General features: G+C 39.8%; 3 protein-coding genes and 1 long non-coding RNA gene across 9 annotated transcripts; 2 read left to right on the plus strand and 2 right to left on the minus strand.

Annotated features, from left to right (window-relative positions):
* The first annotated feature begins 1,170 nt into the window (after positions 1-1,170).
* TMEM164 (transmembrane protein 164) lies at positions 1,171-61,416 on the plus strand. Of its 2 annotated transcripts, none has more exons than XM_063346594.1 (7): positions 1,171-1,886; positions 2,090-2,688; positions 16,651-16,700; positions 18,393-18,459; positions 28,349-28,427; positions 37,582-37,682; positions 61,117-61,416. In XM_063346594.1, the coding sequence occupies exons 2-7, from the start codon at positions 2,224-2,226 to the stop codon at positions 61,333-61,335; spliced, it is 981 nt and encodes a 326-aa protein (XP_063202664.1). In that variant the 5' UTR covers positions 1,171-1,886; positions 2,090-2,223; the 3' UTR covers positions 61,336-61,416. The 2 variants fall into 2 exon arrangements, with proteins under 2 accessions (XP_063202664.1, XP_063202665.1); XM_063346595.1 differs by lacking the exon at positions 61,117-61,416 and adding an exon at positions 38,071-44,434.
* Positions 46,181-155,785, minus strand: AMMECR1 (AMMECR nuclear protein 1). 2 transcript variants are annotated; one of them, XM_063346592.1, is made up of 8 exons: positions 155,614-155,785; positions 129,006-129,537; positions 93,846-93,956; positions 65,913-66,027; positions 57,868-57,958; positions 56,012-56,108; positions 50,855-50,928; positions 46,181-50,305 (listed from the first exon to the last, which is right to left on the minus strand). In XM_063346592.1, the coding sequence occupies exons 1-8, from the start codon at positions 155,783-155,785 to the stop codon at positions 50,238-50,240; spliced, it is 1,260 nt and encodes a 419-aa protein (XP_063202662.1). In that variant the 3' UTR covers positions 46,181-50,237. The 2 variants fall into 2 exon arrangements, with proteins under 2 accessions (XP_063202662.1, XP_063202663.1); XM_063346593.1 differs by having other exon boundaries at positions 46,183-50,928.
* Positions 130,313-172,299, plus strand: LOC134520785 (uncharacterized). Its single transcript, XR_010072549.1, has 3 exons — positions 130,313-130,333; positions 137,898-137,947; positions 172,221-172,299. It is a non-coding gene; the product is annotated as an uncharacterized LOC134520785 (long non-coding RNA).
* Positions 172,300-198,049: 25,750 nt separating this feature from the next.
* On the minus strand, positions 198,050-242,664 carry CHRDL1 (chordin like 1). 4 transcript variants are annotated; one of them, XM_063347070.1, is made up of 12 exons: positions 242,199-242,664; positions 238,885-239,031; positions 236,843-236,955; positions 232,789-232,882; positions 214,558-214,700; positions 213,447-213,540; positions 209,618-209,685; positions 208,148-208,322; positions 205,001-205,195; positions 203,083-203,250; positions 202,466-202,555; positions 198,050-201,201 (listed from the first exon to the last, which is right to left on the minus strand). In XM_063347070.1, exons 2-12 carry the CDS (start codon positions 238,979-238,981, stop codon positions 201,071-201,073), a joined length of 1,368 nt encoding a protein of 455 aa, XP_063203140.1. In that variant the 5' UTR covers positions 238,982-239,031; positions 242,199-242,664; the 3' UTR covers positions 198,050-201,070. The 4 variants fall into 4 exon arrangements, with proteins under 4 accessions (XP_063203140.1, XP_063203143.1, XP_063203141.1 ...); XM_063347073.1 differs by having other exon boundaries at positions 203,083-203,166; positions 214,558-214,703; XM_063347071.1 differs by having other exon boundaries at positions 203,083-203,247; positions 214,558-214,703.
* Positions 242,665-261,881: the final 19,217 nt, after the last annotated feature.

The following is a 261,881-nucleotide window of genomic DNA, read 5'->3' on the forward strand; positions in this document are numbered from 1 at the left end:
TTAGTAATCTGACCTGTTTTCCTTTATATTTTCTTCATGTGCTTAAGGTCAATAGAGATGTCATGAGGTGGTCAAGCTAACCTTACTATTATTTCTGTTCTACTCATAATTGGGATAAATGCACCCTTGTGCATCTGGTTTCTGCAAACTCACTTTCTGCAGCAGGTTTGTGCGTTATTAGATCAACAATAGGTGTTTCAGTGAATCAGCAAAGACTGAGAAAACAGCATGTTGTAGAAGAATCCTTACCAAGCTCTAATTGTGGAAAGGAGAACTTGAAGATCTTGGAAAAGCCTGGTGGGTCCCCCTTCTTTCCAAAAAAAGTAATAATTTCTTCCACAGCAGAATGGCATGCACACACTGTCTCCAGCTTTACCGACCAGGTGTTGCTGCCCCTCTGTCTATATGGAAGTCACTTTGGCTCAGCCAGTAGAGAGATCTGCCTGGTCTTTTCATACTTATTTGTGGAATTTTGCTTTTATTTTCAATTAAGCAGGCTCAACAGTTTGGGCTGTGCCGGTGCGGTTGTGGTGCCGTCCTGTGGAGAAGGGCAGCTCCGTAACAGCCAGGAAGGGGAGAGCGTCGTGCTACAGGCAGCGTATGTGAAATTACATCTGTAGTACAAGACAGTGCTCAGGGTATGTTCACTCATTTTTCTAAATACATTAACAACATCCCCTTAACCAACTAGTCTACTGAGATCTCCATAGGATCATCTAGGTTGGAAGGGACCTTTAAGATCATCAAGTCCAACCACCAACCTAACTGCCAAAACCACCACCAAACCATGTCCGTAAGTGCCACATCTACCCATCCTTTAAATAGCTCCAGGGATGTGATTCCACCACTTCCCTGGGCAGCCTGTTCCAATGCTTCACAACCCTTTTGGTGAAGAAATTTTTCCTAATATCCAATCTAAACCTCCCCTGGCACGACTTGAGGCCATTTCCTCTCATCCTATCACCTGTTACTTGGGAGAAGAGACTGACCCCTACCTCCTTTGGGGCAGTTGTTAGCCTTTCTGACAGAAACAGTTACGTATTTGCAGCACAACTGCTTCACAAAGCAGTTGCCCCCCGGAACCAGACGTGGCCTGCACTGCTCAGGGCTCTGTGTTGCGCCTGAACAGGGTCCGCGCTCGACGTCTCGCACTTACCCCACCGTCAGAGAAGCCCCTGTCACGTTTGGCCTTTCATGCCACGCCATCAAGATGTGGCCAGCTGTAATTTCGTGGCCGACTAATACCTGCTGCGACGGCACTTGGAAAACTAGTCTACCAAGTTAATGCCGCTGGTTGAATCAGGTGGGCAAACAGTCATGGCCCCGCCAGCAGCGCTGAGGGGAGAACCATGGCCGGCCCTCGCCTCCCTCGAGGGGAGCCGAGCGGGCGGGGACGGCAGGGACGACGGCGGGCGGCTGCCCGGAGGAGGAGGAAGGGGAGCAGCCGGGCGAAAGCTGAGGCAACAGGCGGGAGGAAGAGCAATGGAGAGGCGAGCGCGGGCCGCCGCGGAAGCCGCGGCGGAGGGGAACGAAGGCAGGGGCGGGAAGCGGCCGCGGCCGGGGCGGAGGGAGGGAGGAGCGGGCGGCCGGGCGCCGCCAATCCGGCGGGCTCGTCCATTTTTCGGTGTGAGTCAGGCACGTCGGTGGGGTGATGCTGCGGCGCTGGGAAGGCGGCGGCAGCAGCAGCCGGGAGCGCCCCGCCCGCTCGGGCCCGTTCCCTCCGCCGTGCCGGCGCCGCCGCTGAGGGGAGCGCTGCTTCCTCCTTCCCCTACCCGGCCAAGGCCGGCCCCGTGGCTGGGGGCGCCGGGCCTGCCTCCTCCCGGCCACGCCGCGCTCCCCTCACGGAGCCGACGGAAGGAGCGGGCCCGCGGCCGCCCGGCGGGAAGGTAGGGCGGGTGGTGAAAGGCGGCCCGGCGGAGGGGGGGGCGGTCGTTGCGCCGTCCTGTGGCGAAGGGCAGCCCCGGAGCGGCCAGGAAGGGGAGAGCGCCAGGGGCGGGCGGAGAGCCGGGGAAGGGGAGGGGTCCTGAGGCGAGGGGCTTTGGCCGCAGCTCACGGGATCCATTCATCTGTGGCTCCTCCCTTCTCGCAGGCTGCGGCGTCTTACGGCTCCTGTCCGGGCATCGAAAGGAAAAGCCGAAAATCAGCCTTGCCCCAAGCCGAGCTGCTTGCTTCTCCTGAAGCTTGGGAAGAAAGGGGACTACAGAGGGGCCGCCCTTGCGTTTCATGTTTCGTCAGCCCGACAGCATTTTGGCTTGGATTCCATCTTGCTCCTACCTGTTCCTGGACAGTGACGGGGGGGAGAAGAGGCAGCATCCCAGCATGTCTCGTTACAGCCTCCATAACCTCCTGGACTGGATGTACGGGGGTGTGGACCCCAGCTTTGCTGGCAATGGAGGGCCGGAATGCGCGGCCTTTCTCTCTGGGCAGCAGCGCCTTCTGGAGAGTTTGGTCTTCCTCAGCGTGGGCGTCGTGGAGATCCTTCTGTCCCTGTGGAAGCTCAGGCAGCTGCATTTGAGGGAGCTGGAGGGTCACCTGCTGCAGCAGCCCCAGACTAAGCAGGAGAGCTTGGGCAAGAACGTGCTGCTGGTGGTGCTCTGCCTCATCTTTGGGCTGGAGGTGGGCTTCAAGTTTGCCACCAGGACTGTCATTTACCTCCTGAACCCCTGCCATGTGGTCACTATGATGCAGGTAAGGCTTGTGTACAGTCACCGTCAAGTTTGCTTTAGTTTTATATTTGCAAAGCAGTGTTTTTTCCCCCGTAGTCAGTTTGTGGACCAAAACTGCCTTGTAAAAGTGGTGTAAAAGTTTTAAAACTGCTCGGTTTTTAATCAACTGAATTGAAATCTATGAAGAAAACAAATCAAATGAAAAGATGAAATCGTAGCTATGACTAATGTCCAAATCTGTGGTTGAAAGTGCCGAAAAATAAGGCTGTCCAACCACTTGCTTTCACCCGAGCCTTGTTTCAAGAATAGAAAATGCTGTTTCCACTGACAGCAGTGGTAAAATTTGCACCAAATTTAATGAAAACAAGATTATTACTAAAGCAGCTATGTAATTTACATACAACTTTTTTAAGCAAGTGACTTTTAGGTATGTGAATGTATTTTGCAAAGGTGTTGAAGAAACAAATTAGTCTTTACTTTGTGCAGACAATGTTAGTTTACCTTTCTAATTTTCAAAGATGAATAGTAAGGAAAAAAAGCGTTACCCGTGTCTCATACATGGGATGAACAAACCGATCAGGCTTAATACCTGTGTATCAACTATGTGCTTTAATGACTTGTGGCTTGGTTATTGATGCATGGTAATGTCCAATTTGTGTAGCTTCCAAGAGAATGGAAACATTCATAAACAGTTACTGAACTGCGATATCTAAAGCTTACAAGTTTACTGTTTATCAGTAGTCCTGTGCATGTACTTAACTGCCAGTTTCACTGAGCTTGGTAAGGAGTATGGGAGATGTCAAAAACTATTATTTTGTTTGATTTTGCTTATATTGTACCTCGGCCCTGGACAACTTAGAAAATTTAAGCTCAAGAATTAAGAGAAGAATGTCAAAAAGGCTTTCATAAAAGCTGCCATGGTAACAACATCTAAGATCTGTAACAGATGAAAGGCAGACCAATACGATTCTTAGCGTCCCTTTGTAGGATGCTGAGTGATCTGGGCTGTATCAGATCAAGCCAGTTGTTGGTTTCACTCTTGGAGAGCATTTCCTAACAGGAATGGAAACATCTTTTCTGGCTGTACCAGAGGTTTGAGGGAGATGGGTACTATTTCAAGAGGGGAAACGCATGCTTTTACAGCAATTAACTTAGAGTTCCAGAGCTTAATTAGTAGGTTATGTAAATTCCTAAGCAGTGATCTGGTCTAATGGGAGGTGTCCCTGCCCATGGCAGGGGGTTGGAACACGATGATCTTTAAGGTCCCTTCCAACCCAAACCGTTCTATGATTGTATGATGCAACATTATCTCAGTATTTTACATTTTAGGACACTTGCTTCCCATGAAGTGGTAACAATTGCTGTGCGATCAGTCAGTCAGTATTGGTAATGAAGGGGAAAGGAGAAGGTATGCAAGAGCTCTAGAAGTAATTAAAATAAAATAATAAAGCCACATTCCATTTCTTGGCAATAGTCAATGTTTACTGGAAAATTTTCCTATTAATTCTCTGGGAAGAAAGTGAGGATGTGTTGCCATTATGATTTGAAGGTTTAATTGTCTCGATACGGTATTATAATATGATGTTGTTGTAAGTATTCAGTAAAAGCTAATGCTTATACATAAATGGAGGAGCTAGTATTGTTTACCTCATTCATTAACACTCTCCCCCAGGAAGACAGAGACTTAGCCTCTGTAGTCAGGCATGGACAGTTCTTTAATCTCTTTCAGACCACCAATTGTGAAGCTTTTTTAAAATAATCCTATGCTAATTACTCATTAAAAATGGTGTTCCAGCATTTTTGAAATTGAGAAAGTGGGTATGTCAGCAAAATTCAGAAGTCATCATGCCTCTTCATCCTCAAACAGATGTATTAGAAATAGGCCTGGGCTTAATGTAGAGAATGAAAATAGCTGCAAAACCAATAGATTTCAGCTGAGAAAACAGGTGAGATACAAAGATAGTTGATGACCTCCATCAACAGAAAAGTAATACATAGAAGTTGTAATCTTGCAAGCATTGTTTTTTCTGGCCTGAATTTGCTGAGGGCAACAGGTTGGCAAGATTAAATATATGAAAATACCATTTATCCTTCACTTCTGTTCTTACAGTAATTCGTACATCATCCTGCTGCTGTGCCTAAACATTAGGATGAACAAAGCAGGAGGTGAAGAGATGAAACGTGCTACAGCAATTAAAGTGACTTCGAAGGGAAGCCAACAGTAGCTGTTGCCCAATTTCTGTTTTCCTTTTCTTCAGTTGAGACTGTTTCACCTCAGAGCAACAAGGGCTCTGGGCTCTGAGCCAAAAATATTTGGAACTGGAAATTATCCTTCAGATTTTCTCTGCATAAAAGCAAAAGTCCTGCTTTTAAAAGACCTATGACTGAAATGAAATCACAAAATAAAATGGGAATTACATCTGTAGTGCGTTCGGGCAGACAGAACTGCGTAACGCAGTGGATACTGACTTCTACAAATGAGTCTGTTTTGATCAGGTGTCTTAATTTCTGCCTGTCACGCCAACCTGTGTTCAAATCAAATCTTTTTCGTAAGTGGGAAGAAGTAGTTTAGATGTGTCATGCCAAGGATGAAGTGTCGATCAAATGAACATATTTAACTGCCTAAACGGTCCTTATGGTTAATCAGATTCGGAGAATTTGTTGCTGTCCTGAATTCTCTAGAAACAGTACTTCTCATTTCCAGCCCTGGTCTTAGGTTTGGCTTCTGGGGGAAGAAGGGCAGTATTATTTCTTCACTAGTGATGTACGTGCAGCACCATTGAAAGACAAATACTTCAATTATTTTAAATTTATATATATAAAAAAACAAAGGTGAAATGGAAACTTCTGTGTCTTCTTTGACAGCATTCGGATGGGGATGGTTTTGTGCAGTACAATATTTAGTTAGTGTGTGGTGCAGTGGGGGGTGGGAGTCTATGAAGGAATTCATCCTGAGCTCTTTATATAGAGGGTGGTCTTATTGAAAATTATTTGAATACATCTATTAAAAAGAGAGTAGATTTTGTGGTTTTTTTCTAGGACTGAGGATACGACTGGACCGATGGTAATGCGGTACACTTGGCATGAAAGGGTAACCTAAAAGGGAAACATTAAGTCCACTAGGGTGTTGCAAACCTATTCTCCTTTGCATAGCAGGAAAAAATTCAGCATATGGTTAGGGGACCAAGTATTATATTTTCAAGACATTAATCCTTTTCAGTATTTTAGAACCCATAATTATGATATTGACATTGAAGACGTGAAGGAAATCTTTTAAGTTTCTGGTTCGGCAGCGTAAGAGAGAGGATTCACCCAATAGTCAATTACAGCACTTTTTACTTCTTTAAAAGTTTTGTAAAGGAACTTTTAGCAGCATCCAGAGCATGGTTGTTGAGAAGTGTATACGTAAGTGTTGTCTCCCTGTGTACAAGCATCACAATACTTACAGCATTGCTTTGGTGAGGTGAAAGGAAAATTTCATGCCTTGCAATGTCAAAACCAATTTGTTTATCTATTCCATATTCTTTAAAGTATATGTTTTTAAACTTTTCAATCAAAACACTTGTGTTCACGTAGCAGTTCTTCACTTCCTATTCAGTGAAGGAGCAGTTAGAATTTCCATCAAACACACTCTGTTCTTCATGATTTGTTCCTGTACCTCCAGTTTGTAATTTCTGACACACATATTTTGCAATCTGGTATTCACCATCAATGTAACTTAATGAAAATTCATAAACACAGATGTCTCTTGATGTCCTGTAAGACGTCAAGCTGGAGTTAACAGGCAACTAAGATTAAATGTAGACAAATATAAACCAGGACCCAGAGATAAAATTAGTCTGAATTGCAGAAGAGAAATTTGGGGATTAACTTTGTGATACTTCCTCTTAAGGCTGATTGCTAGAGAGGAAATTCATCATAGTGTGTGGTGAAAAAGGGCAGATGAAGAACCAATAAAGCACTCCAAGCACCAGTATTTCATGGTGGCAAGCCTTATTTTTTGCAAAAGAGTACGTTTTACTGCCAGAAGGATGACAGCAGCTCCAGGGGCATAGATATGAAGTGACGGGTCATCAGTTCCTTTACACTGGGTCTGGGGTGCTCCAGAGCTATTAGTTTGGCTTTCAAAAAAACCATGGCTTGCTTGATTAGTTTAATCTGCCCCTGGTTCCAATAACTGTCCATTTTTTCTTAATTGTTACAATTTATTTTTAAGCAATGATCTTGTTGTGTTTAAACACAACGTCAACTGAAATTTAGAGGCTTTAACTGATACTGTAATTAATGTCATAGTTACTTATTGAGCTGAGGAAAAGCTTTTCTGTGATAATTTTAATACTGTATATAGTTTGTTTCAACATTGTGCTTGTTTTTAAGTAAATCCCGGCATATAGTAGAGAAATTGAGAAATAGTAGTATGAGGCAAGGCAAGGATTCTTAGTCAGAAGTAGTAGCCATTTTTAATTTAGTATAAAAAGAATAGCAAATGTGTCTTAAGGCTGTGAATCAGAGTTTTCTTTGTTTGAAGAGATTACAGTTCAACCACTTTAACTTAGAGAAGCTTTGGCCAGTACATGCTTTATCTTGAGCTGAAAATGTGCGTGCTTTAGTCAAGGCGATAGGGATCATGGTAATATGCCATGCTACCAATGAACGTTCTGGTTGAGGAATTGGAGTTTAGAGCTCTGGGTGAAGCCTTTGTTTTGGAGTTGCTAGAATCTGGAAATACCTGCTGTGTTTGAGGACAGAATGTGTACTTTGGTAATTCTATCTTTTATTCTGTGTATTCTTAGGAGAGAAGAATATAAAAAGTAGGGAATTGACAAGAAGTAATCTTACTCTCTAAAAAGAAGTAGGAATTGCATGATTGGAAATTCTAGATGAAAAAGGTTTACTTTCTCTTGCCCCAGGTATTTACATTGAGGGTTATTATCTAAAGGCCATTAGATGAATAATTAGGAAATCAGATATTGTTTTGGTGAGATCATCATAGATTTAAAGCAAATATCGATCAAAGTGTAACATATGTAGTTCAAGCAACATATTGTGGAGAGACAGGCCTTTTTTTAATTTCTTTTTTCCTCTTCTGTTTCTTTTTCTTCTTTTTTTTTTTTTTTTTTGAGAATGCAGCTGTTAATTGTTTCAGTGTACTGTCCGGTGTTGTAATGTATCACTGTTGGCTTTAATATATTTTTAGGGTGGATTTTTTAAGGTATTTAGCAGTTTCACACACCTTGCCATGTAGCAGCTTAAACTGATGTTTCAGGACTAGCTGCCTGAGGCTGTTAGGAACTTCAGGAGAGTGGTGGACTACGTCAAATAGCAGCAGTAACCCTACTGGACACCGTATAAATTCCAGGGATTGGGATGACTTTCATCTGATGATTTCCATTCTAAAACCCCTCCTTTGTTGTCTCCCTTGTGCTGCTGTAAATGTTTACACTCCTGGTCACAGATGATGAGTTTTACTGCAGTGGTTGTACATCAGCCACATTCACTGTAGCAATTTGAACTGTGTTGGTGTTCACCAAGAACGAGTTCTGTAGGATGAATTTGAAACCCATGAAGAGTGTAATGGGACTCATGTTTCTCATGACACTTCCTCAGGGCTTTAGGTAGCTGTGATAAGGTTTTACATTTATTCAGATTGCCAAGTAATTAGTGTCAAGTGAATTTAGTTGTTTATATTTAATACTTGGTAGTTAGTGAAATGCCAACTTAAATTATCAGGAATATGATGATGTATGGCTTAGCTTTTTATGGATTGTGTTACTGTTTCTGTTTCTTTGGCAAAAATTATCTGTAATAATAAAGCTATTAGATATTTGTTATCCCGCCTATTTTGTAAAATTCTACAAATTGAGGAATTGTGAACTGTGACAAGAAGGTATTGGTGACTTGAGGCAGAGTAGAGCAGGACTTTTCTAGGATGGTTTTGCATCCATAGGAAACTGACATGAAACATCATGCTTAGGGAAAAAGTAACAAAAGTGAATGTACATGACTAGGCAGATGAGAATCTTACTGTGAACTCATGCAAGCTTCCATGCTGTCACTGACAGATGTAAATGCAAGTTAATCTAAATTCAGTGCAAATTTAATTTTCTTAAGCAACTGGACTTTTGAATATATATATTTTTTTTAATTCAGCCTTTTTTGTTCTTTTACCCCCAGGTAAGTTTTTGATTGCCAGGTTTTGCTAAAGCACTCAGCTAGGAATGGGGGAGGAAGTAACCCACTACTAGTGAAGGGCTGGTGCCAACAGTGATTAGAGAAAAAGGAAGGAAAATCACCTCAGTGACACTTTTTCTCTGAAATACTAAGTCCTAAGATGTGATAACTAATGCTACTGCACACACAGAAGGACCTGAGTCTTATGTTAATAATTAATCCTAACCTACGAGAATTCTAGAGATCTTTCACCGAAGACTGTAAAAAGGGAAGAAGGCAAGTACAGGGTTGTCACGTAAACAAACTAAGCCTGTGGAAGGGAGGCTAATCTAGAATGTCCCAATGAACACATAGAATTTACAAGACATTAGATCGTAGAGGGTCGAAATTGCTCAATTTGCTACACTTCTTTCATTGCTGGGTAGAACTGGGAAAGGGGGAGGTTGAAAGCAGGGACAGGTGGCTTCTTCTCTTCCCTGAGTCTGGTTTATATAACACAGAAACTTTTACTGTAGTATTACTCAATGCTCTGCAGCAAAGTTGCTTTGAATCATGAGTATTCTGAACGCTAGATTAACAATTCCACAGGACATATTTAATTAATTTCTGAACCTGCCTGACAGCTGCAGTAAGGCAGCTGTGATTTTAATGCTAAAATATTAGATACATTCTAATTGCTGCTATTTGGCAATGAGTATGTAACATCTTTTCCTCTCTATTCTTTTTTCAGATTTGTCATTTTTGAACTTTCAAACCCCAGTTATGTGGTTTTTGTTTGTTGTTTTTTTTTTTTTAAGTTACCTTTTAGAAGGCAAACAGGTGGCTTGTAAGTGATATGGCTATTCTATGCTGAATTGATAGTTTATACAAAACCAGTTGATATCTAACGTATTTAGATGCTGAAACAAAGCTGTGTGGTAGAGTTGTTAAACCATTACTTTCTGATAAATGATAGGGTGGTTGTTTTGAACTTACTTAAAAAATTAATTTTAGAGATAATTAACAAAGTTGTCTACATCTTTTAAATTATCCAGCTGCTTGAGTGTTCCTTGCCTTACATTTTACCATTGTGTGGGAAAATTGATGGTTTTCATCTATACAGTAAAATACGCTTTACCTTACCACTGTATGTCAGCCTTTTAAATATACCTTTTAATCTCTTCTGCTCTGGAGGGTACTTTGATACACCTAAGAAAGGATGAAAACTTTTATTTCAGTGCAGATTGACTAAAGCTTGTCTCTCTCTCTTTTCTTTGCAAGCAGAAATTAAAATCTAACCTCTTGAAGTTTTCATTTTGAAATAGTATACTAAACCAATCAAGTTATGACCTGGTTAAGTGATCATGACTGGAATGTTTGAAAAGAAGAATACGTTTCCAGTCTGATGCAATGTGACACTAAATCAAACGGGCTGCTGCTTTGAAAGGTAAATGAAATCTGTGAGGCAGATGTGAGATGCAGTGGTTTTACTTGTAGCATGCTTAGCCAGAAACATCTTGTAGCATCTTCTGCCAGAAGCAACTCTACGCAGACATCTGCAAGCATTCCCATTGGTTTTTTAAGTGCTAGTTCGTGTGATGTTTAATCTGGAATAGTTAGAGTTGTGTGACTTGTTCCTTTCTTCCCCTGCTACCTTTTGAATTGTCGTCTTTTATCTTTTCAGTTTGTTTTTGATCAAACAAGATGATTTCTGTTATGCATGTTTCTGTCTCAGCAAGACTGAGACTGGTAGAAGACAAGCTGTTCACGGCAAGTTCTGAATTCACTCTCTGCCTCAGTCTACTAACTGAAAAATAGCCTCATTAAAATACTTCTGAAGGGAGCTTTTAGGTGTAATATTTTGTAGAGGTTTGGAGTGTTTTGGAATCAAAAAAACTTGTAGATCCAGCCAAGTCATAGGACCAAATGAAGTCCAGAGGGGGGTCACAAAGGTGATCTGAGGGCTGGAGCACCTCTGCTATGAAGACAGGGTGAGAGAGTTGGGGTTGTTCTGACTCTAACCATTCTATGAAAAAAAAAAATAAAAAAAATCAGTGAGCTCTCCCTACTTAGAGTGCTCATGGAGTGAGGCAATAACATTCAATGAATAGAATGCTCTCCAGGCTGAGATATTTGAAGAGGTAATTTACTTCGTAGAATCATAGAATTGCCTAGGTTGGAAGGGACCTTTCAGATTATCTAGTCCAACCGTCAATTTAACTCTGACAAAAACCATCACGAATCTAAACTATATCTCTAAGCACTATGTCTACCCATCTTTTAAATATCTCCAGGGATGGTGCCTCAACCACTTCAGAGACAGTATCGCTATTACACATTTCTGTTGCATCCTTTTTGAGCAAAAGATTGTGCATATCTTTTGAGAATAGCTCTTGAGATTTTTTTACTAGTCTTGATTTTTGAAATGACGATTATTAAAACTAGTGGTGGAATGTGGTGCGTTTACATGTCGAAGAAACTAGGAAATACTAGACAAATGAGAAAATTTGCAGCTGACAAATTATTTTATGTCAGTGGTCTCAAAGCTTTTGGAACCTGTAACGTAACATAAATACATACATCCTTGCCAGTATCTGAGAATTTTCCTAGACATAACTCATAACGCCACAGTCTCTCATTTTAAGTATTTAATCAACTGGTTTTAGGATCTCTATTTTAGGCAAGTCATGGCTCATAATGACAGGTTGGGTAAAATGCTTGCAGGCATTCTAGTATAGCAGATTTTAGCTAATATAGGTACTAGCTCACTAATATATTTGTGACTGGATGTTGAAGGTTAAGTTTCTCAATATCTGAGCATGTTGTGGTTGTAATAAGGCAGATTTAGTAAAATCTGCTCACCTCATGACCTCTTTTTTTTTTTTTTCTCCCCTTTTCTTTTTCCTCCCCCTTCAAAAAAGTAACCCATAACAAATGTACTATAGAGGCGTTGCTGGATTAAATAACCACAATTATACAGCAACACAACCCTTTTCCTTTCTTGCTGTTTTCAATCTAGCAATACAGTTAAATGGAAAATAGGAAAACACACGTTTGATGGTTTGTGTTCCTTACTTTTTTTCCACCTTTTTGTACTGATGCACTTGCCTGTTGCTGAGGTCTACATGTGCAAACTGTAAAAGAGGTTTTTTTGAATAAAATTCTTTCCATGTCAACTTAAAAAATCAAATAATGGAAACCTCTAATAAGTCCAAATTAATGTGATAATTGCAGCACATGTAATGCTTGAAGTGCAAGAAGTGAATATACTCTCGCATGTTAACTGCATAGAGATTAGATTAGATTGGATTGTATTAAAGGGAGGTCAGATTAAAGTTAGTATAGCTCTCTTTCTTTTCATGATGTCGCAGTCTTTTGTGGATTTTGGGGTGTTTGTTTCAGTATTGGATTTTTTCCCACCCTTCTGAAATTTGGGTACTTCTTCCTGTCATATTTTGGCACTGGGAAATACCTTCTTATTTTGGTTGATATTTAGCCTTTTTCCCATGCATGTGAGTTTGACTTTGACCTAGAGAGACTATTGTGATGTCAAGGAGTAATTTTTTTGAGTAAATTCTGACTTCTAAAAATGAATTTAGGAAAAAAGATCTGTGTTTTTCTCACCTACCCAGTTCCTTTTTAACAGTAACATTTCCCTTGTTTGGTTTTGCTTTCTTTTAGTGATTAAAAAGGGAGCAAAATTAACAGGGATTTGTGGAGGGCCAGTGTAATACTTTGTGATATCTACCTATTTCTATCTATCAAATACGTTTTCTGGGTAAACTAATGTAATATTATCTTCTTATTGTCTTCAGAATAGGCCTTTGGCATACAGGCTCTTCTAGCTGCTACGCTGACACAAATAAGCAATACAAGCAGATTTAAGGAAATAATGAAATCAAAAGGTATTTCTTGGGAACTCCATCAAATACTGAATGACATTTCTCTTAGAAAATTTTTAGTTACTACAGGCGGAAAAATACCATCCTTTTCCTCTGCATTTCAGTCTGTCCCAGACCTGTAGATATCGACTGGAGCTTTCTCTTCTTCTTAGTGCGTGGTCAGAAGGAGGGAATGTAGAAGGGACTGATTTGCAGCTCAGTCCTGGGTTAGTTCAGAGCAACCAGGTGTTCAGTCTCTTTAAGATCTCGTCTCGGTGAAGGAATAGTTAAGCAGTGCAATCCTGTGCATTACAGTCTCCAAATTATAACGGCCCTGCTGATCCATCACGTGTTGTGGTGTGACCTTTGTATTTGGGCTTATGCAGGGGAGTGCTGGCCATGCAGTTCCTTATGCCAGAAATATTTCCCATGGGGATGGACAATGATATTTATGGTCCTGCAGAGCAATTAGGAAGTAGATTGACAGAACTTTTTTTTCATCTGGGTCCTCAAGGTTGAAGTGAACTTCATTTTGGAGACTGAACAGTGTTACGGGTGTCTTTGCAGTTTATTGCCTGAGAACAACTGTGGAATCTTCTGGTCCTGTGCTGGTGAAAGTGTCTCAGACATCCTGACTCATAACATTGTCCCCACCTAGGACTTGTTATCTATACATTTCCTCAAGGCCACTCATGGTTTGTACCCTCTCTTTCTCTCACTCTCATTAGCCTATAGTCTTTTACAGACTGAAGAGTCTTAATGTGATAAATCAATCCATTTCTGGAAGATGTTCTACACTTTTTGGTCATTCTTGTTGACCTTTGTACCCCTTTTCTAAGTCTGCTTTTTTTTTTTTGAGGGAGAGAGAGAGGGAGGTTAAAGGGGAAGGGAATGATCAGAACTGTTCCCAGAATTCAGCCTATCAGACAATGTATATTTTATAGCTTATTTTTCCCTCCTAAAATGGTCACTTTTGTACGCTTTGGATTTCTGATTAATTCTTTTGTCCTTTTTGTTTTTAACATGAAAATGTAACAGGTAACAGATCTGACAGAATAAGGAGGGACATTGAAGTTGTTTCTTAGTGTTTCTTCTAAATTGGAAAACTGAGTTATTCTGCCCTGAATGAGGAGAAGCCGACTTCAGTGTGCCTTAGAGTACATGCTGCCCTGTTCACGCTGGAGCTCTGCAATGTGCGGGCACAGGAGTGCCTAAAACCTTGGGAGTTCCAGCAGGAAAACAGAGGCTGGGAACTCTTTGCAGCCATGCTGCTAATTTAATATGACATTGTTTGGTTTATAAAACATAGCTGTTTCCTCCTGCAAGGCAAAGGATTTTAGTTGCAGTATGCCAGTGAAATGTAATATGCTTATGGGATAAGTATGCGAACACTTGTGGAAGAGCTTGAGAGCTTGTCTGCTGGGAACTAGGTATTTCAAAGCTGCTAATTACTCTAAGCTGAATGTTGATACTTTTTTATAGTGTTTGAATCTACTCAGTGATACAGTTCTTTGGAAATCAGATACAAGGGTGTCTTGTAAAACATCCCTTTTAAGAAGTCGAGGTTTATTTGTCAGGGAAAGTATATACATGTTTAGAGAGAAAGTGCTTGATGTTAAACTGCTAAGCATTTGGTGATCTCTTCATTATACTGAAGTTTTAACATAAACATTCTAGTTATGATTTCTCTGCTGTCATAAAAACATGGAAGACAGGCTTATTTTCTGAAACATCCCTCATAACAGAGGGACTTGCATGCTTAAAAAGAATAAATATTTATTTATCCCTCATTAGTTCCTGAAACTGTCTTTTCTTGCAGTAGAGTTGATGTAAAAATAAACGGCTGTGAATCTTGTTCTCTTCTTTGCCCATCTCCATGGTAGTGAAGTATTTTAGATTGTTATGTCCATCTCAGTCTTTGTAACAATGCCATACTTTTTTAATATTAGCTATTTTTTATCCTCAGTGGTGAGATTCAGACAGCGTACTTGTACTTTTTCCTCTATCGTGTGGTAGTTGGAGCACTCTGCAGCGTGTCAGAAAAAGAAATGACTGGTGTGATTAAGAGTGATTAAGACATATTTGTAGCTTGATTATTTTGTGCATATAGAGAAAAAGGTCAGTCTGTTGTCCTTTTTTTTTTTTTTTAAGATGTAGGAAATAAAAAGGAAAAAAAAAATCTGTATTGGAAGGACAGAATTTTTTCCGTGAAGGTGTGAACTATCCTTCAAAAGTAACATGTACCTTCTGTCAGATTTCCAAATTTAGGGAAATCATAAAATAATCTGAATTTAAAACTCTGGATGAACTAGTGAGATTCTAAATATCATATCTCCTTCTGCTAACATACAACAGAGAGTGTTTAAAAAGTTTGACTAATGAATGCAAGTAGCATGGGAAAAAGTAGTTACTATAAGAGACCTGTAGAAGATATTTATGGTCTCCAAAGAAGAGAAAATATAGTCCAGAATTCAAGGAACTTTAGCGTAGTTTGTAAATAAAGTATATTGCAAAAATCTGCAATGATGGAACAGTGAAGTATAATAAGTGTTAGACACTTTTCCCAGAAGCCATATGGGTCTTATGTGCAAGGTGATATAGACCGCTCCGAAGATTTCTCTGACGTATGCTTTTTTCTTCTTTTCTTTTTTTTCTCAGCACAAAAAAGCATCCATTACTGGATTGTCGTCATGTATCTGTTATGTTCTTTTCCTCTTTAAGCGGCCTCGATAAGTTGAAATTACTGTCTTTTTAAATACAAGAGTTCAGAGAAGCTCTGATTGGATTTTAACAGTATTCACTAAGAAATGTCTTGGGGTACATTCAGTTAAATTTATTATTGCTGTGCCTTTATTAGAGTTCTGTGTGACTTAGGAAAAACAATTTGTGTGTGTGCAGATGTATTCTCCAAATGTTCTCACTTAAGTGACTTAATGATAATTTGTTTCATAGGTTGGCAGTGAAATAATCTATTGTGAATTTATTTTAGCAACAGTAAAAAGTGTGTTCCGTTTTTTTTCTCGTATACTTGTTGTCAGCCAAAGCCTCCTCTTTGCAGTAGTGAGCAATATAAAAAAAAAACAAAAACAAAAAACCACCAGGATTTTTAACACTGAACACTTATATAGTAATCTCTTTGTATCTAGAGCAAGACTTGCTGATAGGAAGTATTTTAAGTTGCTGTGAGAGGTTTTGGACACAGATATCAAAAGATGACGGTTATCCTCTAAATTTAGATGGGGCATTGTTGCAAATCAACAATGCTTTATTACATAAAAATTTAAATCAGGTCCTATTTATGGTAGGAGTATGCCTGTAAAGAAAACCAAACGTGCTGCTCCAATTGTATTCAGTTACTTTCAGTCAGTAAGTAATTAGCTAATAATCGATGACATTTTTACAGTACTTTAAAAATACTTTATTGAGTGTGGCAATGGACATATTTAAAGATGGCTGCTAGGCTTATGCACAGAGCAGGTACTGTGGTAGCCTTATTTTGGGAAGTATCAAGAGGCTTTTATAGACAGCCGTCTTGCATGCGATCTTCAAGAACTGGGTCCTGCGCTGCTAAAGCGAAAGGAAGTGTCATCATTGGAAATGCTTGGTCTTGAGCACAGCAAGGACCGTATCATGACTGAGGGCTAAGGGAGCTGCTGTAGTAAAGTGATATCTTCTTTATGAGAGACCTTTTATAATGACAATATCAAACAGGCTAGAATTTGACTTGTTTCGTAGGCACTGGCAGAAGCCAAACCCTAGATGCTGCTCATACTGCTTAAATCCTTTTATATATAGGTAATATGGGACCTTCTAATTTGTTCAGTATTTTTACTCTTTTCTAGCTCTTCTGGTTAGAAATGATTTGTGACATACAGAACTGTGAAAGAAAGATACAGAAAATGGAATCTAAAAGAGGTCATATCATTAATTTAAATTTGTTTCTAACATTTCAGATTTTTCTTCTTGCCTGCCCTCCATGTCGGATTGCAATGATTCTCTTCAGGTAATGCCTCTTCCTTACTATATTTCTGTCTACTTGCATAATGTATTTTAGAAGTTAATCACAGCTTAAGTCATAAAATATTAAGATACATATCCAGTTGGAAAGGCATATTGGTTGGATTGAAAATTGACACCTTGAAAAGGGTCAGGGCTTAAGCCGTGGGTGTTGGGCCCCATACCCTCGGTTCTTCTGTACTGGTGGTTTTGGCCTCACGCAGCAACATGGATTAGCTCAGTAACAGATGAGAATGCAGGTGTCTTTCTACAGATTAATGTATGGGCTTGTGTAAGTTATGGCATGTGCCCTGTAGCTCTTTATTATCCTCACTAAAAATCAGTAACTGGGCTTCATTGAGGCCATGCATACAGTATGGGTCTAGTTTTAAAATTGTGGATATAAGTTAAATAGTGAAAGCAACGTCTTGCTGCCTTGGGTACTTCTCAAACCTATGCAGTCTTTTCTAAAATACTGCGTGTTGTTACCAACTGTAGGAACCACAGGAGTTTCTAAAGTGCAGGGAGCTCTAACGGACTACTGTGGTAGAGTCCAGTAAGCAGCTAAGGGGGTAACTGGTCATTGTGGGGAGGGTGACGGGGCTTCCCAGGCACAGTGGTGATCAGGAGTGGCTGTAGCTGCCACCCTGACAGTTAACCCGGCTCTTTCTTGTCTTAGTCTAGGCAGTGACTGGAAAAATGATCCTGGGGGCATACCTCGTGAATTACTTTGGAAATGCTACTGTCTTTCTGCAGCATTTTCCTGCTGTTCCTTATTTAGGCAGGGAGCAGGCTCAAAACAGAAATACAGCGTTAGCGTCTCCATCTCAGAGAGCGTGAAAAGTGTGTCTGGTGTCCAGGAAATCCTGGATTTACTATGCACTTGCGAAAGACTGGTCACAGAGGGGAGGTCACAATATATGTGGTTTTTCAGAATGAGCCTTTCTATCACCTGACAGCATATAAATTGCATTTTAAAAACTATTTTGAAATTTTGCCCTTTTACTCTCTGAAGTTACTTTTAAAGTCCTAACAGTTTATAACAGGCAGTGGTTGTAGACAGTTTATTCTTTACTTTGTGTCTTACATAAAGTAGACTGAAACAGTCCTGAAACTGTTTTTGTGTTCTTGTGATGCAACAGTTCTTCAGAAAAAGACAGCTGAAAACTACAAAATGCAGTATTTTAATACTACTTTCCTGCCTTACTCTTCACTTAGAACTTGCTGTTGCATTTTGACAATGTAATTATTTTATTTAAGGGACTTCTTCCAAATTACTGAAGCTTTACTTTGAAGCTGTACATTTATAGAGTTAGACTGGAGTAAAAACCTTTATCAAATAGGCTATTTTAATCTCTGAAAGACAAATGAACAGCAAAATTCCAACTATTTAGCAGCTTGCATCATGAATGGAATTAACACAAACAGACAGTCCAGGCTTTCTAGGAATCCAAAGCTCATTATAGCAGTCCTACTTTAGGAAATTATTTAAGTGTGTATTTAAAGAGAGATTTGTCCTGGTTATTGCATTTAACAGTATCTGGTTATTGCATTTAACAGTGGCTTTATTCAAATTCAAGCCAAAAGAATTTTCTTAAATCTCTTGCTACCTTTTATTGAAGAGATACTAGATAAAATGTGTGAAAACATCACATTTTTATTTCTATCTGTGAAAATAATACCACACCTCTTCTCTAAGGCTGCAGATGCATATGCTGAATGGGGCCCTCTTGGCACTGCTGTTTCCTGTTGTTAACACACGCCTGGTGAGTGTACTGTACTTTTCCTCCTCCTTTTTTATTTATTTCTAAAAGATTTTCTTTGGAAAGATGTTAGACCTTTGATTTGTTTGGTCTTTTAAAGTTCATTTTACTAGGCTGTAGTTTCCTGGTACAGGTCACTACAATAGAGCCAAAATACCAATTTTGGATTTTTGTGTGTTTGTAAATCAACATGGAAAGCTAACACTGCTATATTCCAAGCGTAGGAAAAAATACTTTGTCAATTCCATCCTCGCCTTTAAATGGAGGGAAAACTTCCTGGCTTTGAAAGAGGCTTTCATAGGTTAGCATTGCGGCCTATAGTCAAAATTCAGTTTCAGGCTTTTCAGAGTAGATGTAAATGTCAGATTCCTCAGGCATGTAAAATGCCAAGTGTGGTTGGTGGCAGTCACCCCGTTTCCCCCAAGATTAGGCACAGCAGGTTCCTTTTTTCCATCCAAGTTTTCAAACCTGCTATAACATTCCTGTCTCTTGTATGAAAAATTAGCCTGTTGGTGTCCCCAGTAAGATTCTTAAACCTATTGAGAATTAATGGTAAGAAAAGTTATCCTGAGTCTGAGCCATACGAAATATTTCTAAGGATTATTTTTAAGAGCTGTTATGCATGCACATGTAGGGGTTGTGTGGATGTGTATATGCATATATGTCTACGTGCTTGTTCATTTTTTGTCATTTTGACTTATTTGCAAAAATCTGTTGTTGCAGTAATTCAGATGTCTTGGTTTATGATAGACTTCACTTAACTTTATCTGCTTATGTGTTTATGGTGTCTGGATAAAGTACTTGTATCTATATCCATATAGTGAATTAATGATATTATTAACAAAATTGTTGCGGACTTCAGACTCCATTACAAATCTCATTGGTGGCTGTCCGTTTGCAAGTCTTGACTGTCTTAATAAGATTAAGTATAAAAATCTGCATCTGTAGTGAACTTTATGGATGATGTGCTATGTTGATTTGCCACACTGGTAGCTAGGCGATCTGAAAACTGACAGTTTTATTGTCGGCTGGTAAATGGTTTCTTTTTTCCCCCTTAAAGATGATAAAATTTTGCATGGAGACACCATTTGTTTACTAGAGAAAGCATAATACATCTGTAGGCTTTTACAAGTTAAAAACGATCTTCCATAAAGCGTGACACACACATGCAGAGGAGGCTGGACCGTATTTTTCAGTTTTCCGTGGATTTGGTAGTATAACCCTAGAGGTCTTTAAAGATTTATGTTGCCCTTCCTAATCTGGTAACTACATATATTCTTTCTCTGCTGTAACAGCTTATGTGCATTTTGCAATTATGTTTTATTAAAACTTGATACTGATGAAGGGGCATCAAATGAATAAAACAAGTTGTTTTTTTTTCCTGATAAGGAGAATTCTCCTATTTTGTATTTCAAACTATCTAGTTTTTAAGTAAATATGAACTTTAGCATAACAAAACAATTTTTCTGGGTAACCTTTTAAGGATAAAATGTTGAAATATTTAATAAATCATGAGCTTGTATTTTCTCTGCCATTATCATAGATTTCATTCATATTAGGGCAGTGGTGATTAAACAGGAAAAATACAGACTACTTATATAAAATTATCTCCTTAATTAGGCATAGAGGAGCCAAAGGATAATGTCCAAGAGCAAATATTTTTGGAATAAATACAACTTAAGATATTTTTGGCCTAACAGCTGCGTGCTAGGCTGCTCTCTTTTCAGTGTTTCTTCTGGCACAAGATAATGTGAGTGATGTTTTACAGCACTGCTGCTTTGACCCCGATTCTCTTGTGCCAGGCACACATTCTGCTCTGCAACTGTCATTGTAGTTCTTTGCACTGACATTGTCCTTAAGGCAGTAAATGTCTCTTAAAACTTAGCAAGTTCAAAAAGTCGCAATAATTTTGTCTGTGCTGCCTGCTCTGGTTTGTAGTATCTAAATGAAAAACTTCTGATCCAATCAAGAATTGTTGTGTCTCTATGCCTCAATTTTTTAATTTCGGTTTTATGATATCTTAAGACCTATATTTTAGTGTGTACAAAAACTTTGTATACTTTGTTACATCTGTAAACAGTTGTAATATATACTGTGTGGCACAAAGAGCATGAAAATTTGGTGAATTTAGGAGTGAGGAGGGAGCTGTGGTCTGGGGCAGAGAGCTGTGAGCTCAGGGGGAGCTGAAGGCAGGAGGCTGTTGTGTCGCATCGCTGAGAGATTGTGCCAAACCGATGTATTGCCATAAGCACCAAAATGCCTTGCTGTTACCTTTCATTGTGTAAAATGTGTTTTGTCCGTATGAGTTGTTTGATATACAGAAGGATGTCGTCTAGTTGTAGGTAGTTTTCATTGTCCTCAGACGACATTCTCCTAAACCTCTCTCTTCCATGTGGATTGCCTGTTAGTTATCTTACAGCAGGTTATAACTAGTTACAGCAATTACTACTAGCTGTAGTCTCTTTTTGGAGAAGTCTGCTAATTTAACAAGTTCAGCAGTAGGGATGTACGTGCTAGCTAGCAGATTGTGTATCATTATGGAGATGAAAGCAATGAGATGCAGAAGAAAATAGTAGATGTATGGTTTTATTTGTACATATCGATAATCTGAAAGGGGCAAGAGGCAGAAGACACAGAATGAAAGATAATGAAAGATAATCATTACTTTGACAGCTGATGGGTGTTTGTTTAGAAACTAGTGGGTGTCAGGACTTTGGTTCTAAGTATTAACCTGTTCAAAGTAATTTCCAGAACACCTTTCACAACATTTTGTGGCATAGTCTGTTAGGGTAACGTATTTTTGCTGTCAGTTACTTTACTTAATGCATTGTAACTATTCTTTTTGTATATATGATTCAATGCTAAATTGTCCTGAAAAAGAAATTTTTGGAAGCTTCTAGCATTATTTGACATTTTCCATTTTCTTGTAATGTATCTGTTCAATTTTTTTAGAACCTCAGTCATTTCAAACCTATTCTTAAATATTAGTCTGTTGCCAGTGGAAATGGAGAGTTGAGCTATTCATTGAAACTACAGTAGAAGGTTTCTACCTTCTGTTGTTTTAACCTTTCAGTGGCACTATAATCACTAAAAATTCTTGTTGGACTGAAATGGGCACCTGGGATAGCGTTAAAAAAAAAAATAAATAGATGAGGTCATTCTATTCTGTTATTTCTAAGGAAATTTTTTCCTGCCTTGGCATGATGTTGAGGTGCCAACAACTAACAGTCTTGAGCAACAGAGGTACCCACTTGTATTTATTTGGCAACTAAATATTTTGGTTATTTGCTATGTTATTTACAATGTGCTGATGGAGTTAAATTTTCTGCATTGGAATAGTCATTGGATGAAGACAAAACAGTTTGTTTCTTATTCAGTTAATGTTTTTGTGGGTTCTTACTACCCTTTCAGAAATAAATGGTATTTTAATTTTCTCTCGTAACTTCATTCCTTTCTCATGATGCAAATCATTCTTGGTCAGCATTAACAATTCACATGGAAAACAGGGTAATCTTTTATGACCCTTAGAGAAGAAGATGCTAAGGGAATCAGATTGTTAGGCTCCCAAGTGGGAGCCTACAAAGGTATAAGAGAATATACAACAGTAGAAAGATTTCTTTTTACTCTGTATTTATATTATATGGAATACAGTGTAGATAGCCTAGCTACGTGAGTAAATTCATTTAACTGCCACAAAGACTCCCAAGTGTTTGGAGTGTAACTGGTTTTTTTTGAACTTTCATATTGCATTAATCAAATTTTCAAGGAAACTCTTTCCACTGGTTTAAAAGTGCTGGGTTATTTGGGGTTTTTTTGTTGTTTTTTTTTTTTGTTTGTTTGGTTGGTTTTTTTATGTAAGCTGATGTCCTGAAAATGTGATATAGATAAAGTAAAAAACAGGACATGTCCCAGAGGTATTGGACTTGCTGTCTCTGCTCACATGGCTGAGATGGGGCAGTTTTCATGTTTCCAGAAGCTGCTATATTCTATTATTAGAACTATTTGGCTTGAGAGGTACGCATTCTAAATCTGTTTTATGAACAGATTCATACTCTGAGCAGCACTTACAGTGCACTCTGTGTAGTGCCTCTGATTATTGCCTGCTGCATTTCTGTTGACTGTTAAGGTAATAATTCACTGTACTAAGTAGTTTGCCTGCAATGCCTGTGCCTTTGCAGCAAAATTGAATAGGTTACGGTAGCACATTATGTCCTATCTAAACTGACTTGATCTAACTGGTGCAAGGGAAAATAGTTGCAACAAGTTGCACTTGGGGACTGTTGAGTGATTGTGTTTTGGTTGCTGGTAGGTGCTGAAGCCAAAGTTTCTGCATCTTTCAGAAGAGACAGTTAACTAGGTAAAGCAAGACCTGTGCGTGCAAGCCAAGCAAACAAGGAATTCATTCCCTGCTTCCCATGGGCAGGCAGGTGTCGAGCCATCCCCAGGAAAGCAGGGTTTCATCACATGCAACAGTTAATTGGGAAGACAAATGCCATCACTCCGAATGTCCCCCCGTTCCTTCTTCCAGCTTTATATACTGAGCATAATGTCGTATGGATGGAACATCCCTTTGGTCAGTTGGGATCGGCTGTCCCAGCTGTGTCCTCTCCCAACTCCATGTGCCCCCCCAGCCCAGTCATTGTCGGGGTGGTGTGAGCAGCAGAAAAGGCCTTGACTCTGTGCGAGCACTGCTCAGCAATAACAGAAACATCCCTGTGTCATCAACACTGTTTCCAGCACAAATCCAAAACATGGTCCCATTCCAGCTACTGTGGAGAAAATTAACTCTATGCCAGCCAAAACGAGCACACTAAGAAAAAAAGTCTCTAAAAACTTGTCAGAATTTGTGTGTGTCTTGCTTTGGAATCCTGGGGCCTTGCCCTAGATGGATTTTCTGGAATTCATATATCAGTGAAAATACTGTCGTGTTTCTTTTTTTTTTTTTTTTTTTTTGTTGACATTTCTGGTCCCCTCACCTTGTAGCAGGATATTATTTCTAGTCCTGTGTTCTACAGTGTTTTCACACTCTAGACTGTCAGCACAAGAGATGCTCTTTTATAAACTCTCACACGTTCGGTAGCTCTCCCGTGGTAACACTGCCTTTGGTGGCAAGGGCAGATTATGATTCTTTGCCTCTCTGTATATGCTTCGCCCTAACAGGATTAATTGAAAATGAGAACTAGATAAAATTAATTGATAAAACCGATCAACTAATGATACTTCAAGGGAATTGTAATTCCCTGCACTGACTGGATGTGTAGAACAGCTGGGAGAATGGATACTGATTGAAATACTTACTTGAAACGGAGATTGTTTATTTGGACTCATCAATATATGTTCATATCAATTATAGACAAGCGGGTGTATGTCAGGAAATCCGAATGAAACACTAGGCCCCTAAAATGTAATGAAAAGGAATTGCTGCAAATAAAATCTGGGATGCTGCCTTAGACCGTCATGCAGATGGGTGACAGCCCTGCTACTCCTTTATTTCAGGGAGCTTTGCTGTTGACATTAATGCCGATATTAAGATAAATTTTTTCCTTGGTCTGCTGTTTCCCAGTATTAAAATATATGGGAATGTCTCTTCTGATCTATGCCAGATGTATACGCTGGTGCCTGAGCTGTAGAACTGCCTGAATAGTGTGCCAATAACTTGAGCGTGGGTCAGCTTCTTGGGTGTTTGCCAGTTTGGATGTGTGCTGGAGAAATGAGTCCAGGTCAGACTGGAAATAGTCTGTTTTCCAAATGCCACTTGTGTCTAGGTTTTGTTCTGTGTTGTTTTCCTTTAAGTCTTCATGTCTGTTTTCAGACCATTCTTATAAGCTTCTCTGGCAGCTCTTTCTTCTCTGCCGTATCAATAATTTGCCATCACAATCCTAAATGTGCTCAGAAGTAACCAGTGTGTTACATGCACCTAGTAGCCCATGATTTTTGTATTGTGTAGCTTTATATAGGTTCCTCCTCTCTGTTGTTTAATCTGTTCTGTGGTCTGCTGTGCAGGTAAAAAGAAAAACCGATGTTTCTGGTTTGTTTCTTTGATTCCTGATTATGTTTAGGAAACTAGTTACCGATTACAGGTTACGAATCTGAGTTACTGATCATGTCTACCAAGGTGTCTGGTACAGAATGACATTTTGTGTTTACTCGACTTTGTGCCAGATGTGCTACGGAAAAGACCAGAATCTGGGAGTTGAATTCCTTCTGTTCCTTTTTCTGCCATACTCTGCAGTCTTTGTACAGGATGATGGAGGGAGAGGAGAGCTCTTGCACAGTACAGTGCTTGAGCTGTTGTTGCAAATACAAGGCCAGGGTATAAATAATTAACAGAGGGAGGGGTACTGCTTTCAGAAAACAGAGTAAAGTGGTAATGTCCAAGCCCACTGAAAACCAACCACTGTGTCTAAGTGGGTTTAAACTAGATTAAACTAGTATTGCGTGCCATATTCTTCTGAGGGAAACTCTCATCTGAATATATGACTTTTGGGCTCAAATCTACCGCTGTCTTGAAGAGAATTTTCTAAAGCTTAGTGCAGTCAATGGAAAGACCGATTGTTTCCTTAGGGCAGCCGCTGGTTTAAGTTAGGGCAGCCAGCATGTGCTGAGAGGACTGCTCTTGGTGGCCGTGACTCTTCATGCTCAGCGATGCAAGGGTGAGCTCTAATCCTTCGTGAAACAGTTTCTCCTTTCCATGCTCTCACAAGCCGTGCAAGCAGCTGCTAGGAGTTTAGCTAGAGCTGCGTATAACTTACCTGTTCCTGGGCTGGAGGTCTGCTGCCTGCTCCCTGTTCTTGGTGCTTTCCAGAGGGCTTTCACATGTGTCCACGGAATGTGGCACTTCTGAGTCTGCATCATACCAGGCTGATGTGTAGGGGGTGGAAGCATCCATGGCTGCTTTGAGCCAAACTCTTCCTGGAGGAACAGAACACCATTTATTTTCTAACAGAAACTTCATTACAAAATGTAAAAAGTGAATAGTCTGAATATTTATTTCCAGAGTACTTTGTTAGCGTGTTTTGATCTTGTATGTTAGAAGAATTGTGAAGAGTCATGCTGGCAGTTGGTGTGGGAGACAGAAGTCTAGTACCAAAAACCCCAGCAAATAAATTGACAATTAATATACAGAGTTCAGAGGAGTCTGTCTCGGTAACAAACATCCAGTGATTCTGAATCTCTCTGGGGACGGGTGTGGTTGAAGAAATGTACCATGAATGTCACTGGTTTGTTACTGGGGAAATACTGTTCTTACGAGTGGCTGCTGGGTTCCACCGTGGCATCTGACAGGAGAGGACAAGTCTCTTGGGGCCTATGAAGAGGGTCCACTTTGGAGATTGTTGGAGTCTGGGATTAAATACATGTGGCCTTCACGGGTGTCTATGGTCAAATATTATTAGAGGGACCAACTTAATATTTTTAATTACATTGTTCTGTAAGTGTTGCTTTGATTTTATTTTTTTTTAATTTCTCAAACTTTACCACTTGCTGAAGTGCTTACTTGCTTTCGCAAGGAAGTTCTTTAAATCCTATATTGATGGATGATCCCTTCTACCTAGTCTTCACTTGCAATTTCTCTTTCTGTATGAAAGGTACCTATATGCTATCTGTGAGTAAGTGTTTTATTGATAAAACAATTTATAGACAAGACCTTTAGAGCTAGGTGAGTCACTTGCTCAGTTGGTTGAACAACTTTATAGTTCATCTTTTGTGTTTGTTCTTTTTCTGTTTGTTGTAGCCTGGCTGTACAACTTGAGTGCTTGGTTCTACAGAAGCTCCGCTTTTGCAGCTCTATACCAGGAAATGCACTTGCATAATTAGCCAGGTTTCAGAACAAGCAATCTTTCATAGTCAAAAAAAAAGATGTTTTGTTTTACACAAAAAAAATTTTGTCAACACTACTGCAGCGAAACAACGGTTACTCTGTTCTCAGAAGTGTCCTGAGCGTAGTGTTTGTGTAACTGGCCCTCACAACTCAGCAAGTGTAGAAGCTTTTATGGAACCACAGATACTAAATAGAGAATGCTGCTTGGCAGGAGTGAGTGCCTCACGTTGTGTTGTTTATAGCTGGAGCTATTGTTTCTGAAACGTCCCTGTTCCAACTGGGAGAGGTGCAGCTTTTTCTTCAGTTAGGGAAAGTAAACTAAGAGCCTTCAGCCTCTTTCCAAATAATTTTTGTTCCCTTACTTTTCCCTCTGTGTCTTTCAACAAGGGACAGCAGAAAGGGTTCAGATTCAGGAAACATCACAACTTCCTTGGAAGTTCTTGCTTTTGCATACTATCATCTTGCTTGGTTTTATGTTTTGATACAAAATACTTGGAATGAAATAACCCAACAGATTGTCTGGAAGACTTTTTTAGCCTAGCCTCCCAAGAGTTGGCTGAACATCTTGGAGGTTGTGGTCAGGACACTGATAGTGTTCAGCTGGGGAATGCCGGGATTAGCAGAATCCAGCTGTTGGTTTTAGCATCTTTTACATTCAAAATTGGATATAAGAATTGTTGTTGAATTTAAAAGATCACTATATTAATTACGAGCTATTTATTGACTGCTATTTAGGAAGAAAACCAAACTCTGTTTCAACCTCTCTTTTGTTGCTGTAGAAATTTTAGTAGCTTCTCTTTCAATGCTATGACTTCAGTGTCTCAGAACAATAATAGAAAAGGAAGGCTCCCCCCCGCCCCTTCCTTTAATTTTTCCTTCCCAACAGCAAGCCACGATGGTAGGGCTTGCATCTGGATTCACCTTAGCTTTTAGAGTGATAGAATGAGTCTGCACTTGAACCAAAGCTAATGGCTTTGCATTATTCTTGTGTGATTTCATACTTGTGTAGTGGTATTGTCCAGTTTTCACTTCTGAAAAGTAATGGAAAAGTATGTATTTCCAGCTTTGTAAGTAAGCTGAAGCAAAAAGTAGAATTCTGTATTTTGAATTTGAATCTTTCCTACTACTGCTCAGTTCTAAATGTGTTTCTTTTGTTTAACAACTAGATAAACACAAAGGCGTTTACAGATGGGAATAACTTTCAAATACAGTGCATTGCTTTTCCTAACTGATAAGGAGCTAGAATTAGTTGGGTCTGGATTAAGGGGCTCAAATTAAACTCAGAGTTGTGGTTCAAGTTATTTTTAGCACAGTATTATTTTAGCACAGCCTGTTTGACTTCTCGTCTAAGAAGTAACATGAATTCAACTACTAAACACACAAATGACTAACTGTAATTTCCCAAAAGTTGTCAGTAGGTGAGAAATACCTGATTTACTACTAACTGATATCTTGTTTACATACATCCTTCTGCAGCTTCTCTTTAAAACCAATACAATATTGGTTATTTTATTCTATATTTGGTGAAGCTTTGCAGTTTCACACATGCATGCAGATTGCTATAAATCAGGTCTTTTTGATTTTGTACAAGCCTCCTCAGTAATCACACTTATATATTTATTGATATACTTTTATATATAAAAGACCTCATTTATAGAGTTCTGTCACTCACAAGGTAGCAATTATCTTTTCTTTCTAAATAGGCTACTGTCACATGGGATCTGTATAGTTTCTGGTTTGATTGCTTTAGGGTTTTGCTTTGTTATTGGTAATTTATGCTAGCTAAGAAAGGGAAAAGAGCAATCTTATGTTATTCCTTCTTTGTTGTGCTTCTGGCTAATTTTGAGAATTGTTGACTTGAGGTGCTGCATTGTGTTTGTGGCAAGGGGAATGGAACGGTGCCATTAGCTGCACTTTCAAAGCACTGACCATTAATGTCATCTCTTTGTTAATATACATAGGTGATAAAATAACTGAACCGAAGGGATTGTTGTACGTCATAAGGAGAATGATTCCTTCTAACTCAGTTGTTAGTGATGAAAAACATTTACAAATATTTTCCTTATTCCACAGCTTCCATTTGAAATGGAAATTTATTACATCCAGCATGTGATGCTTTATGTTGTGCCCATCTATCTGCTGCGGAAAGGAGGTAGGTTGGCAATTTACTCCATACATATTGAATTGGTCCCATGCAATGAAGCAGCTGTACTTAATGGTTACCACAGGCTTTACTCTTAAGGAAAACTTCTAAAAGTTTCTGGTGTTATGTTGGAGTTGTAACACAGGTAACGAAGACTTGTGTCAGGCACTTAAATGGGAATAAAAAAATGGTCTTTTGCTCAAAGGGATATGAAGAATATTTGCATAACGTGCACTGTCTTGAGTAGCATCTCTGCCATCTTGAACATTCTAAGTTGTTGTTGGGATGTATTTTTAAGACTTTTGCCACCTTGGATGTCTCTTGAGAAGTGCTGCAACTTAAAATGAGCTGGAAAAAATTACTATTATATCCCCACATAAATAGTAGTCGGCTAGTTAGACAAATTTCTGAAATTCTGAAGTTCTAATGAAATGTAGGGACACATATTAATGAAATGAACTAGCTTGCTTGCTGTCTCTTCTAAAAAAAATTACTATTTTGCATTCACTTATACCATAGCAGTCCAGTAAATCTGGGAATCACAAATTGTTCCACTGGCCAGTAATTTTTCTAGTTGTCGCTCCTTAGAAGGGAATGCAGTATGTGTTCACCTCCTGTGATGCTCTGCCCCCCTCTAGCGTTGACATGCCTCCAGCTGCATTTTCTAGGAGAGCTAAAGTGTTTCATCCAGGAAATAAAAGATGATAATTTATGGTCCAGATGTTTGGTAGCCTTTAATGAAAACCCCGAGGGTGTGATGTCAAGCAATGGGATACAATTTAGCAAATGGTCAACATTTGCTAGAAGAACAAGCATAGTCAGCCTCTTCGATTCTAGTAAATCTGTTTATTCTATGCCAGCAGTGATAATCCTTCACACACTTTAGGTTTGTAACCTTTTTGTTTTTCATTGCTGAGTGAAAATAAATAAAAACAATCCAAAGAAAAAGTGAAATACCATACTTCAGGAGATCATTCTGTTTCTTTCTCTTACCAGAGAAATATGTCAACCACATTTAATTTTAATCCATCTTTGAGATCTTAAAATTCTGGCAAGTAATGCTGAAGTACAGTATAGTTGTAGACATTACAGATTAGCAGACACAAACTGCTAATCATTGCAGAAGGGGGTGGGGAGAGGGGGGAGAAAGTCTAAACAGACACTGTAGGCAGTGACAAACCAAGCTCTTGTGGTGTCACTAAATCACTTCGGTTGATGGCCTTGAAGTTCCTGTACACCATCATGTATTTCTTTTGCTTTAAAGTTTGGCCTTGGATGTTGCCTGATATGTTCCTGTGATTTTTGGTTGGTTGGTTTGGTTTGTTACTTTGAAGTAAGGGTTCTCTGGGTTCTTCAGCACCTCTTTCCTGGTGCCGACAGGGCTGTATGTGCAGTCAGAAGGTCTGTGTGTGGTACTGTTGTCACCCTAATGCTGTCTTCTGAATTTTTGCCCTTTATTAATTTACAGGTATTTGCTGCCATCTAATGTTGACATGATAGCAGTGAAGTTTCTAAAAGAATTATGTTGGCTAAATCTATCAATTGAGACTGCCCTGGGCTGTGTAACTAATAACTGTTCATTTTCTTATGCAGTTGGCTCCTGAGCACCTAACTGGTTGTAATACCTCGTTAGCAAAATGCCCACGGACTTTGGTAGTAGTTGTGGCTAGTACCACAGGAGTCCTAATGTTTGATGGAAAAATTACTCAGCCTGAAAACATTTGTTAATACTTTGTAATTTCACTAGCACCTTTGTTTAAAGTACTTTCTGAGTAGAACACACCCTTCATTCTGTATCTGCTGAAAATTGCTTTTTTAGCACTGATGTGGATCAGCATCAGCTTTATTTCTCTATTTTAAATAGAAATTTCCATCAGTGAGTCTAATGTATTATGATTGGGAGAAGTAATTGAAGGGCAGTGAAACTGGAAACATGAGAAGGTATGAATTGTCTATGGAAAAAGATACTACTTCAGGTTTATTTGGAATCTGCCAGTACTACTGATGGCCTTAATAGGATCTCAATCGTAACATTATAACAAGTCTCCAAGGAAGGTTGAGCAGAACACCTGAAGCAGGGCTGATTTGAGGCTCATTCGATACAGAACTGCATGTCCAAGTTTGTTGGACTACGCTAATCAGGTATCATACCAATCATGCGCACACATCCAATTACCCGTTAAAGTGTTTCCTTTTTGAAAGGAAACTGGGTGTCAGTAAGCAGGGGCTCTAATCATTTATTTTCTTTCTCTCCCTGGTGTTCATTACAGTGGTGAAGACAGGTCATTTTGCACTGGCAGCGTCACCTGTATGTCCCCCCCCCCATGTAATTGTGGGGGCTTTACCATGCTTAGGATCAAATTGATGAGAGAGATGTTCAGAACTGGGGCTGCAGTGTTGCACAGTGAACTTGCCGAAGCTCAAGGATGTGTTCCCTCTTGGGGATTAAGACCTCTTTCTCTCCTCCTCTTCCCTCTCCCTCCCCTCTGTACTGAGAGAATATACATTTCCATACATCTCTTCCTAATGTATTTTCTTTCTTAGTGGACATATGCATGTATGCGTACCCATGCATGCCAGGCTAGACAAAATAAATGCTTATACGCTATGGCTCAGATCTTTCTTGTCTGCAATAAGAGGCATTCATGCAAAATAGATGTAGTGCAGATAGAATGGGATGGCACAGAAGATTGCTAACTCAAGGCAGTTCTTACATGAAGTATAGCTGCAGTTGGCAACTTTTTTTCTGAATGAATCTTACCTCGTATCACTTGTGAACCTTGCCAAAAATTATAGTATGCATCTGGGCAGGACACAGCATTCCTAAAATAACTGGATAGGCTGAACCAGAGCTGTAGATCACTGTGTTCTCTTGTCCTTAGGAGGTGAGACCTTTGCCTCCCTGTCAAAAAAAGTATGAATGCTTTTGTAGCTTCTGGATTGCATCCCCTGAGTGCTAGGATTGGCAAAAGTGAGGTGCAGTGAGTGAGTTGTCAAGGTAAAAAGAAGAAAATGGGAGCCACAGCAGCAGAGATTTAGAGCATGAAACCAACCCCTTCATTGAAAAACTCCTCAAACCACTTTTATCTACAGCTAAGCTGGTCTTCTGAAGCATATGAGTATGCTCAGATAAGTACACTTTATGCTACTGGGATACAGATTGTTGGTAGAAGGCTTAGGGAGATGGCAGCTGAGGAAGTGTAATGTCTCAAACTGACACAATTATTGCAACAGGGCATTAACCCTGACCTTCTGAGATCAAGGTATTAAAGACCTTCAGTGGCATTTGGGACAACTTAGTTTTTCTAACGCATACTCTTAACATAATGGAAAAAAATCTAGTTTGCACTGCATTGGCCTCAGACACACAGTTCTTGACTGTCTTCGTCCTTAACTAGCTTGGTCAGGTTTTCAGATGGATTTGACGAGATTAAATGAGCACCTTATTTCAGAACATATTGAAATTTAATCAAAGTGGAATTGTTATTTCCTGAGTGCTGTGAGCAGACTATAGCATTCCACAACAGTTTGAAATAAGAGTTAATTTATAGCAGCTCCCTAGCAGCGGAATTCAGGAGATAAACTTTCTTGTGTTTTGAGATCCCCAGCATTTATTTAGTTGACTTAATAAATTAATGAGGTAGAAAAGGATGTTAGTGCTGATTATTTTTTTTTTTTTTTAAGAGTTTTGTTGCTTTAAGGAGCAATGTAATGTGTGAACGGCTGGACATGAAGTTCCAGAGTATTATATATGCTTCACCAGGGGCCTGTACGGGCGTCACTGAATGGTTGTGTGGTTGGCACGCTGCAGCCTGCAGGGGGAGACGGTCTCCAGCGTCCGCTCTGGCACTGGCTGTGCAAGTGCTCAACATTCACAATTCGAATGCAGGTTGTCCACACTGTGCCGAGAGTAAATTCATTTGGTTGTATTTTTTTTGGGGGGGAGGGGGGGGAATCTTTTTTTGGAGCCAAAACTGACAGTAATGGCCTTGTAAATTCTGGACACTCCTGTGGTCTGGCCCCATGTGTTTTAAGAGCTGATTCAGTGTTGTATGGCTGTGCACAAGTGGACAGACATACACACCCTAAATAATTCAGTAATTGACTTTTTTGCTGGGAGTAGAGTCAGAATTTTCAGCTTATAAGGCAAGTGCTGTATCTTTATAAGCAATAAAGAAACTGTCTCTCTGATTCAAGTCGTAAATTCCTTTTCTTTTTTGATGTAAGTGGCATCAAAAGTTCTATGGCTTTGTCAGAAAGTCAGTAGAAGTTGATTTTTCTTTTCTTTTTTTCCTTTTTCCCCCTCTCATGGAGCATGCCTCTGTCGCACTCAGACAGACGGACCGAAGCAGCTCTGTATGGTCAGCTTTCCTGAGGGCAATGCAGCACTTCTTACCTAATGAGAAGCCGGGCTGAGTTGTAAGATGTAGAACACAGATACCAGGTACCGACGGAAGGATCATTTTTCCTGTGGCTGTAGACGAGAAAAGTGCAATTAAAGCAATTGCGTATCTAAACTTGTGCTTTCCATTGGCTGTTAGGACTTGCTGGCAAGAGTGAGGGATTACCATATTTAAAGACAATTCTGGCTGTTGTACCCTTTCTCGGCCACTTTCCCACTTTGTGACACTTTCCAGTATTTAGCTATATCTTTCCTTAGAAGAGCTACTACTATATGAAGGAAGAGGAAGAACTGCTGCTGCTTCTTTATGGAATACAAAAAATGGCTCGTGAGAGGAGCAGGTAATATAAGACCCCTGTTTGAGCTGACTCTGATGAGAGCAGCTGGCATTAAGAGAAGGCGAAATCTCCTGGCATAAAGTAATATTTTGAAATCTACACGTAGAGTCAGGATAGCTGTGGGGGAAACAGTGGATTTCAGGCTCATTGTCTTGAGAACATTTTTCCTGTTTTCCCCTGGAAAGGAAGTTTGGTCTCTAGGCTAGCTTGATAGGCCGCACTACTGGAATTAACCCTTTGATCGAGGGAAATAAAATGGAAATAAATTTGCCCTCACATTTTTATAAGCTTGAAAATGAAGGAATTGTAATAGTTGCTCTGAGTTTTGGGTTAAGCAGGTCTGCCTGGAATTGCAAGACTACTGAAGGAGAGTGCGCTGGGCTGGGAAACCGGTAAAACTCTATCATGTAGTGGGAATGAAAGCAAGACATTAATTTGGAAAAAGAGATTATTTTAACACCCTATGAAATTAAAAAAAAAAGTTCTATATTTAGGTTCTAATTCTCTGAATCAAACAGTGGACTAACGTTCTCCTGCATTTTGTTTTCACAGAAATGCAAAAGGAGTGTTACTTTCTATTAAGTTGTGTTCAAATTTTTACAGGCCTATGTTTTGAGAACTTCAAATAAAAATAATAGTTCGTAAGAACCCTAGAGCTAGCAAAAGACATTGGGGCAGGGGGAGCAGTATAAAAGAAATTGGGTCTCTTTGGTCTTTAGATTTTTAAAGCCACGTTTCCATTTCCTAGATGGCAAAATTAATCACTTGGCATGTTCAACGCCAACAAATTATTGTTGCAGAAGCAGATGATGATCCCCAAAGTCTTCAATCTCTATGAAATCTTTCCTATCAATGTTATTGAAGTAATGTTTAATTTAAACTGAAATATGCAGTGGTGTGCTATTTCTATGCAAGAGCAAATATACAGTCTACTTGGATCACCCTCTTTTGGAATGGTCTTAACTGTCCGGGGTGTGAGCATTTTTGAGAATGAGATTAGTGGCAGTTGGATTGAATTTTTGAAGGTGTTTAACATATAAGAATTGCCGGTGATTCTTGGTGAAAAGAGAGTGAAACTCACTGCTACCTACTCCAATTGATTTCCTATGTAAGCAGCAAGTAGCTTTTGCCAAAGCCAACACAGGCCATTCAAGCAGCTGCTCAGCTGGGTCTCAATTTTCCTGTTTGTATGTTTCTGTTAACAGAATGCTTGCTACAGAAAATAGACCACACTGCTCCGTTAAACAGTCATCTGTTGAATAGCAGGACTGTAGAGTAATAAAATCTATAGTGATTATTTATCTAAGGAGAAATGTACAGAAAATGTCCCAGGTATGAATTTGAAATCAGTTTCCCAAAGCACACTTGGGAATCCAGAGCTCTCTGGAATGCTTTTGTGTGGAGGTCGTTGTTTCCCTTATGTCCCTTGATGTCCAAATAATGATACTGCTGAAAATCACACTATTGTTTTCAGGATTGCAAAGTCTAGCAAGGAGGGATTCTTCTATTATAAAGCGAGATCAAAAGTCTGTAGAGGTTGAGAGTTGCTAATGTATTTTTTTTTGAAGTTTTGCAACAGAGAGAGGATGTAGCAGTGCGAGACCCTTTGCGGGAGGAACCTGAACAGCTCCTGAGTGACTTCTGAAACATGATTCCCTGACTAGATTGAAGGTGGACATGAGAAGCTTGGGTTCAAAGCCAAATAACGCCACTCATCTGTTTTGTCATCTTGTGCAATTTCCTTAGTCTTTTAATGACTGCTTTCTCCCTCCAGTCTTGTTTCATAGCTGGCTTCACTTCCCTGTTTTAGTCTTTATATACTACCTGCGCTGTACGTCCCCCAGGTATCAAGGTCTCTAGGTTCTAGCTTTTCTGAGTGTTTACCCCTCTAGACTACTACCATCTGTTCCCAGGCTTTGTCGAATACTTTTGAAATATCACAGGCAACTGCCAACCAGGCGAGTTCATGTGAAACCAAATTCGGTATGGCACTACTCTGCCAGTTCCTGGGAGCTCTTTTAGATACCTCATTTAAATTTTATTTTGTGTTTTGCATCTAGGGTGAACATGCACCTAAACCTGCAAAGACAATACAAAAAAAACTTTGCAAGTCAAACAATGTTTTCTTTACCCTACAGCTGAGGAGGGAGCACAAAGAGCTTCTGTTACGGCTTGAACAGGTCACTTGAAGTTGGTGCAGCCAAAAATAGAGCCAGGGTCTCCTAAACTCTGAGACCAGGGCTAGTTGCTTCTTCTCTTGCTCTCTGATGAAAAACCATATTGAAAGTGGTACCACATATCTGATGTTTTCAGGCAGTGGAGCTTAATGAATATCATTGCTATCTAAGTGAAGTCTCCCGTACTGTTTGTTTTCTCAATAGGGTACCAGCTCTTGGATCCTCCTTGCTAAGTACGTTCAAAGAATTAGGCTGTTGTGCATTTTTTCCCTTTACCCGTGGAACACTCCACTTAGTTATTCACGTAGAGGTCACTTTTACCTTTGGGTTCTGCTTATAGTTCAGACACTTCTTCCGACCTTCACCTACCTACTGGCTAAGAAATCTCATAAGCTGCCTTATGCTTTCAAAGTAGCTTCTCTGCTCCTGGTTATCATGGTTGCAGCAATCACAGCTTGCTTACTAAAAGATGGTGTGCAGTTGTATCTTGGGTAATTACATTAATATTGTTGCTCATTAAAGTCAGTGGGTGATATATGGGGTGTATATGTGCTGCTGTCATTCAAGCACACAATCAACTTCTTACTCCCTGGTGACTAGCAACAGAGAAGCTATGTTCTTTTGAGCGGACAGTGGACTGTTTTAGACAATAAAGTGTAGATTAGTTTGAATTTGTAACATTCGCAAAATGATATTTGATTATTTCAGGTAGCTCCTCCAAAATCAATCTGAACTGGCATGATGGGTACAAACTGTGGAAGAAAACTATGCAGAAAAGAATTATAAAAGGGCAAGAGGGATTGAGAAAGCAGTCCCCTACAGATTTTAACCATGAGACAGGATGTACCTTTGTATGGTGGTGTGGTAGAGCAAGTAACAGCAGTTACTTGCCTTTATCTTCATTAGCTACCATCCATAGGCATACTCATAGCAGCTTCAGGCTGGTGAGTTCTGTCATAGCTATCTACGCGTGTGTAGTTATTTGAGAGCCCAGGAGCCTTGAGCGTATGCTGAAGTCTGTGGAATCTTCCTGGTAATTCCTGACAGTGCCAGCTAGCAAAGGCTCATCGGGATATTGCGCTCTGTGCTGTAAGCTCTCCTTTGAGTACTGGATACACGTTCCAATATTTAATAATATCTAATGGATCAGAGAGCAGACAAAGGCAGCTAAAAAAATGCCAGTGTGTTTTGATAATCACCTGAAATCCTACAACTTCGTGTGGCAGCTGAGCAGCTTGACACTGTGCATCTCTTTCTTTTGTGTCCCTAGGTTAAGTTATTAAAGTGATAAAGAAAATAATATTTTTTTGCCATATCTTATACTGAAATTTTCATGTCTGTTAGTAAGAGGCTTGAGAACTCTGTAAACTGTTTTTGTTCTCACCATATGATGTTTGAATATTTAATTCCAAAAATAGTCTTGTGTCTAAAGGTACTTTTATGAGATCTGATTTCCTTGGTAAGTTCTAGCTTGTGTTACGTTGTGTTTGGTCAGTAAATTGACAAAACCTAGTTTGAGGAGGAGAGAGACAGGTGAACCCAGGAATAAGTAATGTGATATCTGCTACTTCATTTGAAGGGCAAAAAATATTTTACAGTATGTGTGGTATCTACTGGTTATAACGTTGTTTGTACTGTGTATCTGAAAATATCTCCACAGCAGTTTTCATTTGAAAGCACAGTCTGTCGTTAATGGATTGACTGCTTTATACAGCTTTTCTGTTCCTGGGCATTATTGGTGCAAGTTACTTTTTTAATAGCTGTTAAACAACCATAAAATTAGGAAATGGCAATTAGGCCATGCTCCACTGCAGTGCTGTGCAGGAACTGCCACTGCCTAGGTTAGTTCTGTGCATGCTGAAGTCATAGCCTCCATAACAAGTAGGTGTTTAAGTATAAATAACCTGATTTTTGAAGATCTGTTGCATACCATTACTGTATTTTAAAATCATTTAGTACTTTTGTGGTAGAAGGAAGAATGAGGTGAAAATCACTGGTGTTGGTGAAAAATAGGCAAACCTAATGAGGTAACGTTTTACTGCCGCACCAGAAGCAGGCAAGAAACTGTTCAGGATGCTCCAGGTAAGAAGTAAGGCTCTCGAATATTAATTACTATAATGGTATTGAGTGGGTTATCAGCTAAAGCCAGATGCCCTAACATCCACAGAGAAGGGAGAGGATTATTCATGAGTGTTTGATGGACACAGCAATTCAGCTGAATACTAATGTGTTCCTTTCTTTTCAAGGTATCTACACTCCAGAACCCCTCTGCAATTTCTGGTGGGCGCTTTTATCCACGGGGTTTATGTTTGTGTATCATTTTAGCATCTTGCAGATTTTGGGATTGGTAAGTAAATACAGGTTAATAAATGGATAGTTTGCAAGTACGTTCAAAGTAAAAACACTGTCTAGTTTTTCAAAGTGTCCAGATACATATGGATAAGACTACTTGCATGCAAATTTTTAATTGCATGTTCTAATGGGCACTTGTATCTCATAAGTATCGGCAAAATATTTCATAAATTGGTTCTGTACCTGCATAAATCCATCTATTAAATATACGACTGAATTTGGATCTGCTTTTCCACTGAAAGATGCCCTACATGTGTTGAACAAAGGGTTGTCACCTGAACAGTTTTGATTATTATGGTAACTTCAAAATTACCATTTTAGGTGTCTGAATCAGTGCAACACAAAAATATTGTTAATTTACAAATTTATTGTCACTTTCTCAGGTTACAGAAGTGAATTTGAACAACATGTTGTGCCCTGCCGTCTCAGATCCCTTTTATGGGCGCTGGTATCGAATCTGGGCATCGGGACATCAGACTGTCATGACCATGACCCATGGGAAGCTCGTAATCCTACTGTTTTACAGTGCTGTCCCCATCTTTAAATGTAGCATGGACTTGCTTAGACTCCCGTCTAAGAAAATAGACTGAAATTTCTCCCCGTGGAGTAGTACGTACAGGAAGCAGAGATACTTATACTGGAAAACAAAGAGGAGGGACGAGAGGACAATGTGTTTTATACTTCTCCCCAGTTTATTGCCTCAAAAACACCTCTATAATCAAGTGAGGTTTTTTTTAACTGCTGTTTCTCACTGCCTATTGCCAATGGCAAAATTAGTGGCCTTATTCTGGGAAAGGTTCGTATTTTATACATTTTTTTGTGTAATTACAGTAGAATCCTGCTAAGCCACTGTTTAACATTAGGCCAGGATCTGTCCACATTCCAGCAGAGAGAGTGGCAGTGCTACCTCGTTTTGACTTATTTTCCGTTAAATATAAGTCACTTATGTCATAGGGTAGGAAATAAACCTGAATTACAACACTCCACTGATGTGAGCAGAACACATCTTGAAGTGCATTGTCCTGGCTTAACTCTGAGCACTTGAATGTTGCAAAACAGTCACAGTGAAACGATGTACACTTAATCTCCCAGTCCTAAGTGCAAAACAAGGAGCTTCTACTGTATTTTCTTTAAGCTGGTTGAAAATGTTGGGGAACAAGAACTCATTCAAAAAGATTTTCTTTTTTTTTTTTTTTTTTAAATTAACTACTTAGTTTCTATGCTGCTGTGGATTAATATCTCTCTGGCTGTGTCCCATCAGATCTTGGTGCTTCGGAGATGCTTTTATTTGAGTGAGCGGAAAAAGACCATGTTGAAATAATTTCGAAAGCCCGTGTTATGTACAAGCTCTGATATTTCATCCGCTGTTCTGACCTGACTTTGAACAGAAGGTTTTTTTCGCTTAGCTTAGACTGGAGAGGGAGTGGAGATACAGTCCAGTGTAAACATCAGCGTTTTCTTTTTTCACTTACTAGTTTTTGAAACATTCCTCCTCTGTGTTCTACGCTGATCCTCACTCAGCAGAGCGGTTAGTGGAGAAACAAAATGGAACTGTTCTCTCTCTACAGCTCTCATACATATTCTGTGCACTGATTTTACAATGCAGGTATAAAAAGGCACGTCAAATCAGCGCAGGCCTCTGCTGAACAGAAAGTGTTCCAGTTTACTAGTATGACTAAATCTTCCTGTCAACACGTCTTTTGGGGAACGGGATGTAGACGGGCAGAATGATAAACAGTAAACTGTGTGTACCTGTGAAAATTTTCGAGGCTAGAGGAGAAACTGTTGGGCAGAAAGACGGGAAATCTTGAGTGCGTTCCTCCAGACAGTTAATTGTGAGTCTGTTATGCAGACTGTTTTGTTTCAGGGCTGAAGGAATTTTGTTGTACAAAAGTTTGTTGCAATTTATAGATTCATTGCATTGTCAAAGCTGTGACTTGTAAGATTAAACAAAACATCATACCTCCTCCAGCTGGATCACCTGAAGATATATTCTGAAGTTAAGGTACAGTCACTATACCTCAAGAAGGAAAAGTAAGAATGCAAGTGGTTGATTTTTTTTTTTTTTTTTTGTTTTCCCCTTAAAAATTTTCATTGGAGAGGGAGCAAATGGCTACTTCAAATATTTTCACTCCATATGATTAAAAAAAAAAAGTACCCCTCTGTCAGAAATATGTTGTCCCACATTCTAATTTACAAAGTGGTTTCTGGCTTGCTTCCATGCCTTGCTCTGTGTGTGTGTGTGTATATATATAATATACTGTACTCTCCCAGCTTGACAACATGCGACATAGACCTAAACTATTTGTCGAACATGTATAGCTAGTCTTAGTTATACGGGCTGTAGGGCTCCTTGTGGTTTGAATCAGAATTCACCTGGAGCAAGCGAAGCACCTGCTGATCAGATCGCCCAGCCCGTAGAGTCACTGTCAGCTGTTGATCCTGCAAATGTCTCCGTCCGTCGTGGATCTCATCGAGGGGTCTCGCTGCCGCCTCAGTAAAGCCGGGCAGATGGTGTTTAAGTGTTTGCGGAGTGGGGCCTGAGGAGAGAACGTACCGATGGCCTGAATCCATCTGCGGACACCACTTCCTTACCTGCTGAAGGGATACGACTTCTTGCTGTTTATTTCAGCAGATTCAGTATTGTGTTATAAAATACAGCATGTTGCTGGGAGACGCTAAGATGTGCGGTGCTGGAGGTTAAAGCATAACCCCTAGTAACATACTTCATCTCCTGTGAAGAGCTGAATGAGATATACAGCGATTCTTCCCTCCCCCTACTTAGTGCCAAGTGTATCATGGTTCATCTATTTACTTAAGAATTTGGCCAAATGCCTTACGTTGGAGTCAATCCTGTTTAGAAGGAATGTTTGGTATTATGATAGAGTGATTTTAGCCAAATTTTGCAAATGTTTTCTCGCATTATTATTTGCTTAACTTTACATATTTTATTTTTTTGAAGAATCTTTCCTGTTTCTTTATTTTTTCCATCAGAATATTGTAGTTACTGGAAAAAATTTCTGAGTTATGTGAAAGTAGCAATGTGAAAGTAGCAGCTTTTCTTTTTTTTTTTTTTTTTTAAATACTATAACATTTCCTATCTATAGTCATATGCTTCAGGGTATTCTAAACAAGTATAAACCAGCTGCTGTTTGCCACCACTGCCTGCCTCTGCTCCATGCAGACAGCAGTGCTTACATCAGCTCAGGTGTCTGGCTCAGGGCAGGTGCTTTGCTTGGAATGCAAAATTTGTGAGCTTCCGACTGACTTAAAATTCAGTAGAAGGAATGGTGCTGGTAATACAGCTAACACACCAGGGACGTCCCTGGGGCAATCTGGATGAAAGGATTCTTGGTGGTGTTGTACCACTTGCACCATTGACTCCGACAGCAGAGCCACTGGGATTGCTCCTGCCTCCCCTTCCACCCCCTGCCACGGGCGTCTGTTCCTGTCACTGGGCTGTGACTCACGCTTTTCTCTTACGCTGGTCCAGCTCTTTTGAGGCACACTATAAAATTCTAATTTCCCAACATGCATTATGCTGACAGAACTGCTCATCAGTGCCAATGGGACACTCGGATTCCCCTTCCAAACCTTACCAGTGCAGGTGCTGGAGCTTGTTGAACTCGTTTATACCAATTAAAGTTGCTAAAACGGATAAAGGAACATGGTAATTCAGCAAAAGCTGGAGAAGTAAACCAGCTGCTACACTCAATAAGGATTTTAGAAATGTTGGAGCTGCCCTAAGAGTCAAATGGTGCAACTGGAGTCAGGTGGGAGGGAAGGCTGTGAAGCCTTCGCTGCTTTTTGAAGGTAAGCTGTTGCTGCTTTGCTTGTTGTACAATATTGATGAAGCTGGCTGTGTTAAAATAGAATTATTTAGGTTGGGAAAGACCCTTCAGATCATCGAGCCCGTTAACCTAACACTGCCAAGCTACCACTAAACCATGTCTGTAAGTGCCACACCTACACATCTTTTAAATACCTCCAGGGATGGTGATTCCACAACTTCCCTGGGCAGCCTGTTCCAATAATTGGTGACCCTTTCAGTGAAGAAATTCTTCCTAATATCCAATCTAATCCTCCCCTGGTGCAACTTGAGGCTGTTTCCTCTTGTCCTATCACTTGTTACTTGGGAGAAGAGACCAACCCCCACCTGGCTACAGCCTCCTCTCAGGGAGTTGTAGAGAGCGAGGTCTCCCCTCAGCCTCCTTCTCTCCAGGCTGAACACCCCCAGCTCCCTCAGCTGCTCACAAGACTCCTGCTCCAGACCCCTCACCTGCTCCGTCACCCTTCTCTGGACCCACTCCAGCACCTCGATGTTTTTCTTGTCGTGAGAGGCCCAGAAGTTAAATTACTCTGTACCTCCCCTCACCCCTTTTTGAAGGCTTTTTAAACTTAGTATTTAATTTTGGTTTATGTTGTGGTGCCGCAAGACCCTGTATCAGCATAGCTGAGCCACAAGCTTCACGGAAGGTAAAGAACAGGTCAGAATGGGAGCAGAAAGGGAATGAACTTCCGAAGCTAATGTCATGGAACTTCACATCCGTTGTTCCTCAGCTGCCCCCGGTATCTGTTTGGAATATGCATCAGACAGAGCTTGTTCAGGATAGTGGTTTGAAGGGGAAGGCAGAATACTTAATCTCCACAGGGGTTAGTTATTCTTTTCCCTGACAGCGGCTGATTTTCTTTTCCCTGAATGGTTTATTAGGCTGTTATGCTATACGGATGATTTCCTTAGTTGCTTTTATGCTTATTTATGCTGAAAATTTAAGAGCAAAACTATACTGCTATTCTTGAATGCTAATTGGCGTTCTCTGCTGTGGCATTATGCATGCAATCTATGTCAAGATAACTTGAAGCTGTTGCCCAGTAGCTGGTGGTGAGATTTTACAATTGAAAGGGCAGTTCTGGTCCTCCTTGGTCAAATGTTCCGCAGGCTTTTGTGGCAGTACTAGCAGTCAGGGAACCATTGGCAATGGCTACGGGACAGAGCAGGAGGGGGACCGGAGCGCCAGGGAGACTGTTCCTTTCCGCAGTAGCTGAAGGTGACTGTAAGGTCTCACCCTGAAGTGGACTCCTTTGCTGTGCAGGAGCAAGTCGGGCACAATACCAGGAAAAACTCTTGCACAGCGCCCATGCCTGGACTTCGGAGAGAGGTTGGGGTGTATTAAGGTGTCTGAACAGAGCCCGCTACTCACCTTATTTTCACTACCGTAGACACTACAAACAAAAGAAACAAGGAGCAGTGACAGTGATTGCTCTTTCTGCTGGTGACTAAGTTTGCCTCCAATCGTACGCATAAGCGAGGCATTATTAACTACAGTAAAGTTGGTCACTGAGGGGTTTGTTTATGCAGCCCGCCAAAGCAGCGAATCGAGCTAGTCAAATTTCTGCACCCACTGTAACACGTGGGGCTTGAGCCTGTGAGCACTGAGTGTTGTGCCAAGGCTTCGGCTGCCCACCAGGGCTACCTGCCAAGGCTTCAGACGCTGGATGCAGTGCTTGGGCTGTAGCTGTTTGTTTAACTTCCTCCCATTTAAGCACCAAAGAAGAATCTGCATTGTTTCTTTTGAAGGGTGACAATTAACAGCTCTTGGTGATGCTCGTATCAATCAATGAAAAGCCCCCGTCTGTGAACACCTACGCTTGGTTTTGGTTCAGCTCCTTCGGGCTTGAGGAACGCTGGTCATACACAACAGCTCCTGTGCTTAAGCAGACGCTGCCTTGCTGACGCTGGGGCCGTGCAAAGCCAGGCCATTTCCATACCTTACAGAGTACCTCATTGGAGAGCCATCCATCTCTTTCTGGCCACAGTCAGGGGTTTGATATTTCTGTGTATTTGATATCATCTTGTAAAGCCCGATTGTATTTTCCTTTCAGAAATGGCTATTTGCAACCGTGAAATTACTGTACTTTTATGTCCTAAGTCTTGCATCTAAACCACAGGCATTTGTTTTCTCTGCATCTATAGGTAATGGAAACTACGGATGTGCTGCTTTTCTCTGTTGCAATTGTTTCACTAGAGACGGATTCTTAGGAATTAAATTGGTCCTACTGGTTAACAAAGCTCTGAAAAGGCCAGAACCCAGCAAGAGGGCATATGTCAGCCCTTCTGTTTGGAGGCGAAGGGTTTCTACAGGCAGACAGGTCAATTTTGATGTTTTCATTTTTACAGTGACAAGACTCATAACAAATCTGTTGATTTCTGTGATCTTGTACTCAAAGTGATATTGCTGTAAATCTGTCTTGCAGCTTTTAGCGTAACTTAGTCAAAGCCAAGCTGTTTTTTAAATGACTTTATTTTTCTTCGGGGTCAATTTTGTACTTTTTTTTAAATTATTTCTGCATTTACGGAGTCGTCATCTCCACGCTGCAGAGGAGGCAGCAGGCAGAACGCGAGCGGCCCCACACCACCACCACCCCCAAGCCGTGCTGGGCGCTGGAGTGGCTGGGGGGGGGCTGCAGCACCAAGGGCTTTGGAAACCCGCAGCTCCAGTTCCCAGCCCTCTGCTTCAAGCCCAGAGTGGTTTGGCAAGGATGGACCTGGAGAGGCTCAGCTGCCACCTATGCTCTTAGTTCTGAATAATTTGTACGAGTGTTATAAATTTTGTAAACTTTTTAATGTGCTAAAACTTGGTTATGAGGTAACATTTCCAAATAAGGGGTAATTTGTGTACTTGTTTTTGTATTTTGGTCCGATGTTTTTTTTCATTGCTGTGCCCTAAGTCCAGATCACTGGGCAAATAGTTGTTAAACCTTTGAATTAAAACAAATAAATACATTTCAATGGATATGGTACAGTTTTGTTATCATTCTAATTAAAACCCAGTACATCTCAGACAAGCAGGTACTTCATTGTGTAAGGTTCCTGGCAGAAGAACATTCTGGATATGCCCAACCTGTAGGATTATATATGCATTTTATATATGTTTTTAAGTTTTCATGCGACTGGAGAACCAATTCTCTTAAACAGCATAAAGACTGCTAGAACAACTTAAGTAGAAATCTAGTATGGAGTGCTTTACGGAAAGCAGAGATGAAGTAGGCAATTCACTTTTCAAGCACTGCTAATTATCCTCTGCATCTCTGAAGAGCTCTAATTGTAAGTCTGCCTTTCATTGTTTAATACCAACACGTATGTAAGAAGCAGCAAGTTTCCACCTCTGAAACTTCCTTAATATTCAGTGCCATTTTGCTGGTTTGGTTTATAGCGTGATAACGACATCGCTGGCTAAAGTAGCAAGAAAAGTGGGAAACTTTTGGCAGGAAGTTTTTAACTAGCTATACATCTCAATGGACTGTGAGTTTTAGGTAAGTGTTACCCAGTTCACACTAGTGATACCAAAGCTGTGAAATACTAAAACAATGGAAGCTATTTACTCCAGCAAGTTTTCCATCAGAGGTGGGTGTTTTTTTAAAAAAAAAAAAAATCTTCTAAATCAAGGCTTCAAAGCAAGTGGAGTAATGGCTGCATCAATCTTCAACATCTAAAGGTTACATAGATTTTATTGGTTTGTTTTCAAAGACTTTGCAGCTACAGACAGGAGATCTATTAATATTGAATTAGTACAAGGCAACCAAAACCATGTCTAAAAGCAGATCTGAATTTCAGGGAGATGTTAGCAATTTCTTGCTTTGCCTGAGGAATTACCTGCAGAGGAAATATGCTGCCTTTAACTCAGACTCGGTAGAAAATGTCCGTGCACCAAGAATTTGGCTCAGGGAATGAAGTTCTCCAAGTCAGTTTTACCTGATGGGTCCTTTGTTTTGTCATCAGCTGGATCGTGGCCTTGTAGCCTCACAGGAACACGCTCCTCCCCTTCTGGAACAAGGCACCTCTTTGGTGGCAGCCCTAGCTCGCCGAACCACCCTGAGGTTTGATCGCCCCTGGGAGCTCTGCTGCCGTCCACAGTCACTGCTACTGACGATTAAGGCTGTTAATGACCTAAAGGTTCTGGTGCGCTCTTCTCACTGGATCTGCTCGAGTAAAACAACTTAAAAATGGCCCCACTGTGTTAAGACTAAAAGCTTTTGGGGAAGGGGAGAAGACTTCTTCCCTGGCCCTCCATTCTTCACAGGAACCTCGTTGCTCAGTGCAAACTCTACACAATTATTTTTTTTTTTTCCCCATAAAATGTGGTCAACGTGACAGTCTACACATTAGGTAGACAGGACCTGCAAGATAAAGAAATCCCTCACGGCCAAGCAAGCCTACATATTCTTTAAAAATCACACCTGCCACCATAAGAGCAATATGAAGCAAATGTATTGAAATTATTTTAGATGATACTTCAAGATATTCTTTGCTACACATTTTGCCACATTCGTCTGTTGAATGATGTTGCTCCAAGTAGTGCAGGCAACGCGTTGGTTACACCAGTCTAACTGGTTCTGCAACACAGTTTTGCTTCAAGAGGTTGAAACAACTTCCCCCTCTCAGACAGTAAGGAGGCCAAGCCCAGACAAAATCCCATGTCTAAAGTTAGACATAAAAAGCACAAAACTGAACTGATAACCGGTATAAATATCGATAATTATACTGATAAAAGCAGTGGCGCAGCTGATGTAACTGACAGAAATGCTGGTTTAACTCGGGGAGTTTAGTGACCCGCTCCTGCTCTGGCCGGCGAGCTGCAGGCGCCTGCCCACAGGCTGTTCCCGCAAAGGGAAGGAGTTCAATCACAGGAAAATATCCCGAAACACAGCGTTAGTCTTTAACATTGACATGAACTGCAAATGCTTAAATTAAAATTGACCAAGCCGCACAATTAAGGAGAGAAACATAAAAAGAAATGGTGATTCTTTTTCCTTATTTTATTGGGTAAATGATTTAAAAGGTAATAACAATAGTGTTAAAACTACTACAATATCTTTCCACAGCCATATCTCACAGACCCACAGATAACCTTCTAGATAATTTTTTTTTTTTTTGCTTTTTCCTCATTTTTCTCTTTTTAAGCCGTACTTATATTAAAATGCCCATTTCAACAGTTTCTTCACACTAATAGCAATTAAATGTGGAAGGAAGGAGGATCTAGTTAGAAAGGAAGGGGGTTGGGGTCATCTGTGATATTGTGGTACTCAATCAAGTTACTAAGGAAGGAAGGAGAAGAGAGGCCTCACAAGCTACTCCAGGTAGCTCCAAGCCCCTTCTGTGTCACCATTGCATTAAAGATAACGCAAAATGCTGGTGAACAATTTAAAGTAACTTTTTTTGTAACATATAAAACACTAAAATAACTTAGAAACTAGATCCAAATATCTTGAAAAGAATCAACTTTGATATACAAAAACAGTCATAAGTTGTTACAAAAGTTTCAAACAAAAGTTTGTTTTCTCAGTGCGTTTATGTACCAGCGCAATTACTGGGTCCAGAGCAAAGAAAGAGGTTTTTATTTTTTATTTTTTCTTTAACAGTAATAAAAAACAAGGAAAACATATCTTTGTATATAAAGAATCATTGCTGGTCTTAAGAATAAATGTAACCAGAAACCCTTAAATCTGAGAGGCACACTTTGGGTTTCTCTTTTTTTTTTTTTTTTTTTGAACTTTTTTCTTTTTTTTTTAAACATAAAAGGAAAGTCACCAGTTCATTTAAATGGAGAAGATATTCAGACTCCCCAAATAAACTTAATTCAATTAACATCACTAGCAAAAATCAGTTAGAAACTGTACAAAAATAAAAAAGTTAACACATTTAATCCTGCAGGGGTTTTGTAAGGACTGGAAGGCAGGCTTTAGGAGCAGCATTTGGGCATGGCTGGAGGCTTCTTTGGTTCGATCTAACACACATAAGAGATGTCACCTACTCCAGACAACAATTTTAAAAACCCGCACATTTGAAGACAAGTAAAGAGGTCCGTATACAAACGCCAGGGTGTGCAAATGGGTTTGACCGCCTTGATTTGCTAGTGTCTCTGAGGTCAGCCCTGCGGCGTGCCCCCCGCGCGCTGGGCAGCGGGGCTGGGGCGGCGGAGTGGGTGCTACAGCGGGCTAGGCAGAAGGAAGGCCACTCGAAGCGTGACTAATGGTTTCGTGTCAAGCCTACGGTTTTGTTGTCTAACTCAGTTTACAGAACAGGGGTTTTAGGAACATCAGTCAAAAGAATTAAAAAACCCAAAAACCCCAACAATCTCTTTAAGGAATAAGGCAAACTGAGTAGTGCTCATAAAAAAATTAGCATTCCAACTTAAAAAAACCAGTGAAATAAGCTACTTGGCTGTACCTTAACTTCTTATAAAGTACCCCAAATTAAAGAAAAAGTGTCCAAGCCCAGCAATATATCTAAAAGGGTACTACACAACTACCAGGGAATGACATTTGTGAACGCAACTGCTGATCAGCTTTAAGCAAACAGACCTATTCTGTCCCAGCGCGTCACAGTGAACTGCACGTTCTCTACATAGAAACCCACAAGAACACAGAAACGATCCATAGCGTTTTCAGCACTCGCGTGCTGAGGAGGTAGGTGCCCTGGAAACACTGTAGATAGATTGATTATTCCAATCTTTTAAAAAAAATAGCATACAATCTGATTGACCACAGACTCTGTAACAGTTTTTTAATTAGTGATACAAAACTCTGGTCCAGAAGGGTCTGGCATTAGCTCATTTCAAAAGCACACCTTTACAGTTTGTATAACACCCTTTTAACTATATTTTTAAGCAATAGCTACTAAGAGATAGACGAAAATGCATTGTGCATTATGCTGTATACAAAAAGGAGACAAAACTATCCTTTTCCCCCCCAAGCCATGGTGGGAAGTATTGCTGACCTTGTCCTTAAAAACCTGCAGGATTGTTTATTCATCAGTATATCATTATTACACTGGTAAGAAATTCTGTATAACATCTGCATATATCGAAGATTTTTTAAAAAATCTGATATGATTTTAGATCCGCATGACCAGTCACGTGACCTGCTTGAGGTTGATTAGCACCTTTCAATACATATATATTTTTATATATAATAGATCTTTTTAAAAAACTTCTAACAATGAGCTCATACAGAAGCATGAGCGTGCTGTAACGAGATGACAGATAAAGATGGGGTTGGATGACTTTTTTTTTTTTTTGCAGCAGAATGAATCAGTTTGTGCTCAGTTTCCCTATAAGGGCAAGAAAAAAAACCCAACACAACTCTATCAGGTAGCCACTTGTTCGCGATTTCCACTTGAAGACTAAGCCATTCAAAAGTGTTCCCCAAGTAGAAACAAGACAACAGTATCATCCAAAATAGCCTCTGTATAAACATCTATTAATTTTTGCAGCTTCTGGCTGGCATCTCTTGGCTCCTGAAGTTTCAGGTCCTCTGCTTATAAATTAAGGCATCACAACTGAAAATGTCAATATTTGGACATCAAATGCTGTGGATGAAGGAATACCAAAGACCTTCTACAAGAACCTCCATAGAAATTAAATGGCAAAGCTAACCTCACGTAAGGGACGAGCATAATTTATCCATATCTGGTTTTGAAACCCTATTAAAACATTTTTACAATTAGTCTGTTTTTTTTTTTAAACAACTGAATTTTAATTGGTTTTATCTGTTTGAATTTTATATATCTCTATATTTACAAACATTCATTATTGAAAATAACTGGAATTTCTGCTTACTGTGGTTTTCTCACTCGTATTAGGAAGGTCTTTTCTACACTAGATGGCATGTATTGTCCCCTAGAATCTGCACTGAACTACAACAGGTTTCAGTGGGAGTTCTGCAGGCACATGCGCAAGGAGCTGCCTCCTACCGTAGCCTGGGCTTGCAAATGTACCACGCATACCTTTTACTAAATCCTATTTTTACAGCGGGAAAAAGTTCCAACGGGTTTTCTTTCTTCGACCGTGTGGAGGGGTATCAGAATTATTACACAGTACTTACAGCTCTCAAGTACTATTCCTGCAATAGATGAAAACATGTAAAATTATGGCATACTTGTCCTGTGCTTTCACAACAGTCTTTTTTTGCTTTTTTAAACAATAGTTAACTTTATCTAACTGTTCATGACTTGATAAAAACAAGTTCGAAAGCAGAAGAAAGAACAAAACAGGGATTTTTCTTTTCCAAAATAGGTTTGCTATAAAAAAAAAACAAAACTCACTTTAAAAAAATCCCCAAAAACCTGACGCCAGAGCAGACTCAATATGGTTTGCTAGAATGTCTGGCATATTTGCTATATTTTTTCTATGAATTTTATATATAAGCATATAGTTATGTCATAGTCAAAGGCACTAAAATCTAAATCCATTTTCTTCCTAATATGACATCTGCTACTCACCAACCTGTTTTTAAAAACAAATGTCACTCCTAATTTGAGATCCTCAGAAAGGCATCCTCTCATTACAAATGCATTATTATGACTGGTCTTGCCGGGGCTGGACTGCCCTCGATTCCCAGCACAGAACGGGAGACAAAGGTATCTGGTAGCCTACTGGATTACGTCATGCCCAATCAATTAGACCACTTGATTCTGAAAATGCTGCCATGTCGACATCACCTCTCATTGTACGTGTAATTGCTTCTCTTCAGCCAAAACAGCATTTGGATGTCAGCCGTGACATGCTGGCTGTATGTGCTGGAGCTGAAGATCATGTATACAGCTACATGAAATCTTTCCTGTGGGGGTGAGATATTGTACACACAACATTATTAAGAACGTTATGAAAATGCAATTCATTGTCTAGTATAATACCTGAATCCGATATGTTTCATTCCCTGGCACACCTATTAATGCAAATGCCACGAATGCCTTTTTGCTAAGCAAAGCATCCCTAACTGTAATCCTTAAACTCTTCCTTCCATCCACAGTCACAGAAAGCCTTGATTGATATAATTCAATGTTAATGAAGTAGAAATTTAAAATTTCATAAAAAACCCAAGGGCTATATATGCTGCAAAAAAATCTGCAGTGACTCAATAATAAAAAAAGTATGGGATCTTTGTAGTAATGCAGTTTTCCCTCCCGTTGCCATGATGAGCCTACCCAACTAAGAAGCCTCAACATGGCAACGGAAACTATCATCATAAAATGGTACAGTAATAGAGATAGCTAGACCAAGAAGGGGCAGGGTCTCCGGGGAAGAGGTCTGCAGAGAGGTCCAGTGACTGGTCATGCGGCTCAGTGTCAGGAATAATGGTTGTATGGTGGAAGGGGGTGCCCAATACCATTTTGGAAGTGATGATGCTGACGATGGGCAAGGTACTCTGTGTAGCTCATCGTCATCTTCTCACTACGGTACCTAGAAAAGAACAAAGCAGCACATTCAAAAACTGTTAGCAGGAAGCTGTAAGCGGCACTAAAAGTACTGCACTAGTGGTGTGTTTAATGATAACAGCTCTGTACTTGTGATGACTAACTTCATTTGCACAAGGGCAGGGAGGGAACCACCATGGTTGTCAGGGTCATTCTTGACTCACATGATGTAAGTACTTAGGAAAAATATTTTAAGAAAACAGAAATGTTAAAAATTGTTGCCAACTATGTTGCTCAAAGTAGAGGGAATAGAAAGTCATGATGATTTTTGAGAATGTCCCACGTCTTCAGCCAATTCTCTACATAAAACCTAGGAGAAAAGCTGTAAACAAGCACTACAGATTTTTGGGCTGTTTTTAAACAATCAGTATCAATTGTCTGCCAAATTCTGCTTTTAAAATAATCCCAGCTACATTAAACGGAATTTCGTTATTTTTAGACTAGAACCATAGAATATCTCAAGTTGGAAGAGACTCAAGAATCATCGAGTCCAACTCCCCACTCCTTGCAGGACTACCTAAAACTCAACCATATGACTAAGTGCATCCTCCAGATGCTCCTTGAACTCCAAAAGGCTTGGTGCCCTGACCACTTCCCTGGGGAGCCTGTTCCAGTGACTGGCCACCCTCTCAGTGAAGAACCTTTTCCTAATGTCCAATCTGAACTTCCCCGATGCAGCTTCATTCCACTTCCTCATGTCCTACTGCTGGTCACCAGAGAGAGGAGATCAGCACCTACCCCTCCACTGCCCTGCTTGAGGAAGGTGTAGACTTCCTCAAGGAGGAAGGTGATGAGGTCACCTCTCAGCCTTCTCTTCTGCAAGCTGAACAAAACAAGTGACGTCAGCCACTCCTCTTAAGTCTTGCCCTCGAGGCCCTTCACCATCATGGTCACCTTCCTCTGTAGCCACTCTCATAGTTTGACGTCCTTCTTGTATTGAGGCGCCCAAAACTGCACACAGCACTCAAGGTGGGGCCGCACCTGTGCAGTGTCGCGTGGGACAATCACCTCCCTCGACCAGCTAGCTATGCTGTGCTTGATGCACCCCAGGACACGGCTGGGCCCTTTGGCTGCCAGGGCACACTGTTGACTTGTACTCAACTTGCCATTGACCCAGACCCCCAGATCTCTTTCTGCAGGGTTGTTCTCCAGCCTCTTGTCCCCCAATTTGTACGTACAACCAGGATTACCCTGTCCCAGGTGGAGAATTCTGCACTTGCTCTTGTTAAATTTCATACAGTTGGTGATTGCACAGCTAATGGGCAATCAAAGTCTATCCAGATCTCTCTGCAAGGCCTCTCTACCCTCCAGGGAGTCCGCAGCTCCTCCTACTTTAGTATCGTCAGCAAGCTTAATGTACATTTGACTCCTGCATCCAGGTCATTTACAAAAACGTTAAAGAGCACTAAAACTGAGCCCTGGAGAACCTCACTGCTGACTGGCCGCCAGCCTGAGGTAACTCCATTTACTAAAACTCTTTGAGCCCGACCTGCCGGCCAATTGCTCACACAACGTATTACGGACTTGTCTAGCTGTGTGCTGGACATTTCTTCCAGAAGGTTACTGTGAGAGACAGTATCAAAAGCTTTGCTAAAATCAAGAAAACCCACATCTACTGCCTTCCCTTGGTAAATTAGATCAGTGACCTTGGCACAAAAGGAAATTAGGTTGGCTAAGCCGGACTTTCCCCTCGTGAACCTGTGCTGACTATCATCAATGACTGTGTTGTCTCTCAAGTGTTTTGCAATAGCTCCTAGAATAACCCACTCCATAAAGTTACCAGGCACTGAAGGGAGACTGACAGGCCTGTCATTACCAGGGTCTTCCTTCTTACCCTTCTTGAAAAATGGGACAACATTTGCCAGCTTCCAGTCGCGTGGGACCTCTCTAGGCTCTCAAGACCATTGAAAAATAATGGAGAGAGGTCCCACAATTACATCCGCCAGCTGTATGTAACTAAAAGCAGAATCCAGGCCCTGACAACAAATATTTTGGATGTACTTGCATCAGTATTGACAACAAGGAACATATTGCCACATTTACACTTATCTACAGAAGTGTAAAATCTACGCAAAACCAACACTATTCTGTATTTCCACAAATTTCACTACGAGAGACCTTGCATACGGGATCTGACAGATGAGATTTGGTGAATCCAGCTACCGTCATCTAAGATATTGCCACCTCTCCTTTCTATCATATTTTTCTTCTGGAGTTGCTCTGGTTGTTCTCTCCTCTCTTAGGTCTGAAAAAACCCACAACAGATGGCCCAACCACTTGCACTTACAACCCAACACAAAAGTTTAAACTACTGTGGAGCTGCCAACTGCAGCAATTAAGGTGGCAAACACATTTGCTTTTGTTGCCACTTTGCCAAAGGAACAGAGCAGAACATCTTGCACTTGCACCTTTTTGCTTCCGTGGACGCGCTCTCGGAGCACCAAAGGTGCCCACACTTCCTTGGTACAGTGTTTGTTAACCACGTATAACTGAACAAGCGGCCGCTGGTCCTTGCTGAGAGATCAGCTGCAGCTCCTCTGGAATTGATGTGAATGGTACGTGGCGCTCTGCACTTGACGAGTAAGCTGGTCTGTGAATGAAATCCCCTGCCACTATGAAATTAAACCATAAGCTTGGCAGTTAATGAAGTTGGTTGTAAGTGGGTCAAAGCAGGCCAAAGGCAGCCTGACTACAGTCACATCTGCTCATTTAAACAGATGGAAGAGAAAATGCAGTTACTGCCTTTATGCATTCTAGACCCCTGGAATGGGTACGCTGCTTTCAGCTCCACTATTTTTTAGTTCTCTTCTTCAAAACACGGCCGGAACTACTGGGTATTGACTTGAAGTGAAGATAGTTCCAACTAGTTTTGGTCAGCTTAAAGCCTTCTTCACACACAAGGCAGTTACTTTAATTCAGAGACTTGAAAAAGAAGTCAAAAGCACTTACTCAACTCTTCCAATAGATATTTTACTGTATGACAAGAAGTTATTAAACTGAGGCTCTAAAAAAGGTGGTCTGATGCTGGGCAATGGTTACTATTTTAATACTACTGGTTATAACATGTCAGCAGAAGCTGAGTTTTTAAGCAAGTAGAACAGAGAGACAAAAAAAAATATTTCTTCTGAACATTAAAAATTATGCTTTGTTTATTCCACTTATCAGGCCAGTGATTTTGCTAGCAGTTTGGATGTTTTGAACTTAAATAAACTGAACATGGGGGGGTTGGTGTTTTTTATTTTTGGGGGGTGGGGTGGTTTTTTTGTTTGCTTTGTTCTGTGCTCACATGCCATTGCTCCAAACAAAATCATACAGCTGGAAGAAAATGTGCGCTATATAGAATTTTTGTGTCTTGGAAATATATATTCCTTATTTACTGAGGTGTACAGAAATTGTCATGTAAGAACTATAGCGCTGTTACTCTTGCTCTCAGCTATCTCTGTACATTCTTTTTGAACAGAAGATGTGTGTACAGCAGAAATAAATTTAAAGGAGATTGGGGTTCTGCATGTGGAAATTTAGCTGGATTCTGTAAACCCTTCCTCCCTAATTTAACCTTCAGAATAGCATGTTTTCCTTAGTCACAGCTACTCTATAGTAATCAGGTTCCTACAAGAATTCAGAATTCTGAACAGCCATATAGTCACAAAGTCTTTACTCTTCATCCACAAGATCCCTGAACCAGTAATTCCTCTAATACTAAAATTTTTTTTAAGAAATGCTTTGCCTTCTATCTGGTCCAAGCTTAAACTGCTGGTAAGTAATAGCAAGATTCCTAGATGAAGATGACAAAAGAGGAAGGTGAAAGGAACCAAAATCTCAGGTCTTTGTCCTATAAAAGTGCATAAACAATCAGGAGAATCCAAGTATTTTCAACTGTCTGAAATGAAAGTATCAGGGGCAGGGAAGTCAAGTCAGGTGCACCTAGCTGCACTAAGAAGGAAAGAATTTCCAAAGAAACCAGGACACAGGAACAGGAGTAATACAGACAACATTTTTAGAACTAATGCTGTGACCCTGTGGGTCCCTAATAGTTGATAAAAGACAGGAAGGATAACGGTTTTGAACAAAGGATTCTAACTTTGTTATTTGTATTTATAGTAAGTCAAGCGTGGCCTCCCTGAAGAGGATGAATAGTCGATACTTCCTTATGACATAAGATTTAAAACATTCTTATTTCTCCAAGCATGGAATAGATAACTAGAATTTAACAGTCATTTTTATACAGCAAGCTTATAAAAATATAGTTTTAGAGGCGTTCTTATACACATTTACTCCCCCACCCTTCACCATACAACTAAAATATTATGGGCAGAATATCTGCTGCTAATTCTAAAATATTTTGGCTCCCACCCACTAAGAACCCTCAAGAACACATTTTATTAAATTAGCAAAATCAAAATACGCTAGCGTGTGAGTGACAAAGTATGAAATAAAATACTAAATTCATGTCTTCATTTCTGAGAACACCCTGAAATACCCTGACACTGTTTAACTAGTCACTGACTGCCAAAGCAGCTCCCTAGTTTGCACACCTCACCCCCGTCAAGGTAAGGGACACTCCTTTACTCCACAGGAGATAAACCAGACCCAGCGCGTTCTTGGAGAACTGAACACATTACTGGTATCGAGGGGTCCACGACTTACAGCAGCAGACCCACAGCGTCCCATCTGCTCAATGCCAATTGTCAATGGCAAGTCATCCTCGTTACCAACAGCCCCTGAAGATCCATTACACTCCATGAACAAAAAAAAGAAGGAAAAAAAAAGCAAGAGCTAATACACTGCTAAGATTTTTCAGATTTATGAAACAAAATACACAGGTACCCTGATATATATATATAAAGCTTGATACTTAACCACAGCCTTGTCTTTCTTGCTTAGTGCCACTAACCTCTATGCAAGGCACAGATATTCTCAAAAGTCCGTACTGCTGTTGTGAAAAGAAAGAAATTAATAACAGATAGAGGAAAGCTTACGATTAACATCTGAAATAAGCACTTAACAGGAATGAACACATCACAGTATTACAAGACCAGGACTTATGTGTAGTATCCCAAGATGCATACCTGGTTAGCTTTATTGTTTTCCTGAATTCATTAGTAATCGGAGCTTTGTAGCCTCCTTTCCTCAATAAGGAATCTATGGTTTGAATGTGGTCCCATCCTGTTGGATTTTACAATAGTAAAAATTAGTGAGAAATACAGCAATAAGAATAGATGTTACAAAAATACCAGAGTAAGTTGTGTTATTGACAATGAAAGCGCTCTGCTGAAGTTCCGTATAAAACATAGAACATTCTTCCCTACTTAAGAGCAGCAGAAGGAAATATGACATATAGGATTTCTTTACACACAAAGTTCACTTTACAAACAACATATATTTTAATCGTGTAGTTGAAATATTTTAAAAGTGGACCCACTATATCCAGATGTCCTAGATTGGGGGCGAGATACAAAATTAAATTTTTCTGAAACGTTCAGGTACGCTCAAGTATCACAATCACTTTATACATGATAAATGGCTATGATGATATGAAAAATTAAATTTCTCTATAAAATGAAATTTAAAAGAATTATTAGTTGCCCATGTGCAGAGAACATCAGAGTTTAGACTTCTCCATAGATATCACTTAACTTTACAGTGAGACGTCTAATTTCAGAACTACTATACCATATCATATGGGTCTGGCTAATTAAAAAAAAAAGTGATGGATTGAAAATAACATTACTGTTCTCAGTAAAATCTTCATGCTGTTCAAAACTCCTATTCATTGATTTCAGAAAGACTAATACTTTAAGTAGCTGTTAAACATATTATTTCCAAAAGATGCAATTAGATTAGTCACATTTAAAAAAAAAATAAAATAAAAGAGTACTTTTGGGTACATAAAAAAATACAAATGGGTAGTTTTGGGTACTTTAAAGAGTCAGATTGCAATGCATGGTCTGCTAAAACTATTTAGAAATTTAAACACAAACACTGCACCCCCCTGTTCCTGAATTTCAAAAAAGCTTGTTACGTGATCACCAAAGGTCTTGACAAAACCCCACTTCCCTAACTAGCCAACCTTAAGTCACAAAAGCAAAAAAAATTGTCTTGGAAAACCTCTAAACTTCTAAGTGACTATTTGGAAACAGAGTTATCAATTAAAGGTGATCCTCAGTAAAGGTTTCATCCTATTATTTATTAGACTAACTCAAATTTAAAAAGGCCAAAAAAAAAGAAAAAAGCAGCAATGCAAAATGGAAGATTGAGACACACTGTCAAGTTTGGAAAAAAACCCATAGTGAGTAATCACAGTTAGCTGCTTAGCCCAAAAGATTACTATTCAACAAACTCTACTGTAGTTTTTTTAATTCACAAACTTAACTCTGTGCCTCTACTGAAAGGGACTTCAACGTTATTTTGGACTTTCACAGTGAAAGCAATTCCCTTCCATCCACCAAAAATCCCAGGAAGAGTGTGTTTATAAAAGGCATCAAGTACTAGCAGAAAGTACCTAATTGGAAAAAAAAAAACAACCAACAACTTGATTGTTGCAAATTTAGGCATAAATCAGCTGTTCGGATTAACTGACCAGACATCCCATCACTTAACAGAGCTTTTGCGTGTCACTAGTGTCACAGCATTAACAACTATATGAAAACTGACAGCCTTTAACAACTGTAAAGCCGGGTGACAGCACTGTACCACCCCTCCAACTACACTGCATTTACGACTTGTGCAAAAGACAGCTACAGTTTACTGAATCCCTATAAGGAGACCGATACAGGCACGTAATTGGCATTTTATATAAGAGTCTTCTTACAATTAAATATTGCTCCATCATCTGACATCAGTGCAAGGTCAAATATTGCATTTTAGATTTATATGTATGTTTAAATTCTTCACCAGATCATATGAAATAAAGTGCAACAATGACCTTGCTCCTTTGCAACCTCCGGTAAGTAGGTGGCGGTGCGTTTTGATCCTTTTTCATTGATGAATTCTATTCTAATGCCATGTACACCCACCTGCAAGAAACAGGGAGCTTAATTAGTACATTAAAAGAAAAAAGATACAAGAGATTTCTAACATGACAAAACCCCAAATGCCAACCTTTCAGTGCTTAATACCATTTTGCAAAGAGTTTGAAGAGGTGGTACTGCAGCGAACGCAATCTTGTTGAGAAATGTTCACCTTGCAGCCTTCTAAGGGCTCAGCAGCAGCACAAATATGGTCCTCAGCTCCCACCACGGAGCTTCATTTCTGGGCTGAAGGAAAGCCAGCTGAGATGCAGAAGTCGTTCTGTCTCCGAGTCTACTGTCTCCCTCTGACACTGTCAGCAGTGTTGCTGCTGATAAAATCACCCGGCCACCAGACAGAATCTGCAGGCAACCAAACAGCTGGCAAATCTAATGATGCTTCAATTAAAAGCAGGAATTTTGTTCCAAGTAACAACTGAACAATGAAAGATTTGTCGCACTCCGAAGTCGAACCTGGAACCTTCAAAATTTCTGCTAATGTAGGATGAGGAAAAGGAGATATTCCAAAACATTCAGCTTCAAACTTCTATTTCCATACTACTAAGTACTCTACTGACAAAATGCCAGCACAGAAATCTAATTATATTTATAAAACCTAATTATATTACTAATACCAAGGAGTCAGACCTATATAAAGTTGAACTGACAAAAAAAAATAAATTAAAAAAACACCATAAATTGAGGCTAGGCACCTTTCCAGGGCATTGTTTAAGCACCCCTGTTTTCAAGGTACAATAACTGTGTTGAGAGTACCTGCACTCGCATCGGGCATGCCAGAAAAGATATTCCATTGCCAGGAAGTTTTCAGTTGCTTTTGAGTTCTGTGCACAAACACAGAGCATTAGTAGACGGACATTTTTATTTTCATGCCCACAGAACTAAGATGTTATTGCCATTTCATTCCAAAGTTCCCAACATTCTATGTGGAAATGAATAGTTTATGTTTAAAAGGGTATCTTTTTGGTATGGCATTTGGTATGACATTTCTTTTTGGACACAAAATTAATTGAAAAATGCTGTAACAGTTTTTCCAGTGACAACCTATTTTACTGTAACTGCATGACAGTCAAAAAACAAATAATGAATATTTACAAAGCCCTACCACTTAACATATTTGCTTATATTAAGACTTTAATTATCTTTATAATCTTTATATACGATATAAGCATGGGGAAACGGGAGGAAGAGTCCCTCCTGTGGCTGGCCATGGCCTCAACAATTTTTCCCCATGAACCTAACATTTCTTAAATAGGAAAAACTGAGACTAACAAATTTAATTCACTGCTAATTTTAACGTGATATTTCGTTACCAAACACTCCTAAACCTAACTTTCATAACACGGACTCATGATCACTAGAGAGATCAAATCTGTATACTCAGATGATGTAATTATGAACCCAAAGGACCTGAAAGTAAAACCAAGCAGTGTTAGAAGCTGAATTGAGTCTACCCAGTTTATTCCAAGAACAGAGTAAGTTTTTGCAGCTGGTGATTTTGTAACTCTCTATATTCAATTGCCTAAGCATTAAGATCAAATATTTTCAGGTTTTGCACACCTTCAGTTCCTGCGGAATATTAGATTCTAAGTTCTACGCAACTGGTTTTCATAACAGTGATCACGTAGTATCCACGAGAAACTAACCAGCAGCTCTAGTGAGGTATTAAACATGATGCAACATTCAGGCAGCAGGGAATTGCATTGCACTGGATGTTTCCCATTAACCGTTTTAATGGACTTTTAGGCCCATGTCTGTAGAAGAAAAAGATGCAAAGCAAAATGAATAAGGCAACACAATTGCACCCACAATTCCTCTGGTTGGGAAAATTTCCTAGCGTTCTGTGAAGCATGAATTCCAACTGCGTAGCTAAGCAGTACTCTTAGTCCAGTACAAATGGCTTTTCATTGTTTAGCTCCAGTTAAACAAAACCAGGCCCGAGTTCAACAAATGGAAGCCACACACAAGCAAAATAAGAATGATCCACGCTAAGATTGGCACGGGCACAGTTAGGAATTTATTTTTACTTCCTCAGGAGACCAACATTCCTGCACTGGCTCAGCACAGAACTTTATACAAAGCCTACGGCACGCTCCTCAAACTCAAAATACCGATACACTACAGGCAAGTTTCTGCAGAACAACATCTGCTGTGCAGTTCAGAAGAACAGACCAAACAATCTTCTGTAGATGGAGTTCAAGTTCTGTATCATCCATTACCATTTATTAGGGAAATGACTACATACAGGTATCCTCCTGAGCTGCAAAAAGACCCCACAATTGTTGTATCAGCCTCCCAAACGGACAGGGGTCTCTTTAGACTGTTGCTATTGGGAGAGGAAAGTGAGATGAGACACTTAGAAAGGCACCAAACCAATCTCCTCCAACAGAAATATTTCTACAGGGTTTCAGAGCATGAAATACTTACTGTATGCCGTGTATCCAATACTTGTGGATATAAACTTTTTGTCCCACTGTGTAAGTGGCCAGAGGCTACCTAAAACTATGTCCAGTGACAATATTAAAAAAACACAGACCTTTCACTAAGTCTAAGGATTGCATTAAACTACATTTTTTTAATTTTACTCCTGAAGAGACCTCAACAGAACTACAGACTTTGTTGTGTATTTATACTCATTCATAATCATATATACACATTTTTTTAAATGAATCATTTATTTACAAACACCTCAGGATGGGGGAAAACACGTGCACACCACATTTATTGTTTTGCCAAGCGCTTCTGGCACTTGCTAGATTATTGCCTGTAGTACGTCTCCCTCGATTTCTATCTCAGTTGGGCTAAGAAAAAGTTGTTCCAAAACCCACCCCAAAACTGAACTTCAAGCAAGTCTCATGGTCGACTGTTCTGACTCAAAGTTCCAAACACAGGTTACAAATCTGTTCCTCTTGTACTGACTCTCCAACCAGAGGAAGAAATAATGTTATTCTCGTTAGACTATCGACACGGAATTTGGATAAGCATCTAAAACATCAAGCCTTGTTGGAATTTAAGCTTCTAGTCCGCTGTGGAGTAAATTGTCATTCTGTTCACTTTTATCTACTGCACTGAAATCTGTAAGACATTTGCATGCAATTATCACTAATTAGCTTAAGATGAATTAATTGTAATTTTTTTTTTTTTTTCAGATCAGGCTGTTCTGGGTTATGGCTAATCCTTCTACTGACTTATGGTTTGTCAGCTCAATCTTTGAAGAGCAGCAAGCTATAAACATTTTCAAGCAAAAAAGATGGACTGTAACTTGTACAGTATTCTTTATGGTAGCACATAACGTTATTTACCTAACTACTACTACTAGGGAAATAGCTCCACACAAACTCGGCTGGAAACGGAACACCTCAGACTAAGTGACTATTGCTACTTATTAGAAGCTGACTCCACTTTTTTATTAGCTGAATTCTACAGCTTTTTAGCCCCGCATTTGTAGCAAATATACTGGCTTCTTTCTCATCATCTTCAGCAGGGCTTAAATACTACATTCTGTTTAATAATGGAGGGAAAAGACTACTCAGGAGATACGCTCCCTGCTTCATCACAATCATTCTTTTTTTAATGAATCATTTATTTACATATATGAAATCACTGAATATTGTCCAAAGAGAACAAACTCCTCCTCTGGTCTAACGAATATAAGCTGCAAGAGTTGCCAACGCTGCTGCACTTGCAGGAAAGAAAGAATTTCCACAACTCTTGAATGTATTAACTTTGTCAACAATGAAAAGCCACCTTTCAGTCAACATTATTGGCTACAAGTATTTAAGCTAATATTTAAACCAGTGCACACAGGCTAAAGGCCTTTTGTATCAACACAGCAAGTAACACAATTCTGCAGATTTTACTTTACTGAAGAACGGCAACTTCAGGGCAAAGATCTCTTTCAAGGTATTTTAAGGAAGAGCCACTGGTCAATTCTAGTTATTTATTACCCTGCCGGCAAGACAATAACGTTTTCAAAAAAGTTTCTCATTATAATTACATACAATCACAATGTTTTATGATGTTTAATAAAATAATGCGGAGAGGGTCTGAATTAGCAAGACAGGCTTTACCTTCGAGCAAAACCCACCACAGATTCTTAATTAAACTGATAAGAAATTAAAAAGGTGTTCATTTGCTATAAGATGGAATAGAGAGGGAATGAGTAGAGGCACTTTGCTTTTCTCTTCTGTATTTCTAGAAAAACAAAAGCACACAGGGGATACACTAAATCATTTGCCATTGTAATGCACCTTGCAGCCATACCCTCGCAAGGACACAGAGCCTGTGGCACCAAAGCTGGAATTGCAAGATATGATCACACCGTATATATGCTATTTCTGGGATCTGAATCCATCCACAGGACCTCTGAGTGTTGGTTTATTTGCCCAAATTGCTGACTTAGAACTTCTGTTTGGTTTGTGAAGCTTGTTTCTCAAGGACCCAAAGCCATCATACTTCACAGCAATCTATTCAAACTCTTCTACATTCCTTCTTTGGCGTGCTGCTACCTACACACACACTTCCCAGGGCAACATGAGATGCAAGCATATCTGCATTAAGAGTCAACAGCAAAATTGGGAGGCATCCTGCGGCAGGAATTCTAATTTGTGCAGGAAAGAAAAGACTTGTCAGAAGGACAGATCAAAAACATGAGCTCAAGAATGGAAATATGGATAAAGCACAGTTTATGCAGGGAAGAATGCCTGCTAGCAATATCAAATATGTTTAAAAATAACTGGTCTTTATGACTTGTCTCTCAAGTAGTCCTTTGATATCTGATCTTTAATAGAAGAGCGGTACTATCAAAAGAAAGAAAAATATCTTAAGAGTTTCTCGTGTTGCCCATTTCTCTGAGAGAGAAAAGGCTGTGAAACTCCACCCCAGCAGCAACTGGACCACAGCGATAGGTGATGGGTTCTGTCTGGCAGAAATGAAGGAACAGTTCATACGCTCCCAGTGTTCATTTCAAAGCCCTACATCTGTTCAACCACTAAAGTGCGCTGCAATTCCTGTAAAGTCACATGTAAGTAAGAATGCTAAATTGTATTTTAGGAAGCATCTTTGTGAACCATGACATTGAAGCGGTCCTTTAAATGTTTGCACTTTCTCCAAGGTACTTTTATAAAAGGCGAAAATGGCAGCAATTTGAAAAATCATACGGGAGCTAATAGCAGTCAACTCACTCCTCTCTCCTCTTTACTTGGTTGAAGTTTCTGCTGCAAAAGGATCACACATTGCTTTTTACAACTGAAATATTAATTTAGTTAGTTTGGGAAGATAACTCATCAATCAGAGAAAAGAACATCTATCACTCTGCTTCAGGATACAGGAGACACTCCTGAGCTGTGTCTTCGAATAATCTTGTCTCTAAGCCAGCAGAGCACTGCCACTTGTCTGAATCAGCAATTTTGAAATACTGTGACCTCTGTCAGCAAATTACTGAATTAGCTCCCACAAGATCACCAGCAGCATACCTACAGAACTAAGGTCTCCTAACCAGGCTGAGGTTTTTCAGGATGATCTTAGCATTATATGGGACGAAAGATGCAGAATTTCTCTTTACGTCATACTCTATAGACATCCTGAAATGTCTTTTTGCCATTAATATCACATAACTGCAGCTCCCTTAAAAGAAACATGGATGACAAGCTATCTCACTGACAGGGGCACAAACTGCCATGAATCATTCTTTTAAAGACTAACAATTACAAATTTTATCTTTCTCATATTTATACACGCCCTACCACCACCCCTTTTGCATGGAAAGCTTGTGGATCATCCACAACTATATATGATACAATCACTTGAGAAGCACATTTAACTTATAGGAAAAAAAGGAAAAAAAACCCAAATCATGGAACCTACTTTGTTACCATTTCTTAGAATTCCTAGCAATTTGCTAACGGTTTTAAAACCTATCATTAAAAATCCTTAAATGAAATAGGAGAGAGCAATTAATCAAAGGGATAACACAGGGACTATTATATTTTTGATCCCTCCGTTCCACCCTCATAAGTCAGGGCTTTCCAATAAGAAGAATCATGAGAATCCATAAAATCAGTCAGAATTGAGGGAGACTACAGCTCTGCATTAAGCTTGTTTACACTGTTGGTAAAGTCTCAAGGATTCTGCAACAAGGTATAGAAAGGACATAGAAAGTAAAAGCCTCCTTGGTTTCATACAAGTGTTAAAGTTATGAATCAGAAGTCTCCCAAGGAACAAAGTTAAAACCAGTCCTTCCAAGGGAGAGTGGATTTTTGACCTCAGGCTTTGGCTTCAACTTCTCTTTAAAGATGAAAATTTTGGTCATCTTAGAAGTTTATTGCCCAGAGAAGAAAACAACATCTAATAATTTTATAGACTACCACATGGAAAGAGTTAAGTGCTATTTCATTATGCACTTCACACTTTTAAAAGACACATTTTCTGAGTGTATTCACAGTCTGATTTTTAATAAATTATAATAAATGAAATGAAATTGAAAACATCACTATGGTTACTGCCAGAAGTCAACCTAGTAAAGCAGAGAAATTCTACCAGTTTTAATTTTGACTTCTAGCTTGGTTTAATATTAAAAGTTACTGCAGTTTTGATTACTTGAAAACATTGTTTAAAGTACTGTAAGGGCTCAGTGACAAGACAAACTACTTCTCTGAAAAAAGCTTCTCGTTGAGAATGCACACACAGATTCAGTTATTTTTTGGTCTGACATTACATAAAAATTGAATAGTTCTGTTTCTGGTGAAAATTCTGATAAATGCCAAAGGCAACTTACATTCATCTCATTCAGAATTACACTTCAGAAGGTAAGAAGCCTTGGTCATTATGAGTTGAACAGGAAACATATTTTTATTAGATTTTCAGCTACTGTAAAATTCATAATGCTGAGGTTACTGATGGATACCACCATTCCGATACAGTAGGGCCTCTTACAATTTTAACAAGTGAAGTTTCTATTCAATATACATTTGTTCTGTGTGAATACAACAGAATGCCTCTTTTTCTGTTAAGAACTCCTACATATTTAGTAGGACTAAGTCATTATTAAATAGAAATACTGTAACGTGTGTGGGGTCTCCGGCATTGTAACATGTCCACTATCATATATGACAATTTCAGAATTTTTTTTTATGTCCACTCAAATATAGACTCAAAGAGCAACACAACAGTCATACTGACTGAGATGAGAAGTTCATCTTAAGTCAAGTAACTTGTTTTTTGCAAGTGTCTAAGACTGAATAATTTGGGAAAAAGCGGAAGAATACAGAATAACATTTCCTTCAGTATACCTTCCCAGAAATAACTCTAAAAGCAGCATTTGCGTCTTGATCTCTTATGCTGCTGTTCCAAGAGAACGCACGCAGGCTTCCTAGAACCTAACAATTAAAACAGACTCAGCTCCATGCATAAGTAGCAAAGAAAAACAAGAGCAATGATTTACTTGGCATCATTGAATAAGAGCTTTGTGGGGTCTGTGCAGGCCACTCGCTCTGAAAGCAAAGGAAGTTTTGGGAAGGATAAATGGCTCATAATTAATAATTAATGGCTCATAAGCTAAATAAGGCTGCTTGTTTTGGGACTGCAATTTTTTGTAGTGCTTGTTTCCCATGGACTGATCTACCATGTGTCTGTAGTCAGCTATGCTGCAAAAGGGGTCTCAGGACACCACCACTCAGACAATACCTTGCTTGATGGAGTCTTAGACATAAATGCAGACCACACTTATGGGCAAGAATACAACTTTATTCCATTCTCATGGCTCAGACTTTCAAGGTGATGACAGTTCTACTAAAAGGATCTTTTGAATCTACACACAAAACAATGTGTAGAGTGAAACCAGTGAAAACTACACTAAATATATGCAAATAATTTAGACGGTATGACTTCTGCTATAGATGTTCAGGGTATCAAAGTAATTTTCTTAAAAGATATCAGACATCCTTACCTCCCAGTCCATGTAGTCACATACATCTTCAAAGTTAGTGAGTAGAGACACTGAGCAGAAAAGCCGTGGCAGCTCATCCCTCGTCATTGGGGGGAAACGACTATCTTTAAGGGCACTGTTGAAGACAAAACAGAATTTCAAAGGATTTTTTGGGGGGTGCTTTTCATTTTGTTTAAGTTCAAGGATCTAATGAATCAACTGAAAAATATAAAGGGCAAAAAAAAATCCTGATGAAATGGTGACCAGTTTGATAATCCAGTTGCCAGTGTAACACGCTGACCAACATTCCCAACTTTTTCCTTAGACCTTTGTTTCAGGTCTTGGCTGGCCAGGCAGGTGGTGTTCTGAGGGTCATTCCTTCCTGAGCTGATTTTGCTACTATAAGAATCGTATTGATGAAGCAGCATAAAGTTTTTGGAAAAAGTTACAAAAGGAATAGCTCTTCTACCTGGTGTTTAGTAAATCCTTTTCAAAAAGGATTAAACTATACAACATACAGGGAGAAATTCTATAGCCTGCAATATTCAAACATGTAGTACAGTAACCAAACTGTAGAACTTAATTATTCAGTGAAAAATAATTCCAAACAAGTAGAATATTCTCCAAAGAAAAGAATTATATTCATGCTTACTGGCAAAGGTGAATATAAACAGGTAAAAAACATCCAAGAGCTCTACAGACCTGTAAACCTACAGGACTTGAAGATGTTCTGCAAAGCAGAGGTAACAGTTAGTAAGAGGGAAGCTTATGAACAGCTAAGCTAATCCTCAGCCAACACACCGTTCTATGGACAAACATACACCTAATGGGGTAACAGCCAGTACCGAGAGGAGCTATCGCTGCACATTCCAGCATGGTTTGAAAAACAAAGCAGTTAACAGACAGTAAGCAGTACCATGAGTAAGAACATCTATAAAAACCTACTTGCATAAGTTTGGTTACGAACCAGTTAAATTGGAAAAGGGAAGGTTAAAGTGAGTATGCTATCTCGTAATTTTTTATTCTCTTAAGATTTGAGATATGCCATGTATGAATACAAACATGCTCATCTCCAACAAAAACAGTGATCTGCTAACTGAGCTTTTTCATGAGTAAAGAGAATTTAATATTAAGAGACTTACTGAAGTACTACCAAGTTCTTCATGTGTCTCATTGTTTCATCTAACAATTAGATCACTCTTATTCGTTTTATTTGGCATACAGCCAGCGGTTGCCATTAGCTGATATAACTACAGCCACGGCGTTTAGAATATGGCTGAAGTCTCTGCATCAGATACCACCATTTTATATAAAGAGTAGTATTAACTTTATTAAAGCAGACCAAATAAGGACACATAAGCAAAAAAAAAAAAAAAGTTTAGCAAAAGAAAACAGATGTATAAGTAGAAACAACCTCCCATTGTGAATTAATACCATACACCAAAGAGTTAAAATAGAACCTTTATTTTTCTGGGATAGGGAGAAGGTAGGCTTTTTTCCCCAAGTATGCTACAATTACAAAAACGAGCAAAGTATTAGAATTTAGACTAGACGCCCTTCTCAAAGCTTTGGTATTTTTACATTACAAAATAGGTCAGAAATTGAGATTTTCATTAGAAAGACAAATTAATTGTATAATTGGGTAACAACAGGCCTACGCTACCCGTTATTTAGGAGTAATGCTAGGCAACCCCAGGTAAAGTTGCCATAGAGGTGAGAGAAGATGATAGGACAGTAAGTAACTAGCCAAGATAAATCTTTTGACATTTATGTAGTTCAGACAGGCCTAGATACACCTGTGAAGAACTGGGAACACTAAGGAGATTTAAAGCACAATGCCTGTGATATTTAACTAATGACTTTCACTGAAGGTGTATCAAAAGATGGTATTCTCCAAGATGATGTTGACGGGATTTGCAAAGATAGCTTTGTAACTGCTGGGAACCAGGCAGAGTTCCCAGCCTCCGCTGCCTCGGGTTTCTGAGCAACATCAGACATCAACTCATACAGCCACAGCATAACAGCAACGTACGAAAATACAAACAGCTAATTCACCTTTCACATTCCTCCATGGAGGGGGGAAAAATAATATTTCCTGGAATACCCTCCAGGAATCCAGCTGTTCATTGCTTAGGTATTTTGAGCCAGAGATGGTATCTCTGCACTTAAAAGCTCTTTGTGGGTTTATTTAATTTAATAAGTGCATGTATACATGCTTTTAATATTTTACTCTACCTTTTACTAAAAACTAAAAAATCATGTTCAGAAACCCCAATCCTCTTAAAACCCATTGCTACTACCACTTCGTTTATATGCAAATTTCTCATTTCCCTGAGGTATGCTGTACCTTTATCATACAACCAATCCATTGAACACACTACTGAAAAGCACCCAGAGACAAGTATTATTTCATTAACAAACAACAAATTTAGTTATCTTGGGAAACACCTGTACGCATGGATATTGCCAATACCTGTTTAAACCTGCTTTTCATCATTTATGCAGCGATCTTACCACGCAAAACACTTCCTGTATTGTAAGAATTTACAACCTTCAAAAAACTTGGGTTTTTTTTACAGAACTTGATACTAGTTTATCTAACTTTCAGTTCCCCTTCCTCAAGCTGCCAAAATGAACTTCTGAATTTTGGCTTTTTGAGGCGAATGTTGTCTACTATGGGTGTGAGCCTGATCCCAATAATGTCAGCAGTAGAAGTCTCGGGCAAATTCCCACTCACTGAAGATCTGCTGCACTGGCATTACTAGATGAGAAACCATCCTTAATTTAACATACTTTAAGTTGTACAGAAAAACATCCTACAATGCACGCGTAAGCCACGTCTCAGCCAACCTGCTCGAATGCCGAGATAATAATTTGAAAGAAGATGGGGGAATCACAACAAATCTGAATACTGATAAAAAGCTGAGAGACAAAACCTTCACATGAGCAGAGTGGAAGCAGAAAGGCACACAAAGGCACAACACAGCAAACAAAGAAAGCAGAGCAATGCAGTAACCACTGCGTACTCATTAACAAGTTTAGCTGGCTAATTCCATTACTCAATAATATGACACTGGCATAAACACCTTGCTTTCAGGTGTTTCACACCTTGTACCTAAAATACAGTTTATCAAATGATAGTGCCGTTTCAACTATACCTAGTTCCTTCAGAACTGCTAAGTGCTCTTTTATCTGAAAAATTGCTCCTCAACACCTCTGTGACTCTGGACATCTGTGCACATCTCCTCTGCTGGCACTGATGGTGCTGAAGGTGAGAGGTGTCTGGCAGAACAAGGTCAGAGACTGGAATAACAGCCTCCCACACCACTGTGACCAGTCAATACAGAGTATCGCTACTACTCTGTTCCTCCTTTCCTCGTCTCCAGACCACGTACTACAATTCGTGTTCACCTTTCAAAACAGCTTCATCTCTGTTGTCACATAAGTAAACCCAAAATTTACCTGGAGAAATTTGTGTTGGCAAACAATCAGCAACGGGAACAAAACATTCTGAAAGGGAGACGCTGACAAGAAAGCATTTATTTATACTGGTTAAGCTACACGTGGAATATTCCATCTGCTAATGCAAAATTTATGAAATAGTCCAGCAATTATATCAGGTGCTAGTTTTAGAAGGAACAAATAAAACTTAATAACCCTGCCCTAATGAGTTTCACTTAGGTGCTTCATATACGATTTTAAAATTAGGAAACATTTATCTTTTCAGTGCTGTATATTACAGTTAGAGTATCAGTCGTCTTCTTTTATTCCTTTCTATGGCTAGAAACCAGCCAATTCTTTTATTCCTACCATGGCTGAAATTCTAAAGTAAGTTCCAGACACGTTCTGAAAACCTACGAGCAGAGCAGCTTCATACCATGTCTTTACAGATCCACTGTTTCCATTTTTGCATTTTTTAATGCTTGCCTAGCAGACGACATACATCATCAGAGATGCTTCCCTTTAGAATTTAGCCATTATCCTTAAGCCTGAACTTTCTCTTGGTGGGCAGTGAATAAAGCTCCATCTACTGCCTGTTCTGTCAGTGTCAGTAAAACAAGCAGATGGTACCAGTGGAGCTCCTCATGGGCAGCTGCCCCCCTGTACAAACCCAAAGCTCTCCATCGTTAACAGACTGGTATCACCCTCAGAAACATCAGCAGATCTCAACACTTACCAAGGACAGAAAAGCTTGTGTGAGTTTTTACTTTTGTTGTTTCTATTCTGGAAGAAAGAACATCAGTGTCTAGAGGCAGCAGTTTGGCACTCGCCATACACTTCGTATGCTCTACAAAGATGTAGGTATGTAAATCCAGCCTCGTGCCTCACTCACCACGTTAGCACGCTGCTCGGTGACCAATTCAACGCGAGCACAACACACAGACAAGATAACGTCTGCTGTTTTTCTCAAAAGCTTGTTACTCATCTGAGCTGTTCAGAATGAAAAGTCATTGTATAATTGCGTGTCAGCATTCTGGATCAGTAGAGGAGACTTTGTTCTGTTTATTTGATGGAAGCGTTATTTTTGTAGTATTAGAATGTGATTTTACAATCTTATTCAATGCCCTATTCTTCTGTTAATTCTTCCACTAGAAAGACAAAAGGATTCTCATGGAACAAAATCTGGCATATTAGATACCAGGTTTAAAAAAAATTCCACAAGTTTTCTGTTAAACTTAGAATTAAGGGAGGGTAAGTGGAAATAATTAGTAAAATAAGTGAGAAAAATTAGGCAGAGTTCAAAACTTCTTTTAAAGAAAAAAAAAAAACTTATTTTAAAAGCATTTTCCAGACCTTCTGTTCTTTATTCCTTAATGCCCAGAACTAATTTACACATATTGCTGCTGACTAAATGGAAGTACATGGTAGCGAAGAATTGAAAAGAAGCAGTGCCAAGCACGGGGAATTCTAGCTGGCCAATAAAAGGACGTTAATTTTTCCACATAGACTTCTGCTCCATGTTAAAAGTGAAGCAGGCAAAGTCAAAATTGAATCCTGTTCAAAGAAAACTATTTTTAGACACAAAACGCATGCACACACACGCACAGCCTTTCTAGTTAAATATACTTTATTTATGCAGTCTTGGGTGTCCTACTAAGACTAAGTAATTGCCAGTCAAGAAAAAAACAAAACAAAGTATTACTCAACTATCAGTTTTTCTTCATCTGAGCCATGCCATACAAATCTCAGCTTCTCCTCAAATGAAGTTTATTTGGCCACATGCTCTCCAGAAATGTTTTTCAGTAATTCCATTTTCTATGTACTACTCCTTGTATTTGTGAGAATATAAAGAAAAGCTTGCAGACAATTTAAAGACACTGAAAACGTTTAAAGAAAAGGAAATTGTTCAAAGTATTTTGAATTACCAAGACAAACAGCATGACGTTTAGCAAAAAATAAAAGTAAGCTTTATATTCCTTAAGGCTATATCTTGTTTTTGTAAAATACCACCAGAGAAGCTCTCGGAATCATTTGAAATAAAAGTATGAGCGGGTGAACCAAAATGCAACACATCATTGTGTTGTTGATCTGTAATTTCTGTAGGCTATAAAAATACCTTAAAAAAACCAAAAGAGTCAGCTTCAGTCTTTAAGAACCTATGGCTCTTAAACGTGATGGGGCAGATGGGGAACAAACAGTAGGACACAAATAGGGGAAACAAGGAATAGTAAGGGAGCTACGTTACTCAGTTTAGAAGGATCTGAAAATCTTTGTGATTGAATTTAAGGGCTCCTTTAAAAAACTTTGATAGCACATAAGCATCAAAAATAGTAAAGAATGATTTAGGTGTAGATGAATGAAGGTATTAAATGAATTGTTCTTAATATTTTATTGTTTGTTATTTAATGACAACTATTAACAATGAAATTTCTCACTAAGCCTCTTTTTTGGGGACAGTCACACATACAGACCCAAACTGGATAAAGAGTTTAGGTAAAACTGGATACTCTTTTTATGTTACTGGAAACTAATTTGGGGGCTTAAACATGACACGGGAAGGAGATGCAAAGGGAAGTGTCAAAGGCTGGGCATGATATAAGTAATACTCACTTTTATAGGAAGTGTAAATGAGGCAGAGACATGAAGTGACTCATGCAATTCAGGAGGCTTACACAGTGAGTCAGTGACAGAATCAAGAATAGAATCCAAGATCCCCGACTCCTAAAAATCCACTTTTTGTGACAGCCTCTCTTTCACAATCTGCTCAGCCTACCCTGTGGAAACATAGCTCCCAGAGGATTAATCAAAATAGAACTGATAATTTTAATCAAATTAATCCAATTTAAAAAAAAAAAAAGTTTCCCATTACTTTTTCAGTTCACTCTAATAGAGTCAATCTCCTCTTAATCAGCTTCCGATACTGAACCCAGCTAAAGCAAACCAGAATTTTTTGGCATCCAAACAATGCTTTATATGTCATCAGCAGAGTTATGAAAAATAGGTTAAAGATCTCATTTTACAAACTATTGCCCTCTTCTGATAAACAGTACATTGGCACTACTTTTAGATGGTAGGCAAAAGATTTAAATTGCATCTGCTCCGAAAACCCCTTTTCATTTAGCTCAAGAAGCAAAACCCTGAGATTCTTCATTCTGTCACTAAATGAAATGTGCTTAGCAGAATTACCTTAGAAAATGTGTTTAACAAAGAAATGGCCCTATGTCAACAAACTGAGCCCAAAGGGCCCAGATATTGTTCTTCAGTTAATTCAAAACATCCTGAAATTAATGAGTGGCAAACTCACTGGATTTTAGATAACAGCAAAGAGATGACACCAACAAGAAACACTTGGTGCCAGGGTTTCAGAAAAAAATGTCAATATTTATAGTTTTTTCCATTGCTGGGTTACTGATCAGAAGTTAGTCAAGATTTTTACTTTTTCATTCAGTAACTTCAACAGGAAGAAATTAAGGAACACTTAGGCAGATCACCAGGATTTTCCTCATGAAAATCAGCTATCATAACTCAGTCTGGCAGAGACCAGAAAGAACTAGCAGCTTCCAAGTCACGATCTGCAATTAATTTTTAAGCCAGAAAAACAGGGCAGAGCGTGCTCTTCTTCAGAAAGTGAAATTATTATGAATAAAATTCTCCTGGCTTTCAGCATAAGAGATCAGACAGCCTAACATAACCCACATGACAGCCTTCTAACAACTTTTATTTATGATAGCAGAATTTTGACAACTTAAATGGAGATCTCGAGTGATTTACATGCATCATGAAATCACTTGAATGCAAGGAAAAAGAGTTTATTTATATTGTCTTTTTTTTTTTGGTCATACTGGAAAAATTTCCAGGAAACAAAACAACTGTGAATGACGTGTTTTTCCTGAACCCTCCCTTACATTTGGGAGACAGAAAGGGAAAGAACAACATTTATACTTCCTGCACATTATGTTGCTAAGTGGCAGTCACAGGGTAAAAAAAGAAACACACACTTGTTGACATTTGGCACAGAAATACTTCTCTGAAGTTTTTAGCTTATTTTATTAGCACAGTGCAGCAGGTAATGGGAACAGTGTTTCACATGGGAGAAATAAAATATTGGTCTGGCATTTTGGCTCTTCAATCATTTTATTTTTTTTTTGACTCCACAAAACTGAAGTATACCAGAAAGTCTCTCTCTCAATCTCTCTGGATTCAGACATGTACTTTAATAGGAAGAAGAATACACTGATAGTCTATTTTAGACAGTTATTTTATATTTGAAAATACCACCATTCCTCTAAAAGACAAGTCAGAGCACATACATAAATTGGTTAAAACGGCTCATCAGAAAAGGCAACCTTCATTCATTGACTAGATAAGACAATTAAGTCTCTATTTTAGGCAGCCAGAGGTGCCTAATATAAGCTGTCTGTATGTCCTCCAAAGTGTCCTAACTCTCTAGTAAGCGTGGAAATTGTTAGCAGTGTGGGTTTTGTTAATTGGTTAATACCGGCAAGGCTGCAGGAGTTATAAGACACAATACACTAAGCCAGCAAACACATCTGGGTGGTTTGAATTTACCAAACGTCATTAATTATTTTTTCAAACAACTATGCAGGATTGGATATTGTCAGGCTTCCTGCAGATGGCATAACAATGCTACAGAAGACATTAATATAATATACTGATTAAAAAAAATACATGTTATCTATTAAGAGTAGATTCAGAAAGAGGTAACAAAAAGTTTACAGTGTTCCATTTCAAACATTTTCCTAAGAGAACACTTAGGTTTGTTCACAATATCCTGAAGGACAAACCAATATAACAAGTTTTTATTACCATTTTCAAACTGCTGAGTGACAAGGAAGAAAAGAACTTCTGGGCAAAAGATCAACCACCTACCAAGGAGAGAGAAACCATTATTTGCTCACTTCAGTAGTTTCCTGAGCTCCTCTCCCAGTGAGATAGCAGTGTGTCCTTCTTGGGTGGTAAAATTATTCACCTAAATCTAGGACATGCTAAAAAAAAATTACAAATAAAATGGCAAAGTTCTAAATCGATGCTGCAGAGATTTTTGTTAACACTTCATCATTGAATTGGAAATTCCTGAATGATATATTTATAAAAATATTAACTTAAGTATTAGTCAAATACATCAGGGGAAAAAAAAAAATAAAAGAGAATTGTTCAAGTATTTTGTTTGGAGTACTCCTTAAACCTGATCACAGACAATTAGGATATACTGCATTCAACTGTTTCCCCATGATTGCTAATTTCAGTTATACATGAAGTATATTTTACCACCTGTTCCTCCTGTTGTATGAACTCACGGATTTTGCATTTATGCCGAAGCAGTTCCATTAGCTAGCGGGCAATACTAAGGCATCACAGCACAAAGGCAAAGGGTTATGGAAATCTTTAAAAATTTCTTTAATACCTACTGAGTTTAATATTGACTGCAGTCACAAGTGGAAAATGATTTAATGGCTTCAATTATATTCTAACAGCATTTTTGTGTGAGTGTGCATGTGTATTGTGCCACCCGTACACCCAACTAAAGAGAAAACCATACTGATATTGCCGAAAAGGTTCCGGGACCTTGTTTTTTTTTTCCCAAAAAAAAGTTCATCAGTTGTTTAAATCAACAAAAGAAGCATTTACAGAATATTTCTAGGGGTACTTAAAATTTCCAAACACCCTTATTTTAATCTTGATTTCTTACTCTGGTTGTCTTGACTCATGGTACATGACCAGATCAACTTCACAGCACATAGGGAATGACTAACACGCTCCGGGATGCTTCTCACTGAATCTGCAGTCGACGTGACTGTCTGTTAAGACATGGAGCTAACGTACACCCACAGAACGACCACTGTCTGAAACTCCTGGAGGTTTAACGGCTGCTGGGTCTTCAGCTGGGTCTGTCAGTCTTATGTAAATACCAAATGAAAATGATCAAACTCCTTACCTACTCATCATTGCAAAATTTCTCATAAGAAAAGCAAGCTCATAGCCACGGAAGCTGTAAAAGCTAAGGCTTCCATAAATTTAAACAGAGCTTTTTACAACCAAAATGAATAAAGATGTTTTTTCTACTGCTCTGACAATTACCCAGAGAAATATTCCATCACACTCTGGATTCTTACAAATAAACCCAGTTTATCATTATGCCACAATAATGCTACACTGTCTGGACATAATGCCTGAAATTCATTTCTCTTTCTTACTGCTATAATGTATCAAGGAAATAATCTAGGCTCGTATGGAGAGATCCTTAAAGTTTAGGAGAATTTTGTGTACGTGTTATGGCCTTCAAGTGGAAAAATACGAACACAAAAGTCACAGCTCCTGCAATCTGCTCCCACCAGAAAATATAAAGCAGTTAGAACTAAAAAAATCCACAAAGTAGTATTGCAGTGTCCTGAGTACATTAATAGAGCCAAGTTTCTATGGCTTCAACTTCCTTACTGGTTCCTGAAGCCAGAAATCATAGAATCATAGACCGGTTTGGGTTGTAAGGGACCTTAGAGATCATCCAGTTCCAACTCCCCTGGCCCTGGGCAGGGACACCTCCCACCAGACCAGGTTGCTCCAAGCCCCATCCAGCCTGGCCTTGAACACCTCCAGGGATGGGGCAGCCACAGCTTCTCTGAGCAACCTGGGCCAGTGCCTCACCACCCTCACAGTAAAGAATTTCTTCCTAACATCTAATCTAAATCTACCCTCTTTCAGTTTGAAGCCATTACCCCTTGCCCTTGTAAAAAGTCCCCCTCCAGCTTTCCTTTAGGCCCCTTTAGGTACTGGAAAGCCACTATAAGGTCTCCCCAGAGTCTTCTCTTCTCCAGGCTGAAAGACTCCAACTCTCCCAGCCTGTCTTCACGGCAGAGGTGCTCCAGCCCTCTGATCATCTTCATGGCCTCCTCTGGACTCACTCCAACAGGTCCACGTCCTTCTTATGTTGGGGGCCCCAGAGCTGGATGCAGTACTCCAGGTGGGGTCTCACCAGAGCAGAGCAGAGGGGCAGAATCACCTCCCTTGACCTGCTGGCCACTCTTCTTCTTATTCAGCCCAGGACACAGTTGGCCTTCAAGTCTTCTGGCAGGTGCACATTGCTGGCTCATGTTGAGCTTCTCATCAACCAACACCCCCAAGTCCTTCTCCTCAGAGGCCTCCTCCCAAGCCATTCTCCACCCAACCTGAATTTGTGCTTGGATTGCCCTGACTCACATGCAGGACCTTGCACTTGGCCTGGTTGAACTTCATGAGGTTCACACAGGCCCACCTCTCAAGCCTTTCAAGGTCCCTCTGGATGGCATCCCTTCCCTCCACTGTACTGACTGCTCCACACAGCTTGGTGTCATCAGCAAACTTACTGGGGGTGCACTCAGACTCACTGTCCACATCACCAACAAAGATCTTAAACAGCACCGGTCCCAGTACCAACGCCTGAGGAACGCCACTTGTCACTGGTTGCCACTTGGACATTGAGCCATTGACTGCAACTCTTTGAGTGCGGCCATCCAGCCAATTCCTTATCCACCAAGTGGTCCATCTGTCAAATCCATGTCTCTCCAATTTAGAGACAAGGAGGTAATGTGGCACAGCGTCAAATGCTTTGCACAAGTCCAGACAGATGATGTCATTTGCTCCTCCCTTATCCACCAATGCTGTAACCCTGTTGTAGAAGGCTACCAAATTTGTCAGACATGATTTGCCCATAGTGAAGCCATGTTGGCTGTCACCTATCATGTCCTTATTTTCCATGTGCCTTAGCATAGTTTTTCAGGAGGCTTCGCTCCATGATCTTGCCAGGCACAGAGGTGAGTGACTGGCCCGTAGTTCCCCTGATCTTCCTTTTTTCCCTTTTTGAAAATGGGGGTTATGTTTCCCCTTTTCCTGTCAGTAGGAACTCTACCGGACTGCCACAACTTCTCAAAAATGACGGACAGTGGCTTAACAACTTCATCTGACAGTTCCCTCAGGACCCACAGATGCATTTCATCAGGTCCCATGGATTTGTGCACCTTCAGGTTCCTTAGATGGTCTCAAAACTGATCTTCTCCTACAGTGGACAGTTCTTCATTCTTCCAGTCCCTGCCTTTGCCTTATGCATCTTGGGCAGTGTGGCTAGAGGACTTGCCGGTGAAAACTGAGGCAAAAAAGTCACCAAGTACCTCTGCCTTCTCCGTATCCCAGGTAAACAGGTCTCCTGTTTCCTCCTGGTGAGGGCCTGCATTTTCCCTAATCTTCTTTTTATCACTGACATACCTATAAGAAGCTTTTCTTGTTACCCTTGACATCCCTGGCCATATTTAATTCTATCAGGGCTTTGGCTTTCCTAACCTGATGCCTCAGACAATTTCTCTGTATTCCTCCTAGGCTACCTGTCCTTGCTTCCCCGCTCTGTAGGCTTTCTTTTTGAGTTTGAGTTTGTCGAGGAGCTCCTTGTTCATCCATGCAGGCCTCCTGGCATTTTTCTTTCATGTCTTCCTGGTTGGGTAGCCTGAAGCATACCTCCAGTGTAATGTCACCTGCCCTCCCTTTAATACTGACCATAAGCTCCCTCTTGGCTCCTCATCCATCCCCAGGCAGAGTTCTGTGCACTCCAGCCAGTCATCGACATAGAGAGTGATACTTCCTGCCTGTCCTTCCTGAAGATCCTGTGTCCTTCCATTCCAACACTCCAGTCATAGGAGCCATCCCACCACGTCACCGTGATGCCAATAAGATCATAAGATCAAATCTTACACTATACCGCTTTTGTGGTTCTAAATGACTTACTTTTCTCCTTGAATGTGAAGAAAGAGCTAACAGATTAAAGACTCTGCATTTTTCTCTTACTGTTTTAATCCTGCAGGGCATGGGGGGGTGTGTCATTTTGCATTACTATACAATATGTCCTATGACATTAAAAAAAAAAGAATCTTAAATTAATCTAACTTTAAGATGTGGAAGAGCTTCAGTAATAGTCTCGAGCTTTGCCTTCACAAAGGTACGCTAAATCCAAAGTCTTCACGTAACAGGTCAGTAAGTGAGAGGCACAGCTTATAGCAAATTACAACACAAAGCGTGCAATTATTGTGCATTTGCCCAGGTGTAGCAAAAAAGCTGTAACTGCTCTGTTCCACACACTCCATATGCCTAGAACTGAACAAAGTCAGTTTGGAATATCCATGCAAAACAGCTGTCTGTACTCTGAATTGCTCAGCATGGACCTTGAACAATATTTTCTGACTACAGGGGAACATAAGGTAAAGCAGCTGTATGCAGTAGTTTCTTCGTAGGTGGCAGCTTCTTTTCTGCCTTTTCCTGTATTGTCCCTCACCCCTCCCTGCATCTATCACCATAGTGGGATAAATGAAGACAATGGAATTCAAAAAGGCGTGACATTTTTTGTGTCATACTCATGCTAACATTCAGGAAGCTGAAAGGTGTCAATTGCCATGGAAATGTCCTGGTTTGATACATAAAAAGCAAATCCACAGCACTTAAAACAATCTCACAACATAACACAGTTGGTTTGTCACAGTCATTCCAGATGCTTATTTAAAAAAATGAACAACAAAACTGGCCAGGGTTTGGTCTGTAGGTTTTTGTTTGGTGAACACATGATAACAGGCTAGTCAGAAAACTCTAATTGAGCTCCAACTGGACTAAATTATAATGTCACTAAAAGGCTCTCCAGCAGATGGCAAAGTTTAGATAATTAACAAAAATGAACTGCTCAATTACATTTAGAACGGTACAGCTTGAGCAACGCTTACCACTCCAATCCCTAGGAGCATAAAAAGAAGTCTCCAGAATTCTTTACATCTCCAGTAAGCCTCTCAATATTGACCTAAGATCACCACTTCACCCCAAAAGAGATACTGAAGTCAAGACAAAAATCTTTAAGGCCATTTTACTGCTGTATTCAACCCTCATTTAATCAATTTACAAAATATTGCTCCCCTCTAAAGATGCATTCAAGTCATAACTTTAACACAGAACAAGTTAACATGAAATATTTTTAACTCTTTATGAACTTTAAAAAGCCTCATCTTAAGCACATATGGAAAAATATGTTTCTAAACGTCTCAGCCACGCAACATTATATAAATACATGAATATAATTTGAACATTTACATGTTCAGTTTCCTGCAGCTTGTAAAAAGGGTTTATTTATATTATACTGTTTATAGTCCGGAACAAAAGTATATTTCATTTTCTCAATATTCCTTATATCACCCAAAATACTATAAACTATATTTTAATATAAAAATACGATGTGGTTCAATTTTTATTAGTTGGCAATATGATTCTCTTTAAAAAACAACCAAGACTGTAAATGCTGGAGATGGAATTTTACAGTTAAGCTCACTTTTGATATCGTTTGTCACAAATACAGAAACTATGTTTTATCATCAGGACTTTGAAACCACAATGACGGGACAAATTAAGTATCTATATGTAATGCACAATCAGGTTAAGAATAAGGAAAGCAAAAGGCATAGTTGAATATGCAGGAACTGAATTGAGAAGAAAAGAGATCATTTTCACTTACTTGAGGTGTTGCATTAAATTTTCATAGAAAAAGGTTAAGAAAATAAAATATTCTGAAATATGAAGGCATTGATTAATATAGTCCCATACATGAAATGAAAGGTGACAGAACCCAGTCTTGAAATTCTTGAACAAGTGCATAAGTTGAGAATAACCCAAGGCCTACGCTGTATTACAGCGTGGATAATGACCACTCATAATACGGGCACAGAATAATATCCTGGCTTGTTTCCTAAAGGAGATATGTGTTTCATCAATATCACAACTCAACTTAGATTATTTTTAAACCAGTTGGTTTTTTATCTAAGTGCAACCTCTTACACACACGGTGAAGTGCATCTGCGGAGATGCAAATCTGGGTGCTGTCAGTGTAAAGGTTGGTGTACGAGCTCATGGCACCTTACCAATTCTCAGTGTTTTTATAAATACAGTAAAAAAAGGCAGGCACAAGATTAACCCTGTGTGCCATGTCATATGTAACAAGACCTCACAGAAAAAAAAAGCCACTCCTTATTTCATGAGAATTTTGGTTTCTAAACACTTATTCCTGCTATTGTGATGCCACCCTAGAATGATGCATCAGGACAAAACATAATTCCTTATTTAAGGCAACAAATAAGGCTTCTCAACATTTTTTTGTGTTAATTTTGTGTGTGGAGGTTTTTAGTTCATGCATGAATCTCATTAACAGATTAAGCTATGATTGTTCGAAAACTCTACAAATTACCAATTAAATAGAGTATGTTTTAGAGCTATAAACACATTCTATACTGCTGGAAGCTTTGCTTCCTGCATTTCCTTCCCTTGATGTTCTTCCACACACGAATAAATTGTCTGTAAGCCACCTTCTTACTCCCCTTTTAGCAACTCTGCCACTTCTCTCTCATGGGAGCAGGTCACCATTTCATCCCTTTATCCCTTCTAGTTTTCTGTCACAATTCTCTCTACTTGGGGTGGCACATTCACTGACACCTGCAACTTACTCAGCTTACACAAGTGACTGGATGGGGGGTTCACAAATCACTCTATCTAAGGTCAAGATGCCCAAGCAACAGAACCTTTGCAAGCTCAGCTAAACAGTACATTCAGTTCCAAGTCTGCCAGCTGTCGCCCTGTATGTGTTTCCCACTCTAAAACAGGTTCTGAGAAGCAAATAAAACCAGCTGAAGTGGAATGAAAAGGAAGTTCTGAAATGAAGAAGAGGCAAAAGGTTCAGGTTAGGCTACGTCTGTCTATAGTCTCAAAAACTAAAATTTAAGTATTCAAGGAATGCTTTTAACTCAACAGCATTACATACATTTGAAAATTCTGCTCAGCCACAGAATAAAGATTATTACAAAACATGAAAGTATAAACATGAACGCTTGACTATGAGATTAACTGAAATGTGACATTTGTGCTTACTAATTAAGTATTTTATATCTTATCTTCTTAGAGAAGCTACAGGCCAAATTCTCCTCCCTTTGAAGCTTGTGGGAGTTTTGCCATTCACTGCAGTAAAGCCTAAACCAGCAAACGACTGTCTGTTCTGTTCTGTTCTCGTGTTAACTTAGCTTTCAGCAACCACTAACATTGCACATTGCTACATATGTTTAACTCGGGGAATTACACCAAAAGCAACAGAAGCCTGGTTATTCAATGTTAAATGATGATACAATGTGGACAAACACAAAAAAATGGTTTATTTGTAATTATATCCATTAGAGCTACTACTTAACACATCTATCTAAAGTGTTTATTATTTAAACAGAAAGGTTTCTAGAAAGCAACTCCTGAATGTCAGGAATGGGTTAGTCAAACACACAGTTTTGTGAAATTGTATGTAACAACTCCTGGAAACCTAAATTTTTGGAGAAAGGAAAAAAAAAAAAATCATGCATTGTACACTTCAACAAACCTGAAGAGGAAGAGGGTTTTCTGAGCAAGAAAACAGAAAGCCACCCTTTCAGTAATTGAAAAAGCAGAACACACAAAGACTGAGGCTGCATGCAGTGCAGAGACCTCCACAGACAAAGCACAGCTGCTGCTCTTTGCAATGAGGGATTAGCAGTCTAGGTCAAAGGAAAAAAGCCTCTCTGTAGCTAAGTGAGCAAACTGCAGAATGCATCCTCAGCACAGATGAGAAAGGGCCATCTAACCAGCTTGCAAATTGTGCAGAAGCTTCTGGGAACAGAAACAAAACCAGCATCAATTTCTTGACAGAACGTGTAAAAATATTTCTGCTGAAAAGCAGTGATGCCCTCTTAGAGGACTGAGGTTGCAATGACCTTTCAGTTATTTTAAAGTTACATTTCCCTTTTCCCTTCTTTGTGTTCATACATATAACAAGCACTTTATCTTCCTGGCAAAACCAACATGCTATCTGTGGGGCTTTAACTACAGCATCTGGAAGTAACTGGCCTAGAGATAACAGAAGAAGCACTTTTAATTGTCTTTCATAAGAACTGAAGATGTTAAAAATACACCTATGCACACAGAAGATTTATTTTTTTTTTTTAAATGCAAACATTCAAATCTCTTTCAACCTTCATACAGTTGAGTCAGGTTATATTGTGACTCTAAACATCTCTGGCTTTACATTGATACTTCAGTGGAATGGGATATAAGCCAATATTTGAAGAAAAATAATTACTTAAACTTTTTATTACATACTAAATATATTTTTATTCTAAATCATTCACTTTAGCAACTTTTCTCAGAGAAAAAAATGAACAGTCTTCTAAACAGAGAAATATTGTTTGAATGTACCAGTATGAGTGTATTTTTAATCTGCATTTGTTTATGAATAAAAGACTGAAAAAGTTACTGGCAATCAGGCTAGTATCTAAAGTGCCAAACTGCATGTTACAGGTAGCTTGGGACCTATTTCAGTTTGTGGTATTATAGAAGCATAAGTCATTAAAGTTACTTGAACTAGAAGTATCAAAAAGTTGTACTGTTCAGAAAAACCAAGAGCTTTTCTTTTCCTCTGCAAATCAAACCAAGTTCAAACTAAATAAAATTTACTCAACTGAAAAATCCAGTAAAAATAAAAAGATGTAACATTATTCACTTCAATGAAGTCACATTTCCCTGCCCGTAAAAGTCTGATACACCTGATTTCATTTACTGATTGACACAACTGTTCATAATGGCCGTTATCACAAAGGCCCTGTTCAATGAAGCTGGAGCTGCAGCTCACGGCAGCTGGGGAAGTTCCCAGAGCTGCGCTCAGGCTCATCAGAGCACTCCTTAACATCCGCACCAGTTCCCCATGTTCTTGGGGGGGTCATTTATATACTCCAGCCCAAGAGGCTGCTTGCCTAGCTATTCACCCTTTATTACAAGTAATCTGCACTAAGAAAAAAAGATTATACCATTGCATCGGAACACCAAACCTAAATTTAAGCATGTGAGCTAACGGACTTTGTAGCCTGCATGTTATATTTAAAACACAGGTGCCTGTCGCAATTCTGCTCCCCCAATATCCTTGGCTTTAAGAATTGAGTGTTAACAGTCCTACTGAAGTCGCTACTGATGGCCAAAAAAGCTACTCCCCACTATGGTCAAAAAGCTATTTTCTCTGTGTAAATTACAACTATATATAGAAAATTTTTAATTAAAACTTTTGAAAAGTCACATAAAAGTAGGAATCTGTGAGGTTAGAAACATTTTTTGGATCCACATCAAATACTTCTAAGGAACTCTTTATTTACATACTTTCAGAGCATTAGATGCTTTGTAGACTGTATCAATACATTCTCATTTACATAGCTAAGAAATCAAAGGACGTTCAGTTTCTGTTTCTAAAACAAAGGCTATCACCAAGATACACATGTATGGAGTGTATACCTCACTCCATACGCTTTTATGGAGCAGAGCTGACAATGGCAGAATTTGAAAAGTGCATCAACAATCCAAAGGGAAGAAGCGAACCTGGAGTGCTTTTGTCCCCAATATTGTATTTTAAAATCATGTTAAAAAGCAATAACTGTTATTTCCAGGTAAATCTATATTCCCTTCTACAAAATATCAAATGAATAGCAAAACTTCAGCCATTTGTAAACGATTAAATTCAAGACAAGTCAACTCATCCTCCTGAGACCACATGCTCACAATTACACACATTATAGGAGTTGAAACAGTACAGAGAGCTGGGGGCCGTAAGACTTTTGGACTACTTCAGAATCTGAAGTGTGTTTAGGCTTAGATTTCTTCATACATTCTTCAACATTTTACACGGCTGCTTATGTCCCACCAGAAGTAGAGATGCTATCTCTTCTTCCAAGAGCTTTTCTACCATCTCAGCGGTACAGCTCTGAAAACGACACAACTTCTCTCTTCCTGGTGCCAACAGGAATGACTTTTAGACACAGGTATCTTTTGGCACTATTTAAAAATAACAGAAAATTCTGCTACAGTTTACAAGAGCATTTTAATTCTCATTACTCTGGTCTAGGGAAAATGGTAAATTCAGTTTCAAAAGCTTCAACATCTTTGTGTTAAAGTGAACAGAGATAACAAGGGCTTTTGGAGCCTGGTCCTCCACACCCAGTTCGTGCTATTTCTTCTTTATACAGTCTTAAAATGCAGCATCAGAAAACACCTAAATGGAGGAGGTGCTGACAGACTGAAAACTTTAATTGAGACTCCTTTCCCACAGTACCTCCCACACAAAGCTGCAGAGTTTAAAGACTTTAACAGCTTATAAGCATAAGAGACAATTCTTTTTCCTTTGACCTTGCTTAATCCCTGATAGCTTGCATTTAAACAGCAGATTTCACAAAAAATTAGCTCCTTGAGCTAAACAAAGCTCTTAAGTTTACTTCTACTGGGTGAGGTATCTACTATGCCACTGACACACCTCAATTTCCAGCATCTTAGGAAGTGAAGGACAAACTACGTTAGCATCCTTCTCATATTTAGCACATATAAGCACTGGCCAGTATGTGCAGTGGGAAGTTTTTTCTACCACCCTCACCGCCTTAGCAATAAAGTTGTGGGAAATGGCCCTTACTCTATATTAAAAATAAACATGTACTGCTACGCTGAGAACAGCCAGAGAGAAACTTGCCCAGACACTGGTAACTTCTACGCCAACTTCTTCCATTCTGCCCTAGCTAAAAGTTTCCAAATACGCAAAACCTTTCTTTAAAACGCAAGTGCTCTGAGACACACTTCATCCATGCCTCCCTCTGCTGTGTGAGCGCACAGTCCTATCCTGTAATTCTTCAGCACTGGCCCATAACCCAGTACGTCTTTGTAGTCCTTAAGAAATCAACAAGTCACCAAAAGTCTCAAATGAAAGCAAATTCCATTCTAAAAGATTTTTAGGAAATGTTTTGAAAATGTTCCCTTTAGGAGTATCAACACAAAAAAAAGAAAAAGTTGACCAAAACCCATGGAGTACCAACAACTATCCATACTAGTAATGGAAAAGTGACAGTCACGGCAACATAGAGCTTTGCTAGGAAAACCAGGGCGGCCAGTTCCCCTGACTTCACCCTCCCTCCCAAACACTTATGTCAAGCAACATTCAAAGACAAATACAAATCTGACTTTCAACCAAACTAGTGTTTCAGCTCAACTAGAACCCTGCCTTTGAACTTACAGGGCGTGCATCCTCTTCTTAGCATAACAGGAGGAGACTGTGTGGGAAGAAGATGAAATGCAAGAGCATCGTGGGAAAGACCAGAGTCACAAATGACATAAAACCCATCTGGAAAGTCTGAGTAACTGCGGGATGTCCCCACTTACTCATTCATATTTAATCAGATTTCAGGAATATCTGATTTATTCAAAATATGACAAATTACATCAACAAATGCAAGTTACGTTGCTTAATCATGGCTTTTTCAAAGCATGCATTTTATGAGATGTATATTTTTGAAAAACCCAATTTTTAATGCTTATTTTTTAAAATAAGATGATGAAATAAGTATTTTAATTGTGGACAGTTTCCTGAAGACCTCAGACTTATAAGCCTCAGCAAGACCCCCTCCAAACTTCTTTGAGCCACTTCATACAGATATAGCCATTTTGCTATCATTTTGAACTCTACAATTCTGTTTTTCCTAGATCTCCGGTTACCTTTTATAAACAGTCAATTCACAGAGTAAGCTTATTCCACCAAATGCAGCAATGCATTCCCCTGTGCCAAAGAATTCATATTCTATAATTCAGTTTTCCCAGCAAAACAGTAAAACGGTTACCAATATTTGATAACCCTGGATCTAAAAAGCTTTGGTAGGGCATCTTTATGTGCTCCTCCTTTCATAAAGATAATAATCTAAAGACTCTCCTTCCATTTGTAGTGTTTCCCTTTGCTTTCTTTCAGGAAGCGTTGCTAGGGAAACAGACCATCATCTACGGTTAGGTCCAAGGGTCCAGCAAGGCTTTTCTCAGGAAAAAGAGACCAACAGTTACAAAACTGGTATCCTCCTTTTTTTTTTTTTTTTTGGTTTAAAGAAAAAAAAATTAAGGCAGAATTACTACATCCCCAACATACATAACATGCAAGAAACATATATTCACTAGGGCATGCTGCTTCTCTATCCTAAACAACATTATTTTATTTCATTTCATAATGAAATAAGGAGAAGCATTTAACCCATCATTAAAGCAAAAGTTTGGGGTTTTTTTCCACTTCTAGAGCCAGGATGGTATTTAGCTTTGCCCTTTGAGAAAAGGCAGTAGACAGTTCTGTCAAGCAACAGTTCCCTGAAATAATGACCTGGCGCTGTGGGCACAAAATCATTACAGACCTACTTACTGAATTGACTCACAGAGCAACTAAGCCTGGCTCAATAAATTCAAATTTATATACTTCATTTAGAGTTCCTGGTATTGTGAGTTTACATCACAATCCATTTTACTGCTAAACAATTATCTTCCACTATAACCGATCTGAGGATTTACCCAAATGAAAGCTGTTTTCAGCTTAGATGAAATTCAGAAATATGAACAGCTCTAAGTTTCAGTAAAGTCTCATCTCAATACAGATGACATGGCAGGCAAAACACAGGAGCCTATATAAAATATCTACACGTTAAAATAGTTTTGCCTCAGTTTTATTAAAGGTAATCAGTCATCATTTAAAAATCAAGGTGCTAGTACCTTAATTTTATATTTTACCAGAAGCATTTTGGAAAACAAAAAGGGGGTTCTAAGATTATTGATAATACCTCTGGAGGTCAACACCACCATAAATATACACACATCTATACATCTTCCAGTTTGTAAAGCAAAGTTAACCGCTGAGCTGTCTTAATATACTTTGGCCCAGTTCTGACTTAATAGAATTGTCTTAAACTCTTAAGTCAGCTGCAATTTATAGTAAAATATTAATGTTATCACAGCGTACCTTATCTTTACTAACACTGTAATTAAATGTCCAGATCACCAATGGAAACCCTCTATGTCTCGCATGTGAAGTTCTAACTTCAAAAGATAATCAGGAGAAGGGAATGGAAATGTATATTGAAGGACAAACCAAAATAAAAATAAAAAAATTTTAAAAAAATCAAAACTTGAACAGGCTTCAATTGCATTTAAGATTAACTTATTAAAAAAGGTTTTCTTAACAACTTACAGAAAGACTTGCATTCTAAAATCTTATCTAATTTTATGTGACTGCATCAGCCCAGCAAAAGAGATTACATGTCTCTATACATCCCACCTCGCTTACAAACTAGAACAACCTTGAGAAACTTAAAGGATGCATTTTCTAACAAATATGATGTCTAACTGTGCTTGACAGAAATCACTTTCAACACTTCTGCCCCCTATTACTGATTTTAATTGAAACGCACTCATTTGCTATAAACTCCTCCCCACCCCTTTTCTGCACTTCTCTGTTTGGGGGGGGAGAGGAAGGAATAGCACGTGACCCAGACATGACAACTGTTGAGGACTGAAAAACAGAATTCATTTAAGCCTGTTAGCAAAACCGAAAATTACAGTTACCTTTGCAAATGATTTATACAGAAAGGTAAATCACATGCAGGACAGGCCAGCAGACCTAGAATTTACAGAAAAGTAAAGCCACCAAATCGAACAGGAGCATCTCAACTGTTCTGGCAGCTGAAGCAGTTCACAAATCCTGCAGCCACACAAAAGAAAACCTTATAGATGCCACATCTTCAGCCTTGCACTTTACCTCTGGGTCATGATGTTTTAAAAATAAGTCTAGTAAAAATTAGTTTAAAATCATCTATTGCCTTGATATGGCCTGTTTTTTCCTCAGGTCCATTCCCATCTTCTATGGAACGGACGCTCCCTCCTCCCTTCACAGCAATAACGCTACAAGGTTATAGTGCTTATGTATTTCCAAATCTCTTTCAAACATGGCTTTGGCTCAGGCGCCTCTTTGTTTCGCTATGGAGTTTTAGTGACTGGAGACTGTTAAAAAGTGATGCGAATCACTTCACCACGCTCTCTGCTGCTGACTACATGAAGAGCAGGATCTGCCTTACACAGGTCACTGGGAGATGTCTATGTCACGGCAACATCCTCAACTACCAATCTTTCAACGGGGCCCACGGCACACATTAGCAGAGAAGCAGTCCTGCAACCTCTTCAGCATCCGTGAGACCCCACCTCAGGCTGTGTCAGTTTGGTACCCCACTTCCTACCTCGCCCAGGAACACAGGATGCTCTGAAATCACTCCCAACTGCGCTCTCTAGGACAGAACTTTGTCACTCAGCAAAGGGATATGATGACACTTGCTGTGACTGCCTGAGGAACCCTGGCCTCCTGAAGTCTTAGTGGCTCAAAAGGCTTTAACAGCATGCTGTTATTATTAAAGCTTAGTGGATTTTACAAGTTGAACCCCCACTAAAACCTTAACAACTAACTAGGGTCATGAGGGGCAAGTGGGAGTTAGGAGTTACACATTCCCAGTGGGACACACTGGTTGTCCATCCACTCAACCAGACACAGAGCCATCTTACCACAGATCTCCCTAAACACCTGTTCTCACCTTGAGATCCTCCCTCCCTTGCTCATCATCCTTTAGTAGGGGTAAAATCCGTGCCCTCTGCCTCAATTAAGATGACCTTGAAAACTCAGACGCAACCAGCAGACACCGGCTTTTCATAGAAGCGTACAAATGAAAAGGAAGCAACGTGACGCGTCCTGGCTTTAGAGACCATGTTAAACACAAAAAATATAATTAACAGTAGTGAGTTCAGGCTGTCAAGAGTGTATGTTGCTCTCTGCAGATTTTAATTTTGAAAGTGATAGTGTAAAGCTTTATTTCACAATCATCAGGCATTTTTCATTGGTGGCCACCAGATGCAGAGTAGTAACAGAATTAAAAAAGCTGACTTTCCGCAGTGGTCTACTATAAATCAAAGCCACAAAACAAGACAGCCTGCGAAGTATTATCAGTGAGCAACACAGAAGCAACAATGTGCTCTGAAATATTACAAGAAATGCTATTTGCAGGAATTAATTCAGACTATGACTTCTGTGAACAGTGAAGGTCACAACACATGTCAAACACATATATATAGTTCCCCCAAGTCTGCAGTTCCAAAATTGCAGTCAGATACATGAGCATGTTTTGCCCTGGATCAATGGCAATGTCTATCTACACCCATAGCAATGCTGCCTAATAGTAAAGGCACTGGGAAGTTAACACTGAGTTGTAGGGGCTGATTACAGGGAAGGCTGAACAAGTCTATGATTAGTAAAAAGAAAAAGGAATTAAACAGAGTAGTAACCTCAGCGAAACACAAAAGGGAAGCTGCCCTGTCTGCACAAATACTTGTCTTTAAGACTTTAGTAAATAAGGCCAACATAAATATTTATGTCGTCAGCCATTCAATATTTTTCTATTTTACCCGTTAAATAAGTTTGCCACACCTTAGCAAGTTAGCTTTACTATATGGAAGAGGAAAGGGTGCAGGCAGGCAATGTGTCAGCAACAAGGACTGAGGCTCTTGAAATTGCTGACAAATATAGAGCAGTAGTTCATGCCACTGGTAGCCAAACCGTCATATGGAATCTACACCCAAATTCAGTTATGAGAAAGTTGGACTGCAGCTTTTATTTCCTTCAGTATTATGCTTCTCATGCCAAGCTTCCCTCTTTGTTTTCTTTTCTTGATCAACCACATCTAGGCTGAATGTCTGACAGCAGTCATACTTCTCTCAGGTGGAGTGGTAAGTAGAAGATACAACAAAAAGACCAATTACATCATTAGTCAGTAGAGACAGGCCTATGCTAGTTAAGGAGCGTGGGTTGCATACTATTTTAAAATTTAAATCCAGTTTTCAGCCATTATGATAATCCACTTAATGTTTGGAGTTCTCCAATTTTTCTTCCCTGCTTTCTTCGGTGACAGAAGGCTCCATCATATAATATTTCCCTTTTCTGCCTCTTCTCTATTTCCCTCCCCAGATACATATTCTAGCCTTGACAGGATAAAAAACCACAGGGTTAAAACGTAATTTATACACCTATACTTGTTATATCCAATAGGCATAAAATATGACTTGAAATAACATGAAATGGGTAGAGAAACTAAACTAAAATGAATAAATGAAACAATTTCTTTCAATATCTCAAGTGTAAGAGAGCAGGAATTTAAAACTTCAGTGCCAAAACCTGCATCTTAGTGCTGAACAGAATACATGAAAAAGTAATTCATCAACCTGTTGTGAAATTCTGTGGTAACCTGCTTCCAAGTTCAGTGTATTTTCTTGAAGGAGCTGTAAAACACAAGGTATTTTCATAATCTGTGTTGGTTTATTTTTACGCATTCAGGTGGGATATTCAATTAACACATTCAGTCTAAAGAACTATTTTGCCCATTATAAACTTCTTGCATCCTAATATACAATATTCAATACTGTAAAACATTTTGGATGAGGTTAGATTTTTATCCAACTAAGCTCCTAGTAAAATTATATAAAAATGACGAAATCTGAATCTATCTTTTCAAAGTTCTGCAGAAGATTTTAATAATACACTTCCTTTCCCCTGTGTTTCACTGATATAACTTCAAAGAAAAATTGAATTCTAATGTCTAGATTTTATTAGGAACACAGTACTAGCATTTTTAACTATGGGTATTCTCATCCCTCCTCATGACTTAGGCAGATGCATCCAATTAATGATGAATCATTCTACATACATTTCCTGTTTAGAACATACTGGCAATACCAGTGTAACGACCCACAGAGCTCAAAATGGGGAAGAGAAACTCACTTGGTCACACATCATCACCATTTTTGTTTATAGACCCAAAAAGGTGGTTTTTAAGTCGGGGGATGTGGGTGTCCCAAGAAAGAAATTGATCACTTCAGATTCCTAGATGAAGTATCGTTATGGTATTTCAAAGAAACAATGCTATTGTATGCAGATAGAGATGTACATGCTCATTGTATAAAATATACGATTAGACATCACTACTAGAATTAAGGAAAATTTGATTTATCGTGATCCTAAGCACTACTCAGCATATTTATAATAAAATCACGTGTGAAGGAAATTGAGGATATTTTTATGGCTAAGCACCAGGGCATTTAAGAACAGCTGTTCTTCTGTACCATTTTACTCACTGGAAATTGGGCCACAATTCCACAGGTGCTGAAAAATATAAGAATCAACTAGACAAACAACCTGGTTCTGTTTATCCACGCTGTACCTTCAGAATGACTGAAGAAAAGTGCCTCCCAGCGTCAAAGTAAAATAAAGTCAGAAGAATATCTGCCTACATCCTCAACTGAAAATTTTGGTGAAGTTTCACTTTCTGATGGGGAGAGTCTATTCTCATTCTGCCTATGTTGTTGATTAATTTTTGCCTTCCCTGAAGTTGTTTTTTTTTCCCTCTTTCAGGAATTGTCACATCTTCTGCAGGAGCCTATTGCCCACATACTGCAGGATCAAGCTATAATGTCCTAGTTTCTGATCCCTCCTAGGGAGGCCTGTGGAGTTCCAAACTCTGAAAGTTCAGACATTTCAAAGGTGCTTCATTTATTCCTCCAGTGGTCTCCTCTGAAGCTCTGTAGTTGAAAGGACTAACACCATGAAGGAAACTGATCACAGGTAACCCCCTCTTTCTTTTTTTAAATAATGACTGGTACAAGTGAACAACTTTTTTTGAACATTCAGATATGAGCTTTACGTTTCAGTGGTTGTATCTGAAGATTAGGTTTTTTCGGTTGTGTGTTTTTTGGGTTTTTGTTGTGGGTTTTTTTTTTTTCTTCCAACAACAGAAAACATTCTTTTTTGGTGGCATAGACATGAAAAATGTTCCCTGTGAAAGGTAATAAAATCTAACATGCCACTAAATAATTTTTAAAAAAAAAAAAAAAAACAAAACAACCGAAGATCTCACAAAGATCTTTGAAATATAGGTTGGTATATAGTTTCATTTCTCTCATCCTGAAAATTACTGAATTATCTTTCCTCTCTATAGCCTAGCATAAACTTCCACAGTGTGTGGCCATCATTTAAACACTGCACTGAAAATATTTCAGTTCCCTTTAATTTGCACCACTTTTCACGTATTTTGAATTCACCTTTCAGAGTTAGAATGCAGTGATAGAAATCTCATAAACATTTTTAAAGGTACAGCACTATTTGATTTGTGAGAATGGAAAAATCTATGAGCAACAAAGACTTTTTTTGGCTATCGCCTTCTTCCTAGTCTTAAGGGGTAATTTTCTGTACAAGCCCATTGTTCTCGATCAGGCACTGCAAAGTGTACACTTAAATAAAACGCTCTCCAGTGCAGAAGACAAGATGGTTTTCCTCCAGTCTGGCTCACTAATGGTTAAGATTTTAAGGCTTTTAACCTTCAATACAGAGATTCCTTTGAATTTTATTATAAGCTGCTTCTTCTCATTGGCCATTTTGATTGCTGAGGTTTTAAAGGAGACAACCAGAAATATTCCAGACCACATAATAAATAAAATCAACACAACAAAGGTAACTAGGTCTTTCAGAAGTTTGTAAGGACTCCAGGAGATGAGCAGTTGATTTCTTCAAGCTGAGCAGAGAGAAGCATGAAATGAACTTCAGCTTGTAACAAACTAGTGTAAGAAAAACATGTAAGAAAGAACAAGTCCCATTTTAATATTACTTAATACTGGGATGGACAGGGTGTTTTAACAGCAAAGAGAAAGATCCCGCAATGGAGGAAAGCCTCAAATCTAAAGTGATCTGGAAGCACCAATTATTTTAAGTGATGACAATTTTAGAGATCTACACATGCTAGAATGTAGTTTCTATTTTAAAGCACTATAAACAGTCTATTGTAACTGAGTGGAACAATATTCCATTGATTCTTTAGAAAATAAACTTAAGAAAACTCTTAGAAAAAACAAGTAGAAAGCTTGCTACTAGCTCTAGTGATAAACTTATTAGTTTTCACTCTATGCAAAGGAAATGGAACAATATTAAGGTGAATGAATTTAGGTGTAGATCAAAAAATGAAGGATTATGCTGCCAGGGAGTGAAGGATTATCATCACTTACCTCCCTCATCCAGAAGCTTCCCACTCAGGGGCTGGGATGTATCTGAAGAGTAACATGTAATGGAAATTTGTAGCATTAAATTAACTGCAGCTGATTGGAAGCACCTGATGGAGAAGAGGTGAGAATACCTGCTGTTTTAGAAGTGTGAATAGGATAATCCCCAAACCTGACTTTCTGGTCTTCTGCCCTGATATTAACTATTAAGGTTAAAATTTGTCTGAACACTGGAAAAAATACTATTAATAGTCAGATGCAATAAGCTACTAGAGAGTAGTTTTCCAGACCAATAAAGAGACAAAAGGCTCAAGTTATGGTTTTTAACTGAAACCATAGCCTCATGACACCAAGTAGTCAAAAAAACAGGCGATACGCTTAGCATCAAAAGGAGATACAAGTTTTCATTGATCAGTACAGTGACATAGCAAAAAAAACCCAAAACAAACCAAAGCACACCTATCATCTCCTTAGTAGACTATTTAAATATGTAAATCAAGGCTACAGAAAACAAAATCTTACCTAGTAAGTGTGTACTCCCTGAGTCCTGAATGCAGGTTCATGGCGGAAAAAGTACCTATGCATCCACGCAATCGTTTATCTCGACCAATCTTCCACGTTACAAACAGTGGGCTGTTTTAGAGAAGAAAAAAAAGATATGATCACAGAAGCAATATTGACAGTCTGTGTGAAATATGTGCAACAGTGCCCTTCCATTTCGGGCAATGGCGGGCCAAATCTCTAAGATAACTGCATCTGAGCAGGCCATGGTATTTAGAAATGTCCTTTGCAATCCTTTTCACTGTTCTAGAAACATTGCTCATGTGATATAATAGAATATAAGATTACTAGAGTAGTTAATGGACAATGAAACGGCTTGATAAACAGATATGATATGCTCAGTGTCTCTCTCTGTCACCCAAAAGCCTCCTTCTGTGGATGGGAAAAGCCTCGCCTCAGGCATCTGTATATACGGAACCCTTTACAGAATGGAAAAATACCCCTGGTCACACTAGCCCGCCCTCCACCTGAGCACAAATACTTTTGCCCTTAACACTGCTGGCAAGTAACTACTAGAAATCCTTGGAAGACAAGAAAATTTAGGAACACCCTCCAAACTTTAAAAACTGCCTGAGGAAAGGATATTTTCTGCAGGAATCCCAAGTCAGTATTTAAGAATCTCAAAAATGATGAGGAGTGGAGTAAAATCTCTACTAAGTTGAACATGTCTCAATTATACAAGTATGACAGTTACAAAGAAATACTTCTACTATCAAACAACTTTATACCAATCTATACATGAAGTTAACAAGAAAGAGACAAACCACACAAATTTTCGTGGCCAAAGTTGTCCTTGCAGTTCTAGAGCACTGTATCAATACAAAAGCAACAGAAAACTACGCAAACCTGAATTTCTCCAGGGAGTGCACTTGGCTCCTGGATACCCAGTCCTCTCAACTCTAACAAAGATTTCTAATCCTGACACGAACAGGAATGTATAGAGAAGAAAAGCAAATAAAATTTACTCTTTTTCCATAAAGGAGACAAAGTGAAGTGGATTACACAAACAAGAATGCACTCTCCCTTACTGTTACGCTTAAAAGAATAAAATAAAAAATAAAGGTATTTAATTTAAAAAACTTGACACAGAGTATTCTTGATCACAAACAGGTTCACATTCCTGCAGAACAAGCAACCCCACCCCCCATAACTGCAGAGCATCTCCCCCTTAAATCCTGAAGTAAATCTGGTGTTAATTTTTGTGGAAAGCTATCAGCCATTCAGGCATAAATATCATTCTTGATATGAAGACTACAGCCACGCTGTACTAAAGCTGACAGAAGCAAGGTGCATCTCTGACATTCAGAGCACCTGCAACCACCACACACACACTTAAGGATGTACAACTGACTTCTCTCCAAAGCTCTTTGATCAGGCATTGCTCCCCAGATGTACAAATCACCACCCTGATTTCATCTTGGTTTTCTTTGTAGTAAGGACCTGTCTAAGAAACAGCTGTATCATCCATAGTCACTGCTATGAAGATCAAGAAACGTAACATGAGATAAAAAAAATACATGATCTGCAAATTTCTCTGCATTTCATGAACCAGAACCTCCCTTTCAAGCTATGCTGAGATTCTTAAAACATACTAAAGCCAAGAGCATTATTGTATGAACACATCAGTCACTGCACAACTGCCCAAATCACTGCACAGTGTAACAGAGATGGATATAGCTGTACTGGGGTGTGGGGGCGGTTGGACTCTCAAGGAGTAGCCCATATTCCTTTTCTTCTTCCATCCCATTCGCTTTGTCTGGTGTGGCACGAGATATTCATCATGTAATGGCAGAAAAGGAGATGCCTCTCGGTGCACAGCACCAACGCAGCAGCATCCCATCCTCTGGTAGCTTTCCAAAACCTATTGTTATCGCTTGCTGGTACATCAGCTTCCTCTGTATTTGATTAAACTGGACAAGTTCCCTTCTTTCAATGATGATGAATAGAAGAGGAAGCTGAAGTCATACTTTCTTTTGGATTTGGGTTTCCTTTTATTTCTTTTTGGCCACACCACCCCCCTCTTTTTTTTTTGTTTTGTTTTTTTTGTTTGTTTGGGTTTTTTTTGGTTTTTTTTTTGTTTAAGTTGTTTGGTAAAAACTGGAGAGAATAAAGCCAGAAGGGACTATTACCTAACATTCAGTAGAATGCAGATCATTACACTATTCTCCATTCAGATCAACAAGTGTCATTTTACCAGCTTTTTCAAGAAAGGTATCCCAGTTCCCCTAAATGGTATCAACAAAATGATTAGATTGCAATGGCACTGAAGACAATCTCTCCCCTTGCACAGAAACAAGCCTGAATAAGATTCAAATTAGACTTCAGGATTATTCTCTTGACCTTTATTCTTTGGATTATGAGATTTATTAGCTGTAATACACTTAGTGGAGGGCTATAATTCATGGAAACATATTCGCATTTACTTTCTTGACAAAATGCAATTCCTTCTAGGATGCATTGTTACTGGTACTTTAAAAGGACAATAGAATATTATGTCCAGAGACTATCACTGAATGTCAAACAGATTACCGAAACATTTGCATACGCTTTGAAGGTCCTTGTCAATGAGTACCAACAGAAAAAGTAAAAGTTATATACGTGTATTTTTGTACTAGTGGTAGTAGTCATATAAACATACCAACTGAACTAAATTTAAACCTCTGCCCATTGAATAAATGAATCACCACCTGTAGATATACATCACAAAATCTGAATAAAGATGCTTTTCCAACCTTTCAACTTCTGTGCTCCCCAACACTTGCCTCCCTGTTCCCCAGGAGCCACTAAAGGTATCAGCACACCTACACAGAAGATATAAGCTCACCAAACAGAATTACGTTTCTTCATTACCATCACAGATTTCTTCAAAGTGTAATATGGACCAAAGGTTCAGAGCAGTCAGTGACCCAAGAGGATTCTAACTCTTAAGATTCGAGAAATGAGGCTGAAAGGGACCTTCAGGGCTCCTCCTATCTTAAGGAATAATTACATAATTCTGCTCATAAACGATCCACATTCTGCATCTTAAACATTACTAGAAATAATGGGGACAAAAAACCCCAAAACGAAAAATTAAGATTGCCTCAAAACCTCACTGAAGTTTAGAACCTCTGGAAACATTCCGATTTCCTGCCAAAATGTTTTCCCAGTCAGCTTGGACCTAGCTATTCTTGTGCCAACATTGTCCTTTAGTTTAAATAGTTCTCTTCCCTTCCTGGTTATTATTCCCTAAAGTATTTATAGAAAGAATTCACATGCCTCTTCAGACTTCATTTTTCTGAGCTAAATGGGTTGTGTTCATTCAGTTTCCTCTCAAAGGGGATCTTTCCATTCTAACTATCACAGCTCTTCTCTATACCTTTTTCCAGTTTAAATTCACCTTCTGGAACATCAGTGTCCAGAACTGTATGTAGAATTACAGAGGAGCGTCTCGCACCTGTATTAATACTTCCATCTCTGAACTAGAAACACTGACTGCTACATTTTAGGATTAAGTCTCGCAGCCTAACATAAAACCATTCAAAACTCCACAGAGCATTTCTAGTCTTACACTAAACAAAGACAATGGCAAGCCTGCTCATGAGACCTAGACAAGCTATGCAGAGAAAAGAATTTGTATCTTTCTAGTTATGTTCCTTTGCTTTTTATTGGTACCCTTGGTTTCAGCTGCCTGCCCATTTTCTCCAAGTCTCCAATGCTTCTCTTGTGTTTTAAAGCCAGCAACAACCCACAAATAAACCTGCCATTTAACATAACTGCAAATCTGAGATCTGAGGCTATGTGCCAAACTCCACAGATACCGATGTCAAGAACAGCTTAGTAAATACGTACATTTTCAACTCGAAAAAACCCCAAATCCTTATTTTCGTCTGTTACCTGTTTTTCCTTAAAAGAGAGGCAGGTTTTTTTGAGCAACACAATATTAGACCTAAAATGAAAATTTGCACCTCCAGGCACTTGAAAGAAAACAGAAGAGAAAATCTTCAGTAAAAAGCAGAAGAGGCAGCAGATGTGATGCTGGAGATCTGAGGCCTCTTTTTGCCTAAAGAAGTTTGAAACCATATATCCCATAAGAGTGGGAGAACACACTGGGGTGAAGTGCGCCCACCTTTCTGACTCTGGCTCCCTCTTGATCTAGTATGAAAGCACGGTTGGGTTTTTTTTCTGTTGTTGCTTGTTTGTTTTCCAAAAAAAAAACCAAAAAAAACCCCACAGAAAGTAATCACCAAAGCAGACGCTGCTCTTCCCTAGGAGGGCTCTGGCAATCAGCTTCAAGTAGTCCTCTTACTCAATTCAGGGTGAAGCATCTTATTAAAAAGCAAAACAGCTCTGAGCTTGGGAGTGAGCTCTCTTGAACCAAGAGACAGGCTGCCCGGGGAAGTGGTTGAGGCACCATCCCTGGAGGTATTTAAAAGATGGGTAGACATAGTGCTTAGAGATACGGTTTAGTGGTGGTTTTTGTCAGAGTTAGGTTGATGGTTGGACTAGATGATCTGAAAGGTCCCTTCCAACCTAAGCAATTCTATGATTTACTTGCCTGATGGCTTACCCAGCTTCTCATGGCGATGCCAGGAACCTCTGACATACCCTACTGAGAGTGTTAACAACAGGAATGATGCAGAGCACCCCGAATACTCAGTAGCTGAAAGTTGGTGGAAGATGTTTCAAACTGTACAGAAGGAGAAGGGACCAAATCCAGACCCTCAGAAGCATCCGTAAAAATCTTAATCGTTATTCTTTCATAAGGGTCTGTATTTTGTGATTGGTTTTTTGTTTATGAGACAGACGCTGAAAAAATATTTCCATCTAAAACTACGTACAGATACCACAGAAAATTCGCAAGCAACCTGAGGACTATAAACTTTCCATCCAGCCATTGCCTAATTTACTATTTATTGAAAAGTCTTGCCCAGCTCTAATCTAAATAGCAGGCAACTGTTTCAGTTATTTGCTATAGAGGTTGTCAAGCACTACCCCATGAAAACCAGCTATCACACATACTGTTTTCCCTCCTTTCAGTTGCAAAACTGAATTAAAGACACAGTTGCAACACAGTAAGAGTTTAAACTAATATTGCTTCCTTATATAAAATTGCTGTCATCAAAAGGGTCATACATACACAATCTGTCTCCTTGACAGACTACCAAAGTATTTGCATGTATCCAACACCCTAAACACTGACCTTAAAGGCTAGCCAGAAAATGTGTAGCAGAAGCACAGGAGCTTGGGTCACCCGATCAGAGTTCTCCCCCATGTGTCACTTCAGCTACTATGATGCTATTTTCATTAATGAAGAAACTAGGACAGCCCTGTACTTTACTTGAACATTAATCTGTTACAACTTCTGGAGAATTGGAGCACTTCACATGAAGGTCACAAGGTATAAACCTATATAAACATTGAAAGAAAGTATCAAAATACTCTTATACAACATGCTTATCTGTGCACTAAGCATGTATCTTATTAATGTTTTACAATCAAAAACACCTAAACCAATTGTTGACCTGCCTGCTATAGGTTACTGAAAACATTCAAACTAAAAGCAAAAGTGCACAAGCTATTTTAGTAATCAGTCAGCTACCATAGTAAGAGTCAGCATGCCAATAACTTATACAGACATCATGTAGAAAGCACTGTTAAAAATATCCTCTTTTAATAGAAAGCAGCACTGGATACAAGGTGCCTTTTATTTGCCAGTACATTTAATAAAAAGTGAAGGGGGTTTTTTAAGTTGGGGTGTGGAGGAGAAGGCAAGTGTGAATACGTTGGTTTTTTTCTGGTACAATCAGAGGCAGCATGAAAAGTTTCTCTTCCTTGTTATGGATAGGGAGGAAGAGAAAGGGGAGGAAGGTGGGAATAACAGGGGAAAGGAAGGGCAACAGATAAGGAATATTTCACAACTTTTATAAAAGACGTGCAAGAACTTCTTTGGTTTCACTTGAAGACTTCAAGTAGGACTTTGAAGTGAAAAGGATTAAACTTGATGAACTGAGAGGTAAAATGATACTTAGGTAGACATTTTAATTATAGTTATTTATTTAACCTACCATCTTTTATAACCAGAGAAGGGAAGAAAGTCTTTACAGTCCTAATGTTACTTGACACCCAGGGCTGTAGGATCAGACACTTTGAAAAGCCAGCAGCTCATCCCTTTGTAAGACCAGACTGCTTCCACTTCAGCTCCGAGGATTTCCAAGCTTCAACATGCCCAGAAAGTACTCTAAACAAGCAAAGTTGCAGTGGCAGTGCTTTCCTTTTTGTTTTACACAGGTGAAAAAGCTATTGTTCCTAAATTCTAGAAATTTTAACATTTATATTTTTTAATTAAAGCTTACTCTATCTTATTTGGAAAATCATGCTACGCTTTCAAATAACGCTAAACCCTCACATAATACTGTTTCAAACTAGAAGCATACAGAGAAAGAGAAATTAAAAGTTTATCATTAAAAGAGTATGCTGTAATCCCTTGCACAAGCAACGCCAGCCTTTTTCAGAATCCCCAAAAGCAACCTCCCTGCTAACTGATGCACTCTAAACTTCGTTATACTCCAGGCTGTGGCATTTCCAGATGTCACAATTCAGTGAGCTAACCCACATTACTCAATGTAAGAGATACAGCTTAGTAATGAAGGAGGCGGGATTGCTGATAGTTTTATCAAGGGCATCCGCGCGTATGCTCTGAGGCACAGGAGGGGGGCAGGTATGTTGAAAGTATCTGGTTTGTGATGAAAGGGGAAACTTGCCGGATGATATTATGGAGCTGGTCAACAGCAACAACAACCTCTGGTGAGTGCCTTTCTGCAATAGTCATACAAGCATACAACGTGCTGCGAAGATATTTTAGCTTACCAGATATATTCTGGAAAAAATCTGGGAAGACACAAGAAAGTCAACACAAGAGTTCATGAAACTCCAAGGAGGAGTAAAGGAGAATGGAAACACCCTCTGCCCCCCCGATTAATAGACAGAATTTGATAAATGTAGACAGTTAATATGTAAGATGTTCTGGAAGACAAGAGAACAAGGAAAGGAAGAAAAAGTCTGTAGCTCCTCACAGGAAAGGAAATGGGTACAAGTGCAAAAAAAGACCAACCATCATAGTAATAGATCCACTTGGAGAAATTGGAAATAAATCAGGTTATTGAAAAGACAGAAAAACAGCAAAGCACAAGAAAAAGAGGCATAATGAAGACAATCATGTTGCAAACTGACATATGAATAAGTATGAAGAAAAACCAACTATAATTTACGAGAAGAGAAAGACAAGGAAATTGTTGGCCAGCTACTTAACTCAGAGACTTAGGGGAACATATGGCAACAGAAGATGCTAAGAAATCCAAACTGTAAAATGTTCAATTTAAAAAATCCTCATGGTAAGAAACATGAGTGCTGGGACTGACTGCCTGGGAGGATGTACAGCTGCCATCATCAGCGTACCCTCAAAGCCCTCCAAAACCAGGCCACTGTCAGCAATACTGTAAATATGTTTGATTCTGCCCTTTAACAAAAGACAAGAACAAACGGTCTCCTGATGTTTACTACAGACTCGTTTTCTGATTTTGTATGATGCAATGTAAGAGAACAAAGGGAAAATTCACACACAAAACTATCTGTTAAATTGTGGGAGAGACGATTGTTATTAGAAACCTCTAGGATCGGGGAAAAAAAAAAATCTGAGAAAAAACAGATTCATCTTGCACTTCTGCATGTTTCCTTCTACATAGCACTGTAACAGAAGTGAGTAGAGAAAGAGAGACATGTAACATTAACCATATTCTAAAGGTCAGAAAACAATTTACTTATTGCTTCAAATAATGTAAGACTGAGTAGCTTCAGTGAGGTTCAAGGTGCTGTTCAACATTTACCTGAGTGTGTAAGCACCTTCTGAATGAAAAATAGAAGCCAATTTCTCCAGCAACTTATCTACAAGTTCATAGCGGGCTCTGAAGTGAAAATTTAGAGAAGTCCATAGATGATATTTTTGCTATTCTGAAAGCCAATATAAAGAGTCTTTTGGGTGAAGGTTATCACTTTATTCCTAGAATTAGCTCACCTTAAAGACTTCAGTTTCTCCTTCAGCCTAATTAGTCTAGACGCAAACAAAAAGCTAGTTTTTCCACTACGGTGCCACTTAACACATATTTTGACATGAGTTAAAAAAAGCACACTACTTGCTTGGCTACTTTTACACAATTGTAAAAAGAATTAGGTACTGAGTGAGAGTCTGAAATCCTTTACCCTGCCTGTGTCCAATTATACACAAAAAACCCAACTTACTAGGATAATGACTTTATCTAGCAAAATTCATAAAGACTAGAGCACATCAAAAAAACCCATAGATTTCCACAGAGAGGAGAAAATTTATTCTGTGATAACATTCTTCCTTGTGGGAAACGCCTCAGATTCTTACAACTAGTCTATATTGCATTACCTCTTCAACACATTTAGTGAATGAAGAAGATTCCTTACAGCCAATACACGATGATCCGAAGACAGTCACCACAATCTACTGGCTTCAGAAGCTGGAAGCAAGATCTGCAATTTTTTAATTTAAAACACTATGTAACTACTGAAAAAATTATTAAATACTTCTGAAGGCACAGCATAGTCTTTCAGTTATTCTCAGAACTAAATGATCAAGTGAGCAACTCTTCCAACTACTGAATTTCAGAAATAAACATTTAAATATTTCTTTCTTTACCCACATAACAGACTGAGTATGTTCGGTTGTTTTCCTGAAATCATTACATGCCCTAGAGAAATCAGCCTCACAATCAAAACCTGAGCTGCTAGGTGTGAATTTGTTAGCAAGTTCTGCTTAGCTAAGCAGCTAATCTTAAGGAAGGTCAGAAAGCAGCTACTATTTTAAGAAAATCTAGTTTAAACAACAGCATAATCAGGGTTAAAAATAAGAGGACTGCTTATTGGTAGGTCATTTTCTAAGGTGAACCTGCAACACCTTAATTAAAGATTGCATTCAATATATTAAAATTACTTTTAAAAATGGACATAAATTCACAAACACAGCCAGATGATGTGGCTGTTCATTCAGCTGCAGGACCAGTGCTGCTGTTCTTGTATACTGTGTTAGATGAGCTGGCAATACGGGCAGCATTCCAGAAAAGAGAAGTTAAAAGTAACCATTTACAAAAAGGGGGTGCCGACAAATTTTAGGTACGCCCAGATTGGATGCTCAGTCAAACACTACTCTGTATTTACAAAGTCATTCTTTTGCACCTTCTCCCTCCAACTCTCACAAGACTATCCATCAACTTCATGAAACAAATTGAGTTTCTATGACATACGTTCCTAAGTTCACTGTTCACTTTGCTGAAATAAATATTTACATGCAACAAAATCCAGAACTACTCAGAAATCACACAAGTTGGTTATGTGGGCTTACTTAGCAGTGCTAAAAAAAGATCTGAATATTTACAGTTCCTCAGAGAAACAAAACTGTCAGTAAAAGTCACGTTCTACACAAGCAGAGAATCACAGCTCGGGACAAAACTGGTTTTACCCACCTCTGTACCCAAGACAGTATTTAATGTTGCCAACCCCCAAGTGCGTTTGAAACTGAACATACGGAGTTGCAGTACAATATAACTGCACTTTCAAGAAGCAACCTGCAAAACTCTAACATCCTCCACAGTGATGCTCCTCGGGGTGGTACAGGTGGCAATGGCAGAGCACTTGGTCTGTGGCACGGGAGGTCACAGGGCACCTGAAAATTCCTCAGGATGGCATCTTTCATACAGGTCATCTAATTACTCGCTTATTGCTCAGGGTTACTGATGCATCTTTAAGTCTATATATCTTGTTTAGGGTAAGACTTGAGTTTTCCTCTAAAATGGAATGTTTCTTCCCCAAACTCCCACAATGACAGCTTCATCTGGGTATAAATTGAGTTTGTATGACGGACCAATTTGCTGTGGTGTCTGCGCAGGCACACAGCTGAGGGTGCATACGCTAACCAAGAGGACATACCGGTTAATCAGCTCATACTGCTTTAAATTACAATGCTTCAACAATGTTCCAACTGCAGTTCTTGCCCACCACAAACCAAGCAGTTTTATATCTCAATCAGCAGGTATCAGGTTTATACATCTGGATAGCTGCTAAATCATTAAGTTAAATTAAGTCATCTAGAATTGAGTAACCTGAGAACACCAATCCCTAGGGCTGTACCTCAGCCACTAAAGCCATTTGTATTTCCAAGACAATAAGATCAAGTTTAAGTGAGGATCCAACACAGATCCTATGCAGTTAGGCCAGAAAGCGTATTTTTTTAATTAAGAATTATTTTTTTTAATTAAAAAGAAAATAAAACTCAAGCCTTCGAAATATTTCTAGTTCATACAGCTGTGGAGACAGCTTTGCAAGTATGACCCAAGTATCAGCCAATGCAATATCACAAGGTTATTCCAGCACCTTGGCCATCAATCTTAGCAACAGCAGTGTTAACATAGCCTTAATGTTTACTATTTCTTGTCAGAATCATGCATTCAACAGGGAAACCATTAGTCATTTCAAATTTAAAATACTCTTTGCAATGATGAACAGCGTGGCACGAAGCCGTCACCCACACAAAAAAAGGCAGGGAAGGACATGATTTGAGAGTAAACATGAAGAAGAAAAAAAAGCAAGGAGAAGTAAAATAGAAAATTCATAGTTCCTCCGGAAAACTGTGGAAGTGAAGGAAGAGTGCGGGAAGAGAAGAACTTTTTCATCTTCCTCTGAATGCCAAGTAGAACGAGTCTGCTAGTCTTAAATAAAAGAAGCTAACAAAGTAAAAAGGAACTACCAGAATGGAACAAGGAGTTACATCCCCTTTAAAACACAGCAATTGTGATGCCAAGGCTCCTCACCAGGGTATTATCACAGTACTTTCTGTGATCATGCACACCATTATCCCCTGCTCTTCCATATTTACCTCTGACTAGTCGGTTTAACCTTCTATCTTGTAAACTTCTACTAATCCTATCCAAGCCCTCCCCAGCAAGGTAAACATCCAAACATGTTCCTCAAACACAAATGAACAAACAACAACAAAAATCTATTTCAACACCAAAAATCACTAAAGACAATAAATAATCAGCTTCACTTTTTTAAAAGGGCTTATTGTTTTATACATATTCTTTCAATCTAAGATGCCTGCAAGGTCTAGAGGGAGCAATGCAGCTTGAAGACAGCCATTGCTCAGGTACTTCAGGAGAGCAGGCTTATCTGAGCAGCCCAGTGCCACGCGTGTGAAAGCAGATAGGATGGCTCTGCACTTAGCCTAGTTGATTCTGGCTCTTATTAAGCATTAGATCTGGAATTGCTGAACTCTACACTGTTTTGTAACAAAGCCATAACCACGTAACACCCCTCTGATCAGCATCACCAGCCTCACACAACTCGAGACGTGACAAAGTATTACAGAATGGGAATAAATGACCAAAAAAAAAAAAAAGAATCATCACAATTTATTCAACAAGCACTATAGAAATATAGTATCAACAGGCACTGTTGACACTACTCAAGGTAAAGGTGATGAAAAGCAGGTGTGAGTTTGGACTCGCTGGCTCCCATCTCTCACCAGCCCACGAAATTCCAGCCTTCTCGGCAGCCCAGCATCAGAATGGCAGGCTTGGAAAAGCCACAGAAGCCCATCTCTACACAGCTACTTATGGAAGGTAGTAGGGCACTCATGTACCCTCAATACCAAATACCATCAGTATACACAGATTTAAAAAATAGTTGTTTATTTGGGAGCTGACAGCTGAAGCATGTACTCCTGCCTCCATCAGACTCTGAACTTGTTACACTTCAAAATTCATTCTCCTGCCCATTGTGCTTATTTCCACATTTCATGTATTTTTAGCCATTGTTTCCCTCTCCCCCCTTTCACCTCCTTTTCCATTTCCGTCCTCTCTACGTCTTTTTCATACTTCATCTATCTCCCTTTGTAACCAGCTTGACTCCTCCCCGCTGCGAAAAGGGGGGAGAAGCAATAAAGTAATACTAAACTCATTGCATCCCACATGCCCATTACAAGTCTGTGCGGGTTGAGGACGTTCTCCCTAAATGGGTCGCTATTTGCTTTCATAAATTCTGGAACCCTCATTTTGATTAAAACCTCTGGAGCATTCAGCATGTTCCCAAGGACTCAGTAAAAACTTATGAGAAAGTGGATTTTGAATTTTGGAATGCAAACATGAAGACTTAACTCCTCTTATCAAAATACTGCTTAATCTTTCAGGATGGTACACAGGCTTATTAAACGCACCCAGGGTAAGGGCTGTACCTTCAGATAAACTTTTGCTCTAATGTCAAAAGCAACCAAGAACGAGTGTCAACGTATTCTAGGTTACTAAGACACCATCATTTGTAACATTTAATAAAATTATATAACAATATGTATATTTACATTATAAAACTGTTCACATTTATGCTGACCTACTTAAGCAAATTGTTTTTCCCCAATTGCACGATTATGAACCACAGCAGAAAAAACAGACTTTATGAAGTTAATAAATCAATTCAGTGTCATTAAAAATTATTAACATTATTACTTCAGAGTCTGCAGTCACCTGATTATGACTTTCTATGGGGCATATTTAAATATTTCTAAGAAATATAGTTTTGTATCCCCAATACCTTTACTATTAGTCATACATTATACTTTTTAATCAACTCAAACTAACTTCAGATTATACATTGAAACTATTGGCCTGTTAAAAAAAAAAAAAAACTATCCAAGCAAAGCTGGTGTTTTCTCCCTGGCTATTCCTACCTTTCTCATACCCCGGAAGTCAGTAAATGATTTTATGTTCCATTTCATAGCAGTAGACAGAAAAACCAGGAAAATACTGCATTTCATCCAATAAATAGTTTGCATCAAGTAACTCTGGCTACATATTAAGTGTTTTGAACTGGGTAAGTCCCAAAGTCACCTCCCCACCCAGTTTTCAAAGAAAGTGAACAACTTAAAAACCACATGCTGCTCCCATATCTAAAAGTGAGCTCAAAACCCATGTACTTCATGGTCTAGTGTAGTCAGGTTAACAAATACGTTAACAAATTAACAAGTGTTCAAACTAACAAGCACTTAAAAGAACTGGCGTTGCTTATCCTCCCCCAGCAATGCTTCGCAGTCTCCTCTCCAGCATGAGAGAGCAGTCCAGCATTAGGGATACTAATGTCAAAGACAAACATTTTAAAAGATGCAACAGTCACCCTAAAAACATATGATTGGAAGCTTTCCAAGTCAAACATGAAACAATTTCAGCACCACCAAAGATCTCATGTATAGTGTATGATCATTCTACTTAAAAACTGTAATCGAGACAAAAATATTTCCAGTGAAAGCATTTTCCTTTGAAGAGACTTTTTTTTGCAATTAATGCTTTGAAGGGATTTAGCAGAGCCCTTTCCTAAAATTCCATGAAGTAAAATATATCCAAACCCAAATGTTTTAAGAACACCACATCCAAAGTGTTTTAAAGAGCTGCATAAGGCCCCCAGAACTTCTACCCCATAAAAGAATAGTGCAGACAATGCTGAGGAAATTAGGTAGGAATAGCTCCAGCTCCTAGATCCCTTCTTTCCTTAGAAGTCACTAGCAAGAATGCAGCCAATGTTAGTTATGAGGTCCTAATAAGTTTCCTCTTCTATCAGTAGCAGGACAATTCAGGCATAGAATCAGTATTGAAAGTTGACAGAGAAAAAGCATTCTGTAGGCACTAAAAATCTGGAATTTTAGTGCCACAGCACCATTTCCATTCTTGTAAGAGAGCAAGCAATTCCATGCTCACAAATAGTTGCTGCATATTAACTACAAACCAAGAGCCAGAGAATATTGTTTTGCATAGATTTTAGACAGCAGCTTCACACACAACTCCTGCCTTTAAAGTCTACACATACTACCTTAAAAGAAAGTCTGTTCTCATTGCCAATGAAGATACTGAATTTTTCCTTCTGATTACTTGACAGTTTTACCCAAACTGCCAGTGACCATTAGCAACGGGGATGCTGGGTTTTTATAAATTGTTTTTTTTGTTCTGCTGAAATATTACCTGAAGCAGTCAGTCAAGACATCGGTGAAAACCAGGAGTTGTAGCTATTAAAAGGTCACACAAAATTTTGATAGAGCTGTAACTGGGATTCTCCTGCTACAGACAAATCATAACTTACACTTTAATGTATTTCAGTAACTGTGAGACACATAGTTCTTTCAAAATATTAGATGAATGAGTAGAAGTAGGCAGAAATGTACGCAATTTGATCTGGAAAATAACTTGTTAATTAAATTCACACACTTTACGCATACAAGACACGAGACATACAGTCATAAAAGCATCCATTTGGACCTTTAAAATGCTTTTTGTTAGTTGCCAAATGCACGATGCATGCTGAGACATAAGCACCTAAGGGCACAACATAAACAGCTGAACGAAAAATTTATGCCAATAACTGAGAATTTGCCAAGCCTGTGAAAAATGAACACACACAGGAGTTTTCCGCTTAAGTGGAACTTAGTTCAAAGGAATGAGAAATATTTAAAGAAACCTAAGAAAAAACTGGAACTACACAAGATTTTTTAATAGCAGTAATACATTACAAAACTTATACGCCAAGGTGTCTGGTGACAGGAGAGACTGCAATTCAGCCAAATACTCAAAACTATTCCTTTGGAAGTCATTGGTTTTTCTTCATGCTAAACTACATATTCTAAAGGTCCACTGCATAACAGTAGCGTTAAGCAAGAGACTTGAAACAATACAATAACAAGACACATTAGAGTATACTTCCATGTTTTTAAAATACATAACTTTGAAAATGTAAAAACCATACGATTATTTTGGTACTGGTTTAAAGAAGCTCACAATAATGTTGCAAGACAAGCTAAAAACCAAGCCTCATCAGAATTTGAAACTGCCCTCTAATTCAGACTTCACTAACTCTACAGCTGGAATAAATTAATCTTTTGGATCACAAGAATTACTATTAAATCAAGGCACTCTAGATTGCACTGTTTGTATAGAACTTACCCATGTAATTTAACCAATGAGACAATAGTTCAAAGGCAGACTAAATACATTTGAGCTAAATGGCATTTATATTTTTGTCACAGAAAAGACATACTAAGGACAGTGCTTTTAAGACTGACAAAGATGATTCAAAATCTGGGAGTTCTCACTGGTTTGAAAGTAATGTCTGCTACGGAGACTGGATGTTTTTAAGCAAGACAGACATCTGTCAGTCAGCATAGGTATAAAGTACAGAGATACCGTGCCTTGAGATGAACTAGATGATCTCTCAGTGTCTTTCCACCCCTTAAATCACAAATGACTGCATAGACGGTTGAGTAACAGTGAAGTTCAGAACTGCTGCTTAGATAAAAACAGCCTCACCCAGTCTTCCCATCCCCAGCCAGCCAGCCTCCTGTCTTCTTCTGGAACAAACACGCGTGACTGGGGAACTGATCTGGTTAAAAATATATCTCTTTCCTTTTTGCCAGTTTAACTTAGACCAAGCTTGTTTCCCTGTGCAGGAGCACCTGCAGGGGCATCAGCTCAAAAAGCAAAGAGGAGGCAAAAGGGGCAGTGAAAAACGGCAAGGATGATGACTGCTTACATCTGCACCCCACAAGAAGACATGCATGCAGTACAGCCTAAAAAATAAAAAAAAAAATAAAAAGGAGCAGCAGTAAGATTTTTAAAGAAAAATAATTACTTTTATTAGACCAGCCTATATTGCTAGAAAAAGCAGAGAAGCTTTCAGACACATTGCTGCTTTAGCAGATTAGGCAAAGCATAAGATAGAACAAAACTGCTCATAATGTAAATGTAACCATGCTAACCTTGAACAAAAAGAAGCACTTAGCATTTACGCAACAGAGAAGTGTGTTAGCCACAGGCCAGCTGACCAGTCACAGGTCCCTTTGGAAGAGGGATAAACTGCAGTTAGTGTTAGAATGGTGCAGTAACACAAAGATCAGTGTTTTTAATTGAGGCCACAATTCTTAGTACACGGCAGACATGCCTTAGTTACTCTCAGACATCAAGATAACGGACAAAGCATCATTTTCTGAGCAAGTATCATACTGGTTACTACATGCTGTCACTAGCCATACAATTAAACAACCAATAAACACAAAGACACTAACTCTAGTATAGGAAATTACTGGAGGATACAGCAGTATCTTTACAGGCCTTCCCTGTTCTTATGCTCTTCCAGCAGTATCTGCCATTAGCCATCCCTGGGGGACAACACACAGGGCTAAGCTGATCATCATGTGGGACATCAGTTCTTTCCCTGTCTCTTATCAAACACAAGTTGACGCAGATACAGAGATGGCATCTACAATACAGTAATTTTGCTTTAAAAAAATGTACTTTTTATATTCTAAGACTGATAAGTTTAGGGTTATGCTTTTGATACAAGGGAACAAATATAAAAAGTTTTTAAAAAAAAAAAACAACACTGCCTCATATGAGCCTTACTGTCATTTTACAATCAATAACTAGCAATGCCACTGAAAAAGGTGCTCTCATATTGCCTACTTGGTTTCTGTTCCATGCTCCAGCACGTCTTTTGCCATCTCAAGCATTCATGTGGTCATAAGTTGGGTCAGAGTTAATCTCGTAGAAACAATCCACCCTCCAGCTGATATTACTGTGTCCTGTTGAACTAGGGATCCTCCTTGTTGTAGCAAACAGACTTAAAAGACTAGGAAGAAGCAGGCAGGGGTATTGGACAACTTTGCTAGACACACAGCTAGCTGTGTTTGTGGCATCTGACAACCAGGTGACACACCGCCCATCAGATGCAGCTGTAGTAACCTCTCAGGGCATCTACACCAACTACTTGGTGATTCAGCAAAGAAAACAGTAGTGCACAGGATCCATGCTACTAACAGTAGTGTATGGAAGCACCGGATAGATGCTCTGGAGAGTAAGTTCAAGTCACTGGGCAGAAGACTTACATTCAGGATTTTCATGGCTTTATTTTCTGAAACACTGCCATTTCCACATGCAAAGCCTGAGCGGAAGGCTAAGATAGGAGGTCAATGATACAGAGAGAAAGGATTTAGGCATTATGGGAACAGGAAGAACTTGTTATTCATGCACATTAGTCATGCCAGAGTCAGCCAGGCTGGCATGCTAATAAGAGTTTTGGAACTTACAAACACTGCTATGCTACTGCTAGAAATTTCAGAAGTAACACATGGGAAGCCCAAATGCTTGGCCTCACCTGACACCCTTGAAGTAACAAGCATCTCCAAGACTTGGTGGAAGGAGGACAAACCAATACAGTATAATGCTGAGAGGCTACCAGCTTGCTCAGAAATTCCAACAGGAATGACAAACCATAGGCAGGTGGGGGATCGCACTGTATGTGAAGGACATAACATTTAATGGCATCAATTATTACAGGAGAAGAGAAGCCCAATGAACTACTTCTGGTAGAAGCTGCATAATCAAGTAATAAAGACGTATCATCAACTGCACTACTAGTTCAGGGAGATTATAAAATTGCAAGTTTAGGAAAGGTAATAACAGCAGGCAACTGAAATCTCCTGAGATAAAGTGTACCCTGTGCCTCAACAGAATGACATATAAAGAATTTTTTTCCCCTGCAAGTAATGACTGATCCTTGGAAATTTGTGTTAGGACCTATGTGACAAGATGCCATTTTTGGTTTGGTTTTGAGTGCTACACAAGACCTAGTTAAAAGATATCAATAGGAAAGCTGCTCTGTAACTGTGCCTTCAATGTAATTCTATTTCAACATTGTAGTTGAATACAGCAGGCCATAAAAATATTTGGCACATGGATAATGAATTTCAAGAAAGGGAAGAGTGTAAAAAAAATGTAAATAATTAGTAATCCTCCCAACCCATTCCCCCCTCAAAAAAACCCCAAACGAACAAACCAACCAACCCAAACACACACAACCCTAAAGGGAACAATCCAAACAGCAAAGAGACTGCAACAGCTTGGAGGCTGTTAAAAACAAAACAACCACCCCCCAGAAAAAAAAAATTGAAAGAAAACAAACCTAAAGCAGACAAAATTCTGTATTAAAAGACCAGGTAAAACATTCACCACAGTTAGAAGAGAAAAAAAAAGTAGTCAAAAGAATACGTCAATCCCAACAACAAAAGCCTACACCCTGCATGACTGAATAAGGAAGTTAAGGAGGGCATCAGGGAGAGGTCAGCTTTTAAAAACAGAAAGCTTGCCTAATGAGAATGGAAGAGATTATAAAGACACATGGTAGGTCAAAAGTAAACAGTAAATAACGAACTAAAAATGTTTGGGTAGCACCTCGCAATAACGAACTAAAAATGTTTGGGTAGCACCTTGCAAAGTTACTTAACTACATCAAAAGCAGGAAACCAACTAGAAAAAACAGGGGGATCTCTTGCAGACCAAGGTGAAAAAGGGATACGGGGATGACGGCACCAATGCAGAGCAGCTCACTGCGTACTCTGTTCCCAGTCTTTACTGGTGAAGAAACTGGGGAGATTTTCACACCTATCTTTATGGTATATAGGTCAGAGGGACTAGGTCAGTTTGAATTAAGTACAGAGGAGGCATTAGGCTGAACAGAGAAGGCAGACATAGTTCACCTAGGCTAGGCACTTTCAGGACAACTCCAAAACTGAAACTGAAGAACTGCTGGGCAACAGGTTGCCACTGTAACTCCAGTGCACACAAAAGACACTAAAGGGACTCGCACTACAGAAATGCAAATGTGACTTCCATCCCTGCAAAGTAATAGTGAATCAGATCACTGTGCACAGAGACAACTGCAGTCTGTTGGAAAGAGTATGCACAGCTTCTGTAAATGGAAATCCTACCAAGACCACTACTCTTCCCCCCAGCTGGTGCCAGCTTACATATCCCTCTGAATTTGGGGACTGAGCTGTTGGATTCACTGAATACCTGGGTTAAAAACCAGACAGTCTTATGGAAGGGATCAATCAGGATTGTTTTGGAAAAAACTTGTAGAGTGTAATTTCAGCCACCCAAAAAGGGCACAGGACTTTCTGCAAGGGTTTGCATGTTCCTCTGCTACACATTGTAGCCTCCTGGCAAACTTCACCAGCTTAAAGCCACAATGCGCAGGTTTGCTGTACATTGCAGTGTTTGCAACTACGTGCTTAAAAGCACCATGATGCACCCAGATGAACTCAGCAGGGGGGAAAAAAAATAAAATCCCATAACCTTGTTTAGCCTTATATTCCAGCCTGTAAGCTTTGTTCTTACGACTGGGGAATTGGATGTAGGGCAAACGATTGGCAATACACAAAAGGAAGATTGTCATATGATTGCTGCTTCTTCCATAGCTTCTGTATGTACTCACAGGCACCAATCTATGTGCTGATGGTGTCAGAAGCTAGAAAAAGTCACTGAGGTGAGTCCACACACACACACCAAAAAAAAAAAAATCAGGTTGAAACTCAGGTATTTCTCTCCACTGATGTCTTCAGCACTGCTGGAGACAATAGCAGGCTAATGGTCTCAACCGGGAGAGCAGTTACATTCTCAGTGCAGACAACAAATCCAGGCTAAAGCAACTTAAGCTGCAGTTCTCGGCAGCCTAAAAATAATAATGTCTGGTTGCAAGGGTCCCACCTCTTCCCAGACTGCACAGGAAGACCCAATCCCTTAAGCCACCTCTGGCATTTAGCATGCTAAAAGACTCGGAAAAAAAAAAAAAAAAATCTTACAACTCAGCAAAAAAATAACCTAACAAAAAGCAGTAGAGTATCTGCTGCTGACTTATCAAGCAGAAACAGCACAGCAAGCATACACTGATCAATTCAAGTGGTACAAGTGAGCGTGTGGGGCACATATATGAGGATGTTTTGTTTGCCGTGGGCATGCAGACTCATCCAAAAGTTACATTTAACCCACATTAGTTCCCCAATCCAGCAGACTACAGTCACACCATTAATTATGCCTGCAATAGATTTGGTATGTGAGTGAAGTCAGATTGTGAAACTACAGTCCAGCTCTACAATGTCATTCAAGTGGCTTGCAGGATACAAACACACTGCATAAAATAGCTATTCAACACTAACAATACTAAAGGAAAACAAAATTCTGGAAGACCTAGAATTAACCTCAAGCAAAGAGACTACAATGTTTCCACAAAAAAGCTTAAACATTTCTTTCTAAAATTAAATATTCCCTCAAACACCACATGAAATACAAACAGTCTCTCCTAACTATGTACAGAACACCTTCAGTAATATCCCTTCAAATGTCAAAACTGAATTTCAAAAACCATCTCATCATGCTGGAAACACTGGAAAATAACCAGGGTGTGTTTTAATTTTCATGCATTAAAACCTGTGTGTTCACATTTTGTTTTCCTTCACTAGATAACTTTTTGCTTTCATAAACTGGTAAGTACATTTTCAAATTAACTTTGAAAATTACGCGTTTCTGAAGCTATCTCAGACAAAATTACAACTATACTGTTCACCGGTAAAATATGTACAGCCTTTCAAAAGTAAAGTACTGGAGTTCTCTGAAAATACTGTATGCTACAACTCTGTCACAAAAATATATAGTATAAAATTGTTAGTTTTGTTAAAGGTAGTTATTTGGTATACCAAACAACTCACTACCACGAGCAGATCCCACAACACCACAATTCAATCATTATTCTGGGAATTAACTGAAATAAAACAGCTGTGGACCAAATCACTGACCTAAAGGGCAATATTATTTTGTTGTTATTAAATCTGTATATTTGTTAGTCAATGAAGTTTCTAAAGGCCAAACAACTGAAGATATATCTTTATTCCAGAAGACTAAAGATTCAACCATCCTACTGTCTATTTATTTTTAAAATCAACACATTTAAAATGGTAGATGGCTTTTAAAGGACTATAAAAAAAGGCTATAAATTCCTTGAAAACAACAGAGAGGTCTAAGTTGTTCCGTTTTGGATTTCTCAGTGCATTGCTTCAAGGTGCCAGGCCTCCTATTTTCACCTTTTCTAAGGCAGAAGAATTCAACTATAGTCTCACTCACTGACTAGACTCCAGGCTGTAATTCCTATTCACCAGACCCGAGTACTGGAGGCTGGCACCTATTTTTCTTTCAGTAACCTGTGACAGGTGGGTCTACACCGTAATTGGCAAGTTCTACTGAAAACTAAAGCATGGATTTACATACATGACTTTGTTCAGGTACAGCCACTGGTAGGTACAGCATCCGCTCCAACAACAGCACTCAGCTCTGTGCCAGACCATACCTGCGAACAGGAGGTGGCACGTTCCATCTCAGCAGTTTACCTCATGGTGCGAGGTCAAACTCTTCCTTTGACCATCGTTTTATCTCCTTAGAGGTAACCACTCACTCAACTGCATCCAAGCCCAAAACACAGGTAGCAGTGGCCATCCTTCAGTTGATGGAGGAAACCTCAACTGGGATGAGGGGAAAGAGAAGAACAACCATTTAAAAACACTGATAAACAATAAACATATCAGCTGTGGAAGCAATAATCACCTGCTCACTTTTCTGGTTTGGTTTTATTTTTTAAAAAAACCAACCAAACAGAAATCTCTCCAAAACTCAGCTTTGCTTAAAAAGTTGTTCACGTACCACAATTTCAAAACCTATCAATTTGAAGCCTTCTGACATCTCAAAGTAAATGCAGAAGCCCCGACTTCCCCAGATACCTCAGGGTGAGCCTGTCATTTCAGCTCTCCGTTACTCCCTTTCATAGAACCTGTGCTCCTAAACCGCTCCATTTCTTTGCTGTCACGAATTGCTGCGCAAACCAAAAATCCATTTTGTTATTTGGCTGAAGTCAAGTAATAAAGCCTCCAGTACCACTAGTTAAAAAAAATTACTGCTCAACAAATACTTTGTTTGCCATTTGAATTGTCACTTCCTTGGGTTTTATTTTGGCAATCCTTCTTACTAACAGCAAATATACTGTGTTCAGAAAAGCAATATCCCCATTCCCTGTTCAACATGAACCATTACGAGTTATGGTTCAGTTCCAATTCAGTGAAAAATTACTTATACACATAACATTCTCCAAATTCATTACCTCCACAGAGCTCTGTTATTGACCAACGTTTACCTCTATTCATTTCCACCTCAAGACAGACATAAATCTTATTCAAGCCAGAAGAAGCGTGCAAAGAACAGTTTATTAGAAACCAAACCCCATTTGCTAAATTAGTTTAGGTCCTGCTAGACCTAAACATGCAACAGAGAGCCAACCTGGGCATCTCTGAACTCACACTGAAACAAATAATCTCCTCAAAAATGTTGTTCCACTTTCTATCAGAAGCTGCCTACAGAGAGTTCATCTAACAGTCCTTGGAGATAAGATATTAAACTTAATCTCTCATCATTATTCTCCAGTAATATTTTCTTTAAAATAAAAAAAAAGCACCAGTGTCAATGTTTAAGAGACCTATCACCATATTCAGACACAGAAGCTATTAGTGACAGCATTGAACTTCCATGTCACAAGTAACTGTGGCTCATTACTAACTACTATGGCTGTACAAGAGGACATGAACAATTTAGCAGTGTCTGCAGATGTCAATTTAAAAAAAAAAAAAAGAAAAGAGGAATTTTTAAGCCAGAAATAAACTGACATTAATATGATATAGAGAAGATATGCTTTGCCACAATAGCCTGATAATTAGAGACTTTCAATGGCAAAACTAACTTCTTCAATCTTTGAGAACTTCATCGCCAAAAGCTTTCTCAATCTAGAACACATCACCAAAGCAGAAGCAACTAAGGGACCAGGATTATCGCCATCCATCAGTCCCCTTCCAAATCGGGACCATGAGAAGGAAAAAAACCCCACACTGATGTCTAAAGCCCAAACCCACTCCAGTGAACTCAGAAAGAATGAGGGACCTTTTAAACTATCAAATCTATTAAGCTCCAAATGCAATGAATCATATATTTCTTGTCATGAAGTGTTAAAGATCTGTCTAAACTATTTGGATTGCTTGCCCCTGCTAATCCTATTAAAAGTTACTATAAAGCCATACTACTCCACTAAGCAGAAACCTTACACTCTAAATCTAAAACTTATTCAAAGTCATTTTATATCCTTTGGTTCTTCTGGCAGTACTGTCATCTAGTTTAAACAGTTCATTTGTGTCCCTTTGTCTTTCTCTTCCTATATATACACCTACATATGCACACACAAACTTATATACATACTGGTGTATGTATATATACATATACACACTGCCCCCCAATCAAATTTTGTACCTCTCAGCTATTGTTCTGATCCTCTAAAGCAGCTCAGCTCTTCTCATCTTCCTTTGCAAGCTGATCTCACACTTCTTCCAGGCACTCTGTCTGCCCTGCTCTGCAAACAGAAATGTCTTTCTCCTGAGAGAAGCAGAACCATAGTTTTACAAGTAATATCTCAGCCACTCTCTTGTACAATTGTATTTAATACTTTCCTATTTTTACTCATAATTTATCTTTAAAATAGCCACTTGCCCTTTATGTATCTGTTGCATAATGAAGGCTAAGAGACAACTGGCAGTCAACTGGTAATACCTGGAAATCACTAAGGAGAGAAACAAGCTCCTGACTTACAGAATCAGTTTTTAATTACTCCTGAAGTACATGAAGCTGCTCTATAAAATATTGATTATCATCCCATTTCTAACAGTATAGCCCCTGAAGTATTTCAATCATTCCTGTATAGCATTCTGATCTTCCTCGCAACTTTGCCTCATTAAAATTTCATTATAATCTACCCGTTGCTGGGAGGGCGGGGTGTCAGCGAGGATTACTGATAAAAGACATCCCAAACTGCAAGTTCCTGAAGACTAGAAAAATATTTGAGGAAGTATCATTATACGGTCACTGCGTGTACCTTCCTTGCTACCCTGCCTTCTCTTTCTACAGTTACTACACTACAAACTTAAAGAAAAGTAGGCTGAGGTACCTTTTTTTTTTTTTTTTCAGTAAGAACACAAGGTAGAGAGCTTGAGGGTCTTACCAAGGTTTGTCCACCATAGTGACACAGTCAGGAATAAAACACAAGTCTTCCAAACCTCACTGCAGTAATTTATCCTTTAAGTCACTCTTCCCTCCTCTAATAACTTGCACACAGAGAAGTTGGGCAGAACCTGCAGAACTCGAGAAGCACTCAGAGGTCCAATGGCCGATGTTTTTATGTAAGATTACCAGTTTCTTTCTAGACTAATCCAATCACTTAAAAACAAATAGAGGCCTTATCTGTGGAACAATCTGAAGACTACCAATCTCTCTGCAATGGCCTCTTCCAAGAAGTTTCTGGCACCTCCAAAAACCTAAACTTTAATACCAAAGTGTCAGAGACCACTCTTGGACTGCTCTAGTTTTCTCCTCCAGAGCAATTTCCACTAAACATTCTACATAAAATGACAACCAAGAAAGCATATTATGCTTATGTTGCCTAACTTTTGGATGTACGTCTGTGATCCATACATTTAGATGACTCCTGCTTAGAGGAAGAGTAATTATCTCACACACCCAATTTGTAGCCTACAGACTTTTAAGATGAAATAATGCGTAAGCATGTCTCAATGGCTTAGCACCTTTCCTTGGGGGGAAAAAAAAAAAAAACCAAGCAGGTTTGTTTTTTTTTTTTAACCAAGACTAAATTTCAGTAAAAACTTCAGAAATAACCAGACCTATAGCCTACATAATTCAATTTATGGATTTTGACAGTCTCAAACAGGCTGCAAAAATTTACAGAACCAATGGTACCAGGAACCATTCAGGAATAGCCCACTGACTTAGCAGGGACAAAAGTTTCTTATTTCCAACCACTTAGCATAAAACACATTCTAGCAGCAGAGTGCTCATCACCTTCTTCTATCTTCATCTATCCTGTCTAGTGTAACTACTTTCAGCTTATGACAAATAAGACTCATTTGTTGCTGAGCATCTCGAACACGTTTGAAGAGGAAGAAAACACAATTAAGTTAGCAGAACAGTATAGGACAGTAGGCAGTCTTTGAGTAGGTTATTCCAAGCCACTTACATTATGTATGTAAAAAAACTTAACACCCTGAAATCCTCCAAAATTAAAAAAGGGAAAAAACTCCAAAAACAAAACAGCAGCTGGCAACAAATAACCTGAAGCACAGGCTTCATATTTTCCCCAAAAGAGGCACTACTGGGAGCTACTTTTTGCAGTGGTTTAGATTTCTATGTTAAAATACAGTCCAAGAACAGCAGACCACAATAATTCATCCTTGAGGAGAAAAGAGACCACAATGGTAAGAGTACATGGGAGTATTTGTCTCACTTGAATCTTTTTTCTGTGAAATAAAATAAAGGTAATTTGTATTCTATTTATCCTTCTTTATAACCCCTTATATTTAATGCTTGGTTTTACCCAGCATTCCTTCCAAATGAACAGCACCAATCTTTATCTTCTTTCAACTCTTACTCCCAGTATGTTACAGACATTCAGATACTATGGTGGCAAGTATCACACATGAGACTTTTGCCACCTGCCTCTTCTCTATCTGTTTACTTTTCAGTTCCAGTTGAACTGAACCAGAGTCAGAATTATGCTGCTATTTCTTAAGGAAGAGTGAGTCTAATCACTGGAATTTCACTTTCTATCCGCATGTTAATAGAGATTAGTTTTAATATGACATTTTCATTTGGTTCTTCAGAGTTTGGATAACTGCTTGTACAACACTGCACTGAAAGACCTTGCCTTCTACCGCCTGGCTTGCAGTTTTTCATCTGGGCCAGTGGCTTGCAGAAGTTTTGTTTCCCTCATGCGTAAGCGATACATCATTTGCAGTTACTCACCTCCCTTCGGGCACTGCAGCACTCTTTGAAGAGGGCTTCTCTCCTCACTATGACTACACCTTTTCTGTGGGTTTTTCAACCACCTCCTCAGCGTCCAATACTCTCTCTGCAGAAAGACTATTTAGAGAAGCCTGGTGCAACACTTTCCTGACTGGCATCCATTGCCTGCTTAATGTGGCAGTCAAATTGAAGTACTGAGGACTAAAAAAAATGTTTTTCCTCGTTATAAAGCTTACAAGGGACCTCTACCTAACACATCATCTTCCCCAAGAGTCAGTCTTTTAGCACATGTATTTATACAGAGAAGAACTGCCTTGCAACTTGTCACTCACTGGCAGCTGAACTTATCCTTGTCCTCACTCACTGGATACAGAAAATGGCATGGCACCCAATCCTTACGTTCTCACAGTCTCCTGGAAAAGGGGCTGTAAGCCATCAGATTTACTTAGTTGGCCCAAATTGTTGCCCATCAGCAGAGGATCACACACTTTTTTCCACCTTTCTTAATGCACCTAAAACTCACAAACTCTAGACCTTCATCCACATAATTCTCATCTCTGTGCAAAATGCCACATGGAAAACAAGGAAAGTGATTTAACTCCCTGTAAAGGATGAAGCAGAAGCAATTCTGGTGCTGATTAGAAGAGGATTATGACAAGGGTCCTTTCCTCCTTTCTCTTCTGTTTCAAACACAGACTCCGAGCACCACCCAGTAAAGGAGGCAGCGTCACAGATGCTGGAAACCATCATGTGCCAGCAAAGCCTGGAGAGGAGACATCTTTGCTGGCAGAGGGGCAAAGGATAAATTACAGGAGTATGTCTATGGCTCATATATTATAAACACCACAGCCCTAGGCAGGGCCTTGCCAAAAATGCCACAGAGTTCAAGCTAATGGAAAGAAGGGCATAAAATGAGATTTTCTATGCCATTAAGGATTGTGAGAACTCACTCCCTGTAATACAGAGAGGCACGAGTGCTCTGGGAAGACATACACATCTCTATACGGCTGCTGTCCCAGTGACCTTGCCACAACTCAGCAGAGCTGTTCTGCATTCCATAAGATGTCATTCTCATGAAATTAGCACTTTAATAACCTTGACTGCAAGTACTTGGTGTGGCAAAGCAATATGCATAGTCACAAGCAGCACTGCCTTCCAGGAAGCTATCAAAGCCCAGTCAGATCACAAACATTTAAGGCATATCCTATAAGGCAGAGAAACACACATGCAGTTCCTTGGGGGGGGACAGCAGGAGCAAAGAGATTGGACAAATGCAACAAATATCTCACTGAATAAGCTCCCCGTTATGAAAATGAAGGTCATATGAGTAGCCTAGGGAAGATACCGACTGCTGTTTACAGTGCTGGGCTGGAAGACACCACAGCTTTTGGTCAGTCAGCATACACCACAGCACTAACAAACAGTAAGGAAATCTATCAGTCAGTAAATAAACGTATCAATCCAGGTTCCAATTATTAACTACATGCTATCTGAATGCAGCTCTAGGACCAACTTAACAGCTACATTCTATTTTATAGCTATTGCACTCCCTAACATGCTTGGTTATTAAGGACATGTTCTTCAGAATTTGCGAGTTAACTGGAGTAGAGCTGTCCCATCTTGTTCTTTAAATGCAAATTTTGCAATGCTAAACTGAGTACCAATATAATACACCACTCCGTAGGAGCATAAACATAGTAAAAAAGGTCAAGTATTTTCATAATACTTTGCTAATGAGGGTCAGGGCCTGACTGGACTTGTTTTGGCCTCCAGCCTAGCAACAGTTTCTGTATTGGCCAAACTCTGATGAGTCTACTATTATTTTTAAATAATTTGCATCTTTCCTGCCTTCCATAGAGACTCTTACCACAGAAATGGCTCAAACAATTTCTGTGTTAGCATACTAGCACTTTTACTTCTGAAAACAATAATTTGATGCTATGGAAAACCTGCAGTTAACTGTAAACAAGTACTTAATGTAAAAATAGACAGCTTGGCATAACGAGCTTGCTCCATTAATTATGCCATGAGTCTTGAGAGAAGCAAAAACTGTAGACTAGATAAATATATTTCATTCATTGACTGGTGACCGCCTAGATCTGTAAACTAAGTGAACTGAGCTAGCATGGTTTTCCAAACTTTTGTTTCCTGGTTATGTCTCAGATTTCAACAACAGTAACTACTGGAAGGAGTTTAAGGCTTGATAACAGAACCGTCCATACACTTAGACAGTATCTACTTGTTTCTTAAGAGATAGGACAAAAAAAAGCACCAATGTTAGATTTCTCTTGGTTTTGTATTCAATGCTAGATAACATTACAATTATAAAGGTGTTGTAAGAAACAACATGTTTAACTCACAACTGAGGAGGCAGAGCTTTGCACTCTTTTAGTAACTCCAAATAAAATATTTGCATTCTTAAATCATGAACTTCTCAACAATTTCTAACAGAGAATATTAGAGTTAGATGTGCACATGAAGTCAGTCAAATCCAGACCCAAACTATATTTTTCTCACAGGCAGACAGGTTAAATAGGAATATACAATGTCAAAAACAATGTCAAAATTTGAATTTTCAAAATGCACAGAAATCTTTATCAGAAAGTTATCTTCAGTACAAGACAGAAAAAAAGAAAACATGACAAAAGATATGATGTAACTAAAACAAAGGAGGCAATGAAAATGAATGACCAGACTGATGGCACAGGGAGAGGTGGCTGCTGACTCCTCCTCACCCTACAAGGGGTATGAGAGCAATTAACTGCTGCAAAACCAGTATTGCAGTGAATCAGGGCATTCATTATGACTTTGTGGTGATGGCTTTTAGCTGAAGAAACAAAACCAGGGTCCATCCTTAAGACTGTCTATGATGTGATCTCCCATATTAATAGAAACTACCTCATTTGAACATAAGAACAGCTCACTAAAATGAGCTTATGAAGGAAAAAGCCCTCAAATTATAGTTAATCCAATTTGGAGTTTATCATAGCAGTATTTACTCAGTTCACCAATGATACCAGAAGACGGCAAAGGTAAGTTCTTTCTGATGCCATGCAGCTTTATCCCTTTTCCTCCTCTGCTGTACCAAGATGCATTCACCAGTCCTGCTTTCAAATATGCTGGGAATTCCCTGCTGAGCACTGCCAATGCCAGCCAAAATATACATTTTCTACTGCACTGTATTTAAAAACATCTACTGCAGAATGCCACTCTGAAAGAACCACCACTTCATATTCCAACATTTGATATTCAGCAGTAAAGACCGTGTTAAGTCAGAAGAAAATACTGAAGCTTATACAAAACTACATGACATACACATGAAAACCAGAATGAAGTCAGACAGACACACAGACACCAGAGAACACCTCCCTGTCTGTGCGTTTTGTTGCTGCATTTTTTGTTTTATGACTGGTGTTGATCTTTAGCCATGACCAAGCAATCATTATAGCTGTTGTGTAATGTTACTGAGTGTGACAATAAATACAAATCATTGCACTGTCTCTGCCACACAAGTAAGTCTCCAATGCCATACAACTTAGTCCTGCAAAGAAACAACAAAATTGCAGACTTCTCATGTCAAGCATAGTAATGTCAATAGGTACAGCTGAACTCTTGAGTAAGGACTGCAGAGGAAAAACACTGGGAGTTTTTAAGAAAATATGAAATTCATTCTTTGGTAAGCTTCCAGGCAAAGTTTCACAAAAATGCTTGTAAAGAAACATATACCAAGGCAAGTGAGGAGTCAAGCACAAGGCTTCAATTTTAAACATTACAGTAAGTTGTAGAAACTAAAAGGAAGTAGGTCTGCAGCCAAGAAATAAGAAATTAAGAAAAGCATATAATCCTATGAACTTGCAAACCATAAGATTTTTATTTACATGTATATGTAAGCACATGTACGCACCTACAGACAAGCCTAATCTTTCTTCAATCCCTTAAAAGAAAGCATCAGGCAGTAATTTAACATTTTGGAAAGAAAAAATTAGCTTTGGGACTGTACAAGAAGATTTTAAACTATGTCAATCTAAATTACTAGCAAATGACCACCACTAGTGCCAACATAGTTAATGATACACAGTAACTAAGGCAAAAAATTGGATGGCCAGTAACAACAGGGGTCAATTTATACTCACTCTGAGCAGAATCACAACTTTGAGAGCGTGAAAACCAATGGGCACAAGACTAGCTTGCTCCACATTTTTAAACTGAATTTAAACGTCTCCAGACTTCACTAACGAAGAATTAAAAGTAGTGTAGTACTGTTACGCCATACCCTTCTAGAATATGTAAAGTGTTAGATCTTAGATCTGAAAACACAATGAAATACAAAGGTCAGGCACCTCAACACCGCAGCACATCTGTATCTCTGTCCTGTAGACAAATGGAACAGTTGCTGCAAAACACTACAGGTCATCAATGAAGAAAGAAACTGAAGGATTTTCAAGCTAAGTCTTTAGGTTAAGAATGGATATTGCCTAGAAAATATTTAGAATACAATATTTCAGTTGGAAGGGACCTATAACAATCATCTAGTCCAACTATTTTAATCCAGAGGCCTTCAATCACAGAAGATGGCCAAGCCATACAGATTATTCCTGTGGCAAAGAATGTGGTTGCCAGCAACACTTCTGTCTGATGGCTGGAGCCTCCGCGTGTGCCCAAGGCTGGCATCCTGTGCAGGCACAGAGGGTCTGACGCTTCCCTAAAGCACCAGATCTGCCACAGGTACAGAGATCAGCTACACACACCATTTAATGCCTCTGGCACAGTCCTCCTGCCAGATGAGGAGGATATGAGCAAGCCATCATCTAGGCATTTGATGCAAGGCGCTCACGGTAAACATCTTTCCCAAGAGCTCCTCAGCCAGACAGGAAGCAGAGCACGGGCCACATTAGCCATTCCAACTGCAAAATCTTGATTACCATGTACCAGGTAACAGGGGCAGAACAAATGACTTGCCTTACAAATCGTGCAAACTATGGGTGGTCGCCACTAAGATAATTCTGTTCGCTAGCAGGCAACCTTCAGGAAGGGACTAAAAGAAGCAAACAACTGTCAAACAAGTTAGCCTGCTGGATAGCCATACAGTGTCTGCCCCACAAAGATGTCAACAATAAATTAAGTACGTAAGCTGAAGAGCTTGAGGCAGACACTGTGCAGGATCAAAAACTCCAAGGATGATTTCTGTGTGCCACAGTAAATCTTTATAGTGAGCAAAGACGTGAGAATCTTTAAGAAAAAAAGTCGTTCTCATTCCCCACAGCACAGCTTCAACTGAACTCCTCTTCACACACTTACCCTTCCCATCCCTCTTGCACCCACTTGCAGTTCTGCTCAAACACTTCCCTACTAGAAGAAAAAGAGCAGTGAGTAGTGTGAACCCTTTCGCACTGGTGGGCAGCTCTTTTCCACTTCCACAATGGAGGGCAGGACATGGTATTGTTTCCAGCAATCACAGAGTCATGTGGTGCGCTGCACAGGACCAAACCAGAAAGGAAATAAAGCGATGCAAGTTATTTGTCAGGTAAGAAACACGGGAAAAAAAGGCTACTCAGTTTTCCCTCTCCCTAAATGAGTGGGGCAAAATGTTTTTACAACTGTTCCTGTATCCCTCCCTTACAATTTATTTCTATTGCCACTTCTAAAAAAACTGCTTTTAATCAATTGCAGTGTTCCATAATTTTACTCATCAAACTGAGTTTCAAGAACAGTGTCTACATGACACTTTGTATAAGCAACAATTTTAATCTAGGGTAGCAATTTTCAAACTTTGTGTCAGCTTCCACATCTCCAGGATAATTTTTACATTCCTTACGCACCTATGGTTTGAGAGCCACCACAAGCAGAAGGAAGGGGAAAGTGCATGCTTTGCAGAACATATCCTGTGAAGAAGGGAAGAGGTGGCTTAGAGACCAACTCAAAGTGAAGTGAAATTATAGGTGGAAGAAAGCTCTTCCATTAAGACAGTGATAGAGTAAAATGTTGGCAGATCAGTGGAAGCCTACAAGAGAAGCGGAAGCCTGTGCTGGAAAGATTTGCTGAGCCTATTCTCACCCAAAACACTGCTGGACAGATTCAGTATCTTCCGGCTACCTTCCTTTGACTGAATGAGTCACTCTCTCCAATGCAACAGCTCCCCAGCCATACCCTTGACCAACACCCCATACCTTGTGCTTCAGGAACTACAGTCAGAGATATGAAAATGCCAACTATTTCCAAAACCTGCACCCTTTCAAAACAGGCATTTCTTCTCATTCCTACAAACTGCTCCAAATTTCCTTCCCTTCGAGCCCTGCTGCGGTCCCCATCTTGGCATGAAAAAGTTACAAAAATCCAGAGGTGTCACAGGCAGGTTTTCTTCAAAAGGCAACACACCAGAACCCCTTGTCCAAGTGATTCACCCACCTGCTTTTCTTTGATCGTGCCCAGTTTCATTGTTCAAAGGCCTGCAAGGAATATGAGTCATGCTTGCGTGAGGATACCTGCTTACAGGTCCCTCATTCTCCCTGTAATTAATGCAATTTAAAAAAATATTTCTAGAATTCACATACAAACTCTTATTCTAGACTACTACTCTTAGAACAGATATTTTGGTCTGCGGACAAAACCACCAAAAGGATTCCAGGCAGAAAGCTGGAACATACATACCATGAAAAATGCCAGTTCTCATTCAGGTTTTTTTACTATACAGGAAGAAGTTCAGCTTCAAAGACAATACCATACCTTTGTGAGCTACACAGTTATCGATAAGACTGCCTGCAAATATTTTGAATGCTAGAAGTCATACCGCCTCTGAACATTTAGCAGGAGCCATTTATTCACCGACCTAGAATTTTACATGTATTACTGAAAAACTTTTTCAAAGTTGCTTCCCCAACTGCATAAACATAATCAGCTCACAAGGCTGCTGAAAGCAGCAGTTCTGCCATCTGTCTGCTTATTCCCACCTCACACTTGTGCAGGCACAAGTGTTTATGAAGCCATGCAATGATCTAGAGGGAACCAATCTCTGTGAAAACTAACCATGGAAAAAAATAAAATTATGATTAGATCATTTCTCAATCTGTACAACCGTGCATGCTGGCACAAGCATGGAAATAAGAAGAAATGATATCACCAATTTTAATGGCAGTGCCATTTTCAGAAGTTCATTGACGCAGCAACTTTTCACCAGGTCTAGCAACTAAACCTGAAGAAAATTTAAGCACACATACAAATTTTAGAAAAATACAAATCTTTACTTAATCTGCTATTTTGTTCTTGTTAAAGTAAGAAGCCGGAGAGTGGTGAAGTCATCTACTGGTTACTAAGAGGAATCAAAGTGCTTACTGGAAAACATCTCAGTGGCAAGATCTTCGCCCCTGCCTCAGTTTCCTCCACTAATAAAACAGAGACAGCAGCACAAATCTGTTCAACACACCATCCTGCAATACAATTAAAAAGCATAACAACAACCAGGTAATATTTTGTTACAGAGAGACACAGACATAATTCAGCTCTCTTACAGCAATGAAACAGTGAAACAGCACAAAGTTGATGCTGTAGCCTATAGTGGTCTGGGATGGAGAACAGATACAGGACAATGCAAAGCAAAATGGCTACTCAGAGCAGTGATTCCTAAACAGCTGGTATCTACAAAAGGACAGACACATATTTACAAAACACCTGGGTAAAGAAACTCACAGTGGAGTCTCCCTGCCCTCCTTTCATTATTGGTACTCTGATGTAATCACATAGGAGTTATGAAGAGCATATAGGGAAGACTTGCTGGGGTGGCAGGTTAAGTAGGAGTCCACAGATCTGGGTTGTCATGACAGCAGCTGAAAGTATGCAAGAGATGTATAGATCCTGGGTGTTAGAACAGCAAGGACTCCAAATAAGATCGTTAATACATTACATTATTTTAAACACCAAGAAGCATACACTACATCTCATTAATGAAACACGGATTGCATGATAACCATTTGCATTGGTGAGGGTGCACGAGGGTCTAGGACACAGACAAAAAGATTTCTATTCATTAAGTACTGGTAAAGTATGGGTTCTCACTGATTCAACAGTCATGCTATACATAAGAGGAAACAAGTGGCATGCACTCCGGAGGCCCAACACACTCGAGTCTCAGCTGAAGCTTAGAAACTCACCACATGAGCTCCATCCCATTTAGAAGCAAAGTAAAACAGAGGAAACTGTCCAACAACACCTTACATTAACTTTGCATTCAAACAGACTTGGAGCATGCAGCGACTTGGTAACTCATCCCAGCTGAGAGGAAGTAACTTCCTGTCAGAGAGAAGTTACTCCCTGAAGTGTCTGAACTCCATCTACAACAGTACGCCGGTTCCCTGGCGCAGGCAAGCTGCGGGTGCCGACGTGCTGGGCAACGCCGTCCTGACAGGTCACTTCCGAAGGCAGGAGGGCATGGGGTTTGAGACAAACACTGAATGAGAGCAGCCAGCGATGGGAACAAAGCAGGCCCTTGGTGGAGGCTCTGAAGGATGGGAGTAACAGGTGTTTATGTGATCTGTTCAAAACTCTGGGAATCTGATGTGGTGGATTACTTGGGGACTCGGGACGTCTAAGGTGATCTTCAGGGGTTGTTACAAAAGCAAGGACTCTGCACAGTTTGAGACCGAAGCAGCGTTACGAGTGCCTGGCACAGGGAACGTACCGGTACACCAGTGCTCACAAACCCGGATTTGCATGACAGGTCTCTTACACTGGGTACTCACCATCCCACACCGGTGAAGCAGAGGCCCGCGCTCATGCAGAACACACAGACAGAGAGAGGCCGCCTAGTGAAGGGGTCCCAGTAAGGACTTACTGGTGAAACGAGCGTGGAAGCAGTCTACTCAGGCGCTACCAAGCACAAACCAGGAACGGGCACTGACTGCAGGAAGCACCCACGGTCGGACACCGTCCCCGTGGAGCCCGCGCTGGCACAAAGGCGGGCCGTTGGCAGCAGGGCGCTGCCGGGGCAGGGACGGCCATGGCCCAGGCTGGGGTGTCAGGGAACGGGGGGGTGGGTGGGGAGATGCCACAAGCGGGTCCCATACACAGGAGGACCCCCGGCGGCGTGCCCCCGGGGCAGCGCGGCGCTCCCTGAGGCGAGCCGGGGGCGGAAGGGCAGCCCGGCTCCCCGCACGGCCGCGGGGCGGGGGCGCCCGCGGGCCAGGCCCCGGGACAAGGCGGGCCGTGCGGGGCCAGGCGAGGACAGGGGCAGGAGGCGGCGGGGATGGTGCGGGGCGAGGCGTCCGGGCGGGGGAGCCGGGCGGGCCGGGACACGGACGGCGATACTCACTAGGGGTCGTTGGTGAAGCGGGGGCTCCGCGGGGGCTGGTAGCCGTACAGGTGACAGTAGAGCACATCGAAGCAGAAGCAGCACATCTCGGCCGACACCACCATCTTCCTGCAGCCGGGCCCGCCGGAACCGGCGCCGGGGGAGGAGAGCAGCGAGGCGGCCGGCGGGGAGAGGCCGGCGGGGCCCCCGCCGCAGCTGGGCGGCAGCGGCGGGGAGAGGGCGCAGCCGGCGGCGCCCCCCGCCAGCCCCCCAAGGCCGTTGAGGCGGGGGCCCCCCGGCGGGGGCAGCGCCCCCGGCTCGCCCCCCGCCGCCGCCGCCCCACCGCAGTGGGAGCCGCTGCCGCCGCCTCCCGGGCCGGCCGAGCCCGAGGGAGGGGAACTGGAGAGTTTCTGCTTCTTCACCCCGCAGCAACCCGCCGCCATCTTGGAGCCGTCTCCCCCCACGCAGCGCTTCCGACCCATGGCGGGGGGGCCGGCCGACCGGCCGGGGGACGTGCGGCGGCCCGCTCCGCCTCCTGCCGGGCCCGCTCCGCCTGCAACGGGGAGGGGGCGGGAAGGAGGCGGCGGGAAGGGAGGAAGAATGAATGAGGAGCAGGAGAGAGAGGAAGATGGGGGGGGGGGGGAGACAGAGAAAGCTGTGTTAGAGCGACCCGGTGAGTGGCCCCGGCTGACAGGGCCGGGGCTGAGGGGGCAGCGCGGCCCGCAGGTGTGGCGGCCGCGGCGGGGCCTTGGCAGCCTTTCCCCTCCCCTCCACACGCTGAGCCACCCCTCTCACCTCCCCCCCGCCCCCTCCCGTGCTTTTTCTCCTCCTTCTGCCAGGGAAGTGGAGCAACTCCACCCCGCGTGCTAAAAAAAAATAAATAATAAAATAAAACAAAATAAAAATAAACCCACAAACACGAGCTCCGCTGGAGCTGCACGGCTGAGGCAAAGCCCTTGAGATGGTTAAAAACACCCCGCTAAATAATTCAAGTGACCTGAGATGCCTTTCTCGGGAAGAGAAGGGAGGGGGGAAAAAAGAAGCGAGGGGCTGCATCGGAGTCAGCGGGCTGAGAGCCTGCAGAGAGCGCTTGGATGCACCTATTAAACATGCAGTCGTGATGGATAAAAGCCACAGGCTTTATATATATATATATATAATTATTTTTTTTTTAAATTACAGCTTTGGCAATTACTTCACATCCGATAAGCGGCAGCTCAGAGCATAGGCCCTCAGCTACAGGGCAAGCAGCCGTCAGTGACCTTGCGAGACCACGGCCCTCCGTGCCCGCAGCCCAGGCTTCCTCATGGCGTGACCTCTAGGGAAGGGAAGTCCGGAGGGAAAAGGATGTGAGTTCTGCAGTGCTCCAGGCATCTAAAATTAAGCTTACCAAGCTAGCCGGGTGGGAGGGAAAATGTGTTTTATATTAGCCTCATATATAGATATATCTGAATTTATGGAGAGGCTTGCAAATGGCCATAAAGTACTTCAAAAGCTGTGTGTATGTATATTTAGAAAATAACACCTCACCCATCAGTGTTATGCAGCCATCTCTGGCATGGGATGTAACAGCTGTTTAACATAGAATAGCAACACTACAATATCAAGAAAAGGGAGTGAGGACTGCTACATAGAGTTAAAATAATTTTGCAAGTTTGGGGAGACAGACAGTCATTATCCAAGCTAAAGTGCAGTCTACAGAAAGTTTTCACAGTTGCAGACTACTTAGAGACTCAGTTTTACATTTCTTGTTGGAAATGGTTTCTCCAGCATCTTCATGGTCTTAATTCTGTCTGGATCTTAAATTATCATGGATTTGAAGAGAAAATCCCCAGTTACTAGAGCTCTAATACAAAGCCCTTTGAGGGTTTCTGTTCAAATACTGGCCTAAACTTCTCTTGCTTTGACTGTGAATCATAGCCTGAGGTGAAACAGCTGCAGGGAATAATAGCAAACAGAAAGGAGAAGAATTAGATGGTGTAAAGCAGCCTTTTCCATTTTTAAATGTAATGTTTATGTTTGGAGCTGGAGAATACTTGAGAAGGGAACCCAGTTCCCCTCTCTCAAACAACTTTCAAGTTTCTTTCAAAACAAAGGCAGTGTTTTCCACTTATGGGATTCATTTGTTTAAAATCAGTTAGCAGTGACACCTTCTGTTGCTTTTGGGAAAATAGTTTTGCCAGGTATTGAATTTTGGCTTTTTCTAATTTTTTTTACTATCCTACATTATTTAAGACCAACATTTATAAAAATATCAAATAATAGCAAAAGTTTATGATTGATACAGACACAAGTATAAATCGCTCACTCCACTGGGACAGAGATTTGTAAGGTTCAGTGTAGGTCTCAGTTAAGACTGATACTCCTTATGCAGTATCAAGACTACCAACAGTGCACAGCCATCACTTTTTGATTAAATATTGTATTGCAGTGGTCCCTAAATGAAAGGGTAAATTAAATATATTACTCATTCATTAAAACCCTTACTTTTTCCACCTCTGCAGATGCTCTTTGGTGTACTTGTCTGTAGTTTTGCTCCTATTTTACCTCAGTGCAATCTAATGTATACCAAATCTCTCTTTTGTAGAGACAACAGCAAATATACAAACACAACTGTGGAAATTATTGTTTAGTGGAATCAGGATGACACAATTGTATTATCAAATACAATATCTTGAAGTATCTTGGAGAGAACTGTAGACTCACAATATGTTTTTCGTAGCTCAATGGAAAATTTCCATTTATATTTGAAGAAGAGTTTATTCTTTGGATAAGACAGCTTCAGTTAACTGCAACATCTGTTTCATTGGCCCTTTGCTGCAATTAAGTCTCAAGGACCTTTAAGTTTCTTATTACAAGGAACTTTGAACGTGTTCAGTTCCTTCATGTATATAGTACTTCTATATTTTGCTAACTTTAGCAGATTTCTCCTGTTGCTTGATTACTATGCTGTGTCTCATATGCAGTTGAATGTACTGAGTGAACGCAGTATAAAAACCAAACCCTTTTAGCAGTACGAACACAGTCAGTACAATTAGATCAGTTTAATTTAGGTGTGATGTATCTCTCCTTGATGACTCCAGCTGTTTAGCACTACTGCTCACCTCATGTTCTAAAGCCCCAGTGATTTTAGAATTGTCACTTGTTACAAGGGAGAGATTGAAATTAATTCTTTAATTAAAAAATCACAACCCATGATTCTTGAAAAGAGCTGTTAGAGAAATGATGATAAGAAAAATAGAATTATTTGCAGAAAGATATTTCTTAGTGATCCAAAGCTGCTCTGAAAGACTGCGCTTAAACAAAAAAATCAGAATGGCTAGTATCTGAGGGAAATGGTATCCTAACAGACATGATCAAATTCCTATTGAATCTGAGGTAAGATTTGCATTGACTATAGCAGAAGTCAGGTTGTTTTCAAGTAGGCCAAAAGATGATCTGTGTTCTCGGTATCTTACAATCTAATTACAAGAGAAGAACAACCAGAACAAAGAAACAATGAGACAAAACTGAGCTGCATTGGTAAGCTGGAGTGATATAATCCTTGCCTTATTAGTATCAATTCTTTTAATAGGCACTGTGACAGGTGAGGGATTTAAAAGGGTCCTTAAAATAGCACGTTTAGGCTGTGGTTCCATGTGCATTTCTGCAGTAGTAGTAATGTTGGTTTAAGCCTCAGCTACCTCAGCTAATTGTTCTCTTTCCTGTCCCACCCATTCTGTTGTGTTCATGCAGCTGTTTGTGCAGATGTGAGGCAGAAGATCAAGCTGAAAAACAATTATTCTTTCCCCTCGATTATTTTTCAGCCAAATCAGTTCTCCAGTCTGGTTTATCAGAGGGCTGCACAAAAACCTGTGTTGGCCTATCGGACTGGCTATACAAAATTGAGAATTAATAGCCTTGGGCAGCTTAAACAATACTGGTGAAAAATGAGAAGATGCAGCCTAAAGTGACATTGCACGTATTTACGGGGAAACTGTCAGAAATCACAGAAGCATTTGAATTTTAAGTAATAGGTGAAGAAAGCCAGTTGAGGAAAGATATGAAAGATAATGGGCGGATAATGGGCCTTGGAAGTGAAGGGAAATAGTTTATGCTTGAGACTGTAGAAAAGTCAGAGCTAGGGAATGAAAGAAAGGGAAATAGAAAGCCCTCTTTTCAAAATATGTAATTTTCCAATTTCTCAGAACTAAAGGAAACATTATACCACAGTTAATTCTGTAAAAACCAAACTCCAAAAATTGAGCCATGTAAACAGCTAGCATCTCTATGAAGTTGTTAGTTATTATTCTAGTTAGTTATTATTCTAGAGAAGAGCCTGTACTTACATCTCCCAAAATTCAAAGGTGAAATTCTATCTTTGTATCTTCCCATCATGATGATCTTTTTTGGATGGGCCTGCCATAAAGCTGAAAGATTTACTTCCTGAGAATTCCTTTGGTCTGAGGAGTTTCCACCCGTTGTGGAGACAGGCTAGACAACTCTCCCCTTGCCCTGCAGCCTACAAGGCATTATGGGTGTAGCTGGGAAGAAAGTGGGTTTGCCTGTATTACTTTCTCACATTATTCCCAAGCTGGTCTATCACGCTCTTGAGGCTCATGTGAGTTTTCCTCAGTATATTATGCTCAGACAGAATAGTTACTGTTCTTCAGTACACTCCCTGTTTCAGCTGTCCCCAGGAGAAATTAGATGCAGCTCTGAATCTAGGCCAGAAAATGTGCACAAAATCCAATAAAGTTAATGAAAGTTAACTTGCACATGTCTGAGAACAGTAATTGTTCCTACCAGTTAGAGGCCATATCCTGCTATTGTTCCATATATCAAGCCCCTATTGAAGTCTCTTCTAAAAAATCTTGTACAAAAAGTCATCTCAGGATGTCATACCAGCCAGCAGACAAAAGGTCCTCACATGTTGTGTTACTGGAATCCTGGCCCTGTTTCGTATTTTGAGCTATGTTATAATTTCACCATACTGTGAATCCAGTCTGTGTTATTTTAAAATTAACATTGTTTTACAGACATTTTTCACTCATGCAAATTTAGGGTTTGGTCCTGTTAAACCATCTGTGCATGGACCTTGCACTGCAAAACTGGGCATCGGTTTGTTAAAAAAAACAACAAAATACCCAAAACAAAGAAAAAAGCCCCCACCAAATGAACCCCTCAAAACAAACAAACAAACAAACCCCAACAAAACCACCATTTATTCTGAAATGCTGGTTGTCAAACTAAATATCTAGGATTGGACAGTTTTCTAACTAGAGATAAAAACATTAAATGTGTCAATGGAGTCAGAAAAGTTATTTAATTAAAAACCTAAGGATCAAAGCACTTGCAGTAAATGAAAGGTGAGACTAGTAGTAGCTTTGTAATGGAATTCTTTTCACTTAATTCTGTGAGCTGGAATGTTCCTCAAATATTATGCTAATGCAATATCCTATCCTTTTTGAATGTATTTTTCCATTGTACAGTGATAAAAGAAGATGTAGCTTACATAGCTATATTCTCAGTATAAATTCACCATGGTTTCATTGAGGTCAGTGGAGCTACAGTGATTTATGCTAGCTGATACATTAATAATAAGCCTTAGGACATATTTTTTTGACATGGCTGTTTGTAGTTGGTCTCCTTCACAAAATGTTTTCCACTAGTGTAGAGCAACCATATGTATTAATTGTGTTTCTCATTTCTGAAGAGTCTAAAGTGCTAGCTTTAAGAGTTTTAAGTTAATAAATTTAGAACAATATATAGGTGTCTCTTTATCCAGTGCAGTCATACAGCCAGCCCTAATGAAACCCAGCAACAATCTAATAGGACACAACAATTGAGGTATATTAGGAAAAAATGTAATCATTAATTTTCAAATGAATGAGTAAATTAGGAGGATAGAATGCAATTGCTGAGAATTAAAATCTGATTAGGACACCGTGATTACATGCCTGTTTGTTTCTAAGAATTGCACTAGATCTTTAACCGTCCCAAGTGGTCAGCACTTGATTTTATATCTCAGCTGAAAACACCAGAATGAAACTTTAATGTAAATTTAGTTAATGCAAGGAGCATAAATTTCAGAAAAGAAGGGAAAGTTAGCAATGCTAATTGATTGTTAACAATGTTAATTGATTAGGATGACAGAAATGCTCCTATGTAAGGAAGCTAACGTGCATAAATTTTGATCTTCCTTTTGATGCAAGACTGTGTTGAGCTTCCTTTTTCAGATGTTACTTAATTTTCTTGTGACATTATTTAATTTCTTCTGGCTGCTGCTTTTGCTATCTTTTTGCACATGTTATCTAGCTTTTGGTGTGAAGGAATTCCACCTTCATTCCCCTAATGGCCAGTTCTTAGCTTAGGTTCATGCTCCCTTGCTCTGGTATTTTACTCTGCTCAGATAGCACTGAAGCTGTCATCTCTCTATTCCTTTTTGAGAAACGGGATATACCGTTCTTTTCTCCAAAGACTGAAGAACTTTTTTCTTTAATCTTTGTGAGCAGCAAAAAATCAGTGAATCCTTCTGCTTGCCCTTTACCATTCTCACTTCTGTAAAAGAACCTGTTAATCTTAAAATGGCCAAGAATTGCTTCCACAGTTCCAGGTGGGAACATCTAATCACTTTATATTGGATGTTTTTAGTCATGCCTTATGAAATAATTTGGCTATTGCTTTAGAAGAGTGTTCATTAGCTGCAGTAGACTATTGCAGCTTATAAAAATATGCATGTCAGTCATAAGTATTTCTCCTTCTTCAGTATTGTAGCATATTATTATTTATTGAATATATTTTTTTATTTTTTCCCCAGAAGTATTAGCATTCTTTATACTCAATGCCTAAATTACTTAACCTTAAATCTTCCAGTGCTTCTGATCTGTACATGTCACCCCAAATGTCAGGTCGATCCTCCTTCCTGTGACTCGTTTTGTAAAATCCCCATTTATGTCACTTTGGTGCACTTATCCTTCTCTTTTTCTGCAGAAAGAAAAAACTGACAAATGCCAGTGTTTTGCCATAAAGGTGCTTGTGCTCCAGTGCTACCAACCTATAACTGCTAAAAGCACTAAATACATTGTCTTAAAAGAGCCTAGAGATATAAATAGAATGTTAATTAATAGCAGATGTTACCCTTTGTGGCAAAATGCCAGCAGGGCTCCAGCAAAACCTTTCTCATTCCAGTTGTTACTATCATCATTGGCAACTGTGAGTGCAGCCCTAATAAGGCTGATCCTCATGGCACTTTGGAGTCACGTCTCATCCTCACCCCTATTTGCTTTCACATATTCAGTCCTGCAGATTCATCTTTTTTTTTTCTTCTTTTGAATGTGGCAGGAAAAAACAAACAGCTTATGAGGACCGCATCCATAACCCTTTCTTGTATCCTTAAGGCTTTAGAGGAGACTAGCAAACCCCAAATCCCAAGTCCTGCAAGTTTCTGTATAAAATTGAATCTTGGGGAATTGGTAGCATTCGGTACCTCACTTATTCATAGTTACCCATTCATAGTTTTATTGCTTCCTTTGTGCAGAATTCATGTTCTCCAGCATAATATTTTCTAATGTACTTTCTATTGCAAAAGTCAATTCTCCTTTCAGACATGTATAAATCAAATTACCCCAATTAAGTCAATAGAATATCACCGTTACAGAATGATGAGTTCAAAATCAGGCCTTTTAGAGCTGTAGGTTCCCTTGTAAATGGAATGATTTGTCTGTCCCTAGGTCTCCTGAGCTATGCTCTGCTTTCAAGGAAAGTGGTATTTGTAAAGATACATGTCCATGCACACACAAATTCCATTAAACAAAAATGTACGTCTTCTTATCTCCCACATTTGTATTCTCACTCTAGGGAAGGGCCTTCAGGCTGCCTGCTGGTGGTGATAATTTTTGTCACAGTTATTTAATGTATAAAATAAATGTTTCATTTTGAGTAAAAAGCAGCTGATAAACATGCAAGCTTCAACAAAGTTTCACCCAATTCTTGGCACAGTAGTGTTAGCCCTTCTGTGCACTCTTCCTTTCATTCACTATTTATGATATTCCTATTTTCACATTCTGTATGTAACTCAGTCCCTCCTCTCTGACTTTACGATAATTAAAGACAGACCTTTTGTTTTTAACATGGTCATTACTTAAACAAAGTCAAAAGTATTTTAAAAGAGTAAATAGTATTTCTTCAACTACAAAAGAAGTCATAGCATTCAGAAAGCACTGTTGCTTATTATGTTTTTCTGATAACTGTTATCAAACATGAAGTTACAATCTTTAACGTGTAGAAATACCTGTGATCATCAAGACTCGCATGTGAGCTTTGGTTTGCATGCTTGTTTTTCTCAATAGTTTCTTCATGGTTAATATTGTAATAACTTGTTGACTGCCAGAGATTGCACAGGGTAATGTATTTTGATTTAAACACTGTAAATTTTATTTGAGGAACTGACCATTTCCATGCAGAAAAAACCTGAGATAACCCTTAACACTAAAACCATATCCTTCTGTTACTTCAACTGAAAAAAAGAACTCCATTGCTTGCGTATTTCAGAGTAAAACCATGAATATATTAATCTAGTGATTCCAATTACAAATGGGATTATGGATTTGTTACCATCTCCCTTGAAAATGCATCTTTATAATAATTCATTCATTTTGGTTAGCATTTCTAAAGGGCATTCCAAGATTGGAAGAGTCACTGTGACATACTTGAGGACAAGCCTAGTACGGCACGTCAGACCTAAGAACTGTTGCTGAAATATTTAATGGGGCAAGTCCTTACAGCTAACATTCGTTTTAGGTTAGGGATTTAGAAGAAATTTGAAAATAATTTCATAAAAACTCCCATGTATTTAACTCTGAAAAAACCCCCACCAAATCAAAGTCTGAATTCTCTGTTTTTCTCTTGCTTAGTTTGTGTTTGTTTTCACAGATCAAAGTCCCACTGTCCAGTGTCATCACATTCAAATCCTGCAGTGACCTGTAAGTATCTCACCTCTAAATTTTCTATTGCAGTAGAACAGATGCATAAAAACTGTTGTCATCACCTCATGAATACTGAAAATGTGTCTTTCCTCGAACTGTCATTAGGCATTGTACAGTGGGGTACAGTTTGTCTGGTTATATTAAATGTATGTGGTTCAAGCCTGTATGCTTATAGTATAACACATCTACATTTTTGGATACTAGCTCATGATAATCTCATTCATTGCATTTTAAATGGAAGACTCACAGCTTATCAAATATACTTCTAACTGTTTCTAAAGGTACCCTTACTTTAAATCTAGTTCTTTACCTGGTTAAATCAGAACCAAAGTTATCAAATAAAAATATTACATTTGCCCTCTGATGAACAATTACCAAGCGTTACATATTCAGAGTAAAAAATGGATAGCATTTTATTTTATGAGTCCACTAACTAATAGGGAATTAGAATAAAACTCCTGTGGGAACACATTTGACATTCACATGAATAACAGATGAGTTCATTATGATCCCCTGCTTATAAAAAGAATGGCAAATGAATTCATAATTATTAAGCATTTAAAAATAACACATTCCCCCAAAAGATACAATTTTGCATTAAATACTCGGCTGTAGTTCAGCTGCAGGGCTTTAAAGAACGTGAAATGAAATGGCAGCACAGCGTATAGCCGAAACTGAATGGCAGACTGATGATTTGGTCATTTGCCACATTCTTTAACTGCTGGGTAGCCAAAGTGATGAAGATTATTCATACTCTATTTAATGCGTTTGGATTCATTCTGAAATTTTTAGATTAATCTTGCTTCCAAAGCAGAGAATACACATTAGATATATGGTACATGAAAGGATTATGCTGGGTATATGTATAAAGAGGAGGATTACAGCACATATGGCTACTGACATGTACTCATGTTATAAGTGCCTGTGGGCATCTCATTTGAAATATATATTAGAGTTGAATTTTGTAGGGCTTTTTTGTTGATGGATATGTGGTTGTATATATGACAAATACCATTCAGGACTGTTGTTTTGCTAGAGGTGACATTCTCAAATACTTGCCAAGCTGTCACATTAGCATACTGCGCACAGCCTGGCAGGAGACCCTGGCAGGAGACAGCTCTTCTATAAATCGTAACCTCTGCCCTGTGGTGACACTAAGAGCACAAGGGTCCCAAAGGTTGCTGTGTCTGCCAGGCAGAGAGGGAAGTAAGAGATGCCAAGAACAAAGTTCAGAGAACAACACAGAGGACGTGCAGAGGAGGAGAATGGGGATAAGGAAAGTTCTGTTCTTTAAAATACCTGCACCAATACCATAAACAGAAAAGGGATCAGAAGTAGATCAAATTAAGGTTGTTCTAAGTGCTGTGAGCACCTAAAAAGATGCAGAATTCTTATCTCCCCAAATCCTACATTTGATCTTGATAGCCTTTATGGAGGTGGAGTGAAGAAGATTGGGATTTTCTGTATGAATTCCAACCCCGTGCATCGCCCTCCTTGGTTATCCAAGGAATAGAGAAATAATGCCATATGTGACTTCTGTATTCCTCTTCGCAGTACAGAAGTAAGGAGATGTGTGAAAGACCTTGTGTGCATATAGATTTTAAAGTCACATTGCTACCATGTTTTCCCAAATTCCCTTTTCCTTAGCAGCAACCCAGGCTGTAACACAGCTGCGTTGCCATCAACTGTGTTGTCATGCTGATATCAGGAGGAGAAGCAGCCATGTGTGGTCATACTTGTATTTCACTCAGAGGTTTGAAGCTGCAGCCCATCATGAGGTGGACTCCATGACTGACCTAGGCTATGTGCTTGAGAAAAAGGGCTATAAAAAGCAAAAAACGCAGAATAGGCAGAAAGTAGAGAGGGAAGGGTCTCAGGATTGTGGGGGATGAGGGCCATGCTGTACAGTCGTGAAAAGGGTCATGAAGACTAGAAATACATTAACCAAAACAGAATTCTGTAACATAATAGTACACTTTTCTAGTCCTACTTATTGCAGTTGCCACTACTAAAGAAAAATAAATCAAAATATCAGAAAAGCCATTTGTGCTATTCAAAGTTTGTTGAATTATTTGAGAAACTGTTAAATGAAGCTAAAATTATTTCTTTCTGCTTTGGAACAAGAATGACTAGATGAGCTTTAGAAGCTGCATAGCTGCTAGTGGAAGAATATGATTTATACACTGCTGAATTACATTGCTTTTAATTTTAAAAGTCTGTTGGCACTATCTTGTTTAACTTCTGATTTGATCTGGGTGGGTATAATTTGGAGCTAGGGCTAGGCTGGTTCTTCAGAGTGAGGTGAAAAATGCCTAAACCTAAATCCAATAGATAAAAACTAATTGTGTATCAGGGAAACTAATTGTGCATCAGGGAAACTAACTCCTTCCTGAGTCCTGTGGATGGCTGGCTGAAGTATGTGGTTTGATTACAATTATTGCCTTAAAGCAGAGTTTCAGTTCTTATGGGCCCCATGAGGACAATGCAGGAAACCTGTTCTATCTGCAATGTACAAAGTGAGTGATATGAACCATGTATTCATACATTCACAGATTCCAAGACCAAGGAGGTAATAATAGCCATTCGTACTAAGTATCCTAGACACTCCTTTTTTCCCCCGAAAGATAAATTGAAAGTTTGGAGGTTTGTTTGGGTTTGGGTTTTTTTGCAAAGCTGATACATTATGAATGCATTTCATATGAAAATTTTACAGTATCTATGTTAAAACATTTAACATCTGATGGAAAGAGAGTTACTTGTTTGTACAGCATTTAATATTACAGTGTGTTTAGGATTGTCAGTATTTGAGGTCATTGTTATTATTAACAAGTGCACAAGAAGAAAAATGCTGTGATAACTCTCCAGCTGATGATAATGGAAAATGTATGTTGTACTTTTTACTTATGAAAATCTGGTGGAATTATCTTAGTATAAAAACTTAGAAGTTAGGACATCAAAAGACAGTCTGCTTTAAAAATGTTGGGTATGTCACTGAACTCAATGTCACGTCATCTCTCGTCATCAGTGTCCCAACCATATGCTCCCTCAGCAAGGCCACTGCTGGTCATCGTCCAACATCAGTGTGCAAAAAATTACCATGAGAAACATTAGCAGGTAGTTTTCTGTTCATTATCAACACGTTACATTGCAAGTAAGTTATTCCAATGTTTGCTTTTAATTTGCTAGTAAACCAGGGTGGCCTGTTGGCATCACCTCTCTGTGGAAAAAGGGAATCCACTCCACGAAGCTTGTAGAAATCTGTAAACTAGTTACTTTTGATAAAATCAGGCAACTGTGGTCAGTAGGATTTCTTTTGGTAAATTAGGAAGGGAAAAGTGGTAAAAAGGAATTAATACTTGGAATGGGTGAGTCCTGACTAAGAATCAGAGGAGCAGCCATCTCTGAGGAGGAAGGGCAAAATTCATATAAGATTTACTTTATTTTTTAAAGGAAACAGATACATTTGTAAGAAGATTTGAATAATTTCTATTAGGATTAAAGTCTTGGCTTCAGAATGTGCTTACAATAAAACAAGTCTCAATCTGAATCACCTCAATTTGTGATGCGTTGCCTTGCAGCAGATAGCAAAACATGTTTGTTCTAAATCTTATGAAACAATAATTACAGTAAGTAAAGGCAATTGGCAGTGATTGATATACTAATAATACACTGCATTTCAAACATTTGTTTAAAGTGACCTTAGCCTGTTATTTTACTGCTAGAGAACAAACCTCTCTCAAATTGTGTTTGTCTACCACTGAAATGCTCCAATAGTATACACTACCCAAATTAAGACTAATTGCTAATAATTTATTCACCAGAAGGTTTGCTATTATCAGCTTTATTTATGTAAAAAGGAGATTAAAAAATAGTTCTTTCTTGCAAACTGCTATGGAAATTTCATCTGCTCTTATTAGATGTCATTATCTCATAGGAATGATATGAGATTCCTCTCATAACAGGGAAAAAGATAACCAAATAATAGAGGGTTCAAAAAATTTTTGGATTTTAGTTGTCAGAACACTATTCGTATGTGTTAAATCTGTACTATGTGTTATAATCTTTCTGTTCTACTTCCAAGTCATGTTACCATAAAAATTCATGCCAAGAAAGGAATAAAGCTTATGACCGTAATATGTGTATACCACGTATTTAGCAGAAAGCCATGTACAGAAGATTTTTTTCTTTTTAAAAATTTTGTATTTTTGCATTACCCCATCTTATGTCCCAGTGCTTTTTGCTGCTCTGATTCAAAATGCCAAGAACTCAGAGATAGGTTCATTAGGAAAACATATATATCCACTGCATCCCTCCATTTGTATTAAATAATGTAAAATCACAGCTTAGCTCTTGTGAAGATGTGCTGTCTGAAATTTCAAAGAGATTAAAGTATGTGAATTGCTCTAAGAATGATTCCTTTTAGCTACCATTGTGATAATTATCTTTTTCTTTATAACATATCTCACAGATTCTTAATTATATTTGTTTCAAAGGATGGGGAGGTCTCTTAAAATAAGTGGTATTTTTACTTAGAATATTTAGAAGAAAAAAGATAAAAAGCTCTTCATAAAAATTAAAGCTACTTGATGGCCTCTGGATGAAACTCATTGCTCTTCCAGAGCATTGTCCCTTCTCATAGCCAACAGACAAGATGAGGAAAATCCAATTAGTTCCTTACCCTCTGTAATTTAGGAACTATATTCACTAGATGATTAAAATTCAGCTATATACATCATAACATTTATTAACATACAAATGCATTTAAATGTCTTATTTATGAGCTTGCACATCACTGCTGGTTCACCAGTGGTACAGGAAAATGTAGTTTTATGTTAGTTTGTAATGAATTTGTTCTTACTTGCAAACACTGGAAATGTGGTGCAATGTTTGTATTTTGAACACTGAAAGAGAATTTAAAAATCCAAGTAATTTATTTATTTTAGTAGATTGCTTGGAAACATTTGCTCTATTTTTTTTATTGTAGCAGCTTTTTACTGATTTTCCTTCTCTACTCATGAAAATTAAATGCAGGGGTTTAATGTTTTAAATCATGCTCTTTCAGGCAGCTGAATACATGCCTCTACATGTTAAAAACTCAGTAAATACACTGCCTTTTTTAAAAGAACAAAAATCTTGAGGAAATAGCCATTCCTCTTCTAGAGGTAATTTCACAGTTGTGGGGTTTTGGTTTTATTTTCCTGTCGTTATTCTGCAGAGATAATTGGTTAGGGTTTTATCCGAGGATTTTTTAAATAAATGGAAAAATCGTGGGCTTTGGATTAAGGTGTCAGGGGTGGAAGAATATATTCTTCCCTGTGTCAGAGCCAGCCCAAAAAGGAGGGAGAAAGATCCCGGGTGCCCATGGTTGAACTATCCTGATCTCAGCACGGATTAGAGGTGTTCAGTGGCAGTATGCGAGTGAACAACAGGGCATGGGATTCTGCCATAACCATCCCATTTTTCCGTCATCATTATGCCGGGACAAGTGTGACGTGGTAGAGGCAGAAGCCAAACGCAACAGTCTCCTTCCTCTACAGAAATTCTCCGCTGGCAATCCGCAAGTGAAATCTGGCTTGTCCTGCGGGAGCCGTGCAAACTGGATAGGTCTGGTGCCTACCTGAGCAGGGAGCCAGCTCCTGGGTGGTTGGCCTGGGAAACCCTTCCCTGCCTGAAGGGCTGCAGAAGGGCACCAGCTCCGCCTGCTGTTAAGTTTTCTTTATTTTCAAACACTGTCAGAGCCTGGTACAAAACAGTGCTGCATGCCTGTGCCTATGCAGACTTTGCTGCATAGCTTCTAGTTGACTGGAGAGATAAAAATAATCCCTGACATAAATCAACTTCATTCTGCCTCAGGACATAATTTAAATACCTTCTCCTGGGTGTCCTTCCCCTCTATAAAAGCAGCAAGTTCACTTTCTAGCCTTCACACACTAATTGTAGAAAATGTTTAATGAGAGAGTCTGCCACGGTGAGGGTAGAGCTACTGCTGCACAGGGATACAAGCAATATCAACTAGGGACACAGTGGCAGGAAACAGAAAGGTATTTTAGAATGGCAGTTGAATATTTCCTTTCCCAAGATTGTAGGGCCAAAATATTGCTTGAATTTATGAATAGAGCTGGACAAAAAATTTTGTATGATTTTTAAATTCCTAGAATAATAGAGGCTGGAAAGGACGGGGACCATTTTTGAGAGTAGGTTGAACCAGACGAATAGTTTCAATTGAAATAATAGGAAAAACATGAAAACACGTTCTCAGTTTTCAGAGGAAATATTTTAACATGCTTAAAATGAACTTCTTCATCTTTTGAAAATGAAATAACATTTTTAACTTCAAAATTAGTCTAAATAAAAAAAAGTAAAATATGTTTTTTTTTAAATGGCATGAAACATTTTATTTTTAATTAAATGTACTATTTTAGATATACCCCAAATTAAAATTATTAGGGTTTTTATTTTGTAAAAGAAAAAATACTCTCTGTGAGCTCTTTGTGAGCTGAGGTTTCTGCTTGCTTCTTTCTGACTTCTGGGTTTGGTTTTTGAACTGGAGAAGGCTTCACTTGCTCAGCTCTATTTATGAAATCTTCATGAGACACTGTCCTGGTAATTCTCAGGTGACTTGTGAAAAGGCATTTGCTCACACCTCCGTTAGTGTGTAAGGATAATATTTCCTCCCTTGTGCTATACGAGTGTTGGACCTCGGGCCTTGCTGCATACTTTGCCTGTGCTGTGCTCCTGTTCTTTGGGACTAAAATGCAGCATGCAAGGATTTGTGATTTCAGCAGGCTACAGATGAAAAGAAGGATCTCTTAGTTCTGATGTGATTGTGGGATACCTACCTAACATATCATTTGCTTAATACACACTGAGTAAAACAGACCTTGTTCCTTGTTCTCTTGTCAGCCACTAGTTCATTTCAAATAAATATGACATTTGAAATTTTTATGTAAAGTTACAGAGCAGGAGATGAGAACTCCAGGTGCCCAGTCAGACTCCCTCTTTTTCTCAGGCTGATCTGGGCAATTCAAAGGCTAAATCTTCCTATCTGTGGTTCTTCTCTCATTATTTGTATGACGCTTTGTGGCTGACTTGGAAGGATCCTTAAGGATTTCAGAAGGTGTTATTGTTGTCACTACAGCACTGTGGACCTTTGGAAGCTCAGAAAGCTGATAGAGTTTCCAAGAAAGGCTTAGCAGACCTTTCCTAAGGGAAATAAAGTAGATAATGAAATCAAGTGCTACATGTCTATATTCAGAATGCCACTTGAGCAGTATGTGACTACAAATTTGTTTATAGGATTCCCATCTTTCATATGGTTGTTGTTTGGGTGTTGGGGTTTTTTAATTATTTGGTTGTGGGGTTTTTTTTTGGTTTTGTTTTTGTTTTTTTTTAAACGTATTTTAAAGCAAAGTTAATAGGGTTGGTCTAGTAGCTAAAATTTTCATCAAGAGGGTGACACAGTGAAAAACTATTACTAAGAGCTAGCCTCTGTAATCAAAACAGCTAATAAGAGTTTGCAATCTGAAGAGACAAAAATGAGCAAAAAGAGAGAGGAAGGTAGCGCTGTCAGTGCAGTTTTACAGATGGAGAAGGGGCCAAGGCTTGATTCAGTAAAGTATGGAGGCAGAACCTGATTTTTAGCATTTCCAAATGTGTACATTTCAACATATTCTGTTTGATACTGGCAATGCTTTATGCCTACGCATTTCTAATTTTAACTGTTCTGATTTTTTTTTTTTACTATCAAAGAGAGAGGGGCTTTTATAGTTTCTCTTCAAAATGATTTCTTAAATACAGCAGAGCATCTCCATTCTGAACACAAAGATTTTCATTTTTTGCATAGGTATGTGGGTTTTTTTGCCCCCAAATGTTACCATAATTGTTCAACTGCACACATCCAGCAGAGAGAGAAGCAGGGAGGGACAGATATACATACATTGACTGGATGTGCTGACTTTTCAATACAAAATAACAGGGTTGTTGTATTGCATCAAAGTAAGAGTCTTAGCCTGGAAGGGATATTTCATTGACATTAAGCTGAAAACATAGGCACAGTGTAATGGATCTTAAAATGGACTGGACTGTTTCTGCATGCCTGTGTTGTTCAGTATTCGTATGAAAATCCCTATGTCCAGCATAAGCAGAGTAATGGGGTGAGACCTTTTCTTGCTACTATAACCTTTAAGACACGTTCTAGCAGTCAGGCAGGAAATCAGAAAAATGGTACATTGAAGCTGTTTGTCTTTGTCCAATGCTATGGTAGCAGTTTGAATTCAATGACATTGAGTATGGAGAGGTTTAGTCCTCACATATGCCTTGACACACTCTAGTGGCAGAAACTTGCAGTGCCATTTAGGCGATGGAGCCCAGTTGATTTCTTTTCTCTTTGATGCAAAGCAATTTTTACAGTGGATGAAAATGTAGGAGATTGTTATTGAAAGTAACCTGGCAGTTCAGAAAATACTGTTCAGGTCCTGTGCTTTTATAAAAGTTGTATTGCTTTTTATCTTTTAATATATAAAATACTGATTCAGGTATCTCACTTGTTCAACATTTGTAGAGAGTTTTGAGCAGCATACCCTGACCTGACTGAGTCATTGACGTATGGCCACAGTATTTATGCAATATATCAAAGTCAATAAACAGTGCCTATCCACAAGTTCTAGGCACTTATCCTTTAATGGTAATGGATGCAGATCTCAGGCAACCTCATCTTTTAACCAACATCATTAAATAGTAAATCAATAACCACATAAAAAAATTATAGCTAAGCTCTAAAACCAGTGATTTTGCTTATTGAACTAATATAAATGATTCACAGGTTTTTTTTCTGAGAAGACATAGTGGACCACTTGGCTGCTTCAGTCTCTCTTCATTTTTCCCTTCATAGACTTACGCTGTAGCAAAATCCCTCAGATAATACAGTAAAGTATCTAAATATATACTTTATAATCACAGCAATTATAAAGATAGCCCAACCTATGGTGACATGTTTTCTCCAGGATCAAGAACTTTCTGTTACAATACTTTTGGTTTGGCTGTGAGCTACTACTGATCCTCTGGCCCCATTGCTGTTACAGTTTGGGTTGCAGTAGGGTGGAGTATCTTTTGTGTTTTACTGCAATTCACACACTAACATGACTAAAGTATTTTGCACAGCATAACTCAAAATTTCCCTTCCTCAGGAAATTTTGCTCTTTTGAAACTCATTTGGTTGCATCACAATGAAAACAAAATCCTGTTTCCTGCAAAACAAAAAAGTAGAAACATTTCACTCTGATTTAACGTTTGAATTTGTTATTGTTGCTTACACAACCCAAACAGATTACATGTATCTAAGGCTCTGCTTGTTCTTTCTTCCTCGTTATTCTTGATTTCAGGGATGCCTCCTATTCTTTCCTCAGCTTAACATGAGCGCAGGTTTCCTCTGCAGTAAACCTGTCGTCTAGTCAGGATGATGGTGGGGGGCTCTATGTACCCAGTAGTAAATGGGAAATTACCATTATCTTTCATTGACTTTTTGCTGAGGATTTGTACCTTTTTCCATCTGACTTTCAGAGCTATTGCTATCTAATTGTACATTAGACTTTATTTTGCTCAGCCATTAAGCAACTTTCGAGTCTTGCTTTCTGGTTATCTGGATATAAGAGAGCCACATAGATATTTTAGACTGGTTCTTGCTGCCCTGCCTCTGAGGCTTTTTAATTTTATTTTTTAAGAACTTTTCTCTTTATATGGGTAAGTTACTCCAATAACAGTAAATCTAAATGTTCTGTCTAAATGCAGATACTTACATGAAAATATGCCTTTCCCCCAGCTCCCTGGAGGTGCTTGCTTTGGCTTTAAGAACCAGTAGTTTTTAGGCTGGTGGAACTCAATCCTAAATATTGGAAAGATGCTGACCCAAAATTAGAACCGGGGTGAGCAAGTAAATCTCCCATTGAAGTCAACGGGAATAGTGCCAGTTTACACAGGGAATGAATTAGACCTTGGGTTTTTTGCATCCTCGTTTGAACTATCATCCTAAAATAGCATTGTCAGACTAGATGTATCATAAATTTGCAGTTATGTCATAATAATTATGTCACTATTAGTGATTATATCAGCTTTAGAGTTTTTATTCCCTGTCCTGTTGCCAAGTTCCATGAGGACACAAGCTGTGATTTAGATTGGAGCTCTGAATTCTTTTTTCTTGTGGACTGGACAAGGCAATTCCAACACCACACATCTGTTATGCATTCATACATATCTACATGCAGCCATATTTGGGTAGTACATTCTTTTTTCTCCCTGTTCTGGAGTGATATAATTAGAAATGCAACCACATTTACCATTCTCTGGGAGTGGTTCTATCTGGAGATCTGTGCTCCTGCTTAGCATAGCTGAGAAGGCCTAACTTCAGGGTACAACTCACTGCTCAGTTAGTTAAGGCAACATTGTTCAACATATGTCTCATGTATCCCAGGATTATAAATGTTCTTTTACATTAATGTCTGTTCATTTTTGATCTAGACCCTAATCCAAGCAAAGAGTAAATCGAATCATAAGAAAAAATTAGAAAAGGATGGATGGGTGAGCATCCAAAGAATACCACCTTGAAAGATTCAATCGCTTGTGTCAAATGAGGCATCAGTAGTTAGCCTAGTGTCTGGACTTTGTAAAGCCGCAGCATGGAGATTATCTCCTGGCATTCACTGATGCAATTATCAGTGTTGAACTATTCAGCTTTTGATAATTAATGTGCTTGCTTTGTCCGTCTTTGCATTTTAAACTAATGTCAGATGACTCTATAATTTATTTTTGCATCTTCTTTAGGCTGCCATTATAAATAAATGAAAATTTGAGTATTGCATGTCAATGTCTTAAAAGTCCCCTCAGGGGCTTCCTTGATGGGAGGGGGGTCTTTCTGTCTTTAAAACAGAAAGGGTCAGACTTGGAGCAGAGAAACTATAATCTAGAGAAGGCTAGAAAATTTGAATAGTTTCAATGGACAACGGGAAAAAAATTAACTAAGAATGTAACTAACCCAATTACGTTTGGGAATGTCATCTCAGCTACACTGAGGATTTATGTCCTCTGGGGCAGTCAATTGAATATGACTGTCCTGTACTCAGAGACAGGATTCCAAAATAATATCGCTCTTTTCCCTGCCAGTTTAATAATGGAGATTTATTGACAGATTCTTCCACCTGGTGTGCCCACACCATACTTTGCAGTGCAGATTTTACTAACCCCGTTATCTGTTATTTCTTTGCAAGGTGAGAAATTAACAGTGAAGAGCTTTCTTAAAAACTTCACCAAATAAAGGTATTTTGGTCTGTGAAACTACAACCTTTGTTATGTGGCTACAGTTCCATTCTTTTATTCCTAGGAGGCTTAATTTGGAAGTTTTAAATAGTTTTTCTGTCTGTTTAAACAGTTTGGTTGCCTTAATGAAAAAAGCAAGTTTATGTTAAAATTCAGGAAATACATTGTAAAAGTGCACAGGGATTATAAGGGAAGCCAGTGTATTGCAATCTAAAAATTCTGTGAAGTGGCTCATTTATTTGCCCCATGACTCTGTAAAGTCACTAGATAGACAAATGCATTATGCAGATAGAGAACTGGAGACAGAGGTTATGTGATGCCCAAGGCCATTCAGTGAGTCAAAGCTGAGCCAGGGTGAAGTTCCCATTTTAGTGTGTCTATTAATAACACCAGCACAGACAAACTACATGAAAGAACTAAATTTGGGGGCTGTGTGGTGTCAGCATGGTCTGCAAGGCTGAAATATCATTTGTTTCCGTCTAACTAATTATTAGACATAAACACGACTAGATCAATATCTTATCTGAAGGCCTTCTCATACTTAGTGGTAATAATCTCTTTCCTCTTTCCCAGCTGAGGCCTTTTGTTTTCCCTTTGCAAACAGAAAAATGATCCATTTCAAGCCTTTTATACCTTCAGCTTTTGAGGACTGATAGCTGAATACTGTGTCTGGCATCAGGAAAGACATAGTCACAGCATAAATGAGAGACAGTGTTAACGAGAGCCGAATTTTGCCTCCATTCATTGTCCTTGTTAAAAGGAGTATTTACATTTAGTAGACTATTGCTGCGTCGATCTATTATATTCTTTGAGTGTGTATACTTTATGTAGCTTAGATAAAGTTAGTGACTTTATTTACTAACAGAAGGTGGCAGAGGAAATGATATTGCATAATGAAGTCGGAGTTAGGATCTGCTGTATGTCATTAGTATCTGTCAGTGGCTTGGCTTAGTGACTTGGGCTTGGATTTTCAAGAATGAGCACCATTTTTAGATGCCTTTGCTAATTGTTCTCCTTCTTATGATTGCTGGCCTGATCATTATGTGTAGTAAAACCAAAGTCAATCAAGAATCAGGAAGATTAGAGAAATATTCACTAGAGCTGACTAAAGAAAGTTTGGCAGATTTGATGGGGAAGGTTAAGGAGTCTGTTGCAGCTGTGATTAACTGGAGCCAATGTTCAGAAAGCCAAAAGATCGTATCAGGGATTATTTCTGTTTGTCTTGCAGACTACAGTGCATTATCACTGAAATTCATGAAACATTAATGACAATGGTTTGTTTTCCCAAATAGTTTTAAGGAAAGTTATTAAGCGATGCAACTTTTGCTGATGTGACGCTCACTGCCTTATGATCTCAAGATAATTTAAATACTTGAATATTATGGAATTTGCAGTGGCTGATGCCATTAGAGATGGAATTTCAGTCATAAATTTTGCAAAAAATTAATTTGAAAAGAACAGCCATCCATTTCTAAAGGTTAACTGCAACAGAAATGCTGATTGCTATTGAAGGCTACCTAGAGCCTTCTCTTTATTGATGCCACAGCCTGTGAAAAGACCTCCAAAGTATAGAAGTCAAACATACTGTAATCTATATGGCAGTTGTAGAACCTACATGGAAACTGAGTTATGATACTCTGACATGTTTTTGACAAAAATTTTAGCCTTGGTGCTTGAGGTCTGTTGCTTTGGTGTCAAACAGACAAATCAGTTCAGATCTATACTATAGTCCCTGTCTCTCATCCATGTGGCATTCAATTTAATTTTCTTTTGCGGAAAAAGGAAGTAAGGGTCTCACGCTCTCTGTCTTCCCCTCCCTCCACAGTGAGGGCAGCCTGTTGGACTATGAGGTCAACTTGGCGTTTGAGCAAAAGAGGAAAAATCTTAACGTGAAAATAACTTTTTGGTACTTGTTTTCACTTTAAATACATTCAAGATACCCTAATCTGTGCAGCCTCATAACAGATTTCCTGGATTCTTCAGAATATCAACAAGAACCAAGTTTGCTCCATTCATTCTTTTTTAACTCAAAGTGCTATTTTCATTTGTGTGTCTTAAAAGAGGCTGATGTTATCACATCAATGTTATCTTAGTCTTTGTGCAGAGATCCAAGTGATGTCAAAAGGAGCAACATATGCTAAAGTAAATTATAGCACCTATCCATCCATGCATTACATCCAGGAACTGATTGTTATCTCACTTATATTAAAATGTATCACAGTAACCTAGAAAACAGTCCTGGAGCAGTTATAGTGTTGCAGCAACTTGCAAAAAGATACAGTGCTTCTGGTAATTGATGATGCTCCATTATAAAAAAAAGATTCTTGCTCCCATCTCACTGCTTCAGTGTATTCTCCCAATTCTAGTTGCTGTGCTTGATTTATATCTATTTGTTTTTGGGCCAACATTGTAATACATCTTAAATAATTAATTTCCCTGATGATATCTTTACCAATAGCACTCACGTTCCTGGCTCATTGTTATGATACATATTGATCTTTCTGTATTGTGAGTGACAAGAACAATATAATATTCAAAAGAGAGACTCACCCATACTTAAAGGATGCCATCAGTGCTATACTGTCTCTAGTGTCATTATCTTTAGTGGCATATTGTAAAATGGATTTGTCTTTTTCTCAGCTGTATCACATTGGGAAGTGTTGGGTGGAAGGAGCTGCACTTTACCTGTCTACCTGTCTCTTCCGACACTCCTCTCAGGATGTCTTGTTACATCTCCATTCCTGTGTCACTCCCACCCTGCTGTCCAGGCCCTGTAGCCCCTCTCTCATCCTTCCCAGGTAGCCCTTACTGTCTCCCTGTGCTTCTCTGTTATCAGTGACAGAGGCAGAGGTTGAGGTGAGAGCCAGAAGCAGGCCGAGGCCTAACCCTGCTCTGGAATGATGTCGGAAGAAATGGAGATGGGAGGATCAGAGCATCTTCATGCTTCTGCTGCCACCTGGGAGAAGGCTGAGGACTTCTGGTGCTAACAGGGGTCAGCAGCTAGAGAAGACAAAGCTGAGCTACTCGGACTAGCCAAGCCTCCTCACACACATCTGCAGCTTGCCGCTATAGGCTGCTCCCTCGTTTGCTTAATTCTGCCTCCAATGAGCCGTATATTTCTACTACATTTCCTCTCATTTCTGTTACTCTGTTCTCTAAACTGATGCTACCTCCCAACACGTTGCCAGCAAAGTTTGTCAGTTTTTTGTTGCAGAGCCCAGCTCTATGAGACTATTAAAATTCAGACCCAGGCCTTGAAGAATTCTTGTACTATTCACTTTTTGTTGATGATTCCTCTTTCAACACAGTCCCTCAACTGGACTTAATAGAATTAATCTGGTGCAAAGTGACAGCCAGGAAAAATAAAACTGCCTTCAATTTTAATGAAGGGCTCAGCCATCTGATCAGGTTGTTGCAGTGTAGTAAGTTACTGCATGTCAATGGAGCCATTGAGACTATAGGTGCTTCTAGTCTAACTATTTACAGAGTAGTGCAAGACCAATTAAACCTCTTTTTAAATGAATTTTAAGCTAAAATTGAAGAAAGTAAACTTAAATAAACAAAAACTCAAGTGAAGAGAATATAACTGGCCAATTACCATGGCTGTGCTCACACACAATAACTTACTGTAACTTTAGTGTGCGTCTGAGGATGTCGTTAAAATTGGAGGGACCCACTTCTGTGATTGTTCAAGTGAAGGAATAACTGTGTTTTTGACTCATGTTCTGACTCTAGAACAACTTCTACTGTAAGTCAGCCTGGGTTCCACTTCAGCCATTGCCCTTATTGATACCCATTAGCCCTTCGTATATACTTGTCTCTAGGCAAGGACCATCAAGTATGAGTTATGGAGTGCCTGGCATCATAGCTGCTACTGAATTATAAATTGGTACATTTATAGAGTCAGTCAATCTTTAGTATCGGCGGGGGGGGGGGGCTGATTTAATGTATATGCACACACACACTAAAAAGTATATTAACATAGCATGAGTATATCGTCAGTTGAGAAGGTCTGGAGAGTTGCTAATCCCCATGAGACCATATTCCTTCTCTAATGCAGATGGGGTTTTCAACTTCCAGAGAGCTCCTGTATGCAACAGTTTGTTTTAAAAACAAAAACCTAACATATCCTGGGTGGCATCTGCTTTCTTGTTATTCAGATTATTTCCTTTCTGCACATATTGTGAAATAATATACATTGTCTTTCAAATTATAATATTTATCAATGACACAATTTAGTATGACATTTTCTAAAACGAGTCCAAACAAGCATCACTTGAATGGTTTTCTGTACAAGTGTATCACTGTATTGAGTTTTATCTCCCTGAATCCCCAAAGCGCTGAATTCTGCAGAAACCTGTCCTGTCGATAGAACTTCCTTCAATCAACTTCTGTTTGTGCTGATGGTAACTTTTTTTTGAGAGGGGGAAATATGGGATCTAGATTTATATGCATGCCTTGTAACTTGTCTAATGACGTGCCAGTTCCTCTGTTAACAGTAAACAATCTAATGCTTTTCTAACTTTTAGCAAAACACATCCAGCTATAATAATTCCTTTCTTGCCGTGGACTCTGGGAAATGTGTCGAGTCTTAAGATTTCCAGCAAGCTGAGTGCTAACATTTGGGATTGAGTATAAAATGGAGCTAAGGACTAAAGGACTGATTCATATTTCTCATTAAGCTACTTTAGTATCAGTGACTTCAGTGAAACTGAGGCAGAAATTAACCAGTGGGAGGAGAGAGCCAGGCTCAGAGATCAGTCTTATGTTCAGAAGTGACGTAGACGGTACCATAGAAATTGTCTCAAAATTGATGAGAGGCTTTCAGAAGCAAAAATACTTCTTTCAGAGCCTGATCCTCAATCTATTGATACCAGTTTCAGTTTTCACTTTTTGCTTCTAGTGTTCTGAGTTGTAAGTCATTATATTCTGGATGGCTCTTTTAAAAAAATTCATTACATATCAACATCAGAACTTTCCCCATATTGAAAATTAAGCCTTAAAGACTTTCAGTTCACTCACGTGCACATACAGCATTTTCTCCATCCCTCCAATTGGTTTTATAAATCACTGAAGAAACACTTGCAAGCTAGAAAATGAACAAAAAATTCTCCCATACTGAAGAGGTGAAAGGTGAGGTTTGAATAAGTTCCTAAAATATTGTTTCAAAGGCTCCTCTAACTTTTGTTTCTGATACGGAGTATAATATCTAAGCATTTTGATAGGAAGTATTATGGGGCTACAATTGTACAGTATGCTTTTGTCTGTTCCAGCAGTAGACACAGGTAGCTTTTGATTGCTTATTCTATTTGAGGGCCTCCCTACCTCTAGTGCACAGTTGGGCTTTCTAAAACTTCTCCTAATAGGACAACAAACACTGAGTTGCAGTCAAATATTTGGATGATGTACATTAAGTCCTCCGGGGAATTCTCTGTTTGCAATCATCATATTACTGAACATGAAAGGATAAAGCATAAAGCAATTCCAGTTTTTCTAAAAAGCCTGAAGTACAGGAAAGAAGAATCCCTTTTCCAGTCTCTGCCACCAGAGATTCCCAGAATTTGGTTTGTATATTCATTAGACATGAACTGTGTTCATCTTCGTGCAGTAGTATGTATAAGTAAAATGTCCCTGAGGATGGTAAACTATTTTTACAAGTATTTCAATAAAATAGTATGTCCTATAAAATTGGAATCTGCATCATTCTTGCAGAGCTTACTTGGTGCATTTCTGTGAGCATATATAAAAAGAACTGCATGATAAAACCTATTCTTTTTTAGTACAGCTCAGTCTGCTGCATTGGTTTTATGCTGTATATGTCTTTGTAGTGTTAGTGTACTGCTATGTGGCAGCTTAAAGGTATTATAGCAGAGCTGGTACACAAGACAAGAAAGCTACGTAAATAACTGTAAATCAGCAGTAGCAGGTCTTTTTTATAATGTTTCCATCTACCATACATAAAACCATTCCCTGGTTTGAATAATTTGCTGAGCTAAATAATAAGACTAACAATATACCTAAAATAGGGATCAGGCAAAAGAAATATACACAGTTTCAATCAGGATTACAAATTACAGATCTCCAAAAGATGCTAAAAGGTAAGGAAAAAAACCCAACCCCTGTAACTGATCAAAATTAGTGTCAGTCATTGATTTCTAGAACACACAAAGAGACGGTGAGTATAAATGTGTTACTTACAAGTGCTGAGGATTTTAGGGAATGAAAATGGAGACCAGGAGCTGGAGACTGCCTGCCATGCCAGCAGTGTTGATTTGGAAGCGATGGACACAAATAAACGTTCAGCAAAGCCTAAAAAGCTGCAATGCAAGGCTAGCCAAAAGTGTCCATGTCCTTACCGTGCTGTGGCTGGCAGGCAATCCGTGTCTGGGAGCCTTCAGTCCCTCTAATCAGGCTCCGGGGATTTTGTTTGCAAGAGAGATTGTCCTTTAAGTGATCAGTGCAGGAAAACAGAGAAATAAAGAGAAATGAGCAAATTGTACAAGGCAAATAGCTGCAGGTCTTTAGCATGCTCCCTGCGTTTTCCTGAGCTGCATCTGCAGTAGAGAAAATATCCCAAAAATAGCTCAGGCTGCCAATGACTTGCTGAAACCTGAGAAAGAATTGCTGAATTTAAAGATCTGGGTTGCTGTGGGTGTATGATTAAAGTGAGAAATCGCTGGCAGGAAGAACCTAGGATGAAACCACATGCTTAAGGAGTAACTTGTGAGTTCACTGGTATCAGAACATGAGCTGACCTCTGATTCCCCCTCCTCCACCTAATGCCAGTTAACCCTTAACAGTTCAGCATGGAAGAAAGTTCTGCAATAGCAGATGGAAGAGGAAATATGACCAAAAAAAGTTCTTTACAACTGTAATATCTGTGATGTAGTGACAATATTTTATAGCAGTGCCCTATTTCCTAAACTTCAAAGCAGTCAGGCAAGCTAATGTTTTGCAGAAGTCTTGAAAACTGCGCAGTTCTAACTTCTGGAAAGCTCAGTCTTGTGTCGGGTATATGCTAAATACCCCCCTTAAGCTCTTTGTGGTCCCACAAAGTGAAAAGGATTTCAGGTAAACTTTTGAGGAAGGAAGGAAGGAAGGATAACATAACGTAACGTAACATAACGTAACGTAACGTAATGTAACGTAACGTAACATAACGTAACGTAATGTAACAAAACACTTCATGAAATTTTCTGCAAACACTGACTTATGGACAAAATATGAAGAATTGCCAGAGTATTTGGCACAGCCTTGGAGGAGGTGCTGGTGTCTCTATACTGTGTCCAGAACACGTTGCAGTAGCTTAAGGACTGCTCCAGGTTGTTCTGGTCTATAAGTGTCCCCTACGGATTCCTTGCTCACTAGAGCGTAGCATACTTTAGCCCCAGTCCTCAACTTGCTCCCTTGCGGTTTTTTATGTTACTTCCCTGATTTAGAAGAGAACAAGAAGCAGTTGGCACAAAGCTGGGCACATTGGCTTGACACCAGTTAAGTTTCCCAAGTAGTGCCAAAAGTAATCCTCAGTAACCTATTTAGGACAGTATTAAAGCTGCCAGAGCATGGACTAGGAGCTAGTCCCCAGTTTTCTTTGTACTGACACTGAAAAGGGAAAAAGCTTCAGTACTATAACTGGGTTAGATTTAAGCCACATGGGACTGGATTATGAGAAGCTGCTGCTTTGGAAAGCAATTGTGCATCTGAGAAAAGAGCCGAATATTGCCCTTACTTCAGAATGTGCTTTTGTTTTAACATCAGTTTTTTAAGATGCGCCAAACAATAATGGCATGATAGGGAGAACAAAATATTTAATGTGCTTCAGCCACAGTGGTGTGTGATCACTTAATCATTCTGATACGACTGTCCACTTTACACAATGAAGCTATACTTCTTTATATATATATACATATGTGTCTTTGAGCATTTTATCTTGAAGATGCTCTGTGTGTGAATATATTTAATATATATAGTTGCTATAGTTTCACACTCACAGTGACGTATTGTGGGGCTAAGGAGCTAAACATTTGTCCTGTGAAAATAAAGACAGTTAAGTTGCACATGTACAAAGGCAGCTGAGAATGCCTGGCTATGACCTTCCCTTTTGTAGGTGCTGTGGAGAAAAAGGCCCATTATTGTGTCTTTTGGTCTATCTACAGTTCTAGCTCATAAGTTCTGATCATAAGTGTTGTTCTAGAAGCTAGAAGGATAGACAATTCCTGAAGAAAGCTGGTCATTTCATTTGTATTTATACCCCAGCAGGCACTTTCTGAAGTAATTTAATTTCTGAAATGTAGAATATTAGAAATTATGGCCTAAGTAATTATGACTCATGTTGAAGCATTTACTCTCAGACAAAAGGCAGTATCTAGTGTTGGTATATATTATCTCATAAATGTCATGGTGAGCTCCGGAAGTCTGATTACTAATCTCCTAAAAACTCCTAATGCAAACCTCTGCTCCTGTCTTTGAAGCAGCAAGTGATAATGCAAAAGACTTGGTAGGCACCTTTTTTGTAAGTAAATAAAACGTAAAGCCAGTAACAATGACAGCTAGTGGGTAATTCATCATGTATGGTACGCTGCTAGCGATATATCAGCATAAGACTATCATTAGAGGCTAGTGTCTGTGTGTTAGCAGATGAACTGTGCATTAAAAAATGAGATATTTTTTTCCCCACAAATGAGGTCATTAATTCAAACACTCTTTTTGTCTCTCCTTGTTATAAAGAGGTTGCTAATGCAACACAATAAAGCAGTGCTTCATCTCGAACAATTGGAAACTTAGTATTCTGAACCATTCTCCCTTTGTTCCATTCTCTCTTTGTTGAATTTCATTAGTACTGAGAGTCTAGATCATAAATTATATATATGAGATAATGCATATTTTTGAGGGTTTTTTTTAACTTAAATATAACATAGGGCAAAAGTGAAAAGAGCATGACAGAATTCTGAGCAGAGAACAGATGGGTGGTTTGGCATGGAAACAAAGACGCTAGCATACGTTCATGGTTCTTATAGTGAAACACTAATCCTTACGATGCCTATCAAATAGATGTGTGGAGAAAGTACATCTTCCACTAAGTATGATGCTTTATATCATGATACCTCTAAATTATTTAACAGGCTCTCGAGAGCTAAACATTTGAATGCTCTTCAATTCAGTCATTTCATCATATGACTTGAGTTTTGCCTGAGCACCCGAGTGCTTAGCGTAAGCTAAGTGCTGGCTTTCGTCTTTAATTTCTCTGTAAAGAAGGGGAGAAGTACCCAAAACTGACTTAGCTGTGAACCTATACAGCCTAGTGTGATCAATACATCTGCTGCTGTTGTGTCTGCATGCAATCAGGATTTGGATTTCAGCATCCAGTAATGTTAGAGAGTCCTTGCCTATAAGTGTTCGTTGATCTGGAGAAACAAATTTCTGTTTCTACCAGTGCAATCCAGTCACCAGACTAGTGTGGCTGTACGTGAGGATTCTGTTACAGAAACTTGTTGAGCAAAATGAACTGGATGAAGCAGGTGAATATTTTACACACATCACTGGGGAAGGATGTCACCAATTGTTTTTCCTATTAGACAGTCTCTTGTTCAGGGACCACTTTGGCGCATGAACTTAAAAATTATGTCTGCCACATGCAAATCACTGAAGTAGAAAAATTTCCAGTGGATTGACAGATAATTGTCTTTTAATGACAATGCTAGAGTTGGTGCAAAAATGACATTTTGCATTATCCAAAACTGTGACCATGATTTGAAAAAAAGGCCTCAAATGCCAGCCCTGGTGAGATCAGTGGGAAGAGAAAGAGCACAGTGTCTTACACTGCAGTATGAAAACTTTAAGGATGAATTACCTGAAGTAACTTGCAATTAAAAAACCACCAAAACTCGTGTGAGAGCTTTCTGAAAACAAAACAAGGTAGTCATTAAATTAATATAATACCTTGGCTAGTAGGTTGGAGAAAATCCTTGTTTTAATAACATGAGGGAACATTGAGGAAATCCTGGTCCCGTTGAAATCAATAGGAAAACTCATTTTGAGACAGGGTGCTAGATGAGGTCCTAATTAAAGTAGTAAACTTGGAGAAGATCTGCGGGAAGTGTCTGTTAATGGTGAAGTAATTAATGGCCTTGAGAATAAAATAATATATTATGCTTTCATGAAATGCTAGAAATAGAATGCTCAGCTCAAACACCTATGTTTGAGGTACCCACGAAGGCAGGTATCTTCTGTCATTTCGTACCTTGTGAAATTTTAGTAGTTGTGTTGAATACATGGATTTTCAATAAATTCTTTGTTAAAGCAGGTAAGGTACTGAGTAGAGCTTAATCATAAATTGTTGTTCGAAACAGTTATCGGCATAATCCAAATTCTTCACTGACAAGGTGAATTTAACTGTCTGACGTGATGTATTTCTTTTTCTTATGAAATTATGTGGAAAGTTGCATGACAGGAATGAAGAAGCAAAATGAATAAATATTGAGATTTTATTTGCTGAAATTTTATTTTAGTCTTTTTCCTAACTTAAAATTGAAAAATATCAGCATTCAGAGCAATTTTCATGGTTTTTACTATGTTATCACTAAATCAACACCAAAATATTTTTACCAAAGTTTAACAACGTGGGGTTAAACTGGATCTATTGAATCAAAACAATTGAGAGTTCCTTAGGGCATTTAAAAGGTTTTCCCCATTTCATTTAAGGTATCAAATCAATCTTCTTCTGTGATGTCTTTCATGTAATATGTTCCTAGATGCTTTGATATTAAGTGACAATCCAACACAGTAGTTTGGAAAATGCCAATGTAAAAGCCTAAATGTAAGGTTCGCTCCATCTTGGAATAACCTGCTGCTCAGTGTTATATGCTAAATAAACTTCTGGTTGGAATGCCAGTGAGACTCTGAGTTTCCGTTATTTTTAAAGTGGATATTTTTTTGCCTTCTGTTATGTTCTTGAAGGCATCACTAGTGTCCCAGGGCATATCATAAGAATAAGCGTTAGTGCCTTGAAGACTGTGTCCGGCTGAATTGTTTCAACAGTAGGGGTCCAGGCTTGATAGGATAGGTCAGCCTCAGGTTTATGGCCTTGATTACTGCAACTGTCTTTTTCCTTGTTTCAGTACAGTGATCCATAGCTAGCACTGTTTATCTAGGCAGTGTGCAAAAATGTGCAAAATATTTTGGTTTATGACAGGAACCTGAAAAGTAATGCCCCTTCCTGTACCTGACAACTGATTCACATGGGTTTGCTACAATATATTTCTCCCATTCTAGCTAAGGCTGGCTGGGCGTAGACTCTTGCTGTTATCTACCAGAAGATCTTCTCTCATTTTTTCTCTTCTCTCCTTTTTTCTCTTCTCTCTATTTTTTGCCTTTCTGCCTTACTGTCTGAGACTTTCTCTGTTGTGTTTAAAACTCACTTTTAATCCCCATCTCACTTGCCAAGTGGATTCTGACTGTGGCTCATCCCACCCTACTCTATTCCAGAGTCATACTGTTGCCCTGTATTTTGGTTTTCTTCTTTAGTTGGAAACCTGCTGTTGGGATGGATAACACTCATCCTACTGCAGGAAAGGTGCCAGTATAATAGAAACTGTTCGTAAAATTTATTTTCTTCCCTGCAGAGGACTGACTGGAAGATTTTGTGAGATCCCTATAAAGATTCTGTCACAATCAGTGAAAAATAAAATAAAAAAAAATGAAACCAGAGGAAAGCCACAACCCTCCCCTCCCTCTAGGCACTGAATTTCTCATCAGTTGTCTTTGCAAATTTCCACAACTGCTTTTGGCACCATTTCAAAAATTATAACTCTGTGCTATGCTTTGTTTGATTAATGACTAGTTCCAGACATTTTCTCTGGTGATCCTCACATGAGACATAAAGAATTATCAATTGCCTCAGCAATGTCTGGGAGCAGAGTATGTCGAGGATACAGTTTGCTTCCTTGAGTTTTTAATGAAACATCTCATTGTGTTCCTTGCCCTAAGGTACCAATTTGATACATTCTGCATCTGCTTGGCCTGAGCATTGCAGGTTTGCCTTAGCAAAGTGAGAGAATATAGTGAGAAATTGCTATTAACAAGCACCAAACCCACAATTACTCACATGCTATGAAGCATTTGATTTGCCCTTACTATATTTGTTCAGTTTTATATATACAGTAGTATAAACCAGAATACTCCAAAACAACTGACTCCTGGATACTAACAACTCTATTAACAAAAGTTTTATTCTGAATGTTAGGGAAAATAGTGAGCAAAATGGTCCTGGTTCTGCTCCATTGTAGAGCTGTAAATCCAAATAATTCTTTCTAACCTTACACATTTCAGTACAAGTTGAGTTAGATGATTGGTATATCCTTTCTTGAGACGAGCTTCACAATGATGAAAAGGAAAGATACTTTATCTCATGGTTGTGATTAGCCCAGTTTCTAAATGCATGGACTTCTGTGAAAAGAGTTAAGGCTTTTTTGTTGGACTTGATTTTACTCAGAAGTGTACAAATCAGGGAAGGTTCCATTAAAAGTCAGCTGCAGCCTGAAGCCCATCAGTGTCATTCTGTCTGATATGTTGACTGTGGCGAAAATCTGCTATTGCATTTGCTACGTTGCTCTTCTCTTCTCTCATCATCATTATCTGTCTCCAGTGCAGTGATTCTGTTCTAAGATGGCTTAGAGGTTCCTCTTGTTTAAACATACTTTTTATATCTCTGCTGCCTGCAGTCAGACTATCTAAATATCCCGGGAAAGTATGCATAGCAAAATAGTATCACAGCAGTCCTTTGAGGTAGGGTATCAGTTTTATAATAAAGAAGAAACGGAGTAGAGAAGTTAAATGACTAGTCAGGAGCTGCACAGGAAGAATATGTCAGGATCCAGACTAGAGCCCAAGAATGTGCTTTTTTTTTTTCAGTCTGTAGCTGATTTGTGGTATGTTTTGAAACTGGGGAAATTTGGTAGTGTCCAAAAGGTCTGTAGAATCCTACCCAAGATTTAAATGTGCTATTTGACAATTACTGGTTATAGCACACTGAAAAATTATCCAGTATGAATCCCTAGTGGATCTAATTCTGACCTTTCAGCAAACTGGGTGTGGACAAGAAGCTGAACATTTCAAAAACTGTTGTTATTAATATTAAGCAAGGGAAATAATTTGATGGTATATTAAGAATGTCCCATTGGTTAATTAAAAAAGAGAAACCCCAAAGTAATATTTAAAAGCAGTTCCACATAACCAGCCTCAAAGACTGTGGTACAGGGTCCCTGTGTTACGGTTAATGGAAAAGAATATTTGTTTGGACAAATAGAGGTGGAGGTTTTAATCTACTGATTTGTTCCATGTAACACATTTTTCCACTACTGCACCACGTTTTTCACTAGCGTCACTTATAAACCCCTCCCAAGGTTTAAATTTATGGGGAAAAGGTTATTTAATATGAAGTTCCTAGCATATGCAAAGTAGCAGTTTACTGTAAAATGAAATTTCAGGGGCAGATATAGGACAGATATACTACCATATCTTTGCCCCTCACATGTTTATTTAATGTTTGATATTTCATGATCAAGTTTGCTGTCCTAGTTGGGCAATACAAAAGCCCCCTTAAATACACAGATAACATTTTCTAATGCAAATGTGCTATACCTGGTAGTCATACCCCTCCACTTGGGCTGACTACAACAGACATTGAAAAGAAAGAAGGTAAGAAGGACACGTGGGTCAGTATGGCCACCTTGAGTCGCCCAGCCTATGGGTGCTATAGCCTGTGGCAGTCTAATTCAGCTTAGGGTAATGGCAGGGAGAGCAGCAGGGAGTCAAATGCATCTTACTGATATCTTTCTCTCAATGCTTCCTCAGCTCAACTGAATTCGCATGACAGCAGTGATCTTTCACTAGGTCCTTAGGGAGCATACTCTGTAAAATACAAATTTCTTTGCCTTTTGAAGTATGTTTCTATTGATGCCTGACCTTTTACTTTGCTATGGCTTTCCAATTCTGCATCATTTCTAAGAACAGTTTGGTAGCTGAAGAGCCTCCCTTAGCCCAGTGGCTGCCAGCTCACCTTTGTTGTTTTGTCAGCATTTCTGGTGCTTTCCCTGGGATGGCTATGGGGTTTTTTTAACAGAAAACTTGTGTTTATTTATTTTTTGTAATCATGGAAGGAATTTAATCAGAATATTTAATTATGTTTCTCTACAGTTTAGATCTGGAGCCAGTTTGGGTTCGTTTTAATTAGAACAAGATTTTCTAAATGAAACTCTTTTTCAGTGGCTTTCAACTCAATTAAAGATCAGAATCTTAACTTCTGTTTAGGGCAGACATTCAGAAAAGTCTTTAACTCGTACTGACTTCAGTGGTACTGTTCAGGGTACCTTAGAGATGAGCACATGCTTTGATGCCTTGCTGGCCTAGGCCTGAATAAAAACACAGAACTTGGGAATTTTAATGTGTTTTACCAGGCCAAAAAAGAAATGAAATTATAACTGCCCTTAAAAATTATTGATTTAATTTTAATTTCAATGAATATGTATTTTATTGGCATCTTAATTCGCAGGTGGATTGGATTAGCAGCAGAGAGTGATCACAAGTTATGGGGAGAAGCGTGGGAGAAGCAGACCCCATGAGTGTGGTCCAGTGTGGCTGGGTTTTACAGTTCCAGCCTTGAACTGGAATGTGCCCTGTACATGTAGCACTAGAAAAAATGACAAGGTATTACCTAGGTCTTTGGAAGCATGTAGAGCCACTGTGACTTTGCTGGCACCAGGCTGCTTTTCTTATAGTGCAGTTTGCACTAAGTAAGCAAAGGGCTGGAGCCAGATTCCCTGATAATACATCAAGGAATCAGGTAGTCTAATGGAGCAAAGACTAGTCAGGTATATATATCTTTATAAGGCAGCACCTGTCTGCAAATATGTTTAACTTTCACCATTGCAAATAAGTAGCCAATTTTCTTGTTTCTCTTTAGCCAGGAGAAATGCAACCAGTGTAGAAAATTTACCAAATAAGAGCTTTAAAATGCAGTTTAAAGCACAGATGTGGCAAACAGCAAACGCATTTTGAAAGGAAAAGACAACCTGTGTTCTGACGAAAACTAATGAATCTTGTGCACTGGTTTTCAGTTGCTAGAGGGCAGCATTGTCTAAACAATGGGAGTACAACATCTTAAGGTCTTTAAGCATCTAGTCACTCTGAGTTTAAATGTGGTACTTCTCAAGGATAACAGTGGTTTCTCAGTTTTATGATCAGGGTTTAATTAAAAAACCTATTTCTACTTTGATTGCAGTCTCAGTCATGTTAATATTCATGTGTCTATATTTCCCCTAGTTTTTTTTGGCTCATCATAAATGCTTAAGAAACAGTTGCCTTGGTCACTTTTCTTCTTGCAACAGCTAATATAAGTAAAGAAATTATGAGATTTGAGGAATAGTTTCCCAATTTATTTTATTTACTACATGAAAATCGTGTACAATTAATTAATCTTACTACTCCCCAGTAGATGGCACCTGCAAAATATTTATGTATTGCCCCTGAAACAGGGAACAGTGAGGTATAAAATTTGTGAGGAATTGTTTATTTCTTACTAATGCGTGTTGCTTTGCATTCTGTCTCAGAAGGGCGTGCCTCTGCTTTATGTTGTTCCTCTTTGGCTATTCCTTATTTTGTTAATACAGAGCTTGCTGTACATGCATTTTAAAACTGAGTATAGAATCAGTTTTGTTCACAGTGCTCATAAACAACCAAGCACTAGAACAATACTTGCAATAAATTTTCATTTCAAATACTTGTACAACCCAATTTTCAATTATAAACAATTATAAAATGTAAAGATCTGAAATTCCTGCAGTTTCAGTAAAATTATTGAGTTTTATAGGCTAGATAGAGCTTTTTGTGGCATAGAAGTCAGCATCAGAAGATCAGTCTTTTATAATGTGGGAACTGATTTGGAGATTCTGGGTGGGACATCTTTATCGGGCATCTAAAAACTAAGAACGTCTCCAAATTGGGAGCTACTTCTGAATATTTGACTATAGTTGCTCTGGGTACTGCTGCTTTCAGCCTCTTCTGGAGTTTTATTTTGGTTGTTGCTCATTTAACACATTTCATAGAAATAGTCAAAAGCATCTACAGGGCTGCCTCAAACCTTGCTCAGCTAGGCTCACTCTGAGGCACGCTCCTTGTGTCTGGGGAGGGCTGGACTTCACATTCCAGCCCCGACCCTGACCGTGCACTTTGCACTGAAAAGCTGTCGGCATGCTCGATGTGGAACTGGATGTGAGTGATTGCTTATGCAGAGTTTATTTTGCTAGACAAACCACATTTCATAGGAGAAAACTCTGTGTCTTTTTAGGGAAACTGTATGTACTTGTAAACTAGTGTGAATCTAAGGGAAGATAGCAAAAGTAACATCGGTCACAAAGTTCCTTCCATATTGTCCCAGATGCTGTCCCTGCAACTTTTAAGCTCCACTGATGTCCTTCAAAGTCCATAAGGCCAGGGTTATTTCTTTAAATTCCTCTGCTGCTTGATGGCCTGCCGAATTCCCTGTTTCCCTTAGAGCTTCCTGTTCAAGTAGCATTTCTTTCCTGCAGAGTGAAAGATGGTCCCTTATCCTACTTGATTGCTCTCATTCCCCCCTGAGCCTGCTTCTTACTCCTGAGTGCAGAAGGGAGAAATACGTCAGAGGAGAGCTGAGACAGAAGATCCATTCTGAATGTGAGGACTGTCATTATTTAGACTTAGTAGATATTGATGCTGATGCAAATTTCTTTCACTCAGATAAAAAAGATGTATTTAACCCTTTTAAATTAAGTTACAAAAACAAGGACAGCTTCTAAAGAAGTGCAAAATAGAGTAGCACGGTTAGAAAAAAATGGGGTGAACTGGCTTACACCAGCAACAAATATGCTCCTACTGGCCTCTTGTGTTTTGTCAGTAATGTCTGTTAATAGAAATACAGCTTGTAAATTGAAAACTCTTTGTTTTAAAAAATCTATATTAAGAAATTAATCTGTATTTAATGAAATGATGGGATGGATGGAAAGTCAAAAAAAGTTCAGGAAGCGTTCAACCTTTGACAGTTTATTTGTTTGAGCTACTAAGTTGAAGGTCTTGCTTTTGTGTATGGTCACCATTTCCCAATACGCTGAGGGTAGTCTGCCTAAATCACTAGTCTGTCTAACTGTGCAAGAAGCTCCATGGAATAAACCCTTACAACCAGCGAAAGCCACTCTTCAGGCTAGGTGCCAAGCTCCAGCCTCTCAGGATGGTGTTCCTACTGACCGAGCATATGAAACCTTATCACACACCAGTGTAAATAAGTAGGGTTTTATCTCAGGCTTTCATTTGCTAGCTTTTTGCAACCCCACCAGAATTAGAATCTACTGACATCCAATATGGACAGTGTCAGGGAAAGAGCCATGGGGACTGGGATTGTCAGTCCTGCTGCTTGGCCCTGAGGCGCTGTGGTGCTGAGACACCCACCTGAGCCTCTCCTGTGACCTGCGGCAGCTCCTTCTATAGCCAACAGCAGTCCTTCTGTTCCCTACAGTGGGAGCTGAAACAGGTTTCTGGTACCTCCCAGTTCTCACAGGCTAGAATAAACTTTCCCAGGGAAGGTCATCCCATCACTGTCTATTGTGTGGTTTCTTCCTCTTCTCCCTGTACCTGCTGTAAACCAACTTAAGCTGGCAAAAGAGTTCTGGAGGGGGTACCACACAGTTCTAATCTCCAACATGTTTCTCCAAGGGGTGAGCAGCAGACTTCAGTCACTACAGGCTGGCGACCTGCTTCCTTTCACCAGTGATACAATCAGTTCATTTTTTAACTCTATGCCTTTATTTGCAGGCTCTCGGTATGACATTTCTTTTGGTTGTTTGTCTAGTTTTTAGTTTCACAACTAAAGAACAAAAAACACTTTTAGACCTTCTTTTAAAAAACTTTTTTTTTTCTTTGTTGCTGCTGGGAAGCAGAAAGCAGCCAAAGACACACAGTACTGAATAAGTCCAACTATGCTGCATTCTTGTGGTTGAGTAAGACACAGAGCAACTAAAACAAACTAACATAAACAGGGAAAGCCAAATTAAATACTTACATTTGTATAGTGCAAGAGGATCCTGGGCTCAGGAATGTAATTCAATCTCTATTTATTTTTTAAGTAGGCAGTGCATAAAATAGTTGGGGATCTGCAATGCAACTCTAAGGTAGTGGAATACTTTTTGACTAAAGAGTCAGCTAATACAGTATTGTAAGGGGACCAAGTGTTTGCTCAGAGTGCAAGAGAGCTTTGACAAATCTGAAGAAAGGATCACCACGTCAGTCATGGCTCTTCGTAATGGAAAAGCAAATTATCAAATGGATACCTGACACCAAATGGGGAGAGAGAATTGGGTGTCTAATTGACACATAGACAATCTGCTTAGCATTGGAAGTGTGAAGTTCTACTTGAAGCAAAAATGATTGTGGTATGTAAGGAATGCAGATGTTTATCTATATATCATTGCCACTGGGCCTTCTCACAGTCCTCCTAATAACTGTGCTGCAGAAAGAGCTTTTGGACTTTTACAAAACCAATCTGACCTTCCCATCACTCCCCACTTCAATGCGCTTTGTACAAAAGAAGATACATGAAAAAGTAGCTGCAGCATATGAATGTTAGGAAATGGCTGCAGCACATTATTTTATAGCTGAAGATTGGGGTAAAAAGAGTTCATTTGGAGGTAGTGCAATTCACTCACAAATTATTCACTCTATGCCAGTAATTCCTGCACTGCTTCTGAGGTCTACCAGTGTTGTACCAGGTGCTGGCAATTGGTCCCTGAAGCACTGATACACAAAATGGCTATTTCCTGCTGTTAGGTTGAATTGAAGAAGCTGCAATATATTAAATACTTTACTAGTTACTTTTCTGTGAACATAAATGCCAGCAGCCATCACTGGGATGTTTGGGGACTGAAGGAAATGTGGTACGTATTCACAAATGAAACGGAAGGTGAATCACAACCTTCATTAAGCAGTGGTCCAGTTAAGGATTATGTAGGTGATCAGTATTTACAGATTCATTTACCTTTATGGAGGATTGGTTTCTGCTCAACCTGAAGGTTGATTTCTGCTCAATGTTAATCTCAGAAACAATAATCATCAAGAATTCCAAATCCATTAAATCCACACCCTTACTCCAGATTTACTCTGTGATAATTGTGTATAGAATTTGCCTTGAAGGCTGTGATAAAACGATAGATCCACAATGCTTCTATGGCTTAATGTAAACATTGCGGGGGGGAGTCTCTCATTCTCTTCCTTTGCCAAACTGTCACTCTGATAATTGTAAATAATCTTTGTAAGTGTCTTTTATTTCTTTGAATCTGTCCCTAAAGGAAGATGTCAGAGAGTAGAACCATTTGATGTCCTGGCCTGGGGTTTACATGTTACAGCCTTCTGGGGGAATAATCCCCATAATTCCGGCACTTTGCCTTGCATCAGTTATGAGGACACAGGACAAAATTTTAAACTAGCAGGTCCAAGTGTTTGTCAGGAATTTAAAAATGCTCTCATTCTGAATTATTTCAGCCTATCAGTCTATCAAAGGAATGTTTAACCTACTGTTTTCTTTCCCCCTTTTTTAATTTCTTAGAATGTTTATTTTCTTCTGCTTCCCCCTCCCCAACTGGCTGCAGTGAAGAAAATCTCTCAGTTTTTTCTGGAGTTTTTCTCCTTTAATATTCAGTCTGCACAGTCTCCACATAAAAGGTTACCAACCTTGGCTTTTGCTTATGCAATTAAGACTGGCTGCATGTTGTAATCCCACTTCAGTTTGCTTATCAGCCTTGTACCATCCCCAGCTGTTATGATACGTAAACCAAAATATCAAGATGTCATTGTTAAGAAGAGTGGCCTAGCTTTAGCTATTCAAATGCATATTTAGTCCCTTGTAAGATGCTGGATTTCTTTATAGCAGTTTCCACAGAAACTGCTGGAGACTTAATTGTTCTGGAAATCAGGCCCCTCGTTAGTGTGCCTGCATATGGATATAGGCACTTTATTAGAGCTGAAAAATGAAAAAAACATAATATTAAAGTTATTACTAGTTATTTCCTCTCTTGCCCCTCTGTTTCATATCCCATGTTGTTGCTTTGGCATCTAGGTTACCCAGCCAGCTTCAGTGCCTGAGTGGCTTCCCCACTGAACCAGGCCAGCAGTGATCTGTGCTTTGGCAGTGAATCACTGGTGGCTTTTAAACAGAATCCAAGACCCTGGACTGCTCTCTCAACTGAAGATCATGCTCTCTCTGTGTATGTATACTAGGGTTACTCCAGTCATGGACTCCAATATGGCTTTAGAAATAAGGCAGTTACGTTATGTAGATCCCATACGAGATTTCACCCTACATCTTTTTTTTTTTTTTGATTGATTGTTCTTGTGCACATTCACCCTGTGCACACTCATACACTCAACCATGGAAATGTATGGAAGACCAGAGATTTTTCAGCTCTGCTAGCATCTTGTCCTTTCAGTGTTGAATTCCCACCATGATTTTTCAATGGGGAAAAAGTGATGAGCTTTGTCATAGCTGAGTGCCTATTCCTGTGGGACATTCCTGTTTGGCTCTACTATTGTATTAGGTTTGCACGGCAAGGCTTTGGTAGCAAGGGTTTGCTGCAGGGCCCAGAGGACTCTCAGTGGACTGGGATGCAGGTTCCAAACCTGTAACTGTCTAGTGACAGAGTGGTTCATTTCCCCCTATCAGGTGCCAAAAAGGATGTGGTGGGTTGTCCTTGGCTGGGTGCCAGGTGCCCACCAAGCTGCTCTACTGCTCCCCTCCTCAACGGGACAGGGGGAGAAAAATACGATGAAAGGTTTGTGGGTTGAGATAAGGACAGGGAAATCACTCAACAATTACCATCACGGGCAAAACAGACTTGCGGAAATTAATTTAATGCATTACCAATCAAATCAGAGACAGGTAATGAGAAATAAATCCAAATCATAAACACAACTTCCCCCTACTCCTCCCTTTTTCCTGGGCTCAACTTCACTCCTGATTTCTCCACCTCCTCCCAAGCAGTGCAGAGGGATTGGGAATGGGGATTGTGGTCAGTTCATCACACGTTGTCTCTGCCACTCCTTCCTCCTCATGCTCTTCCCCTGCTCCAGTGTGGGGTCCCTCCCATGGGAGACAGTCCTTCATGAAATTCTCCAATGTGTGTCCTTCCCATGGGCTGCAGTTCTTCATGAACTGCTGTAGTGTGTGTCCCTTCCACAGGGTGCAGTCCTTCAGGAACAGACTGCTCCAGTGTGGGTCCCCCACAGTATCACAAGTCCTGCCAGAAGCCTGCTCCAGTGCAGGCTCTCCACGGGGTCACAGCCTCCCTGCACCAGCATGGGGTCCTCCTTGGGCTGCAGGTGGATATCTGCTCCACCGTGGACCTCCATGGGTTGCAGGGGGACTGCCTGCCTCATCCTGGTCTTCATCACAGGCTGCAGGGGAATCTCTGCTCTGGTGCCTGGAGCACCTCCTCCCCCTCCTTCTTCACTGACCTTGGTGTCTGCAGAGTTGTTCCTCTCATATTCTAACTCCTCTCTCTGGCTGCTGTTGCGCAGCAGTTTTTCCCCCCTTCTTAACTATGTTACCCCAGAGGGCCTACCACCGTCACTGATGGGCTCAGCCTTGGCCAGCGGCGAGTCTGTCTTGCAGCTGGCTGGCATTTGCTCTATCGGATGTGGGGGAAGCTTCTGGCATCTTCTCAGAGAAGTCACCTCTTCAGCCCCCCTGCTACCAAAACTTTGCCATACAAATCCAATACAACTATCTTTAAAGATGTCTGTGCCTTTTGACGTTATAGGAAGAATGCTCAGTGCTTTGCCTGGGCATCAGGTATGTCAGAAGTGTTACAGGAGTACTAGGGAGAGCTGACTTCTCTCATCTTGTTCACAAGGCATGCAATTTGCAAAGCCTCCACATGGTTCTCTATTTACACTAGACAATGTGCTATTACAAAAGCTTCTGGGGCTGCTGTAATTCTTGATAGCATGGTCCTGTTCTCTATCTCTCTGTTTCTTTTTGAAGACCAGGGCCTTCTCATCCAAGTAATCTACATTGGTGGAGTGGGAAGGTTAGTGGACAGTAAGTATCCCGGAAGTGTAAGACTGCATATGGACAATTACTCAAGACAGAAAGGGAGATGGTTTACTAGACTATAAGTTGAGATATATAAATTCCCAGTTTACCCACCCTCTTCTCTACCTTCAAATCCCATTAAAGATTTAGAATCTTAGAGCTGAGCGGAGCTGACAATACGAAGTTCATTGCACCCGTTTGTACTGCATATGCAGCCCATATGATGAGGCAGGACATGAACACTCCTCTGTGGATACGGAGAAGTGCCAAAAAATTATTCTCTCTGGAGTACTCGGGCATATCCTTATACATAGGATGAACAAGCCTGTGGACTTCAGACTTAGTGGACTTTCCGGTCCTAAGTATGCTCCCATTTTATGCTGGGAGGGTTGTCAGGGAGCAGCTTGAAGGGTTTTGCTGCTGCCTGCAGATGTGTAAGGAGTATGAAGCTCCTGGCTTTTCTGGCAGCACTGTTTCCTGTGCACTCATCTGCTTCCCGACAAGGGAACCTCCACATTCTACCCAGTGGACCATGGTAAAAATTAACAGAGTAAATGTGATGTTCATGATTTCCTCTGCAGTATTTCTAGCAAATTGGGTACCTGAATTCCTAAGGGGCTGGGATATTCTGTATATAATTGTCAGTTTTGGGGGGGCTCACAGGATGTCCAGCATAATCAATGCCCAAGGGAAAGCCAAGAGAACAGCTGGAGCCTTGCTCATAGTGGGAGAGCTCTATTCTGTGAAAGGTAATGGAAAACTTTACTGTTCTGTTTTGCTGTTGAGTAACTTGATCTATGTGGTTATTTTTATTCTTTTCTGTTTACATTCTTAGTGCCCTTTTCTGATTTTTAGACATATATGTACTTTTTCCTTCTATCGCCTATGAGCTCCTGGATAGAATTCTGCTGAAACCCCTTCCCCCTAAAAACACAGGCAAATGCAGATTAAAGGTATGTGCTTTTGCAAGAGGTTTGTATTCACACTGTCACACTCTGGATTAAAATTGCTGTGGTTTATGTATGTGCAGCTGCTTTCTAATTAAAGCCCACATCTGCCCCGGCTTTAACACCAGTGAACTGTAGTGAAGCCATTAACCCTCTCTGTTACTTCCACCCTTTGTCGTATGGGCACATGAAAGGATACGTGGACTGAGAAATGAAAAAACAAAGCACGTTTCTCAGCCTTGCTGGGTTTATGCTCAGTACGTCTGAAGAGGGAAAGACATGGAAGCCAGACCTCTTTCTGTTCCCTCAATCTTAATAAGATTCTGGCTTTTAAAAGTCTAATTTAGCACACATTCAAGGCTGGGCTGCAGTCCTTCATTCTGCTGCTCAAAACCTTTTTACATTATCATGTCTGCTCCCAATCCATGGAGTTGCTTACAGCCCCTGACAGGCCCCCTTCAGGGAAGGACATGCATTTGTTGTGTAAAGTGGGTTACCCTGTCATCCATCCACCCAAAGGATCCCCTGTGTCAAGGGAAGGAATCCTTAGTAATTTCTCACTTGCTTTGTGTTGCTTCAGCTGTACAAAAGAAGTAGGAGAACCCTGTGGTCTGGCTCTAGAGACTGTGCTCTTTGCTCATGTAAGGCAGAGCCTCACGTCCAGCTTGTAGAATTCAGGAGACCATGTCATCCAGAAGGGATTTTTGTATGATTCCTCTAAATGACAGATGAGATAAATGAGTATAGATGAAAATTTTGTCTCATTTCCTTGCGACCAAGCAATAAAATAGGGAATTTGTAATATGAACTTAAAAAAAACCCACCAAAAACTAGGGAAAAATTGGCCTCTTCAACTCTTTGAGCACTGTTTAGACTTTCAAAACTGAATCAGCCCACGTTTGTGGCTTATTATGCAGGCTGCTCTTGATAACTTCTGAAACTTCATCCAAATGAACTATTCAGATCCTGGGTGGAGTAACACTAATGGTGATGTAACAGACCTGAGGTCAATGCATCTCCTCCCAGTGTGTGGTCTGTGAATAATATGTGGGCCCGTGGGTCCCAGAAGCAGTGATCTCTTTCTGAAAGAATTTGAAAAAAAGGGTAGCTGTATCACAGTTAATACTCCCATTTCCTCAAAGAATCCATTCACTGCAAAGGCGGAAGGAACATGCCTTTTCAACATTTGTCTTTTAAAGAGCACTCAAAAGTGAAGGCGCTCTGGCTGACTGAAGTTGGGTACACCTGAAGAAAGTGTCTATTTGAAATGAGTGCCTGTGAAATAAACTGAAGTCAATGTATGATGCAGGTGGCTGTCAGTTTCTAAAGTCAGAACATTTTTGTTTTGATGCCTACAAATGTTTTAATGGTAATGTGTGAGCTGTGATAATCACAGAATATGAGAGGGTATTGAATAATCTCTTCTCTCTAAACATGACTTTAAGAGCATTGCTTTAGATGCTGCAAATTTTAGAACATTAGCCCTGGTGGCTTCTTCCCTCACTGGACAAATGTACTGTGTAGAAATGAATGGTTATATGGTAGTTCTAAGGGGAAACTAGTGGGATATTTTTTAACTAAATGAAAGTTTAACCTTCCTGTGTATGTTCTGTTCCCTAAAATGCTGTTCAGATTTGAAATGTTAAGTACCCAAGTTTCATGGAGGAGTTCTAAATCTCCCTCTATAATACTGTCTTTTCCTAGGTATAGCAGAATGATTGGTACAATTAGTTTATCCTGTGGTTTTACTTCTATCCTGTAGTTTCAGGTTGTGAACTTAATACTGTAAAAAATATTCTTGACTCATGTGGTTGAGTTAAAGCTGATTGATTCAAAATAACTGTGGCCCTGATGGATGGATGGATGGATGGATGGATGAATGGATGGATGGATGGACGGATGGATGGACGGATGGATGGACGGATGGACGGATGGACGGATGGATGGATGGATGTCTTTGTGGATTTTCAGATGAACATTTTTTAAATGTCTTAAATGGAGAAGTTTTTTATTTGTGTCAACATGATCCTTCTTGCTTATGCCATAGCCCATGGAGAAGTTCAGATAGGAACCAGGGCACCACCTTGAAAAACCTTAATGAAAGGAAGAAGCAGTGAAGCTGGTCTGCAGGATGTTTCAAAGCTTGAGAGTAGCTGCTTCCCATATACTTCTTGATGGCAAATGTATGTTACATGCAACATTTAGGATAAATACCATTACATAAAGTCTTATTTGTCAGTAGGTCACCTCCGAGCCATCAGCCAAGTTTTGCAACCATGCACCAGCTTAGTAAGGTATAATAGCATCTAAGGACTACAGCCACTGGCATTTTGGGCTGCTATTATGTATGAGGTGTTATTTCCTCACATTAGCTAATCGTTTTTTGATTTATTGAATGGACATTATATGTTATCTGTTTTGATTTGGAACTGAGTTGGAAAAGCATGTTTTCAGAGATGAAGAGCATACATTTTCATATATTCTCCCTGGTCTGGTGATAAATATGATGCACATTAGAGGATAATAATAAAAAACGAATCAAGTGCAGTTTTTTCTCTTAGTTTTAATAATTCATAATAAGGCCTCTGATTTAGGAATTTACACATGTAAGATGACCTCGGCAAGCTATGTCTCTGAGGAGATAATGTCTGAATAAGCATGGGTTATATATCATAAAAATTAAAGCATCTGTTCTATATATTGATATTTGACAGGGAATGAACTGAAAGCAAGAGTGCATGTAATTTTTTAGATGTATGGATGGATTAGTCTGACTTGTTATTTTTTATTAAAATTATACAGTAATGCTTAGTCATACCTTAGATGCAGTTACTGGAATAAAGGTAGATTATGCCCTAGAGGTAAGAATCACCTTCATTCCATTGGTGCCTGTGCAATTAAAACCACATTGGAGGGATCATATTGCTTTAATTCATTGGTATAATCTTTGGACAAGACCTTTCTCTAAGTTAATGAACACACTGGCCTTATTTCTTAATGACCAAGAATGAGTACCATTTTCCTGTGGTAAATAAAACATACCACTTTCAATTGTATTAATTTTTTGAGTCTTACCTCTCTTCAGTAACTACATTTCCAACAATTGTTCCTTGTGCAACTGAAAATGAGAAAACAACCTTCCTTTTCTCTAAGTAGAATGCAACTCCAGCAATTTTTACCAATGCATATTTAAATTACAGATTAAAAACAAGTTTTGAGGAAGAGCCACAAAAACACACCTGCCACCTCAGTGAAAGATCCCAGTGTGGAAAGGACTTACTCGTGGATAAATTCACAGGTCTTAGGAGAACAGTCACTTTTGTCCCATGGACAGGGAATCCTGCACGACCAGGTTGCGTGAAATTTTGATTGTATAGCAGCCTCTGAGAGTTTGCAGACTGAAAACATGGAGCTGCTCTCCCCAGGTCCAAATGCTTAGAGGAATCTGGTGAATAAGGAGATCAATAAAAAGCATAACAGCAAGCGCTTTCCTTTTCTCATTTTAGGTAACAACCAGATCAGCACCTGTACCATATAGTTGCTCTATATTTGCACAAAGGTCTTTTTCATATTGCAATAATGAAAACTGTCCTTAAACAAGGGGTGAGTATAACTGGCAGTTTGGAAGACTTCTGACCTACTACAGCAATAACAACAGTCTGCATGAAAGTGAGAATCTGTCCCTGACGTCTTCCCTGGGAATTTTTTAATGTGGAATACATAGTTGATTTTGAGACCTCATATCTTTTTGGGTTGGTATTTGTTTTGGGGAAGAAAAATTCCTAGAAATTTTGATGCATTAACTAACTAAAGTCAGTGTAAGTATTGCTAGTATTGATTTTTTTGACTATTGAAAGTGATTTCGAAGACTTTCTCCAAGTCATGTTTTCAATTTTCAAAAGCTTATTGTTGCTCTTTCTTCAAGTCTTGCCTCTATTGCAGATTATCAAATTGTATATGAAATCTCCTGCCTAGCATTTATTCACAGACTCTTTGGACCAAAAATGACCCCTTTATTTGCTCATGACACACCTTATGCAAGAATAGGGTAGTATTTTCCTAATGAACAGCTGCATTTTAATTGCATGTTCCGGGAATAACCATCAACTGATGAAATACAGTGTGTTCAGCCTTCAATGGATGTATGCGATCATCACTCTTTTGTCACAGAAAACCAAATTTTCTTTTATCTGTTTTGTCTGGAATGGTTGCAGCAGCATTCCTCAAAAGAATGTTTCTGGAGGGAGCTAGGTCTCTAAACCAGCTATCCAACAGCAATCATCACCTTCCTATTCTTATCTATTATGGAAATGACTTGGGCAAAGCTGAATTAACATGGCCCTGCAGTCAGGGCATTTGTAAATGCACAATGAAACTGGCAGAAGTGTGAAATACACACAACTGAATGATAAACAGTATAAAAAGAAGTTCCATATTTCAGAAAACAGATGTTATTTTCTCTGGCCTTGAACTGGCATGAAAGGTAATTCTAAATCTGTAGGACACACAGAAATAGCATGGTGAGCTCTAATATTTTTTTTTGTGATTTTTAGTATTTTTTTCCTAAAACCTCAGCTGCTAGAATAATTTGATTGTGCAAGCATCTTAGCTTTCAAAATAAGTTCTTAAGCCTCTTGTTGTGAGAAAAGCTTGGAAACACAAACCTCAAAGACTTAAATCTATTAAAAAAAGCCCAACATCGATTAAAAAGGGTATTTTGATTGGGATCATTCTTTAGGGAAGGAGAAGTTGATTTATTTTTTAAATGTTTGAGACTGACAGTCCTTAATATCTCTCACACTTTCTTACTGCTTAATTGTGTCCCTTCTGAAATGGTAAGAGACACTCAAACTGCAGCAGAACATAACCGGTTCCTACTAAAACCTGTTTTTGTTGGCTCCACAAAAAATCTCTTTGTATATTGCCACCAGTAGTTGCTTTACCGAAACAGGGCTGACTCACAGAGCTGAGACACCTTCTTGCAGCTGCTGAATACAAGGCGTATATCCCCATAGCACAGTCCTACTTCTTATGGGATTCTTCCAGTGCACTTAGTGCCAAGCGCAAAATAAGAGCTCTTTCCTTGTAGCCTTTGGTTGAGCTAAGCTCTCTTTGATTCAAGAGTTAGTTTTCCCTGAGCAATGAGTGCAGAACTAGGGCATACAAATAGTTTCTGTAGAGATTATTGTATGTAGATATTAACTAACATTATTGATATTGGTGAAGAGACCTACTGTGCTTACCATCTGCAGATGTTGGAGTGGGTGGATAAGATTTGGGTTTTAGGGAATTGGAAACAACATGATTTTTTTTTCCATTTGGTTAATTATGAAATGATTATTAAAACAGATAACAGTGACTAATTTGGCCAATGAATTTAATGGGATGAGTAAAGAAACAAAGCAAACAAAGAAAGGAGAAAAAAACCAACACAGGAGATTTAGCTTATATTTAATGATGTGTAATTGCTGTTGGTATCAGAAGGAAACTTTTTTCCATAACTAGTAGAGTAATTTTTCAGTTGTTCAAATTTTTAGATGTTCAAATTTTTAGATGTTCAAATTTCAATCAGCGTTTGAACACATGATAAATAGCAATGGCAGAGACTGTTGTTTCTGACTTGTACAAGGTTTAGAATACTTATGTATCCTGTGTCAACCAATTAGTCCATGGTTCAAAGGAGGAAATGGATGTATGGGTGTTGTCACCTATCTTATTATATAACTAATTATTTAATATTTTCTATTCATAGGCTGTTACTTCTTAAGTTTTCAATTTATTATATCAATTATACAATCAATTATTGTATTTTGTTTCGGCAGTTGCATAGGTTTTGATAGTGTTTCTGCCTGCTGCTGTGAGAAATATCTTCAACGCATTTTCTACGTGCTAACTGTGGCAGTGTTGCTTTCCTGACATTTTGCTTGCTTTAAAGAATGAAACAGTCCCCAAGCCAAGGAGCACGCCTGTCAGCCTTGACTGCTGCTAGAGCAAGAGTCTGCTTCTAAGGGGAAAGCTGACTGAATTTTCTTGGCGTTATAGATCATGTACCATCAAACTTAGATGATAGCAGGTCTGTTTAAACACAGATTAAAGAAGAATCATATCTAATTTGTGGCAATTTCTGGCACACAGACACAGTTTATCACTATGGTCCTTTAAAAGAGATTTTTTTGTGAACACAGTCCTCTTGTCTTCTTTTTCTATGATTCCTTGTCCATCACCAATCCCTCCTCTCTTATGGATGACTTCTTTTTAAGCTCCATCCTCTTTTCTTAAGTTAGTTATCTGTTGTTTCCTTTTTCCTCCAGCCTAGATCTCATTGTGTCCGTGCATCCTTGGGTGGGGAGGATACACTTGTTGAATCCAAGTACTGCCTTGCTGTGTTTCTCAGAAAACCTCTAAGTTGTAGGAGAGAACCAATGTTGTCGTATGAGGGTAGTGCATCATGTCATGGTTCTGCAAGGAACCACTTGTCTTCCAGAAATGCCAGTACAACATAGTTCAGTTCAACGTTAGCTAGGTTTTCATGTTCACTGAAACATGTGGGACATTTGAGTGTGTTTTCACCTGTTTTCACCTCTTAAGCCTCATATTGTATCCAGGACTTTTCTTTCCTCATGTACAAAAGTGAATTACCACAGTACTTGCCACTGTCCAAGTATACAGCTTGGCTTATTCAGGACTGGGCACTAACAGACTCTGCAGAGGAGCAGACCTAGACAGAAGAGCAAACTCAGCATGGCCAATGCTGTAACTACTGCTAGCAGAGTGACTCCAAGGACAAAGCTCCTCTGTTCATCTTCTGAGACAGCTGAGAGACCTAGGCTAAGAGCAAGGGCTGAACCAGCCCCAAACCAGCCAGAGTACACAAGAGCTCTTTCCTTCTCAGTCTGCAGAGCACAAAGGAGATGTCACAAAGATGAAGTGACTTGCTTGAGGCTCCACAGAAAATCAGTGGCAGCATTCAGCGCCGAATCTCCTGAGGCAAATGAGTGCTTATGCTTTGAACCACAGTGCTGCTCCGTAGGCCTTCTGTCAGCTCATTACATAATGTTAGTCTTATTAATGATGACCGTTTTTATCTAACCACAGCCAATGAACCTTAGAGTGCTTCAGGGAGGAGGGATGCATTACATTGTAATTACAGGATGCTAGAGCTGTCCAAGAACATTTTAAGTTGAATGTATTTGATATTATGCAGATATAAAAAGTCTGCAGGTGGCTGCTCTCTCAGCTTCACCTCTTGACTTTTGGACTGTGCCTCTACAGAGGATTTTCAAACACTTCTATGCTGGGACAACAGACAGTGGAAAGCTGCCCAGATACAACTTGTGTCCTACTGGGAGGAGAAGAAGAAATGACCATCTTCATGTTCAGCTTCTCTGTGCACGAGTATTTTATTTTGTCCCACAGACACAGAAAAGAAATAAACAAAAGAACTGCACTTTTGGTAAAATCTCCTGCTTAAACAGCTTGTTAGAACAAAGGGCTTCAAGCAATCTCAGTAATAAGGAATAAGCTACTGATTGACTGTAGAAAAAAATTTAAAATTATGGAAATATCTTACTGTATATTGAATTATTTTTAGTTGACCTACCTAAAAAAGCACGTATTATCCATTAGGTTTTATTTTCTTGTAGTACTGCTGGAGGGGTGGGACCAAGAAAAACTTTTTTTGCATTGCCTTTTATTAAGTGATGAATCTCATTAATTGTGTATGCTTTTTTTAATACTTTATTGTAGGGATAATTTTAAGTTTTGTATGAAAACTTCTCATATCAGACTAACTCAATCTAGACACTGATTTCAGTGGGCATTGGAACTTTCTTAAATATTTTCCAGAAAGGTTTCTTTCATCACTAGTAAACTTGGACAGCAGACAAATGAAATGGATGAAAAACACATATTTAGATCATGGCATGTAAGAAAGCGATCTCAGTGCAATAGCCTGTCACCAAGATATTTGCTTTTGAAGTAGTTATTTTTTTAGAAAATCCTTAACTTGCTGTAAAATGTATTATTAGCAAGAAGCTTCAAAGCAAAACAATCTTTCCTCCCACTTTTGATTATTTGATAAAGAATGGATTCTTAACATAATCATATGGTTAAACTGATTATGTAAAATAGCTTTTTAGCAATTAATATTTGAGTGAAAGACTGCTCTAAAGTGAAACCATAATGGATCTTTGTTACACTATCAGATTTCATAAAGAAGCTGTTCAGCGAAGATTTTTATGTACAAACAAAACAATAAAAAACAAGTGTGGAAAACTCATCATTTTAGGGCTTTTGTGTTGTGGAATATCAGTCTCTTTGCTGATACTGGGGCAAATTTCTCTATAATTCCAGATCTTTTATCTTGGAATATTTTAACATAATCACTGCTTTTTCACTGTGATCATAAGGTTTCATTATTTTTTTTTTAAGCTGTTAAAGAGAGAGTGGTACTTTGGCATGGATTCGCAACAAGCTTTGATGAGTTCCAGAAAAGTGACTGTTATACAAATACAAGGAATGAAAAGAACTTATTATCTTTAACAAGAGCTTGATTGGATGTAATAAAAGTTCCCTGTTAATTTACTGAAGTTAGCAGCTATGCTGGTAATGAATTTATAATCAACAACATTTGATCTTCTGCGGAAGCTTTTGCCCCTTTCTCCCCCCAAAAATGTTTCTGGAGAGAGTCCAGATAATTTCCTTTAATAGGGATTAAAACTTTAAAGGAGTGTTGCTTTATAGTGACCCTTTTTGGCAGTTTATCAGAACACTTATGCAGCTGGTAAATGTAACTACAAAATTCTGTGGAGGGATGACTATTTTTCCTTAAACAATCTCTCCTCTCCCCTCCCTGCCATGGGCAGCACATTGTTTACAGCAACACTGACAAAATAAAGAATCACAAAAATGAGTTACGTGAACAGGAAAGCTTTGATTCTATGGGAATAGCTCCAAAAATGTCTTTTGTGTAATGCGTGTTAAATGAAGTCATTATCCTAGGACTTTGAAATAATTCTACCCAAATAGACATAACTTGTTTTGGTTTTTTTTTTTAAAGTAGTTATGTTACATTTAGAGTTCTGAGAAATTGTCTGTGTTTTTAACATGAATTAGGACTGACATGCACATGCGTACTCACTCAAAGGCTGTTGAAGTGTTGTGCTGCATTTGTAGAGAAGTTTTCCTGTTGACTCATTTTGATTTTACAGTCCTTTTTACAAACTGGTATTGTTGGAATTCAGTGTTTTAGTGGGGAGGAGGTTGTACATCTGTTGTTGTTTTGTTAATTTTTTAAAAGTCAATAACCTCTATATTCCTTTAAGTTCCAACCCCTGCCAAGTACTATCCTGGTCTACAGGGTAAACACCAATAGCATAGCGACAGATGGACAGGGTAGACAGACGGCCCATATAATCCATCCTATGCTGGTTTTATAAGTCTATAAAAATGCAATAAAGAAAAGGGTCTCATTAGGTAGAGGCAGGGGGCTGATTGATTTGCAGGCCACACTCAGTTTATAGCTGCCTTCTGTGTGAAAGTCCACCTTACAGTGTGAGTTTACTCTGTTCGCCATGGCTTGTTTAGTTAGACTTAATTTACTCCTGGTAATGTTGAGCATTATTCATGTTTTTGTGGTGACTTTTAGCCCAATTTGGCACCTAAGTATGGACTCACTCTCATTTTACTCTGTAGAAATAAAACCCTTAAGCCAGAGGTCAGGAGAAAAGCTGAGTGAAATGCTCCTACCAAGTGTGGGTTGTCTGAGAAGGCAGGAGCTGTTTAATTGAAAGCGAAACTTAGCACTGTCAAAGCTCCCATTTCAATTTGCGTGTATTTTTCTGCATTGCAACAAACACCACCTCCAAATATTGAAAAGAGGCTAAAGGAAAAATACTTTGTACGTAATCAGTCTTGTTGATTCTCAAAACAATCCATTTTACCTTTTGTTGTGGGAGTCTTTCTAGGGAAGAGTTTTTTTCTGAGGAAAAAAAAAAGAGCATGTGATTTTAAAATTATAAAAAAGGCAGTGGGACTGAGAGATGGGGCTGCATCAGCGCTGTGGCTTTCTTCGAATGAGGCTCAGTATTCTCAATGTTGCCAAACGCTGCTGCAGGTGGATTCAGGGAGAGAGGCGAGTGTGCCTGGCCCCTACACCACAGGGCACAAGAGAGGGGCGTTACCGCTCAGCAATGGGTAATCTGTTCTAGTGCCTAGACATGGCCAGCTCTGGGCTCTGGTGCTGACCTTGGGCAAACTGCATTATCTCCCTGAGCCTCGGGTTCCCGATCTGTAACATGGGACCAAGGACCATTGTCATCAAGAGGTTAAAAGTATCTCTGTTTTAGATAAGTATGAAAGAAGTTTTTATCTTAGATAAGACTGGGAAAACAGAGTGTGTTGCCCATACACAACGTATTTTTTGGGAATCCCACCTAAATAAGTGATGACAAGTTCCTAAAGATGAACTATTGATCCAGTCTTATGGAGCCATGGATATTTTTATTCATGTAATAATTTAATATTTCAGTGAATCCAATTAAGCTTTTCCTTAACTATCTCTTGTGTCTATGAGTTCCAGAAATTCTTGTTGTGCATTAAATATTTTCCTTTTATCAATTTTTAAGTTGTTTCCTCTAAGTTTTGTTGGATAGTACTAATACTTAATAAGAACAGCAGTTCATAACATTTGTAGTAATTTAAGGAAAGGACCAGTCTTAAATCAAAAATGCTTTTAAAGTCCAATTGGTGGAACTTGCTTCAAAGTATTCAGGATTATTAATGTTCCCCCAAAAAATTCAACTTTAAGAGGGCTGTTATTTGGATAGTTGAAAGTTCTCACCATTTACATTCATGACATTTTAATTCTTTTTTTTCTTTCTTTCTTACTGGATATCTAAAAGCTTCTTTTTAACTTTAAGAGAATAAATGAGAAAATTGGCAAACTTCAAAATAAATAACTCTATTTCAGCCAATAATGATTTGCTGAATTGTATCATCATGCCAGAAAAGATCTGAGTCTTGAGTTCAGTCAGAAAATTCCAATTCCATTATAAAACCTTCCACAGTGTTTAAAGTGTTTAAAACCCATTGGGAAAAATCTGTCTCTATTATTATTATTATTATTATTAATCTCTATTATTGTTGTTGTCTTCCTCCCCCCCACTTCCTTTTTATTCAAAGAAATAAACAAACAGAGAAGTAACTCCCACGTGATGCAGTTAATCTTACAACTCATCCCTACCCTTTGATACTACATATTACCCCCACAGAGCTTGATTCTTCAAAGCCATTGACTGTGTTTGAGGAGCCAGTTTCTGTTAATTTTAATGGGGATTAGACATCCATCCCCTAAGGCAGCTTTGAAAAATCTCCACCAGATTCTTTATGGCACTTTGTGGAGGCAACAAAATGTTTACCCAGTTATGTAGCTGCATTTCCCAAAACACTTCTAACATAAAGTTAGACATCATTTTACTTCCTCAAGTTTAAAGAGCCCCATTTTTCTGTTCAGCTAAATTTTCTATTTCATTTCTGTTGAGTCCTCTATATGACACAGTTTCAAAGGAGGACAGTTTTGGGAAGGAACTAGTAGATCATCCTTTTTGCATGCAAGGAAGATGATACATTTTATTTTTGACACGCACCCTGTAACAATAGGTTTATATCCTGTTCTTTCCTGGATGTTACATTGACAGCCTTCTTCAGAAAACTGATTTCTTTCCATCCTGCTCGGAATGATGTATTTAAAACTTGCTTCACCTTAAATACGCAGGCTTTCAAAACAAAATTACTGAACCAGACAAGAGGGAGGGAAGAGGAGAATTGCCTATTCCAACAGAACTAAAAAGCAGCAAACCCAAGTAAATTTTCCATTCATTGATGCACATACCCCAGCAGTAGTCTCCTTTTCCTTTCTCATGCATTGCACCCTTCCATCTGAGCAGACTCTGGGAAGTAATAAGGACAAACCTCAACTCTTATGTTAGGCCAGCTTCCTTAGAGGTATCTGCTCTGCAAACATTTCCTTTGAAAAAAGTAAGAAGTTTGCCATGTATATAAACAGAGGTATCCTTAGTTATAGCAACATGGACGGCTGCTAAATTCTGTTTAAGTTGTCCTTGTTTAATTTATGTTCTAAGCTGTCTTCCTTGTATATATCCCTTAGTTATGTTTTTGTCAGTTGTGTTTCTTTAAATGTATTATAAATCTGTATTTCCCTCATAAACCAGTCTGGAAAAGGGCATCTGTACTGGAAACTGGTTTTAGTGACTTGACACTTTGGCTCTTTTATGTTGTGAAACAAGTTTTAATTTTCTTAACATAGGCCAGGCATGGTACATAAACCTCTTCTCCCCCAGGGAGGCTTTTATGTTTGATTCCTTTAGTGGCAAAGCTTTTGAATTTCTCCCCTTGATTGACTTGATTATGATCTTCCCAGTATATATCCTTCATGTTGATGAATTCCTGGTAGGGATCCTCAAAGGAGTTTACAAGCCTCAATGCTAGATGAAACAGAAGAATTAAATTATCCCTACAAAAGCTGCTACTAATGCAAATAGGAAGTTGAATATTAGCGCTGCAGATTTATTTATTCTTTGGGTGTGCTAGATTTTGCACTAGGAAATGTGTTCAAATCTTTGGAATATGGTTGGCTTCCTTAATAATTGGCTCTTTTGGGTCATTGCTGCCCACCTTCCATTTGGCTGGAAGCACTACACACAAGGAGGTAGCTCAAGTCATCTTGAACCTCACTTTGTTCACTAGTGTGGACTCAGCCACGCAGCATCAACACAATTGTCCTCCTCAGAGTCTTTTTTAGGTGAAAGGAAAATTACCTGGGGATGGGAAATGCTGTTAGAACTGGCCACAGTGACATAAGACTGAGAAATAACACACAGTGACTATGTACCATATCTATCCATTTACTTACACATTTCTTCATGATAGGTGTGGCCTGGGGTACTCTGAGATGCTGTTCCTAGAGCTGAGACAACCATGATGAACTCAAAACCTCTGGAATATACATGCCGAGAAAAAAAAATGAGGGCCTATTTGTCCTAATATGGTTTTCATTGTTGGATTTCTAGTGTAAATAAAGATTCCCACTTTTTTATATTCAGGGAAGAGAATCTGTATTGACTGTAAGAGTTAGTAAGCCATCATGATCAAAGGATGAGGAATTTTTGGTACTCAGTTTTACAGACGTTATGGACATATAACTTCTTGAAAATTAGCACTTTTGTAACTGATTCAAATTGGATGCCGCAAATAATCTAGCAGGAACTGGACTGGAGGGTAGAAAATGTAACACCCATCTACAAAAAAGGCAGAAAGGAGGATCTGGGAAACTATAGACCTGTCAGTCTGACCTCGGTAGCAGGGAAGGTCATGGAGCAGATCATCTTGAGCACCATTACAAGTCATATAACGGACAAGCAGGGGATCAGGCCTAGTCAGCATGGGTTTATGAAAGGCAGGTCCTGCCTGACAAACCTGATCTCCTTCTATGACAAGATGACCCAATTATTGGATGAGGGAAAGGCTGTCGATATTGTCTACCTAGATTTTTGAAAAGCATTTGACACTGTTCCACATAGAATTCTCATGGAAAAACTGGCTGCTCATGGCCTGGATGAGCATACGATCTGCTGGATCAAGCACTGACTGGATGGGCGGTCCCAAAGAGTGGTGGTCAATCCAGCTGGCTGCCGGTCACAAGTGGCATCCCTCAGGGCTCAGTGTTGGGACCATTTCTGTTTAACATCTTTATTGATGATCTTGATAAGGACATAGAGTGTAGCATCAGCAAGTTCGCAGATGACACGAAGCTAAGCATGAGTGTTGATCCGCATAAGGATAGGGAAGCTCTACAGAGAGACTTGGATAGATTGGATTGACGGGCCAATGTTAACGGCATGAGCTTCAACAAGGCCAAGTGCCAGGTCCTGCACTTGGGCCACAACAACCTCATGCATCACCACAGGCTTGGGGAAGTGTGGCTGGAGAGCTGCCTGGCAGAAAAGGACCTGGGGGTTCTAACTGACAAGCGGCTGAACATGAGCCAGCAGTGTGCCCAGGTGGCCAAGAGGGCCAATGGCACCCTGGCTTGTATTAGAAATAGTGTGACCAGCAGGAGGAGGGAGGTGATTGTCCCCCTGTACTCAGCACTGGTGAGGCCACACCTTGAGTATTTTGTCTAGTTTTGGGCACCTTAATACGAAAGAGATATCGAGGTGCTGGAGCGAGTGCAGAGGAGGGCAACGAAGCTGGTGAAGGGCCTGGAGAATAAATCTTATGAAGAGTGATTGAAGGAACTGCGACTGTTTAGTTTGAGGAAGAGGAGGCTGAGGGGAGACCTCATCGCTCTCTACAACTACTTGAAAGGACATTGTAGAGAGGTTGGTCCTGGTACTTCTCACAGGTAATTAGCGATAGAACAAGAGGGAATGGGTTCAAGCTGCAGCAGGGTAGGTTTAGGCTGGACATTAGGAAAAAGTTCTTCACAGAAAGAGTGGTCAGACACTGGAATAGGCTGCCCAGGGAGGTGGTGGAGTCACCATCCCTGAATGTGTTTAAGACTTGTTTAGCTGTGGTGTTAAGGGATACGGTGTAGGGGAGAACTTTGTAGAGTGGGGTTGATGGTTGGACTTGATGATCCCAAGGGTCTTTTCCAACCTGAATGATTCTATGATTCTATGATTCTAACTTAAGAAAATTTGGCAGATAGGTAGTGATAAGTCTGACTGGTGCACCTTTAGCTGTAAGATGCCAGCTTTGCAGAGGAAGGGGCTGAGAAGCATTTCCAGTAGGAGACTGAAGACAGACAGACCTGCTTCTTCTCCATTTGTGCTTTCACAACCATTCTTTGTTTTTTCTTCATGTAAAATGTAGAGACGGTGGAATGGCAGAGAGAATCAGAACTGTAAAAGTGAGAAAACTCGTGGGTTGAGATAAACACAGAACAACAACAACAAATTGTAAGGAAAAGGAAAAAAATAACAGAGAAAAATAAAACCCAAGAAAGACAAGCAATGCAAATGAAAACAACTGCTCACCACCAACCGATGCCCAGCCAGTCCCGGAGCAGCAGCCAACCTCTCCCCCTTTTTATTGCTGAGCATGATGTCAGATGGGATGGAACATCCCTTTGGTCAGTTGGCATCAGCTGTCCCAGCTGTGTCCCCTCCCAATTCCATGTGCCTCCCCAGCCCACTTGCTGGTGGGGTGGTGTGAGGAGCAGAAAAGGCCTTGACTCTGAGCGAGCACTGCTCAGCAATAACAGAAACATCCCTGTGTCGTCAACACTGTTTCCAGCATGAATCCAGAACGTAGCCCCATACCAGCTACTGTGGAGAAAATTAACTCTATCTCAGCCAAAACCAGCACATTTGGAAAAGGAAAATAAGTGGGGAAAGGCAGGATGAAATTATATTTTTCACAAACTTTTTTTTTCCTTATCAGAAAACTGTAGCTGGGGCTTTTTCACAAGTTAACTCAGACAGACAGGAGTTAATAAGAAAGAACTGGAAGGGCAGGCAGGAGAGACAGAGGTATAACTCGCCTGAAAACAAGCATAAATTTAGGCCTGGACATCTATGTGTATAAATTCTTTTCTAAACACATAAAATAGAAATAATACAGAAATGAAATACAGGAAAGCATGAATCCCTCACAGGGCAGAGCTCTGTCTCCCTCCTACATTGGCTTTAAGTCTCTCAGCTGTCGTTTGTCATTGTTCTTAGGGCTGGCTGAAAATTGCCCACATTTTGTGAAAACTGTCATGACCTTTATTCCTGACTTGACAAATAAAAAGATGTTTTTTCAGGGTGGGAAGAAGTGTTATTATCTCTAGTGAAAGCAAGTTTATTTTTTTAAACTCTTTTAATGGTTGTTGTTTCTATTTTGGTAGATCTGTGTGTATGGAAAATGATGCCAGAATGCTAACACTGCATACTGCCAGAAATCAGTTCTGATTTGCTTCTTTTTTGCTGTCCCATTATAAAAGGGAAATGATTAAGGTTTTAATTATTAATTATCTTATTCACGTAAGTTTCTAATCTATTTTTAACACTCTAGACTTCTCTGTGTGGTCTTCTGTAGCAGTGTTTTCAAAGACTTCTGGCAGGAAAACTTTTTTTTTTCAACAGTTTTGAATTTGCTGCTATTCACTAGATCAGAGAAGGAAAAAAGCAAGGATTTGTTAAGTTCTTGGGGCGTAGCTAGTTCCTGGTGGTAACTTTTTGACCTTAACATAGTGGCACACTTACACCACATCCATACCCATTTTCTTGGGGAACTTCTTGCTGTCTTTTACTGCGTATTGAGCCAAATTCATACTACAGAGAATTGGGATTGGGTTTTCCCAGAATTAAAGGTTATTTATTCTATAAATGGTTCCAAATGAAGATCAGAACATATCTAATATAGAGCTATATTTTCAGATGGCAGGATTTAGAAATGATTGTGAATTGCGTAAAAATAACTTCAGTGAGAAGACTCTTGAGTTAGCCACAGGTTTTGGAATTGGCAGGCCAGAGAAATGTACAGTATGAGAAAATATCTCTCCATGCAGTTTCTGGTGAGGTTCCGATGTTTTCAGAGCTTTGTAGATATTTTCAGACCCCCAAAAAATGAAAGCTGATGATCCAGATAAATTCTGGGTTTGTGTTTTTGGAGTGAAACCACAATGAAGTTTGAGATGTCTTGTTTGTTTGTTTGTTTCAGCGTGCGCTGGGGATGATCCCCTCGATGACACTGAAACTTGAACTGTAAAAGCTGGGGTTTGGCCCAGTATAGCTATTGCAGGTAGGACTGGTAGATACCTGCTATGTGCCTTTTCCCCAGGGGTATCATGCCGTTATGCTGCCATAGATATTAACATTTGTGAACAATTTAAGGGAATCATTTTTGTGCTGTGACCAGGCGTGTGGCTGTGAATATTTCATAGTCCACTCTAATGGTTGTGGTGGGGGAAGTATGTCTGGAAGTAAGGTTCACCCTACAGTGGAAGTACGCCAAACGTGGGAGCCAAGACCACAGCAGAAAGGCTTGCAGGCAAACAAACCATGAAGTGCTGCACAGGAAACTGATGAAGAATTTGCAAAGTCAGTCAACCATAGTTGTTCAGCAAAAGACAAGACAAGACTGGTGTAGTGGTTTCTTCACTCTTTCTTTTTGATCCTTTTGGATCGAAAGGATCCTCCATTGTCGACCCTTTCCTTATTTTTGCCATCTGCACAAGTGTGAAAGTTCTCTTTCCCCCCTCCTATACTTACTTCCTTCTTACCGTCTCCTCTCAGGAGTGAATGTCTGTGTCTCAGAAGGGTGGATTGGAGGAAAGCAGAATAACCACTCACAAATGTCCAGCTCTCTAAAACCACAGGTGCATTGTAGGAGTTTCAGTCATTGTGTGCCTGATTTTATTTCTCCTTTTATTCTTCAGGCTGACTTTTTAACAGCAACCCTTGCCAATAAGATGACAGAAAAAACCCCACTGTTCTTCCGTAGCCTTTAGAGAAAGAGAAAGAGCAAATAATGAGGAAAAATGCAGATGAGGTAAGGGAAAAGCTTCAGGGACTGGACTGGAATGTAGATGAGAGAAGTAAGATCCTGGGAATAGTCAGTTCTAGAATGGCTTTGACTTTATTAATGAATGTGAATTGAAAAATACATATTTGTTATTGCCTTGTTTAATGATATGGTGTGTTAACAATTTAACTGTCACCTAGAAGCACTTTTCTGAATAACAGACGAGGCTAATGAGACTAGCGCTTGCCCACTGTACAGTGTGACACTGCACTTTCTCCCTTCAGCTGTGCTCTTTCTTTTTGGCACAAGTTTATTCAAAATGATCATCTGTCACCACTGCTTTTTCACTGATATGATCATCTGCATAAATAAGATGTTTGAAAAGGAATGTGCTTTGCAGTCTGAGGGGCAGAGGAACTGAAAGGCAAGGAGGACTGACAAGTGTAAGGAAAATGATAAGGACTGTTAGGGGCAGGGAAGAGAATTAGGGTGAATGGTAGAGGGCTGAGACAGCTGGGCAGAGCAAGAAGCAGAAGGCTGAGTGCAAAACAAGAGTGCAGCTTCAGGCGTAAAGACTGCACTGAGGAGGAGGAATATCACATTGATATATGCCGGATGTGAGATTAAACTAGCTGTGGTGGTGACAGGGGGATTATGTAGAGCTACAGCTTCTGCTCAGTCACAGGGATGAAACGTATACTCCACTGGGCTGCCTGCAAGTACAGTAGACCTCTCTATTCCCCACCACTCCCACCTAGTAAATCTGCCATTCATATAATAAGTTAACAGGTTTTTAGAACTTCCTGAATTCTTTCTTGCTGGGTTTATCGGCAACATTTTGGCATATTTTGTTAAGGAAGAATATCTATTGAGAAATGGATATTTGAAAAATGACTCAACATAGAAATTATGTAAATGCCCACCATGGTACTGGATGACTCCTGTAGTTCTTTTCCCCTCCATCCTTGTTGGAGAGACATAGCCGGAACAGCTGACCCCAACTGACCAAAGGGATATTCCATCCCATATGACATCATGCTCAGCATATAAAGCTGAGGGAAGAAGAAGGAAGGGGGGGACATTCGGTGGCATTTGTCTTGCCAAGTAACCATTACACGTGATGGACCCCTGCTTTCCTGGGGATGACTGAACACCTGCCTGCTGATGGGAAGTAGTGAATTAATTCCTTGTTTTCCTTTGCTTCCATGCACGGCTTTTGCTTTACTGATTAAACTGTCTTTATCTCAACTCACGAGTTTTCGCACTTTTACCCTTCTGATTCTCTTCCCCATCCTGCCATGGAGGGAGTAATGAGCAGCTGTGTGGTGCTTGGTTGCTGGCTGTGGTTAAACCATGACATACTTGGACTTCAACCTTTGTTGTAATTCGTTGGCTGATGGTTTTCTTCCCAAGCTTTCAGATTTTACATGGAAAGCTTTTGGAGTGACAGAATGTTTAGCTTTTTAATAAAGACACCCATTCCGTACAACTTTCTAGCATTCTTGGACTCTCCTCTACCATATACATGGGTAGGTTTGGAGTGTTTACATGGCTACGACTGATCTGATTCCCAGGGCCCACTGAAATGGAGTGTATTTTAAAACACTTGGCTTCTGTTGGGCAAAGGAGAAATTAAATGTGAAAGCTTAAACCCTTTGGTCCTTTAAAACCCAATTCCCATTGGTGCTAACTTCCCTTTCAGTGCAAGATAATGAACCTTCACTTCTGTTATGTGTCCTTGCCTTCAGCGTGGGTTCTCTGCATAGCTCCCATCGTGGTCAATTATCTGGCAGGAGAGGCCCACAACAGCAGAGACCATTGCTTAATTGTCATTGTGGGATCCTTTTGCAACATGCAGTTGCTGGGGCTCATTTACAATTCTAACACATCCAGCGCGCCCTGCATCAGGAGTCCTGTGAACTGGACAAAAGTTAGAAAGTGGCAGTGCCGTTCCTGGCCAAAAGCTCGTTAAGATAGACATCTCCTGCTAGTGAACATCACACAGATGACACAGGCAGCTCACTCCAAACGAGAAATGTTCTTTTGTTCTGCCTTACTAGGGCTTTCAGATAAAGAGAATTTGAGGCTACTGAAAGGGCCAGCTGTGATATGAAGGGAACAGGTTTAAAATAGCTCTCAGGGGCAGTAAATGCTTAATGATCACATCTTTCATTGCTCTTGGAACATTTGAGGAAACTCAGCCAGCTAACATTTTTGTTGATTACTTTAACAGAGGCCCTTTGTTCATATTATCATGGAGAATAATTAAGCCAATGCAAGCAAGTCAGCAGACTTGCTGTATACATAATTAAAATGCTAGGCTGTGATTAAACAGACTGTATTGGCACAGAGAGCACCCATTCACTTTGTAAAAGAGTTCCATCACTGCCTTAAGCTTGTTTTCACCCTATTTTATTTGTTATTATTTTGGAAAAATGAGTTTATACAAGATAGGTAGTGGAAGATGATGTGTTCCCAGTGAGGAGTTAGTGAGATTTTATAATGGAGAAAAGAGATATAAGCATATCCAAAGTAGTTACCTTATAGGGCAAAATGTAAGATGTAAAAAAGAGCACATCAGTCTATTTTAACTTACTTAAAAGCTCATTTTGAAGGGGTTATGTCAAATTTTCTCATTTCCTCCCTGATTTTGGCATCTCCTATGTAGTAGTCAAACCTTCAAATTGTAAAGTTTATGATTATGTGGCACCTGACGCTTTGTCAGAAAGGAAAACCCTTTGATCTATAAAATATTTTAATTAAATGCACTTTCAACTTGTTGGACTACCTGTTTTAAGTCAAAAGCTTCTTGTCAAACATTACATCATTGTGAGGTCTCCCAAGTCTAATTGCCAACCTTTTTCGGGATTCTCTCTCAATTGGCAATTAGTGAAAATAACAGTTATGCTGTTAGCAGGGGCAGACTGGCTTTTCACAAGTTTTTGCAGAAATGGGCCAGGATCTTTTTTGATTTCCAGGGCAGCAGAGCTGGAATTTTACAGAGTTTCTCCCAGGTAGGGCACCAAGAGTTCTTAGGGAGCAGATTCTGGCTCTTCTGCATTTTTTGGTCACAAAATCCTGTTCTACCAGAATTTTTTTCAGAGTACAATAGGTACAAAAAGATGGTGTCCTTGGGTCTAGGACTGGAAGGATGCTCATAGAGAGGAGACACTGGATAGAAATGAGGTTATTTTGACACAAGGGAGAAGTCCATATTTTTTGACATTTTTTTTTTTTGTTAATATATGTTAGGTAGCATATTGTAGACCAGTAGCAGGGGCTTTAAGATACATTGGCTGATTGAGGCAGCCCTAGAAGAGATCCTGGGGTTCACATTGACTACCTTTCATGCATTAGACCAGAGCAATCTTTATTTACAAGCAAGGTCTTTGGATGCATTTTCTGAGTTGGAAATAAAAGTCTGCTAGATTCATCCCGTTACCATGAAGTAGAACTCAAAGTGACATCTACTCTACTCTCTTTATTAGTCCTCTGGGCTAAGCAGTCCCCTGGGAACCTCTGGAAATCTATTAAGATATCACAGGTTGTTCAGCAGGAGTAGCAATGACTGATTTGCAACAGCTCTGAAAACTGCAATTTAAAAAGAAAATGTGACGATGAGAAAAATCTTTCCCCTTACATTTATTACAGACAATGTCATATTTTTCTAATTTTTTTCTTGTGCCTTCTGTCTAGATTGAAGTGCTCGTTCCTCTGTTGGGTCAGATGTCCCTGTAATGGGCAAATAGACTGATTTACACAGAATTTGGTCTGATGATTTCCTTTGAAATCCTACTTGATGTACCTTTTTATTCTGAGTTTCACAAAAACCTTTGGAGTTTATTGTGGTTATAATATAGATTTAAAGGAAATGTATTTTAAGGGACAAGTGGGAGGCAGTGAGTTTCTGGTATGTTTAAGCTGTGTAATCCAAGATCTGGAGAAGCCCATTTGCCTGTTACTGGATTCTTGGCTTCAAGAATCTTCCAGCAGATTGATTTTGCTGGAGCTTCATTCTAGAGGTACTGTTCTAGCAAATACTTCTTTCAGTGTTTTAGTCATGGGCAAAAGGATTAAATGTTTCTTAAGAAATATACTATGTGGTGGAGAGGCCAGAAAAAAGAGCTCCAATTTTCAATGTTTAGTATTCAAATGCAGTTTTGCAGTTGTTAAGAGTTTCTCTGCTACTCAATTTCTCTAGGGTTTACTTCTTGCTTGAAAAGTAAATTAGTGACTACATTTTCTTAGGCACTCTATGTATTAATATGAGCTGTGATCGTCACAAGCATGGTAGTTCTGATTGATAGCTTTCCCTTAATAAGAGTGATCTCATCATGGACATCATTTAAATGGGGTAAATAATTCCCAGCACATGCTGACTATAAAGAAATTGGGAGCTTGTTACAAGCTGATGTCATGGGAAGAGTCCGGTCTCTTCAGCAGGGACTCATCAGTGCAAAGGTCTCTAAAAAATGTCTGACTTTGAATTAAGAAGAAAAATCAGGGTGGGAAAAGCTGTTGCGAGTTCTTAAGTCTCTGTAGGCTTTGACCATTATGATCAATTGAATCTTTCAGTTAGTTATGATTGCAAAATAAAAGAGACTCTAGGCTGAATGTTCTTTGAATTCATGAAAAAAGCTGCAGTTTTTTCCTCTTACTTGTGACAACAATCCATAATTTATAAACTAAGTTTTTCAAACAAAATAGCAGCAGGGTTTTTATTTCCAGAAATTTAGCACATTTGCTAAAGCTCAAAATAACTTTTTTTATTTATTATTAATTTAGACTTGGTTATAGTAATTTACATAGTGTGAAGTGAGTGAGAAGGGCTACTGGTAGGATTTGGTTGCATGATTTTACAGCTGGTTTGCATTAATATAAATGGCAAAGTTAAACTTAGTGGATAATCAGTTCTGATTGTAAACATCCTCTTATGTTTTTTAATGCTGTCATTGGACCATTTTTGAAAAGATGCCACTGTCTGGCTAGATCTAAAAGCAAAGATTTTGTGAGACTTAGCTTATGTGAATATGTGATATGGCGTTCAAAGCGAGGAAATATTTTCTAATAGCACAGAATTGGAAACATGATCTCAGATACCAAAACATAGCTTTCTGGAACATATCATCACTTGAAGCTGCACATATGTCTCTAAGAATGATTTTTTGTTAACTAAATAACAGTATTTACAATCAAATCTGCCTTTTTCTGGGGAGACCTTTGTGAAGATTGATTAGTTGATGACTGTTGTCTATTAGTTTATGAGATGGTTATGCAGTCATAACTATAAATACTTCTATATAATGTCCCTTCATTTCACTAATGAAAAAAGTGGCCCAAGAGCTCACTTTTCTTGTTTGATGCTCCTACAGCATTTCCTATTCCACCCTGAGTACCCTACGAAAAGTTTAGATAGGAACTATTTAAGTCTCTATTGAACTGCAGCTACCTCAAACTATATATTGAACAGCATACAACCTGGCCATGCTGCACAACGCTTCAGTACAGAAGATTAAAATAAGTACCATATTAATTTCAAGCTAGGTGTTTTAATGGGAAAGTCTGAATTCATTGTCCCATCCTGGCTGTTGGCAGAGGGGAGAAGTGAGCTGGGGAAGAACAGGCTAGAGTAACAGTGCTGGTTTAGGAACATTAAGTGGCTGGGAATCTGTCTGTGAAAAGTATAAAATGTACCTTTGGTACGCACTAAATACTAGAGCACAATAAAATGTGTTTAATGCCAGTACAGTATGCATCTATGAGTTCTTCAGGGACCTCTTCTTTAAGGGATTGTGAGTTTTGCTATTTACTTTAGTGGGAATAGAATGCAGTGTTAATTAATCATGGCCTTCACACGCCTGATTTTGTGGTGTTGTGATCCTGAAACAGACAAATAAAGAAGAGAGAAACAGAAGTAAATCTATAGGGGATAGAACTGATCTTAGTGGAGAGATCAACTAACTATGGGTGCTGTTTGGGAAGCAGTTAGGTACACTTAAAGCTTAATGTGATGTACTATCTCGTCTCTTGAGCTGAGGTCATTTGAGGACAGACTGGGAGTTTTCACTTTGAGTTGTAGTGAAATCAGGCTCACTGCCTTTTCTGAACATGCTGACCTGTCATCCAGTGTGTCTACATTACAAACTGTTTTGCTGGGTTAAAATCAATTATTTGTTTTTGCTTTGGATGCTTTGCATTCTTGCTCACAGTTGGGTTGGTGTTATGTGAGAAGGGCAGGGTTGTGGGTTCATACTCGTATACTCATGTAGTTGCAGACATACTTTACCCAAGAAGTAAAACAGTCCAAAACCTCAGATCAGAAGATGAAGACATTTTTCAAACCCCAAACAAAAGCAATAAATGGAAATAAGGATTAACTTTGTCAATTTTCACCCTTCTCACAATAAATCTCCAAAATCTTGGCTTTTATCTTAGATGGATAACACAATAGGCACCAGAAAACACCAATATTACGCAAATGCTTCATGTGCTATCAATTACTTTGGAAGTATTCATCAACTGAGTTGTGAAATGGTTTGACCTTTTTTTCTAATGGAGAGTGTATGAAGATGAGAGTGTTAGGCTGACATATTCTTTCTCTTCTACTTGTCTAAGTATATTTGAAAGTAATTTCAGAAGAAATCTCAGAATCCAGCCCCTCCTGGCCTGCAGAATTATGTGGTGTCAGAGATGATCTGTGTTACATGAGAGGGCAATAGGAGTGAAGTGAGAAGTAAGATTTAGTGTGCTGCTAAAAAGCATTTGGATGTTATAAAATCAAGAGAATGGGGATGCAGCTGTGCAACGCTGACTGTTAGTGACTTTCAATCTGCAGCTACTAGGAAGGCGAACACCCCTCAGATAGTCAGGCCTGGAGAAGGGGGCTGGTACAGGAGGAGATCAGAGCAGAGCAGGTCTGCATGCCTAGGATGTGTCCTCATGGAAAACATTCTTGTAACAAATCTCCTGCTAAAATAAAAGGTGGCTAAGATGAATATGCAGATTCTGATAAAAGAACAGAAGTTAATTTCATGAAGAATTTCCAGAGACATCTTGAATTTCAGATTTGACGTATTTACTGATTCATAGTGATTTATTGCGGAACCACATTGAATGATCACCTTTACCAGGGGTGATACTCTCCATTTTAGTTACACTGCTAGCCATGCCTGAAGTAATGTTTTTTCTTATCTTTCTTAAGACCATTTCTTTTTACTCATTAGCACAGTTTGATTCCATCAACATTTCCCCAATTATTTTGAGCTTCGGAATATGTATTGCCCAGAAAGCAGGATGTCCTGTAGTGTTCTCTCAGTTTTCAATGCTTGATTTCTTCTTTAGTTGGTTTCCATATATGGATGACAGTGCTTTGGTTTTCAAAATTAATCATGCTGGGTAGGTGAAAGCTGAATTAAACTGGGTATTTCCCAAAGGCCACACATATCTCTGAGCAGAAAATCTATATATTGCATGTCCTGTGCTGTCTCCCCAGTATACTATTGTTGCCCTAACAAGTCCTGAAAGCAAACAGTTGTGGCTCTGGAGATTATCATAGAGTCATAGAATGGTTAGAATTGGAAGGGACCTTGAAGATCACCCAGTTCCAAACCCCATGCCCTGGGCAGGGACACCTCCAACTAGACCAGGTCTCTCAAAGCCCCATCCAGCCTGGCCTTGAACACCTCCAGGGATGGGGCAGCCACAGCTTCTCTGGGCAACCTGGGCCAGTGTCTCACTACCCTCACAGTAAAGAATTTCTTCCTAATCTATTCTAAATCTAAATCTAAATCTACCCTCTTTCAGTTTAAAACTGTTACCCCTTGTTCTGTCGCTACACTCCCTGATCAAGAGTCCCTCCCCAGCTTTCCTGTAGCCCCTTTAGGTACTGGAAGGGGCTCTAAGTTCTCGCCAGAGCCTTCTCTTCTCCAGGCTGAACAACCCCAACTCTCTCAGCCTGTCCTCACAGCAGAGGTGCTCCAGCCCTCGGATCATCTTCATGGCCTCCTCTGGACTTGCTCCAACAGGTCTATGTCCTTCTTAGTCTTGAATCTGACTCTTCCATAGCTCAGTACCCGATGCCACAGCAGGCAGCCATGCATTGCACCTGGCCGGGGTCAGGCTTCCTCTGAGGTGGCATCAGCAGGACTGCAACCAGGGAACTGAAACCAAACATCTTGACCAAACAGCATCGTACACAAAGTGTCTGGTTTTATTATCAACTTCGGAGTTTATTAATTTATCAAACCAGGTCAAAGTGATACAACAAGTACATAAATAAGTACTGTAACAGACATACATCCCATGAAGAGAATGAAAAACACGACACTGTGCATTTTGTTGTCTTAGGTGACCAGAAACTGGAAAAATGCAACACTGCATTTTACTAAATGATGCTTATGGGGTTTTTTTGCTTTTCTTAAAAAGTGTTTGTTATAAAATAAATACACAATCTGGATTCCACCTGTCCTGTCACAAATACAAAAAGCAGGTTGCCTTCCTCTTCTTAAAAAAAAATAATTGCAAACACTGTACACTTTCTGCTTAGTCTTTTTTCACCAGCTACTGCTACAAACAGACGATGCCCGTGAGGTGAGAAATCAACTGCTTCCCACCAGATCACTACCGTTCCTCAGAATCTCTTCCTTACAATGTCTTCACCAAAGGAACGATAAGGTTAATTCATGACTTATTAGAAGATTTATAATAAAATTTCTCACTTCTGCAGCGCACTTCAACCCAGTAGATGCCATGTGCGGTGGGTGCTGCTGACGCCAAACACTTCTCCTACAGTTACACTGCAGAAACCTCTGGTGCAGCGAGGTCTGAGAACTCTGTTGGGACACGCTACACCCCTTTCAGACAGCAGGGCAGGACTTAGGGCGGCGGAGGCTGCAGTCCCGTGGAAAGGTGGTGGGACAGTTCTGTTAGCTCTCCTCTTAATGAGCACAGGACTTCTCATGGCCAGGTGCTAGTTAAGACTGTGCACTCCCAGGGGAGTGCTGGCAGGGGCTGCAGGGTCCCCTCTGAGGAGAGCCCAGGGGCTGCCCCGTGCCAGACACGGCCGGTTCCAGCTGGTTCCAGCTGGTTCCAGGGGCGCCAGCACAGGGCAGAGCTTGAGCCCCTCAGCCGGGCTGGCGGCGCCTTTGGCAAAGTGGGTTTAGGAAAGAGCAAAACGCTGCAGGCAGTGAGGGGAAAAGTGTGAGAAACAGCCCTGGGCAGCGAGGGCCGGGCAGGGGGAGGGAGCCGGCACTCCCGAGCAGAGACTCCCTTGTGCCATGGAGGGACCCCAGGGGGTTTCCCTGCAGCCCATGGATGCTTGGAAAGAGACCCCCAAGGTTCTTACTGGTACCAGGTGGGAGTACTTCGTTCTTGCAAATCCACACTGTTGCTGGAGGAGCTCCCTTTTTAGTGTGTTTTCCTGTTACGCAGCAGACTGTGTGGAGTGCTTGGTAGGGAGGGAAGTATTCCTAAATATTATCTGCTCTCTGTCCAGGCCTAGGGACAACAGGGTGGTTCGCTAAGGACCTGAGATCACCCTATATGTGTACTCCTAATTCCCTTCAGCCTTTCCTTTGCCCTCCTGTCTGTGCTCCTCACTTGCTCCTCTTTGTTGAGAAGCCCATGTTACACTCCTGCATTACAGGCAGCACGGGCAGGACCTGGGGAGTGTGAAGAAGCCTGGCCCTGAGGCCTGTGCTGCAGAGGGAGGCTGCTGGCATTTGCTGCTCAAGGCAAGGATCCTCTCACGATGGTGAAGCTCTGCCTGAAACAGGCTTTTGGCATTCAGCGCTGAGCTCTCCCACACCTTCATCCCTTTAGAAGTGGGTACGCCCTGGAGTGCTGTCACTGGCAGAATGACAAACCTCGAAATCCTTGCTGTCAATGTTGATTTCACTCCCTGTGAAGACCCAGCCCCTGGCTCAGAACATTTCCATAAAGCTTTGTGTCTTAGCGTGTGTTCGAACAGAGTATTCCTGTTCACTTTTGGAGTAGAAAATGGGAGCAAAAGCAGGCAATCACTTGCTTCTTGGGATTTAATCCAACATTGCAGCCGTGAGGCAGTGCAGTATTTTGGTGACTCTTCAGAGAAAACATTTTTTAAACTATACTTTTTCTGCAGATGAGAGTCACCTTTCTTAAATACACTGGAGACATGCTATACTAAATTTAACAGAATCTCTCAGATTTGTTTTTCGTAAAGATAACAGGTTTCAGAGAGCTGCTGTGTTCTAAAGGCCTGCTGTAGCTGTTTGGTGTTTGTCATGGGAGAGAGCTGTCCTTGGAGCGTGAGAATTGAGAGGTCACCCTCAGAAAAATGCAGAAGATTAGGTTTGTAACAAATCAGAACAAATAAATTAAGCACTGTCGCAACTCTTACGGAGTTATTAACTGGGAGGTTTAACCCTCTAGGTGTTTTGAAAGTACTGCAAGTACTTCACCACTGTCTGCCACATCACTTCAGAAGGCAGTTTATCAGCCAAGACCATATGTTAATAGGGCCCAGAAGAACAAAGTTATTAGGGCTGTGATAGGGAGCTAACACTTCACATTTTTTAGAGAAGTGGGTGGAGGAAACAGTGAAAACCACTTAAAAGCGAACATTTGCTTAAATTGCTACAAAAATACAGTGATTGCCACTAACACCTGCTGTTCAGTTTATGGACTCAGTTTGCTCAACTACAAGACATCATCCCAAAGGCAGGCTGCTTAGGAGTCTGTTAGTTTAAATCTGGTTTTTATGTCTCCAAAACAAGTATTGTATCACTTGTATTTTTCCTCCACTACGAAAAAAAAATCCATGAGTCATTTCAACACCAGAAATTGTATAAATTCAGCACAGGAAATAATGCTCTCCATAGCTCCTGCACATTTATTAGATGTCCTTCTTTTCATTAGTTTGAATAACTTGCCAAATAATAATAATAAAAATGTTCTGTTTTCTCTTTTTAACTTGTAAAGAAATGCAACTCCGGGAAAGTACAGTCTCTCTTTCTCCTTCCCCCACCAGTAATACAGAGCCTCCTAGTCTTTTGGAGGAGATATTTGAACGGCTGACACAGACCACTACACATAAAGCAGCAAATTTGCTGTGCATGATGTGAATAATTACTGCATTATAGTTTTGCTTTTTAGGGCAACTGTTGACTTAAGCAAAATAAGCCTGCAGTCCAGCTGCAGATCCAAGTTTTCATAAGTTTTCTTGTGTTTCTCCCTCCAGTGCTGTCTCCCTTAACAGTGACCCTTTTCAGACTTCTCAAGGTACAAAAGCTTTACCAAATCCTCGAGCTCAGTCCTGCACACTCTGCTTTCACACATTTGGCTGATCTGAGCTTCTCCCTCGCTAAATATTTTCCACTGGCCTGAAAACAAAAATACAAAGGAGACAGATACTGACTTAGAAAAAGGCACAGGGAACTCTGAAGACATTTACAAGCAGTCTCCAGACCAACTGATTCACAATGGTCAAAGAGAGAATGTCCAATCCTCCCATGGAAAATATTCAAAGTATCTTACAATCACGTAACATATTCCATACAAAATATCTTTGTTAAAAATAATAAACAAGGACCAGAATATTATTCTTTCTTTAATTAAGTAGTACTGCAACTTGACTCTATTTATTCAACCATTTATGATGTTGGATGCTCTGCTTTATGACAGAGTGATGTGAAAATTTACCTCTGATGGTAAACCAAAGTATTTAAAAGTTGGGAAGCAACAAGTCTAAGTTTCATGCACTGTGAACTGTGCCTACCTGTGTGTAATAAAACAGTGTTTGCTCGATATTAATATTTCTATACATTTTTTATAATGTTAATAGAAATGCCCACTGTCCTGGTAACTAGAATACTGTATTACAGATAACAATGACAAGCTTACGGTAGGCTGACAACAAAAAATTAGGAAAATTTTTACATGAAAAGGTGTCTGCTTCTCACTAAGCCTGTATTATCAATAATATAATATTCCTGGGAAAAATACTTTCTTGTCTAATTAGAGACCTCAGAAAAATGATAAGTTGTAATGCAAAAGAACTGGGAATTAAAAATGTGTATACGTTAATTCAACTATCAAATTAAGTGTCATATCCCAAACTGGATGAAATACAAAAAAGAAATTGAATCAAGATGATAAAAGAATTACATGTCCTTTCAGAAGACAGATTTTAATAACGGAGATATTGTTAAGAACATACAAAAGGCTTCTTTCAAATATAACATATATATGTGTAGGAGAACTCCTTTAATCATCTCTGAATTTTTTCCCTTTCCCTTTCTAAAAAATAGGGGTAACTTGACATGTTACTTAAATAAATCCAAATTCTGATGCTGTGCTGACATCAGTCATATTTCAGACTTATGGCAGTATGGGCAGAAAACAGCCTATTTTGTATTTTATCAAAATACAGGAGACTAAGACAGCATGGACATGAACTACTGTTATATGTATCTATATTTTAAATTGCTACATTTTGATTATTTAAATCTAAACTTATAAAATATTAGAGCCATGTACGGAAGGAAAAATTAGTACGTCTGTTTGACTGTGTTGAGTAAAAGAATGTTTTTCAAGGCTATGATTATATGGAGAATAAATAGCTGAAGAGGTCAGAATTTTACTTACTAGGGGTTGTCCTTGTTATCTGCTTGAAGTAAGGAAGTTCTTCAAATTCTCTCTTGGACACTTTTTCAACATAGAAGTGACGCAGAATCCCTTCAGTAAAGAAATGAGAAGTGCATGTTACTGGAAATGTACCTGTTCGAAACCTGGGTGTTCTAAACCTGCCTTTATGTAGAATTACTGCCATGTTGAGTCAACTTGTGAAATAACACATTTTTTGCCCGTACTCTAGACCATCATGGGTGTAGCATCACTAAGGCAGACAGGGCAGACTGATTTAAATGGAAAGCTTTTTGGTCCATCCTAAGTAAGAACCTCCAGGCACTTGGTTCAAACCCTACTACCCATTTCTCTGCAATAAATTGCACAGGGTATTACTGACAACCTGTTTGTCATTGTGCTTTTGCTCATAATGAAGGGTAGGAGTTTGCAGACCTAGAGCTTTGTGTGTTATTAATGGGTTTTGTACAGCAACACTTCAGTATGTCGGCAGTGGCTGTAACAGCAATATCCTAAATAGCCAGAAAAACAGCAGTCTCAAGATGCCTGGATTTGTAAATTTTCCTGGGATTTTAATGGAAGATGATACACTGTTTAAAGAAAGAACTTGCTCAACTCACCTTTTCTAATTGTCCACACATGTATTTCTATTTGAGGTGGCTTTTCAGTCTCTACTGCAATTTTTCTGATGGTTTCTCCTTCCTCTGTGAAAACGGATTCATAGACAGGAAATGTCTCTTTCCCACAGAAGTAATCTTTGTTATCAAAGGTCTGACTTGGCACTTCTTCTGTTTAAAAAAAGCCCAAAACACATACTACAGCTGTAATTAAGTCCTCCAGAACTTACTTGGCACTGACAGCCAAGCAGGTTTAGTTTAAAAGTAGACTTTTCACTTGTATGCCCACTCAAATCCACCTCCAGCTAAGCCCCAGACGTTTAATAGTGTTCTATTCTGCTAGGTTCTGATGGCCTGCCTGTGGTGGCAAGACAGTATTTGTATTCATAATCCAGCTTCATAAGGAAATGAGCTGTGTAAAACCACTTGTGAGACTTCTCACAATTTTTGAACCGGTTGTCCACTTTTCAAGCATATTTGAAATAATGGTAGACGTCTAGGAGGTAAAAAAATAACTAAATGAAAATTGGTGGTTGGACAGAGTGAAGAGACGCAAATTAATGTTTTGATGAGGAAAAGGGCAGGTAGAACCTACAAGGTTTGCATTTTGCTTGGCAGCAGCCAGCTGGCCAGTGCAAGCCTGGGCTAGCCACAGTGCACGTTATCTCCTGCCCCCCGGTAAAGTTGTAGAGCATATAAGTAGAAATTGTAATTATTCTGTTGGTAATTGGAAGTTGGACAAAAATGTACAAGAGATGATACAACTGTGAAACTCGGGACTGCTGTTTGTGGAAAAACCTAATGATTAATACATCTCCACACATACAGGACAGACTGCAGGAAAAGGTTCAGCTTTCTTAAAAATTGGCACATAGAATCTCAAAGGAAAAGACAGTAACTTTCTTTTTACTATTGAATTTTCTACTGGAGCCTGTTAGCTAGGTTTTGCTGACTGTTGTCAGCTCAAATGAGCTCAATAAAAGGTGTGGATCTCTGATTCACAAGTATCCAAAAGGATCTAGATACACACCTCCTGCCTGCCTACTGCCACTGTATCGTGCTTTTTCCCACTAAGCAAGGCTAGCAAGAGAAAGTGGGAAGTGGGCATTCTGTCAAGGATTTCTGTGTATGACTAAACAACTCATTTCCTCAGAGCATTTCCACCCAATCCATCACCAAACAAACATAGAAATGGGCCATACAAATTAGAAAAGAAGTTTAAAGGCACAGAAGGGAACTGGACGCTCCTTTACCCTTTGTATCATATGCAACGTGGCTGGTCATTTGGCAGGCCATCAGCAGATTCATATTAGCAGATTTTTCACTAGTTGTAGGCATTGATTTTAGTAAGTAGCGTCTACGTAAGTTTAATTGTTAGTGCAGGATAGACACCATGCTGATTTTGTGATGGTAGTATTTATTTTAAGGATTAAGTTACATAAGTGACACCAATCAATTTATAATCAGGGGTTTTGAATCCTTCGGGTGCGTTTTAAAAAGCAGAAATGGTATTATCTTCATGCAAATTTCACAAGCTAGAAACTGATTTGAAGGTTCTGTGGGCATTGCAGTATAGGAAGGACAGGAGAGCCTTTTGACAGTAATGAACTTTCTGTGTATGTTTCCGTAAGATTCTCTTCAGAAATGAGTGTCAGGAAGTCATGCTAACAGTAGAGAGAATGGGAGTGACTGATCAGAACGTACGTGCCCCAGGCAGCAAGACCCCCATTTGAGGGACAGCAGTGAACAGCAGAGCTGGCCAGGCAGCTCTGCCTGTCTCATGTTCAGATCTCTCCACACACATTAGAACAATGGGCACAGCTATTGCTATTTTCATCAGATCTTATTGTGAGCAGAGGGCTTGAGCCAAGCCCCCTAACATGCACAGCAAAAAGGTGGTCTGTGATCAACTTTGTTTTACCTGGACAGACTTTACAGCATTTTCCTTCTACTTTCTGAGGGTATTTGCAGGGATATTGTTCTGGACAATGAATTTTCTTACATTCTTGTTTGGTGATGTTGCAGGTGCACAACACACACTCTACGATTCCAAAGGCCCGGAGATTAGGATGCCAAGATTCACCATGTGAGTATGTTTTGCCATTTGAAACACACACTACAAAAGAAGAAAAAAGCAAGAAAAAGTACAACTGGAAAAGGTATGTTCACTGGCTACCTCACTATGAATATTCATTTGATTCATGCACATTTGTTTGAAGCAGTATCTCTATATATAATTTGTTAGTGTCTCTGGCCCATTTCTCTGGTTGTTAACTTTAACTGGGAGTTTCACTACTTAAAATGAGTCTGAGCCTGTGATCACACTTTTCTGAGCAGTTTTGCCTTGATTCCAACTGTGCTGACACTGGTGTCCATCACTATGTTGAGGAGAACATTGAAGGTGGCCGAGTCAAGTATTTGACTAGCTCCTCTCCAGCGCATGCATTTCAGTGGTACACCATCAACCATTTTATAAAACTCACTCCTTCACCTCCTAATCTCAGTCCACACGCAGGACACAGCCTGATACATGGCCTTTGGCTTCTAGAATTGAATCTGCAGATGACAGGATTATGACATTTGCTACTGAGTCATCTGCAGAACTTTCCTTACCATAAGCTGAACACGGCTTTTGCAGTGAGAGCCATTCTATCACCAGGATGGATTAGAGCCACCTGGGCCTTTTATTGCTTTTTCATCAGAGTTCCTGCTACACAACACAAAGAACAAAGCAAGGGGATGTTGCAAAATGAAGTTTAATGTCCTTTGTGGAAATATATATGTCTATAGGTATGTAAAGACATTTGGCTTTTGGAATCACAAGAAAATATTAACATGAAAGGATGCATATGGGACTGAAATTTCATTCCAATAGCATCTAAACACCTCAAAATATTTATTCATCAGTGCCCCTGGGAGACAGAGAAATACAGCTGACACCAGGAGAGTGGAAAAATCCATGTCTGGTGGAAGCCAGTTTGGGTCACCTGGCAGTTAATGGGAATTATATCACTTTACACCATGTTTGCATTTGTCCTATAAACGTTACTTCTTTCTTTTTAAATATTTTATAAACGCAAAGAAAAATGCAAACTAATGTTAACAAGGTGAAAGAAAGGGCGCTGCCTGATTTCTAAATGTGAAGCTGAGATATGTTGTAAATATTTCCAATTCTTCTAATATGGCATCATTTTTATTAATGCTTTTATTTGTAAAATATGTTCCTATTTTGCCTGTAACTTTCAAAAGCAATTTAATTTTTATCTGTAATCTGAAATTTACATCTAACTGGTAACAGATGTGACCAACTGACTTATACTTTGTTGAGTTACTGAGATTTATGGGGAGTGTTTTTTGCAATGGATTGTCTTTCATGGGATTATGCTATCATTTGGTTTATAATTTGCTACTTTTTAACTCTTTCTTAAGACATGTTTTTACTTTAGAGGTAGGAAACAGGTTTGTTTCTGAAATAAAAGCAAATAAAGTGTTATCTGTGTACTAAGAACATGGGAGAAAAACTGTAAATAAGAAAACTGGTAAGTACTCAGCTGCTCAGAAGGCTTCTTACATGCTTAAATACTATATAATTGCATTTATGCTTGTATGTTTTTTTTTTCCCTAGATAGAGTTATCCAGATCCTTTATGGACATAAGTATTTCATGACTTCTCCCTGACAGGGGAGGGGATAATACGTGACATGGTGTAGATACATATTCTCTCTGTTTTAAGGGTTTGTTTAGCACAGAACAGTTAAATAATTACTCTGAGGTAGCAGATGAAGCCTCCAGTAGAAGCTAAAATATGGCGAGTAACTTCTAGTTTCCTGATGCCCTATTTTTAGTGCTCTTCATGTTTAGAGTGATAAATCTATATCCATGCAACTGCACAGTATTTGCATGTCAGGAGAGCTGTGTGCTTATTTTTTAACTTGTTGAAATGCATCTCAAGGGGCATGTGCATTAATTAATAAAACACTTGTTAATTGCACAAGAACAAAAGAAAATGAATAGTCAGCATTCCTGTTTCCATCACGGGGCTCTCTCAGACACTCTCCAGGCAGCGAGTGTCTGAAGTGGCGGCAGCTACTATATACTGCATCCAGAAATATGCTATTCGCCTGTATGCTCTTTATTTGCTGAAACAAATCAGTTAGAAATTGCTTTGATGATGTCTTCATGTGTGAATTACATGTCAAAGATATTGCACTGCATGGAGATTCCTGCTCCTAGATTCAGCATAAAACGCTGGCACGATCTGAATGTTTTTTCATGCTTGTTCAGGTGGATAATAAAGATCCTATGGCCAACATTCCTTCTGTTAGTTAATACCTTAAAAGATTAGTTGGCCCTAATACAAGGGCTTTTAACTCTTTGTGGGCAGTTTCTAAGTGCATACCGACTCGTATTTGTGGATAGACGCTCTTCTGAACATGCATTTGTACAGCTGTTTCTTTTATGGCTTCTTAGGCCTGTTCCTGCCAACCTCTGTTGACTGAGGTACACCACTGTGGGAACTGAGCATCCCACCCTTTTTATTGTACAAAACCTGCAGTCCCACTAACTGGAGAATTGATATTTTCCCTCTATTTTTGTCCTTCCTATAATGCAGCAGGAATATAGTTTAGTCATGTTTGGATAAGGTTTGCTATATGGGCTCAAAGTTCTGTCTGTTCCTACTGGACAAGTCACTGATGAACAAGTTAGCAAATCTAAAGGCATCAGGGTGTCCTTTAGGGCATAAAGCACTCGCTTCCCTGGTAACTGTTGCATGTGTTCTCAGAATTATGTAGCACAATCCCACAAAGTAATTCCAAGAGCAACACGATAGTGTGGTGCCTTTGCAGAGTGAAATGCCCTGTTGTATGCATAGGCACAACTGATCTAAGTCTAGAGCTAATTTCCTATCTTTAATAGCTTATTGCTTTTTGCTGCCCTGCTTTGCATTCAGTCTCTTGATACCAGTGTGAATTTCCAAGATTCTTTTGTATGTTTTGAGAAGTCTTTTTGAGCTATAGGTGACTGATTCCTGACCCAGAGTAATACTATAAGAAGTACTTGTCTTTACCTCGCCCGTGCTTATGCTTGTTGTTGATGACAATTTGTACTATTGTTCCCGAAGCTTGCTGGGGATCCGGTAGGACTCCACGGTTACTCCTGGCATTGGGAAATCGAGGAATGTTGACTACCTGCCTCGCAGAGGTGGGTGACAGGTCATAGTGGGAGCGATGGTATGAGTGTCTCTGGAGACAGAAAGAGAGCAGGAAAGTAAATGTCTCATTCCCATGAACATGAGAAAAGAGGCTGTACTAGAAGCTTAACACAGATAAAGTGTTGCCACTGTCATCAAGCATCATTAAATGTAATGAATGGCACCATGCTAAATAAAGGCCATTCAGGTTTTACAGATAGTTAACATGGTAATGAAGTCATTTACAGATACACAGTTGTATCTCACCAGGCTGTGTATGTCAGTGTAGGTGTCTTTATCTAAGTTGGTCATCTGAAGTCTCTAATCAAGTCAATGGACAGAGAGGCAATTTTAGAACCATCCTGTTGTGTATTTCTGTATCATGAGGAGATGAAGAACCCAGAAGTGCCTATTTCGCTCCATGTATTAAAAATGGTGTTCAGAGCTAGGTATCTACTTTGCTGATGTCTGCTCTACTTTAGGATTAAATGAGAAGAATTGTAAGCTTGTCTCATTTTCCTCATCAAAATTGCTTTCTGCTGTGGCTCCAGTGGCAGAGCACATCCAGAATGACTATCCAGCTTCTTGTTCGCTTGCAGCTTTAAACTCTCATGTAAGGCGAGGGTTAGCCTTGCCCAGACTGAGCAGAACCTTACTAGAGAAGTCTCATTTTATTTGCAAAGGAAAGTAGTAGTAGTGGTAGTAGTGTGCAGCATGTTTTCCAGAGCAAAAACAATGGTTATTTTTAGAGAATTCTTTTCTAAAATACCCATGGGCATGAAGGAATAGTGTATATTACAGCAATTATTTTCTCACAAATCCAAAGACCTGCTGGCTCGTCTATTTAGGTGCTGCACCTAGTGCTTAAATGCTCTTCATATTCTCTCCGAATGCTGTTATAAAAATCATCTATTGAGGAGTAAGTTGTTAATGGATACTCTTAGCCCCAGAAGTAGTGAAACCCCTAACGTAAAGGTATACATGTATTTATATACATGTATATATGTCAACTGTGAGGTGTTTGCAATTATGATTTAAAAGTGATGCCTGCATAGCAAACAAAATGTTGTAGAATTTTATTCTTATAGAGCATATAAACCAAAGACCAAATCCAGAGCCCAGAGGAGCTCATGGGAGTTTATAATTCAGCATTATTCATGAATTCAGGTTGAATTTATTAAGGCGATTGCAGAAGTGGAAGAAACCTGTTTTGGGCTAGATTCACAGAACCCAGGATGAAGCAGTAGATATTCAGACCTGTTATCATCCTTTTATCTTTTTTCCCCAATGCACTGGCATGCACAGCACCATAGGAAAACATGTCTTTAAATTGTAGGTAAGACTTACGGCTTCCCTGTTGGCTGGCTGCCGGAAGATATCGCCGTCAGAATGTTCCCAGGATAATTCTCCATCTCCTGTACATGAAGCAGAGCAGTATCAGTTAGGGGAGTAATTGTGCAACACCTTGGGAGATACTTAGGGGAAAAGTCTCATCCAGCTTTACAGCTAAATTTAGGGAGGTGGTTGCATCAGTGTGTAGAAGTGTCAGTTGGTAGTCTGACTTTATTGTACTAGATTCTGTAGAGTCCAAAAGAAAGACTTCAGTAAATCATCTCAGGATGAAGATTTACTATCAGATTTATGTGGCTTAACAATATGCTATGGGCAAAGTAATTTCCAGCAACCATTTGCTGTGTGATCTCAGGCAAAGGTGAGGAGACATGACTTAACTTAGCTCACAGAGAAAGGCTAAATTTTGTGACCTTCCATCTACTGCCGGCTGAGGAAACCCACAAGTACAGTTACTGTTGCTCAACTGAGATGTAACTTGACTGAGAATTAAATCCTCAATTACATTTTTGTAGTCAGCTCTGAAGTGTTTCTGTTAATAAATAACATTGTATTATATATATCAAGAAAAAATAAGCCATATTTTGTCCTGCAAATTGCTTGTCCCTGGTTGTTTTTTTCTCTTATTTATACTTTATTTAATAAAAATTGCTAAGTCACAATTCACCCCCAGGTATGATTATAAACCAGGTCAGTGCTTTCATCTGTTTGTCAAGGACAAGCTGTTTCATAAATAGAAGTGATGGCCATGCTCAGTGCATGACTCGTTAGACACAAACCAGCAACTCTTCCAGGAAGCCAGGCACATTCAATGAGTTATGGCAGGACGTATGAGAAGTTGGCCCGCTAAGACCAGACCCCATCTAAGGTCATAGGCTCCTATATTTGCATGTAGAGAGTATGAAATGTTCAGCACTGCTTTTTTGAATCAGGCCAATCAAAGTACTACAGACTAACGCTCATAGCAGTAAGGATCCTCGTAACAAAGTAAGGACATTCTGACTTGTCTTTTAAAAGAGAAAAGGTTTTGCTAGAACACTTGTGATTTGTGCATGTGATGCAGAAGTAATGAATGCTTTTGAGAACCAATGTGAGGGACCTGTAGAGCCAGGCTCGGGTTCCTCACAGCCAAATGTGATTCATGTAAAGGGAAGTTGGAAAGAAGAAACCCTCAGTTTCTATTCAGAAGTAGTGTCCAGCTGTTTTCTTTGTAAAGACAACTTCATAAATACAAACATAACTAAGCATAATCTACGGTGGAAATTATATCAGGGAAAAATCAGTTTAGGCTAGAGAGGGAATGTGGCTTTAAGAAGTTTTTAAAGACATATTTAGAAGTGTTCCTTGATAAGACAAGCCATGGAACTTGAACTGATATCTGATTCTTGGAAAACTTGTACAAGAACAGGAGAAATCATTTAGGTTGGAGGGGAGCTTGGAATTTATCCCAGCCTTTGAATTCAGATACAGGTACAAATAAAACTGCTTTGCTAGTGGCTCGAAGCCTAGCTCTGGATGTGCCAAGCATTGCGCTGGAATGCAGAGCAGTACCACCACATCAGGAGCCTTGACCTAATGGCACAGATCATGGGCTTGGGTCCTCAAAGCAGGATAGCTGCTGCAGCAGTAGTAGTGTGTGATACTGGCTTGGGAGAGCCATGGTGCTGATGCAGGTATGCCTCCAGTTCTGGCATTAACTTATCCAGATTCAACTCAATCAGATCCGTCATGGATCCACTACCTTAGTGCGTATTATGTATGAGCATTTTATCCTCTATGCAGTTCACGAGAACTTTCTCCTTAACTTAAGGGAAAGTTGGATCCTGACATAAATCAGCATCTGAACTATAGTGCTTGGAGCCTTCTCCAGTCAATAGTAGAGGAATTAATAGGAAAATCAGCAAATTTTAATATGTTAATATATTTGGCCATATAGGGAGTAGAAACTGACTCACAGTTTCCTCCCCGTGAGCTGTCCTAAATCTTGATGCAAACATTTTGGTTAGGTTTGCATTTCATAAGAACCACAGAGGGGAGATAAAACAGCTTATGCCGCATTGAAAAGGACAAAGTTGATTGCAAGACAAATTATTGTTTTAACATTTTTAAATAAGAGTAATAGACAGTGGAATACATTAAAAAACTCTGCATCAACGGAGACGCTGGGTTGCGTCTGCTGCATAATCCAATTTAATCTCACCTCTCATATGGAAATTCTAATGAATTTATTTCTCATTAGTGACTCTGGCTGAAGTGACCTAATTTACAGCATAGCTATGTCTGATACTTCGTACTTTGGAAGTCAGTTTGATTTTTGTAACTGGAAGAGGTTGGTTTCAAATACAGATCAAATAACTATTAGGGAATAGATACTAGAAATCAGATGATTAGCAAGAACTTACTTTAATTAACTGTCAGTGTATTACATTTAAAATGGTATATCACTAAATTTCACCCTGGCAAGCCAGGACTATCACCCTGCCTGCTTGAGATCAGAAAACTTTCTAAGCAGTTTGCCTGGCAAAATGTTTCAAGATTTGTAAGGATACTGTGGGGTAGCATGGCAAAGCAGCAGAGAATAAGGAACAATCTCTGTGCAAAGGAGTACTGCATAGAGATCCTCATCCTTGCTCTGACTGAGCTGATGTATTTATGCAGCACACAGCATAGCCCTGCCGAAAGATTAGTTCAGGTCCTACATGGTGCCACACTTAAGTTAATTACCACTGCATCTCCGCGGGTTAAGTAGCTTAGATAGCGTGCTCCACTGACATGACTACACAGCTTCTATCCAGGAACTTGTTCCTTCCAAGCGTGCTGTACTATCTCAGCATCATGCTGCATTATTAAGCACTGGTGCACTCTGAAGTACTCTTTTTTGCTCAGCCCCTTCACCACTCAGACCTTTTGGTCCAGTGTGTGTACTCAGTAAACTCCTTAGGACAGGGACTGTGGGACTATGCTAGTTTGTGTTTCACATCTCTAGCACCATGGGCAAAATTATACAACCAACAATATATTGACCATGCAATAGTACTGAGTTCAAACAAGCAGAATCTCAAAAGGATACTGGTGCACAAAGGTGCAAGCAGGAGAGTTTTTCAAAGCAGCCTGGCATCACTGATATCAATAGAGTGGCACTTCTGAAAATTACAGGTACCTTTAGGTGCTTATCTGCATCTTTGAGAACTGGCCATAGCTGCTTTGATACCCTAGAAGTGGTGATTCAAATGCCACAATACTAATAGTGAGATAAACTACATTTAGAAATTCTCAGACATTTAGACAGGCTTTTAGACAGGCATTTAGGTTTAGACGTTCAGAAAGGCTGGGAAGGCCCCTAGAATCAAGTTCCCTATGTGTACAAGATGTAAAACGCAATTGCTAGTAAAATACTGAAGTCATCTGAGTATAGACCGACACCTAATTTAAACTGGAGTAATTGGCCTTAGCCTCTGAATTGAAATTTTTGTGTCTTGCATAACTTGAGCAGGTCTCGTAATCTTTCACATAGAAGCTCGTCTTTTATTGCAAAGCTTTTCTACACAGAGAAATGGCAACTATTTCAATACATCATTTAAAGCCTTGATTTACCTCATTATGGGGATGCAACTTTATCATCAGTGCACTCTCTCCTTGTTTCAATTTAGGAAAACAAAGGTATCAGTGTTACCCCGCTGGAATTCAAGGTTTAACTTCCCAACCTGCATTGGATTGTAAGTACATGGGAAACTTGCAGATAGTATCCTGAGTGACAGTGCTGGTGCACAGACGGGGAAAGGAGTAAATTCAGAGCCTGTCCTTCTGTGGTTGTACTCAAACTTACCTCTGCAAACTGGACAGCAGGACTCCGGAACAGAAACCGGGAAAGAGCAAGTTAATTTGGGACAAGTCTTCAACCCACAGTATACATTTCCTTCCTGCCAGTAAAACACAAGGAGAATTTAGAAGGGGTCATCGATTTGTCTAGTACTGTGTATGCATTTTTTTGGACATGCTTAAATCTAGTATGTATGTTTACATAAATGCCACTCCAGTGTGCAAAAGCAGAATAGTAGACCAATGAAAAGTCTGAATAGCTTTTTTTTTTTTAAATCCGTTGTCACGCAGAGGAAGGTCCCTTTCTTTAAAAAAACAGGGGGAAAACGAAAGAGGTAAAAGTGTGTGGGGAGAAGAACTACAATTTTTGTAGGCTGACAATATACCTGACATTTTTGGTACTAAAATCACACAGTATAAATTTCTGCCACTTCCTCCTCTCCCTCTGCTGTGTCTTACCATTGAACTGGAGGAATAGCTTAGCAGTAACTGAAAGTTGTGAAGCCTGTTCAGTACTTGGCCTGTTAAATTTGTAGTTAATGTAGAATAGGATGATGATTTGATCAGAGGAGGTCCAGAGTTGCCAATACTTGGTACTGGAGAGCTGGCTGGATTGAGACGGATGTTTTGGTTCAGACACTGGCTCTGAAGAGTCACAGGGTGACTGCTCAAATATACTGGATTTGAATTGGTGACATTTCTGTGGCCCAGTGCCAGTTTACAGAGCTGTCCACTCCCAGCCTGTGGGGCTTTTTACTTATCAGCTCAGGCCAAATGAATTCAGTTTCAGTCAGTGGCTTAGTGCTATATTTTCCAGTCAGGATGAAGTGAAATATTCGATATATGCCAAGTAGCAATATTTTACCTGCTGCCTCTACCCTGTAAGCTCACTTACAGCAGATGCTTGACAGGGTAAGCTTTGTCCACTGTGTTTGAGTAAGAGGTAGCCTGGCATTTACCAGGCGCTGCAGACTGGCTCTGAGCACTCTTATGAGTTTCAGCATTAATTTTCAATTCCCAGCCTTTGCCATGTGTTGGTTATATTTCAGTGTCATGTCTTCTAGAAAAAAGAAATGAAGGACGGACAGAGCAGGGGTCTGTCAGATCATGTTACTTACTGAGCAACTGCACTGGGCACACTGGTTTGCTTGCCTGTTTTGGAAAAGCCCCTCGGCCACAAACATTTCGCCATGATGGTAGGTGGTGCCATTGTATTCACAGGATTTCCCGGTGATTTTGCTGCTTACTGAGAAAAGGGAGTCTTCTGGAAGCAATGGGAAAGGAACACTTCAGGCGCATGTTTTTGACAACTCGCAATATCACAAATTCATGGGAGGAAAAGCTTCCCTCGTTTGTCTTTATTATAAAAGGACAAGTTTTGTCATGCTACAAAGCATAAGTGATATTCTCATGCTGCTATTTTGCTGAATTTTAATAATTCACACTTTGAGTTGACTGTCCCTGTTGATTTTAGGGTGTTGATGATCAACTGCAATGCCAGCACTGACGGCCGTGTCTCATGCTGCTGTTTCTTCTCTTGCTCTGTCTGCTGTAGCATTTGGTACTAGGATAGGGAAGTGCAGTTATGTGCCCACTTGTTGTGTTTACACGGCTTTTTCACGCTTTAATGTAGAAGGCATTAAGCCCTATATACACACAGAATCCCACTATCAATAGCACTGTTCTAGCATGGTTTCCCCCTTCTTAGTACTGGTATCATTTTATTAATGATTCGTAGTGTTGTAGCCCATACAAGACTTAGGTGCAGGTTAGCAGCTTGTGCCATAGGGCATGCATGATGCCACCTCCATGCCATCCACAGGCACAAACCTTCTGGTAGAGGAGCAGTGATACCAATAATGGAACTGTGTCAAGAGAAAACTATGTACTATGCAAGTGTTTGTTTCTAGTGGCCTTCACAATCTGTTGCTGCTGTTCTTTTCAAAATGGGCAAAACTTGTCAAAGGCAGACTACAAAAGCCACCCAAAAGCTGATTTTTCTTTGACATGCATTTTAATGTCAGCTGTGCAAATGAATGCATTTTATTTGCAGAACTCCGTGCATATGACATAGTGCACAAGATGGCAGTGTCAATTCACCCCTGAAACCTCCTGTTTCAACTCAAGATCATATCGACTTCTGCACCAAATGGGTTAAATTTTCTTCTAAGACATAAAGTTATCCATACCTTACATTAAAACATGCCCTAGATTGTTTATTAGCAGTTGACAAACTGTTTAAAGGGATTATACTTTACCTGTGAAATGTAAGTCACTTGATACCCACTGGGCAGTGAATCTGGCACTGTACATTTACATTCACATGAATTTAGCATCTCAGCATGGGAAGAAGCATTTCAAACAACAGCTCTGTGGAAGTAACAGTGGAGTGTTTGTTCTCTGGAGCCCGAATCACTGCAAATTTCTAGGAATGCAGCTGAAATTTCATTCAGTGGGTTTGGGCTTTCATGTGAAAGAAACCCGAGCTGAAAATTCAGGTTTTGCTGTAGCCCCTTTCATTATCTATCAGATAAACCTGGAGAGACTTTTTTGTGAAACTATGCCACCACAGAATGCACGTTTTTTAGCTGGGAGCTCAAGCGAAAGAACAGTTTTCCGCCGGTATGCACTGTCATTAAACACTGACATTTAGAGTCTTCCATAAAAGCATGTATTTAGTTATATTGGTCCATCAAATGTTAATAATATTTTGAATGGTACACATCAAATCTGGCTGTGGAACATACATGTACTACAGTATTTGAGAGTCTAGTGGGTCAGCAAAGAACACTCTGCAGAAGAATTGCAGAAGTTAGCCATTTAGGGTTCCTTGCCTGACATTTCATTTCTCTTCAGGAGACAGACATGGTATTTGCACTTCCTCCTTTGAAGCACCCAATACATCATTATTTCAGTGCAATCAAGGGTGTCTAATGATACCTTGCCAGAATCTTATAAGTAGTACAGAGCTTTGACAACACCTGTGCTTGGCATAGAAATGCAGTGCTTTTGGCACTTTCTGTATGATTTGCTAGTAATACACATTCTGGAATGGCAAGATCTATGCGCTAATTAAGACACAACCTTTGAAAGTCATCAGCAAAAAATTCAAGTGACAAATTCAGCTACTGTCATTTGGCACAAATATTGGAAAACATGAATAAAGAGGAACTTCGCAGAACTATGCTACCTTCTGAAACTTATGTCACCATAGTTTCTGGGGCTTTCCAAGAGTCATCTCATGGAAAGCAGAAAGAGGGACTGCCAAACCCTTAGTTATCCCTTTGCCCCTTGGGCAACTGGAAGAGCAGTAGAACTGGAAAGAAATGAAAACGAAAGGAGAAATGAAAGGAGAATACAGATGGTTCTTGTCTGGATATGAGGCCCTGTTCACGCAGCCTCTGCAGGACATTGCTGTGCCCATGTGGGCAGTCTGTCCAAAAGCAGTATTTGGCTTGTGGTCTGACATTTGCAAAGACCAACACTTGACTGACTCATGGTGTCTCTTCAGAGTACTGGATGAAGAGAGTAAATTTTACTGCAAATTTACCTTGGTATATGCCACATTGCTCAGATTACTATGAAATCACCAAATGCCTGCAAACTGTGGCTTCTAAATAAGGGAAGGTGGATGCTTTTATTGCTTAGAAATGACAGTGGAGAGCTGCAGTAGGTAGTTGTTTGTATCTATATTTCTTTTCAGTTGATCATAGCAGTTAGGCCTATAACAGCTAAATCATAACATGCAGCCCAAAACACATGTATATCTGCCTGTCTTTGGAATACGGGATGAAATTCTATTGCTATTTTGAAGCCTTATTTCAGAAAAAATTATAAGGGAAGTCAGTTTCAATTACAGAGAATGAGACCATGGTTTAGGTCCTGTGCTGCACATACCTGTGCATATGATTATCTTTTAGCACATTAAGTGAATGGGCCTATTTGGTTGCATAAAATAAGGTTTAGAAGAAGTTTTCAGATCAAGACCGCATTACTGTTATTGCAAAAAAATATATACAGTCATGTATCGAAGACAGAATATTGGAGAGCGCAACTGATCCTCTCCAAACACAGCATCTGTCTAAAACTGCAAGGAAGCCTTGTTTATATTGCATGTCTAAATATAACTTGTCTGGTGCAGTTTCTCTGTCTTTGCTAGTGTGTCACTGACTTTCTACAACTAGGACTTGCCTTGGTTTCTTTTCTAGTGCTCTTTAAATCATGGCTAATTAGAGGAGTTCAGAATCCCTCATGATGTCATATTCTCCTGTAGAATGTGAAATGAGAATAATTGTGGATTGTTTTAACAAGTGCCAGGTTTGAACTTTGAAAAATCTTGGCATTGATATTGATATCAGCATGCATTATTCTGTGCCTTAGTTCAGATATATTAGAATGAGATTAATTTACTGCAAATATACTGCATTGCTCAAAGCTTTATTTGTAAACCTAGCTTCCTAATCGGGATTCTTCCCAAAGCTTTATCTGGCATTTTAATGGTGCTCACTAACATCGCTTTAATTATCTGCCTCTGTAAAGCACCAGGCAAACCATCTGTGTGAATCCTTTTAATTAACTGGGTTCAATCTGGGCTTTTCTTTCTGGCATTCACAGAATGTCAGTGGAAGCAATATAAAACATATAGGGTAAAGATGTTATAGCATCAATTGGAAAGGAAGTATCGTTGTTTCTGTGGTTGGCATTTATTCTCTAAGGGTTGACAGGCTATTCTTACGTTTGCCTGTGATTTTAGTGGGATCGACATAAAACCGTGAGTTAGCAATATGGGTAGCACTGATTTATCACCAACATTAGCACTGGGTAATGGCAGGGGGCTAAGATGTGCAACCTACGCTTCATGTGCCTTGCTATGGCTTTGAACTTATCCTGTAAGTAGCTTTAAAGGTTGAACCTGGCTGAAGAAATCTCTCAAGTTTTACAAAAAGTCAGCAGAATACAACTGTATAAAAAATGAATTAGCTTCAAAACGGCTATTTTTTTAAAAGCAACTGGAGACTAGGGTGGCTAAGCTTGAATTCTTATATCCAAGCATTCCTCTCTTCCAAACCTGGGATTCTGTCCAGCTTCTCTTGTCTACATAGGCTGTTTTTCACTGGCGTACCATACACACAAGGTAAATCCTGGCCTCAATGAAGCCAATAGAAAGGTTTCTTTCAGGATTCAGCCTAGATACTTACTTGAACGCTGCTTTTTAAGATTATATTTGAGATGGATGCTTGATGCTTGTATTAGTAAGAACTGTTGATCTATACAAACAAGATTTGCATCAATGCAAGATCTGTAGTACAGCCTGAGATAAAAGTTCACTGTGAACTAGAACTGCATGTAGGTATAGACCATGTATTCCATGAACTATAGTCCATTTGACAGGGTGTGTGAAGAAACAGTATGGCAAAAGTTCCCCATGAAGCGATGCTAACTTAGTGTGAAGTGCAGTACTGATGCTTTCCTGATAGTCTCACAAAACAGTGAGATATGAATTTGGTAACCCACAGACATTTTATGGAAAGTTTCTGGTTCAGTGGAATTTACTCCAGTCACAGATTTTTCATGGAAATCTGCCTAGGTTCCTGATGGTCTGCCCATGACTTGAGGTTTCCAAGGGCCAAGGTTTGAGGGCAGCCATACTATGTACATAGAGCAGGGCTTCCTGGCTTCTGGAGCTTTCCAGTCTCCTGGCAGAAACAGATGCTGTGTCACATGGATCACAGTCAGTTTTGGAAACACCATCTTTGAGCTTTTTATGTTTACAACTGTTCTGTCCTGGATTGTTATAAAAGCTTGGTCCTGAGATGCTTTACCCTTACTTGGACATGGAGCAGAAGAGCATCAGTTATCTGCAACTAATCCCTTGAATAGCTTAGACAAATTCCATGGGCAGTTCCTGGTGTTTGAAACAGTGGTAACTTCTGTAAAAGTATTTATGTGCAGACAGTGAAAAGCACTAACTAGCTATGAGCAAACTAGCCTTTTGGGAAACATTACTGTAGGGTGACTTACTTGAGGAAGGGCTTTAGGATCCAGGCCTTACTGCAATCAATTTTCACCTTGGATCCTTCTGGATAAAGTTAGGAGGTACGGGTACAATTGACAACAAACAATTCTAGGACACTAGCTAATAAACTGGCAAAACCACCTCAGAATCAGTACAGTCATGGCATGATAATCAGTAAAGTATTTATGATGTGACATCTGACCTACAAGAGAAGAAAATCAGTTGCTTTTGGGTGGTCTTTGCCATTGTGGACAATGAGACCAAGCATCTTGGCTTTCTGAAAGTCATTGTGACAAGTTTTACTGATCTGCAACCAGTAATAGGTTGAAGTGGTAACCGAGTGTACACCCGAAATGGAGATCATACAGATTAGACAAGGAAGGTGTGTAGGCAAAGTTCATGCTGCTGCACACCTCTCAGCAGGGTCTGCTAGGACCCTGCACAGCACCTCAGTAAGGGTCTATGGGGTTTAATTGCATCTCTATGAGATACTTTCTTGTATGATATTTTGGCCATTCTTGTTAGTCCTTAACTTAACACTCTCACTATTGCTTATTTTAGTATCAGAACATCTGGCAAAGATCATTTTTTAAAAATCCTACAGACTCTTGGCTTGCTGACATAGAAACTATTTTTAAACTGCGACATTCAGAATCACCTAGTGTCATTTACTGCAAAAGATGGGCTTTTAACATCAAGCAGAAACACTAGGCACTCAGCCTGGCTTGGTTTGCAGTTTGTCTATTTTCTTAACCACCCTTATAAAAACAATCAAGTGCTAAACAATATGAAATTAATCATGAGGTCTAATGCCTTAAGAAACTTACCATACTGGGAACTGTTCTGCAGATAGTTTCTCTGGTCTTTTGTAAGTAGACAGATGACAGATTAAGAATTTGAATCCAGAGAGGATTTTATGAAATGTGTTTTCTGAATCAACCCTGAGCATAAGCATGTACAGACCAAGAGACCGAGGATTTGTTTTAGAACCCTATTTGCTAGAGAAGCAATTGAATTCTGCTATAGCTCTGGGACAACTGTTTGCACTGACATCTCTCCTGCTTATTCACTTGTATTCCCAGTGAGCTTAGTCGCAACAGGTACTTCTAAGCTCTCTAGGCTGCATCCTGGTGCAGGAAACTGTCTTTGGACATCAGCTAACTGCTCATCTAACATGCTGCTTCTGCACAGGAATCAGATCACCCGAAGTTGTAACTTGACATCATGTTAGGCCATATTACTCACCTTGACATTTAAAATTGTCATAAGAATTATAGTTTAACTATTCAGAAGCAACACATAAAGAACAATTATGAAGGTAAAAATAAAACACAATTCTTGGAAATGTGCAGAGCACAAGCATTTCTAATGCCAGAGAGAAACATGATTCACGTATGAGAGTATTTCTTCCTGTTTTGCTTATTGAAAATTTTATGAAACCTGAATCAGCTTAGGTACGCACACTGTCTAACACAAGTGGGCAGCATTTTGATGACCTGACATCTGGTTTTGGAAGAGTGTTTGCTTGGGTAGGAGTTGCACATACCCATAAGTCTCCTTGTTAAAAAAATATTGTTAATTCTCCTCCTTCATGGAGTCCAAGTCTTTTCCCTACAAGCAAAATAATTCTTTAGGGTAACTTACACATAAGTCAGTAGAGAGATACAGGGATGATTCTTGATTATTGAGTCTTTTTACTCGTGTTTTTCATAGTAATGTTAAAGGCTAACACAACGGGCTTCAGGTTCCACTGTGAAGGATTAATTCTAGGAGGCCCCAAAATGTAACTGAAGTAGTCTGAAATAACAGCAATGGGATAACTTATTCATATGCAGAAAATTACATTTTTGGATAAAAACCTGCAGGTAGATTTGCAATTTACAAAGTGTGTTGAAAGAAATCCAGACAGCAATGTAGAATAAAATGCTAACTTGCACTGACTGCAATTCATGCTAGGAGCTGGAAGCATAAAATACAGGGACGAAAGAGTTGCAGATAAGATGTTAGAAGCTTCCTTTATGTTATGCACCTTGTTACCTCTCTAGCTTTCTTCAACTGCTCCCAGAATGCAGGCTGCAGTTGCCAAAGGCCAACCACAATGTAAAAAATGCTGTGTTTTACTCTGCCACTGAAATGTGTTTTCAAGATGAAACAGGCTGTCACCCACAGGAGCTGTGCATCTGTCTTAGAATGGAATTCACGTTGTGTTTGTGTACGGGACAAGACTTCCCAAAATTAGCTAGCCTGAGTAGTATCGTTCATAGCAATAGCTCTGTCCTGAGCCAGACACATGCAGAGTAGGAACTGCGCTTCCCACTCCAACTTTCAGCTTTTATCTGAAAGCAGAGCCGGGACTGGCAGCAGCAGAAACAGTTCTTGTCTTTTTTTTGCCAAACACGCATGACAATGGGATGACTTGTAGATTTTTATTTTTTTTTAAATCCTGCTGCAGAATCTTTAAAACTTTAAGGGTAACAATATAGCCTAAGGTCCCACCTTGCATGTGGTGAACAGCATCTTTTGCACCACAGAATAGGTTAGTCCATTTCTTTCAAATGGGTCCCAGTGAAGCCAAGGAATGACTTCTGGAAGAAAGTACTCCTCAGTGAATAACTCTGGAGACTAGGAATCTTAAGTAAACAAGGTGTAACATTTTAATTCCAGTTTTGGGGCAGCAATATTGAAAACTAATTCAAAGCACATGAGCTGTGCTTTTGTCTTTTGTTCAAAACATTTCCCTTCAGCAGGTAATGCTTTTGCACCTCATGCAGCAGAAACTAAACTAAAAGGAAGGTCCTGACAAATGAAGTGGCGCGCTTGTGCTTCATTCTCGATAGTGTATGCTAGTAACGCCCTGCGTCATCGGTATATGGGGAAAGCAACAGCAAGTGATATATTAGTATCACATTGGATGGCAGCCGTTTGGACTCTCCTTTGTAGTTTTGCATGTTTGCTGCCTACTAACTCACATTATTTATCTTTCTATGTCACCAAGGACATGTGTACAATACTTGAGAATCTGAAGCTCCTTTGCAGCTCCTACTGACTGCAAGATACAGGCTTTAATCTGGCATTTTACTGACGCAGGCCCAGAGTGAGTGACTGCAATATAACTCTTACAGTTACTTTTGACTGCACAGCCAGTTGGAACATGGTTGAATCCTCTGTCACCCTGATATACAGGAGAGAAACACAAAGTGAGTAAATCTAATCACTTTGAAATTCACTTTGTGAGGGGACTTGGGCTCAACTCCTCTCTCCAGCTTTAAAATGGTATGTGCCTCTTCCTGTTGCTGGAACAGCCATTTTGACAGCTAGATAAGCATGTATGGATGTGAGCAGTCATGGAGCTGCTCTGACTAACAATATCTGAACTAGCCTCCTTTCACCTAAGGATTCAGAGCTCTGAAAAAAGTAGTAATGAGTCCTTTGACCCCTGCTGTTTTGGTGTCTACGTTCCAAGGGGTTCAGCCAAAGCTCTTCCCAGTCCTGGAAAAATCTAAGTGCTAGTAACATTCCAAGCAGAAGATAAAGAAGCCTGCCTCCAGGCAGAAATCCTCTGTTAGACTCTTCCCTCTACTACACATAAGCCAATGGAATATGGTTATTATATATAAGAAACAGCTATTCAGTATGAGACACGTATTTGGAATGGAGAAATAAATATGTGTTGATAATATGATCCTTATAAATTCAAAACAGAGCAGCCTAAGAAAGAGGTGAGGGAAGCGTCCTGCAGAAAGAGATTATGCAGCTTGCTAGGAGAGTGACAGTCAGGGAGATTTTGATCACAGTTGTGTTGAATAAATCTGGAATAACTCTGTTGATTGAACTAACTCTGATGCTATGTGTTCAAATCAAACTGTATTTTTAAAATATTATTTAAAAAAAGATCCTCATGTTTATATGGGAAAAAGATCACATAAATAATATTCTTCTGTGTTTACGCAGTGCATTTCATGCACAAATAACAGTGCTTTTATTTAACACAGAGCATTTGCTTATTTTCCTGCTGTTCCAGTGAAACTAAGGTACAGTGACAGCAGTAGGTTTGCTTTGTACCTAGAGATCCAACTAATGCTTGTCTTCTGATCCATTTATACCAGAAAGGCCAGTGCAAAGAAGCATATAGCTGGGAATCTGGATTTTCTCACTCTGCAACTGTGGTTCACTTCCCTCAACAGGCCTTCAGTGCAGGAGACATTCTGTGATCATATTTTGGCCACCTTAGCATGCGTGTGTGCAATGCTGGGGCTGCCTGGTGAGGAGCCCAAATGCAGAGCAGAGAAAGAAAACAGAGAAGACAGGGAATCTCTGTATTATAGTCAGGAAGGGACACTGTGGAAGATAAGTGTCATGGTGACCTGGGATAACACATGCTTTGTTTTTTCCGTAAATTTACTAAACTTTCCTCTGTGGAGGCACACATTTGCCTCAGAAAGGCAGGAAACCTGTTGGTGCCATTGACTCAGTTACTACATATTCCTGACCTGCTCCTAGCACAGCTTCAGGGCTGGACAACTACAGTGAGCCCTGAGTGCCATCAGCACATGGTGGGACAAACTGCTATTGCAAACTGGCTGTTGCAAGGTCAAAACCACCATCTGCTGAAAGGGTAAATGTTTTTACCGCTATCACATCAAGACGGGTAAAACACAAATATTCTAGAGCTACTTCATCGCCAGAGCTAAATCCTCATTCATCATCTCATGAGAATACAGGAACATCAGATAGAGAAAACCTATTACACTGTTTCAGTGCAAGGTTATCCTCTAGGGATCACCTGGTATTATTTTAAATAACCTTTGCGGCTGGAGGTCCTTGGGGGATTATAGCACAGCGTAACAGAGCAAATGGATTTCTTTCCTATTAAAAATTCCTTTGCTTAATTTCTTCCCTCTACTTTTGTTTCCACTCTACATGAATGTGTCACCTCAAGGTCTGATCTGAAGTCCACTGAACTAAATAGATTTGGAACCTGGCCCAAACACCTACTCTGTGTGGTACAGCGTAAAGGCAGTTTCCTCTTTCATCTTCTGTCTCATATTTCTACCATACTCCTTAGTATTTCTAGAGAGGGGACTATATCACAGTCAATAACTGCATCTGTTTTCATAGAAGGCCGAGTCCAAAAACTATCAAAGGTAATAGAAATCTGTTGATTGACTACAGTAGACTGTGGATCAACCCTCAGTCCATCTGCATTTAGACTTTTCCCTCAGTCACGCATCACAATCCAACTTATTATAAATCTGTGATTTAAAGAAACACAGATGATGTGTGAAGGTCTCTTTAAAAAACAACAAAAACAGGGCAACAATGTTGTTTTTAAAGCAGTGACTGAGGCTGACAATAAATTTGGATTGAAAAGTTGTGCACTATCCAAAAACTGCAAACACAAGCTCTAAACAAAATCCATATGTGCCTCTCAGAGGTGCAGGTGTCAAAGATATTAAGCCACAAAATGCTTCACATTAAAATAACTTCAAGGACCAGGTTAAGCTCTAAAAACTCCAAGGTAATTCAGAGTTAATCGCAACAGCTAGTCTTTAATATGGTCAGACGGTGGAAAGTGTATGAAACTGATTGCTTGAAGGAACTAGTAGCACCTTATCTAGACAATATGAATTTCCATACAGATTCAAGACAAAGATGTAGTTTCAGTTTAAACATTCAAAAGGGTGTTGGTTGTTTTTTAACTTTCTAGGGCTAAAGTCAAGCTCTTCGCATTATTTTAATATATTTTCTGCAGCTTAATTTCCTGTGTTTTCTTTTACAGTGGCATAAAAAATTGCCCAGCAAAACTCTGAAGGAGTCATAAAACACTTACTAGGTTGCTCCATTTTAATTCTTGCTCCAAGGTTGAACTAGTATATGAACCTACCAATCACTCTCCCAGACAATGAAGCAAATAGAGTGAAGCTTTGGTGCATTTTGAATTGTCTCTGAAGCATGTCTGAAGCTCTTGGAAGTCATCTTGGAAAAATTATGAGGAGCCTACCCTACCCTACCCTACCCTACCCTATCCTACCCTATCCTATCCTATCCTATCCTATCCTATCCTATCCTATCCTATCCTATCCTATCCTATCCTATCCTGTCAGTCCAAAGAATGGAAGTTCTAATTCTGTCATCCATGTGGGAAGATGCGTATTTTTTCAGTGCATTTTGGATGCTGATTTACACATAGATTGTTTGAATTTTTATGGTCAAAAAAGCAGGATGGAAACAAGTGATAACCTCAATCTGGCTGTGATAGCAAACATTCTTTATGAAGCTAGTAACGAAGGCACATCACAAAACAAACAGAATTATCTGAGCGCATGTCAAAAGGAAAAAGTTAGACATCTCCCAAGAATGCCTATATCGTTATATTTCCAAATCAAATTTACTTCCAAATAAACAATCTATTTGAACTATTTGACAGCTATCCATTGTTGGGACTATACAAAAAACAAAGCATCTCACTAATCTCTGATGCTGTGTAACATTCTGTGAGTCTTTCATAGTTCAGATATGAATATCCACCTTGTTTGTATCTATGGAGTAACCATAAACAAGCACAGCTCTGTAATTCTATGGCACCGCCACAGGAACCAAATGCAGACTGGAAAAGTTTGAAATTTGCCCTTATCAATAGATAATAGTAAGTAGTTCTCCACTTATTACTATCAGCTGCTGTGTATGTTGGCATACCTATTCTGCAGTCTCCTGTAACGTAACTGCCGAGAACTTGGGTCACAGGTTATTTTTAATTTCTTTTTCATTATCTGAAAAGTGCTGAGGTGAGCAGTGAAGGCATAGCTACTGGGCCTGCAGGCAGTGCAACAGCATGGATTAAAGATCTTGAGATTCAGATGCTGAGGTAACAAGGGAAGTAACAAGGGAAGGCAGAGGTGAGCAATGAAGGGGATCTGACTATGCAGAATTTCTTCCATGAACTAACGCTCATGTCTGACACGTGACAAAGCGGGCAGGATGCTGAGAATGTGTCCAGTTTTTCTAAAATCTGAGATGTGCCAATAGCTCCAAACTCATATTTCTGTCAATGGACTGTTATTTAAGTGCCAATTGTCTATTCCTGGTGTCAGGAAGACAATCCTTGTAGGACTCTTTACTAAGGTGGTTGTGAACCTGTTACATACCATGCATCAGTTGCAGAATATATAGATTTTATTCTTTGGATGAACAGTTCAGACAAGCATAGAAAATGGTTTCAAATGGTTGAGATTTTTAGGACTCTAGCTTTTTGTATTATCTCTCAGACAATTCAACTGCTTGCAGAAGTGTCGAAAATGTGTGAGCAAAGAATAAAACCAGTAGGACTTTCAAGCTTTGCAGTTCATTTGATTATTCCTGAAGTTTCCCTACTCTTGTATTCCAAAAGCAATTGTACAGAAATCTCTTTCTGCATACTGAGTTTTCTTTTTCCTCATTTTTTTAACACTGTGTTTTGTATGGAGACACTTCCAGGGACTTTCACGTGTACATGCGGTACAGTATGCTGTCATTGATAGATTAGACTTTGTAGGTGACATGTAGGTCAGGTCAGATGTTTGAACTCCTCCAATGGTAATTGTTGACAGCTAAAAAAGAGGTGTGTGAAGGGAACCGCAGTTATTATAATGTTGTGCTGCCTTAATATTTTTTTTCATCTGAACATTTCTGCCAAGATTTAACCATTCTCAATCAATAACTTACGTAGAGATTGTCCTCCACTGTTCCTTAATCCCCGCTAGCCGGAGTACCCTTTGTGTGTCAAGCACAGTGCTCCCATCAGCTGTGTATAGCGGACTAAGAATACAGTATCCAAATCACTTACTTACAGGCTGTTGTTGTTCTCCACAAGTGTTGGATTTTATAAGATTTACCCATAATTTATCAAGTCTTTCATAAAATGACAGCTGTTATTGCGCTGTTGTTTTCATCTCATGAACTACATCTAGGCCTTTAGGAGGCACCTTTGAAAGATGCCTTTTTTATTATTGTCTCAAAATACAGCATGTATCAACTTTCAGTAGCTATAATATTTGCTACTGTCAAATTCACATTTCAGTAAGAATCATGAAAGAAAAATGCTATCTGCATATCATTCTTCTGAGAATCTCCCTGTGGCCTTCTTCCTTAATCTTTTCACCGTTATGTAAGAGAAAGGAAATCAGAGATTGTTTATACCGTTTCATGACCAATGGTCTCAAATCTTTCTATGGGGTAAGATGGAAAGTGGGTGTTTTGGCAGCACAGTTCATTAAGAAATTCGGCTGCCTGGGGACTTAGGCAAGAGTGACTGATTAACATACAGAAAGCAACAGGGTTTCTGTGTTTGCAACTTGTCAGGGTTGAGGACCTAGAAGGTCTTTCATGGTAGGGCAGAGATCGGATCTTTTGGACAGTGGAGAATTCTAAAGTTTTGCAAGTCATATGTGAAGTCTGGATCCATCTCCAAATTCTCATTACTTAGGTGTCTGAACCATGCGTATCGGTTCAGGCACACCTTTTAAAAGGACGATATGCCCTTTGCCAGGTTACTCATAAAAATTCTGGATCTTCACTATTGCTATAATAGTCTGTTTTCAGTCTGGAATTCAGGATCTGAAGTGTTTCTGACTTTAATTTCAGAGTGTAGCATCAGTCAACAGAGATACGTTTTATATGGGAGGTAACAACTGTTCTACTAACAGCACGGAAAATAGTACCTGCTCAGTAAGAGACTACCTAAACATCTCTTAATATTACCATATTTGTATGTTTTTTCCTCTTTCCTACTCAGGCCTTACAATCATCTATTTAAAGCAATTAAAACCCCTTGTAACTTCAGTGAGATCTGGGCCATGAGTTTCTCACTTGAGTGATATGGGCAGGTGGTAGCAACAAGAATTGTATAGAGAATGGAAGAGTTAGGCACAATATGCCTTCCTCCATCCCACAAATATTTGTGAAATTGATTGGGTTTTTCTGAACAGAAGGGTGAGAGAACTACAACTGCGAGCCTGGGAGCTCTGCTGCGTGAGCTGGGTAAAACCAAAATCTCTTCACCAAATGGTTTATTGTACATGCATTCTGCAGTAGAAAGTTGTTCCATCAGAGCATTCCAACTGCCTAGGTTGAAGATTTTGGTCATAATTCAGTGCGAGATACACTGTATTATACACACGCTTCTGTGTTTACATATATGATGCATATCAGGTCAACAGGTGGTGTACATACCTTGCAAGGCTGTCTCTCTAACACTATCTACACTACAGAGTGCAGTGTGTTACCTGGACCAGCTCAGTTACTGGAAGGAATTGAGAGAAGGTAGCACTGAGCTCATTGCAGGTGCTTTTTTCCTGCTTCTTAAGCAAGTTTTGCAGTGCAGTGAGTTTTGCGCTGTCCTAACTAGGATGCTTCCAGGATCTAAAATAGCTAGTTCAAAGATCCAGGTATTACTATGTCATGCTGCAGTCTACTGTGCAGACATAGCCTCATTTATTTTTAGGTGATGTTCTCAGACCACTATGGTGAGATACCTGATCTGGTCCATCTTTGTATTTAGTCCAGCTATGTATATACGTACCACCTGGCATTTTGTTGTTATTTCAATATCTAAAGAACAATGAAAAGTACATCAGAAAAGTGGTTTGAATTTGATACAGAAAAATCATACTACCAAAGGAGCTTAAACTTAAATGTGTTACTAATCACGAATGTTCTTGGAAGTCAGTGTGTTTAGTTGGGGCAGCAAGCTTAAAAAATACTGGAGCCAGATGGGCTGATTCGTACAGCAGTGTGCAGCCTTATCTGCTGAGAAATCAAACCAGCAAGTGGAATATGGAAACCCTTTCTAAATCCTGCAATTGTGCATTTCTGCTCTGATGTAAGCTTCCTCCATCTTAGATTTACATATTCAAGAGTGCACTTAAAAATTTTAAATGTTTAACTAGACTCTAAATGCTTTGATTCGCAATCATTCCATGTAGAAATGATACAATCTACAATAAATGTTCCGTCTATAAAGGCACTGTCCATAGTAGTGCTATAAAAGACAGCTGCAGCTAAGAACTTGTACACGATGTTTATTTTCATGACAGGAGGCAGGAGGTCTGAAGTCCATTCTAGCTAAAGAGCTGATCCAGCTCTAAGTATGATGGTGGATTCTCTCCCTGACTCTGTAAATCTCCTCTCCTCTGATGATGCCTAGAGCATTCTGAGGTGGAGGAAAGAGTTCAAGCTCAGAAGCATGTGATGTCCTTTTGGGTCTCACTAATGTGTAAAAAGAGTCCCAATGAATGTGAACTTAGTATTTTTGGTTACATATGGGTGATGATAAGATCTAATTCGGACAGCAAAATACTCTTCAGAGCTGCAAAAAGGAGGAATATCTAGTTCTGTACAAGACACACAGGTCTGGAATTTGCCAATGCTAGGAAGAATAAGTTTAAAAAAAAAAAAAAAAGTCAGCAGTGAATCTGTGGTAGAAGCTGGTAGGATTGAACCGCTGGTGAAAAGCAGAAGATGCTTCATAACATGTCTGACAACTACTTAAGATTCATGGTGGCTGGTGCCAGGGAGACAGGATACAAACACTGCATCTCTTTGTGTCAGCAAGTCCAGTGTCACTATGGATGCAGGAGACGTTAATTCCAAGGGGAGAGCAGTGCCAACTTTTCTCAAAGGAATCCCTTCAACAGCTCCTCCACTTAGGTAGTTATGAAGTTCAGTTTCCAATGAAAGTTGCTGCCTCCTGGCATTACCTCTGCTTCATTAAATAAGGAGGCAGTTATTTGGGAAGTTACACTCTACAAGGCCTGCAGAAAGGTAGGAGGAAGAGCCCAAAGTCACTGTGACTAGCACTACTCATTTCTGAAATGCGGCTTGAGAAACTGAGGGGAAACACACGTGACAGAATATAATAAGCATTTATGAGAGTAATTCGAATGGATGGCTAATGGCCAGAGCTCTGGCACGTTCCATTAAAAAATAACCAGGGAAACCAGAGAAGTGAATTGCCTGCATATCATGGGATGCTGCACAAAAGACATCGTATGCCAGACACATGGCAATGGAAAGCTGGCATAAGATGTGCAGGAATGCTTGAGATTCCTATTCAGATCAGGCATGAACATTACCACTGAAGATAGAGCACCAAATATGATACGCATAATCACTGCAGAAAGCAGAATGCAAATAACCCCTGAAATCTCAGGAGATTGCTGGTCCTCTTTTGCCTAACATTGGCACAGATCTATCTGGATTACAGATTCAATTAGGGAAAAAATAAACCTTAGTGTAACTCCTATTTTTAATGAGATGCTGCCCAGCTAGCAATTTAATGCCCGATCATATGTGGCAGATGATAGACTACAAATAGATTCTAGGAGCAGTTAAGAGAATATAATGGATCACAATTCAGGGAAGGCTCATTCTGATAATTTTCTGGATTTGTCAATTTAAACACCAGTACAAAATTCTAGCTGGAGATTGTGAATAGCAAGAACTTAATTTGATAAGAACGATGTGGGAATTTACAGGGTCCCTTACTCTTCCTTATTAGGTCATTGTAGAATATTTTAAAATCTTGATAGGTACCACAACACTTACAGCCTCATGAACAGAAAAAAGCCAAACAGTTCACTGCCAAAGAGCACTTGAAGCAAAACCAGTCAATCTAGAAGCATTTCTGTTTGTATACTAAATACTGTACAGAGATATTAAAAAAAAAAGAAAAAGTTCCTGACCCCAAATGCCAATTACATATTAAGAGTGGGATTTCTGTGATTTAATTTAAGCTGTCAAAAAAGTAAGCATCTAGCATAACCTATTTGGCTGTGCTCCCTCATAATCAGTGGAGAGAGACAGACATCTCCAGGGAAAAATTCTTCTCAATCTGGGTGACAGGATGAATCACCCTCTGGGGACAGCATGTTTCCAACAGCTGTAAAGGGTATCTAGATGATTCCCTTGCCAACTGAAGTTTAGATTAGCTGGAAAAACAGACCAGATTTGGGGCACATCAGTCCTTCTTTTGATCTGAAAACAAAAAAGGAGTTCATGTTCCCAGCATCTTACCGATTAATCTAATAGCATTAGTTGGTCAAATAAAGCACACTACCTTAAAAACTTTCTTTCCTATGTATTAGACCATCATAGATAAAACTCTGCCATCAACTAGATGCCAAAGTGTTAGATCTAAAGTTGAATGGGATGAATCTCATCCCAGGACACAAGAAGAATGGCATCAGATGAGTTATGTGCTTGAAATGCTTCTTCCTCATCACTGATTAAAAAAGGATTCTAGATCAGACATTGATATACCCATCTTACAGACGTATGTAATTGTCAGGACAGATGAATCCTACCAAAAATTGATGGGTGGGTGACATTTATTCTCCAGTAAGTGCAACGACCGCACTCCAGTCCCAGCTGAACAGCAAGCTGACTTGTGCACTCATGTCCCTCCACCATTGTATACTGACTCCTGCTCACAGGTTTTGGTCAGGGAACAGCTGTTTTCCTCAGACAATGAAACTCTCTGGAGAAAATCAAATAAAACCCCTTTCTATGATGCTGCATGAATACTCTTTTATAAATGGAAATGCCACTAAGACAGACATTTAGGGAAAAGCTCCAGTCAAATCTACCAGCCATTAGGCCATGTCGGGAATGTTGTAACAGCCTCGTGAAAGATCCTGCTTAGTCTCTTTCATACAGTGGCTCTTAATAATGAGCATATAATAAATGTACAGTCTGGAGGAATTTACTATACAGTATCGAATTGGATTTATATAGTCATAAACTTCTACAGCACTGCTTCTATGATTTACAACAGCCTCAACTAATTATGAAGCTGAGATGTAAAAGGCAAATGTTACCAGACTGGTTGTACAGTGATACTATACAAATGCACATTTGCCACAGCAATTTTGAATTGCTTGTTAACAGAGAACCATTGCAAATAACCATATATTTTAGCCTGCTCTTACGAAAAGCAGAAGCCTACAAAGTTTGTGGGTTGGGGTTTTATTGTGGTGGAGTTTAGAGATAAGGGAAGGAGCAGGGAGCAGATAGTCCATGGACCCCAACAATGAAACTTCTGCTACTTTGTGCATGGATTGTAGGGGACTGGACTTGGTAGCTTACCTGATCCCTTCCCAAATCTATACTTTTGATTTCCTAAAAAGAAACCACTGCAGGAAATACTGTAACTTACAGCAGGACAAGCCCCTCATGACCTAAATGATGTAGAAGGATCTTTCTTCACAGAAGTTTTACAGCACAGACATTTAATTTTCCTTTTACTTGGGATATTAAATAACTATTTCAGAAAGGACTGTATGTCATTAATAGAAATTACCTGGGCATCTTGGGCAGCACAGCTGTGGTACATGCACAGGGGAAGGACAGTGTAGACTTGGGCATCTTATTCTGCTGCACAGTACATTTCCATTCTGCAGGTGGAACATAATACAATACTTTAATGAAAGGGGCTGTCTCACCAATTTCCATGCTCTATTCTGCATCTAGATATTTTAAAAACAAATGCCTTTTTACAACATTCTAATTTCACTCACACTAGGGTAAGCCCAGAGTACTTTCAATGCTTCTGAATTTATGCTGGAGGTCAGAATGTAGCAGAAATCTATTCAAATGTTAAAATCAGAGGAAGTGCCTAAAAATGGATTGCAACCATCTTCATTTCTGTTCTTGTTTTGAGCAGATTATGTTTAGGAATTGCATTTCCAAAACTAAGACACAGATAATGAATAGTAGGTCTCTGAGATATCCTCCAGTGAGGGTTAGTTCAAGACCGCAAGAGACAATAGCGTCTGTAATTGTTCCTGAAAACTGTGGAGAGTCTTTTGTTTTCATTTTATGGGTTCCCCAGTAGACAAAAAACACAAGTTGGTAAGTAGCCATTTTTCTAAGAAATACGAGCAAGTCTTGGGAATGGTGTTCATTATTCATGTCATTAACATAATATTCTATTTGACCACATCTAAGTTTGATTTATAATTAAAACACAGGGAATTTTCATTCTCCAGTGTCTAGTGTCTGTAAACAGAAAAAGACTATCCATTTCAAATTCCCGTTTCCCATCTATAATTCATCCTCCTCATTTAGCTCTGAGTTGCTCATGTTTATAGCAAGAAAGATCTTTCAGCATGAACACTGATACTATGCTATGACTGTAGTTTTGTGTGGTGTCGGGAATAAACCCACTTCATTTTCATATGCCTTCTGGAGCACTGAAATGTTTCCAGTGGAGGTGCAGACTTCCTTAGATAGCATATGTGTAGGCTTTTCTAGCCATCTCTTTCTAAATAATCCATTGATTCCTAAATATCTGCAGACCACAGGCTGGAATCATACTGTTACATCATTACTAGCCATGAACTACATTTGTGCATCTGCTTTGGAAAAAGACACTAAAAATTATATCACCATCTGTTTCCAATGATGATTGAAATTAAATATACTGATTTTATAAAGGAGGAGCAAATTTTAGGCTGTAGGCTCTTTCTGGGATAGGGACTATCACTGGTCTGCACAGCTCCTTCCCAGTAGACCATCATCCGAGAACCTGTAAAGCACTACTGTAGAAGAAAAGCTGGCACTGCCTGCTGGCCTGGCTCCACGTTGCTTACTTGACCTGTTCCATGGCCTCACTCCCTTTTTATTATTAGTCCCGTGAAATCTCCTGAGGTGAACGTAAACTCTCTGTGCGTGATCAGCTGTGATAAAAATTCTGCAGGCCTACTTCGCTCCTCAGTGCTGCCTGCAGTACTCCACTGTTCGCAGCAGGACAGAACTATTTTAACTGATCTTGTGCTTGGTAAGACTGATTTTATGCTTCCATTCGCAGTGATACTTGGGAGACCAAGCCCTACTGACTTCAGTAAGACTAAAGCTCCTGCAGGTCTCTGTGAGTCAGGGCCACGGTTAGCATTTCTGCATTGGATACCCAAAGAGTAACAGTGCATCTCCCCTCCTGAGCTGTGTTAGCAGTGCTAGGCGTGGAGAGCATTCATTTTAGCCCCTGAAGTCTGCAGATCTGACTATGAACACAAGCAAAAAGCTGCTGCATTTTAAAGAGTAAAATAATGATCTGAGAAGTGGTGAGTGCTCCAATTTACTTGACGGTAACAGTCAACGGTCTCCACTGTGTATCGGGGGAGGAAGGAGGTGTTGTAAAAGAAAGGGGATCAAGGCGAGAACACTGAATTATGTTTTGCTTTATTCTGGTTTAAGTATGTAGATTATAACTTGTAAAAATACAATACTACATACACACAAAACCAGGAAGGCTTCTTTTTTTTAATCCCAGGCTGAATAATTTGGCCTTTGTTTAGTTAATTTGTCTCACCTTTTTCTTAAACATTAGAAGTGTGTGTGTTGAGGGGGTGGGTGGACAGACTGTTGTTTAGAGATCTTGGTTTGTTGCCTGGCTGATATAGCTTGTTTTGTGCAGAGATCATATGGACCATGATGTCTGAGGCCACAAGAAATTTTGGTCACACTCATGATGAAGACCCCTGGGGATTTTTTTGCTTTTCTCTGGAGTGAGAGGAAGTAGGTTGCTGGTTGAGACTTTGTAGGACATATCCATTGCCTAACTGACTTACTGCCAGGGAATCATAAGTGCCTTACACTTAGGTCTCTCCTGTTTGCTGTCTGTGGCACACTTCGGTTTCATTTTTTATGCTGTAATATTTGGTTTAAGGTCTGTGCTTGTGCTGTGTCATGGCAGGTCTTCTAATGCCTTATCTACCCTTAATTTTGTTAAAATTATAAATTATTGAGAGTTTCCTGATGATCTGGAGCTTTTACTGTAGGTCAGTGTTCTGAGGGCACTTCTTTTGGCCAGGACGAACTCAAATGAATGGCTGGATGCTGCAGTTGTCTTTTGGAGTCTTCCTTACAGGCAACAAGAGACACATCCCAGAGATCCCTCAGCATCCTTGCAGCTGAAATAACCCCAAGTTACATTTTGCACCCTCACGGTACAACAAAGATAAAACAGAGCAAAGAAGGAAGTGGAGTCCAGAAGCACTTCTGAGCTGCATGTACTGATAATTACCACAAGTAGTTTCCTTCTTTACCAGCCTCATTGCCCTGAACTGTCACTCTGATCTTCCATGCCCATGTGCGAAGGAAAGAAATAAAATATACTCCATTTGTTGGACCCTCACAGTGCATAGGTATGCCTGGATCACAGCAGTGCTGTTCTCTAGAGGAGCATTCCGTGCACTTTCCCAACCCTCCAGACTGTCTTATCATCTTCCTAAAAACCATTGAGCAATGATTTGTATCCAGATCTCTAGGGTTTCCAGTGAATTTCATCCCCACTCAAGACACAGCTTTCCAGCAATTTAATGAGTGTTTTACACACATGGACTCTGAGGAAGTTTTCAACTTTGCATATAGATCAGCAAAAGTAAGTGGAAACTCTTTTGCTATAACCAGGGAGTTTTCCTTTTCTTCCTATTACATTGCTTTTTCTCTTACAGATGCACAGATCTGAGATGCAGCCAAGCTTGTAGGACTACTGTTTGTGCATCTCTGCACTGAATTGTAGTAGCAGATCCCTCAGAGCAAATGCTGCACAGGGGCCCAATATTTTACACTTGCAGGGGGGAAAATAGCCAAGAAAACTTTATTCTGCATTAAATACAGCAGACAAAACTCTGCATCTGGAGTGCCTCATGTGTTAGTGATTAAGATCCCTTATTGTTTAGTCATTTTAAAGTACTCCAAGGGACATATTCTGCCCTCATTTTCCTGCCCCCTCTCCCCTGCCCTGCTGTATATGACATACTTAGGGGATCTGTGACTGCTGTGTCTTCAAATCAGGCATCAGCTGACGGGAGCCAAGGACCTGTCCTTTCACATCCTACCCCATTCTCTCTGCTCCCCATATCCTGTTTTCATTCTTCAGCATCTCATTCTTCTTTCATAGATTATTACAAATGGTGATATCCAAGCCTGTTCCTTCAGCACTTTAGGGCAGCAAATGCTTTGAAATGCCTCTGAAGATGTGGGCATTGTACATAGATCAAAACACTACCAAATTCAGGTTCAGCATAATGGTCCAGAATGATGGAACTGCAAGGATTGTATATTTAGGTAGTGGGGTCCAGTTATTCCAGATGTAATGCTCAGCATTGACAAAGCTTCTGGCTAGTTTAAGGAGCTGTTTTGTCTACCCCATGCAAGTATTTTTTGCCAGTATTGGCCTTCTCTGTAAATGTTTTCCCTTCGCTGGGATCACCTGCCTCTACTTCCTGCAGCATGATCGGGACCCACTAGTGAAAACAGGTCTGGGCTTTGTCAAATTGTAGATACAACATAAAGGATTCTAGTCAATTAAGCAAGGAGAAGTTGTAGGATCAATAACTCAGCAGTCCTACCTCTGAGCAAAGACAATTAACGCAGTAAACAAGGCCATAGGGTTCTAGATAAGGATGCCATCTTTCTCCTACACGATACTTCTTATCTTGAAACACACAGTATGTATCGGAATCTGTAAAACAGTAAAGAATGGAAAGAGCTATGAATGAATGTTCCCACTGCGTGCCTATTAAGTGTTTTTAGGTGTGCAGTGTTTTCTGTAAACTATTTTTTCTTTCCCTGCAGAATCACACAACAGAAATGCCCTTAATTTCATGTGCTCTTGTTTCTAACCTCCCAAACCAAAATAAATGACATGGCCTCCCATCTTTCCAAAACTGCAGCTCCTGAAATAGCTGACGAAATGTCTTTCATACAGGGTAAGTTTATCCTTTCACCTGCAAAAACACAGGCTAAGATCCCATCTAGGTAACAAAATTAAAGTGCTTGATTGCTCAGACAGGTTTATAGGAAACAAAACCTTTTCACTGCAAAACCAAAGTAATTGGCTCAGCTCAGGAAAATTCCAGGTTGTACAGCAACGAGATTTTGAACAAGGGGACAGCAGAAGGAAGATAAATGCACTGTATTTACACTGCATGTTCAGTATCTCCATATTTTAACAACCTAATAAAAAAGAAGTTTGTCCTACTATTTCGGAACAATTTGTGCTGACTTACATATGCATCAGCATTCAAAATATTTTAATATCTTTCTTCTCATTAAGCACTTCTAATCTTGCAGATGCAGTTTTGCAGGTATCCATGTACTTATCAGACATTACTGCCCTGTCTCTCCCTTTGTGGTCACATTGTGGTTTCACATTGAAAACTCAAATCTCTTCAACAAAAGGGTGTTTCTTATGTGTTTCCACAAGAAGTCCTTCCTGTTATCTTAATGATGTCCAAGTTCAGCTTAATTCATCACCCTCGGTATAGATGATACTTCAAGGTATCAAACAAAATACCTGTCTTCCAAATGATAACCAAGCAAGGGACGTTCTTCACTTTTACTGGGCTAAAAGAAGGTAGCAAGAGGTAGGGATTACTAGTAGCAACTGCGGAGTGATCTGCTTTCACTTCACACAAAAGCATGACAAATGCAATGCGGGATCTGCAAAAAACCTGATGGCTGAAGTGGAGTTTGATAATTTCTCATACTGTGCTTTCTTTGAGCAGGGATACCTGCACATTGTTTTCTTGTGAGTAAGTTCAGCAGAGAAGGCAGCCTTTTTGGAACTCACTCTCTTTTTCTTTTTTTTTTTTTTTTTTTTTTTTTACCTACCTCCTTAGAAGCACAAACTGTGGATACCGAGGCTGAAAAATTTAACTACTTCTGAAGGGCAAACAATGTCCTTTCTAAGAAGGCCAAAACTCAGCCTATGCAGGTGGGGAGAACATTCCAGAGAGCTAGTAACACGGCTGTAGCAGCCAATAACTCCTAGACTTACTTGGGTAGTTATTCCTCCTTGCCATGCTTTCTGAAATGTGTTAACATCTCCCACAGATGACAGGCTTCCTAGAAATATTCCCTTTGTTTTGTTTGTATTCTTTTCAATTCTTCTCATCAAGTTTTTGACAGTGCTTAGACTCTTAATTTTCTCAAAGGATGTGTCTAATCCAGTTCATATGAGGTTGTTTTTGGAACACAACAGAACAGTCTTGGACGAATTTTACACTAGCTGAAAACTTCAACACAATAGTCTTACACACAGGACAAAATCCAGATAATCCGTCAGATGTTTACAGAGGTCACTAAAATGGAATTAAGCACTCTCTTGATTCAGGATATTTGAAATAAAACAGATTCTCCAATTGATGTGTTATGTTCTTTATGATGCAATGAAACCTGTACAGCTTCAGGAAAACGTGCCCCAAACGCGGGTGTGACCTGATTCTACTAAATGTAGGATTAGAAGGAGGAAGAATATTAGGAGGTTTTGAATGCAGTTCCACAGTTTAGGACATTCTTGTTTGAAGGTCTTTTCTGAATCACATTTGTCAAACAGAAGGAAAACATCAAATTTGGGTGAATGTGACAGCTTTGTTTGAAGACTACTTACGTTTTACTTGTTCTAGTTTACCTCCATCTATGAAAAGGAGACAGAGCACACCAAACAAGATAAAATGAAAATCCTCCAATATCCACTTTTTTCTCATCTTTATCGACAAAAGGAAAAGAAAGAGCCTCCAAAGTAGAGAATGTTGAGCTGTTGGGAAGAAAAGATTAAATTAATTAAACTAAAGTCCTGTAAGATACTAAAATTTTCTGACATGATTTCATCCAACACACAGAAATACTAAACTGCCAGGACAAAAAAATGGGTCTATATCATGGATCTTCATTTCATGAAAACAACTTTGGCTTCATATCATTTAATTTTTGGAAAAGGGGCCACATTCCCATTCATGAAAGCTGAAAACTGGATATTACTTCTAATAAAGTCCTTATTTTATTTCAAAGCAGAGAAATCTGGCAAGTAAGCAATCTAAATTCTTAAAGTTCTCTTTAACAAGAAACTAGTTTGGGAGATTTTCTTGTAGAGCAGCTCTTTTGGATCTAACATAGGAGATACAGGTGTCAGTTGTAACATGTTTGCTTCATCCTAAAATGAACGGTGGGTATACCCGGTGTATTGGCTCTGCACTATGGAAATCCACGCTTAGGGCAAAATGCTGGCCGTGTTGCAGTCCATGGGAGTTTTCCGCTCTGCATCTAACAGGCTTCCACTACTATTCCATTCACCCCTCCTCCCCTCTCCCAACTACTATTGTTCTGGGATTGTGTATAATTAATTTTTCTAGAGTTAACCCTTCTGTTGCCTTGACATCGGAAAGTAGAATGGGGGAAGGACATGTCATCTTCATTCTTGTAAATCGTTAATGTCAAAATCTTGCATAAGGAGCAATGCTTAATGTATTCTTCTCTCTGTGCTGCAGAGACGGCATTGCACTTGCTGCATGTGCCACTCTGTTTACCTTTTTCTGGCTTTTAAAAGGTGAATTGTTTTATAACGTAAAAAACAAGGGAGAAAGTAATTAACTAAAGTAGAATTTATTTATTATTGATAACCAACCTAAGATTCTAAATTGAGAAATATATTGATGCTTTACTGTTTATCAGAATTCATTGCAAAAGTATTATCTTCCCAGAGCACACTTGTCCATCATTTACAATGTTGGAAAGATTTGGGTCTGATTTTAAGAGACTTGATGTGGATTCACAATTAGTTTCACAAAAGTTAAAAAAAAAAGAAAAAAGATTCACTGTTGGAAAAATAAGCAATCAGCTTTGTAAACTAATGATGCCGTGAACCAGGAGTTCTGTGCATCTTCCAGGGGTGATGCAATCCTGTGCAATCCCCTGTGCGCCTGGCGCTGCAATAAAGAATACCTGCTTAATAGTCACCAAGGCTATTGAGTCTTAACTTTGGCATTCACGGCATCACTAATTTGACCCCTTCAGATTTCATGTAAATAATAGGATTGTACATGAATATGTTTCATCTCACAGAAAACCAAAGCAGAAATAATAATTTATATATGGATATTCAAAATCAAATGGTGGGTAAGTTAGAGAAATTAGCTAAACAATAAGTTAACAAGCACTTAAACAGAAAAACTTCCTATTAAGACTGGTGATATCTTGGATACTGTAACAACGGGTGGGTGATCTGATTGTACCAGAGTGATTTTATTGCCTTTACTCTTTAAGGGTTCTCTGCATTCCCAAACCACAATCGAAATGGACATCTTCCTTAACTAATCCAATCTTTGCCACTACTGTCTCTCTCCTCAGTAAGGTCATTCAAAATAATGCAAACTGCATATGAAAACATTAAAAAAATAACGCAATCTTAAAAGCATACTTCCTATGCAGTAACAAAATACAATTTTCCATTTATTTTGCAAGCTGACAATAATATTCCAATTTCAGAAGAGAAGTTTAAGTCATTTTTGCCTTTCAACGTTGTTCAAATCACATAGGACATTTTAAACCCAAACAATTCTTTAAAAACTTGTTTAAAATTAAAACCTTGTAGTTTAGTCCCACGACATCATGCATGCATTGAAAACAACAGTAGCACATCACTGGGACTAGCAGAAATGTGAATGTTTAAATATTTTGGCCTTCTTGGGGGTTGCTTAAGCAAACAATATTTATAAATGGAGCACAATTATCCTTTGTACAGCCCTTTACCTGTTAGCTAGATCGGTTAGTTTGGATAGAAAAGCTCAGAAATCCATCCATTTTACATGTCAGGTCTTCAAAAGGAAGAACATTTTAAAACTTGGACTGCTTACACTCAGAAATGCTGCACGGTAATGTGAAATGGAGGAGTTAATAACAGAAATGGGATGGGGACTTTTGATGTCTTTCTTAATTCTCTTTAATTTCTGCATTGTTGTTACTCCAAATATAAACACATACTTTTCACTATTAGCACACTCCCTTTATTTCCCCAAAGGGCAATGTCCTAAAAATATTCCTGGATTTAAATAATCTCAGTTAGAATTAACCTGTTAATTATTGGTGTGTTTTCTGCTTAGCAGAAACAATGAAAGCTATCCACTTCTTACATGAATTACTCACTGAAATAAGGCATATGGGTCTATTTTTAACGCCTCGCCCTCCAAGGAGCCCGGGTTTAGTAACTACAAGCGGCAGAGTCCGGCCTCGCCACGTTTTACGATTAATGCAAAATAAATAAAAAAAAGGGCAGGACTGAGACTATCTGGAAGACGCTGTACAACAAGCGGTGCTACCAGAGGCAGCAGCCGGGGGTCCTGCCGGCGGGGCCGGGAGCGGGGCCGGGAGCGAAGCCCACCCTGCAGGAGGGGCCGGCGTTCCCCTCCATCACAGGGAGCGGGGGCCGCATCTCCCTCCGCTCTCCCCGAGGCTTTGATTCCCGCAAGCCTTGCTGCAAGCCTGCACTTTTACCGTCGGGGGGGTGTTTTTAAGCAGGCGAGTCTCCAAGTGAGCCGTGGCCAGAGGCTCCTGGCTCTCGCCGCTCTAAGACAACACTCGTTCCCTGGGCGCCGAGCCCGGGGAGCGCCCCGCAGCCCCGCCCGGGGCCGGCAGGGAAGGTTCGGTCGTGGGCTGCCGTCGGGGGAGTCCCGGTCCCAGTCTGGGGCCCCGGGAGCGGAGCCGCAGCGCGCACGGCGGGGCCCGACCAGGTGCCGGCGGTGCCACCGAGGGGGCGGCAGGACGTCGGCCGGCCCCTGCCCTCTGCTGAGCGAAGTAAGCCAGACTGGAAGCAGGGGAGGCGCCCCGTATCCCAGCCCCCGCGGCAGGGTCCGCGCCCGCGGGCGCAGCTCCGGGCAGCGGGACCGCGCCTTGCCCCGGGTCTTGCCTAGGAAAGAAAAGCTCACAAACCTGGGGCAGGGCTGGAGGCCGCTCCGCTCAGCCGCGGGCCCTGGAGACCGCCTGCGAATAGCGGCTTCGGCTGGGAGAGTCGCGCCGCTCCGCTCTCTCCGCTCCGCCGGGCTACGGGAGGGCTCCGGCCAGGCGGCCCCGCTTCCCAGTCACGTTGCCATAATCTTCTCCCGCGGCTCGGCCGAGCTTTTAGGTCTCCCCTTTGCTCCCGCAGTGGCAGTGGTGAGGGAGCAAGCAGGGATCCGACGGGTCCCCCGATCCCCGACAGATGGACGGGAGCGGCGGGGGAGGAATCCGCTAAGCCCGAGCTCCGGGGACGCTGCGGGGCGGGCGCTCTGGAAGGTCCCGGGCTGCCCGGCCGGGGACACCTGCCACCGCCTCCTGCCCCAGCGGGGAGCGCAGCGAGGCCCCGCGGCCGGAGGATGCTCGGCGGCGGGTCCTGCCCCGCAGCCCCGCCGGCTCTGGAGCGGCGGCGGGAGGAGGAGTGGAGCGGTCCGCCTCCCGCCCCGGCCCCCTCCTCTCCCGCGCCCCGCTCCCGCCGCCCGGCACACCAGCGTGACTGACACGGCCTGGGGTGGAGTTTGCTCCGCTATGGGGAGCCGGGGTGGGCGGGGGCGACGGGGGTCTCCAGCTCGGGGGTCCGGCGCCCGCCCTCCCGTCTCCCCTCCTGCTGTGCTGGAACCACCTGCGGGCCGCCGGGACCCGCGGCCGGGCGGGTGCGACCTTGCTCCGGTGCCTTCAAACAGAGCTGCGGGCTGTGTGAACGCAACCCGCTCCGGACATAGCTCCCTCCTCTGTCACCGAGCCCCACGGGCGGTTTTCTTAGAGAGGACTCTACACCGACATGGCTCTTTAATGGGCTTTTCACACGCGGGGTGCCCTCCAGAGCAGACCCGATGGAGTTAGCGTCCACTGGGATTTGTCAGACACCCTCTGCTGATACCCTCTGGTCTGATTTATTGTGTTAGAAGGTTTCAAGGTCACATTGAGATTCTGGTGGAACTAAATTAAACCCATGACTCATGACATTATATGCTTGGTCAAACATTCTTTTTCTGTCTTGTTGTAGCCCCTGTAACTAATAAGAAGAGATCAGTGAACCCTTGACAAATGATCTGAGAAAAGGGGTGAGGTATGAAAAGACATCATGTGGAGAAACAAATTACAACCTATTTCCCCTAGTTTGGGACCAGGGTGTTTAGGGAGCACTGCTGGGAGGTCATACACCTCCCAGGCTTGGTAGATATTTTCAGAAGGTTGAAAATCAAGCTGAACTTTCATTTCTTCCATTGTATCTCAGCTGGACAAAATATTGAAAATACAGTGTATGGTGAAACCTCATATTAGCATGAGGAAAGAATAGTTGACTTGCTAAGGGTTTTGCAGTGTGACTTCATGAGTAACCAGGGCTGTGTGTTAGTAAAATGTGACTTTGTATCTCTTGACAATGAAAAAGGAAAAGAGAAAGAAACTGCATTCTGGAGCTAAGCATTTTGAAAACACTGCTCCATGCCTACTTCTGTGTCACTCTTCCACTCTCTGCCTTACAGGGAGTAATCCATGTTCCTAAGAAAGAATCATCACTTAAAGCTGTCAGTCCTGAATGTGGTGGCTACTGCTGCAGGCTGATAGTTTTGGAAGAGCCACTGTGTGAAATCGGGATGGGCAAATGGAAAAACAAATGGTAACTCTGAATCAGAAATATGGTAGTAATTTGCACTTGAAGGCAGAGAATCTGAGCTGTGGAAGCTCTGATCCTGCAGAGGTGTACCCATGCTTACGGAGAGAAGAGTTAAGCGTGTACACCCATGGTTCTAAATTGTAGTGCTGTAGTAATATTGTTCCTTTAGATGTTGTGCTGGGTTAGACTGCGCGGGCTCAGCCTGCAAGATAAATTGCATATGAATCACATGCACTCAGATCTACGACTGAACCAACCTTGTTGCATTCTGCAAAGAGCACTAGACCCAAGCCAGTCCTCCCACTGACATCGACATAGGGTGGAGGGACTTTCGTAGGAGCTGCCTTTGGCTATCTGGGAGCCCACTGGTTGTGGGGGTAGTGGTAAATCTTACCCTCATACCACTTCACCAGTGCCACTGATTTTGTCTCAGAAATTGAGCTCAGACACCACAAGGAAATGTAGAAACGAAGGATGTAACACCGAAGGTAAATGAAGTCAAGTGAAATAAAGACCATACTGTGAAAGGAAAGGAGTTTGTTACTGAACAGTCCAGCAAGATGCAGTAGATTGTGTACATCCCTTGACAGCTCTAAATTTAAACTGATTGCATCATCAGGGATGTTTCTTGGATTTAGTGCAGCAATTATAAGTGAAGCTCTGCACTTCTGTCCTGCTGTCCTTTCAGGAGGCTAAAGTTGTGCTGGTGACTCTGCACGTGGTAGTTTTTCTTCCAAATCAAAAAGCAATCCATACCCTACAATGTTAGAGCTAAATTGGTATGGCATCAGATTTCAGAATAGTTAATAAGATACTAAAGTGACCTTAGTAACATCATTAAAATGCATTTCTTTATAGAAAAGGGGCATTGCACAGGCTGTCCAAATTCCAGTAGAATGTTTTGATTTTCTGAATTCCTGTATTACTGCAGTTGGATGAAGGCTGGGTTCTCTGTGCTGGGTCTCTAATCTGTGAGGCTTTTGTTCTGTTTTTGATTGTAATTCTCTTTATGGATAACAGTGGTCAAAGTGAACATGTGTATGGTGTCATTTCCAGAAGGCTTACAGCATGTGAGTATCTGTTTCTTTCAGTGTTACTCAAAACCATATACAGAAATTGTAATTCTGTCTAGAAAAGAAAAGAGATTGCAAATCTTTGTTAGTAAGAATCCACAGGTCTCTGCAGGCAGGCTTGACAGTTTGGGTTTATAGTATCTACATGACTTTGGTAGGTGCAGCTTTGGGCCTGGGCAGAGCTCGGTTTTACTGTGTAGACATCCTCCAGAACAACTTACCCAGCACAGCTACCCCCCTCTGTCAAACTTCCTCTAGACAGCATTCATCACATGTATTTCCTTCTCTGTGCTGATACAAAGTACAGTGTGTGTAAAGACAACAGTAATTGTTGCAGTGCTCTTTACGCATAGTCAGTGTAGTCGTAATTAGAAATGAAATATTTTCTATAGACTCTGTGACCCGAATTCTTTTGCAGAAAGATTCTTTGAAAAGAAATTCCTTATTTGGCCTGAAGAGTGCCTTGGGAAAGTTGCTATAGATGCCAGCATTTTCCACTGCATTCTGTAAGACTGTTTCAGAAGATGATGGTGTCTGAATGTCTCTGGAGAGACTGTGTAAGGTGCAAGACCTTTCCTAAACATAGAAATATAAAAAATGGAGCCCTTTTCCCACTCATGGACAAGTTTAGATTGTAGAGAATCGGCTGAAAGAGCCTTTCTCTCAGGTAAGGGCTTGGGTCTCACTGAATGGGCAACATGATGGGAACTCAGACTGCCAAGGGCAGGATGCCTTAGTCTTACTCCTAGTCCTGATCCTGCTGCTCAGGCTGTGCTGTTCGTCAGTTGCTGGGATGTCCCTGAGGGCTCTTGAGCGATGTTGCAGTTTAAAATTGTCAGAGTCTGCTGCTTTCTTGGTCGTGTTCTTGGTCATACAAAAGCCTCTGTTTCTTGTCACACATCTTCATATGGCATAGCGTCGCAGCAAGCATTACGGTTGTTAGGTCAATGGGTAATGTGACACATGCTGGACATTCTGCATGAATGAAATCTTCACAGGTGGCCTCCTGGTGGGTGACCCTTGCTGAGCTTGCAGGTTTGCCAGCGCCCGTGGATCCTGGTAGTGCTGCACCCGTGCCCAAGCTGTTCCTCTTCTCCCAGCTCTGCCTAAGTACCACTGAGGAGTAAATACAATTAAAATCCAATGCTCTTTGTGTCTTGCCACAGCCCGTTATGCTGTGCCTTGTCTCCCAGCTAATATAGCCCCATGTTAGGGAGTCTGTCTGACTCCCCTTAGACCACAGCACTGATGCTACTTAGCAAACACCTTGCCCTGTGCTCTTGCTCAGCAATGTGCTGGTATTGCAAGTTGTGAATTTTGGGGCTGCTGCACACACGTGACACAGAGAGCTCCAGAGAAGCATCAAATACGTAGTTGTTACCCTTCAGGCTGCCAAGCAGAACTCACTGCTTGAATGTGCTCTGCGTCCTGGTGTCTGGAGAGGAAAGAATTGCTCCTGGTAGTGGGCATTAGAGACTCAAGGATCCCCTAAGTTTTTAAGAGCACAGAGATTTAGCTGTGTAATTCTTATTAAAAATAATGGAAGTTAAGCAGCTAATAAACCGTGACACCCACAGTAGAAGTCCATCTCCTTGTGCTGTGCCTCCCAGTGACTGAGCAGTATGTAGGTATTCTGCTATTATTTCTCAGTGCTTGTGAGGGGAAAAAAAAACAGGATAAAAGTGCCAATGCTAACATGTTTATACACCATGTGGAGTTTTCTTAATTGGAACAGACATTGAGCTTTGAGAGATGAGCTTTGACACATGACACAAATTTCGCTTACCTCCCTTTTTTTTTTTTCCTTTGCTTTCAGGAAAAAAAAATTATCATCTATGGTCAAATTTTCACTTCTGAAAAAGTATGAAAGGATGTTCTCAAACTAATGAATTCCGTTGTTTTTTGCATTCCTATAAATTCAGTGGAGCCCTTTGGAAAATGTATCTTAAGTTGCTGAATATTCACAGGATTTTATAAAAATCTCTAAATTACTTTTTGTGGTTTGGATCAGCCCTCCAACTATCATATTGGGAATACAATCTGGATGTTCATCAAGCAGTCTTCACATATACTATTAAACAAAAAGGGCTTCAGATGTGCATGATTTTGTGATTATGGCATAGGACGGTCATGAGCATTCTCCACCCTTCTGTTCATTCTGTAGCACTGACTTCATCTGCGGTGGGGTTTCAGTCCTCTAGCACTAGAAATTAATTTACTTATTTAGCAGTGAGACAGATGGACGTAATGAATCTGAGATTTCGATACAGTTTGCTAAACAACAAGAGCAACATTACGTAAAATGTCAAACTGCAGCCCAATTCCTCATTATCTTGGTGTGGACATACTCAACTGAGACTGAAGAGTAGCTGAAAATCTTTCATTGTTCCATCAAAAAATGCAAATAAAATATATGTCTCTAAATATCACTTCCAAATACACATGTAAGAAGAGAGTCACAAGAGCTGCCAGTTAAACATGAAAATGCAGGAGAAGGGAACCACACAGTTTTTCATTCTGTCCTAAAGCAAATGGTGCTTCGCTAGGTGGGATGTCAAGAATACCAATGTATAGGTATAGAATATATATACATGCACTCAGACATGAGGCCCTCCTGAATTTTTTATTGATTTCAAAGTGCTCATCTGCAGCTGTTTCCAATCCAATCCAATCCAATCCAACCCATTCCAGATATTTACAAAATACCTATCACCACCACAGTGTGTGCGCAGCTGTAATTATGATCCTATAATTCTCATACCTGTAATGTCAAAGAAAGCCTGCAAGAAAATTTGTAGGAATACAGTATTTTTTTATATTCATGAACTGCATAAGCTTCACCATGGTACGTCAAAACACCAGTACTCAGTGGTTTACTGAGCATGAAATAGTATTGAAATGTCATACCCAAGACGAAGCAATTATTATTCAAACTTTCAAAAAAGCCCAAGGAACCTACACAAACTACAATAAAATTGTGAAAGGGCTGATCTTCGTGACATTCCCAGAAAGTTTTCCTGTCTGTCCTGTCTTTCCTTGTACCTTCTTATCTGGATAGTTGAATTTCCAATTTGGAAATTCTTGACTAGGTACATCTTACTGTCAATGGTGCATTATAATCTTGGACAGAAACCACTGATTTCTAGTTTATGCCCTTTGTATGTTAATCCATCTAATTTATCTTTTTTTTAAAAAAAAGTTATTATTTAGCCGTTAATGAATTTCTTTTGCATTATTTAATCATGTATTGAAATTTAATGGGTGTTGGAGGCATAACATCAGTAAAGTAGTTGAAAACAGAGCTCTAAATCCCTAGTTGATGCCACATATTTGAGGAAACTGGAAGGGGCATGTTTTTTCTGAAGATATCAAGTCCAAATCTTCAGTCCAAACTCTCATCTACAACTCCTGTATGGACAGCATTTTGTGGGCAGGAAAGCTGCAGAACATAGTTACTGCTTCTACCATACGGGTAATACTATATAGCATGCAATAGCATCTTGGTGACTATTTCCAGCAAGTGAAAAGCAGCATCAAACAATCCTTATAAGTGATTCTTTCAGAGTTCTGGGAGGAGCTTCATCTTCATTGTTTTTTCAGTACCACGCATTCTTGGAAACAGCAGAAGGTGGTGTAGTTCACATAAAAACAACAGACGTTTTCCCCTGCCACTGGAATTGTTGACTAGAATCACAATTGGTAGAAATTTGCAGGAGTTCAAAAGAATCACAGTGATTTGCACTTGCTGAGGATATAGTTATGTGTGAGAAAAGCAGTAACAAATCTTACAGATTGATCATACCATGATAAAGGTCCACTTGCTGAGGCATTTCTTTACAGCTGAGATCCACCAGATAAACCCAGTCAGTCCTGTCTTCCAGGGCATGAAAGAAGGAGTCAAGGCAGACTGAATGAGGCTCCAATTGCAATTCAAATATACTTTTATAAAACTGTGATTAGTGCTGCTAATCTCGCCCTGGTGAGCCAAAGACAATAACAACGAGGTTACCGAACACCTCGGGTATTATGTAATTCTTTTGCTTAGAAGCTTGCTGGTGTGAGAATGCTTTTGAAACCCATTAGTAAAACTGAACTTGCCAAATGAGCCTTCTCTAGGGAGAACAAAGTCAAATGTGTGCCAGCATGGAGCCAGAGCCTGCCAGGGCTGAGCACTTGCAAATCCCATTGCTACCAGCGAGAGCTGAGGACGCAAAGTCCTTCATGTAACTGAGCCCAGTTGTAAAATGAACTAATAGCTGTGGACCTGTCTTTAGTATTGATAACAACATGGTGTATTTACTCATAACAGACCCTAATGCATTGACTTGCACTCAGCTGTGATGCCAGTCTGTGTGATTGTGACTGCATACTTAGGAAAAGCCATGTTGTCCTCTGTCTTGCAGCACCTGACTGACCGTGAGGGGCACTCACCAGCACTGAGTTAGGCCAGACAGTGGGGCCACTTGTCTCTCTTGTCTACTTCATAAAGACAGTCTTGAACTTTTCTTCACCAGAAAATGGTGATCCTTTCACATGAATAAAATTGTAGAGAGAGGGAAAAAACAGCTGAGCTGTCTCAAAAAGCCACAATGAATTTCCAGCAGAGGATGGGAACAGTGCAAATTTCCAAGAGAATACTGGTGAAATTAGAAATGGCTCTTTGAGAATAACTATCGACGGAAAAAAGTTTAAAGTAAGGAAAGGGGGGGGATTTCCTTTAATCATTAAAAACATCAGTACAAAACACATGGAGAAAAACAAACAGTGAAGACACTGTTGCTAGTGGGCTGGCTTTTTAAGTATTAATGGAACCTCACAGAACAAGAGTTTCTTTTATTCTTTTTATCCCAGCTCCCTGCTTGCAAGGTTCTTGTGTGAACATGCAGCAGTTTCCAAGGCTGTGAAATTATCAGACCTGGACCAGTGCCAGTACAAACCAATTTATTGGGGTCCAGCAATTAACTAAAACCTAGAAAGCTTGATTAATTGTGGCACTGCTCAGCAGGGAACATTGAGAAAAAAAAATCAGACCAAACTCCATGCAGTGTCTCTGTTCCATATACCAATTTACACTATATGTAAAGAAAAGCTTCCTCTCTATAAATACACTTAGTATATTATTTTGCACCATGTACAAAGAATAATTACAATGCCATTTGAGAAAATGCTGGTTGGTGGCTCTCTGGATAATGATTTCAAAATAGCTATTATCCTGTTATGATTTTTTGCTGTTGAATTTGCATCTTAGTGTAACCCAAACAATGGGATATATTATTTTAAAACATTGTTTTGTTAAGCTTCTCTCTGGAGGGACATCTTGAGAATCTAGTACTGCTCTATTTCTTTATGTTTCCTCAAACATTGATGTGTGCAAGAAAGGTAAGGGTTTGGTAGCTGTTCAGAATTATTTAGGATAGAAAAAAAGCGAACAAAAAAGTTGAGCCAAGAACCTATTTACCAGGGCAGAATATGTTGACTGAAATGAAATCCTGTAGTCTGAGGAGATAGACAGGAACTTATACAATTGGGGTGTTTAAAAGCTGAATTAGAAATATCTTATACATTATGAGTAGCAATTACAAGGTGTAATTAAGGTGTTAACTGATTTCATTGTGATAGTGTTAACAAATAGCGTCCACATTGGTTGTTTTATTGCAGGGCTTGTCATAAAACCCTATTTATAAAACATAATTTAAAAATCTCATTTCTAGTTGCCTTAGCGGTACATTAATCATTTTTAGTGTAGATTACTGAGAAGAAAGTAAAAATTCCAACTCAGTGTAATGCACTGCTGCAGTGTTTTGTACTGGATGATCTGGCAATTCATCTTAGTTCCTCTTACATCAAAATAATTCAATGGCTAGTAATGAAAAAAAAGCCGTCTGAGGATAAAACAGTAGTGGTAAAAGAGTAGTCACCCCTGCCCAATGAAAGGGAAAAGAAAGATACATGCAAATGTTTTTACCTTTTCAACATAATTTTGTATCCTAATCTGCATCCAACCGCGACAGTGTCACATTCTCAGATTTAAAGAGTGCAATCTGCAGACAGTGCTAAATCACATTAGGCAGTGGTGATAATAGAGCCTGTGCATGCATAACATCCAGGCAAGACATCTAGCTGGGGCCATAGGGTGATGTGGGGCATTCAATGAGGTAGGAAGGGCTGTCTCCTCCAATTTCACTGTATTTATTGGGGATTTAATGTATTTTTTTAAAGATATTTGCAGTGGAAATTGGTTTGTCGGAGGTCATCTAATTGAATCTACAGCCCTGGCAGCCCTTCACAAAGGCTGCCAGAAATGACCGAGTTGCTAATGTTTAACTGTGAATACCCAGCAGGGGTCCTCCACAGGGCTGAATACAGTCAATTATGTTATTTTTCTAAATATTAGTGACTCAGCTGTCTCTGCTTGTGAAGAGTTGCCAGGGTCACAGATACAATCAGACAGATCCTCCCCCCTTCACTTCTAGGAGATGGGGAAAATCTTTTAAATATCACATTGAATAATCCTGAAGTAGAGGGAAGGGTTCTTGCAAGGCTGTGCTACTCCTCCAGAGGGGTTGTGTGCAGTCTTGTGATTTTGTGGGGTTCCAGTGGACCAAGCAGGGCAATGTGTAATTGCTTGGGGGGAGCACTGTCATGTATAAACAGCCTCACAGAGGTCTGTGAGGTAAATACAAATTTCATAGTGTAGCTCCATAGGCACTAGGGCTGAGATCTGACAAAAGACATAGGTGCCAACAGCTTATGTCTCCCCTTTAAAACTTTTTTGTTCTTTCTGTCTCCTCCTCCCCCCACCCCCACCTCCCATCGTGCTCCAAATATCTCTCTGGAAGGAATGTTTTTATGTACCGTAACAATTCACTTTCCCATTTTCCTCTGTAGATATTTCAGTGAGGAATACAGAGTGGTGGGTAAGGAGAGCTCAGCAGAAACAGATTCTGAGCAACATCCATTGTCCAGGGTGCTCTTCAGCTGAGACTTGCAGATGCCCCAGCAGCCCCACTCCTTTGCACTCTACACAGAGCTCTGCAAGCATTTTAGTTTTTGATTGCAGCTTCTTTAGTTTTTGCCACAAAGGCTCTTTTCCAAAGTCCAGCCTTCTCTAGCAACACCATCCCCATCCCTGTGGTCCACAGCCCAGCTCTTCTTATCTGGTCAACAGCGTTTGGCAGAATGGAACAAGAGCATTTGAGTGCCAGTGCATCGTTTTGGCCCAAGTTTGAGGTAGTGCTTTGGAGTTGGCAAAGTTTCCTAATTTACTGCTGTTAAATTTTATCCAACTTCAGGAATATTATGTGGATGTGGCCAATCTCCAGCTATTGTGAACTCATTGCAAATATTTTGCCAGCGTGTGTCCAAGTGTAATCCAATTTTGATATTTAATGCTGTTACAATTTCCCTATAAGTACCGTTAGGCATAGCATCTGAGCTGCAGTGGACAGGAGTTCAGCAACCAGCTGTCTAGATCCTGACTCTGAGGAAGTGAGTTCCTTTGGGTCCCTGTCTCTCCTGGAGTTGGGAAGCCCAGAATGGGTCTCTAGTGACATATAGTTGAACATATACACTGTTTTGTTTGTGAGTGAGGATCTCAACATTTCCTTGGAATGAGCAGAGAATTAAGGGTCATGAAATGTCTTTGGTATTTGACATCACTACACTTCAGATTGGGGTACCAGTGTTCCGGTTATGTTAGAAATACAGTCGCTAGATAAAACTGCAGTGAAAGCAGAACTGAAGTTTCAAATGCTTCAGTACTGCAGAGAACTTGACTTGGAAGAACTGGACGTTATTAAAAGGGTGCCTTTGTAGCTTGTTCTTGCTATAAAAACAGGGAGGAAACCAATCCACTTTCTGTTAAAGCTGGAGTTTCCCCTGGCTGGAGCTCCCCTAGGGAGAAAGAAAATAACCCGGCAAGGGAGAGGAGGCTCGCTGTGTTTAGACAGCCTGTCCTCTTCTGATCTGCGTGTGCCTCTCAGGAGGAGGAATTCCCTAGGAAGGTTTTGATGTCTGGCTAATTACCAAGGCCAATGTCTCCCTCCTGTAGGAGGATACAGTTTGGGGCAGCAACTGTGGTGCTCTAAACCAAAGAGGAGGTGGTTTCCTCAACATTTCCATTTTTCAATTCTTTGCCTTCTTCCCAGATTGTTGTCATAATGGGCAAATACATAGCGTAAAACTCTGTCCTCAGGCAGTACATGAGGACTCCATTGTGGAAAACTGCAATCTGGATGTTATTAATGTTGCAAAGTTATGTGTGACCTATTTTAGTTGCAGAAACAATCAGGTCAACAGTATCCTATCTCGCTCCAGCTCATCCAAGTATTCATCAGCAAGAACTGATGTACATGATGTAGTCCATTGCTATAAGCAGCTGACAGATACACACCAAAGAGAGAAAGGAAGATATTTCTAACTTCTGTTTCAGCAAATACACCTTATTTTTCTGTTGACACTGGCACCCGTTATTGTTCACAAGACTTCCTGGTTTTCTGTTCATTATTCTATAACATGCAATAACTTAAACTGTTAGCAGAATTGTATCAGTAACAGAAGTGTTTTATCACTCAGTGTATTCATCTTGCTTTGTAAGGGGAGAATTCCCTACTGATTCTATCACCAAAGAGCTCCACCCTCTTCTGTGCATTCAGAAATACAAATATCATACCAGTGGTTGATCATCAGATGTTTTGCAAGGCCAAATTCATGGCTAGTGGAAGTGGGCAGGAAAATTTCACTTCGGTTTACTTGACCTCATTAATGTCAGTAATTGATTGCTTTTTGGTGCTGCTGTACCACAGTTTTTGATTAGCTGACAGCAAAATTATTACTGTTGTAGCATCCTTAAAAATCCTTTCCGTTTGAATCCAGCCACGTTATGAAGAGGGAGAAGGGAGCAGGAGTTCCAGCAACCCAGTGATATATGTTGCACTGCGAAAATGTACATGTCCCATCTGACGACGGGGAGCCCTGCTGACAAGGAGAGGCGTCATACAGTAGCTCATCTGGTGATTTCATGGCTGGCACTACTGTTATAGTGCACTGTCTTATCTGAAGGAACTTTAAAACTCGTGTACTTTTCAGGTTATCTTTTTTAGAAATGGAGAAACTGAGACACACTAAGAGGAAATGCTTTGCGTGGAGGTACCCATCAGGCTCAGAGTAGAATTACAACAGACACTGTCTCCTGAGTTTCGTCTAGGTGTACAACAACTGAGTGATATTTTTACTCCATAAACATGGTATTTCATGTATTTATGCATTCCTTCAGGTATTTCAGATCTCAGGAGAACCCAAATCTCCCTCTTCCTCAGTTAAGAAATAGGAGATCCACATATGAGGTCACAGCCTTATTTATTCTTCTGACACGACCCTTTAAAAGAGAAAGGAGAAGAAGCTGATATTAAAAAAAACCAACACCCAAACAAAAAAACCCAAAAGCTGGGTAAAAGTTTTAAAAAGAGCCAATCCTCTGTTTGCTTTTCCTTTTACAGGCCACCTTCCAAATTTACACAAGGCTAACTGTATTACAAGGAATGGATTAACACAGAAAGGTTCTCCAAAGCAGACCTGTTGGAGTTATCTTTAATATTAAAAGCAGAGTGTTTGTTTTCTTTAATATGGAGGGCAGCACCAATAAAAACACCAGTGAAAGAGGCCAGTATTAGTAGATCGCATGTCTGCTTTTATCTCACAGTGGAGTTATAGTAGAATGATTTTTGCTTGGAAACTTTAAAGCTGGACTGCATCCTTTCATGCTGAAATCATATCTCCTGCAAGGATTATTGGAGGATATAATGTTTCCTTCAGCTTCTTATTTTCTCCACTCCTGAACTTGGACTCCTGACCTCAACTTTTCTCTGGTTATGACCGAGCATTGGCCTTCAATTGAATAGCTGAGCTTTTTACAATCAGATCAGCCCCTGCTCTTGTAATTTCAGACTCGTTTTGTGACATTGATATTGTAGATCTTAATTAAAAGTCAAACATTTTATATCTTGGGTAATGACCATACAGGAACTGCCAGGTTTTGCTCCCATGTGTGTAACCATCCAAAACATTCAATATGTGTGACTGAAGTCGGAGGAGCTGTGCACAGTTTGTATGTGGGCCCCCTTTTCCTCTTTGTGTCCCTTCTGCAGCGCAGTTCTGCACCTGTGATTTGCTCGGTGCAGTCACAAAGGCCAGTCCATGAATGGCAGGTAATTCAGGCTTCGTGCTTGCTGAGTCTGGAGCCTCTCGTTAGTTGAAACAGCTAATCAGGCAGAAATCTATGGGGCTCTGCAGTTAATTACAGGGCAGGGTTAGATGGTGGGTAGTAAAAATATCTGTTGCTTGGCTATGCCACTGTCTCTTCCTAGCACCAGTGGGGGCTAATTGCACTCCATTATCTGTGTAGATAAGGTTAGATGTACCTTATGTTAGATGTACCTTAGATGTACTCTGTTAGATGTAGCAGAGTACTGAATTTGGACAGCCTTATGTTCGCAGGACTCAAGATTATTATTTTTTACTTTTTAATTGCTCTTTATTGATTGGATATGATGTGCCTTGTGCTTTCTCTCACTGAAGAGATGCCAGGGAGAATGGATTTTGGTTGTGCAGCTACAGTATCAGCTTGATTGTACAGCTGCTAATCTTGTAGCCAACAAATTTGAATGTCTTTGAATGTTTGACACACCAAAAAAGATGTTGGAATATGGTCTTGAAATCATACAGCACTGAGCTTGATACAGTCATATGTTATGACTGTAACAGCTGCTTCATGGACATTTCTAGTTGCATGAGTGTGAAAGTACGGATAACCAGGTATCTCTGCTATATTGTCCTATAAAAGCTTCGCCTTTTGTAAATAAGCCACAGCCTTATAGTATATGAATTACTTTCTGGTGAGAGTAGGACTTTCAGAGTATTTTTCAAAAACGGAGATTGAGAGAAGGTACCCAGAGTCTGGCACCCAGGCTTAGTGGAGTCTTTCAAGTTGATTAAACTATTTTCCAGAGCACAAAACATGCCTGAAGAAATGGGACCGCTAGTGAAGTTTTGCTTTGGAATATAGCAGACACTATCTTCTCTCTGAGTGAAGTCAATGGTATAAATGGAAACACTCAGTACCTATCAAAGAGTAGCAGGTTGCAGATTTACCCATATTTGAATTGCCAACACAGATGAGGACAGTTTATAAGGTTTTCTCAGATACAAATTATGTATTTTAAACTAAATTAATATACAAAAAGGGATGTGTTTTGCAAAGCAATTTATGCCTTTTGATTGGAACCTGACTGTAAACCAGTTATTTCAGACTAGCCATCCTTTTAGGCTTATAAGTTCATAGAAGGAATTACCTTCACTAATGCGCTTGTTTGATTTATTAGTGTAGCCTGCTGGTGGTAGTGAAAGTACAATAAATGGGCCTGTAATTCACTGTGTCGTGAAGAAGTAACTTCTTAAACAAACATAGCATAGAATATAAAACACTTCAAGCACTAAAAGGAGGCATTAACCATTGCTAATTAAAACTGAACTTGCAATTTTAGGAAATTGTAGGAAACACTGTCCCTTAGTGGTGGTAAGGAAGTATTGCTTAGGAAATAGTTGCACAATTATTTGTTCATCTTACTGTGTATGTTGTGGTGAATGTCTTTGTTGCTAGCAATTAATAGCAAGATAGAGAGTACAAAGCTTTGAGTTATGTCCTGCCACTGTACAATAATTTATGGAGTCTGAAAAAAGCAAGCCAGCAGTAGTCAGAGGTGGTTTGTTTTCAGGACACACTGAAAGGTACAGAACTTGATCCTGACATAATCTGTACCCCAGTGAGTTCCTCACTTTTACACTAGTGCTGCTGAACTCACAGTCTGACACCTCCATACTGTAAGACAATAATTAGCACCTTCAGTTCCCATTGTAGCTTAAAACAAGTTGGGGTGCATTTGTGCAGATGTGTCACAGACAGACAAAAACATACAATTTTTCCTAATGTCTTGGCACCCAGGCTTCCTCACTGCCTTTGGGAGAAGGCATTCCTGGATTTCTGGCACTGCTGTGGAGAAACTTGCTTCTTTTTCTCTCTGCTTCTGTGGTCTATGGATAGTCTGGGGGTTTAGTCTCCAAGGCTGTGTAGTTTGCCTGCAAGAAACTCATTATCATTTAAAAAATGAGGAGTCATCATTTTCTGCTCCTCAGTCTAACAGATCTAATTGCCCTGTGAGGGTAGTAAGACTATTTACACATGTATTTGTGTGGCTTCTTTTAGATCTTTTTAAAATCATTGTTCTGTCAATACGCTGCTTTTTGCCAGTAGTATGTTTTTGTCTCAACCCTGGTGTGTGATAATTGATTGTCAATGATATGAAAGGAAGGGCATTCAGTGGGAATGCTGCTAGAGTCTGGCTACGTAATGATGCCTTTTTTATACCTGCTCCTAGAGGGTCCCAAAGTCCGGCACTTCTCAATTACCCTGGCACAGCATTTAGAGATTGTGTAAGCCAAGGACCTGGGATTGTCTGGATTGTATCTGCTTGGACAGTAGGCTCTTTGGGATTTGTCTCTTAAATCCTGGATATACAGAATTCCATCTGTTGGGATATATTTGGTGAAGCTGGGTTGCCTCCTAAGAATTTTTCCATTATAGAGATGGGTCAACATGTTAGCAGGAACATCAGAATGTGTAACTGTAATAATCATGATTAATTTTCCTCTGCTGCTCTCTAAAGATAGAAGGGAAAGGAATGGATCCTTTGAGGAGTGAACTATCTGCTACCTCACTGTTGCTTTTAGCCTCATTTCCTGCACTCATAATTTTCTCCAGTCACAGTGGCATGTTCAGTGTGAAGCTAGCACTCTGAGCTCTGGAACGCCTTCAGCTGAAAACTTGTCCCAGATCTTCCATTGAGGCTTTTTAGGAGAAGAGCCCAACCTGTCCAAACATTCACATGGATGCTTTGTCTGAATATTTCTGTTTCTTCATAGCCTTCTCCTTTCCTAAGTACATCCTCAGAAAGCTTTAGAGAGCATCTTCCTTTGTCTGTGGAGATCTTCTTTGGAAACTCATGAGTTACTAACCATCAATTCACTCCGATAACTTAACAAGCAGATGTTTGGCTACAGCATCGGCCAAAGTAAAAGAAGTGGCAGTGAATAAAAGAACCATTTTTCATTAAGAATATCAGTAGCACGATATAAAAATTGCCAAGTTTTGAGGAGAAACAGTCTTTGTCATTTTTCTCTTGTAATTACTTCAAATGCAGCAGAGTGGTTTTTTATTTCAAGTTTGTGGTTTTTAAGAGCATTCATTTCCTTTGGGAATTTGTCTCTCTTTTATTAACAGCAGATTGTTTTTTCATATTGTAGCGTTTATGGGGAGAAATATGTAATTTTTATACACACTGACAGTATATTATTAATAAAATACTGATAATAACAGTGAGACATCAGTTACCAAATTCTAGAACGAAAAAATCAAACAAGAAAAAAGGAAAATAGAGGAGCATGCTAAAATAGTAACCCAGGCATCATCTCCAGAAGTGACCAGCTGTTGACAACTCCCTCTTTCATTATATCGTACATGGTGTCCATAGCCGCTACGTAGCCTTGAATTCAGTATGTAAGGCTCTATATGTACAATAATACCTAGTCAGGACTTTGCATTATGGGCTATGGGGCTGACTGTTTGTTGTATAGTTTCACTTCTCTCCCAGGAGGAGAGTAACTGAACACAGAGAACAGTACAGCTGGTACCTAGTGTTGTTGGACATGTGAATTTTGGTAGCTCCCTGAGGCCTGTGGGTATCTCTGTACTTAAGTGAGGAAGTTTTTCAGGACTCAGCCTGTCAAATCTCCTGTGCTGCCTGTCCCTCAGACTCGTGCCCTCTGCTTGCACTCCGGGCATAGACATTTACCCAGAGAAAGATCGTAACAGGACTGTACCATAAATCACAGCGAGATGGAGTGTGTGCATGTATTGAGGAGGAGAGGGAAGGGAGGAAGCTGAACCTGCTTGCACATTTAATGGGAAGCATTTCCAAGGGTATTCCACTGGCCTAGTACGGCTCGCTGGCTAATGCACACTTGTTTTCCCACTTCTCAGACTAGCCTGCTTTGCTGGAAAGTCTCAGAGCACACACATGCCTGTGAGGTGGTGGCTGATACACTGGGTGCTTATGCAGTGACTCTCTTGCTGTATGTTTTGTGAGATTCCCTGATGTGTGGAAACCTTTGGCTGTTTTCCATACCTGTCACCTGGCTGTACCAAAATATGAACATTTGAAACCAACAAAAGCTGGTGTGAATTCACAGTATATTGAGTGCTGTTCCATAGCTGCCACATGGCTCTTCAGACATAGAGCTGAGAAAAGGCATCACTCATTGGGATGAAGCAAAACACTATTCCTTTGCCCTTCTCTGCCTGTAAAGCTGTCAGTGGATTCCTCAGTGCAGTCTTTAAAAGAACAACTTTCTCTAATTACAACCAGACTTGTACTGGAAGTGCTATCTAGTAGTAAGAGCAAAGCATATGTGCAGATAGGACACCTACGTCTTTCCGGGCATTTTAATACTTCCTGTTAGTCGATAAGCAAATCTCTGTGCCTCTCGGTTTCCCCTGTGGAGAAACAGAATGGAGGTGTTGTAAGGCTTCAGTTAAGCACCATCTGTGAGATGCTTTGAGATCCCTGGGATGGAAGAAGGGTAGTGGTGGATGTGTGTGCTGACTTATCATGGAAATCAGAAATGTATTTTGGGGTGTGAGGAGGGATTTGTAATAGTCTGTGTCAGATTGTTAATGGCAATTTGCTTTAATTACATTGTGGATTTGTTTGCATCAGCTTCATGCACAGTCTTGTTCCTTACCTATTAATTTCAGGAATCTGACAGGGGGTGGTTGATTTTCTACATTCATACACATTGGAGAAAAATTTTAAAAACTTGAAAGTATCAATAGCGCTTTAGTGGTTTCATGAAACTGTCAATTTTTTTCATTGGTTTTATGAAACTGCTAGATTACAACAGATGGATTCATTTATCTCACTATGTCTTTATATATATTTAGATGGCTCCCATCTCTGTGGGACTTGTGTGCCTCCCAAGTATTTTAAAATAGAAAAAAGCTGTTTCCTTCTCTGCCTTGCTTTCTATCTAGCCCATAAGAGGAATCGCTTGATTAGTTTATAGGGCTTGGATTTGTTGGGCTGGGTACTAGCATTCTCTGCGTGTTTCTGGGTGAAGAAATTAAGCTGAGGAGAGAAGTTTTGCATTTACTTCTGAATGCATTGACATCTGGGTTATTTGTATCTCCATGAGGCAAAATAAGTTCCATAGTGCAGAAATAGTACCTGGAAAAAATGAAACTCTCACAGTCTTGTCTCACCCCTTTGCCAATGGCTGCAGTGATCCAGCAGGAGCTGGCTATGCAAGTTTATGAAGGGCTTTGAAAAGAAGACCGAAGTCTGTACTTAGTAAGAAACTAGGGTGAGCAAAGCACCAGGCTGCTCTCTATTGCTAAGCAGACATCTGCTGTATTTTACACCAGCTGTGGTTTATTTCAAAGCATAGGGAGTTGCAGTAATGAAGCTGCAAGACACAAATTCGTGCACCAGTGTGTCCAGGCATGCACTCCTTAGGATGAGGTGTGATCTTCTGGCCAGTCCCGCCTGGAAGAGGGCATTTCTGCTGACATGGCTGTTCAGCCATCCACTAGTAACGTGGAGGCTGCAGACATCCTGAGGCTGTGGGACAGATGCAGCCAACTGACTAAGCAACTCCGTTGCTGTTGGGATGTGAAGGAAATGTTTAATACAAAACTGAGCATAGAGATGAATCTGTGAAGTCTGAACAGCAGGTCCTAAATGTGCCATCAGACAAAATAGATGTCAGCATCATTGACCATTTCACTTTTCCCACAAAGAAAGGGGCAGTGCCATAATTTTACAGGGGTTAAGTTCTACCATGATGCTGTGAGCAGGTGGCTTCTGGGGACAACAGAGACCTCAGTAAAGAGTGTCCCAGTCATCTCTTGTGAACATCTGCATCATCTGATGTGAGTTACTCCTGTAATAGAGTTTAGAAGAGCCTTTTCCAACCCATCTACTGCCAGCACCCAGATGCCTCCAAACAATTATCAGGAGTTTCAGTTGCTATGTGTTCAGGCCTGCCCAAGCTAGCCTTAATCTTTCTGATCTGGGCAATGTAAGCGTTGTTAACATGGTGGCATGGATCCTACTAATCTTGTCAGGGGCTGTGGAGACATTTTTAGGTTGATGCCACCAAATCCTCATTACTAGTGGCACTCCTGTAAGCTGGAATCCAGTTAGCTGAGCTATGCCTGTTAAGTGACTTCACACTTTCCTGCTGCCTATGGACAGGTTGTGGTCTTTTGGTCCATGTGCTCAGCTCTCTTTCACCTGCTTCTCTCTTCTTGCCTTTTCTGCCACAGGTCATCGGAGCACCCCAGTGTGCTGTGTGATAGGGGAGGTGGACAGGGGAATTCCCTAGAATAGCTAAGACTTAGGGAGGGACCGGGTTCCACTGCCTAACCTCTACTCCTGTGCTTCTTGGCTGGGGGAGATGTTCTGCAAGTCTGTTTCAACATGATGACACATGTTGAATTAAGAAATTAACATTTGCCTAGTTAGCTGGATGTTCATTTGGTGTCTCACTCTCTGCTCCTCATTCTAGGCACGAGGCCAGCTGCAGTATTTAGATATGAGCCCTCTCTGTTCTATAATGTACCATGGAAGATGCTACACATTTATAAAGCACAAATCCCCCCAGTGCCTGAGAGACAGTTACCTTTTAGAAACAGAGCAGCTCTGCAGCAGCATAAGGCAGAACAGTGATTTAAAACAAAAACACCCGGAGTGATTTAGGTCCCTGACCAAACACCCCGACACCGCGCCGTGCTGGGTACGCAGCTGCTCCTGCCCAAGC

Source organism: Chroicocephalus ridibundus, chromosome 9, assembly GCF_963924245.1.
Source record: "Chroicocephalus ridibundus chromosome 9, bChrRid1.1, whole genome shotgun sequence".
Classification (NCBI taxonomy): domain Eukaryota; kingdom Metazoa; phylum Chordata; class Aves; order Charadriiformes; family Laridae; genus Chroicocephalus; species Chroicocephalus ridibundus.

Bases quoted from the DNA above. Each gene is read 5' to 3' on its own strand.
- CHRDL1 (XM_063347069.1), bottom strand. From the start codon at position 238,981: ATGAGAAAAAAGTGGATATTGGAGGATTTTCATTTTATCTTGTTTGGT. The intron at 236,956-238,884 runs GTAAGTAGTCTT...ACTGTTTTACAG, and splicing joins TAAACTAGAACAAGTAAAAC to ATTCCGATACATACTGTGTG. The intron at 208,323-209,617 runs GTAAGTCTTACC...TTCTGTCTCCAG, and splicing joins AGCCAGCCAACAGGGAAGCC to AGACACTCATACCATCGCTC.
- TMEM164 (XM_063346594.1), top strand. From the start codon at position 2,224: ATGTTTCGTCAGCCCGACAGCATTTTGGCTTGGATTCCATCTTGCTCC. The intron at 2,689-16,650 runs GTAAGGCTTGTG...CTAACATTTCAG, and splicing joins ATGTGGTCACTATGATGCAG to ATTTTTCTTCTTGCCTGCCC. The intron at 16,701-18,392 runs GTAATGCCTCTT...CTCTTCTCTAAG, and splicing joins ATTGCAATGATTCTCTTCAG to GCTGCAGATGCATATGCTGA.
- AMMECR1 (XM_063346592.1), bottom strand. From the start codon at position 155,785: ATGCTAAAGACCTGCAGCTATTTGCCTTGTACAATTTGCTCATTTCTC. The intron at 57,959-65,912 runs GTAAGGATGTCT...TGTTTCTTGCAG, and splicing joins GTGACTACATGGACTGGGAG to GTGGGTGTACATGGCATTAG. The intron at 50,306-50,854 runs GTATTGGGCACC...TCACCCCCACAG, and splicing joins GCATCATCACTTCCAAAATG to GAAAGATTTCATGTAGCTGT.